Source organism: Anthonomus grandis, chromosome 11, assembly GCF_022605725.1.
Source record: "Anthonomus grandis grandis chromosome 11, icAntGran1.3, whole genome shotgun sequence".
NCBI classification, from domain to species: Eukaryota; Metazoa; Arthropoda; class Insecta; order Coleoptera; family Curculionidae; genus Anthonomus; species Anthonomus grandis.
In genome coordinates this window covers 12,787,897-13,036,454 of record NC_065556.1, presented here as the reverse complement: position 1 = coordinate 13,036,454, position 248,558 = coordinate 12,787,897, and the positions used below count along the sequence as shown (strand labels likewise).

The 248,558-nt window shown below is 33.1% G+C and overlaps 3 protein-coding genes and 2 long non-coding RNA genes across 10 annotated transcripts; 3 read left to right on the top strand and 2 right to left on the bottom strand.

Moving 5' to 3' along the window:
• The first annotated feature begins 7,020 nt into the window (after nucleotides 1-7,020).
• Nucleotides 7,021-59,326, top strand: LOC126742070 (rab3 GTPase-activating protein regulatory subunit). 2 transcript variants are annotated; one of them, XM_050448602.1, is made up of 13 exons: nucleotides 7,021-7,268; nucleotides 7,342-7,593; nucleotides 7,651-7,890; nucleotides 7,945-8,175; nucleotides 8,247-8,334; nucleotides 15,701-16,835; nucleotides 26,006-26,420; nucleotides 36,101-36,331; nucleotides 36,386-36,820; nucleotides 44,680-44,955; nucleotides 45,009-45,222; nucleotides 50,342-50,546; nucleotides 58,733-59,326. In XM_050448602.1, exons 1-13 carry the CDS (start codon nucleotides 7,184-7,186, stop codon nucleotides 58,904-58,906), a joined length of 3,981 nt encoding a protein of 1,326 aa, XP_050304559.1. In that variant the 5' UTR covers nucleotides 7,021-7,183; the 3' UTR covers nucleotides 58,907-59,326. The 2 variants fall into 2 exon arrangements, with proteins under 2 accessions (XP_050304559.1, XP_050304560.1); XM_050448603.1 differs by lacking the exon at nucleotides 7,021-7,268 and having other exon boundaries at nucleotides 7,423-7,589.
• On the bottom strand, nucleotides 33,468-34,717 carry LOC126742071 (uncharacterized). Its single transcript, XR_007662476.1, has 2 exons — nucleotides 34,521-34,717; nucleotides 33,468-34,461 (listed from the first exon to the last, which is right to left on the bottom strand). It is a non-coding gene; the product is annotated as an uncharacterized LOC126742071 (long non-coding RNA).
• Nucleotides 59,327-75,467: 16,141 nt separating the features above from the next.
• On the bottom strand, nucleotides 75,468-134,814 carry LOC126741896 (uncharacterized). Its single transcript, XR_007662427.1, has 3 exons — nucleotides 134,650-134,814; nucleotides 109,237-109,516; nucleotides 75,468-75,814 (listed from the first exon to the last, which is right to left on the bottom strand). It is a non-coding gene; the product is annotated as an uncharacterized LOC126741896 (long non-coding RNA).
• Nucleotides 96,048-247,902, top strand: LOC126741885 (uncharacterized). 5 transcript variants are annotated; one of them, XM_050448350.1, is made up of 11 exons: nucleotides 96,048-96,293; nucleotides 191,344-191,483; nucleotides 191,539-191,699; nucleotides 205,409-205,619; nucleotides 205,678-205,804; nucleotides 216,714-216,781; nucleotides 216,844-216,996; nucleotides 217,055-217,238; nucleotides 220,644-220,898; nucleotides 220,954-221,187; nucleotides 246,819-247,902. In XM_050448350.1, exons 2-11 carry the CDS (start codon nucleotides 191,475-191,477, stop codon nucleotides 247,007-247,009), a joined length of 1,593 nt encoding a protein of 530 aa, XP_050304307.1. In that variant the 5' UTR covers nucleotides 96,048-96,293; nucleotides 191,344-191,474; the 3' UTR covers nucleotides 247,010-247,902. The 5 variants fall into 5 exon arrangements, with proteins under 5 accessions (XP_050304307.1, XP_050304306.1, XP_050304303.1 ...); XM_050448349.1 differs by lacking the exon at nucleotides 246,819-247,902 and adding an exon at nucleotides 224,200-225,062 and having other exon boundaries at nucleotides 191,542-191,699; XM_050448346.1 differs by lacking the exon at nucleotides 246,819-247,902 and adding an exon at nucleotides 224,200-225,062.
• LOC126741892 (protein phosphatase 1 regulatory subunit 42-like) lies at nucleotides 228,767-229,940 on the top strand. The gene has a single exon (XM_050448359.1). The coding sequence runs from the start codon at nucleotides 228,832-228,834 to the stop codon at nucleotides 229,861-229,863; it is 1,032 nt and encodes a 343-aa protein (XP_050304316.1). The 5' UTR covers nucleotides 228,767-228,831; the 3' UTR covers nucleotides 229,864-229,940.
• Nucleotides 247,903-248,558: the final 656 nt, after the last annotated feature.

Genomic DNA, 248,558 nt, shown 5'->3' with positions numbered 1-248,558 from the left:
TAAGTTCCTTCAGTCCCCACTACAAGAAAAACATGGAAAGAGATAAGAAATCAAAATCTTATTAAGACTTTGAGCTATAAACTTTGTTCTGATCAGTTTTGTCCAACAAATTTTATTAACGCTGATACTGCTGGCTTTACACTCCGATACATATTTATTTAAACATTTATTTTATCTTTTCTTTTCACATGAATCATTAAGTGAATTTATTTATAAGGTTTGCACCGCTTTTTTTATTTTATTTCATGCTTGTATCATACCACTTCCTGTGTTCACTGAGACGAGACATATAGACTAAGAGAGCTGAGCACCCAGAATGGATCAAAATGAATGTTTTTGTTTTAACTTCTGTTTTTTTAAGAGTTTCTTTTCATTTAATGTAGACATATGTTGTTCAATTCAGTTTTTATTAATATTATAGTTCCATGATATGTTGTTAGTGTTATAAGAGACCAACAAATATATACTATGTAAGTGATATATGTTTATACTAAAATAAGTTGTTTTCATTTTCAAAGAGTTTATTTTACAGACATATATTGTTTCTTTATAATAATAATACTTTGTCATAAAATTTTTAATTAGTTTTTAAAACCTGTTTAATTTTTCTTTAGGAAACAGAAACAAGTAGTACCTACACATTAAATATGTAGTAATGTTCTAATATTCATCCTCTAGTGAATCTATGTTTGTGTTAGTAAAATAGGGATATTAATGACCTACTGGTAATGTATTTAGATGTATGATAAGGAAATAGAACAAAATCTTCACAACCTTTTCTAATCGAGTTAAAATTAGGGTAGTTCAGTGCTAGCAAAATACTTTTAAACTTTTTTAGAATAATTTTAATTTATATAAAGTATGTCCTAATAAATTATTGTTTATTACTTATATCATTTTAAGTAATTTTTTTTAGGAAAATTATATAATAAATGTATTAAAGAAAAACATTGTTTTATTTCCATTTTGTAATTGGTGATATGTAGTACACTATTGTTAATTGATTATTACAGTAAAATAACTCATTTAGATATGTAAAATAAAGCCGAAGAGTTTTATTTTTATTCTGATCAATATCTGATGCTAACACCTAATCAAAAAGGTCTTTTTCTCTATAAGTAACCTTTTTGATTAGGCGTTTGCTTTAGCTAGGTATTATATAATAGGATTATCAGATTAAATGAATTTTTGATTTCCCACCTTAATTTGGCCACGCCTTTCTACCATTTTGATAGGCACGTTAAACTGTCAAATTAGTTACAGCAGTTCCGTTGCCAAGCGAGAGGACGCTAGCTGAGTTGTCAGAGGAATGTCTAACACAATGTTGCCACCTCTACCGATTTTTCTCTACTGATTTAGCCTCTTACTTTACAATATACCGAATTACCATCGTTTTTTACCGATTTTTTACTTTAAACAGAGACAATGCTTAAAGTAAAAAACAACCATTATCTCTACTTTAAATAATTTTTTTTTAAATTGTTATGTATTGCCATAATGCTTTTCACCACCTAAAATATTTTTTTTTGTAAGGTCCTCGATAAAAAAAAGGGAATTTTAAAGCATAATGTCTAAATAATATGGCGCCATCTCTTAGTTTTTACGATACTCGGTCGTATTAAATACTGCGCTGTTATATATGAGGATAAGCAAGAGATTGGCTATGACTGAGGATCCCAGAAGTCGTGAAACTACAACTGAAAAACACCCCGTAAATTACAGAACACAAAGAGGAAAATTGTCTTCGTCCTTGGTCTGTTTTCAGTGCCGTAAATTACGAATAACACGATTTCACGTTGTTAATTCGATATTATAATAAGGTTATTTTGTTCTATTTTATAAACTGAAGATTATTAGTGCTATTTCACGTTGTTTATTTGATTTTAATATTACAGACTTCTTTTTGTTTTATAGAAACTTTTGTGTGAGTATTAATAGTGCTATGGGTTTTTCTTATGACAGGTAGGTAGTGTTTTTAAAGTGGCAAAAGTTGGGTTTGAAAAATTGCATTTGTTACTTAAACAAATGTAATGTTTCACATCTTGTAAATTCTAAATTTCTCAATTGTCCTGTCAAAAACGTTTTTTTTTGTGTAGATATTTTCACCATGGACATATCATTTAGTGATGACAGCGATACTGCCGGGCTGTCAAGGTTAATTCCTCCAGTGCCAAAGAAAAGAAAATTTTCACAAAAATACAAAGAGGAGTGGGAACAAGTCCCTGAATTTAAGAGCTGGATTGTAAAAATTCGAAAGGGAGCGGAGTATGCGAAATGTCGGAGTTGCGATAAATATAAAAAATAATTTCATTTGGATAAAATAAAAGTGTTAAGAAGCCAACCATCTATTGGACAATTTTGCCTTGATACTTCGGGTAAACTTGCCACAGATCGAAATATTAAAGAGGGTACTTTTTAATTAATTTTAAAAATGTTTATAAGCTAAATATATTTTTTTAGCTGAAATCAGATTATCTGCATTTGTGGCTGAGCATAATCTTCCAATAATGGTTATGGATCATTTGCCTCAATTGTGTCTTGCAGCATTTCCGGATTCTAAAATAGCAAAGGGTTTAGCTTGTGCACATACCAAAACTACCGCTGTAATCAATAATGTTATCGGCGATGAGGAATTTAAAAATATTTGGGATATACTAAGGAGCCAAAAGTTTTCTTTAATTATAAACGAATCTACAGATTTATCTACTCAAAAACATCTTGGCGTTGTTGTTCGGTTTGTTAAAGAAAATTCAATTAAAGATCATTTTTTTAAATTAATGAAAATTGAAGATTCTACCGCACAAGGTATTTACAATTTATTGGTAGAAAATTTAAAAAAATATAACATTCCATATAAGCAAAATTTAATTCGATTTGCTTCAGATGGAGCTAATGTTATGTTTGGTGCCCATAATTCTGTGATGGCGTTTTTGCAAAATGATGTTCCAGGGTTATTTACTATAAAGTGCCTATGCCATTCATTTCAGCTCTGTGCATCTTATGCTTGCCATAAGCTCCAGATGTGTATAGAAGATTTGGCAAGAAATATTCATAATTATTTTAATAGCAGTCCAAAGCGAAAACTTGAATTTAAAGAATTTATAATTTCTGTAATGTTAAAATTCATAAGTTACTTCACCGATCTCAGACTCGTTGGTTGTCCCTCGAAAGTGTTGTTAAAAGAATCCTAGAGCAATATATTCCATAAAAATTGTATTTTATTGATGTTGTCAGCAATAAAAATGACATTTTATTAGCCGAAAATATTTTACAAAAATTACAGGATCCAAAAAATAAGTTATATTTTCAATCTTTGGACTATGTCTTGCCTTATTTTAATCAACTTAATCCTGAAATACAGTAAGAATCTCCTAAAGTACATGTTTTATATCAAAAAATAACTAATGTGCTTCAAACCTTTTTTGATTGTTTCCTTCAAAGAGAATATATAATTAAAACCCAAATAGAAGATATCGATTTTAAAAACCCACGAAATTTTCAACCTCTAGAAAATATGTATTTTGGACCCTTAGTAAGAGCAACTATATTAAATTCTAATTTACCGCCCATCGAAATCAAAGATTTTAGACTACGTTGCCTGGATTTTTTTTAGCCAAATAACCGTAAGATTTCCTTTAAGGAACAACATTTTTCAAAAACTTCAAATTCTTGACCCTGAAAAAGTAAAACAAGGTACACGATAAATTTCCAAAATTTAGATGGAGAGTGGAGATTGCTTAGAAACACTAAAGAAATACAAAGCTTTAGTAGCAATGTTGAGTCATTTTGGCAATCTGTTAAGGAAATAAAATCAGGAGATGATGTTCAGGTATTTAAAACCCTTTCCAATTTTGTAGCAAACCTTTTATGTTTGCCTCATTCTTCTGCAAATTGTGAGAGAGTATTCTCTACATATAATTTATTAAAAATAAAGCAGAGGAATCGCATTGAAACAAAAACGATTTCTGGTCTGCTATATACTAAACAATTTATTGACAAAGATTTATGCCATACTTTTCCTATTAAAAATAACCTTATTTCAAAAATTACAGATTTCAATTTAAAAGGAAAAAACTCCTACGAGGATTAAATTAAAAGCTTATTTTTTTATATCAATTTTGTATAAGAAGACACTGCCTAATATACCTAATATAATACGTTCTATATATAATTTCTATAATAATTAGGGAAAGGCTTTGTGGTGAAAATGCACTGTGAAATTTCAAATACTCCTCGTTTCCTGTTTCAAGATATAGTATGAATAGGTGGAATAGCTTCTCTCATACTTGTATTTTGTAAAAAAACAAAGGTGATCAAGATCAACAGTGTAACCGAGTACAGTAATTCATGAAATTTTGCCAAGTTCAACGCACGAAATTCTTAAAGTAATTTACCTCAGTTGCTAAGTCTTAAAAAACCTCTACAAGCTATGCTGACTCTTTTAAAAGATGTTCGTGAGTATATTTTTGTCTTTTTGGAACTACTCCTTTGACCAGCGACGTTTTCGCTTTTTAGCCCAGATATGCCTACTGTACGTTTAATCGAACAGTTTGCAGATCGATATTCTAACATTTTTTCCACGTGTTCTGACACTTGCGGATAGATGGCATACTGGTAGGCGTGTTTTAGAAGTTTTATTTGTTTACTTGCTGCTGTTGAATACGAGTCGTGACTTGTGGTAAAGGTGAAAAAACAATTTTTAACCAGTTGTGTGTCTCATAATGGATAATCCAATCGACTTGCGGCCTGTCGGGTAAGTAAACTTTACGGTAATTGTTTTATTATTGCATGATATTTTACAAATGAGTAGAAAACATGTTTTTATAAACATTTCTGCTACTATCTCATAATAAATTATGGTTTCGGATTCTGCGCAAGTCTCTAAGATCGTGTGTACGTTAAAACATACAGGAGGCATATAGCTGAAATTATCAATTTTTTTTATAAATAGTTAGAGACTAAATAATAGGTGTTTTTTTAGTGGCCTAACTTTGAACGATCTTCTTGCTGAGTTAGAAGAAGATATCTACACCAACTCAACTAACGATATTGAGATAGTAATTCTTCCACCCACAAATGCGAATGATGATTTCACGGATGAAGATTCAGGTGACGAGCAGGAAATGGCAATCAATAACTTGCCACCATCGCAATTACTAGCAGAAGCAGAATTTCGCAATAAGGATCAAGAGAGTGAAAATATTCAAAGCCAAGTAGATACAAGCCAAGAAGAAATGGAAAAACGCGAAGAAGATATGTGGGATGAGAGTGACAATTTGCCATTGTCACATTTTTTTGTCCAATAAGAAAAAAACATATAAATGGGAAAATCTCGATATTGACAATAACCAAATAAATATTGCTTGGATACCAGAATTGACAGCTACAAATAAAAGTTCCCCTTCGCAGCTTTTTGCCAAGTTTTTTGATGAAGATGTTATAAAGCTCTTGGTAGAATTTAGCAATATGTATGCTTCAAAACGAAACAGAAAAGCTGATATAAATTGTGATGAAATGAAATCTTTTTTAGGAGTATTATTGGTAAGCGGCTATTCCTCAGTCAGTAGGAGGCGAATGTATTGCGAAAATTCAGATGATTTGAGGAATATTTTGATTTCAAATTCTATAAGTAGAGATAGATTTGAATACATTATGTCTAACATTCACTGCTGTAACAACGATACCCTAGATACGAGTGATCGTTTTGCAAAAATGAGACCAACAGAAAAATAAAAGCCACCGGAACTCTGCGAGAGAACAGACGAGCAAATTGTCCTTGAAAAAATTATCCCATCATTGAAAAAAAATTTTAGAAAATCAAAACGAGGCAGCTGGGATTTTCAATCTACAAACAAACGTTCCATCATAATTGCGTCCTGGAATGACAATAATATTCTAAATGTTATTTCAAATTTTGTAGGAGTACAACCAACTCATACAGTTACACGTTTTTCACATGCCGAAAAAAAACGTGTAGGCCTTGAACAACCACAAGCTATTAGAGTATATAATAAATATATGGGGGGAGTTGACTGTAGCGATTAAAATATGAGTTTGTATCGAATGGCAATTAGAGGCAAGAAGTGGTATTTTCCCTTTTTTTGTCATATGTTGGATTTAGCAGTACAGAGTGCCTGGGTTCTACATAAAAAAACAGAGTATGGCAAACTAGATCATCTAACGTTTCGAAGGAGGATCGCTAAAGCATTTCTTGAAGGTAATTTGGGCCAAAGCAACCGTAAAAGATCTCGGCCATCATCCCTGGAAAATGTCGATTCAAGATTTGACCGGGTTGACCACCTTGTTGATACTCAAGAAAGCCAACGCGTTGTAGGGTTTGTCATAAAGCAGTTTCTGTGATCTCTAAATAGTGTAAGGTGGCACTACATATCAGATGCTTTGCGGCCTACCATACACCTACTTCCTAAATTTAAATTAGCTAATTTGATAAGGGTTTTTTTTTTGTATTTTTACAATAAATATTCTACCAAAAAAAATGTTTTATTTACATTGCCTTTTAGACCTCAAGTGCTTACTGTCCGTTTAAAAGAACACCCATTTTATGGTACAAATTGGTATTTTTTAGGAAAAAAATCTCTTTTAATGTGTAAAGGTAGATTTACGGAACAATATACCAAAAAATTAGAAGAAAATATAAAAAATATATTTCAGGCATATCTGGGTTAGTTTAAGCGCTATTACAACAGCTGCAGCCAAATCTTGGTCAGACATTTCCATTTTTCAATTTGCAACACTATCAATATTTTCTATGAGGGAGCTCTTGCACAGATGCCAATATTGATCATCAATAATTATTATGCAATAAGTATTGATCGCTTGGATGGGAGTTCTTCAAAATAATACTACGCAATAAAAATATTTCGCAAGCGTATTGTAGGTCTAGGGATCGCCTAATACTTCTGGTCAGATCATCACTCTTCATGCTGACGTAAGTAAGTAAATGGTGAAGGCGCTGGATATGTCCATCGGTGTCACTATCAACAACAGCCACATGTCTTTCTTGTTAAAGACAGCTGACGGCGCTGACGTTTAATATCAAAATCAAAACAATGGTGAAAATTTTATTCTTGATATGAAGTTGCAAATATTTACAAACACTGACTTTAATTTTTCAAAAATTCACCATAAATTATTTTCTGTTTTAAACTAAGCTCCAACCAGTATGTCTTGTGAAATCAGGCTGACAGCCACTATTGAGAATGTACCAAGGATAAGGAATTGTTTATATCCCACAGATGACTTAAAAGGTACTTAAAATACTATTATTTTCATGCCTTATTTAGAAACGAACCAAAATAATTTTTTTTTACACATCTCTAGGGACAGATTGGTGGCTGCAGACCTCAAAGATTTCAGTGTCTCCAACAGGAGATCTAATAGCTCTAGCCAATGAAAGAGCTGTAGTAATATTGACATCAAAATGGGTCTCCACACTGTCATTGAGCCAATTTCTAGTTAGTCATACCTGTACGATACATGACTATGATAAAGTTCGGGCCATCCTCTGTCTTCCAATTGTGGGAGAAAGTCATAGTTCTCATGTTGGACCGGAATGGACATGCATTGTTGTTGGTAATTTAAACACAAATGGCAACTAATTGATTAAAGCCTATGTGATAAATATTTTAGGGTATGACTCTGGCTATGTTCGTTTTTATACTGAAAAATGTGACTTGCTTATGGAGGAGCAATTTCACAATGAAAACATTACCAGTTTGAAATGCCAAAGTCAGCATAGTCCCAGACCTGATATTTCACCCGAGTTGTACCAAGAAGAACTTTATATCCAGTATCAAAGCAATGTTTGCATCATAAATGGACATCAACTATTTGAGAATTTAAAAACATGTAGAAGCCAACTTGCTAGAGGTTTCTTAGTAGATTAAGCACATAAAATAACTGTTTACAAATGTTCTATTTTAGCTCAAGCCAAAGGAAGTCCAGCTGAATTTAAACCAATACCCTTAATAGTTAAAAAATGGGGCTTTCAAGATCAGAGCCTTATAAATGATGTAGCTGTCCTAGGACTAAATATATCAAACACATTTGATCATCTTTTGGCAGCCTCTTTATGTGGAGGTTTTGAAGCCAAATACAGGCACACTCCTCCAAATAGTACACTTGTGTTGGCTGTTGGGTCTAAACCTTTTCTAGGTAAAATGCCTAGCTGAACTGTAATATTCCAATCTTTGCCGCAATATTTTCTTATTTTATTAAGTTTTTAGGATTCCATTATGCCTTGGAAGGTGTAAATCAGCCAGTGTTAAGTGATGTTGCCAAAGCAGTGGCTAGTAAATTAAAGTCTGCTCTGCCGTAAGTTCAATTATTTTTTCTGTGTTTTTCACTTATAAAGAGTACATATATTTTACTATATAATGATATTTTTTCAAGTTTCTTACATCAAAGAAATTGCATTTTTTTATATTTTTTTTTAAATTGTATTTTTTTTTTATGTAATGAACATTTAATTCTTTTTAATTGTTTAAATATACAATGTATGTTTATATATACAAAATATACATGCATGGCATGAGAAATAAATTACAAGCTCTCAAATCAATAGCTGATTACTTTGGTAATGAAGAATCTATGAAAGCCTATCGGCACTTCAGAAGATTATACAGGAAGCATCTAGAGGAAACCAAAAGAATTGCTTATCAGAATTTTATTTCCAACTCTCCAAACAAAGTATAACATAAAGATAACTGGAAACTAATTAATTTTGAGTCTAATAATGGTTGTAACAACAGTGGTTTAACTTGTATTGATCCGCTAATTGTGTTTTTATATCATATTAATAGTTATTTGTTCTAATTTTTTGGATAACTTTGGATTGTGACTACTTTTTTTCTTTTCTTTTCATTCATTCTTTAAGGTTTGTTTTATGTTTTTTCTTTAAACTATATTTTTCATTGTTTTGCAACTGTTTCCTGTTATGGGGCAAGTTGCCTGTTGGAAATAACGACTTATTATTATATTATTATTATCCTCAAACCTTTAATGACTTCTTTGCCACCATTGCTGACAATATCATTAAAATAATTCCAGATTCAAATGTCAACTTCTCTGCACTTCCTATGCCTTCATGCCCCAATTCTTTTTTTCTTAGTCCTATTACTCCAAGTGAGGTTAATAAAGCAATAAACAGTTTAAAACATTCTAGGGCAGTTGACGTTTATCAATTAAACAGTGCTATAATAAAGCATACCAAGGACATTCTAGTTGTCCCATTGACCTTAATTTTCAACTTTTGTTTTGAACAAGGGCTTTTTCCAGAAAATCTCAAGGTTAGCAGGGTCATACCGATCTTCAAAAGGGGTGATAAAGAGGACCTGTCAACCCAGAGATCCTTCTGAATAAACTGGAAGCAATTTATGGCTTTAGAGGAGTGGTCCTCGCTTTCTTCATCACACAACTATAATAATGTCTCTAGTATTTGTCCTGTAAAGTTTGGAGTCCCACAGGTGTCAGTCATCGGGCCTATACTATTTATAATTTATATTAATGGTCTGTGTACCTTTCTGAAGCCGAATCCCTCTTTTTTATTTGCCGATGATAGAACATTGCTTTCATCATCTGATAGTCTTGAGGAACACACCAATATGACTTCTGTTATATCAAGAGCCAAGAAATGGTTTGAGGGAAATAAACTTAATTTGAATGAAGGCAAAACTCAGAAGTTAATTGTGTCACATAATCCTTGAGTCCAAAGCAAAGAGTGTGTTAAACTGCTGGGTTTGACTGTGGATGATGGGCTAACATGGCTTGCCCATATAGATAGCTTATGCAAAAAACTCTCTTCAAGCATATATTGTCTGAGACAGCTTAGAGGCTTTATGGATATGGGCGGTCTTTTAAGTGCATACTATGCATTTTTTCATTCACACATTTCATATGGTGTAGGTTTATGGGGTAACTCTTCTCACTTAATAAGAGTGTTTCGACTCCAGAAGAGAGCTTTGAGGACGATTTTAAATCTTCGCTGTAGGGAGCACTGTAGACCATTTTTCATAAAATTACAAATTTTAACCCTTCCTTGTATATACATATACATTCTTAACTGTCTTGTTGAAATTCATAAAAATAAAGATAGTTATAAAAAATGTAGATTTTCACTCTTATAACACAAGAAATGTACAACAAATACGTCCCTCTTATTTAAAACTACAAAAATCAAAGAATAATTCACTGCTCCTTAGTCTTTACAACAAATTACAATGTTCTACTCGCCAGCTATCTCCTAAAAAATTCAAAGTACTCATCAGAGATACTCTTTTAGAACACAACTTTTATTCTGTTGATGAGTTTATAACCATGCCTCTGAATGAATGACAAATGTGCTCAGATCTTGACAGATTCTTGTTAAATTTTATTGTACTTTTTTATTACTATTATAACTTTGTTCAGTAACAGTATTTATGTTCTTGTTAAGATGTCATAATTTTGTACTTGTTTATATATTTTTTTGCCTATATTTATATGTTTTTATTTGTATTTGATTTTAAATTTGTGTAATGATGACCTTTAGGTATGTATTTTTTTTTCTTTAAATCTCTCAATTGTTATTGAACTGTATTTTTAACTTCTGCATACACTGTTTTTCTTGGTTTAATTTTGTGATTTGTGTAAGACTCTAAGGTTACTCGCATCAATAAACTACTCTAATCTACTCTACTTTACTCTATATTCTCTAATTTGTGTCAAGTTACTAAACAACAAATTATTTCTAAACATATATTGACATCTATTGGTTATTTTTAGAATTTTCCATTATTTTTTTTTATTTCAAATCATATTTCTTTGCTGAAGATTAATGGGAAGAAAAATAAATCAAAAACTGAAATAAATAATAAGAAATATAATCAATGAACCTAAATACTGTATTTTTGGATAAATAAATAAAAATCTGATGTTTTTGAGAAAAAGTTTATTTCTATTAGGTGTATTAGGAATATAAATAAAATAAAACTACATTAATATAATAAAATCATGAACAGCCTATATAAAACTTATATTAACAGATTCAGGGTATATTCCTTTTTTAAAATTAGCACTACAATACATATACTGTGTCCTATTTTGGCTACAATTGCAGCATATCTCTCTTACTATACCAGATAGACTCTGTGTAAAAGCCCGGCTGTACAAGTAAAAATAAAAAAAGTAAAAGTTCCTGTAATCAGATATATTTAGCTAAAGTTCAGTAGCATGTTCAAAAAAAAAATAGGTAGTTTTCCCAGATATATGACCAAACATGGTCTTTTTTTAATTAAACACGCTGTATTTTTTGTCCTAAAAATTTGTAAAAGAAGTTCACTTAGAATATGAGGTTATAAAAGAAGCCAGTTGCACTACCTAAGCTCCATATTCCATGTGCACTACCAAATAATCTACAATTACATGTGCTAAAATGCTTATTAGCGTGTGAGACTGTCCCAGATAAGTATATGAGAATTCTATTTTGAGCCTTGGTAACACTTACTAGGTGCTTTAGGCCAAGCCTCCAGTGTGTGTTTTGAAGGGTTTTCATACCAAGACCTGCATCAAATTAGCATTATACCATCAGAGGGCCTTTCTGGTGACATGTACTGAAAAAAAGCTAAGCTTCCACAACTATATCATTAAATCAACTGCAGCTGAGGCATTTTTCTCGGCTTCTGAGATTAAATTAAAGTGGGCTCTTTAATTTAATCTCAGTAAACATCGAAGAGCTTTCTTTTGTAATTTTAAAATATGCTCGAATTGTCACAACACACTCCTCAAAATGGAACGGTGTATCTGAGATGTGATTTAAAGGGGTATTCCTAAGACCATTCTAGAAGTTAAGCTACTTGGACACTAATACAGGGTGTTTCAATTTAAAATGTTTTCGAAAATACCCCCACCAACTTCAAGGCAAGCTTAGGCACGTTTGTTAAGCGCTCGTGTTGCACGTTTAATTGCTTGGGAATTGTTTTTAATAATATTTGAAGTATTTAAAATTGGATTGAGGAGTCCCTTTTATGGTTTCTATTGGCGTTTCATACACTAGAGCTTTAATCCACCCCCAGAGGCAATAATCCAGTGGATTTAAGTCTGGTGACCTCAGTGGCCAAACTTGAGGTCCTCCTCTGCCAATCCAACGATCAGGAAAACGATTGTCTAAGAAAATACGCATTCGGCGACTAAAATGAGGCGGGGCTCCATCGTGTTGAAAATATATTCGGTGTCGGAACAATTAGCGGAACATCATCCAACATGTGTATTAAATGGTCTTCAAAAAAGCGTAAATATCCTTCTCCAGTACACAGTTAGACACTTATCTAATACAAATGGTCCAAACAACTTGTCGTTCAGCATTCCACAACACACGTTAACACTGAATCGATGTTGAAAGTTTTGTTCAAACGTGGCATGAGGATTTTCATCTGACCACCGATGTTCATTGTGTCGGATATTAATTTCATTGCGGGTAAAATGAGCTTCATCGCTAAATAAAATGTATTTATGTAGGCCTCGATTTTGTTGGATCCATTCGCAAAATTGAACCCTTAAGCCATCATAATCACCCTATTTGTTGGACCGGTTGAATATGGAAAGGCTTAAAACAGTTTTTCCTAAGCGTCTTCCAAACGTCTACATGTGATGCGAATCGAAGTTCTTTTGTAATCCTCCTCGTACTAACACTCGTGTTCTCTTTAGCCATATCCAGAACATTTTCTTCATTTTCCACATTTAGTCCCTCCCGCCTCTCGTTCAGAATTAACTCTTACTCTTGGAAATATTCCTGTTTCCCGACTTTCTCCCGACCCGCAAATCTTTCTGAAAAACTTTTCGATTAGGAATTCTTCGATTTGGAAAACGACGTCGGTATTCATCAACAGCACGTCATGCGCTACCATTACAGAAACCATACACGAATATCATGTCAGCATACTCCCTATGGGTGAATGTGTGAGGCATTGCGTAATGGAAACTTTGCTCTTTTCAAATTGAAACGCTCAGAATCAATCAAACTGACAACCATGCTTGTCAAAACTACCAGTCAATTAAAATAGGTATTAACAAACAATGATGAAATACCTGCAACGTGAGTTAGAAATACAGAAAACGTAATTTTTCCAAAAATTAAAAAAAAACTTTAGAGCCGATTATTTCAGAAACGGTTAAGAATCGGATTAAAACATATGGGTTAATTTATCTTATTTTGCCCTTCTGAATATTTCCCTTTTTTCCCGAAACACCTATAAGCGCAAAACAGGCAAAAGCGCCAAAAATATCACCCTCAAAGTCAATGATCTAAATAGTGGAGTTATTAAGTACAATGAGGAAACGTTATGCACAAAAGGTTTGCATCGCACCATGATTTTATGGTGATTAACGCATTAGATACGGTTTTATGAAGTGCTAGTAGTTTCTCTCAAGTTACACTGCTAATGCCCAGACTAGAAATGTTGTTGATAAATAACAAAAACAAAATAGAGCCCAATACCAAACCATGACCAACCCTACATTCTATTGGCTTGCATGAAGACATCGGCTTATTGACCAAGACTTCTACCATTGAGATATGACTTAAACACGATTCGAGAGCCATGATCTAGATTCGTGGTACTGTAATTTGTTAAATAAAATATTATGATTTACACAATCGACGGCTTTTGAGAAACCACAGGACATTGTTACTGGGGAGTACTGTTTGTTTAGGCTATATACATTACTATGAAGGAAAAACAGCATCATGTATTTGTGCATTTGTGTATTTACCACTGAAAAATCCAAATTGGTGCGTAGTTAGTATTTTATATAGGCAGATAAAAGTAGATTATGGTAATCATTAAGTTGCTATTTACAAAGCAATTATTGAGGCTCTCAGGTGAAGCAGAGATTGCGCCAGAAGAAGCCTCATTTTTTAAATTATTTACAATAGACCATTATTCTTTAGAAACATTACTGGATCTAGGCAACCTCTTATCCCAGTAAAGATTTGGCGTTTTTTATAATCTTAAATAATCTGAAGAAAGTTGCTGTCCAAGTACTTAGATAGGTTAAAAAGTGCATATTTTTTGAAAATGTATGAAGGCATTTGGTAGACCAGAGCTTGTTGTTTATTATTGGCCTAAGAGGACAGGATTGACAGGATTCAGCTCTCCTTGCTCTCTGAATCTGTTGAAGGCCGAGAAATCTGCCTGAACTTCAGTTGATTCAATGATATAGACGTTGTCTGAAATCCTTCAAAACACATACTTGAGGGTTGGTTGCGAAGATCAACAAACAGCCTAAAGGCCTTAAGCATGGATGGTTCCCCTAGTCGAGCCAATAAATTGCGTCCATTAGTCTTACCGAGTTTTATGATAGCCGCACTACAAATGGACCCTTCGGGTCCATGTCTAGCCTTCCTCGCATATCTCTCTACATTAATATTAAGTTTTTATAACTTACAAGCAGCTATAGCCAAGCTAGAATCAATCTTGACACTTGACCTCGTTTAGTTAGGTTTTCGGTTGTTGAATTGGAGAGTGATGGTGGACTTTCCACCGTTTTTGGGCTCAAATGTTGATAGACTGAACTAGACGTACTTATTACGTAATGCTGGTAATGATAGATTTAAGGGTGTTGAAGATGATCAAGTGGCACTGTTTGTTAAAGTACCTGGTTAGTACCAATCTAGCTTCTCTAGGTGACTTTTGTTCTGTACTCCAATTTGGAAACCGCAGTATGAACTGTTCTTATTTTTCAACATAAGAAAGTATTAAATAAAGTTAGTTGTCCCATAGTGAGGAAGCTGGTTTCAAGTATATATGAAAGTGGATTTTGGGCACTACTACAAGATTTGTCTTCTTTTATTGATGATTTGTGAGGTGGCGAGGCTTTTCCCTTTCTGAGAGCGCTAACGTTTTCCACTTTACCCATTTCACTTGCGTAGTTCGCAGCGAGGGTGCCCTGTAAGCAGGATCAGCTCTTCTGTATTTATTTATTATTCTGTATTTTCTGTATTATAACAGCCAATTGTCATTGCCAATTTGATAGCAGGTTTTCGAATGAAACCATGCCCAAATCTTTTCAAAGGTTAAAATCAATAACTGTGCAAACTTTGACATGTTTTGTATCGACAGATTCTGTATTGTGGTTCTTCAGTTATAAGCAAACATAGCAACAGACATTCACATTTAAATATATAGATAGATAGTGTAGAAATTAGGCTTAGTCTCATGGCTATTATGGGCCCTCATCCGTCTCTCAACCGAGTTTTTGAGATCGACACTTTTTCGTTTTGTTGTAAATTGTATCAAGGTCTCTTTCAGCATAATGGACGAATTCTTTTAACTTCTCAATCGAATTGCCTGGTCAACCAGTCTCTGAGCCTCTGATACACTTATGTGAAATTGATGTTGTGAGTAGTACCGCATGGTTTATGGAGTTAAAAGCGTTGGGGCAATCAAGAAAGATTCTAACAGACTTTAATATTGATTAAAGTTAATTAAAATTCTGATATATAGCGGTATTATGGTAATTATTGTAGAGGGACCTTATCTGAACCACTTTTGAATCTTTTTTCACAAATTAACAAAATATTCATTTTAATGATATGTATGTACAGTTAAATCATTTATCAATTTTTGGTATTGAGTATATAAAAACTTAGCTTAAGAAACCAAAACAATATTTTAACGCAATATAGACGTTCTATTTTTTTCAGTGGTTGGTTAACGGGATCTAAACAAAATGAAAGCAAAGAAGTTACTGTAGCAATGCAACCAATAGACACTATGGGCTTAAGATTTGGCCTTAGTGATGTTAGAAGAACCGCAACAGACATAGTGCTCTCCCCCAATAGAAAGTTAGCAGCCATATCTGATAGTCTTGGACGAGTCTTGTTAATAGATTGTTTTAAAGGGATCATTATTAAGAATTTTAAAGGGTACAGAGAGGCACAGTGTGCATTTCTACAGGTCCCCGATGAGCGACGTTCTAAACATCGTCATGGCAATAAAGTTGCAGTTTTTCTAGTGATTTATTCACCGAAAAAGGGCACCTTGGAGATTTTCACAGTACAACAAGGAACTAAAATTACAACATTTTCGGCTTCAAAGTATAGTAGGCTGTTGTACATTTCACATGGATTGATGGGATTCACCACAACTTCAAAATCACGTTACATTTGTCAGTTTACTTGTTTGTTTTTAGACAGTGAAGGTGATATCAAGGAAATCATAGTGCCATTTCATTTTGCCTTAGCAGAGAAAAACAGCGTTAAAGCGAGAGATATTTATTTTTACAAAAAAATGCGACAGTTCATAAAAACAGGTTGTCTAAGCACTGATGCTTTGGAAAATGAAATCTTTAATATGTGTTCTGAATTGAAAACGGTGGAGATCAAAGTTCAAACGGTTGACATGCTTTTGACAAGCAAAGGAGTTTCTCCTGAAATTATTTTAAAATGCCTTGATTACTTTCTCGAGCATGGTGGTGATGGTGTTGAAAATGAATCCTTAATTAATCTTAAAACAGTTTGCATGAACGTTAAGGCTTTGTTAGAGCTTTATGTATTTGTTACAAGTAAAAACACTAATGAAGAAAATGGCAATAGTGTAGAAAATGAAGACAATAAAACCTTACCACACTTAAGCGCAAAAGATTTGGAGGGGTTACAAAAACTTCTGGATTTAGCCACTTCTAGTAGTGACAGCGATTTAAAAACTCCTCGAGTGAGATTCTGTGACGAGGTTGCTTTTGAAGTTAACGAATTTTTGGCAAGTTTTGATTTTACGAAGGCAGATAAATTAAGTTTGAAAGAAGGACTAGAGGACCACCAGCTATTTAAAACATCTGAGGTAAGTGGGTTCGATGACAACTTTATACATTTTAGTAATCGGGATTTTTAAATTCTGTGGTATTACACTGAATATATAGTTATCAAGCTTTTTGTGTACTAAAATGATACACAGTGGAACGGCTTAGTATAAGTAAGTTGTTCAAATCAGTTAATATTGTTATTATCACACAACTACCAAATCTTGATTAATGCTTTCTAAACTTTTTAAATGTACAAATTGTTTTGCTTATCATAAATATGTTAATAACAATTAGATAACGTTTAGTGATCGACCAATAAGGAACATTTAAAAAAATGGTTATTGCTTGAATTTTACAATATAAGGTCTAACTTATTTTAAATAGTAGGAATGAACATTTTTCCCAGGGCGCCATCTCTGAAGTATTGAGCCAAGTCACATCCGTAAAATTAGTATTTTGTGTTTTATCTAAACAGTTCTGATGTCACCCTTTAAAAATATATGGTTTATTAATTTTTAAATTCTTACATAAAAAATAGTGCAAGATCAAAACAAGATAAAAACTCTTCAAAATCAAAACAAGGAGGATATCTACCCAGATATTTTTAATAAGATGTTCAACGTATTGTTAACTATCGGGCAATAATATTCTATATGGATTTTATAAATTACATGAGAAAGTTTTTCATTATCGTTGAATCAGTTTTATTAATCTTCATCAAATATAACCACACTTTGGCAAAGATTTCGGCACAGATGTAGTCCACAAGAGGACATCTTTTGTTTTCTTCGAATTCCATTCAGAATATCGACTTCACAGCAGAACACAGCAGGGTTTTCTTACTATAGTCATGCATTTGACCTGGTGGATCAAAATCGGATCAGATACATTAAATAGGTTGAGTGTGATGGGTGTATCAAGCTGTTGGTTGACATCATATTTAACTGGAAAATCGCAGGAAGTTTTGCTTAGAATAAATATGTAAAGGGTGTTTTTTTTTCGAAGTTTGGTGTTTAAATTGGCAAGACTGTTTTTAGTAATTCTCAATTTGACAGTTGCCGGTATATTTATGGTCAGAACAACGGTTACAGATTGTGCAAATTTATTTTGAAAATCACGGTTCAGTACGCCAAACTTACACTGTGCTACGGTCATTTGACGGTCAACATAATCGTCCATCCGAATAACCATGAATCGTTTTCGTTCCTCGCAGGCTAGTTGATAATATGCATGCTCAAAGATGCCATACAGTGCGTACAGAAGAAGTTATTGCTGCTGTGGAGCTAGTGTTGGAGAGGACCCAAATGAATCGATTCGCCATCGTGCACAGCAATTGAAGATGACCATATCAACTTTCTTTAAGGGCCCTTCTTGAAGAAGCTGTTCATTACGAAGAAATCATTTTGCAATAAAAAGTTTAAAAGCATTTCTCCTCAATTATTGCGTTATCCGACTTCTTCGTCGTTGGTACATATACTTGGATTATTTTAAAGCTATGTTTTGTGTTTAATTTCAAATTGCATTATGCTCCTTTGTCGTTACCCTTGTAAAACAGTTGATAACCCGACTTTACATTTAGATGTTTTTCTCCTGACCGTTTTACTTCACTGAGATCCACAATATCCCACTTCATGTGTTTACATTTTTTCCAGTTTTAATAACTCCTCCTATGGTGACAATCTTCTTATTATACGTTAGGTTAAATTTGAGGAAATTGTATAAAATTTTTCCTAGAGTGTATGTAAAGCAGTACCTGCAATTTCAAGAGGTGACTGCAAGCGGCTCTGAGCTCACCGGAGCACAAGCGAGTTAAAAAATGATGAATTAGAGTTCAAGGGGTGACTACCTGCTTTGTGGAAGATTTTGCGAAAAGATCTTGGCTTGCGAGCTTACAAGATCCAGCTTGTGCGAAAATTGGAACCGCGAGAGTCGTATGTTCGGTGAATTTTTCCGAAGTGAACATTTCCAAATTTGGAGTGGAAAAAACCCAGAAGCCTTTGTTGAGATCCCTGAGATCCTACTCAGAATCTTCTTCACTCTTTGTTTCATAATGAAGAATCTGCAGTTAATGGATAATCCATTGTTAACTTGTTTAAAATTTATTTTGAAACTGTCTATGTAAGGAGCAGCAATGGGAATTTTTAAGGTAATCCCTCTCGTAAAATTTAATTTTTCCAGCAATTTCGGTTCAGGAAATTTTTAATAGCATTTGCTGCTTGCCTAATACATATACTTTGGGTCTTGGTGGCATACCAAATGTGCTTCTCAAAAAGTGTGTTTGCCCAATTTTGTTAAACCTCTTAAACCACATTTTGTTCAATATGTTATCAAAAACTCCTATATTTCCTGACAGATGGAAAAATGGTTTTATAATTCCTGTTTTTAAGAATGGGGAAATGAGTGAGGTCAGAAACTACCGAGGTGTCTGCACTCAGTCCTCTATTTCGAACTCTTCAATAAGTGATCAATTGAGGTGGATGTGCCGAAATTTAGTCAATATGCACCAGCATGGCTTTTTTTCTGGCCGATCGACAGTCACAAACTTTTTGTTATATCAAAGTAGGCTAATCAATGCCTTGGAGGAATTTAAACAGGTTGACTTAATTTATGCAGATTTTTTAAAGGTTTTCGATGGAGTTGATCATTGGGCTTTTCTGAGTAGGTTGTTTGATTTGGGTTTTGATGCGTCTACTTTCGGTTGGATCGCTAGTTTTGTTGTGGGTCATCAGTAGGGTGAAAATAGTTTTTTTTGTCTGAAGCAATTATTGGTACCTCAGGGATAACTCAAGGGGGACACTATTCTTCAATTTTTAATTTATTTGCAAATACTATCTTTAATTGCTTGCTGCACAGTTTTGCTTTGGCTTTCGCTGATGACTTTAAAATTATGAAAACAATTCACTGTCAAGAGGATCAAACATTTCTGCAGGAAGACTTGGATATACTTTCTGATTTGTTTAGGGATAGTAAGCTTAGTATGAATGTGTCGAAGTGCTGTTTTAATAGCTTTTATAAGGGGGTTAGAAAATATACTACTTGCTATCTTGATGGGGAACATTTTAAATATGTAACCAAAGTAAGAGATTTGGGGGTAATTTTTCAATGAATATCTGAACGAAATTACAGTTAAATCTTCAAAAAAGCTTGGATTTCTAGATTTTCAAGCTTTCTCAGGCATTGTAAGAATTTTTCATTGGATACTATAAAGAGTGTCTATGGCTCCCTAGTTCGTTCTAAGGTAGAATATGCTTCTATAGTTTGGTCTCCTTATCAGGCAGTACACAACTTGTCTTGGAAAGAGTTCAGCATACATTTTTAAGATCTTGCGCATTCAGATTTGTTTATTGCTGATTACGATTATGCATTAATTGAGAGTCATTTAAATCTGGTTACGTTGGATTTAGGCGGTATATGTCGGGTATGACGTTCGGTCATAAGCTAATTAATGGTTATATAGATTGTAGCAGTTTGTTGGAGTGCATAACCAACTAGGATTAGAAGAGGTGGCTTTCAATATTTTCGTATATTTCGTATATCCTAAAAGTCGTATCTTTTGAAATACCGTAAGTTAGTAGTTAGTAGGTGGTAAAGATTTAAGAAAAATATGTTTTTTTACAATACCTGTGAAACCCCTGTAGATATTTTGGTAATATTTGGTATGCATTTTTTATGCATCAAAAGGCGTTTTCTGAGGGTCACTATTTTTTAAATTTTTATCAGCGACGTTCGTGCAAGGTGTAAAATAAATATTTTTGATGAAAAATATGGTACACCACTGTTTACTTAACCTTTCAAATAATATTAGAAGTCATCACTCAGTTTTTAAGGCAGATTCTGTTTACCGACAAAGCTAATTTTTCCAGAGAGGCAATCGTTAACTACCATAACAACCACATTTGGGCAGATGAAAATCCCCATGCCATAGTTAGTTGAAGCTCATCATTAAGAACAATTTTATTTAAATGTATGGGTTGGGATCATTGGAGATCACCTTATTGGCCCACATTTTTTACCAAAGAAATTGAATGGGGAAACATCGTTCACAACACTCGTTTTCTCCAAGACATACTTCCAGGACTTCTTGAGGCGGTACCCCTAGATGTTAGAAGCCTGCCCATTTTAGTTTATTAGCACGTCTTTATTTAGACGAAACATATCCAAGCCGTAGGATAGGCCGAGGCGGTCCTCAGTTTTGGCCACCTTGGTCACCAGATATGAATCCACTAGATTTTACCACATGGGGTCATTTAAAAACTTTGGTGTACAGGATTCCAGTACTGGATATTGATGACTTTAGAAATCGAATCATTAATTCATGTGCCGTAATTCAAAATTTTCTTGGAATTTGTTATCGGATTCGTCGACAAATGCGGCGACGTATAGACTCCTGCATAATGGCAGAGGGTGGTCATTTTCAAAATTTTTTATAATTTATTAATTTCTTTTTCTTTCATTTGGTTTAAAACAAAAATTAGAATCACATCTAAGCATTAATAATAAACACTTTTTAATACATTAAGATAGATATTTAGATAGTCAAGAGATCAAATTTTCTCAGAAATAAATGAGAAATACAAAAAAAAAAGTGGCGTACCATATTTTTCATCAAAAATATTTAGTTTAAACCTTACACGAACGTCACTGGTACAAATAAAACAAATTAGTGAGCACCAGAAAATGCCTTTTGATGCATAGAAAATGCATACGAAATTTTATTAAAGTTTTTTCTTTAAAATTTACCCAAGAATCAGCCCCTGAATTTTTTCGCATCTATTTATTTACACCCTGTATATTACATATTGTTGGTAATTTGATTTGTTTTTGTTGCACTACAGAGGATTAGCTTTGGGTTTTTGGATTACTACTTGTGATGCTTATGTTGGATAACTTTAATTTTATAAGTAGATTTTAACAATATACAGGGTGTTCGAAAAATAGACGGAGATATTTGAATGGGTGATTCCTTGTAAAAAAATATGAGAATAAGTTTCTATAAACATGGGTCCGGAAATTTGGTATTACTTGTTGTATTAAGAGGCTAATTTAGCCCTAATTAGATTAAAATTATAAGGTCCAGTGGCGTCCCGGAGGACATCTTAGCAAATGTTATTGGCAAAAAAATGTACGCCACTGCCTTTTTTTAACTTTAATATTTGTTGTTTGATTAAGCATTTAAAAATACAACTTTTTCGTCTTTTCTATTTCTTTCGTATAACTCACTTCATTTTCGACAAAATAAATAAATAACGTTTTATTGCATGTCACTGGACAAAATTGGTTTATTAATTTTTGCTAAAAAAATCACAGGTGCCTTGGAAAACAAAAAACCATTTCTGCATGGAGGCTTGACATTGACAAGTGTCAGTTCTCCTAGAAAAATAATTATATTCATAAAAAATCTATATTTAAAAAAATTATCACCCTGTATCTTGAAAACTCTGCTTTTCCGGACCTATGTTTATAGAAACTTTTTCATATTTTTTTACAAGGAATCACCCATTGAAATATCTAAATATTGAAAAATTATTGCTGGAAACATGTACCAACCGCATAATTTCACGCATTGGACCTGTGAATTGGTCTCCAGCTGCTTTTGATCTTACATGTATGGATTACTTTCTTTGGGGATATGTGAAGTCCCGCGTCTTCGCAGATAAACCACAGAGGTTGGATTACTCAGAGACATCACCAACATTCGCCACGTTATTGTCGAGACACGGACCCAGTTGCTCGAAAAATTGGTCGAAAATTGGCTATATTCGAGCCAGCCGTGGAGCCCATAGGCTCGAAACCATTTTTAAGCACTAATGCCATAACTACTAAAAAAAACACTGTTTATATATAGCCGATGTTCTTTAGGTTGTCTTTTATTAGTGGATGACGTGGCATCTCTATTTATAGCTGATTTTTTAAAAAACCTTAGAACTGCAGTAGGTGATTGTGTATTAGAGGCCTATTCTTACAGTAACGAAAACAATTCTAAACTTTACCAAGACAGTCATGATAGTATTTAACCGGAGGGGAAATAACCAGTCTTTGTTAGTTTGTGAAGATAACCATATAGTTATATATATCTATCACCAGTTGTAGGTCATTTATTAAAAACACTTTCTGATCTGGAAACTCAGAGATCGGGTTGACCGAAACGTTCTTCTCTCTTACTACTATTCTTATGACCACCTGCAGTAGAGTGAATAAGGTTTTAGTCTCACAGTAGAGAATAGTTCCTAATGTCGAATAATTCTCAAAAAACTTTGTAGGTAGACCTGCCAGCCTTTATTTCAGAAGCAGAAGCTGCTTAGAGTGGTTTCATTATATATTTTACAATGTGGAATTTATGTCAAAAAACTTATAGCTGACATCAGTACTGAAGCAAAAGCGTAATTCTTTGAGAAATTCTAAATAGTTGGTAATTCCACACCATAGGTTGACTGTAATAAATAACAGCTGCTATGTTATGTCTGTAAAAATTTACAACCAAGTATGCATTAAATACAAAATATTTGAAAGTTTAAACTTGAAATAAAAAAACATCCATTAACCAATTTATACACTTGATGAAACCTTCACAAATATTTTCTAAATTCATAAGTTCAGTTTTTTATTTGTATTTTGGTATTTTTGATTGTGATCTACATCTATTTTTAAAAATAATAATATGCTGTTATATAGAAATATCTAGGGATATTAGCCTAGAATAGAAACTTATTGTATTGACAAACCCAATAAGTAAATTGACCACATGGTAAATGAATAAATAAATAATATTTTTAACAATTTTTTTTTCTAAAGAATTAGTAATCATATAAATAGTTTTTGAATTTACCAGGTATCTTATTAAACTCATGATCAAACTGATGCAAAAGTTTAAGCTCATTATTAAATGGCAATCAAACTTTACCTCTTTTATTTTGCTGCTTGAAGATAATGCTGTAACTCAACGATTAGTTTTACATTTCATAGAAACATGAAATTCATACAAATATTTTTAAAAGAGGAGCATCCAATACTTGTACATAGAATATGGTGAAATACCTGAAGTCAGGTATTTGATCCTGATAAATGAAACAGATTTTGTGTAATAGAGCAACCGTTTATGCAAGTGAAAATCTATGCATTGAAGGATTTTCGTGATATTATTGAAGAATGTAAAATGAATACCAAATTTGTGGTTCAACAAATGGAATTGAATGTTTTCATTTCTAATAGAAGATATTGACAAAAAATTACTAATAAAAAATTTAGATGTGAATTTTAAAGATGACCAGAGGATGAAAAAGCCAATTAAGATTCAAGGATTTTAAAGAATTAAATCCTAGTGAAAATCCCATTTTAACAGAAAGCTGCTGATTTTTTGTTTATTAATTTAAGTGTGTTGCAACTTAATTCCATAGAGTTCAAATATTAATGAAATTAAAATATTTTCGGTAAATATTTAGACTTTGAAATAGATAATTAAATAAGTTAGTTTTTTTTAAGTAGTATTTTTGTGAGAAAGAACCTTTTTAAATTGGTATGAATAGACCTAATAATTTAAACTTTTGGTGCTGCTTAATAAGTTTTTTCAGAAAAATTTATTACAGTGAAGCAGTAAACATTTTTCTCAAAACAACAAATTGCTGCTTCGATTGATCTCTATCAATAAACGCTACTATTAAGTAGCTATGTAATTCTATAGCTATTGATTGATTCAGTACCTTCGAGTTCTAGTTTTACAGTATAGAAGTAGTTATACAGGGTGTCATTGAAATGGTGTAAAAAAATTCGGGGGGTGATAGTACTCCTAAAAATTTTAAAAAAAGTTCCTATAACTATAGGGTGGAAAATGCATATTAAGGGAGTTAGGGGCACTGAAAGGGTAAATTTAAAAAACGGTTTTTTGAAATTGCAGGCTTAAAAAACGAGATAAAATTTCGAAAAAAAATCCTCTGCCATAAATTTTGACCCAAAATCAAATGGTGATACTGAAAAATAATTTGGAAAATCGGAAAGGGTAGTTTTTGCAAGGGTAGGGGGTTAATTCGTGAATAACTTTTTTTAGGTTATTTTCTTCGCAACGTGGGTTCATTTTTTAAAAACTACATACTTTTTCCTACAAAAAAGGTACTCTTGTTGCACATCGCCCAGAACGATGGTTTTCGAGAAAATTGAAGGCAAAAAGTTTGCTCTGATGGGCTGCTAACTGGTTAAACAACATAAACTTATGAAAGTTATGGGGTTTCAAAAGTAAACAAGTAGTTATTAAATAATTAATTGAAAAATCTAAATTTCATGATTTTTAAAACATCGTATTGCTTTAAAAAAACGAAATAAACCAATTACCAAAATTCCTTATTAAATGCATACTTGTGCCGATTAATACTGAAGAGCAACTACGTCAACGCATTATCGACTGTTCCAATCAAATTCGTACAACCCCAGGGATATTCCACAGGGTACGCAGATCATGGAGAAGAAGAGCAGATGTCTGCATTGAAATGAATGGTGGTCACTTTGAACATTTACTATGAATGAATTAAGAAATGCATTATTTTAATAAGGAATTTTGGTAATTGGTTTATTTCGTTTTTTAAAGCAATAAGATGTTTTAAAAATCATAAAATTTAGATTTTTCAATTAATTATTTAATAACTACGTGTTTACTTTTGAAACCCCATAACTTTCATAGGTTTATGTTGTTTAACCAGTTAGCAACCCATCAGAGCAAACTTTTTGCCTTCAATTTTCTCGAAAACCATCGTTCTGGGCGATGTGCAACAAGAGTACCTTTTTTGTAGGAAAAAGTATGTAGTTTTTAAAAAATGAACCCACGTTGCGAAAAAAATAACCTAAAAAAAGTTATTCACGAATTAACCCCCTACCCTTGCAAAAACTACCCTTTCCGATTTTCCAAATTATTTTTCAGTATCACCATTTGATTTTGGGTCAAAATTTATGGCAGAGGATTTTTTTTCGAAATTTTATCTCGTTTTTTAAGCCTACAATTTCAAAAAACCGTTTTTTAAATTTACCCTTTCAGTGCCCCTAACTCCCTTAATATGCATTTTCCGCCCTATAGTTATAGGAACTTTTTTTTAAATTTTTAGGAGTACTATCACCTCCCGAATTTTTTTACACCATTTCAATGACACCCTGTAGACAGATGTATAGTAGATGTAGTTACTAGTTATAGATACAGTTTTATTTTTTAACCCCCTTTTTTTTAAAGGTCCTCTTCAAAAAATACATATCAGGTGAACTTCACAACTTTGACGACTTTTCATCAGCAATATTATCCAGCAACATCCCAATTAAAGATCTGTTTGATCTGGCCATTTGGTTTTGGGTTAATCGCCCCCTAGATATCAGCCAAAACCTCAGTAAAGATATGAACAACTTTGCCAAAACTATTACTATATTGGTAAAACTAGCCAATAAGAAAATCATAGCAGATGTAGAAAACGATGAAATAATACCATTTTGGGAAAATATTCGGGAAATCTTAGCCAATAACTCGAGACCGTTTCCTGCTTTGATGGCCGCGATGCTTTGCAAAAATGTGATTCAGAGACAGGAAATGGAAAATTCGGAAGAGAATATAGAGGTTTTGACTCAGGAAGATGTTAGATGGTCGTTACTGATCGGTAAGTAAGTTACATATTTTAATTAAGGATGTATACAGAGAATCACCTGTACTTGTTTAAATGTCATGTTTCATTTTTTCGACAAATTAGTTATTGTCAAAATTAAGATGTATAAATGTTTTTTTTTACTATAAATAAAAACACCTATTTTTCGGTTTTAATAGAGTTAATAGAGAACATAAAGCTACAGATAACTGTTTAAATCATAATCATTTAATTACCTTATAATAGTTAAAGTTCAAAAACTATAAGTGCAGTCTTTATTAATTGATCGGTTGATAAAGGAACAAAACCTGCCACTGTACAGGGATACTCCTTGTTCTGAGTCATAACATCGTAGCAGATGTGTTGTGATCAAATTCGATTGAGTTTGGTAAGGCTTCATGTTTTTAATGACTCTTCTGACTGTATTTCGTCACCTATTGCGATTCGCAGACGTGAACTGCAAGTGGAAAGTTTTGGGATCCACTTAACGATTTGGTAATCTCCCTCAACCTCTATCCCTTTGAGGTTTGCCCTATGCAATGAGTCTTTTCAATCCGTTACTCTGATATACAGGGTGTTACAAAATACGGTGCAAATATTTTAAGAGCGTATTGTTGGAGGTAAAATAAGACTTGTTTTTCCTATAAACATGTATCCTAAAATGCATCCCCTCAGAGCTACAGCCCGCGCAAATTACTTGAAGAAAATCGATTATTTGGAATACTGACTACAGTTATGCGTCAAATGTTTTGAAAATTTGTGTAGGCTTTTTCTTGTTGTCTAGGGGTTTCAATTAAAAAAAGCACTGAATCCTTAACTTAAAACTAAGTTTATTGTCAATGGAATAGTTAAAAAAACAAAAACACTGGTTCACAGGTAAGAATTTCCGGTACGTATCGCACTAAGGTATAAACTTTTAATTTAACGTTTTAACTTCTTTAAATAACATATGAGAAAAATTACGTCTTTAGTTGGCTTTTGGTACGTCTTTTAATGAAAAAAACATTGGGCAAACGTCTTGCGTCTTTTGGAATTTGAAAAAGAATTGATATTACTTGTTTGACAATACTCCCACCATAACTTGAGCGCAGAATCGTATTGCTTGAATGTTGATGTTGTCACCGAAGCCAAACATATATGTCAGAAGCTGAGCCTGGAATCTGAACTAACTGCAGAGCTTGCCGGACAAGATTCCTACCTCCAGGGTAAGCTGTGCCCATAGTGGATGTGGTTGTGATCTGTCAATAGAAAGAAGTAAATCGATATTGGGCACTAGAGTTAGGGATTTTTTAATTAATAGGGATTAAAACATAGGATACCAAGGCTGGGTTGGCCATTTTGGCACTCCAAAAATGCCTGTGGCTTTATTAGCAATAATTTTCTGTCAGCACTTAAGTATGATAGAAAATGGTGGAAATGCATAAAAATTGTATTGAGCCGAATTTATGGTGAAAGCATCAACATCAAAAACATCAGGATCTTTATGCCAATATATAAATTTATTACATTTTTTGTTTATTCGGCTTGCAGAAAGATCTATATCGGGTTTGAAAAAAGGTTTGTAATTTGATTGAAATATTTATTATTAAGTTCCCATTCAGTTTCAATCTGATTTTGGCGAGAACCAGAATCGGCTTCCTTATTATTACTTGAACCGATGTATGATGCATAAATGAATAAATTTCTTTTTTCGCACCAAAGCCATATATCTTGACATAAGAGACTTAAACTTTGAAAACGAACTCCTCCCATTTTATTTATAAAAACTATTGCTGTTGTATTGTTAACACGCAATATAATGTTTTTATTTTGAAGGTGACTGGCGAAACACTTTAAACCAATGAAAGCAGCTTTCAGTTCTAAATAGTTTATGGGTAATTGACTTTCTTTAGCTGACCAAAAACCATAAGAAGTTGTGTTACTACAATATACGCCCCATCCAGATAAAGAAGCATCTGAATAGATTTATAAATGAAAACTTGGGGAACATAATGTGTTAGATGCATGAGGTATTTTATTTAACCACCAGTTAAACTCTGTAAATAATGTGGGATGAATTGCCATTACATCACTATAGTTGCCTTGTGACTTTTCCAATGCTAAAAAGCGGCCATAGTACCCTATGGCCAACAACCATAGGGTACCGCTGGAGCAATAGATACTAGTTTTCCAACCAACTGTGCAAAAAATCGAATTGAACAAGATTTAAGTTTTAAGAAATTATTTATTAATTTTAGTAAATCCTCTTTCTTTTTTAATGGTAATGATATTGAAAAGTTAATTGTGTCATAAATAAAACCCAAATACTGGCAAGACTGTGCAGGAACCAAGACACTCTTCTTAAAATTGATTATAAAACCAAGTGTAACAAGAGTATCAATGGTAAAATTAATGTTTTCTGTACATTTATTATAAGTTTGCCCCAATAAAAGAAAATCATCCAGAAAAAGTACTGAAAAACCTCGACTCCTTAAAAAAGCAACCACAGGCTTCATTATTTTGGTAAAAACCAGTGGTGCACAATTTAGCCCAAAAGGAAGGCAAATAAATTCAAACAATTTGTCTTAAAATTTAAATTAAAATTTAAATCAAAAATTTTCTGTCGCTTTTCTGTACAGGAATTAAAAAATAAGCATCCTTAAGGTCAAGAGTAGCCATAAAAAAATCTTTTTGAAGAATGCGAGCAACAGTTCTCTGATCTTTCAGTTTAAAATGATCAGCAGTAATAAAACAATTAAGGGATTTTAAATTTATAACCAAGCGATGGGTACCATCAGACTTGGGAACTGTAAATATGTTTAAGAGAAATTGACCCTCCAAATGTTCTACAGGGCTAATAGCACCAGAATTTAATAATTTGCAAATACAGTGTGATAACATTTGTTTTTCCTTTTGAGACCTATCAGGCTCTTTAGGAACATACTTTTGTGTAGGTATGGAGCGAAACGGGATTTTAAATCCCAATATCCATGAAAGGATATTGCTATCATGTGTAATCTTAACCCATTCCTCATAAAAAAAATTTACTCTACCAGCAGGATTCAGCATACCCACCTCTACTGAAGCCTGTCCCTCGGATACTGTGGTCTTTGGTCCTTTTCCATGCTTCTCTGGGCCTTCCCCCTTTTCTTGTCCACTGGAAACTTCGGTCGAGCATTTGTTTGTCGGGCATTGGGCAGTGTGAATAAAAACTTAGCTTTTGCTTTTAGTATGAAGTATAAGCTTTAGCTTTTACTAGATAGATTTAGCTTTTACTAATAGCATTTGCTGAAATTGAAGTGAATAACCTTTTGCTTTTACTTACTAGCGAAAGCTAGATATTTTAAGTATTTACTTAAAGTTTTTATTTGGTAAATCATCCAATGGTGTTATGCCGTACCCTTTATCGCCTAAAATAAGTCCATAGTTCTGTTAACGTCTTCTCATCATACCAAAAATGTTTAGTCTACTTAAAATACGACTGTCGTGCACCGAGCCAGGCCAGTGAGCATCTACGGATGTAAAAGTTTCTTTTGCGTCACAAGTTGCTTGCACATTTATACTACACCGTCCTTTCCTATTGATATACTTGTCACCATGTAGCGATGGCGTTATTATTGGTACATGAGTGTTTTGAATTGCTCCAAAAGCACAGGGAAATCTATACAACTGTACCCATTCGTTGATTGCCTGCTCAGTCGAGTTTTTTGTAGGAAATTTCATCCAAATTCCTGCCTTTTCAACTATTTTTGGTAAAACGTGAGATATCGTTTTACATATTGTTGTTCTATGAACTCCTTCTTTTCTGATCCTTATTTGAAATCCAGGATCATTTAGAAATTGCAAAAATATTTGCATTTTTTTTTGGACTCAATGCACCAACTCTAGTCTCCACTTTTGGCTCCAAAAAATAGTTAGCTATCAACTCAACATTTTCTTCACTAAATCTATACAGATCGTGGTATTCTTCTGCACGACTTTCTTTTCTTTCGGGATAAAATTTTACAGATCTTATATTCATAAATGCAGCCATTTCTACCAAACTGTATAACAATACTACATTTTTAAGCCAGGGTCTAACAAGCTTGCAAAAATGTAAGCTTTTCCTTAATATTCTTAGTAATTGCTTACTTTTATTCCCATCATTTTTAGACAATGCTAACAACTTTAGCTTTTGCTAATTGTATTAATTAGTAAAAGTAACTACTTACTTTTATTAATTGCAAACTGAGCATTTGCTAGGAAAAGGTAAGTTTTAGCTTTTACTGAATTCTTATTCACACTGCCTATTGTACTTGGGGATTTGAGGCTGTCTGAGTCCACCTTGATAATTCCCCGGTTGACCTCGGAAGTTTAAATTCTTGTTAGAATTGTACGACGATATGACTGGAAGGATATTATTCCTTGAAACTTTTGGTTTACTTGGTTTCAAATCCAAGCTAGAACTTTCAACTTCTTTGGAGGCTTTTAATCTCTCTCCTAATTTATCACCAAAGGCCTCTGTTTGGCCTCTTTTTTAAGATCCAGGGAAATCAGTTCCCTACGGGAGGTTGACCGTTTAAAATGGAAATCTAGTAAAAGGCGACTAGCGTCACTAGCGTCCTAAAGCTGAGAGTGCACAGCCAATTTGGTTTTGTAAATCACATATTTTTTGGTCTCTACGAGCCACCACCTCCCTAATAGCTGACGCTACTTCTAAATTCAGCTTTGGAGCCAGAAGTAATGAACAATTTTCTGGGGGTGAGTATTTGTCGAGTATAGTAGTAGTCCTCTCCTCCTCTGTTAAGCCTTTTTTTTAAATATTTGTCCATGACAAGGCAATGTCTTTTTGAAAAGGAGCCACCTCTTTTTTATTTAAGGATGTTTCCAATCCTAAAATGGAGAGAACAGCTTGATTCAACTCTGAATCTCCTGGGACAGTTCTTCTATTCTCCATATCCTCCCCCTCAGATATAGTTCTTTGCTCTAAAAGGAAAAAACATAAGATTGTTATCAAGACAATGCAGATTTGTCATACAAAATTACTCTGTGTTATCAAAACACTAATGTTATTAAAACATTATTTATTTTAAACTAATAAATATATGTAAAAGCAATATATTATTATCAAAATAATATATAAACGCTTATAATATTTCAAGGATAAAATCGATGATAAAATGTGTCATAATTTTATCCAGGGCAATCCCAAATGGATTAAAAAAACAACCAACACAACAAAAAGAAAAAATCGATTTGAAAAAATAAATAAACACAGCCTACCTTGAATTTCCGATGCCGTATCGTTCAAAACAAAAATATTGGCATCTTCTTCTCTCTCAATACTCCCAAGACTATCTTCAATGCTGCCATTCATACGCCGCCGAGGAGAGCTTTCATTTTCCGTCCTTGTCGGGCTTACACCCATTTCCAATGGTGTAAAGGGAGACAAGGAATGCTGTCGAGTTCGCCCACGCTCTGGCGAATTCTGTTAATATGAACTATTCCCATAATGGCCGCCGGATTTCCAATTTTTCCAATTATTTTTCAAGTTTTCTTAGTTTCCTCCGAAGATGATCTTCGTCAGGCGACTTGTCTGACCTTTTTCGTTTTATGAGAATCACTCACAATTTTGGTAATAAAACACGCCGAAAATCGCAAAAAAACAAGACACAGAAGAGAACACAATGCGGACGGTACGGCACAAAAAGGAGAATAAGGATATGAGCGAGGTAGGGAAGCGCGCGGGTAAATTGTGGCGGATGGCATAGGAATGGGAGGTACTACACTTTATACTTATTTACGAGACGTGGCACAATATAATTTAATATTTCTTTATATATGTATTAAATATATTTTTTTTACATTATTATTAGTCATTAAATAATTGAATCCCATATTTGTCTGGATTGTGAGTCCTCGTGAAATTTTTCGTCATTTTTCGACAATTAGGAAAGGGTTCAGGGGGGCTTATCGAATTAGCCATGAAAAAATCTAAAATTATCGTTTTTTTGCATTTTTCTGATAAAAATTCTTTTTATTTGACAAAAAATAAAGCAGTCATAGCCCACTTCGTTTTTTCTAATTTGATAGTTTAATGGGGTGTAATAATGCTTCCCTTTCGTCCCATCAGCGGTTTTCTCGAAAACTCTTAATTATATCGAAAAAAATTTTAGATTTTTTCATGGCGAACTAGATGGTGTTGATAGATTTTAAAATTTCTTATAGGAAAGATAAGGTAGTGGCCATCAGAAGGGTAAGCTTCCCTGAATCATCCCCTAAAATTGGATTTACACCATTTTTGGGACGGAAAATGAAAAGAGCACCCAAAAAACGGAGACATGCAAATTTTTAGAAGAAATTCCAAAGGTTCCAAATGATCGATTTTCCTTAAGAAATTTGCACGGGTTGTAGCTCGGAGGGAAGACATTTTAGGACACATGTTTATGGTAGAAAAAAAGTCTTATTTTAACTCCAACAATACGCTCTTAAAATATTTGCACCGAATTTTGTAACAACCTGTATGTGGCCAACAAATTTCAGAATACCCTAGTAGACAATATATTCAAAACATTTTCACAAACGTATCCGTTCTTCATCGACCACGTCTCGGAGGCATTTATGACGATTGAGAATACATATCAGAGAACTAACTAGATAAATTTTTATCTGCTTTGTGACATTGTTTTACCATATCTTTTTTAGCTGCTGATGTTAGCAGTTCAATGCGCTAGATAAACAAAACTGCGAACAACTGATCTGGTTATTGAAACAAAGCTATAATATTATCTGACTGTGTTTACTGAGATCTTAGGAGGTGTACAGAAGCAGCCAATAATCAGATATTAGAATCAAGACCAGTGCGCTTTGGGCCTGCAAGAGGGTTTCGGTAACTCCTGGGGTCAGATACAATTATGGAGATAGTGATACCATTTGAGGACATACCTATAGAGTTCATTCACGATGAAGGGAACAAATTCATTTAAAATTCAAGTGTTTTTTTTTCTTCTTTTATGTTTCGAACACGTAGATTAGCATTGTCACTTGCGTGTTTTTTGCAATAAAAATTTTCTATGCAGGATACCTCAAGAAGAAACTATGCCGTCAACATTTTTTTTTTAATAGAACACCCCGTATATCATGACTTTTTACAATTTTACTATACATATTCTGAATACTTATGTATACATATGTACCTATATTCTGACTACTTTTTGTATAGCATACCATAAAGTCAGCGGTTTATCAAACTTGACGTAATAGACTAATGAAACATTACACGACATTAAAAAATAAAAATGTATACAATATTTATTGCAACCGATGTTAAATTTGTTGTCTATTTATTCAATGCATTTTTGAAATTGGTAAATAACTTCCAGATGCATTGATCCAGTTGTTGTTGATTAGTCTAATTTTTTTTCGAATTATTTGCTTTTAATTATCAACATTATTTGGTCTATTCACATAAACTGTCGGCTCCAAATACATAAGAACAAATCTAATGGGGTTATATCCGGTGACTTTGGTGGCCACTCAATCGGCCCTCTTCGTCCAATCCATCTGTTAGGAAAAGTTGCATCAAGAAATTGTCGAACGGCGATGTCAAAGTGAGGAGGTTTTGTTGAAACCATATCTCGTTACTAGGTATGTCAGCCTCTTATGGTTCAGGGAATAAAACACCTAAAGCAGGGATAAAACTGTACAAACTCCAGGTAGCGCTCTGCGTTTAATGTTTCTTCGAAAAAAAGTCCAGGGATTCGAATTTTCACAATACATGCCCATACATTAATTTTTTGAGGGCGCTGTGTGTGGTATTCTTGGGTCTAATGAGGATTTTCGTTTGCCCAATATCTACAACTTTGTCTGTTAACATGTCCATTTAACGTAAAGATGGCTCCATCAGCAAATTAAAATTCGTGATAAAATTTCCATTGTCATTATTTGCCTCAAGAATCTGCTCACAAAACTGCACTCAGCGGTTAAAATCGTCTTCTAACAATTCATGTATCAGTTGTACTTTATAGGGATGATATTTATTTACACGCAGTATTTTTGCCACCGAACCTACTGGTAATTCCGATTCCTGGAAATTGTACTAATTTTACAATTATACAATTGTACTTTTGAAGGTTTTCCTTTAGATAAATTTCTTACATGGCCGTGTTCCCTAGATATTGATGCAATTTTACTTGCGATGGATCCAGTAATTGCAGGACGATCAGCATGTGTTGTATTAAATAGATTACAGACCTCTTGTTGTGTACCCGATCTCCAAAACCAATCATGAGTATTTCGATTCTTTCCTTCAGAGATAAATGCAATTTATTAAAAAATTATGCATGAAATGACAACTAATATGACAATTATACTCACAAATTCATGACAAACCCTTATTAAGTAGGTTCTAAAATTGGAAACTGTTCGGAAATAATAAGGTCTACTTACTAAATAATGTTTGCGTGATAGTTTCTCCTTGAAACACCTTGTAACCAAAATTTGTGTTGCAAAGGACGCATTGAATCAAATGGACAACAAATTTTTATGTTTTAATTTCAGGTTTCGTTAGTCTGTTACGTCTGTTGTGTGTGTGTTTACGTTGACTTTAGCCTATATGTAAAACTTCATAATATGCAGGGTGTTCTATTTAAAAACGTGAATGTTGATGCCATAGTTTCTACTTGATGCACCCTGTAAAGAAATTTTTAGTGCAAAAAAACGCGCATGTGACAATACTAATAGATATGTCCAAAAATAAAGAAAATTATACCTGCATTTTAAATGAATTTGTTCCTTTCATCGTGAATGCTTTGTATAAGGACTGTACTGTAAAAAGATGCTCGCAGGATACTAGAATTGCGAGTCTAGGTCATACTAAAATCTGGTGATCCATAGACAGAGAGGAGTGGCAGGGCTCTAATAGACAGGGATAGAGATGGCTTTACATTGATTGATTAAACTAGTGTAGGTTTTTGTGGAGCATGCTACTGTCTTCTAAGGTGAAGTATTTACTGTGTAAAAATGCAGACAGAAAATTTTAAATTGTGGACATCGCAACACAGTCGTCTCAATCTTCTAGGAGAGCAGAGCAGCTAATACGATCGAAAAAATGAGCTCCAAACTTGTCCTAGAGTGTATAAAGGTCCTGAGGAATTGATAAAGGAATGTTTAGCTTGTCCGAATGCCTGGCTACTCCTGCCTGGTAATGCCTAGTAACGAGGAAGTGGACTCCCTTGCTAGAGTAGCATCCGCAAAATGGTCGCTAGTCTCTGAAACCATAATTGGCATAGCCAAATGTGTAGCTCTAGTATCACTTAAGAGTCTGCTCAACATCAAAATACTCCGGAGATGGGCGGAAGCACCTGCAGTGAGACTGAGACTGCTTATCAGAAAGTGCCTCACGCGCTAGGTTCAAATATCTAAGCACTACTTATACTTTGCCCAGCGACATAAATTTTCACACTAGAGCGCATTATTGACTTTTCAAAGGGTATTGGCCTCTGGTAACCGGAGGGTCATGACGAGACCATCACGAGACTTATGTGTACAATAGCCTCTGTGACTACCCATTGTTCACCCAATTTAAGCAGTATCACACTTCATTTTTTGCGCTTTCTTTATTATTTGTAGCTATGTGCCTAAAATCTTTACCTCGAGCATTGTAAATTAATCTCACATTTGAAGATATTTATTATAGATTTAATTTTACTTATAGATTTATTTTTATTTTTTTATAGGTAAATTGGAAGACGTTTCAACTCTAAACATAATCCTTTCCAGCAAGCCTACAATAGAAAACCCAACGTTGCCAAAACTTTCCCATCCAAAAATCGACATAAGTCTAAAATACATTTTGGAACATGGGAAGGGTTCGGTCAGCGAACTAACTGCTCAATGGCTTACGTCGTGCGGGGTCGATCCTCAGTGCATTTATGTCAATGACATTATTTATAAAAACTCCCAAGAAGGTTAGATTCTTAAGTTACTTATTTATTTTTTTTGTTAAAACTTAATATATTTAGATGCCAATAATGTAGCACGGAAGGACGATTCCGATCACTCAGAAAAGCCCCAAGAAATCTTAGAAGGTCTCCATTTAAAAACAATTGAACAAGTCCAGTCTGAACCTATGTTCAAATACCTTAACTTACTAAAACAACAATTTCCATATAGTCTAGAAGCAAGTAATCTCCTTGCAAATATGTGTTGGGAATATGGCATCTCATGGCGAAAGGAGATTACTGAATTGGGAAACTTAAGAGCAGCCATTAAATGTTTGACTTCTATCAGCGACGTTCATATTCAAAGAGGGCTGTTTCAGTTGTTATGGAATACCCATTTAAAGATTATTGTCGAAAGCAGCTGTAAATTGATAAATAAAGTTGGAAAACTGCCTAAGGATAGGTTATGCCAACAAGACACTGGATTAAGTGATAAACAAATTACGGATTTTATCGGTAAGTTTGTAATGGTAAATATGTAGTTCATGTCTAAGTAAAAATTCCGTTTTCGAAACAACCATGAATTAATAAATGTATATTATTATAGAAACCAAAATTTGTGAGAATATTATTGTTTTACTATTATAAGATTGCTCATATAAGGCGCTACCTGCATTTTTTTTAATCTGATATTTAATCTTTCAACACAAATTATTGTAAAACAGACTGTACTTATTTAATGAAAAGTGTAATTCGTGTAATTTACTAGTTTTCCTAAATTTTTATTAATTTGAAAATGAATCCAACATTGTAATAGGAAAGCAACGGATTTAAAATAATTTATGTTATAACGAAGTTACAAGATTTCGTCTTTATTTTATAGTAATAAGGGTAAGCCCAGGCAGTCTTTTATAAGACAACTTAGATAATTTTGCTCCGTTAACATTTTAACCTCCAATTTTATAATTTACACAACAAAAAGATACATTATAAGTTCTACCTGTGAGTCATGAGGGGTATATAATTGTAAACATACATAAAGAAACCGACTTAAAGAGGTTTCTAGCCTGATAGTATCCTAGAAAGGTTCGATTTCTTATAGGTTATACTTAGTTCTCCGTTAGTCCTATGTTGTAGTCTCTGGCCTTCATTGTTTTTAGCCCTGGTTATTCTTAGGATAATAAAGAACCACAAATGCCTAAAACTGAGAGGATTTTCATCACTATGCTTCCAGTTTTCTGGTTATTTTCATGAAATTTTCCTTTCATGCTGTTGCATTGTTTACATGTTCAATTTTGCAAGTTTCAAGGTTTACCTACCTTGAGAAGCCCTGTTAAATGAAGGGGCATGCCTGGTGTGGCAAAATATAATATAAATCAGGATTCAGTTTCCCGCGGTTTTCCTGAAAAGCCGGTTTTCTTGTATACATGTGACCAGATTTTGTTCCGCTGTTTTCACCTAGAAATACCCGGTTTTGAGAACTGAAACTAAGTTTGTTTACCATATAAGGTCATAGCCTATAAATCCGTACCGTTTTCATACAACATACACGAATACAAACGGTACAGAGGAAAAACTCTATTTTCATTAAGTTTTCCCAATTGCATTTTTATCCCACGAATGATTCCGAGGATGATCGTGAGTCGTCGGCATCCAAATTCCTGCGATGGGTATAAAAAGGTTCCAGGTCCACCAAGGTGACACATTCGTCGCAGTAAGGTCGTGCCATACCTTTCGAGCGAAGGACCAGTAATTTTTCCATATTTCAATACCGTTAAATTTGCAAGGTTTACATTAAAACTTTGTCTTGACGTTGACAGTGTGAATTGGGTTAGGTAAGAGCCACCTGTTGACAGTTGACCGGCCGCTTCCTAGCTCGCGTATTAAGATCTTTATCGAATCCGTTGCTATTGATATCGTTCCGTCCCGTTCTGTTTTGAAACTGTTGTTTGGGCCCATCTTTCTTCGTGTTTTGTGGGGCAAGCAACAGCCGCGATTGATAACTGGTGCCTGGACACTATCTTTCTTCGTGTTTTGTACGGCAGACAGCAGCGCGTTTTCGTTAAATTACTACCTGGACACTATATTTCTTAGTGTTTTGTAGTAAGCGGGTTATATTAATAAAATAATCGTAAAATTATCCGCGTTATGTTATGCTAGTTTCCATTTTTACATGCTTGGAAGGCGGTGGTATTTTATTTTTCTGCTGTGAGTTTTTATCTGTGATTTGTTATTAGAATATTCATATTGATTCCGTTCCGTTTTATGAACTTTTAAAACTGTGGTTTGGACACTATCTTTCTTCGTGTCTTGTAGGGCAGGCAGTAGCCGCGTTTATTAAGTATTACTTCTCTTCAGTGGTGTCTAAAGTGTTTTGCCTAAAGTGGTGAAAGACATGTAATAACCGAGTCCATGATAATATAATTACTATCCGTATGTTAACAGAGCAAGGGTAAATGATGACCGATTGATTGAGATTGCTTTGCTTCACGAATGTCATCCGTAACCGCTTGTACAAAACATCATAACCCCGTCCCTTAAATTATACTATTTTGCGTCATTAATAGTGTCGAATTTTCCGGTACATTTTCCCAAATAACTGCCTGCGCTTAATCATAGAAATTGGTAATGGGAGATTGTTAGATAATGGGAGGTACTTTTGTTCATTTAGTTTTAAGTAACCAAACCCGTTACTTACGTACTAGTTTTTGTAATAATAAAGATTAAGAGTAATAAGATCTCATTATAACCGGACAGTCTACTTTCAATCTTTACCTGGTTTCTCAACTGTCTAAAGGCTTACCCGAGAGGCTAGAGGAGACTCTAAGGTCCTTTAATTACTTAGAGTGGCGCCCGAGGCATTTTGTCAACTTTTTCTCCTATAACTGTACAAAGAAATGGTGAGGGGAGTTAACGGGTACCCTGCGACGTCAAAGGTTAGAGGGTGGACATACGGCAAATACGTAAGAACCCCCGCTACAATATATAATTTTTGTTTACCTAAGAAATTAAATTCACAAATAACTTATTTAAATGGTTGCTGAAATTGGTTAATTTCCTGGATGCCGTAAAAACTATCCTGCTTAAAAATATTGAGTCGTTCTCTAGAAACTTTGTCAGAAATTCGCACAATAATAGTATGTATCGACGAAAACTCCCATAGGGTTCATGTTTGGTATTCAACAAGTATTTGTACATTGTACAAAGAAATCATAAAGAATAATTTTCGGTAAATATTTAGGGTTGAACTATTAAAAATTACTTAATTAGATTATTTTTCTGTCTTAAATGCTAAATGGCCCTAATTATCGCTGGATTTTTACAAAGAATTTTCCCGATATTGCTATAGAGGTGCCAATTTTATTTAGTGAACAAAAAAAATTAATTAAAATGGAGCTGGAGCCTGGAGATTTTTAAAAACTAGGTTTTATTACAACACGACGAAAACCCATAAATTGGTAAACTGCTAAAGAGAACTTAAATCATTAAAAAATTTAAAGAATTGTGAAGATAGAGCGTTGCCTTCACGTGCCTGAAAGATTGTTTGTATTCTTCTTGGTATGCGCAAAATCAACTGATGAATGCCTCCTTGAAAAATAAGTTCCTATTCTTCTAAAAGACCGTATTGTAATTCATTTAACGTCAACGGAGCAGGAACACGACTTCGTAGTTTTCGCCCGAGCATATCCCAAATATGTTCAATACGGTTTGCATCTGGACTTAACGCTGGCCACTCCATGACACGAATGTCTACATCGTTTAAGTATTCTTGTGTAATGCTCCTAGTGTGGTGTCTGGTATTATTATACATCAAAATAAAATTATTTCCAATAAAATTAACATAAGGGACAACAAAATCTTATAGAATTTAATATTTAATATTATAGAAATTAATTCAATAATGTAATTCACAGCAGTTAAAGGGCCCCTTAGAATCACGTACCACACTGTACGTGCCTCTATAGAAATTCCAGCAAACCCTCTTAGAAGCCTACCCTAGGACTTACTACCTAATTTGACCTCACATCTAATTTACTTAGCAAGAAGCATAAAAGATAAAAATATGACATTAGCATGCAAATGGGACTTATTTATACTTTAATTTTACAACAATACTGCCTGTTTTAATTTTTCGGGACAAAATAGTTGTTAATATACTGTCTGTACATCCATGCTTAGCATTACTTTCAGACTAAATATTAAATTTTTTAACTTGTTTTCATTCCTAACTCACAAGCTAACCCACTCCAGGGACATCAACAGACTCAGACCTACATTCGTAAAATAAATTCGCTTCCTCTACTAGAGGCTCGAGTTAACCCTGCCTCTCCAATTCTTGCATCCAACAAATTTTACGTAGTTCGGCTAAGATAGTTGCAACATCTGGAGTTTCATAGAGCTCCATATTAGGGTCGCTTTTTTTTAACGCGTTTATGAATAGTATTTTAGAGCAGCTCACTGTGAATAGTTTTATATATGCGGATGGTACAAAATTATATTGTGGCATGAATAGTATTTTGGATTGTATGAAGTTCAAAAATAATGTTAGGCTCCTCATATATGCATCGTGCAAAAATAACAACTTGCCTTTTAATACTGCCAAGTTTAAAGTTGTTTGTTAATCTCTGAAGAAAAACCTAATAACTTATGATTATACTATAGAAAATGATACTGTGCCGAGAGCAAATGAATTCAGAGATTTAGGAGTGACGTTCGATAGAACCCTTTCTTTTCATGCACATATCCAGGACATTATAATGCGGTGTTACCGAATGCTGTTTTTTTTTTTTTTTTAGGAACGCACAGACCTTTAATAATATCGTTAGTCTGAAAACTTTTTATTTTTCTAATGTGAGATCAATGTTGGAGTATGCTTCTGTAGTGTGGTCGCCCTACTATAAGAATCATATGAATGAACTAGAAGATGTTCAACGTAAATTTCTTTCGTATAAATGTGGACGGACTATACTCAGAAATTGGTTTTTCACACCAGCGCCTTTCTTACCGAGGTTTTCCTTTTGTAGACTTGGCGAGAGGCGAAAATTTGTTGATTTGCCATTTTATTTCAACTTTTAAATAATATAAATGTTTCCATTGCTACCGTTCACAATTGTTTTCAGATATTGTGATTAAATAATTCGATACAAATTTAAAAACAGTATAAACCATAATATAATACGGACGTGGGCTCACTTGTGACTAGCTTGCATGTTGTAATTAGGATTTAAACATACACGTTGTTAAGAAAACTGGCACAAGGTTGTCAAAAATAAAATATTATTATTTTTGAAGCTTTTTCTAAAAAATTACTTTCAACAGAGCCTAAAATTACACTTAATATACTAAAGGCAATAAACTCTCTCAACCACTTTGACACATTTCCTGATTTCCGCAAAATATGCGACTCACTATTGGACTATTTACCACTTTGTGAGTTTAGAATACTATCAGATTTGCTTTATATGCCCATAGGATCTCTTACTACAAATAAGATAAAACTTGCTACAATTTGTGAAAAAAAGGCCATTACACCCGACTTAGTTTAAATATTCATGTGCCCCGCATATCATCTAAAAATTCTGAAAGTTTCCCCAATGCGCAGATCCTGTGGTATTTTTAATTCTGTTCAGGATCAATGGGACATATTCGACTGTAGTTTGTCCGAAATTAAAAGAGTACACTTTTCCTAGATAGTAACCATAAAAAAAAATTATTGATTTTTTTTTGTATTAATGTAGCCCACTATTGTTGATATCTAATATTTTCTTTTTCTTTAGAATGTAGTTTGTGTAGTGTTGTATTTTTTTGTCCCACTTGGTAACTGGAATTTTTTCTGTAGAATGGTGTAAATAAAATAAATAAAATAAAGCACAGTTCCAAAAGTAGAACAGGTTTGGGCTGCGGCGTATACTCCAAAGACCTTTAATTTAACACAATGTATACCGAAATATATGGCATAAGGGGCATAATTCCAGCAAGGGAGATCACATCACTGACTCCCCTGCCAAGAGGGCCACCGCTTTTCAAACCAGTAAGGCCGGAGCTCTTCGTGGGCCTCAACATGGCAAATATCAAAGAACTAATACAATCATCCTCTCACACTTAAAAAAGTAGTGGGATGATAATCAAGGCTGCAAATTGTCTAAAAAAGCCTCTCAGCTATCCCACACTGGAGGCAATCCGCAAATTGTCTCTGACTAAAGGAACACTATGTCTTATAACAGGCTTCCTGACTGGTCACTGTCAATTAAATGGTCACCTTTTTTAAATGATCTAAGCATTATGTAGGACATGCGACCATGACGACAAGACAATGGAGCACATACTTTGGGATTCCCCTGCTCTCGTCAGTATGCAACAGAATTCTCTACGTGTTCCAACCAATAACTTGGAGAGGTCAGGAGATCCCTTGGTTGGAACCCACGTTGTCGCTCTCGTTGATTCGTTGGGCTGGATGACTAGCTGAGGGTGAGGTTCTCTACTTCTTCAACAGAGTCGCACAATGGGCCTACTGAGGACTGTGGCAAGTGCAGTGGTATTTGCACCATCCTCTGCATGATTTTTCTTTTCTAGGGACTCGATTGTAATAGACATATTTTTGTTAAAATCAGAACCTACTAATAAGAAGTTCATCACTCCATGCTAACAGATTTAATCAGTTCTTTTGTAGAATTGCTGAAAGTAAAATAAACAAACTTATTCACATTGATCGAACATTTCATAATTACCTAAGTTTCATACAATACTATGTTTTCTTCAGATGTAAACCAACAAGTTTAGATGAAGTTATGAGAACAATAGAGAAAATAATACGTAGCCATCGTAAGGAATTTGATAGAATCAACAGAAAAATATTAAGGAATAAATAAATACAACAGTATTGTCCTTATTATTATCTTCAGTATTTAAAAGAATAAAAGTTATACCTCTACTTTTAAAGGTAATTTTCTCTTCTCTTTTACCAATACTCTTTAAGGAATATGAGCGTATTTTAAAGAACTATATTAATAACCACTTGGAATCAAAAAGGCTCTTTGCCATAGTCTTACTTTGTTTGGTTTCAGGAAAAAAAAAATTAAAACTTGTGATTTAAAAATTTTCTTGATACCCAGGCCTCATCCCTTGATTTTGCCAAAGCTTTACTTGTGTCACACATATTCTATAAAAAAAATCTTCATGAAAAACTGCATGCCTAGAAATTTCACTCTATGTCTGTTCAGTTAATCGAGTCTTACTTTTCTTTATCAATTAGAGTTCTTATCTTACCAGAATAAATCTGATAAGAGAACAGAGTTCTGCAGGAGTCAATTCTTGTTTCTCATGTTCATTATCGACTTGGCTTTTTTTATCGGGGGGGCACAATAAGCACAGTTTTGGTTCCCGATTACATTCTCACAGATCAGTGCTATGAATTTTCAGACTCTGAGAATAGGAACTGAGAAGCTTGCGTCGACGTTTTTTGACAAATTTTCTTTCTCTCAATATTTCAAAATCACAAACACTAAACTTTACCCTAAAGTATAATTAACAATTATACTTTAGGGTAAAGTTTTACTTATAAAGTTAGGTTATATATATTAACAATTATATATAACCTAAAGTATAATACAATTCATCATTTTAATCTAAAAAGCTTAGGAGCTAAATTTTTTGGTGTCTACCTTTATCCAGAACTAACTTGGGAACAACATATATTAAAAGGTTATATATTAAAACTCTCTCTTTCACAGTAACTTTTACTCACATCAATTCTGTCCTCGGCACAAACTTTCAACGTAGCTGAAGCTTTTGGTGAAAAGAGAAAATATATTCCAAAGGGGTTTGCCTTACAATTTAAAACATAAATTATATCTTCTGAGGAATGATTTTTTGTTATTAGGTTTTATCTGTTACGCCACTAGATACACATTTTTGGCTGTAAATATATTTATCTACTATATTTATTACCTGATCTATCCATATAGCTAGGATGAGATATGTTGTTATATAATTAGAAAACACCTTGTTTTTACAATATTTGAAAGACTTTTCTATTCTGTAATACTATGAATAAAAAATGTAAATGATTCATTGTCATAACTATACAAATTGGCTCAAATTATCGTATTGAGAAAAATATACCAGTTCAACACTACACAAGACGTAACGATAGAAATCTTCAAAGGAACCCTGCTCTGACCGATGAGACACCCTATATTTATATAAATAGGAAACTTCAAATTATTACACACATTGGCAAATTTAGAATGTTAACAAACAAAGTTTTTTTTAGTTTAATATTATTGTGTGGTTGTTTTGTTTGTTCTAATCGAATATCAAACTCTATAATTTACATTTCTATGAGGACCCTTATCTACCTAACAATGTTTTTTTAGAAATCTGTACAGAGTTCATGTACTCTTTCCTCGAAATTGCTCTAAAGCCTTGCGATCCGAAGAAACCCGAGCTGAAGTTTGAACCGATTTGGGAAAATGGTGGTCACCAGCCACTGGTAGAGTTAGCGATCCAACAAAAGAGTGTGGATTATAATTTGCTACATTTACATTATCAATTGTGCATGGTTTTGCATATGATTAGCAAATGTGCAGTGAAACACTCGAAGCCTGTCAATAATTTATTTGATGCTTCCTTAACTGCTCTGCTATTTACTGGTGAAATGAATATATTATTTAGTTGTAAAACTTTCTTTATAAACTTATTTTAGATCTTCAAAGGCAAGTTGATGTGAACTGGAATAAATCTGACATGAAAATACACAGCTCAAGAGATCTATTCTTAAAAAAAATTATAACCTCTAGCATGGAAACAGTAACTTTAAATGAAAATGGTGAGATTTATTGTAGGGATCATGAAAAGTGGATGGAGAAGTGTTTATCTTTAGCTAGAATATGGAATATGGGCGTAGATGAATTTAGAAGGTAATTTTTTGTTAATGCTGTATTAAATTTAAATAGCAATTTGCTAGATTATGTTTAAGACTTAAATTAGCCTGCATACGACTTAAAGGATTTGGTAAAGTTTATTAAAACTTTTATTTCATTATGAATTAATATATTTCATATTAATTCAAAAGCATAGTTTTATTAACAAAAATAATTTTAACATTAATATAACTAAACAGGTTTTATAGTGAATAAATAGTTCATACTTGCAGTCGAGTCGTAGATTAAGGTAAAATGAAAATCCTGCAGTCTCCTACCACTTATTTATCAAACATTCAGTTTTTTAAAATTCCCGACATGTTTCGGACACATCATCAGGGGATAAAAGGTTTAAAACTGGTATCAGATATGCACCCCAGGGTTTGAGTTCATGTCAAAAAACCCTCTATTTATTATTATTGTTTTTTTATTTATCTTTTTTACTTTATTATTATTAGTTTATTATTTTTAATTTTATTTGTTTACATTCTATTGTTGACGGTTTGGTCCTTGTCCTGATGATGGACACCACTGTGTCCGTAACATGCCGGGAATTTTAAAAAAATTGAATGTTTAATAAATAAGTGAAGGGAGTCTGCAGGATTTTCATTTTACCTTAAACAGGTTTTTCCACTTTATTTAAATCATGAGAAAATAAAACAATGTTAATCTTGTCTATTATATTTTTGGATTCTCCACAAAATTCCAAAAATTTTGATGTATCACATGCCATAACTTTATTTGATTGTTTTTAAGATACAGCGCGTTAAAGAAAACGTATTTTATAAACTTAAAGAGGGTTCTTTTAAATCTTTTTCTTTAATAAGTGTTCAAAGTCTAAACCTTTTACTATTTGGCTATGCCCTACACGTACTACAAATTCATTTTAAACGTTTTTTATGCATTCTGGAGAAATGTTTTGACACTCTTGCCTTATTCTAGTTTTCAACTCCTCAAAATTTGATCACATAAACTTTGGATTTCAAATATTCCCATAGGAAAAAATCTGCCTGGAAAAATAGTATCCAGATAGTTTCGAACAGGTCTTGGTGCGCCTCCCCATTTTGCTGAAACCAGATGTTTCTATTCGGCATATCAGCTTCTATTGGATCAGGGAATAGAACATTAGATTATGATTTTTATTAGAATAGATTTGGAATTAGTTCTTCTTGTAAAAACTTTTTGCTCCATTTAAATTTTCTTCGAAGAAAATTGGGCCTATAACTTGCTGACCTAGAATTCCTGCCCAAACATTTACTTTTTCTGGGTGTTGAGTGTGGCCTTGCCTCATCCAACATGGATTTTTTTGTGCCCAATAACGGCAATTTTGACGATTTACTTTTTCGTTCAGCGTAAATGTTGATTCATCGGAAAAGAGAATGGTTTCTGTAATAAGATTATTATTCTGCATTAGTTTCATAAATTGTTCACAAAATTCAATTCTTCTATCTGCATCCTCCTCATTGAGTTCCTGGAGAATTGTTAGTTTATAGGGATGAAATTTTTCTGCTTTAAGAACCCTTACTACTAAAGGCTGGCTCACTTCCAATTCGCGCGCTACCTGCCTAGTGCGAATATTAGGATTTTCTTCAGTGGCTAGTAATACATTAATTTTGGTGTCTTCATTAAGCGCAGATCAACGAGAACTAGTTATTATTCTTATATGACCATTTTCCCGAAACTGTTTTTTAATCTTTCTTATAGTACTTTGAGATGTGGGTGGTAAATCAGGATACTGCTAGCTGAATAAATGCAAAACTTCATTGAGTTCTTGTTCTATCTCCGTACTCAATCATCATTAACATTTCAATTTTGTACTTTTCACTTAAATAGCCCATTTCGTAAAAATATTAAAATAAACTTAAATCTGATTACCCGACAGTAAAGACACGTCTTGTGACTTGGCCATTGGTTACAAGAAATGCAATGTGGTTAATGCACGATGGTGCACCAGCGCACTTTAGCATTTTGGTGAGGTGGATCTCACGTCTGGCATGCTTGATCTCCGGACTTAAACCCCCTGGATCATGTCCTATGGGGTTACCTAAAGTCATTAGTTTATACCCCTCCAGTGGAAGATGTTGAAGATTTGAGAAATCGGATAATTGCTGGATATAATGTAATCAAAAACGATCCTGGTGTTTTTGAAATAGTTCGGGAGTTGATGAGGACAAGATTTGATTCTTGCATCCGACCGGGGGGTAGTCATTTTGAACAGCTCTTGTAGATTAAGAAACATTACATGTAATTTTTGGTAATAAATGTTATTGTCAAAATTCTTTTTCGCTACGTATCTTCCAAATAAAGCGTTTTATCAAAAATTATAAAAGGACAAAATATCCTTAGAATAGTCCAAGGAATAATCCCTTACATTTTTGCCGCATGCTTAGTAAACACGGTTCGGTTGAATTATTTGGTTTGCTTAAATGATTTTAGTATTTCCAAGTTGCGGCCTTTAGCGGCCATCTTAGGAACTTTAAAAAAATATTTCGAACCATTTCATATGGTCTCTTTGGTATTAACATTTTTCGCAGGTGGAGTACCCTAATATCGAGGTAGAGCGAGAGACATTCACAGTAGGACAACCATTATACTGCATTTATGCATGAACGACATATATTAATTATCTTTTAATGGGGAAATTTGGCCAGTAAAAAATAACCATTTAGGAGGATCATAAAACGTCCTGAATTATCGGTGCGATGTGTGAAAACCACTAATGGGTCATTAATAGTCCATTACCAGATTGGACTCAATAGAAAGTCGGTCCAAACGGCCGTAATCTATCTTTAAAAATAACCCGTTAACCTTATTTAATAAAATTACTAAGATGTATCCGAAATTAGTCGACTGAATTGACTGCATTAAATTGCTCATATAGTTTACCGATTTAAAAATGATATCGTCTGCATAATATCGTTTAAACTTAATAGATTTAGTACCTAAATACTATTTTTGTCAATATCTTCGTTTTGAACAAAAATATTAAAATTTATCATTTTAATAATTTCAAATTTTCGATAAAACTGTTAATTCGTCAAACAGTCAAATACCTGTTAGTGATTATAAGGTAGAATATATAGTAAGAAACGCTTTTTTAGCAATATCTCATTTCTCTCCAATTATCCAATACGAAGTTAATAAATAAAAACAAAATTTAAAGAAAATAAATTTAATAGAAAAGTCCTTATTAGAGTCTTTGCTCGTTACACCAAACCGTACTAGGACAGTAACCATACCAACACATGCAAACTTTTTTTTTGTATCGATATTTATCAGATAACCATTAGATCGTCCCGCCATCAGCTAACCCCGGCATAAATGGTGATCTGACTGACAAGTTCCTATTACGGCCCGTAATAACAGCTCGACATCTGTTTGGAATGATCCTAATTAAATTGTCAAAGTCGTTTTGCTTCATTTGTAGCCATTGCTCTTGCATACAGTTCAGCAACTCTTCTTTTGTCTGGAATACTATTCCTTAATTCAAAACACGCTTTTTCAATAAATTCCATTGCTTACTAGGATTTAAGTCAGGGGATTGCGCAGGCCATGGCAATACTTTATATTGTGCTGCTCCGAATTAGTCCGATAACCTAAACTCGAGCCCAAACCATCAAAGTTCCGCTTTCGTTAACTTCTCTAACCTGTTAACTTCTTGAATTATTTGTAAACGTGATGCGTTTCCAGGTGCTCGCCCAACCCCAGTATTCTTGAAACAGAATCTAAACTCAATTTTGATTCATGACTAAAAATAATGCATGCCCATTCACGATTTTACCAATTCTGATGTTCTTTGGCCCATTCTTATTTTCTTGCGCGATTTCCACAGGATGGTACTGAATTTTTAACGGGACGTCTAGCATAAAGATTGTTTTTGTGTGACCTATTCCTGTGACACTAATGCCATAACGACGAAAAACGATTATGCACTTTTGCTCTTGTTGGAATAATATTTCTTTCTCCCACATAAACAGTCTCTTCAAATCTTTGCCGAAACCTTCCTATAGCGCTCTTTGTAGAATTACAGCTTCTGCGACGTCGGGAATATTTATGCCACTCTAAATCATACAAACAGCTTGTTACTATGTTTCACGATGAATTAAAATAAATTCCCACTACACTGGCGGCAAAAATTATACTTATAACATTTTTCAGTCCATCAAATACGTCTTGAAGAAACTTGATAAATGTGATAAGGTATGTTCAAGGGAATGTCCGACAAATAATAACACAATTTATCTTGGGAAAAAAATCTCAAAAAATAAAACGGCTTTCGACCTTGTCGTCTAGAACCTTTTGGTGTGTATTTTGCACTGTTATAATAGCTAATAGCAAATTCCATAACTTATCTGTGACAATCTCTAATATGTAAGAATGAACCAGATTAGTGACTTAGCCATAAATGTGACATTAGTTAACATGATAATCTTTCAAAAACAAGTAATTTTTTATACGAAACCACAAACAATCAACTTATTTTGTGTTTATTGTTTAAATAAGCACCTCTGTTTATTAATCACTTAATCACATCAATATGATTGATTGACGTAAATAGGCTGCTCTAATAAATCTGAGGATATATATTGCATTTGGAACACCAATATAAAAAATATATTAATTATCGAAAAAAATTATTGAATTTAAATATAACTATATGAGCGCATTGTATAATAAAAATAACAGCTTCAGAAGCACATCGAATACTTATAGAGGGTGTTTTTTAAGCTATATAACAAGGAGCGCATTTAAACCTGTAAATCATATTACAATTGTTATCTGCTGAATTCAATTTTTTTTTTAAATCTTAATTCCGCTTTAAACTATTGCAGAACTTTTAATTACTCTACAACAGAATAGACTGTAGGAAATCAAACAATTGAAAAACCATTTAACCGTTGTATTTAGTAGAACTTTAAAAACGGAGTCTTACAAATTCAATGGCCTGGTTTAAAATAAACAGCTTCCTCCAGCTGTTTTCAGAGTAACATAATTAGATTGGCCTGATTAGATTAGCTCATGGTTTATTTTTATACTGTGCTCTTATTAAATATTTTCATAAACAAATAAATAATTATGGCTTATAAACTAATATATATCCCTTTTCTCTATGCAGGTTTCAAATAACTCAACTTTACATTAGTGGCTACGATCAAGTAGCAGAAAAGCTGATTCCATCCATATCTAACACGTGTGAACTAGGAAAAGAACTGCTCAAAGTAGCTGGCAATAGACTTTCTCAGTACTTGTCTTCGTCTCCGAATCTTAGTGAAAATATAGCCGCTTTGACGCCCATGCTAAGTAGATATATTGAGACCTTGGTAAGTTGAACTAATTTTTTTGTTACTTATAAAATGTTGAAAGGTTTTTTTGTGGTAGGTAATATTAAAGGTTTGAATAATTTATTTTTATATTACTTCTTTAGCTAATTTTTTCAATTTTCTTTTTTTCTCTTTATTTTATTGATTGAATTTTTTTTTAAGAGTCACACTATCTTTATTTATTCGTATACTTCCGATTTGTGTTGTACATAGTTTTTGCAGATCCATCCACTTTCTAAAAGAACATTTAGTTTTAATATTAGTGTAAATTATTACGTTCGTATTTTGTTTTCGTTGAGGAGGTACCAACGGCATCTCAACTTCAACAATCTTTTTTCTTTTAACGTTCTGATTCAGCAATGGTTGGATGTAAATCAAGATGTGTATGCCTGCTTGATGCCTAATGATTACAATTAAGCATTTGACAAGGGGCGTCGCAACCAGTTGGTTGACGTTTTGAATACTAGAATTTTTGACCACAGAGATATCAGAATTTAATGATATTAGAATTATTTTATAACCAAGCAGCCTTAGTTTTAGTACAACCACAGTAATCAAAGCTTGTGGAAATCAAGTGGAGTAATACAAATCAAATCAAATATATTACAGAAAAATAATTTTAGCTTTATAATATTTGAATGTAGTTCTACACCTAAATGTATAAGATGTGTGTGTGTACAAAGTCAAAGTCAAAATATACTTTATTTGCTAAGTTTACAAACTTATATTATATTTATTTGGTTATACAGGATACAGGACAAAAACAGAATACAGAATCGATTTTGATTGTACATAAAAGCATATTTTATATAATCAAAGAAAAAACTGAAAAAGAAGAAAAGAAAAGGCGAGAACCAACATAAAACAAGAATAATAAAAAAAAAAAAAATCTGATCAACAGATATATAATTAATTCTAAATATTAAAATGAGTCGTTAAAATACTCTTCAATGCCATAGTAAGCTTTTGTTAAGATTAATTTCTTTAGTTCTCTCCTAAACTTTTTAAGGTCTGTAACAGTCCTAATCGAAAAAGGAACATGATTAAATATTTTACTAATAAATATAAGCGAGTTTCTCGTAAGTGAGGAGGTGGGGATTGGAAGAGATAAATTGCCCACTTGACGAGTATTGCGACTGGTGCAGGATGGTGGACTTACGGACTTATGTATGAGTGTTGCAGTTTCCAATATAAAAAGTGAGAAAACTGTTGAAATTCTTTCAGCTACAAAAAGAGGCTTACAAGAGACTCTCAGACCAACACCACACAGATACCTTAATGCTTTTTTCTGAATAGTAAAAATTATTAAGGAGTCCCTTGGAGCACAAACCCCAAAATGGCATCCCATAACGGATATGAGAGTCTATTAAGGCGAAATAAAGTGAACGAGCAAACAACCTCCCCAACTCATGCCTGGAAACCCTGACTGCAAAACAACCAGAAGAAAGTTTAGCAGTGAGGCTCAAAACGTGGTTGTCAAATCTTAAACTCTCATCAATGAAGAGGCCGAGAAATCGACAATAATCCTCACCATGTAGTGGGCTCTGCTCATCAAACCAAAAACCCCCTACATTACACTTAAAGCCCAGAACAAAAGTCTTATCAACATTGAATACAAGCTGATTGCAGATGCACCACTCTTTAATTTTGTCCTCTACTATGAGAGATCTGACTACTTTTTGATCTTTGTTATGCCACAGAATTGTAGTATCATCGGCAAACTGAACCACTAGTCCATGCAGTGATAGAGAGCTTAAGTCATTAACGTATAATAAAAATAAAATAGGACTTGAATAAAATTAAAATAGGAACACTGACCCTTGAGGTACACCACATTTAAGGTGTGCTATCCTTGCCCAAACCAACGAAAATCCAGATGCAACCACCCTCTGGGTGCGGCCAGACAGGACTTCAACTACCCCAAAGCCACTCCCCTAAATCCGTAAAAATCAAGCTTTGACAGCAGTATTCCATGATCCACACAATCGAAGGCCTTGGACAGATCACAGAACACCGCTGCTGCAGCCTCTTTGGAGTTCATAGATAGATACACATTTTCCAAGAATCTGAAAATGGCATCCTGCGTGCCCTTAGATGACTGAAATCCATACTGATTAGGGGACAGCACATTGTATTTGGTCAAAAAAGAGACAATTCTCTTTTTTGCAAGCCGCTTAAGAACCTTGGAGAGGGTAGACAAAATTGGTAAGGGACGGAAGTTAGAGCGTCGGTCCAAGCAACCACCTTTATGAAGAGGGATATTACCACCTTTATGAAGAGGGATAGCTTCCTTTAAACAGGATGGGAACTCGCCCCGAAGAAATTACTGATTGATTGCCCAAACCAAAGCACCTAAAGCGCTCGCAGGCAGAAGCGACAGCAGACGTGAAGATATACCATCGGAACCCGAAGACCTATGATTCTTTAAGCACTGAATTGTTTCAATGACCTCGGTGGCATCTACAGGGTGGAAAAAGAATGATTGGTTGATAGCATTCCGATTAAGATACTGCAATGGATCGCCGTCACTGGGAACTGCTTCCAGTAACTTCTCAGCAATATTAGAAAAGTAGTCATTGAAATCATCGGGCCCCAAGTCCGATTCAACCAACCGCCGCCAAGAAGACTGCCTACATTCGTTAATGATTAACCAACTTTCCTTCTGTCTGTTACCGGACGAGTCTAAGCGCTCATTGTAACACAGTTTCTGTCTGACTTTTATCAGACGCCTATAAATTTTCCGATAATCCTGAGAATAAGACCTGATGAATTGATTGTCAATTATAATTTATTTTTATTTTATTTATTATGATTGTCAAACATATATTTTACGTTATTAAGTCCATTTAACTGTAGCACATTTTGAACTTAGGCACTTTTTAGTCTAACTACAAAAAAGAAAAACAAAAACAATAAATGCGCTGAACAACCAATAGATACAAGAATTTAACAAACTATCCAACATTATATATACCATTATATTATTGCTTTTACTTACTCAAAATGCTTATAAATACTTCAAAATTTTGTTTTAGAAAAATCGTAAGTTTTTACGGAAAAGATTTTTATTGTTTAAGTTCCTTATGTTCAGTGGAATTAAGTTAAAAATTTAGGACCATAATACTCAAGATACCTCTGTGTTCTTGCTTTCACCAGGAATGAACAATCACTGTCTCTGCCGAATTACTTGTTTTCTAATTTAAGATAAGAATCACTGTCTTAATTCAGGATATTTATAAACTATCAGTAGCACAGACTTTACATATACTTGCTGGAGATACAATAACTGAGCTTCTTGAAACAAAAGACCGGTCCAGTGTCGTCTGTCAGTCCACTGGCCGTTTTGTTGTAAATAAATTTAAGGAGATACATTTCTAAATCTAATCTACTAATCTTTGTGTAACATTGAGAATATTTATTGTAGTATTATATGCTTCTCCCCATGTAGATTACCAGTAACATACCATGTCCATAACATATGTCGCAATTCCATAACAGATAGCAGCTTCAGAACATTAATGGGTATGCAATTTCTAATCTGGTAGAATGTGCAGACTAGTTTACGCAGTTGAACGTTTGTGCTTTCTATATGCTTATCCCATTTAATATTCTGATCAATGGTAAACACCCAAATATTTTATATGTTTAAATTTTTTTATAACAGTACATTGACATGGTGTTTCTCTATTAAAATATTAGAGAGGATGCATGTCTATACTATCAGTTTGATAAATATGTGAGTCAAATATGATAAAACAAATAAACTTTGTTTTTTCTATGTTAATCGTTAAACGATTTTCACTCGACCATTTACAAATCTTTGCAAATTCAGTTTTAGCTAGTTCTACTGTTACATTCCAGGTGTCTTCCTGTAGCAGAAGCGCTGTATCAGCAGTATATGATATAAATTTGCTTGAAATGTTTATATTTAGCAAATCAATGATACACAGTGAAAACAGAAGCTGCCTAATTACAGTTCCTTGAAGAACACCACATAATTGATTTGTTATAAACCCATTTTGCTTATTTTCAATTTTCACGTACTCTTGCCGATGTTGAATATAGCTTTTTATTAAATCCTAGCTGACCCGGCGAACTTCGTACCGCCGTAGTTAATACCTAACAATTTAATAAAAACATCAAAACAATATTACAAAAAGCTAGTAAATATTTATTGTAACGCTTTTTGATACACAACATTGTTAGTTTTTTTTTCCTGAAGCGAAAATATATGATGTGGAAGGTTTTCCAACATGGGAACAGGTCACATACAATTGACCATGTGAAAAACATGGATTTTCTAAATTTATGCCACAAATATTTAATGACTGCCCTTGCGATTTATTTATCGTTATTGCAAATGCAAGTCGCACAGGAAATTGCATCCGCTTAAAATCGAATGGCATGTCGTTCGGAATCATGGGGATGCGTGGAATTAAAACGTCTTCGCCTTTGTACTTCCCTTTCAAAATTGTTGCTTCGATGACATTGTTCTGAAAAAGCTTCTCCAGATTGATCGTTCTGCAATTCGACTCGCATGTTTATATTTAATTTAAGTGTTTTGACATACTTCCATAAATTTGACGACTTCAAACATGCATTAAGTTCGTCGGCTGGTGTTGATCGTGGCATTACCGGCAATGTTTGTCGAAAATCACCTGCCAATAGAATCATCGCACCACCAAACCGGTTCTGGTTGTGTCGTAAATCTTGCATTGTGTCGTCTAATGCCTCCAGATATTTTTTGTTTGCCATTGAGCACTCATCCCAAACGATTAATTTGCTTTGTTGTAAGACTTTGGCCATCGCACAATTCCTCGAAATGTTGCAAGTTGGAGTTTCGATAATTTGCATGTTTAACGGCAACTTGAGTGCTGAATGAGCTGTTCGACCGCCTTCTAACAACGTAGCTGCAATACCTGATAAAGCAAGTGCGAGTGCAATTCCATTTTGCGATCGAATCGCTGCCAAAATTAATGAGATTTAAAACGTTTTTCCAGTTCCACCAGGAGCATCTAAGAAAAAAAGTTTCATCGTTGACTCTTTAGACTGTCTTATTCTAATCGAAACCGATAGATGTCGCGCAAAGCATTTTTAATTTTTTTGCAAATTTCCAATTTCTGGTGCAATTTTCCTGATGGTTTATTCTATAATATCCTTCTACAAATTAAAATACATCTTAAGAAAAAAGAATTAATAAAATCGGTAAAGTCATTTTCAAGTTATTTAATGACCAAGGAAAATATGGATTCATTTTTATATATTTAGATTGGCAAACTCCCCTTATCCCATAGTGGCTCAATTTATCTAAAAGAATATTATGTGAAACACTATCAAAAGCTTTGACCAGATCTAAAAATATTACTAAGGTTTTTTTATTTTTAATAATAGTACTGAAAGTAAACTTTATTACGTCATAAAGTGCGTCATCCGTAGATCTTCCTTGTCGAAAACCAAACTGTTTGGGTGAAAGAATATTAAATTTTTCTGTGACTGGTACTTCTGTCTTTTATGCAAGTTTCCAGTAATTTAGCTATGTTGCTAATCAAAGAGGGATGATAATTTCCAGGCAAATATGTTTCATTTCCTTTGTATATAGATATTACCACCGACTTTTTCAATTCGCATGGAACCTTTCAAGTTATAACGGAGCAATTAAAAATATCAGAAAGAGGTTTTACAATTAAGTATTTTATATCCTTTAGGGACTTGCTAGTAATCCCATTGAGTCCCGGAGTTGAATTATTTTTCAACCCATTTATATTTTTGATTAATTCTTCTTCTGTTACAGGTGTCATGAATAAACTATGAAAATTTATTTAAATAATTTTATTTAAGTCAGTTTTTGTTTCACGGTAAGACAGTTTCTCCGCCATTGATTTACCAATATTAATAAAATAATCATTCAAAATATCTGCAACTTTAATTTTATCTTGTTGTAAAATGTAATTTTTATCCTCTAGTTGAATAATGATTTTATGCTTTTATTACTTTTTTTGTCACAGTGTTCCTCTTGTATAACTTTCCAAATTTCTTTTGGTTTCGTTAAATTTTATTTTGAAGCAGAATAATGATTTTATGCTTTTATTACTTTTTTTGTCACAGTGTTCCTCTTGTATAACTTTCCAAATTTCTTTTGGTTTCGTTAAATTTTATTTTGAAGCAGTTAGCTTTAGTTTGTTTTATTAGCCGATTCAAAGTATTTCGATGTTTGGCTGTTATATAATTTTTTTCATTTGCAGTTTTAAAAGCTTTTTCTAGTTTCTTCATAAGCAGATTCAGATTGAGTCTTGGAGTAAACATAATCCCATTGAATCTCTTTTAAATTTTCCTTTTATTTATTACAGTTAAGGCGCATATAGAAAGTTTGCTGGTTATTAGTGAATTTTGTTATTTTAAAAAGGGACTGACTCTTTAACACAATTGGAAAATGATTTATTATATTTGACATTATAATGTAAGAGCTAAAACTAAATGTATTCTCAATCCTTTGCGGAGTCTAAAGAAATAAGTGGTGAATGCAAGATTTAGAGTCTGCTACTATCCTTGTTGGTACATTAATGTAGCTTAGAAACCCATTTTTTGACAAAATGTGTATATAATTATTAATTTTGAAGTATTAAATATATATATCCGACGAAAATATACACTGCGTTGTCATCTTTATTTATTAGGACTTGGTCCAAATCTGTAAGAAAGGTGAAAACATTATTTGAAGAAGATCTATAGACCGCAAACAATTGATGATCAATGTTATTAAATGAGAAATTCAAGACTGAGAATGTTACATCATTATATTTTATGTTCTCAAAGTGCCTTATGTTGATTCCATTCCTGACCAAGACAATCACTCATGTCATTCTGATTATATTCCATTTGAATATGGTAGGTAAATCAGGGGTGTGTACAATTGTTTAAAAGTAAATTGTCTCAAAATCTTTAGAAGGTGAGTGAAATTAGACCAGTCGTCAGATATGCCGATGACACCGTAATCATAACTGGAAGACTTGCAAAGAACAATGAATATATTGGTCCAATAGAGTGAAGAGTAACCCTAAATTAATAACGAGAATATTGAAGCAAAGGGAGAAACACTAAAACCAATCGATAAGTACGATTCCAGGAGCTGCTTTCCAATGGCCTCCCAACTAACGTAAGTGGCGCAAATTAACTGCTTATTAGAAAAGAAGGCAGTTTGGAAATCTCAAACTAAGTGTCCGGTTCAAGTTCTTTTTGTTTCTTAAAAAAATACGTTTTCAGTACGCTAGAAGAGTTTTTTATGCAGTCACCTAAAAAAAGAAGATTAATATAATATGCCTTCAACAAGTAAACTTGAACTGGACTTAGACGTATCTTCATCAAAGTCTCATCCTTTTGGCGGTGACATGATTTCCATGACCTAATTATAATTCATCAAAAAATAAGTAATGAAGATAATTTAAAAAGAAATGAAGAAAAATATACTGCAACCGAACAGTGAAAAAAGTTGCTAATAAAAGTATGTCGAAATTATGAAAAATCATAGACTAGGAAAGAAATACTCAGCCCGTTTGAAAGAACACCAAAAGCTTGCAAATATTGTCGAATAAAATGTCAAGAAAAATTACAGAGGTTCAAAGAGTCCTAATATTATATAACAATCCTTTGAAAGATGGATGGAACAGAAGAGTAAGCGTGGATGACCCCCGAAAATCTTGTTGTGATTGAACAAAGCAGATCTATCAAAATTTCAAGTACAGCTCTAGAAATAAAGACAATTACATTTTTCAGTTCTAAAAATATGATATATTACACCTTTACTTAGAGGGTTGAAGATTTTTCTTGTAGTCAAAAGTTATCCCCTTACAAACAAAATTAACGTGTTTTATATTCTTAAGTCTTTTTTCTATTAACTTTTATGTTGCTAAACTTCAAAATGACACTTTTTGCTATCTATTTTAACCATTTTTAATTTTCTTTTTACAATTAATCGTACTTTTTGTCTTAAACGGAGAGCTTTTGCCGTTTTGGCTCTTAAAAATTAAATTACTTCCGCAGCAGTGCATCCCTTTCATTCCTTTAACTAAAACAATTCTATTTAAAATTCGTTTTACCTAGATACGTTTTAACAGTTTTATTTAAATTTAGCTACAATTTAGCTTGCTACGAGCGTCATGGAAAAATCTTTTAATTGAATTTTTTTTCAGAATGGCAGTTGGTGCTCGCCTAGTGACCTTCACAATATAACTATTTTAGGAAACTTAGCTTTAACTTCATTAGGGGAAGAGAATAGAGATTTGGTTGCATATAAGTTGGCCAGATCACTTTTGGAAGCCTGCAATACTTTGGAGGACATAAACCTTAAAAACAAAGCTCCTTGAACCTTATTTTTATATATTTTTTTATACACACATATGTATAATGAGTTTAAAAAACGATCTTATGGCCTAGTTCAATTTTCATAGGAAGTGTAATTATAATAAATTTTGGTCGATTAAAATTTTAAGCATATTTCATAATAGACTATGAGATTCAAATATTTTTTAAGTTACTAAATATATTTAGGTATGTGATATATATGACCTTTTGTAATAAAGTATGTAATTTTTGGGACTAGAACGTGCTAAGATAGAGTAAGTTTTAACTTATTGTGATACAGTTGACAAAATAAACCATCCCGCATTTTTTTCAATAATAAGAATGTTCAGTCTCCGTAATAAAATCTTTATAGTAGGTTAAGGATTTAACTTTTTTTGTAAAAATGTTGCTGTTGAAAAATATTAAAGTTTTATTAGAATATATATATTATTTATTTTGTTTCACCCAATTTTGTTTGCCTACAATAGCCCTTCGACCCGATAAGCTTTTTAGCATTTTGAAGTTTTATCTCATGAAGATGCCTTTGGTAAATAAAACTTAATACCTTAACAGGGTGGTTGTTCTGCGTCAATGGATTATAGGAAAACTATTATCGTATATACAAATGATCTATACCTGATTCAAGTGGCTTTTGAGATATTTTAATTTTTTATATTAAAAATTACGTTTGCAGATCGGCAACACATCATAATATTTTTTTCTTACTATGATTTTTTCTATACTATGATTTTCATTATTAAATAAGAGAATCGACTATCTTCTTCTACTTGTTCGTGTGTGATTTTTCCCTATCTCTGGTTATGTGGATTAATTCTCCTGTGGCTCCTATTCCTGTCCAGGGTTTGATATTTCAGAGCCACGACATCCTATTGCTGCCTAAGCCTCTTTTTTTCCTCAATTTTTTCCTTCTATTAATAGTTGGAGCAAATGGTAATTTCCGTCGCATAAGCTCTACATTTAAAATGTTTTCAGCTTATTCATTTTGACCTTCCAGTCATGTCCAGCCTTCCATACCATAAACAGTACGGTCCATACGTAACATTTTGTGAACCTTATTCTGAGATTGAATCAGAGTTGTTAAAGACATTTTGAATCTCATAAATGAGCTCCTTGCTTTCTCTATTCGGCATTCTACCTTTGAAGACCAATCTACCACACATAACCAAGTCTGCAAATCAATATCATTCAGTTTCGCATTCCTGAACTCATCTAATTTGCGGATGATTACTAGGAATTTTGTCTTTTTTTGTTGATGTCAATTCTCATAAGTGCATTCCAACTCTGTCCAGGAGCCTTTGAACGTCATTCATAATATCTGCTAGCAGTACTCTATCGTCTGCATACTATACATTGTTGAATCATGTGCCATTTACTTTGATGTCTAATTCTTGTCCTTTGAGAACTTCTTGGAAGATGTTTTCAGAGTAAATGTTAAACAGAAGTAAGGAGAAGGCACATCCCTGTCTTATACCTCTAAGGATTTTCTATGCTTTTGTCACTTCATAGTCCAATTTAATTGCAGCTGATTGGTTTCAGTAAAGAGCTTTCAATACAGCGTATGTCTTTTTGATCTATCTTGAGTCGTCTCAGTATTTGAACGAGTTTATGATATTGCACTCTATCAAATGCTTTTTCGTAATCTATTAAATACATCATACTTGGGTTGCGACCAGTGCCTTTCTCGTACCCAGACTTCTCGATTTACTAGTAATAACATTTGACAAATACTAATACAAAAAGTCAATTTTCTTAAAAAGGAATCCGCTACTCTCATAATTTTGTAGTAAAAATAAAGATTTTCCTTTTTTTTTAAAGTTTGTTGGTTCTCTCTTAATCAACTTATTTTTTAAATTCTTTACATTACTGTTTTCAAATAAAATGTCTCAAATATTATACGAATATTAACCCCCTGTTAGGAATTAAAATGTTTAAATTGTTTTTGTGCTTTTTTTTCTATTATCTCAATGTAAAAGTGAAGTTTTGTAGTTTTGTATAGGTAGACATAATATGTCTAACATAAAAAAGGTATACAATAGCATCATACGCTCCGCGTGACTGCTGCTTATTAATATGGCTATATAAATTAATTTTTTTTTATAAAAGGGTAAAGACGGAGCTTTGGTAAAAAATAACTACATATTCCTTTAGAAATAATTAAAAAAAAAAGTACTTTCGAGCAGTAATTGTTTCATGAGCAGTATTTAATTTTCAATATTGATAGAGTGTTTTTTTTTTTTTGTAAATTACCAATTAGCGGTTTATATTGTAGCGTTTTTACCATTAGGTATGAATTAAAACATGCGACGCACAAAAATAGTCAACTGATTTATTTTACACGTATACAATAAACACGATCACTTAAGACTAGGGGAGACCGGGGTACGTTGCAACACGGGGTAAGTTGAAACAGTAGCCGAATTTTAAGTCGGCGCTACTCGGCTCAAATTTCGTATTGCGTATACAAGCAGGCCTTGGGACCTCTCAGTCAACCACCAACTTTCGAAGAGTACGTACGTTCCGTTTGAAATTTAAGTGCAGTTTAGAAAAATTGTGACGTCAAAGTAAAATTTGAAGGTAGGCATATAATTTGAAAATCTTTTTGCATGTATTCCCATTTGTTCAACTTAAGTTGGGGTGCTGTTTGTTAGGGTATATAGTTGCACTTTTACAGTGTTGCCGATTATTACAGCTTTTAGTTTTTTTAAATAAAATAAAATAGTGGATACATGTCTGCTGGGGTAAGTTGAAACACTTAGCTCGGGGCAAATTGTAACGTGTTACAACTTATCCCAAAAATTGCAACGGTTAAGATAAGTGTTTTTTATTGTTTAATTTTAGCATGAGAAACTATAAGAAGAAAACAAGTAGGGGCGAGACATCCAAAGAAGATATGGAGGAAGCTATAACCAGAATTTTAAATAATGAATCCATTCGATCAGTAGCAAAAAAACTTAAAATTTTAAAATTTGTCATATCACACTTAGCAGATATGTTAAGAAAATTAAAGAGAAAAACGATAATAATAATATTACACATGTCTCATTAGAAAAGTTTGGGTATAGTAAACACAAACAAATATTTACAAATGCCCAAATGAATGAACTTCAGCTTTATATTAAGCGGTGCGCAAAAATTTATTTTGGTGTCTCTCCAAAAGAGGTAAGAAAATGAACTTATGATTGTGCTATGGCATTTAAAGTTAAAGTGCCTGAGTCATGGTCTAAAAATAAGACAGCGGGCGGAGATTGGCTAACGAATTTCTTAAAAAACATCCTAATTTATCCATTCGAGTTCCCGAGGCAACCAGTATTGGACGTGTGACAAACTAATAAGACAAATGTTGATTTGTTTTATGACAAACTTGCTAATGTCCGGGACAGATTTCAATTTACTCTATCTGACATATGGAATCTGGATGAAACTGGGCTGACTACAGTTCAAAGGCTAGGAAAAGTTATATCCGAAAAAGGCACAAAACAAGTTGGGGTATAACATCCAGTGAACGAGGGGTTCTAGTAACTCTATGCACTGCAGTAAGCGCTATTGATAACCACGTCCCGCCGATGTTTCTATTTCCTCGAAAGCGCTTTCAGGATCACTTTATTCGAGATGGTCCGCCAGGGTGCATTGGAACTGGCAATGGATCAGGTTGGATGACTGTTGATGGCTTTTTTATATTTATTCAACACTTTATTTCACATGTTCGGCCTTCTACCGAAAAACCCATCCTACTACTACTGGATAACCATGAATCTCACGTGGCATATAAAACTGTTAAATTTGCCAGAGAAAATGGAGTTGTGTTATTATCATTTCCACCTCATTGTTCCCATCGCCTCCAGCCTCTTGACCAGTCAGTTTATGGTCCCTTAAAAAAATATATGACGTCCCAACAAGACTCCTGGATGCGTAATCATCCTGGAAAATCTATGACAATATATAATATTCCAGGACTTGCTCGTGAGGCACTTTCACAAAATAACATTACCAAAGGCTTTCAATGTACTGGAATTGAACCATTTAACAGGAACATTTTTGGGGAAGATGATTTTTTGCCATCCAGTGTAACTGATCGACCGTACGTACAAGAAGACCGTCAACATGAAGAAGTACCACCTGATGTCCCGCCCGTACCTGATGATGGTTGCGCCTAGCCTTAGGAAATCAAAGTTCTTTACCCACTAATCCTCCGAATGAAGCTCTTCATCTGGCTGGTTTAACACCTGCAATTGAAGACTTGCCTTCTACCTCTCATGCTGTACCATCTAATCACGTTTCCTGTGAAATTACTTCGATGCTGAGTTTTTCTCCAGCAGCAGTGAGACCATTTCCAAAGTCTGCGGCAAAAAAACAAACAACTAGAGGCCGAAAAAAACGAAAGTCTGCTCTTTTAACTGATACGTCCGAACTGGAGGCTTTAAAGTCGGAAACTAAAGCAAAGCTTGAAAAAAAAGGGAAAGCATTGGCGCCAAAGGTTAAAGCAGCCAGAAGAAAGGTTCTTCAGTCTTCTGACGATGAATCTGATGAAGACGATACAATTTGCATTGTTTGCTGCGAGAAATGTTCTAATAGCAAACCAGAAAAAGGATGGATTCAATGCAAAACATGTAAGCAGTGGGCACACGATGAGTGCACTCCCGGTGATCTCGGATTCTATATATGTCATCACTGTGACTCAGACGACGAATAAAATGTTTGTTGGTTCTACAAATGCATATTTTGAACTTTATCTTTATTTGAGTTATGTTTTTTCTTATTACGTTAAAAAGCTATTGATATAAGAAGATTATATTATTGAAATTTTGTTAGAATTTTATTTTTGTTTTCTTTTGTTAGACTATTACATGTTTTTTTAATAAAAATTTTGTAGCTATTTTCATTTTATTTTTTTCCTGTTAAGCAAAATGTTCATACTCATTGCTTTAACTATAATTTAAGCTAGTTTTCTAAAGTAGAAAACGATGTTACATCTTACCCCCAAAATGGTACTTACCCCAAGGGCGGGGTAAATTGTACCAAAATCATGCCTGCTTTATTTTTGATACTTTTAAAATAATACTATAGTAAATAAAAAATTAAGTCTCTTATAACATTTATAAAGGTTTGTAGAATATGGTAGGAAAATACGAAATTTGTAAGACAAAAAGTTTTTGCTACAATAAAAATAAACCATAAATTGTTACAACCTGCCCCGGTCTCCCCTACTAGAAATATTTATTACACTGCATTTATTTATGTCGATTTAAAAGTCGCGCCATTATTGCGACTTGAACTGGTCTCCCCGCAGCTCTTTATCTGTGCGCAGAGTATGGGTTCGGAAGATTTGCTAACCTTCCACCCGTCTCACCGAGTTCAGAGTGCGGTGTGCCCGCTTGTGTCACCGCGATTAGTCTGGAATGACTAAGCACAGCTGATATTCGTGGCGTTGCCAATATCGTTGAGAAATGGACACGTCTGATGGGCACCTTACAGGCCGATCCACAAAAAGCGAGGATTCAAAAGCCCAGCATCTTCCCTAAAAGAATCTATCCCTTCCAAACCTCAGAAATCCCGACCCGGTCCTGACAAAGGGGGTTGGCTCGGGCATGAGTTTAACGCCGCTCGAGAGCGAGAAGTCGAGTATTTTGACTTGAAAAAACTAACAAACAATTTATGGAAAATAGCTTAGAAGCTCACTTAGCAGCCTTGCAAGTGAAAACTCGTATTTCAAAAACCTTATCTGCAGAGACAAGCTCCAAATACAAACAAACCAGAATAGCTACATAAAATACCGATAATTTCCCTTCCTCGGAGAGAGAGAGCTGCCCGCCGAACTGGCAAGCCCTGAATTTGACGCGACACATGCTTGTTCCCTCAGCATCCCCATATGCAAATAAGATTAAAGATAACGCTTAAAATTTTAATAAAAATCCTTTATATATGGCCCTTAAAAACCTATTCCGGGCAAAAAAGCTAGTGGTTCCCAAAATGGTAATTAGGGACACCACAAATTAAGCCGAAAAATATAAACTATCATCAGGGAACAAAATCAACAAGGTTCGAAAAGGAAGAAGAAGGCTTGGCTTAGCGTTTTTCCCTAAAAGGCCAAAAGACCACAGAAATTTAACCAAATTCCTCAAGGAAAGGGTGATGGACTTCCATTCCCTTTTTTCTTCGAGGACAGAAAATTAAATTTAATCGTTAAGGGTTTCGATCGCAAATTTTAAAATAAATGAATCAGGGAGGAGCTAGGATCGATGGGCTTTGAACAGGATGGAGATACGGTGATTCAATATAAGTCTCGGGAGAAAAAGAAAAACTGAACTGATAAGATTCCTGGTCCCCATAAGGTCAGAAAGACATTTACAAAATAGGCATGCTCCTAAATATCAGAGTGCATGTCGAGAGCTTAAAAACGTACACAATAGATAATATGCGCCAAATAGGACAGTGCCATTGCTGTCAAGAGTTTGATCATGCCATGAGCGGCAAGCTACTGGCGAGGTACAGAAAAATTCGAACTTTATAAATATATACAAAAAGAGGAAAGTTCAAAGGAACGGAGTCTATGGCAGCGGACATCCTAGGCCACTTGGATAGCAAGTAGGTTTGCCTATTCAAAACAATTATATTCTATATCTGCTTAGTCTGACGGATGGTATTTTTAGAAAAAAAAACAAAAACCTCCTGCGGCAACTAAATATTAATCAGGCGATTAAAATGCTTCTGGGGTCTGGTTGAAAAAAGCCTATCTCCGGGGCGGAGCTCATTGAGTTTGGTTTTTCCTTTTTTTGTATACGTTTTTTCTCTTATAAAACATAAAAAATAATAACAAAGTGATCAAACTCAGACACCGTTCACTACTACGTCCGACCTATTGGCATGGGTCCAAAAGCACTCGACCTAGAGGGGCCTGGCATGTTAAGAAATTTACCCATTCTCTAAATTCATCTTTAAAGATACTAATACACTAATTATCATGATCTTACGAAAATCAGTTTTGCATAAAGTCCAATGAATGACTGAATGATCGTCAGTCATTTTATTAACAACCGGAGGAATTAGCTCATAAACGCCATTCTTAAGATGAATGTAAAATAAATATTTGTGTAGTATTACAAGCAATAATTTATTGAGGGTAATTACTACATTACCACCTAATTTAAATTGCAGCTAAGAAATGTGAGATGATCCACTTCTTAAGACCTATTTTAGACTATTTAATAAATCAATAAATATATAATACCTGCATATAATACCTATACATACTTAAGTATTATCTCTTTAAGTGCTTTGCTTAAGATTATCTACAACTAATATTGGTATGTATTCATGCTCCTATTGTATCATTGCTAATTGATAGAGCATTGCACATTGACAGATACTGATATTTTTTTTGGCTAAATTGTAACTTGTAACACTCTAAAATAGTAGCAACTGGATAGGTTTGAAAGATTTTATACGACAGAGAGGTGGATGGATAAAGATAGTGCTAATTTGAAATTCAGTGTATTTGATTTCATCTCTGGTCTAAATAACCGAGTAAAAGAAAAGATTAAAATATCTATTAAACCAAAAGTGTTCGTGTGAAAGTGAAATTCATATATGCCATGGACACCCAAGGATATTGTAATGACAAAGCTTCATTATTTCAAAGAAAAAATGAACTTCAAGCTAAAGACGTTATTTATTCATTAACGTTAAAATTACTATTTGGAATTGCCGACTGTAAGCACAGTAATAACAATAGGCGCTTTAATGCATTTTGAGTAAGCTTACTATTTTTTTTTTACCAAAAACTAAAACATTTTTTCCTCTTTTGTTTATAAGAATCTACACTCTTTGGAAAAGCAAAATCTTATGCTCGCAAGTTAATGATAATATTAATAACCTCTTTTTGATCGTTTTATACATATATCTATCCAAAAGCATCAAATTAACAAGATCACAGTAAATATTTTTGCTATCTACGAGTAAGCATTAACCAAATTTATTTTGGACATAGATCCTTTTTCATTCTTGTTCTGTAATTCGTTTTTAGCGTTTTTTGTAAAAAAAACCTATGGTAATATTGCTTTAGATTTTATCAACACGATAATAAATTACCTACTAAAGGATAATAAATATTTTGGTTTTCTTTTTTAGTATTAAATATAAGGGCACTATTAATATTTAAAATTGACTTCTCTACAAATATTCCCAAAGCGAATAAGATCTATTTCTCCTGCGCTCCTTACATATACAAGGTCTTCCGTATCGTTATGTTCAAATTTTAGGGGCATAAAGTATGCTTCATTGAACTCTCAGTATACGTCGAACCTATACACAAGTCAAAGTACCGCGAATGACTGGCGAATTTTAAAACATCAGGCTTACAAGGCTTACATCCATATCATTTTCGTAAGGTACAAGGTTTGCTTGAGGAAGATCACTATCCTCGTCTAGTTTATGGAACTGGATATTAATACAGTCTCGGTCAATATCATTATTATCCTTTCATTTCTACAGAACAGCCCTGTGGACAGATGAAGCGACATTTATAAGGCGTGGTATTACAAGTCTGAGAAACCTGCATAAGTGAGAATCAGAAAATCCAAAAGCTGTACGTCCTTGTAATTTTCAACATGAATTTTCTGTTAACGTTTGGGCTGCTTTAATCGATGACTTGTTGAGGTCCTGTTCTGCTTCCTGCAAGGTTAAATGCAGACAGTTACCTTCAGTTTCTTATGGAAGAACTGCAAGGATTTTTGGAGGATGTCCCACTGAATATTCGTCTACACATGTGGTTCCAAATGGACGGGGCTCCACCGCATTTCGGAATTTCTGTCCAAAACTGGGTTACGGCCAACTATCCAAGATGGATTGGTCGAGGTGGTCCTGTTGCCTGGCCACCTAGATCACCCGATTACAATCCCCTTGATTTTTATTTATCGGGGTACATGAAAGATTTGGTCTATGCGCCAGTTTCAAATACAAGGGTCAAATACGGATAACTACGTCATCTGTTGGCTTACGGGCCCAAGCCTGCATTCAACAAGGAGGTGGACAATTTGAAAATATTATCAATTAACCTTTTTTTTAACAAAATCATTGTTTATTTACTTACACAAATTATTTTTTAGTATTATCTTCTACTAACATTCATGGGCGTGTAACTTTGAAGCAAATAAAAAGAACCTACAATTTTTGCGTTTTTTTACTTAAAATGAAGCGTACTTTATGCTCCCAAAATTTGAATATTCCGATACAGGACACCCTGTATTTTCTATAACATCAGTAATTAGTAAGTTATCTCTTACCTTGAATGTTAATAATAGTTACTTAGAGAGTATTTCTGTATCGCAAATGAGAACCTATTTATCAACTCTGCAGACACAGCCAAAAAACTAAAACTAATAATATTACATCTTCAATAATTAAAATAAGTTATGTTGAATTCGAAAGGGTCATACGGTAAAAAATCCAGCATAAGAGATGGATAGAAGAGCAACCTATGATATTTGTCATGAAGTTTGCTTTGCTAAAATGATTAAAAGTCACAAGTTTCCATAATGTCGAAAACGAAAGAAAACCTTTTATCTGCACATGGCAAAGTTAAAAGTGAATCTAGAAGACAGAAAATCACAGCAAGAGCTTGTAATTAATCCAAGCAACCCAAGGAAAAAAAACAAGAAACTTTATCGTTAAGTTGCCCATTTTTCAAGAAAAGGCATATGAAGTAAAATAAAGTGAAAAACTATTGATCAGTGTGCATCAGGTAATACGATGATAACTAATCTATATGGCCTAATTCCTGGCCAGGGAATTCCTGTTAAAATATTCAAATTTCTTAATGAAAAAATTTCGTTTTTAATTATAGTCTTGGTCGTTGCAAATATATCAAAAATCGAAAAATGAAAAGTCGTCCAATGTTAACTATGACACTGTCAGTTGGATAAATATAAAACAGTAAACCGTGGAGATTGAAATGCTCCAATGAGATACAAAGAAATAGAAACTTTTAGTCGATCATTTTCTAGCATATCTTGAAGTTACATTAAAACAAATTAAATTAGGTTTTATGCTTCTTAATACCAGTTCAAAGGTACAGTCCATGGATTAAGGAGTAATAATAAAGTAATTGATAATAAACAAAAGTTCTCAGTGAGCCGTTTGGACTTTAATAAAATTTATTCATTAGGTTTTGTTAGGAGATAAGTAGAGATCATATTTATAGCTTCTTTAGATACATTTTTTTTTAAATTAAAGGATGAATTTGATTTTATTCCAAATTTATATTGCGCTTAAATAAGTGGTTGAGCACATATACAATCAAGAAAGTACTCATCTTCAAAGATCGGTTGAATGTAACAAGGACAAATTATCCAGTCACGTTTACAAAGTATGATAATAAGTGCGACCCTAGACTGAATATCATTTATATAATTTTTATTTAATGTAATTAAAGTACTTTATTGGCCAAAATTACAGTGCATTCGTAAAGTAGCGGATAAATTCAATAAAAATTAAATGGACCGTTTCTGAAAAAAGTGCCCGAACCCGTCGATTTTAATATTGGGTTTAGGGTTTTTATACGTGGAAATTAAATATACAAGGTGATTAAAAAAATATTTGATGTCATCAATATGTTTTTTAAATGGAAAAAACTATTTTTTAATGCAGAATCAGAAACAACGCATTTTTTAGAAAGGATATGGTACAAATGAATAGTGGTTACATTATTCATAGTGGTTACATGAGCAATTTTTAACGAAAAATTATGACAAAATGTAAAATTAAAGAAATACCTATCTAAATTAAAAGGTGGTAAATTAAAGGCGATTTAAAAATTCTTTTTGAACGTTGTCAACGACATCTGGAGTAACGCAACGCAATTAATCCTGAGAACCGAAGATTGCTTACCTGAGTGTACAACAAAATGGCATCGACCCTCAAGGTAAGATGCAAACTAGGAGCACGATACTGCACGTAAGCCATATGTTACCTTCTTCGATAGCAGAATTCCGTGATTCACACAATAAAAGGCCTTGGAGAAATCCCAGAAGACCGGGGCCGATGCAGTAAGTCAGTAGATTGGGCGGTAACTAGAAGGATTGTCAGCTTCACCACCGTTGAATATAGGAACTACTAAAAAAGACTTCAAACAAGTAGGAAACACATCTTCGAAAAAGATTTTAGCCTCGCCACTAGATTTTTTTCTTTGTTATTTCAGAAATTGTTTTCCTTGCTAGTTTGTGTCATAATAGACAAATTTACCAGTGTTACAAACATTTTTAAGATAAGACAAAGGATCTGAACTATATACTAGAATTTCTGTTAAATATTATTCAACTGGTGTGGATCAATATCTAGGCTAATATAAGATGAGTTATTTAGCTGTATATAAAGTCCTTCACTGTAGTAAATTCTCTTAGCAGACTTTAGACGTCTTCTATAACTACTACGATAACTATTACAATAATTAATAAATATCTCATTTAAATAGTCCAGTCAGTCAATAGTCAGACTGAAATTTTCTTAAATAGTCAAGAAAGCAAAAGTTACTCCCTGATTTTTTTAAACCTTTGAGAGATGCCGGCATTCAAAATGAATTCATTGTCACAATTTGTTGTAATTCGAGTTGGTTTGTTAACATGCATATTTAATTCATATGTTACCAGCATATTTACAAGCAAGCTAGTATTTAAAGAATCTTTATTATTAAAATTAATATTTAAGTCATCGTCCAAAATAATCTTTGAAGAAGGTGGAACATTTGACATTGTCACGCCGTCCAGTCGACTTGGTTCGGCGGACCTCCAACTCCTCTCAGATAAAGTAGTTGCTGCGCAGCTGCGTTGCTTAAAGGGCCAATATGTCTTTCTGGCTCCTTGATTATGCGCGGCGTACGGGGATGGGGGACAGATAGCTCGAGGAAGGCAACTTAGTTTGTTGTGTCAACAAATGTATTGTGTCCCCTTAGGCTGTACAAAGGGCCTTACCACAAAAGGCCAAGGATAGTACAGGGTGTAACTCTGACCATCGGTTTTCACTGAGGGGGCGTTATCAACAATTAAATTACCTAAATTAAGAAATAGTTTTAAATACAACCCTTTGGGTAACTGTGCCTCGGGATTCCCCGGAACCTAGTAATCCGACCCAACTCTTTCCTCAGGTAAGGAGACCGACTGGGTAACTGCATGTAATTTGTCGGTTTTCCCAAAGGGCAGAGTTACCTCCGTACAAGGGTATTCCACCCTTAGGTGGAGACCTGCGGTTTATGGTTCCTACATGAGGGTAGAGGATCAGCACGAAGTGGTTATCGAATAACTGATATTGGATATTGGATTAACTGGTTTTCCCTATTTTACTTTGAAACTCACATTTATTGCACTAGATTAAAATACACATTTTTATATCTATTTAACTAATTGTAACTTATTCTATAATAATAGATCTTAAACGCTAGGCGGACTAAAAACTAATACTAATAATATGTACAAAACACAATACTAATACTAATACTGGTTGCCGCATCTCGTGGGTCCTGGGCTGACGAATCTGGTGTTAGGGGAGGGTGTGCTGACCTGAACGGAGGTGGGGGCTTGGTCGGAGCAGGAGATCAGTCCCGCCGTAGTGCGTCGCCGGGGAGGTGGTACGGAGCGTTGGGGGGTAGGGGGCTCGGGTGGAGTGAGAGATCCGGATCAGGGGGTTGCGGTGTTCCAGAGCAGTAGTCAGGTACTTATCCTTCAACTTTGTCAGGTGATCTGCCAAGGGTTGAGCTTGGGGATCTCGCAAGATGGTAGTGTTGCGCACGTACCATGGTGCGCCTGATATAATCCGGAAAGCCCTGTTTTCCACTGCTTGGAGCCTCTGCATGTGGCGAGGCTGGATGTCTGCCCAAGTGGGGGAGGCGTAGGTGATAATTGAGCGGATGTACGTTTGGTAGATCCGGATCTTGGTCTTACGTGATAGTTTTTTCCTGGGTTGGAGCAGGGAGTATAGAGACGATAGCTGGCCTTTGGACTTGCCAGCTTGAGCCTTGGGGTGTTTTTCCCAGGTCAGCTGTCCCTCGAAGTTTATACCTAAATAAGGGGCCTGGACGGACCAGCCGAGATTAGTGGTTCCCCATTTTAGATGGCCAGCAGGTGCTTTTTTCCTTTTGGAAAAGAACACCAGTTGGGTCTTCCTCGGGTTGACTTCCAATTTCCAGCGATCCATCTAGGAGTGGAGGGAGTTTAGTTGTCTCTGAATCCTGATTTTAATGTGCTATTTGTTGGGAGAGGTGGTGAGAGAGGTATTGCGGTGTCATCAGCGTTTTGGAGTATAGTATTGCGTGGGGACGGAGGTAGGTCGCGCATAAAAACATTGACAGGAGGGAGAGGCAGAGGGGAACCTTGAAGAACACCTGCTCGTATTGGGTGGGGAGTGGAAATAAAACCGTCAGCACAAACACGAAAAGACACACTAGTTTATGCAATAAACCATCGTGTCACATTTTGTCGAAGGCCTTGCTTATGTCCAGAAAAACAGCTCCGCTGTGCAATCCACGGTTGGCTCCTGAGAGAATGTGAAAAACAAACCGGGTTGTTTAATGGGTGGTGGAGTGTTTAGTTCTAAAATTAAATTAACCATCAGACATTATTTCGTGCCTGCTGCAGAACGTGGTAAGCTGATTGAGAATAGCTCTCTCGGAGATTTTTCTGATTGCTGAGAGAATACTTATTGACCTCTAACTCGAGGGGTTTGTTGCTGATTCTCCCTTTTTTTGGAGAAGGATGACATCAGCGGATTTCCATTGGGTGGGGAAATAGGAGAATTGAAATATTCCATTGATGATTCTGGTAATATCGTTAACCTGAGTGTCGACGAGATGTTTTGGGGCTGGATTGTTGATACGATCCGCGCCGGGTGCTTTTTTGTTTTTTTGTGGCTTTGATTATTCCACTGATTTCGGTTTGAGTTACCTGGGGTACTGCGGCTGCGGTAGGAGCTTGAAGGGTTGCTTGGACAGCATTTGTGATGCTGAGAGCCATTACAGGGTTTTTTGGGGGCTTAGGAGAAAATTGCCCTTCAAGTGAATTATCGAAGACCTCAACCTTTTGTTGCGGGTCGGAGACTTTGGTGCTATTGTGGTTAATGAACGGGAGGGGTTTCCTCCTCCCTTTAACCATTTTTGGCGAGGCGGAAAAGCTCTGAAGGATATTCAATATTTTTTTCGATATAATCGAGTTTCTGCTCCCACCTCTCGGAGTTAAAGTCTTCGAGAAGTGATTGCACTCGTCGATTCGCACGGTAAAACTGCTGTTTTACGAGCGGGTTTTCAGATCTTATAGATATCGTCTGAGATATAAGTTTTATTGAAATTCCTTGGGAGCTTTCTCTTAGCTGATGATAAAGCTTCAGAGATATTTTGCGTCAACTTGTCTATGGCATTTTCGAGGGAGGGGGAGTCGTTAATAGGGGGGACTGGTGGGCAAGATTGGAGGTGATTCCTATAAGAAGCCCAGTTTGTGATGAATCTGGGACTAGCAGGGGCGGGGTTGTTTGACCTAATGACGAGAGTTCATGCAAAACACGAACTTGTGTGGGCATGGGAATATTTTTGAAGAAGAACATGTCGAGTATTTCTGGGGCACCATTTGTCGAGACGTGAGTGGGTTCTTGGGGGGGCCATACATTAAATGGAATAGCTTCCATTTCCTGTATGATGATGATTTCCCTAGATTTCGAGCTTGTATTTATACCTAAAAATTATGTCAACGACCCATAGTAAAATAAAGATGAAATACGCACAATTGCTAATGTTGCATTTTGTGCTTCGCAAATTCGGTTGTAAAACTGATTAGTAATTATTAACTGTTTAGAAATCATAACAGTGGAAATTATTTATTTTATACTGAGTGTAATTAATTTGGTTGACAATATAATTAAATCCAGACGGTAAAAAAATTCTCTTATTAAGCCTGAGGGTGAACGGTACAGACAAATAATATAATATAATCTAATCTGCTTACGATAGCACATTGTGAATTTGTCTGCTATTGCAGATTATATTTATTAATAAGAATAAGAGAGCTGTCAAGACAAGAAGACTTGTTTAATAGTATACGTACTTCACATTACAAAAAAATTTCTCTATTTAAAATATTATATTATGAACTTATATTCAGGCATATATCAGAAACATTCGCCTGGCTTTAGCCAATGCTCATTAATTAATATTATATCAGATAATGAATGCTTTCTAAAAACTGGCTTTCTAAAAACGAAAAAAACTTTTTTGTCAGTAGTAGATGTAAAAATGGTAATCGATGATAAGGAAAATGAGGAGAAGGAACCTGATCAAAATGTTATTATAAATGTTTTATCAATGAATCATATAAGATAAAAAGACAGAGATTCAACTTTTCTTTCTTAATTGTTACGGAACTGGTTGCTGTTCAGCGTAAAGTGTTTAATAATATTATAATAAATAACATATAAAATGAAACCAACAAAAGTAAAGAAAAAATGCTAAATAATAAAAAAAAAATTACTCTTTCCTCATTACTAGAAAAATTAATGTTATTTACATGCATCACCAAGGCCACCGTGAACAAATATAATATCTAAAATCACAAACATTGCTTCCGCTATCTCGCCAGAGCAGGACAGATATATATATCAGCCTCACCAGATACCCCGGTAATTTCTCTTTCCCTTTGCCAAATCCTCGTTTTGTCCCCGAAAATCGAACCCCTGCGATCCTCCCACTTTTTCACCCTATTTAACAGTAGCGCCACATTTATCGTTGGAATTAAATTGGAAGTTTGGATGAAACTTTGATTATGAGGGGTGAAACTTTTTGCCATATTTCAGATTTTTAGGGTTACAGGTAATTTTACGTGGAACGAAAGTTTATATTTTTCATATACATTCTGCTTGTATTTTGAAGGGAAGAACCCAAAGTAATATAGCTATGTAGAAATTTAGACAGCCTTTAATAATGCAAGAAAAAAACAATTTGGAGCTAGAGAAATACTTATAAAGATAAGGGAAATGATTATTGGAGGTGTAATTAGCATAATAGTATAATAACATTAGTAACATTTATTCCTGGTATTCTTCGAGACCAATTAAATGCTTAAGGATACACTAATAAAATTTGGGAGCCATTTACTATGTCGTTTAATCAAGCGCTGTATTACAAAATAACTATTGGCGATGCGGCTCCTTATATACTCGACAGAACGCTGTCACGTCTGGTTCTATGCTTATATACCTTACGATTCCCTTCCCTAGATAAGAAACTTGCCTAGGCGAACTAAAAAATAGATTATTTATTATTGCATTTTAAACTTCAAGCTCAAGTAAGCTAATTTCTTCTTAAAATACTATTAAAGTTTGTCTATCATATTAAAATATTACGTCTTACAAAGATTAGGGGAACAAACAGACATAAATGCAAAAATAGTTTTGAAGATCATAATAATTGACTCGGCTTTGCTTCGTTGGGTTTTAATCTTAATTCTAAAATCGTCGAGAAGGTTCAGATGAAGTATCTTCAGAAATACAAGGCATACATCTCCTTTCACTTCGTCCATTGAAAAGCTGTTTCTGTCCATCTTCAGGAAAGTAAAGAGATATATATCTGAAAGCCCCAGCTTTTAAAAATGTTCCTCATTAAAATTCGCATCGCTTTGCGGGAGATTGTATCTACAATTTCCACGAGAAAGGCTTCTGTGACCCTGTTAACCTTGTTAACCTTGATTAGGACTCAAAAAGGAAGTAATACTTGACAGAGTTGGCAATATAACGACAAGCATTACCTACAGCCATGAGAGGCTTAGTACACTTACTTCATGGAGGTGTCTTCTCGCACCGTAGGCTGGTGTAAAGAGTTTGTTGGTAGACCAATAGTTTTAAACAGCTCTGCGTGATTAGCTTAAGTTAGCATAACACTTAACCATCTACAAAAGAAATAATACGTATTAGTTTTCTAAAAATATAGGGAAGTGTATTTTAAAAAAACCTGAATGAATTAATAAACCTTACAACATGAAACCTTTAATAATCACCATCTTCTTTAAATGGATGGAGTAGCTATTAATAATAACGTATAGCTATCGAGGTATAACATATAGTTCAATCCTTTGCTACTCATTTGGAATTATGGAGCAAAAGTGATATTGAGAAATTTCATATCAAAATTAAGATGTTGCCTACTATTAATTTACTACCTAAAATATATATCATATAGCATCTACCGAGAGCAAACAAAAAGAAAACAGAAAAATCGCTATACTAAAATTATGTTCCTCAAAAGAACAGAGAGATAATTGTTGAGATTTTATATGAGCGTATCAGCATCTGCCCTCAATTAGTTTAATTTTTCATTAATTGTAATATTTACCCATACTTTATTTTATTTATTTTCTTATATGCTTTGCTTTCGTTGCACTTTCATTTTTATATTTGGTTATAAAGATTTTTTATTGTAGAAATTTTTATATATTTGTTAGCTTTTTCCATCTGATGCGTTTCTGCCTAAGTTTTCATTAATGTGTATATTACATCCAACAATTTCTACTGTATGCTGTAAATAAATGTTCTATAGAATGATTGTTGCAACATTCTGTTTTTTTAATATAATATACAGGGTTCCCATTTAAATCATACAGACCTCTATATTTTAGCTTCTGTTCAAAAATAAATAATTGAATAGAATATCTAGAACTGTAGCCGATATAACGGAAACATTGATTGAATTTTACGAACCCTTTGAAAAATATTTTTAATTTTGTTTAAAGTTGGATAAAGAAATAGATTTTAACCCATTAGATTGAGAATTAAAAGTTTTAACCGAACTAGAGCTAAATGAAACTTAGCAGTCTTTTGCAGTTGCGTGTATGTCGATCATGGATAATAAACGGTAAGTTTTTTAAAAAGATATGTGAAAGTTCTTGATAAAAAAATGTTGTAAGTATTAAGAGTTGTAAAGATGTACTAAATACCTTTTTTCTACATTTAACCACTTGGATGCTTAAAAATCTGCGTGCTGCAAAATTTAAGTCAAACATTCTGAACCCTTTGCAAACTCTGTTTTTCCTTTTTATTAAATACAGGCTAGTAGAGTACATTACAACAAGAAAAAGTGGATAAAAATAACGAATCGTATTATCTTAACCCAACTCTTATTGGGTGAAGTGGATATCTTTCTGTGAGCATAAAAGTTTTAATTTTAAGTAAGCACTTTAAAGTAAACGAGATACATGATTTTTTTTTTTCAAGTTCAATTTATTTTCAATTTAAATGCCTAATTTTTTTCAAATGAAAAAAAAGATTATATCTTTAACTTCAATTTTGAAATTATAAATTAGTTAGAAAATGAGAAATGAGATGAGAAACATTTGAGTGTCATCCGCATATTGATAAAAATGATAATTTACTAACCAATTATAAAGTTTTGAGTGAATACAAACTCTTTGGCTCCTCCTCGTTAGGTAATTTTGAATAAGTAAAAGTCAACCCTGTTGGACGACGACCTTCATCTATCTAAAAATCTCATCATATACAGGGTGTCTACTATAAAAACCGCCAAACTTTAAGAGGTGATTAAACAAGTCATTTGCAACAAAAACATTTTTTCGAAAAGTTGTTAGTTCTTCTGGTATTTAACATTTTTTGATTTTATCAAATTTCTTTGTTTTTTTTATATAAACAAGAATATCTCCGTTATTCTTACCACCACATAAAATTTAGATATACCATCTGAAACAGAATTAAATTTGTTATAAGATGGGTATATTTAAGTTTTTGAGTAATTTTTTGTACCGGGAGTTATCAGAAGTTAAATGTAACATTTGGGAAATGTGCAAAATTAGTGGTCTCTTCTTCGTTCTTGTTTTTTTAAAATTTGGTAAATAGGGACATGTTTTTTTTCAGCAAAAACTACTGCATTTAATATGATTTCCATGATATACTTACTTTTGTGATAGCTATTTGTTTTCACAGAAATATCATGGGCAAAATAAAGAAAACCACAAAAATTTTCCAATTTTCAAATTTTATATTTCTTGATCTTTTGAGCACCAATGCGATGAGTACTTGTAGATCTATCTTCGCTAACACAACAACTTCACAAATTTCCATTAGAGAAGCCGTAAACAAATAACATATCGCGATATTCATTCTTTGAGAAAAAAGACAGGTTTTCCTTCTTTTGTATGGCAATGAATCCACAAAAGAAGGAAATTCACAAACCATGTATTACTTGATCTTAAAACAAAAGCATAGATATTTACAATTTGACAAGAACTGTCATTAAGTTTTCACTTCGACTTAAAGTAGTTAAATAAGTAATTTGATTTAAACGTGCTTAAAAAAATAATGCCTAGTTTCACAAACAATGAATATCGGGACATCTTATCTATTTACGGTATCGCAAATGGAAACTCGCGGGAGTATGCGTTTCGTTTTTCTAATAAACGGCAATCCCCGAAGAAGTACATTTGCAGAAGTGTTCAGACGCTGTGGGGAAACTGGTTTCTTTCGAGGTTTGCGGATTAGAGAAAGTGGTCAAAATGGTCAACGCTGGAGACAAGAACCTGCGATTATGAGAGCAGTTACAGAAGATAGATCTAGAAGTACTCGCCGCATTTTTGCTGCATTAAGGATTCACCATTCCACTGTACATAGAGTTTTTAAAAAAAATTTATTGCATCTGTTTCATTTGAACAAAGTCCAGAATTTATTGCCAGTGAATTGTGAGGTGAGGCTTCAATTCTGTAGGTGGTACTTGAATAAGTTGCAAGAGTGAAGAACAGATAAAATATTTTAGACAGATGAAGCAACATTTACAAGAGCCGGAATAATAAATTTAAGAAATAAGCATATATGACTACAGAAAACCCTCATGCGACTGTTGTTTCACATTTTCACCATGAGATAAAGGGTCAACTTATGGATAGGATTAATGAGAGGTTGCCTTTTCGGGCCTGTAATACTTCCTGATTGGCTCAATTCCAATGAGTTTTCAAATTTATTAAATAATGACCTTGTTGACTTTCTGGAAGAAATCCCCTTAGCCGCTAGACAGGAACTTTGGTTTCAAATCGACGGATGCCCAGTCCATAATGGCAGAATTGTGCAAAATTCCTTGAATCAATACTTTGGGGAGAAATGGATCGGCAGATATAGTCCGGTAAGATGGCTGCCCAGAAGCCCTGACCTTACGCTCCTTGACTTTTATGTCTGGGGCACATTAAAATCGAATGTTAACATTAATACTCGAGACGAACTAATTAATCGAATTAGTGTGTGTTGTAATGAAATGCGACAAAAACGCGTTGAATTTGAACAGGTTGTTGATAGTGTCAGAAGAAGATGCATCAAATGTACTGAACAAGAGGGAAGACATTTTGAACAATTGTTATAATTTTAGGTTTGCTTGATGAAATTTTGATTTTTTAATTTTGGTCAAACAAGAAATATAAGGTTTGAAAATTTTAAATTTTTGTGATTTTCTTTCTTTTGCCCATGATATTGCTGTGACAACAAATAGCTATCACAAAAGTAAGTATATCATTGGAAAGCATATTAAATGCAGTAGTTTTTGCTGAAAAAAAACATGTCCCTACCAAATTTTAGAAAAATGACAACGAAGAAGATACCACTAATTTTGCACATTTTCCAAATGTTACATTTAACTTCTGATAACACCCGGCATAAAAAATTACTCAAAAACTTAAATATACCCATCTTATAGCAAATTTAATTCTCTTTCAGACGGTGTATCTAAATTTTATGTGGTGGTAAGAATAACGGAGATATTCTTGTTTATATGAAAAAAAAAATTGATAAAATCAAAAAATGTTAAATACCAGAAGAACTAACAACTTTTCGAAAAAATTTTATGGGATTTTATCAAGATTTTTAAAAGACTGACTTAGGGACTACCTACTCAAACAAAACCCGACTGCTTTAGTACTACACAACCAAGACTCAGGCCACAACTTTGACTTCGATAATATATTAGTTTTAGATCAATATAAACACCCCACAAAAATTATCGCATCACTTATTAATTTATTAATTAATTATTTCTTAAATATTTTAAATTTTTTGCCTGTTTTTTAAAATTTTATTGATAATTAAATCACCAAATAATACGACTTTTGCAACATTTATTTTAAATCAGTTCAATCTAAAGAGGACAAACATTTTGATTTACCAAAACATTCAAAAATCAAAAAAATTGTACAAAACATGTATACAAAAAACTTTATTTAAGCCAATGAATTTCTAATAGCGTGTATTGCTGCCTCTGGCTCTAATTACAGCTTCCATTCGTCTTCGAAGGCTTCTAAACAGGTTCTGGAGGTATTCTTGCGGCACGTTTGCCCAGAAGTCAAAAAGAACATTTTGATCATCTAGTGTTTTTATTGGTGCTGGATGTTGCTGAATTTGCGATCCTTGATGGTCCCAGACATGTTCTAACGGATTAAGGTCCGGGCTACGTGCAGGCCAATTTAGGGTGGGTATCTCGACCTCTTCTAAGTATTGCCGAACAACTCTAGCAGCGTGTGGACCAGCATTATCATGCATTAGCACGCATGTCATGCATTATATGCATATCATGCATGCATATCATGCATTATCAGAATTATCACCGATATATGGCATATAGGACACTACATGGGGTTCTAGGATATCGGTTATGTACCTGTCAGCATTTAGTCTTCCATCATTCACTGGTGCGACCCTCAAAAGAAATTCCTCCCAAACCATGATAGAGCCACCACTAAAGCTTTCAGTTTGATAAAAATTAACATGATTGTGTTGTTCACCACGTCGCCTATATACTGGTACACGCCTATCTGATGAATATAGACAAAATCTTGATTCATCCGTGAATAAAATATTGGACCAATCTTGAATATTCCAATTTGCATGTTCTCTAGCAAATTGCAATCTTGCTACTCGATATTCTCTGGTAAGACGTGGACCTCTAGCTGGCACTCTGGCTCGTAAACTTACTTCTCTCAGCCTATTTCGAACTGTCTGTAGGCTTATTCGGACATTACGAGCAGCCAACAGATCTGTTTGAATGTCTTCTAGAGGTGGTATGCCTAATTCTTAAAGCCATTAACCTTAAGTAACGATCATCTACTGCCGAAGTTACCCTTCTGCGGCCTTGTCCGGGTCATCTGGATAGTTGTCCTGTTTTTTGGTAGCGATTAACAACTCTGGATATAGTGCTTTGTTGAACTCCCATTATCCGAGCGATGTATCTTTGACTGCGGCCATCTTCTATGAGCGCAATGATTCTAGCGGCTTCTTCATTAGTCACATGTCTTGTTAAACGTTCAGGCACATCCATTATTAACAATAAATTTAAATTTTCATTTTAGAATAACACTATTTGCTTATAACGTTTTCGATCTCAATGCATTCGCCAACACAGGAATAATCTACGCGAGCATTTTTGCTGCAAAAAAATATGTAAGAAATTCCGATCATTTTTTGTCCATGATAAGAAACCATAAATTTAATATCTTTTAAGTTTAAGAGGACAATATTAGAAATACATATAAAATAAATAATTCTGTCAGCAAAAGAACTGATATAGAAAAACTAAGCTCTGCGTCCTATAACATCTTAGATAAAATAAAATAACTACTGATAAACTAAAACTCCTTTAAAATTGGAACCATTTTTTGTTATATCGGTCTTAGGAAATTGGCTCGCCCTTATAACTTTTTAAATTTTTAAGTAAAAAAAATGAAATTTGGTAAGTGGGTGTAGCATCCAAATTGGGATTGGCTGACGTATTCAGTTGTTTTCCGTCACTTCCAGTTTAACCGGAAATGATCCTAACTTTCTTATTTTAAATGGAACCCCCCAAACTTTTTTAACATATTTTGATAGCAAATTACAATCTTAGAAAAATGACACCCCATATGTCAACTTTTGACACCTTTAAATTATTTAATTTTTTAAATTTCAATGTAGAGTGCCATGAATAATTTAAAATCTTTAATTTTACATCAAGTAGTCCTAGAAAAATATAATTGACTTTTTTTTGCTTTTCATAGCTTAATTTTTAATTAGCTAACTTAATTTTTTTAAATGAAACTAGGGTGGCTCATTACCATTGTTAAAAAGTGTATTTTTTTACAAATAATTTGGTATATAAATAATGATTGGAACATAAATATTGAATATAAATAAACTGGATAGTGGGTACTAAAAAAACCAGCATTATTGAAATTTTATTATTTATTTCTTGACAATGGATTAATCGCAGCGCCGCGCTGCCGTCGTGTCACTGTAAAAACGACTGTAGTGATACGTGACTTACCCAATGAGAAAACAAGTAAATTATTTGACAGTTGACATGTCAAATAATTTATTAAGGCACAAAAGTTGCTGGCAAAATTGTATTCGTCGAATATGTAGTTGCTTGAACGACGTTATCCAATTGTTCAGGAGTTATTCAATTTATTGCCGCCTGCACGTTATTTTCCAGTTCATTTCGCGTATTCGCTGGTGTATTATTATTATATACTTCTTTTTTAATGGTTCCCCATAAAAAAATCTAGTGGAATGAAGTCAGGTGATCTAAAACAAAAATAATAAATGACATATCTAAGTAAACTTCCAATCCAGTATTCTCTGTAGTTATTGTTTAGGTATTCTGTAACTGCTCGAGCATTATGGAGGAGCGCCATCTTGTTGAAAATACATCTCAACACTATTATTAAGTAGGAGATCGTCGATGGAGTGCTCGATTTCTTGCATTAAAAAACCCAAACATCTCTTTCCCATTACCCCGTTAGTTGTCAAAAAAATCGGTCCCAAGATTTTGTTTCCAATTATACCTATCCGCTAATTAAATCCAAAACGTACTTGAAAATTTCGATTTTCAGCCTGGTACAGGTTTTCCTTAGACCAAAATCTTTTATTGTTTTGGCTAAACAGTCCCAAATTTTTTAAAGCGACTTTCATCAGTGTAAATTATTTTAAACGGGAATCTATTATTATTTTTATATTGGTTCAAAAACCAATTACAATATTGCAGTCTTCTTTCTTCGTCGTTTTTATAGAGATGTTAATATAATTAATATTTATAACTTCGATATTTGTATTTGTGCAAAATTCTAAATGCAGTGTCTTTTAATATTTGACATTCCACAGCAATCTCTCTTGAAGAACGATTATTATCTACTTCTACAAGTACCAAAACGTCTATTTCTTTTTCTTCACTAATAACAAATCTAGCATTCTCATTTTCAACTTCAGGCTCGCGGCGCATTTTTTCGACAAGTTTCGGGAATCGGAAGAAGCAGCATTAGTCGAATTCCGTTGGCACTCTTCAAATATTAACAACATATCACTTTTCTCCGTTCTGGTATAGCTTTGCATGATTATTAGAACAATAACGAATAAAAATTATAAACTATAAAAACTACTAAACTAGACAAAAACAATAAACTACAATAATCGAAAAATAAATAACAATATAATAAACGCGATTAGGATAATAATAATTATAATTTATAGTACAATAATAATAATTTATAATTACAGTGAAAAATGTCTGAATAACTCGAATTATGTTAGCAACTGCTAGGTTGCCGTGACAATTCGTAACAATGATATGTCAAATCCAAGGCCAAGATACTATTGTATTATAAATACCCACAAAAAAAAAACACTTCAAAAGCTCTTCAATTTATCGTTAATAATTAGATGGTAAGGGTGAGACTCCAATTTATCGTTAATCTTAGATTTTTAATAGATGTTACGCAAATGCTACTATACTCTATTTCAGAAGTGTGTAGAGCAATAAAACCTCATTAGGTATGCAAAAGTGGTACCTGGTGATCCACCAATATTTTATGCCACTACCTTAGTTGGGTATTAGTTTCAATGTAAAATTCTTTCTTTTCGTTGATTGCAGGTAGTGCCACCCGGTTTTGGGTCAATTTATGAGTTTTGCCCATTGTTACCCACTGATAAACATTGAAAACGGTTCGCCAAAGGCGTGCAACTGGGACTTGTTTTTTACCTTATAATTAATGTACTTAAATGCTATTTTATTTTAGAAAGTTACTTTTGTTTAAATGGAATAATATATTTTTTTCACAAATTTATTGAACATAATATGTAGAGTAAAACAGTTGAAAATGTCACTTTTGGATCTGGCACTTTTTGAACAGTGTATAACAATTTTAAATTATAATAGATTGTAGTCTTCTTCGTCATCTGACGAACTGTCATCACCTCTTGACATTATAATTAAAGGATCGACTGTCTGATCGATGAGGTTGTCAAGATCCCACATTTTGTCCTCTTGCTTAATTACATGCTGGACTGCTTTTCGCCAATTCTCTGGTGTCGCTTCCGTAATGGCTTGATCAAACAGTAGCTTAACATCTTTCATTTTAAAAGTCGTGTTTTGTCTTGCTACAAATCCTTTTACCTGCGCCCATATCAGTTCTATAGGATTTAGTTCGCAATGATATGGCGGTAAGCGCAGTACAGTTATATTATATTTTTCGGCTATATCTTCCACGGCGTATTTCATGAAACGAGTTTTGTGTAAGTTTGCTATTGCCAGCAGTTCTTTTTTTATCAAATTTGCTTCAAACGCAATACCTTTTGCAGTCAGCCAATCGATAATTTCTTACTTTCTCCAACTTGAAGTTGGCGTCTTCTCTATTCGCCGTGAATGATAGCTTGCGTTATCCATAACCACCACCGAATTAGCCGGAAGAAATTTTATCATTTCACCAAAATAGTCCTCGAAAACGTCTGAGTTCATGTCTTCATGGTAATCTCCTGTGCGAGTCGACTCAAAGGTTAGCAGACCTTCTTTTAAAAATCCCTCTTCGCTTCCAATATGTGTGATTATAAGTCTTTTTCCTTTTCCCGAAGGTACTTTAATACCCGTAGACAGGCCTTCTGTGAAAGCTTGGCGAGCACTGGTTATATTTTTGTCTTGCCACATTTTTTGGATTATATAACCTTCGTTAATCCACGTCTCATCAAAATAAAAAAACTTTCTTTTGCTCCCTGCGGTACTGCTTGATACTTCTCAAGTATTGTCGTCTCCAACAAACAATTTCGTCGCTCTCCAGTAAAAGTGCTTTGCGGTTATGCTTTTCCCAGGCAAAATCCATATTTTTTAAAGTTTTCCATAAAAGTTTTCTACTTATCAACGGAATACTGTCATCTCGGCCAAGCTCTATTAAAATTTTGTCTAGGGTGGGTATTTCCTTTTTAAAATAAAAAGAGTGAACTTTTCTTCGAATTATACATTTAGCATTTTCATCAAGGACTTTTGTAGGTCGTCCTGGCTTTTGCTTGGGAGATTCCACTTGACCTGCTACTTTTCTTTCCCGCAACAATTTGAAAATGGTGGACTTTCCAATTCCACTCATTCGAGAACATTTTTCAACAATTTCTTGCACAGTAAAACTAGGGTAATCGTGTTTTATGCAATCATGTACATTTAAAATAATAACTTTTTCACTCAGCGATAGTGGAGAATTTTTAGTACATCTTTTCGTTGGACTGAATACCTCCATTTTTTAAATATTGGGATAATAATATTGTGATTACACTACAGCGTAGCAGTGACTACTAACGTTTAAAATATGATTTAAAAGTATTTATAGTCTGTATATATTACCTGACCCCATTTTTGCATGTTACAAAGCATTAAAAGATAGGTACCTATACAAAAGGATTAAAAGTATTTATTTAGTATTTAATCTCTTTCAAAATAAAGGCATTTAATCCGTGAAAATTAAATTCATAAATATTATAAGTACCTGCGCCTATGAACTACCACGAAATGTAGCCAAACAGAACGGAATTCCCCAGTTTATTGCTCTATACACTTCTGAAATAGAGTATAAATACTAAAAAGTTGCTACAAAATCTTTTTAAAACGAAAACAAATATTTTATTAATTCACAGCAATCTTTGGGTTTTTTAATTAGGAAAAACTAGGTAGGTATGCGGCGCTAAATTGTTTTTTTGAAAATTCAAACTTATCAATTGTCTAGTATCAAATTATTTGTAAGGAAAAAAAATCACTTTTTAATTATGGTAATGAGCCACCCTGGTTTCATTCAAGAAAAATAGCCGAAAATACGATTTTGCAAACTTTAGACGTATCTAGGAAAGCTATGAAAAACAAAAGACAGTCGATTATATTTTTCTAGGAGTACTTGATGTAAAATTAACGATTTTAAATTATTCATGGCACTCAAGATTGAAATATAAAAAATTAAATAATATAAAGGTTGGGTATCAAAAGTTGATATTATGCGGTATCATTTTTCTTAGAATGTCATTTTCTATCAAAATATGTCAAAAAAAATGGGAGATCCTATTTAAAATAAGAAACTTAGGGTCATTTTCGGTTAAACCGGAAGTGACAGAAAACAACTGAATACGTTAGCCAATCCCAATTTGGGTGCTACACCCAAGTACCAAATTTGATTTTTTTAACTTAAAAACTAAAAAAGTTATAGGGGCGAACCACTTTCCTAAAACACCCGGTATATGGGTAGGGTCAAAGTTATTAACTTGTGTTTGTGTGTGTTTCTCAACAAAAAAATCTTGTATTTTTAGCGCCTTGACGAAGCAAATATATTTTGCGAAACGTCGGCCATTTGAAGTTAGACTGGGGAAACCCAAAATCTTACCAGACAACTGACAAAATAAAAATATAAAGAATTTTCAAGGATGTTTCCCTCAGGGATATAACATGAAGCTAGGGAATATATCAGAGTAGAATTAGAAATACAGCATGTGGTAAGATAGGTTATCACATGCAAGAGGTGCTGGAGAGAGCATGTGGAATGGAGACCAGATGGAAGATGGGCAAAGTGGGCCATGTCGCAATACTAAACCAGTAGGGGCAGATCCAAGGGGGGGGAAAAATCAAAGAAATTTCTCTCCCCCCCCAAAATTTTCAATTTGTACATTTTTATATTGATCAATTTGCTTGAAAAAATTGATGCAACTTTCAAATTTATATATTTATGAAAATTTAAAAAATTCTTTCCTCTCAGACTTTTTACTGCTTTTTTAAATTATTAAACCGAATAATGTCACCTAGGAGTGATCAGTGAAGTATTTTCACAATCCCCAGTATGACATTAATCATCTTCTTGACAAGAATTATGCTACAAAAAAACAAAGGAATAGAGAAATACTTTCGCGCTTCGCAGTGGTAACACTTTTTTTGGGCAGGCAAAATGTGTCATTCCGTGGTCATAAAGATGATGGGCCAATGAAACCAGACGAGCCTCCAATGAAGAATGAGGGGAACTTTCGTGCAACACTTGGTTGATGATTAATGCAGGTGATACAATTCTAAAGGCTCATCTTGAGAACGCATCTTCCAGAGCTACTTATATATGCAAGAAAAGCCAAAATCAATTGATCGAGTGCTGCAAAGCTGAAATACAAGAGAAAATTTTGAACGAAGTAACCCAGGCGAAGTTTTGCTCACTTGTTTTGACCAGATCTTTCAGGAAAAGCCCAGGTACTCCATTTTTCATTCATGAAATTAAAAAGTTAGGAATCCAAAGGGCCTAAACCACTTCTCCACGTCCACCAAATAGATGTTTAAGCTATCAATGACATTGCGATTGGTTTTTTTTGTAATGGTTTTTTAATTTTGTCTTCAATTCCAAATAGGATATGTATCAGATTTCCAGATAATAGTTAGGCATGAGGTATCTCACGCAAATGAAAGATAGATGTATGTGAATTATTTCCTGTCAACGTGCGAGACAATGAAATAGTTTGTTAGGCTCTTTCGATTTTTGTTGTTTAATTTAATTCATATCACCTTTTGCGAAACTGCAGTTAAAGCTTTTATACGGACGTTACAATTTATCGACCAATCCTATTGCAAATATTATTGTGTGTTTTATGACAAATCTTCAACAATCAATTTTTCATATCGGAATATAAAGTTTTCTGTATTAATTATTTGTCCATCTACTGTGAACGCTTTTACACAATTTGTTGATCTGACTATCACACTTTGTAGGACATTATTCACTTTTGCCGTGTACATTTCCAAATTCATCAATAAAAATATTGAGTACATGTATTATTGCAGGTCAGCCTTATTCTACGATATGTTGATTCAACTGAAAATGGACCAAGCATCAGAGAAGATTTCATGACGTTTATTGATGCTTTTGGTGAACTGTCTAAGAATAATTCTGCAGAAAGTAGTGACTCTGACGTCTCGGAAAAAAAACTGAAGTACTCTCTACTAAAAACGCTCAAGAAGACAGCCAATCTGATGTGGAATTATCACTTACTGGGATTGCTCTCGGGAAAATCGTCCTCGCAGAAATGAAGAAAATGAATCTCAACTCAAAACACTGCGTTGCAATAGGAATTGATGCGTGTGCTGTGATGCTATCAGATTGTGGAGCTGTTAACGAAATCCGGAAAGAAGCGGAAAACGCTGTAGTAACACCCTGTTATTCTCACAAACTAAACAGCACCATATCTAAATCTACCAAAATTCGAGTGATTGAATTGGTATGCAGCACTATGTTAACAAGTTCTTCAAGAAGTCCTTTCCTAAACGTACGACTGCATTGGCAAAGAAACTTGGAGGACACCTGGTACAGTTATGCGAAACAAGGTGGGTTCAACGTCATAATGCTATTGTTCAATTTGCCTCCAAAATGTCATTGATTGTAGAAGCTTTGACAAAAATCAGTGAGTGGAAAAACAAGGAAACAGCTGGAAAAACAACAGTCCTAATAGCGGCTTTGTGCAAATTCGAATTTATTGTTGGACTTTTCTGTCTTTGTGACACTTTATCATTGACTCATTCACTCAGCGTACTGCTTCAGAAAGAGTCCATCGATAATGCAAAAGCATCAATGATGATAGATACGCTGCTTCCAACGTTTCAAGATCGGAGAGAAAAAGCTGATGCAAATTTCAGAAGTATTTATTCAGATGCGAAAAAACTAGCAAAAAAACTGGATGTTCCTGAACAAAAACCGAGAACTTGTAGCCAACAAACGAAACGCGGTAATTACAGCGGTAGCAGTTGCGAAGATTACTACAGGGTCTCGGTATACATTCCTTTGTTGGATACCATCTGCGAAGATCTCAAGACTCGTTTTTCGAAAGAAGTTCTAGACGGTTTTCAATTGAGTATGCTGCTGCCTACGAAAGTATGTGAGCTCAATCCAACTGAAAGCGAAAATCTTATCAGCTGTTTGTGGAAAGATTCAAAGGACTCATAACTGATGACAACATCGTGCAGCGTTTTAAGTTCAAAAGCGAGTTGAACCACTGGCAGTGCTATTGGCAGCAGAAGAAAAAGATTTCAGCGAATCCACTTCCAACTACTACATTACAAGCTTTGGAGAACTGTGATGTTAAAATATTCCCGACTATCAATGCTTATCTTCGTATATTTTGCACACTGCCTGTGACAAATGCAAGCTCTGAGCGTTTTTTTTCTGCTCTTCGCTGCTTGAAAACATGGCTGAGGTCAACGTTGCTACAAGAAATACTGATTGGATTGGCTTTGCTATACATACACCAAGACATTGAAGTCAGTCATTAAACGATTCGCAAAACTGGGGCCTCGTCGTTTTGTTCTATGAAATAATTTTTCTGTAACATTTGCATCAAAAACAAGGACTTGTGGCTGAATAAATGAACATTCATACATCAATTACAATATATTATTATTATGTTGATCCACTGTGTTCAAAAAAATTTTCCCCTCGCAAAAATCAGCCCTGGATCCGCCCCTGAAACTAGCGAAGATCGGCAGACAGACCACCCAAGAGATCGTACGAAAGCTAGAGTTCAGCATCATAGAAAGAGCTCCGAAGGAGGCTAAACGCAACTGACTAAACAGGATCAAGTCCTATTATAAGAAAAAGAGAAGAATCAGAATTCAGATCAGACAATTTCCAAAGGTTAGAGAATTTGTAGGATGTTAGAGAAGTATTTACCATTAGTGCCATTTAATGAGTTTCCTCTGGAGTGATAGGAGGTAAGATTTAAGAGTCAATACCATCACACCTAGGGCGACATATTTATTTTAGAAATGATTTTTTAAATGTAATCATCAGTTACACAAGTAAAACTAAACAAATTGAGGACACTTGGATGTTTATTATTAGCATATTTGATGTTAATAAATTTATTAAAAAATATTGCAATGTTCATCATTTTATATAATATATAAATAATAATAATAATAATATAACGTTTATAAACTAATCAAAAAACATTTAGATTGATATAATTTTTAGTATAAAAGGAAAACTCATAAGACAGGTTAAAAGGCCAGATTATCAGCTTTCTCTATATCAGAGCTGTTAAAACCTACACTATATTAATAAACCATAAGATATAACTATTAATATAGTAAGGGCGCACGAAAAACAAATATTAAGTAGATAACAGCCTATCTATAGTGCCCAGCCTACTCACTAGGATAAAATGATAAGAATTTAAGCATTAAGTGTTGAGAAAGGGCGAAATAGGGGAATGAGAAAGGAATATTGTAATTAATATGGTAGTAGCACTGCGAAGTATAAGTAAAATAATTTTTTATAGTAAGTATACTTTTTTATAGTAAGAGGAGATTATAACTTGCCTCAGGCTGGGTAAGGTAATGATAATCTTGGTATGTTGATTATGAACATAATTATAAAAAAATAATCATTTGGCCAGTTTAGATTCGGAGGTTTTGTTTAGCAATGAAACAACTAATAAAATAGTAACTTTATTTTATGATAGAATGTACTAACTAATAGAACAATTCATACCTCTAAAGCAGCGTTACTTAAAGTGTGCTCCGCGAAACCTCCGGTAGGGCTCCGCCAGCAGTCATAATAAATGAATGCATGTATTAAAGTGGACCCGTATCTATCTTTTTTTGTATGATTATTAATAAACAATTCACATATAACTGCTTTTGCTTTTAGTTTAAAGTTTAGGGTTCCGTTAAAAATTTAGTTTTTTAAAAGGGTTCCGTCACGAAAAAAGTTTGAGTAACACTGCTCTAAAGAAATAAATAACTTCTACGTTTCTATCTCGGTTTTCTTTAGAACCTTGCCATTTGATTATACAGAAAAACAAATATATAAGAAGTTTGAAATCAGGAGGCTACAGGTTGATTATGAGCAAAGTATTTTTGGCCATTTATCCAAAGTAAGAGAGGCACAATGAATATTTTTTCTAGCTTATTAATATTCTTTCCTAGCTTGGATATTAACGATGCAGCAAATGTATTGCCGAATACTGTTCATTGGCTTACTCAGATGAAAAGCTGAATGTTATGTCTTTGTTTAATTTAAAAAAATCGATTTCCTTGAGTACTGTATCCTTGTCAATAGCAGAGGTATATGATGTTATTGCTTCCTCTAAGAGTAGGATGTGGTATGGACAAGATGGAATCCCAGTGCAACAATGCTTGTGTACAACAATTATAAGACCAATATGGATTATTTTTAATTTATCTCTTAGTTCAAGTTATTTTCCTGCATCATAGAAAAAAAGCTATTTAGAGAACATTTTTAAAAATGGCAATAGAGGTTACATCATGCTGTATATAACCAATCAGAGTTACCAAAATTACTAGATTGTCTTGTTAGTAACAGATTAAGCTGGATTTTTAGAATTATTTTTAATCTGGAACAATTTGGATTCATAAAAGGTTGATGTGCTGATGCGAATTTCGTTTTATATGTTAAGTACATATTCAATAGCTTAGAGGGGTGATTCCAGATGGACTCGATCTATACAGATTTCTCTAAAGCTTTTAATCGCGTCAATCATGGGGTATTATTAGGCAAAATGAAGGCTTTAGGTATCGAATTGTATGAATTTGTTCAAGGGAAAACTTAGCTAATTATCTGATTAAATATTTGTGCCATCGGGGGTACGACTCATTGTGACCCTGTTTCGTTTTACCTCTTCTTTATTGATTTGGCGAAAAATAAAAAAAAAATCCAGTGTTTTGATATTTGCAGATGATGTCAAACTACTTTAATTTTACAAGAGAATTCTCTTGTATAACAACTAACAGGATGTTAGTTTATATTAATAAATACAATAATTTTTTCAAGACAGGGTAAAACTATACATTTTATTTACTCAATAAATAAGCTTTCATTTGACTCTAAAATAGAAATTTCGAACTTGGGAATCTGGATGGATTCAAAATTATCATTTGAGGGTCACATCAATCATGTAACAAATAAGGCGAAGAAGGTGCTTGGTTTCATTCAGAGGTTAAGTGTTGACTTGTCCATGTTTATTTTCAGAAAGCTTTATTGCTCCCTTGTTAGAGCAATTTTTAAGTATGGGTCAGTTGTTTGGTCCCCATCTTGCAATTGTTACATTGAGCAGCTCGAAAAACTCCAGAATACATTTTTGAGAATTCCTGCAATTAGAATTCGACATCACATACACGAATATAACTATCAGTGGGTGAGGGATAGTTTATATTTCCCTACACTAGAGTCAAGACAAATTCTACTAGATTTATATTTTTTACGTAAAGTAATAAATGGTTTTACAGACTGTCCTTGGTTGTGGTTACTTTTTAAATTTAAAATTCCTTCTCGAAACATCATATATTTTACCACACTAATTACAGTACAAATGAATCAACTACATGACTGGTTCGCGACTCTAATGACTTGCTGGGATAAATTAATCTGTTGGATTCTAAATTTAGTACTTTTAAGCAAAAACTAAGTTAAAACAGTATTTTAGTAATTTGTGTTAAAAGATGTACTTATTGGTTACTGTGATTTCGAGTGATATGATAGTAATGTATTATATGTATATTTCTATAAATACAATGTAAATGGATTCTTTTGATACATAAATAAATAAAAAATAAATACTTTGGGTTGAAAAGAGAAAATCTTAAATAGGAGCTCCTGCGCTTACGTTGACGTATGCGCATCATTAAAAAAAATGTGTTTTTTCGCAAATTAAATAGTGCAAGTAAGTCTAATTGTTTAATTCGGTCTACTGACATCATAAATTGATAAAAATATGAAGTCAGTTACATAATAATAACAAAGTATATATTCTGCGACACAGTGTAAAATTATCCTATATACACCATAATGTCGATCTGAGCCGTGTGCCAAACATCGATCAATAGGGACCATAGATCAATTATATGTTCGGTGTGCAAGTTATCATCGCACGATTTATTTGGCCAGGTGGTACTTCTGCTGCAACCCACCGAGGGCGCACCTACCGCTATTGCTGCTGATTCTCAAGAAGGGAGGCCGTTAGTTAACTGAGCAAGCTTTAAATGCTTTGAAATTTCTGAACGAGGAATGAATCCTGTTATTTTGAATGTGTTGCACTTATGTCCCAGGGAATGAACAATTCAATCGTTACTATGATAGATAAGTTGAATATCCAGGAAGATGCAATCATTCGTTGCGAGTCGTCTATATAAAAGTTGGAAATTGACAAGGATAATTTAAAAAACGCGACCTATGAAGTTTTCAATTCGCTTGGCTTAGTCTGCCCACAAAAAAATAATCAGCAAAACCCACTTAAAAAGAGTAATCCATGGTTTGATCAGCAGTGTATGGTATTAAGGAAGCAGTTAACACTATGCATTAAAGAAGGCAGAAAATGTAATTTTGAACAGGTTAAGAAGGTCAATAAGTATTTCGAAGTTAAAAAAAAGTATCGCAACTTATCAAAAGCCAAAACACGCCTTTACCAAAACACTATAATTGACACTCTATCCAACACAACTTTCATTCCGGAGAAGTATTAAGAGAATATCTAGCTTTTCTTACAAACCCAATCTGGTTGAGGAGTGGGGGCAATTTCTGGCGTTTATTTATTTACTATTGTTCTGTTGGAACTGGAGACAATTCACCATGTGCTGTTTGTACAAAAATTAAGAGTTAAATTCCATTTGCGTACCAAAAAACACTGGGTAGTGGTACTCGAGTGTAATTTGAATTACAGATTGTTGTTACAATAAATAAAAAACAGGCGGCTCTAGCAGTTGAAAAGAGAGGAAAAATAGACAAATTTGACACAATTTTAAGTTTGACGAATTTTAAGCAAACAAATTTTAACATTAGGCAAAAAATTAGGGAGGGGAGGGGGTGGGGTTAAAAGAACATGAAACAATTACTGGTTAATTAATATTTTAACTGAGACTATCCTACAGAAATTGGAGGTAAATAGAATTAACCAGGTTACAGCCAAGTTACAGCCAGTGCAGTAACGTAGTAAGCATAGAGTTAAATTCAATTAAAAAACTACCCGATGTTGTAAATAGTGATTATAACTATTTTCTTATTAAGTCTATTCAACAAAATAATATGAAAAAAGAGAATGCAAGACTTCCAATATTATTTAAAAAAGTAAATGTCACCTTAACAATGTGCTCACACTTAATTGAACCTTCAATTCGTTACATACTTTCAGCCAATAACACTAGCACTCCTAAACTCTATGGACGCCTTAAAGTTCATAAGTCTGTTAATCCCGCTTCAATGCCCATAATATCTGTAGTAGCATTCACTAATTCCCCAACATATAAATTAGCTAAGTGGCTTAATAAACAATTGATAACCAGCAAAGATTGCAATTTCCTTCACACGATTAAGAGTAACATACTACTGGTAGAGAGAATTAAAGGCATAGGGATTCCAAAAATTGTTTTTTTCATTTCTTCAACATTCCCATACGATCAGTGGTTATTATTATTAAAAATAAATTGGTTAGTAAAAGAGATTTTAGACCTGTTAAAAGTATGCCTTAAACAAAATTTCTTCAATTTCAACCATGAAACATTAAATACATTCAGGAAGATGGCATTGCAATGGGCTCTCCCTCTCTCCTCTATTAGCTGACACTTTTATGGACTACTTTAAATCTAATAATTTTTAATTATAATTATTTTTATTAATTTTTATTATTTTAATCTAACATTCTAAATAATTCAAATATATTATATTATTATATATATGTAGATAATTGTATTTTACTGTGGAATGGTAGCAATCAATCTTCAAATGATTTTGTGTCCTTTATTAATATTATCTATCCTAAAATAAAATTTACACTAGAAACAGAAACTAATAAAACAATAACCTTCTTAGACTTATGTATTAAAAACATAAATAATAGGCACGTTTTTGAGGTTTATAGGAAACTTAGTAACACTGGTACAGTTATCCATAGTGACTCATTCTACCCCTTTTCAGATAGGGAAGCCGCCTTAAATAGCTTTATGACTAGAGCTTTAGAGATTCTGATGTCGGCTGAATGTAGAGAGAGGGTGTTGTCTATTATTAGACAAATAGCCATTACACGTAACTTCATCCAATAACTCTAAATTAGTGAATAAAATTGAAAATAAAATTCTATTGCGTAATGCTTCCAGAAACGCATATATTCCTAATAGTCAAATGGCTTTAGACAATCAACCCAAAACAAAATATTTTTCACTATTTCATATAAAATATAGAGGGTTCTTGGCTTTGTTAATGTTGATATTGCTTTTAAAACTAAACATACCTTAGGTGGGCTTTTGGTTAATAATAAAAATCGGACAGATATTTTAAACTGTAAAGTCATTTATAAACTTCATTGTGAGTGTAGTTGTTTTATGTGGGTCGAACAAAGCGTAGCTTAGGGATCAGGTTTATTAAACCTTTAGTGAGTAATAGTAGGTGCATTAGGCAAAATAGTTCTGAGTCGTTATTTGTAAAACACATTATGGAAACCGGACACCGTTCAAACATATGACAAGACCATGTAATTTTACACAGAATGCAAAACCACGACAACCTAATTAACCTAGAGTTCTTAGAAGTACAAATATTTTTAACAAGGCAAAAGAAAAATTACTTGACATCCAGTTTTCCCTGAAAATAATCTGATTAAAATATTAATTAACTAGTAATTGTGGGGACGTAGGAGTAATCTTGATTTTGAGCAAATACAAGTTAATTCAATATAATATAGTTAATAAGTGCTAAAACTTAAACAGTAAGAGTTTTAGTCAACATGATCAAACCCCTTTCCTACACCGCTGCCTTGGATAATTCGCAATTCGCAAAACCCCGCGGCGCCGACAAAATCGGCGTCACGGCGCTCGTTACGTCACGGGACGAAGCGTCGGCGGCGGCGCGTCCCAACGCGCTATTTCGCCAATAGTGCAATGGCGTCTGTCGATAGACGCATCACGTTCGCTTCGCCCGTACGTCGCGAGACCTAGATACATTTTTTTTTTGCACACACTAACACACTTGCGACCTTTCATCATTTTGAAAATCGTGTTTTTCGGTGACGATGTGCTCTGCACTGTCGGTCCAGACTTAGGCAAAATCACGCATACGAAGGTGGTACATGCTAAGTCAGGTAAGTTCAAATTTTTAGAGAAAATCTTGCGTTATAGGGGGTTGTTTTTTCGTATTTTTGCTAATCGTAATCTTTGCGACTTAAGTATTGGGGCATCCTCCAGGAGAATAAAATATTAACTCAAAATACATATATCAATTAATGGTAATTTTAAATCTGTTGTTTACATATTTTTTAACTAAAAGGTAACTTTTAATATTTAATGGTAAGTTGGTAATGGTAAATGGTAAATAGGTTTTATTTAAGCGTAGGTTTAAAATTTCTGGCGCACAAATACCTTCATGCTTGTAGATCAAATAAAGATCAACCTACAACAACAATACAATATAATACGGAAATTTTAAATTAAATACATAATCCATTTTGTAAACACAACATAAAAGTTATCATATAATTTATAGAACTAATTATAGATATTTTAATTAAAATTAAGTTGTTTAATGAAACGAAAAAAATTACTACACCACAAATTAGGCCTGTGTCAAAATTTTTCATTTTCTACGTTGATACAAAGACAAAAAAATTTTTTTCTTTTATAAATCAATAAATATATTATCCTATTATAAGGAGCAGAGGAGCAGAAGAGGCACAAGAAATAACAAAAAGAAAATTAAAAATTAAAAAAAATTGAAAAACAAGAGATTCGACTATCAGGGGATGATAATTTTGTGACAAATAGCCACTACGTTAACTGGTAATCAAAAATAATTAACAAGTCTAATATTAATCTATTTAATTAATCTACAGTTAATTAAGCGATTTCTTTGTTCAAGTCAACTCAAATTTTGGAAAATAACACTAGTTTTGTTAATACATCTAACAAAAATCTAAATCTTTCAAGATAATTAAATTTTATATATTTATTAACGACGGGATACCTCATTACATAAATTAATAATATAATAACAGCATTCTCCAAATTAACCATCATAAATAGTAATCCAAAAACCCAAAACAAATCATCTGTAGAATAATAAAAAAAAATCAAATTACAAAAATATGTAATATATAAACCGCCGAGATATAAACCTAAAAGGTTCAAACATTAAGATTAAATAACAGAATTGACCAATGGCTTCTTAAATAAATGCACTGTCATGCCAAACACTTAAATGTTGCAACTATTTATGAGTTTACAGTAACGATCTATGGGAGAATTTTGACCATAGTGAATACTTCTAATCCTAGTTGGTAAATCTAAGTTTATGCACTCCGACAAGCTACTACAATCTATATAACCATTTACATTTACAACCATTTACACCTACATTCCAACATAACCAGATATAAACGATTCTCAATTATTCTTAAATCGTGATCAGTAATAAACAAAGCAATCCTAAATGCGCAAAATCTTTAAAATATATGCCAAACTTTTTCCACAGATAAGTTGTGTACTGCCTGACGAAGTGACTAAACTATAGTGGCATATTCTAGCTTAGAACGAACCTTTGATAAATTCTTACAATGCCTGAGAATAAATCCAAGCATTTTTATTGATTTAACCGTAATTTCGATGTAGTTCAGATGTTCAATAAAAGATATATTCTCTTGAAAAATTAATTCCAAATCGCTTACTTTGGTTACATATTTTAACTGTTCGCCATCAATGAGATAGGAAGTAAACTCCTGGACAAAATTATAGCACCACTTGATTTTTAGAGACTTTTTTTTTAATAGAGAAAAAAAAACTAATAATAACCATTGTTAACTATTCTTTATTTATTAACAAAAAAAAAAATTTCTATTTAACAAAACGAGATTCAAGTAACTAAATTTAATATAAGGAAAAACATCGATTTTTACTAACTTCAATTTTGATACAAAAATAAAACAATAGACCTATGAAAAATAATAATGACTTCTTAATATCCTGTATTGCCACGTCTAGTTGCAATGACAGTTTGAAGTCTTCACGGCATTTCTCGTATCTAATTTTGAAAACTTCCCTGCAGAATGTTTTCCCACTCCTCGCGAGCAGCATGTTCCGTGATAGAGCATAAATATAGTTTTTGTTCAGTTCTGCTTTTTATATGACAAAAGATACAGGGTGGCCCATCGAAAACGTACCGCAAGGGCGTTACAGGGCGGGAAAAAAACTTTTCAGCAAAATACAAAAATACGTCAAGTATGTGTGTCAGGGGGACAACTTTTGACATAAAAACCATTTCAAAAAACTCGTTTTATTTTCAAAAACTCTAATTTTTTTCAAATGGGACGGGGGTCAAGTGATACTTCCTTAAAAAGGCCTTGCCGTTCCTTATACAACGCTGCTTAGTTTTTAACAATTGAGTCACTCGTTCAAGAAATATGGGCCCTTGAAAGTTGAACAATAATGTGTGACGATATCATTAAGATTTATTGAGAAAGTGAGACTGAACCCAGAGTGAACATAAAACACATCTTAAAGTCGAAACACTAATTGAATCATTTCAACTGAACAAACGATAAGAATGCGAGAAACAATTTTTTGCTTTTAAATGAACTTGAATAAAAAAAACCGGTTTCTTTCTTCACATTTAAATTAGGCCAAGTAGTCCTGCTAGATACCTGTTTTGTGGTTAAAGTGTTTAAAAGTTGTTAAACCTTTAAATTTATTATCAATATAGTGTATCATTATAGTGTACTCAATTGCAGAAAGAGTAGAGATTATTAAGCTTTTTTTTAAAAACAATGAGTGCGGAAATCCAGTCGCGGATTTATTTAATCAACGGCGTCCTGAGAAACATCTCCCTGGGAAAATTGCTCGGGAATTGATTGTAAAGTTTCGCGAAACAGGTTCAGTTCATAACAGAAAGAGCGATATTGAAAATGTGGGGTCTCATGATACTCTGGAGATTGCAGTATTGGCGGAAGTTGCAAGGATAGTACAAGAAAATTGGCCATTGCAACGGGTGTGTCTCGAATAAGTGTCCAAAGGGTATTGAACAAATACAAATTCTATCCCTATAAAATTCGCTTAGTGCAAGAATTGAATGAAGACGACTTTGATCGTCGCTGGCAGTTTTGCGAAGTTATGAGTGAGCGAGCGTTAAACAATGATAATTTCATATTTAATGTGTGTTTATCGGACGAGTGTTCTTTCTTCCTAAATCGTTTAGTGATTCGCCACAATTGGCGTTATTGAGCTTACAGCAATCCAAGTATTTTTCACGAAACACACACACAACACCTTCAGAAGTTAAATGTATGGGCTGATATTTTTGGAAAATCCATTGTGGGCCCTTTTTTCCTCCCTGATTGAGATTTGTTACAAAATGCCATCGACCCAGCTCTAACAAATATCAAAGAAGAGGACCGCGCATTCAATGAACAGGAATTGATTTTCCAAGAAGACGGAGCTCCTCCACATTTCTCACTAAATGTACGCAACTATTTAAATGACAGATTTCCAGGACGCTGGATAGGATTAAGGGGCGCAATTGAGTGTCCACCTCAGTCACCAGACTTAAGTCCTTTAGATTTTTTCTTGTGGGGACACATAAAATCCGTAGCCGTAATCCGTAATCCGACCGTAAAATCACCTGCTACATTAGAAGAGTTGCGAAGAAGAATTATTAAGGTATGTCGCGAAGTGACACCGTAAATGCTTCTAAACGTTCGGCAATGGTTTGAAGATAATTTGTATCACTGTATAAACGTTGGCGGACAGCATTTCGAGCATTTACTTGGTTAACATGGTAAGAATTAAATCGCTTTTTGCATTTTTCGTCACATATTGTTGTTTAACTTTCAAGGGCCCATATTTCTTGAACGAGTGACTCGAATTTTAAAAACTAAGCAGCTTTGTATAGTGAATGACAAGACCCTTTTAAAGAGATACCACTTGACCCATTTGAACGAAATTAGGGGATGTAACCCCCGCTTAGGGGGTTGAGTTTTTTGAAATGGGTTTTATGTCAAAAGTTGTCCCCCTGACAAACATACTTGACATATTTTTGGATTTTGCCAAAAAGTTTTTTCCCACTCTGTAATGCCTTGCGGTACGTTTTCGATGGGCCAGCCTGTAAAACTGTTTAAAGTGATATTTATTTTTATTTAAATTTTCTTGGCAAAATAATCAATGGTGCGATAATTTTGTCCAGGCGTTAAGTATGTTTTATAACCCCCTAATGAAATCTAATTAAACAGCAATTCGACACATTCAGACTAACTAAGCTTACTATCCCTACACCAATCAGCAGTACAATCCAAGTCTACCTGCAAAAGCGAACGCCAAAGCAAAACTGTTCTGAAAGCAATTAAAGATAGTATTTGCAAATAAATTAATGACAATTGGAGAACAATGTTCCCCTTGCGGTACCCCTGAGGTAACAATGGTTTGGACAAAGAAAATAACTAATATAATTTTTTCCATGTCTCAACAAAACAAAGGATTTTGTCTATAAAATACGATCAAATAATCTTAAAGATCCTTCTTTTTCTAGTACCTCTTTTACTACGGCCTATTCCTTTTTCCCTAATCATTGTCTTACTACAGATATATTACATATATAATACATACATACAGCGTGTTCATTTGAAAACTTCCCACCACGGACTTATCGAAAACCACTGTTAAAAAAAAAAACGCCGAAATACGTCAAAAGGTTTGTCAAGCTGGTTTTCGGAAAAATGACAGTACTACCACCGCCTTACTTCAGGTATCTTATGATATTTTTAGGGCTTGGGATGGAAACTTATCTACTTGCCTTATTCTTTTGGATTTTAGTAAAGCGTTCAATACCATAAAACCTCAACTCTTATTAACTAAATTAAAATGTTATGGTCTTGAGGATGCCGCTCTACGATTCTTTAAAAGTTGTCATATTAATAGAAAACAAACTGTGATAAACAATGGCTCGAACTCTAAAGTTAAAATAATTAATCAAGGTGTTCCCTAGGACAGAAAAACAAAGCTTAATTAATTTTGTTTAGTAAATCTAATGAAACTATTTTGGAAAATAAGTTTTTCATTGACTTTAAATATTATATCGGCAATAGACATTTGCAAGAATTTGGGTCTTTATATCGACTCAGATCTAAGTTTCTCGAGTCATGTATCATCAGTTATACGGAAAAGTTTTGGAAAGCTTAGATCATTATAACTGCATATAGAAGCCTATAATAAACCGACTAGGCTTAGTTTGTGTGACTCATAAGTACTATCCCATTTAAATTACTGTAATATTTTTTATATGCCTTGTTTAACTCAGCACGATCATTTGACTGTGAAGAAAATCTAAAATGCATGGCTGAGGTTTAGTTATGGTGTTCATAAGTTTCATCACATATCGCCGAGTCTAAAAGAATCCGGCAGGCTTACTATAAGAGAAAGATACCAGTGACACATTTTGTATTTGATTTTGATATTGATAATACAATATATACTTATAGCAATAGAGTCCAGGACAAGGAAAAATGTCTTTAACCAAAACCAAAATAAATAAATCTGCTGAATCATAAAGCAACGTTTACAAAAAAATTACAGTTATAAATAAAATAGATAATGACGTAGAATTATTTAATATAAAAAACTAAAACAGTAACGTAAAAACTTGGCTATAACTATAAACACAGATCTAAGAACATAAAGATAAATATACACTACGCGAATATTTATCTGTGCTATAAACTATATAAACTAATCGCTACTCTTATTATATATATAATTACATAAATCAAAACCATATAATGTATATCATAAGAAAAATAATATACTAATTGTTGATTTTAATACTTTTAGTTTTGAGAAAAATAAAAGCACTTACATCAATAAATCAATCCCTAATACAAAAAAATTGAACAAAATTACTCATTAATTATAAAGCTTCTAAGTCGGCTAATATTTAAAAAGTAAGGTACAACAGCTTTAACTTGAGATATTATGTTGTTTAAAAAGCATATAAAGTTGTGCACACTAAATCCGACCTCATCAAAAGAAATTAGAAGAAGACTTGAGCTTGACGAAGAGGGGCACACTCAAAAAATATGTGATGAAAGGTCTGCTTTACATTTGCGTTACATATAGTGCACATAAGAAAATCATCAAAAGTAGCCTTAAAAAAAAACGGCAATTAGCAGTCCGGACTTGACAAAGAAACCCTAAATACTTGAAGGTAATTCCCTTAAATTGTAAATAGTTTTTTTAGCCTTTGGTCGTTTAAAAAAGCAGCTATAAAAAAGATGAAATGCTAAAGCAGATGCAAATTCAAGGTCTTTTTAGACACAAACGTGTTCAAATTTATCCAATAAGAAGACTTTATTCTTTTTTAGGTAGGTACTCATTAATGGCAAGCCAAAATTAATTTTTGAAAATAATAGATTGTTTAATTGCTAAATCCAATTATACGAAGGGTCAGGGTTTTTAAGTTCCAGCTGTCTCTTAGCAGATTTGTGGGTATCTGGAGGGTTTCATAGATAAAAGTTTGATTAGCCAATTAATAGCTAATTTAAAGTTAGAGCTACTCTAAATTCTGGACGCACAATGTTGTCAGGTGTATTAGCAGAAAGAAAAAATAAATTTTTGAAAAAACTGACCTGTACACGTTCCAAAAACTCATTGTAGCGCAAACCTTAAATTGCAGCATTATTAAGTAAGACACTCAGAACAAGTGAATTATAGAATTTCATCTTTACCGACTAACTGGTATGGGTGGACTTAACCATGAAACCGCAAAAAAATCCGATAGCTTGTTTACCAAGTGCGGTGTTCTCCGCCATAATATTAAACAATGAATAGGAGGTAAAAGATGCCCCCAAATAAACATACTTCTCTGTTATCTCCATTTTCTCGTCCTCATATTTGAAATCTTGATTAGTTCGACGACTACCTCCTCTAGCAAAGATTATAATTCTGGTTTTATTTAAATTTACAGTAAATTGACAGCCGGTTTTGATATGTGTTATCTTCAAGTGCCAGTAATTTTTGCTTCGTATCGACTTCAGAGTGGGAAAGAATAACTGGGTCATTGCAGTACAGTAAAGCAAGGGTGTCAGAAATCCTGTCGATATCAATACCATTGAGTCCCCGATCTCAAACTGTTCAAAGTCACTTAAAAATAGTGAAAATCAAAAGGGGCCTAAAGATTCTTCCTGTAGAACTCCTCCCGATACCGGTAACTCCCTGGTAAGCTCGTTGCTACTTCTTACCCTAAAACTGGCACAATCGTATAGCGACTTTATAATGAAAATAACTCATGCTCACAACCCAAACATGTAAAGTTTCTGCCGGAAAAGGTCGTGTAAAAGTGAGTCAAAGGCTCTTTTAAAATCAGTAAAAAGTGCAACTTTTTGCCCTCTAAGACGTAGATACAATTGAGCACATTAGTGTAAAAATGTTGTCTACGCACCATTTGGATTTTCGAAAGCTACTTTGATATTCAGGGATACAATTGTTCTCATTTGACTATACCTCCAGTCTCCTTAAAATTATCATTGTGAAAAGTTTTACAATATACTTGACAAGAGCTATACCGCGATAATTATTGGGACCATTAACAGGACGATTTTTATGGAGAATTGTTAGGATAATACCCTAATTATGCTGAACCACACAGTATTCCATTATTTTAAAAAAGAAATTAAATAAATTATCCAGATGGAAGGTAGAGCCTTAAAAAATTCATATGAAACACCGCCTTCGCCCGGATTTTTGCCATTCTTGTAACGATTTAAAGCTTCGTGTACCTCGAAAACTAAAATATTGCGGTCTAAAAGTGGATGTCTATCATCAAAAAAGTTGTATTGTAATTTAATTTTGGGGCCACTAACTGATAGAAGTTTTCCATACCCTAGTTGCTGGGTCGCAAAAGTTTTTATTTTGTTTAAACTGCCTCACTGCGTACCAAAATTCATTGGAAGATTTGGTCTTAGAAAGCGAAGTAAATACTAAACTTTTTTATATTTTTTTTTCTTAGTACCGTATTTGTAGTTTTTTTTTAGCTTCTCCGAACTGTGGCCGAGAAGACTCCGAAAAATTATTTTATTTTCATACTTTTAAAGCGTTTTTAATAATTTTTTTTTAGAGAAAAACACTCGTTGTCAAACCAAGGGTAATCATTACGGTTTTTATTTAATTTATGCGCCCAATTAAGATTAGGTTGACTTACAATTCCGCATGTTTCTGCAGTCTCCCAAATAGCAACTAAAAGGTTTTTATATGAAAGAGTTAGGTTAGGATTAAAAACTAGCTTGTTGGAACACCGCATTAAATTTTTATAGTTGCTTATAGCTTGACAATCCCACTTTAAAACAGGATTAGTTCTTGGGTTAGCAGCTGCAGAAGATAGATTACGATTTATTTTAGTGTTGGGGGAGAAAAGTTTTATTAGAATTGGAAAGTGATCAGAGCAACTTACGTGACATCATACTTTAAAATCCTGAATAAGAGGCAGCTGTGTATTCGATATCCGTGCTAAATCTATAGTGCTTTTGCCGTTTTTGTTTGGGGACGTTATGCCGCGTTATCAGAAATAGACCTGTCATTTAATAAAATAAAAGAATTCTCATGCATAAAGTCAATAAGGAAGCGTCTTCTACTTTCAAGTATATTATCAATAAATTGAACGTGTATATAAAGTTTGGTCTCTAAAAAAATCTTTTGGAGGCTGTACACCGTTTGCAAGACGACACAAATTACGACACAAATCACCTGCACAAATTAGAAAATTATCAGGATATAATTCTAAGCATTGCATTAGTGAGATATAAAAAGTTTTTAAAGTATGCGCAATGTTGAGTTTTTTGTTAAAATATAGGGGAGAAGAGGGCACTTTTGAAGATATTTACTAAAATTCAAGTCCTGAAAAAATCTAAATTCCAATATAAAAGTGAGGAACAGCTTTTCCAGATGTAGAATATGTTTACTTTAAGCTCGGACTGAAAAAATTATTGAAATTTTAGTGTTTTGTTTGACACGCAAATAAACAATAAATGTCATACTGTTCAAATGTTACCCCAGCTGTGGGGTATATTTGAACAGGTAAAGGGGCACAAATAAACAGTACATATATATTTATGGAATGTTTTATTGATTTTTATTACAAAAAATTTATCGTAAATTAAATTTATTAAATTGCGGTTTAAACTCCAGTAATGAAGATGTCCTCTCAGTACCTTTTTGATGCGGAACAGGTAATTTCTTAATTACATCCATAAACGCTACTGTGCTTATATCTTCGACTGCGGGATAATAAAATTTCCGCCCTTTTTTCCTTAAAAATTTATTGATATACTCATCTTCTTTTTGCCCGATAATTTTTCCTACGTGGTGAACCAATGTTTTCTTAGTGCAAAATCGGACTACATTATAATCGTCAATTTGTACATCCGACGACAAATTTGGCGAATCTTCATTTTCATCAGATGACCTTGACAGCTCGAGCTCATTTTCAGAATCATCTTGTAGGGATATGGCATCATCACATGATGAGTCACTATCTATCAATATTGCTCTCATCACTCTTGGCTTCTGGAGCAACTGCTTCGGCTTCAATGGCATCTGTAAGAAACAAAGACTTTTTTGTTTTGCGACTTCGGCGACGCTTTTTGGAACAAATATCGGGAAATGGTCTGACCACCTCAGGAGATATTACTTCAGGTTCAATTATTAAGGTCGTGGAAGCTGATGCTACAGAAGTGATCGGAGCTGCAGATGAAGTAGACGGTAGTCATTTTGTTCCTTTGGTATTTTAGCAACATCATTAGTAGATGCTTTTCCTGCTGCAACAAAGTCACTATCTGAAAAAATACTTCTATTTAACGGCCAGATCCCTGTTTTTTGAAAACCAGATATTATGTTTTTTTGGAGTGAATGATGCTTGAATAGCTATTTTTGCCACTCCAGCCAGGTCATGGATTGTTATGGCTTTTCCGGGATTCGAAATTAAATAATCATGTTGCGCTATTTTTAATTTAGCCGTAAAAGGAGTCATTATTGAAACGTCCAGTGGCTGAAGGCGATGACTACAATAAGGCGGTATAGTGACCCCCTCCAAGCCATTTTCTTTTGCAAATTTAACGGCATTTAGCGAGCAGTGGGATTCGTAGTTGTCCAATATTATTAAATTTTTTTCCTTTTGGTTACATTTTGTAAAAGATTTTATATGTTCCAGAACTTTTATAAATAACGTTTTTATCATCCAACCGCTAGGAGGATTGTTTATTAGTCCTATGCTTCCAGCTGGAGCACCTGTGAGGAAACTGTCGTGATATCTAGCTCGTGGGAATATAAAAACTGGTAGTAAACTATTTCTATCTGTACTCACGATGGCACACATAGTTACAAGAGTGCTCCTTTCCGCGGAAGTAACTTGGCCCACTTGCTTAGTTCCCTTTTCAGCAATAATGTTTGGCGCATCTACAACAGTGGTTATACCCGTTTCATCCAAGTTAAAAAATGTATGTGCAGGAAAATTGTATTTTTCGTAACAGCGCATAAGATTATCTTGGAACTCTGTTAATGCAGTTTGGTTAAATGCCGTAACACGTGACATACTCGTGTTTTCAGGCCTTCGGAGACCAAGATTTTGATGGCGTTTTATAAACCCTTGAACCCAATCTAACCCTGCTATTTTGTTAGTATCCCAACTAGGTAGATATTTTATAGACATACCTTTTGCATAATCAAATGCCAATACCCTCAGATTTTTATACGATAAGCCATATTGTAGTTTAGAATACGTTAAAATATATTTTACCAACATAAATTCTTGATCATTATTAAACACTTGTCTGAATGTATGCTTAGAGGAAAACACCTGCTCCCTGGGTTATTTTTTCTATGCCGTAAACTTCTGCAGCTTTTCTTAAAAACATTTCTTTTTCTTCTACAGTCGCTATCGCCTTCTCCATGTCTTCCTCAGTAAACCCAGTTTCCTTCTTCCTCTTATATTGTCTTACCATCGTGATTTGCAAATCTGGAAAAACAATGCTACTTAGAAACATAATTTACTACTAATGGGGTACCTTTGAACAATGTTCAACAGTGCCCCATTTTAAAGTTCAAAGACACGCCTTGTGCTTACACTCGAATTCAACCACGTTTGCTAAAACTATCCTAACCTCAAAAGTCACATATTTTCACAAAACGATCTACATACCTAGTCTAGTTGACGACCTACTGCAGATTAAATGTCCTCTTTATAGTTTAGTGTTGAGCCTAATTTGTTTAAGTAGGAAATATTACAAGAAAAAAGTTGAAAAACAAGGTTTATTCGTATTTGCGATACAACAAATCGTGGAAGCCGCTGCACAATACAGTTGCCTTCTTGCACTAGTTACTTCAACCACGTGCCATTTTTAAACGATTATCGTGCCAGAGGCGGGAAATTTGAATGAAGTTCAAATGTGCCCCACGTTCAAACGTGCCCCCTTTTCCCCTAAACCAAATATATACCTAAAAATGTAAAATCAATATACTGAGTTGTTACATGTGCTACACATACCATGGCGAAGCACCTAGAAATGCAGAGTTTTTCTCAAGAACATAGCTAGACCACTACTAACTCTTCTAACTGATTTCCCTTTAATGGTATTTGATAAGGCAATAATAATTATTAATAAAAGCATTGGAAGTCGTTTGTAGAGGTTCAACAAGCCAGGTTTCCGATAGAACGGAAATAACGGATTAATTAGATTAACTTAACACTTTCTGATTTCCATGCTTCAGATTCGGTTTGGACTCGGCATGGTGATCAGTATTGTATACCAAGACACAAAAATTAATTCTATATATGATCTTTCAGCTATTCAGAAGCTCATGCATTTCATTCGCTGTCTTCAAGCATTACCAGAAATTAATCTTCATTTGGTTTTCGCAGAAAGATTAGAGATTTCTTACTATCCCCCCCGTATCAATTAATCGCTACTAGTAAAGTTAATTTACTAAATATTAGATTCAGTAACTGCTGGATTATACTTTATAATTGTTTTACGTAATATGCGTATTACCTACATAGTATTAAACTTAAGTCACTATCATTGAATTAATCACATTTTTATGAATAATTTATTATGGTGGTTGTATGAGCAGCTTCAGTTGAATACCGCTACCCTATTTATCTTCTTGAGCTTTTCTACTATTTTCTGTATAAATAAATAAAGCCATTTATTATTGTTATTATTATTATTATTATTATTAATATTATTATTTTTAATAGTTTATTTATAAGAGTATTAAAAAATAAAAATATACCATTAAAATCTTAAAACTTATAAAAAATTTGTTCTTTGAAATGGAATACTTATTCTTCGTTATTTTTCAAATAACAGCGATATTGATTGCGGTTTTTATATATTTCTCTTTGATATATACTGTGTGCCAAAAGCCCCAGATTCGTCGGGAGCCTTTTTATTTAAGTATTGCCCCAAATAAAATTCAGAGATATCTTTTAGACTTATTTTATAAAAATGTTTTAACATGTTCAGGGGGCATGACAACGGCGGAAAGGTAGGAAGGAACGTAAGTAACTTTTTTTTTAAATATCCCCTATTCATGCAATAATATTTGTCTAGAAAATATTTATAAAATTTTATTTTTGCACACAGTGTACACAGTGTATTGCACACCAATCAAATTTTTTTTATGTGCAATTTTTTTGAGTTTGAATGCACTTTAGCCTAGAAACATTTATCTTATCACCCTTGTAATTTAAGACACTTATATTAGCAGTTTCCTACCCATGATCAGTCCGTATACAGATTCCTCAGTCTGTATACAGATCCGCTGTCTCTGTAATACTTTCAGACAGTATATCTATTTTAGTGACATAATGAATCATATAAGTAGATTTCTCATTTGTATCTAGTATTTTCTCCATTAAAATATTGTTCCGAATTATCTGCTTCATTTCTTTGTGGTGGCTAAATAATATAAAACAACAGATCCCTTTTAATTTTCAATCATTTTCTGAATTTCTTTTCTATTTTGGAAACCATATAGTTTAAAATTTTATTATCTTACAGGTTTTTTTGGACTGCTAAACATTTCCATACTGTCCTTAATGTAACTTTGAGGTTCGCAAATCCCTTAGGGCGGCCTTTCTGATACAATTAGGATTCCCCTGTTTGTGTACGCTGTTCTCTTGTTTTCTCCTGCGCCCCTTGAGAATGGTAAATATGTCTATCTAAAAGATCGCCGCAAAATTTGTCAATGAGTCGAAAATCCCCTCCCGTGCTGTTACCGTACTTCGATCCATCTATATACCGGATGTGGTTGGTAGCTGCATGTCTTTCACTTTTCCCTGGTAAGAAAATTAAATTGTAAGGAAATATGAAAGAGATTTTAAGGAGTCATGCAATTTGATATGATTTCTAATTTTAAAAAAGAATGTTAGCAATAAAAACTAAACGTAAAAGAATAGGTTTGTCAGGATAGTTCGTAAGTCGGGAAGCAGAAAAAGGATACCAGTAAAGAAAACTAATAATCCTGATCGAACCTCTCCTTTCATTATTTCTAATCTTCACATGTTGGAATCAAAATTATAGGGCGTTCAAAATTTTTGGCTGCATTATGTAGATTGATCGAGAAAACAATCATTCAAATCAACAATTAAAAAATTAAACTAATTGAGGATTTAAAAATTAATATAATAACCGTTTTTTTTCTCGCTAAATCTAAATCTCTTTAAAATTAAAACCAAAAGAACGAAAATCAAAAAAAAGGATAGAAATGTGTATTGGTATGTGTGAAATTAGAGGTAAAACGTAGGAAAAGTTGAGCAGTATTTATATTCCTTCAGTAAACAAATGTCTGATTGCAAATACGAAATTCGAATATAAGATTCAATGCTGAAGAAGTGCTGAATAAAAAAGGTCGTCGCATCCAGTAGAATAAAAGAAATAAAAGAAATTCAGCTCAACCATTTACAGTATTAAATTTGATTTCAACTACTCAAAACGAAAAAGGAGACACCACTCCATATGCTTATATTCCACGTATTTTGAAATTAAACGAAAATATTATTTTACAATTACAATGTATAGACTTCAGCCTTAATCGTAGAGTTCTAAACAATTTTTTTTTGTCTAGATATCATCAGAAAAAAATGTAGACATTTTAATGTTAAGAACTTATTATCACCACATATTAAATTTGCGCTTGTTTTTATCAGTCTTAGTTAAAATTTTACATTGAAAACGTAAATATTAATGTGCTAGGTAGAAGAATAGGCCAGAGTGTATTGAGGAAGGTTATTCCAGAAAAAGAGCAGAAATTCTTAATGTAAGTTCGGCCGCTATAAACAGAGCATGGATTCGGTATTTAATTTATGGCATTATCAGAAGAAGGTCAACTCAACGTCAAAGAACCACATCACCTCGAGAAGACTGTTTATTAAGTGTGTGGACGATTAGGGAACGAACCAATACTGCACGAGCGCTTCAAAATGACTTAACAGCCACAACAGAAATCAGAATGTCTGATCAAACAGTACATAATAGACTTCATCAGTCTCAATTGCGTTCTAGAAGGTCAGTTAGAGTGCCTCGTTTGACAGCAGAGCATCGAAGAGCTCGAAGAACTTTTACCGGAGCACATCGTCATTGGACAATACCACTATGGAGTAATTTTAGTTTACGGATGAGTCCAGATTCTGCTTACATCATAACGATGGACGAGTTCGGGTATGGCAACGAACGGGTGAGCGGTATTTAGACTAAGCTGTGCATGAAACTGTTCGGTTTGACGGAGGGTGAGGGTCTATTATATTAATTGCTGGTATATGTTTCAATGGGCGTACCGAGTTAGTGGTAATTGTAAATGGTTCCTTATCGGTATTACGTTACTTAGAAGAAACTTTAACACCACACATGATTCCTTTTGCGGATAATATGGGAGCAGATTTCATTTTACAACACGATCATGTTAGGCCACGCGTGGCTAGGATAACAACAATTTTTTTAAATGATCCTAATATTGAAGTTATGGAGTGGCCGGCCAATAGTCTAGATCTCAATCCTATCTAACATCCGTTGGATACATTGGGACCAAGAATATTGGAACGGCAGCCTATGCAAACCATCCACTAACAGAGCTTCTTGTTCACAAATGGGAGCAACTACCCCAGAAGTTGATCAGAAACTTTATTGAGAGTATGCCCAGCTGTTGTACTGATTATCAGAGCCAGATGAGCGCATATTCACTACTACGAATAGTTTTAAGATACTGCTTTATTAAACGATCGAAAAAATAAAATCATTATTTATTGACTTACTAAAATTTGATTTTTTTATTCCTAAGTAACATATCTGACAGGTTTAAGATATGTATAATTTTAACAGTAGTCTTTTACAAATAAAGCAGAAAACGATAACATTTGCAAAAAACTATTCTACAAATAATTACTAGTTAATAATTATTTAAATTTTTTCAAGTGCCTGCTCTTTCGTTTTGAGTAGTTAAAATTAAATTTAGTACTGTAAATGGTTGAGCTGAATTCTATTTCTTTTATTCTATTGGATGCGACGACCTTTTTATTCAGCACTTTTCAGCATTGAATCTTATATTTGCATTTCGTATTTGAAATCAGACATTTGTTTACTAAAGGAATATAAATATTCCTCAACTTTTCCTACGTTTTACCTCTAATTTCATGTATACCAATACACATTTCTATCCTTTTTTGATCTTCGTTCTTTTGGTTTTAATTCTCAGAATTCTGTTAAAGAGATTTAGATTCAGCCTTATACCATTTCACCAAAACACTTCATTTATATTATTTTAATGAAATAATCACATTTCCATCAAGATCCCGATAGAAACATACTTTACGATTAAATTTTTCAGTTAGTTCAGCATTCCATTCAAATCTAAAAACTAAATTAAAAAAAAGTTCAAATTTCTTACGATATTTAATATAATTTGCTTCTCCCTTTCTTCTTTATTGTTTGTTATATTTCTTCCTTTACTTTATCAAGAAAACATATAATTTTAGTCCCGTATACTTTTTTTGTGGAGGCCCTAAATTGTCTTGTTTTATATTGATTTTTTGTAGGAGAGTAAACGATATTAAGTATGAATAAGACCGTATTATAATTAGTTGCTTCTCTTTTGCAAATCAAGAAAATCTTAAAGGTAAGAACCTAATGTCTTTTCATTTAAACCCTTTCGATAGACATCTTCTCGAAACTATTTTCATCATCTCGTCCAAATCATATGGTGCTTCTAGGTTTGATCTATAAATTAAAATTTCTTTAACATGCACTTGCCTGGTACGATTTAATTTTTTATCATTACGTTTTTGGAAGCATCATCACTTCCTTTTTTATGGTGGTCATATAGGATTTTTATGTCATTAGGTAAGCATTATTTAACCGTTTAATTATGTATAACATTTTTTCAGCGTCACTCTTTTCACAACCAGATTCAACCTTCTTTTATTTTCCTGAGAATTACACTTTATGGCTATAAACATGCTTAGTTCAAAAGGAATCAAATTAGTAGAGCCTTCTTTGTATAAAATTAGATAGCGTGTAGAGCCGAGATCCATTGATCAGCAAGTTTTTTATAGGTATGTTTCATATTAAGGCTATTCATGCTTTTTCGCAATTATAATTTAATAGTAGTTTTCGGACTAGACAGTGTTAAATTACTTATATTTGTGTGATTCAAGATATTTATATGGGATCTTCTATTTATTATTCTTTCGATTTTGCTTGATTGTGAAGACTAATTTTGCACTTAAATTTCTAATAACTAAAATAATCACATTTTTAGGCATCGAATCCAAAGTTATTCAAATAAATGCTATTGGCTCTAGAAGTCATTGGTGCAAACAAATTTTATTTGCATTAGCTCTTTTGTAATAATACATAGCTATCAGTTAAAATCTGTAGATTTTTAAAATGGTTCTTAGTAGCATATTCATATAATTTTGTTGCCAGAAATGTTATACCAGCTTTAAAGAGAGTATCATAATAAGCTATTTAAAATTTAACTCTTTATCCAAATATACCAAGAAACTTATTTCATTCCTTTGAGATATGATATTACGAGATCTTTTCCATAACTAATAATAGTGAGTTGGCATTTAACCAATACTTTGCCACGTAGAGTTTTTCATTGACTAAAATTGAAAAATTAATATGGAATACATAAAGAGATTGTATGGTCTGCATATTATATATCTTTAATTTATTTTAATTAAGGGGTTAAGTTATTACAGTAAATTAAGAATAAAAGCGGTTCTGAAATTGGAACTTGAAGTACACGGATTTGAACCTTCAATATTTCAGACTGTATTCCGGTTTGTATCACCTTAAGCCATCAGCACATCGTTTATTTTCCATATAGCAAAATTATGTCAAGTATTATAAAGTAAAATAATTTGAAAAGTATTTCTTTCTATACCGCTTGTGATTGTTTTTAGAGCGTATTATTTTATTTACTTATTACTTATCTTTAGGTGCAAGCTGCAGTATACAAAGTGTCTACTATAAAAACCGCCAAACTTTAAGAGATGATTAAACAAGTCATTTGCAAGGTCGTATAACATTTTTTCGAAAAGTTGTTAGTTCTTCTGGTATTTAACATTTTTTGATTTAATCAAATTTCTTTGTTTTTTTTCATATAAACAAGAATATCTTCGTTATTCTTACCACCACATAAAATTTAGATACATCATCTGAAAGAGAATTAAATTTGCTTTAAGATATGTATATTTAAGTTTTTGAGTAATTTTTTATACCGGGTGTTATTAGAAGTTAAATGTAAGATTTGGGAAATGTGCAAAATTAGTGGTATCTTCTTCGTTGTCATTTTTTTAAAATTTGGTAAATAGGCATATGTTTTTTTTTCAGTAAAAAATACTGCATTTAATATGCTTTCCAATGATATACTTATTTATGTGATAGCTATTTGTTTTCACAGCAATATCATGGGCAAAAGAAAGAAAACCACAAAAATTGAAAATTTTCAAATTTTATATTTCTTGATTGACCAAAATCAAAAAATTAAAAATTTCATTAAACAAACCTAAAATTATACACTATCGACAACCCGTTCAAGTTCAATGCGTTTTTGTCGCATTTCATTGCAACACACACTAATTCGATTAATTAGTTCGTAAGGTCAGGGCTTTTGGGCGGCCATCTTACCGGACCGTATCTTCCGATCCATTTCTCTCCCTTTTCTCCCCAAAGCATTGATTCAAGGAATTTTGCACAATTCTGCCATTATGGGCTGGGCATCCATTTATTTGAAACCAAAGTTCCTGTCTAACGGCTAAGGGGATTTCTTCCAGGAATCAACAAGGTCATTATTTAATAAATTTGAAAACTCATTCGAATTGAGCCGATCAGAAAGTATTACAGGCGTGAAAAGGCGACCTCTCATTAATCCTATCCATACGTTGATCCTTATCTCATGCTGGAAATGTGAAACAACAGTCGCATGAGGGTTTTCTGTATGCCATATATGGTTATTTCTTAAATTCATTATTCCGGCTCTTGTAAATGTTGCTTGATCTGTCCAAAATATTTGATCTGTTCCCTACTCTTGCAACTTATTTAAATACCACCTACAGAATTGAAGCCTCACCTCACCATCTACTGGTAATAAATCCTGGACTTTTTTCAAATGAAACGAATGCGAATTATTTTTTTAAGAACTCTATGTACAGTGGAATGATGAATCCTTAATGCAGCACCAATGCGGCGAATACTTCTAGATCTATCTTCTGTAACAGCTCTTATAATCGCAGGTTCTTGTCTCCAGCGTTGACCATTTTGACCACTTTTTCTAATCCGCAAACCTCGAAAGGAACTAGTTTCTCCACAGCGTCTAAATACTTCTGCAAATGTGTTTCTATGGGGTAGTCATCTATTAGGAAAACGAAGCGCATACTCCCTTGCTGTCCCTTGCTCTCCCGCGAGTTCCATTTACGACACTGTAAATAAATAAGATGTCCCGTGTTTGTGAAACTAGGCATTATTTTTTTAAGCACGTTTAAATCATATTACTTATTTAATTACTTTAAGTCGACGTGAAAACTTAATAACAGTTCTTGTAAAATTGTAAATATCTATGCTTTTGTTTTAAAATCAAGTAATACATAGTTTTTGAATTTCCTTCTTTTGCGGATTCATTGCCATTTACAAAAGAAGGAAAACCTGCCTTTTTTCTTAAAGAGTGAATATCGCGATGTGTTATTTGTTTACGGCTTTTCTAATGGAAATTTGTGAAGTTGTTGTGTTAGGGAAGATAGATGTACAAGTACTCACCGCATTGGTGCTCAAAAGATCAAGAAAAATAAAATTTGAAATCTTATTTTTCGAATTTTTATTTTCTCTACTATACCTGTTCAGGTGTAATTTGTTCGTAGGTGTGTTGTTGTTTGTAGAATTTGAATTGAAATTTGACAAAGTACCTTTACTTAAGGGACACTTTAAAATATTGGAAAATGCATTGGACTCACTGATCCCTGAGATTATTGAAGACAATCCTCATGAGTTTGAGTTGGAAACAGTTTTTCAACAAGATGGGGCACCCCCTCACTTTAGCAGAAATGTGAAAGAATATTTAACTAATACTTACCCTAATCTCTAGGCTTTTTTTCATGGGGCTAGTTGCAACAAAAAGTCTACGTCAAGGAATAATTATATGATGTATGTCGCAATAATGATGTTGCCGCTTTTCAAAATGTTCGTGAAGAGTTCTCCTATAGATTATTTTTCCTTGAAATTAGTGGTGCACATTTTCAACATCCTTTGTAGTGAAATATGTCAGTGTTACCTAAAGTTTAATTATTTTTAATGGAAATAAAAATACGAAGGAAAAAAAAGCGGAGCAAAAAGTAGTATTTAGGTTGCTAATGATGTGTGCCAAATTTCAAATTTTGATATAAAGGCATTTAAAAGATAAGAGGGGAGGGGAGAACAATGAGGAGTCGCAATATAGAAGGTGTTTCAGAACTATGGGATCAAACTTCTGGGGGTTGTTCAGTGCAACAGAAAAATCCATTTGAGTATAGGAACCCATGTCCGGAAATGCGTCACTACGCTACTACGGCCCTAAGAGGCGTTAAAATTTATAGAAAATATTAATTACCTAAATAGGATCTGCTGCATTTATTTTTACTTTTTGTACATGATACCATAACAACAATTGTTTAAAATCAACGCTTATCAATGTCAATTTTCAATGTCATGTTTAAAAATTTTATAGCTTACAATTTTTAAGCATTTATTGCTAATGGAAAACTTTACCAATCAAGAATTGGCGGATATGTATTGGCATACGGAGCAACAAACTGCAATGCACGAGCAGCATCGCGGTTGTATCATGAACGTTATCCCGAACGACAGCATCCTGGATACAAAAAGTTTATTGCGGTTTATCGGCGGCTCGCTGAGACAGGCATGTTTAAGACCAATATGCATGATACTGGTGTTGCTCGAACCGTAAGAACGGTCGAATTTGAAGAAGAGGTGCTTCAGCGAGTTGCCGATAAACCATCAAATAGCACACGTGACCTCGCTAAGATTATAACGCGCGAGTAATGCTTCTGTCTGGCGGGTACTACACGAGCAACAACTCCATCCTTACCACTTCCAGAAAGTTCAAGGTATGACTGCAGCCGATTATCATCCTAGAGTCAATTTTGTCGATGGCTTCTGGATCACATCATTGCATAACTAAATTTTTTACGATATGTTTTGTGGACCGATGAAGCCTCTTTCACAAAAGACGGTATTTTTAATAGTAGGAATAGCCATGTTTGGGACGAAAAAAATCCTTATGCAATTTTTCCAAGAAAACATCAGAATCGTTGGTCTGTCAACGTATGGGCAGGCATTGTTGATGATTATTTAGTTGGGCCATACATTCTACCGGAACGGTTAACAGGACCTATTTATCTGCATTTCTTGGAGGAAGTTCTCCCAGAACTCCTTGAAAATGTTCCACTAAACGTTAGACAGCAAATGTGGTTTCAGCATGATAAAGCGCCGGCTCACTTTGCTGTACAAGTACGTACAGTATTTGGCTCAGCGGTTTGGGCACCATTGGATTGCCAGAGGTGGAGCAGTTTCATGGCCTCCTAGGTCACCCGATTTAACGTCGCTGGATTTTTTCTTCTGGGGACATGTAAAGTCTTTAGTCTACGAAACTCCAGTAGAATCAGAGCTAGATAAAATCAGAGAAACAAGATAAAATCAAAAAATGTTAAATACCAGAAGAACTAACAACTTTTCGGAAAAATGTTATACGACTTTTTTGTTGTAAATGACTTGTATAATCAGCTCTTAAAGTTTGGAAGTTTTTATGGTAGACACCCTGTATAAGTAACTAATACACGATTTATTATTTCTAAATTTCTAAATATACGGATTTTACTAACGCAAAAAAAAAATTTCAAAATATTGTCAAAAACTAAAAAATGATTTCATGAACCATCCTCCGAAAGAAAAGTGAAGTTTATGACACACCCTACGAAAAAACGAAACGTGGCACAGTAAATGTGAAAGTACGATATAATAGCCGAGAAAGCATCATCATAAAGACAGGACGTTAAAATCGATTTTTTAAAATGAGGTTTATTTCCAGACGAATTCGGGCTTTACCGAAATGTTGATATTTTTTTAATGTCATATTACTGCTTATTAAACTTCACGACTTTACCACAATTAAAACTTTCTTATATTTCGTATAGATACCGAGATCCCACTAGTAACTAGCTCCAACGTAGCCCTAAATTTTAACAGACTGTATATACGGTCACGCATTTTAATTGATATGAAACTCAAAAAAAAGGCTTTTCATTTAACAAAATGAACCTGATGTTCAATTTTCAAAAATAACCTCAAGGTCAAATCCAATGGTTAAGTGAGGTGAACTGTAATGCATGTAGTCGATGTGGGGATCTCTATTGCGACGTTCTAGTCTATTGTCACCTAAAAAGTCCAAGAGTACCAGACGGCCACCCCGTTATAACAACTGATGTCCGAATCAGTTGGTGCAGGTAATTAAGGAGACATACGTCTATACATTAGAAAACATAAAAATAAATAGTCACAGCTTCAAAGAGAGTAAACATTTTCTTTTACATGTATTTAAATAAGCTATTTGAGTAATTTTAATGCTTATATGTTGCCTTTGTAGACTTTTTAAGAGATGCTTTTCACATAACTAATTTAAGTACATATTTCTGATTTAAGTTACTATTAGGATAAATTTTATCTTTTATTAAATAATGTTTTCAGTCTTTTTTTCCCTTTTACTTATTCCCCATAAATAAAAATAATACTTCTTTATTTTTTTTTAATTCAAAAATTCACAGCCATTAATTCGAAAAACTAATTTTATAATCATGTAAATATTGGTGGAATACTTAAACAAAAAACTCAAGAATGTTATATATAAACTTTTTTTTCTACGTCATTCCATTCTTCGTCATGTTCACATTACAGCTAGATACCAGAGCATCTCATATTTCTGTATGCGATGTCATGTAAAATACAACAATTATAATCATTTCGTTAACGTGCGTACGATAAATCGCGCGCTTATATTTAGATTTATGTTGTTTTATTTTGTTACTTATTTTTAGTTGATCATTTAAAATGCATTAGTATAGGTAATTCATATCCAATTTAAATAAAGTGGTGCTTAACATTCATGCGGTTTGGCCGCATTCGCTTTTTTCAGGCCAGATTATAGTCGAAGTAACGGTTTTTAAATTGACAACCATATTACACATATTCACTGCAAGCAAAAATAGAAAGTACAAGTATTATAAGCTATATTGGGACCTAATCATACAGACAGATTCAACAATTGTGCACAATAGATCAAAGATAAATTTTCAGTATAAAATATCCCATCTAATAGTTAAGAGTGCATATAACACTATTTAAAGTCACATATATTACACCGAACTGATTCAGTAAATACATTGCTTACATAAATCTCAAGTAAATTCTTACAGAACTGAATTTAAACAGACTATTAAAAAAATAACTTAATTGATATTAAAAAATAGACACTGAAAATTGATATCTTGACAAATTATTAAACTGCATAAAGACAATAAGATTTTAAGTGAATATGGATAATATGAACAGTTACTTTAATGCAATTATAAAGATTTTGCTGAAATCGTTGCTGTACATTCTGCAAGATATAAGATTTAATTTGGTGACAATTATTTGTAATTCCTTCATGCAAATCTTTTCATAAAATTGGTTGAGTAACATATATTTTACTTTTTAAGAAAGCACTTCCTTTTTCAAATTGCGTGGATTTGGAAATGCCCAATTCAAACATTCTCAAACAAATAATGTTTAATGCGCAGCTTCCTGAATTTTATCAATTAACAGCAATTGATGAAAATCAATTACCATTATATTAAATATTTTTTTGTGCTACATTAAAATCATCATTACTTAGGCCACAAAATCTACGCAATCCAAGATTTAAAAAAAAACTAAAAAAGTATTCATCTAAGTCATAGTACATCTGTGCGAAGAAAAGACGATATTTCTTTATAACGATATTATCCAGTTATTATTGCATATATCCCATTAACTTAGACACTAATGATGATAAGGTAAACATCCAATTAAATCGACCAAATAAATAACAATTTTATGACTATTGCTTCACATTAACGTTTATGTATACTTAAATGCGACGTGACCGAATTGTGGTAATACTTTCTTTAAATTTCATTATGGGTTCTTTAAATTTTCCATTTTGCAACTGTATCTGAGTGAGAAGATATTCTTGATAAGTAATTATTCCTAAATAGATGGATTTCGAAAAAATTATTTGCTACCACCATATGACGGTTTTAGTGGATATTTTAAATTTCAATTTATTTGACAGAAACAATAAAACAAATATATTTTTTTACATTTTTTACATTGCATTTGAACTGATAAATCACCCCTAGGAACAAATCCATCCAGTAAGCAATCCTAAGTCTTAATACAGTAATTAATAAACTCCACTATGTATGTAAGGACTTCAATTTTACCTTTTCAACTTTAAGACTTTATTTTCAATTTTAAGTATCTTATTTTTTAGACATTAAAAGATTCAAATGTATTACTGGTCTTTTAGATCTTTTTCACTTTATTATTTGTAGGATGCCGGAGCATGTTTTATACCACTGATTTTTATACACATTTTTTATTTTCATATGCACAACATAGCGTATTAATTTTTAAAAAATCAATACTTAGCTTTTAAAATAATACTTAACAATTCTGCTGATATTCCACAAGTAATACCCTAATGTATTTCCTTTAATAATTAAAACAATTTTTACAAAGGATTAAGCTGAACTTCTATTATAAGTAATCATAATTAATACTAGCACCAAAGAAGTCCAAATATCATAATCTAGGTACATTTCCAGGCATTTAACCTCACTAGAAAATCCTTAAAAGAGCAGAATGTGATTTTTCTTCAGTGTAGAGTTATTATTCTGTATTTTTGTAATGTTTAGAAGCAGCTTGTTACCCAGAAAACAATAATTCGTAAATATTGAATTCTCCATTCTGCAATATTGGTTTATAGCTTTCATATGAGGCAGCATAATCTGCAATAAGGACTAAGGTACTATTTTGTTATATTGGATAAAATCATTAGATCAGGATCAAGACTGGTTCTAGTACACAATCCTCAGAATATATTTATCACTTCGAAGAGAGATTCCCATAGTAGATGGACTGCTTCTAGTTCTATGGATATGTGTACAACTTATGCTAAAATCAAAAAGCAAAATCTTTTTTTCTTTAAATTTTTGGTTAAACCCATTAAAATGTTTTTTTTTAAGCGACCTAGAACATAACTCTAGTTAGCTCTCTAAATTTGACGCATGAAACTAAAATGTTAAATAATGTGTAAACTTCGATAAAAAAATATAAAATAGACTTAATTCTAAAGAAAGGTTTTCTATTACCAGAACAATATTTCTCAAATCAAACCAAAATATTGTCGATCTTAGTGCTACCCTTCACTATATCAAACTCTAACGTGTCAAAATTTAATTTGTTTAAAAAGAGTTATGTTGCGATTTAATTAGAATTTGTAACTATTAAAGGAATGACTTTAGCAATCCCTTGCGGTCTGCCTCTTACATTGTCATATTTATTAAAAGTGAAGTGGAAGCCGTGGCAATTTAAGTTATGCAAATATATTATTAATTATTAACTATTAGGATATCAGACGCTGGTTGGAAGTGGAGCATAAAAACTCAGCAAACAACTTTTGGGCGGCCTGCCCTTCAGGAAGGGGATAGAACATATTGAGCCACTCCAGGCAACAACTGCGAAAGGTAGCAGGGCTGCTCAAATGCCATGCACCCTGCAAGAAACACCTACACAGACTTGGGAAAGTAGTGAACATGTGGGAGAAAGTCTATAGAGCACAATAGGACTGCAACAGAGCAAATCCAAGTGCAGGGAACCAACTGGTACCACCCAGCGGCAAAGTTTCAGTGGGTAACTAGTCACGGAGTGCCACACTACCGGGATTTCAAGAACTACCGGTGTTTATAAAGAATTTCTTCGCCGACAAAAAAAACTATTAGGATAGATGGATTGTTTTACATTATTGAATATTTTACATAATTGAAATATACACAATTCTAGTCACAAAATATGTAGTTTATGAAAAATGATAAAAAGAATATTGCAATTTTCTGGAGTGACTTATTTATTTAAGATGACAATTTATAATATACAGGGTGTTCATTTGAAAACTTTCCACCACGGATTTATCGAAAACCACTGTTTAAAAAAAACGTCGAAATACATCAAAAGGTTTGTCAAGGGGGACAACTTTCTAACCTAAAATTACTTCACCCCCTTTTACCCTCTCCTCCCAGGGTCATCCCCTTAAAAATTTTGAACGGCAAGGGGTATCGAGTAATAGCTTGTTTAAAAGGTCTTTCGAAGTCTGTTATTTTGACGTTTGATTTTTTTTAATCAGTCGATTCGTTTTCGAGAAAATTAGAAAAGTCTTTGTTTATCTTAATTCGTTCAGATAGAAAACAATAACATGACAATATCAGTTTTTATTTCAGTGTTGTGACAGTCTTAGAATAGTGAAAATTTATTTTTTGAATTGAAGATTTTACTTCCAAAATGGTTTACACACTAGCCGAAAGAGTGGAAATTTATAGTGCCCAAAACCAATGTGCTCGGCAAACTGCCATCACGTTTAACGCCAGACATCCGGGAAGATAACTTCGCATAGGTTTGTTTTGGACCTTGTTACTAAGTTTACTGAAACTGGATCTGTTGCAAATAAAAAACGTGATAATCGGTGAGTTTTGGATGAAGCCGCTCAAGTTGAAGTTTTGGGTCATTTTGGAATAAATCCTAATACTTCATTACGCAAAATTGTTACTGCCACTGGTATTTCATTAGGCTCTGTTTACACAGTTACCAAACTTCATAAATTTCATCCATTCAAAATGAAAATATTGCAAGAGTTAACCGAAGACAATTTCGATAGGCGAGTTGAGTTTTGTAAAAAAATGACTGAAGCGATTAATGATAATACCATTCATGTAAAGAATATCTCCTTCAGCGATGAATGCACATTTTTTCTAAATGGATTTGTTCATAAGCATAACTGTAGATATTGGAGCAATTTTGAGTACCCTCAAAAAATTAATGTATGGGCAGGCATTTTAGGATATAAAGTGATTGGGCCATTATTTATTAACGGAAATTTAAATGGAGACATTTATTTGGATATGTTGGAAAATACTTTCAATCCGCTTATCACTGAATCCATTGAAAACCAAATCGATGATGATGGAAACCCTATACTTGATGAGGCTGAAATATATTTTTAACAAGACGGCGCTCCTTCTCACTATGTTCTTCCCGTTCGGCAATGGCTAGACGACGAGTTTCCAGATAAATGGATAGGGCGAAGGGGGCCTATAGAATGGCCTGCTAGATCTCCTGATATAACGCCGTTAAACTTTTTTCTATGGGGTCATTTTAAATCTATTGTGTTTACTCCCCAACCTGAAAGTTTGGATGAACTTCGTCAATGCATCATCGACAGCTGCCATGATATTCCACAACATGTTTTTGAAAATGTCCGTCGGGAATTGGAACATCGCCTATATCATTGTTTGGCCAAAAACGGGCAACATTTTGAACACTTATTGAAATAAAAACTGATATTTTCATGTTTTTTTTCTATCTGAACAACTTAAGATAAACAAAGATTTTTCTAATTTTCTCAAAAACGAATCAACCGATTTAAAAAAATCAAACGTCAAAATAAAAGACTTCGAAAGACCTTTTAAACAAGCTATTACTCGATACCCCTTGCCATGTAAAATTTTTAAGGAGATGACCCTGGGGGGCAATGGGTGAAAGAGGGTGAAGTAATTTTAGGTTAGAAAGTTGTCCCCCTTGACAAACCTTTTGACGTATTTCGGCGTTTTTTTTTTAAACAGTGGTTTTCGATAGATCCGTGGTGGGAAGTTTTCAAATGAACGCCCTGTATATATATATTTTTTTTTTAATTAAATTTGGCTCTCGATGGCATAAATTAGGATTATAGTGTAATGAAACATGTTAGCTTTAAATTTAATTTTAATTATTAATAGAAACACACTCTTGTCTAGAACGCACTTACGCCAGAAACATATTTTTTTTATTACAAAACTTTTACCACTTAATTATCTACGTTTAATTTTTTTCAAGATAAACAACAAAACTAATTAAAATATCACGAAGTTTGGTTCCTTTTAAATATCCATGAAATAATTTGCAAATGTTTAGAACATTTCTATTGTTCTGCTACGGACTAATAATTTTAAGAGAATACTGATAGTCAAAGCACAAAAAAATTAGAAAATTGAAATTACCAGGATTTATAATAAAATCACTTAAATTGGGGCTTAAATTTTAACACAACATACTAAAAGGAACTTCTGAAAAGTAGACCTTATAGGTGAAAACATTAAACTAAACTTAGGTACAATCCTAAATAAACGGCAAAATAGTACAAAAAGTATAAGAATAATTAACGCAATTACTTTTTTATAACAACCAGTGTCTCCTAATTTCTCTTTATTATGTAACTTGTTTTTTTCGAGAAAAACTTTTTCTTTTATCTTTTTTTTATTTTTGATTCAAATGAGATGTACTTTAATGCGAATTATATTTCCTTATATTTTTTTACCCCACTTTTTTTAATAAGCCTTTTAATTTTTTTTAATGCTCACTTTTTAATGTCTTCTTTCTGAAAAAAGCGGAGTTTTTCTAATTTATTTACAAACAAATTATAATAAACTTTTAAGAACTGATATTAAATTCTATTTGATGGGCCTAAAGTATTGGCTTTAAATACACTAATAAAGATCCATATCCAATAAACATCCTATCTTACTCTATTTAACTTATACTTAATTGAGGCATACATATGTATATACTGTAAAATATATGTATATCTAAAAGTAAAGCAGATTTTTAAATAAAAAATAAAAACATAAATGATGAGCAAGAAAACAATTTATGTCAATATGCGCACAACTTTTTTATGGATTTTCTCCATGCACATAAAGATAATGCATGAGTGGCATAAGTTAGGCTTTCATGAACCTCATTAAGAGTTCCGCTCAAATGTGACGTAGGACCTTTACTTTTTCTAACCTACCGACCCACCTGACTCCTGAACCATTTTAGCAAGAGTCATCCTTCTTTTTTGACATGAATATGAGCGACCTTCACAAACCAGAAACCAAAAATACTCTACAGTACGCCAACGATATTATCGTCATCATTATCCCTTCCAGAAACACTGAATCAAAAGCCGGCTGCAGTCCATCGCCCCAACTCTAAGTATGGATGGATTTTGATTTAATCAGTTCTAATAGGTTAAAGTTTCGACCAACTTCGTTTCTAGGCCTCTTGCTTTTTGATGGTCAGCAGACAAAGGTCTACCACTCTTATCCTGATATTTACTTCCGTCAGCTACAATGATTTCAGGGTATAGAGGACATATGGTCTTCCACACCATCACCAATGCTCGTTTTATTCATCTCAACTAACTGGAAAAAAGGATGAAGGCTCCAAATGAATTGACATTATTCATTAAACAAAAGAAAAATCGCCCAGATCTACTTCGCTGTGAGACCACAATATTATCTTGGTCTGCCAGATGGAATACGTCAAAGTTACTTTCGATCGCCTCCACTCTTAGCACCTGCTTTGTTTTGTCAGTAAATGAAGATCTGCCCTCCCTCATACCTTTTACATCTGTGATTTTATTTTGCCATCTGCAACAAATCCAGTCTATAGAGTCCATCTATAGAGGACACACACAGCCTTCCAGACCATTACCAAAGTCTCTTTTGTTAGCAATTTTACTATCCTTCGAGACATTCACCTTTCCACGACCCTTAAGAATATCTGCGAAAAAACTACTACGGACCTCGACCACTCCTTTTAAAAGAGTCTTCCAAACGCTTCTTACCATCTCCCCAAGGACATCCTCGATCTGTTTTCTTTGATAACAATAACATGTATTATTAGTTCTTGCCATAAGGTATTATGGTCAATAAGGAATACTACTTTCAAGCTATGTACTTTGAGTATTGGAAAAAGTCCAGCATAAATACATTATTTCTGATGTGTATCTAAAATTTAAGAATAAATACATATTTTCCCGAAAACAAGTTTATTTTTTGAAAAGCCAACAAATATTTGTTTTTAGTGTGAAAACTTATACTGAATTGTTTTCTCCTAGCTTAAAATTCTTACATCATAATAAAAATCGTTCATTGAACGAAGAAAACAACGCTTGACGAGCAAACATTCCACTTGGGTTTGTGCCAAATTTCAGCATTTGGCAACTTAATTATTCGTGGATTGATTTCGTAATTAAAACTTTTCGCCGTTTTAAGACTATCCGTGAAATATTTTAAAATATTAAATACTTAAAAATTTGTCGACGAACTATCTGTGAGAAATATTGTTAAATTATTACTGTGATATTTTTCTTTTTTATTTTAACGAAACTCATGCATCTTCAAGGTTGGAAAGAGTCCAAATGAGTTTCCACTTTTCATGGCCAAAGTCCATGTTTTTTACATTTTATTTGTTAAGAATATAGTTTTTCCTTAACAGGAGGCTACTTTTTTCATTTTACGCCAGAATAGTGCCAACAGTTACACTCTTAAAGTTGACCTACATTTTTACACTTAATTTCCCAAGCAAGTTTCCAGAATTTTGTATATTTTGGACTAACAAATAAAATATCGAGAAGAGGTTGAGAAGTGCGCAGTAACGCTGATCCTTTGCATTATACAACGCAATAATAAAACTGCGAAATAGGTCAGCGCCCGATAATAGTTTAGAACTTTTACTGCTCATCAAATAAATAGAAGTTGCTAGTCGGTCCTTAGTTTTTTTTATTTTTATTATTAAGGAAAGAGTTGAGATGAGATAAATGACCTTTTCGATTCGTCGGTAGCATCTTAAGTAGGATTTCCCGGATAAAATTGCCAGAATGTCCGGATGACCCAGTTTTCTCGTAGTTTTTCGGCGTTTTTCCCTTTTTCCAATACTTGCTGCATCAAAGAAAGGAGTCCTCAAGATACCGAACCTCGATTTAGAGAATTTAAAGTTGTTTGAGCAAACATCTAGGTGTAAGTTGGAGATTTAAAGGTAAAGCTTAACATATATTGCTTAGCATAACGAAAAAGATATAAAAGAAAAAAAAGAGTATCAAACAGTGATAGGCTAATTTCTCTTATATTTTCAAAAGGGTTTGAGTTACTTGCCTCAGTATTTAGATTATTTTGAGTCAACTGGATTGCTTATGGATAAGCAATTTTGGTTTAGACGTGGCAGATTTGAATTCATTTTTGTGATCTATTGTGATCTTTCTAGTATTTTCAACTTCCTATTCCTCATTTATGTAAGCCCCTGCCCTGCAAGAGACACAAGTTCTTTATTTAAATTAAAATTTTTAGACTTGTCCATCATATAGCCTTCCTATCATTTTATCTCCTAAAATATTAAAACATGTATTAAAAATTCTGACACCTAAACCTATAAATTGAATCTTTTGTTCGGGACATTTTTCCATGTCCTAAAAAGACGAATGTATTACGTTGGATTTCATGTAAAGTCAACTGAATTTGCTAAAATAAAAGTGAAAGAATATGATGTTTTAATAATCTTAGTTGCTCTTTAGTTGAAACTTCCGAGAAACATCTAGAAGAGTCTCTTTTGATATTCTATTAGCAAAAAGGAACTGGGCTAAATTTGGGGCTATTTAACAGAAAAGAAACAGCTTGATTAGTAACGTAAATTAGAATTTAGAACCTTTTTGTTAGATTGGTTTATAATTGTCTGGTCGACGGTTATTTTTGTAAACGCTTGGCAATACCGCATCCCTTCCACATCATGATGTCACCATGAGCAAGGAGAGCGCCGCGCGAGGTGTAGAAGCGGGAACTACTCTCTCTCTCTCTCTCTTGACTTTCTGACGAAGCAAGCCAGGTGATCGTACTTTTTAATTTAATAATTTGTACTTTTTACTGTGTTTGGCAAATAAATGTTGTTTTTAATTAACGTGAAATGCAAATAATCTGAACGCCACACACTACAATATTATTAACTAGATTTATATCAAGCTCTACTCCTTAACTAACTTTTTTCTCCCGTTTTTATAACAGACCTCTTGATAGTTCCACTATCAATTTCATAAATAACAGTCTTGTTTTATTAAATGAATATGTGCGTCTTATTAACACGATTAAAATACGTTTTATCGTGTAACTTGCTAACTAAACCATCAAGTGGTTTCCAGCATCGATTCTCTGCTCTTTTATATTAAAGGTGTAGGAACTGTAGCTTGTTGTGGATTTATTTTGGATATGCATCTTAATTCATGTGGAAAGTGCATGTAAGCATACAAAAATGTAGGTTCTTATGAGCATGTTTTGAAAAACCACCATAGGATAAGGAATAGTTTTATAATTAAATTTCATAAATTGCCTCTAATGCTATCTCTTAGGAAATGCGTTTTGATATAAAAAACTTTTTAAGCTGTGATACTAATGAGTCGGTAAGTTTACAATTGTCTAGAGGTGAATCTGAATGTCTAAAAACATAACTGTGTTGTAATTAAGCATGTTTATAATTATTATATATAAGGTGGCTTTTTTAAAAAATGCTCACACTAATCGATTTTATTTACGAGGACACTAATAACCACAAAATCACTTTTATACTCATAACCTCCTAAGAGGGAGTGGCACATATTCTAAAATTTTAAATGAGAAGAGGGATCTAGGGATATATATCTTTCGATTCTCTTTATAATGATATAGTTTATGTTAGTACTTTTTAAAAGTTAGTAGTAATATACTTTAAAAGGTAATTTAAAATAATGATTTTATTACAGATTTTAAATGTAGTACATTATTAGTTCGGTGATATCTTTTTAATACCTACTTTTTGAAATTAAAGGCAGCGCAATATTTTTTGGAAATAATCAATGTGCTAGAACGACGAAAGTGTACACTGGAACTTATTTTTTAAATTACGAGAAACTAGATCAATGGCGAATTGCAAACGCAATATTAAAAATCCCTTAAGGAATGAAGGTATCGAAGTGAATATTTTAGGGCATGTAATTGTAGATCCTATATATACAAATATACCACAAAATGTACTGCAAGTAGATTTCTATTTAGTTCGTGTTCAAAGAGTGATATCTATAAAGCCTTATGCCAGATTAAGTCTAATGCTTCGGGATCTGATCAGATCTCCTTCGTTAGGGTAAAACTATGTTGTCCAGTAATCATTCCTACTCAATCACGAACTATTGTGTGCAAAATTGGGGTATTATGTTTTTAGTAAGAGTGTGGTTGATTTTTTTAGAAATTACTTGTGAAGGATCGTTTGTCGAATCCACGTGAGAATCCTCAAGAGTGGAGGTCCACAGGGCTCCATACTGGAACCTCTACTTTTTGTTATATTTAAGATGGACATACATAAAATTGTTAGCGAGAATAATATCCATTAATATGCCGATGATACCCAGGTTTACGACAGTTTTTTGAAGTCTAGTGCAAATGCATCGCAAAAAAAATTAACAGATGGTTGGAATCCATTTATCAGTATTCAACAAATAATGGTTTAAAGATAAATCCTAGTAAGTCTGCTGTTATGTATATGGGACACAATAAGAACTGTGCTGAGGCAAACATGAATCTAACCATGAACAAGAAGAAACTTAATGTTGTAACTGAATACAAAAATTTGGGTATGCTCATGGACACAAATCTTCGTTTTCAAAACCACGTAGCACACATAGTTAAGAAAAGTTATATTTCACTTAGAAATCTATACAAAAATAAATAAAAAAGTAACTTTGTGAATCTCTGGTACTTTTAGTGGGTATTTATTCTGTAAATAGGCAAAATTTTCGTTATTGGCCACCAGAAAATCCACACTGGAGTATGGACAGTCACACACAATTTTCCAAGAAGTTAAACTAAAGAAGTAAAAAGTAGTTAAACGTATAAAAGAATGGAGGGTAGGTCAATTGTGGGCCTCTATTTTATTGAGGGCGCACTTACCTCTGAAAAATATTTAGAGTCGCTTCAAAATCAGATAGTACCCAGTTTAATTACACTTTATTCAAATGGTGAAAACCCATTTATTCCGGCAGATTCGATATGGTTCCAACAGGATGGCGCCCCCCATAATATTCGGGAACAGTATGAGATTACCTTACTAATATTTTCCCAAATAGATGGATTGGAAGGGGGGTTTTATTGAATAGCCAGCAAGGTCGCCAGATTTAACCCCATTGGATTTTTATCTATAGGGTTATCTAAAATCTAAAGTTTCTTTTGATAATGACATATATACAAAATATACCTAAAATTTTATACATAATTAAAAAAATTAAATAAAAAATGGGTGTTTTTAAAAATGGGTCTATTTAAAAAACTAAGTTAATATTCGTATCATCTTTTATCCACCATCGTTATCATTTTTGGTCCACCCTGTATACATGAATTCATCATCAAAAAAATCACAAAAAATAAAAATTAACGTGTCCGAGCGTTTTTTTTTCGAACGCATCCCTGAATTTTAAATGAATTTGTTCCAACTTGCGCGTTTTCACTGTATAACCGGTAAATGACCGACGTAAATCAGCTGATCTTCAGTTTTTATACAAATTATTAAACAATCTAATTAACTTGCCAGATTTGATGGGAGTTTTAAACTTTCTAATCTTCCAAGAGCGTCAACAGAAAATATTACCTATATACTATCCATCTAATATTACCTACTACCATCTCTTCAACCAATAAGGCTAAAATTCACTTTTTTCAAAATGTTCTCCCCTGCGCAGAACAGGAAATTTGTATAATTTTATATAGAACCAGTGTGACATGTTTAGTTGCAGCCAGGGACGGATCAAAAAAATATTTTTAGGGGGAGTCCATCGAAAAAATCTAAGATTATCCCCTCAAGAATGACCATTTTGTTTTGCTGAGTACAATGTAAGTGCACGGTAAATAATAAGGTAAGAAATGAGCAGTCCCCATACTCCATAGTAACTCAGAGAAAAGTACTATGTATTGCGTATTCTGACACTTCATGGAACACTTGCTATTGTTTGAGGCTAACTGCCTGAATAGTAATCAAGAATATATGTAATAGCAGTCATTTCAACAGATTAAGAAACAAAATGACGTTCTGTTGCATTTTCTGTAACTCATTTCTCTGTGTTTAATCTTGATGATTTTTCATCGATATTGCATTAACCTATAGTTCAATGGAATGTGTCTGATCGTTGCTTTAAAAATCTTGTTTCAAACTCTTGAGAGTACTTATCCAAAAATGAAATGTAGATTGATCGCCTATAGTACTTTTCAGCATTTCCAGCATAGTTGTCCCGATTTTTCTGACGTCCTGCTCGTCGAGGAACCGTCAGTACGGTCTCAATCGATTCAGCAATCTGTGTCGCTGATACAAAAATTTCTCGGAATGTTTCGTCTGCCTTTGTACGCATGTCATTTATTTTATCATGGACATCGTTCGCGTATTTAATGCATTTACTTAAATCACAATCTTCTTTTTGTAAATTGAAACCTAAACTTTTAGTTAATCAAAAGATAGGTTTGAGCACTGCCAATGAAATTATGAACTGTGGCGTGCGAATAGAAGCAAGTAGCTCATTTAGCTACACACCATGAAATTTTACTTTCAGCTCGTCCATTTCTTCCAGAGTGGAATCAATGAATCTTATGCTATCGTAGAACAGGCTAAGTGATGCGAGGTGTTCAATCCAAAGCGTTTCGCAAAATTTCAGAAGACGAGTTTGCTTGGCGCCAGTCTTCGATTCAAGAATGGTTTTCTTTAAAATAATTCCAGCTTTGTTACAATTTCGAAAGAGACTGACGACTTTTTTGACCGTCCCCAAGCAGTTGCGAATCGGTGCAATGTCGCATGCATGACAGATAGCCAGATTCAAATTGTGGTTTGCACAATGAAAATAAGGTGCATCCAAACCTTAATTTTTAACAATAGCTGCACATCCTTTGAACTCTCCACTCATAGCTTGTGCTCCATCATAACCTACAACAAAGATCATCGTCACTATTGTATTATTTTCTCCTTTGAAAATTATTTATGACATTGGAGTACACTGAAATGCGAATTCACCTTGCCCTTTCATGTATTGAATCTCAATGCCAAGTTTTTCCAATGTTGTTAACAGTGTATTAGCCAGTTCTGCGCCTGTCATTCTCTACAGGTACAAAACACAAAAAATCTTTTGTGTTTTGTACCTTGTGTTTCTCTGCAACTTTTCGTACATACCGTACTTCAATAGAAAATTGTTCTACTCCACTTATATCAGTCGTTTCATCGGCAGTAACTGCAAAACGCCTCGTCTTATTAACACGATTTACTATTTCATTCGTAATTATCTCCCGTCCAGCCTCGATAATTTCATTTTGTGTCTTATAGCTTAGATAGATTGCATTAGCCGCAGCAATCATCAAGTGGTTTCGCAGAAACTCATCCCCGCACTCTACTGCATAACGTAGGAGAGCTCTGAAATTTCCGTCGTTATCTTCCGGCATATCCATGGACATCGCCGCATGTTTTTTAAACCTGTTTAAAGCCTTTCTCCAATTTTTCCAACCAATTTTGATGAGCGCCTTTGAATTTTCATGGCTGCCTTTCACAACTTGCTCTTTTGCAAATATTATACACGATTTAGAATTCGCTGCAACTTCAACTGCTGAGTATGACAGCCAAGGGTATGTTCGCAACCACGATAGGTGAAATTTGAGATTTCTACCACTAATTGTCGATGCTGAAAACACAAAAAATCCATCTGGTGTCCATACATTTGCTAGAAGTTGATATTTTTCTACTTCGTTCAATGTTCTTCGACGAAACCGTTCCACGTCATTATCTCGATCTAGCAACTTTTGCGCCTTCTGAATATTAACAAGAAATTAATTTTAGACGTTGGGCTCATTATGATTCGGATTTATATTATAAAAAACTCATCACCCAGGTAGAAGTTTTTCTAGGCATTCTTATACTTATATTATACTTCGTCAAAAAATCCATACTAACTTCAAACTTTACTTTATCTGTCTCGTCTTGTTTCGATCTTTTTGCTGGCGTTGATTCTTCGGCTTGTTCTACAGGCTGTTCCGAATTCTCGGATTTTTCGTCAAGAAAAACTCAGTAATTTTCATTGGAGGCCATCACGTTGGCCATTATATATGCTATTAATGTAAATTTAAAGCCCTAAGTAACCAAATTCTGTAACTTAGAAGAATTTACATCACTTCTTTAGGTCATATACACAAATTTCCTGACGCAAATCAGGAATATCAAATATGTAAATACTAAATACGGATTAATTCATAAATAAAAGAGACTGTCAAATGTCACTTACGTGAACAACTATTATTTTATTATTTATTGGGAGTGGCTACTGTACTAGTACGATTATCGTAATTTTCTGTCGTGTCTCATTATAGGTAAGTATTTGTTTATTTATGTAATCATAATATATGCACATGTGTGTGCTTACAAGAGGTTACATGGGACTATGTGGTTGGCGCACATGTGGAGTTGGGATTGGAAATAGGGTTGGAACCTTGGGTTGGCGCTAAATAAATAGGTAGTCGTTTGAGCCGTATTTAGGGACTGGGATAATAGTTATATCGTATCGTACAGTAGCCACTCAATAAATAATAAAATAATATTTTGTTGACGTGACATTTGACAGTCTTTGTTTATTTATGAATTAATCCGTATTTACATATTTGATATTTCTAATTCGCCTGTAGAAATTTGTGTTTATCACCTAAAGAAGTGATGTAAATTCTTCTAAGTTATAGAATTTGGTTAATTAAGGCTTTAAATTTGAATTAATAGCGTATATAATGATCAACGTGATGGTTAGTCGCTAATAGAGTGCAGTTAAGCGGGCTGAAATTGTGCATTATACGTAAGTAGAAAATCCTTTATAATTTTTAAAATTTTCCATTTTTTTAGTTTATCCTCACTTTTTATCAATAAAAAGTTCAAACTCAACATTCTATGTAAAGAAAATCGTTTTTAGACGTCCCTTTAACTTTATCGGACCCGGAGGATTTACCAAGCGGATTTACCATAGCACGAATACTCCGAAGATTCACATTCAGAAATCACTGAATCGAAATTGCATATACGGTTTACACTATTATTTGATTATTCATTATTTGACTGTGGACAGAACGCAAGGTTAGCGTGGCCGGCCCTGTAAACGTCAAAACCGTAATAGAGGTTACTTGCGTCCAAACGCTCTGCGCTCTTAACGCCCTCCACTCTGTTCATTCGTATAGTAAAAGCTTTTTGACATAGTAGCTGTCCTGAGGACTTGTGTGACATTGGCGAGCTATTCGAATAATGGTAATATAGATAAATCGTAAATTGTATTCGCTGTATGTTATAACCACTGCCGAAGATTCACACTCGTTTTGGAAAAATCTGTACAATAATAGGTATATATCATGGATGGATAAATATTATCATTATTATAAGTGAGGTAAAGACACCAATGCGTGATCCCCGGACGAATTAATACTCATGCAGTTTTTAACGATGATTTTGCAGAAAATGCTTTGTGAATTTTAAATCAAAATTTGAAGTGAATAATGAGACCGATATTTCGGGGAGGGTACCCCGGACCCCTCCACTAGATCCGTCCCTGGCTTCAGCATTAGAGATATTAAAAATGTAAATTTTGTAGTTTTAGTATGTTTTCTCGTCTATTTTTATTTTTGTTTTCAGATAGTTAAGTTTAAGTTGTTATGTCTCACTAGTTTTAAGTGGTGATAATAAAATTTAAAAAACTCACCTTTTTTATATATTGTCAGTGACCTTTCCCAATACATCACGGAGTACATAAACATTAACATAAACATTGACTTTTTAATTTTGATAGCGGTGTTAATGTAATATTTTTAACAGATTTTAGGATTCTTACAGAAAGTTATTTTAATATTTGAAAGTTTATAATAGAGTCCACTTTGTTTTCTAAAACCTGATTAAATAAAAAATAGCTGTTTGGTAAGTTGATTTGAAATAATATGTCAATACAACTGGCGATTTCTATGGTTACTGTAATAATTACTAAAATTAGTCTGGATGTATTTCGAACTCCATTCTTTTATTTTGTAAGTATCTTTTTGTTAATGATGTTCCACATACATTTTAATGAATTTTTAAGGCCTATACCGTTATTTGTAAATTTTAAATACTTTCTGATTTTGTTCTTTTTCTCATTGATTATAGAAAAATCTTCCTACTTTCGATATTTTCCAAAATTTTTTAGTAAATTAGAAAATATGAAATATTAAATACTTTTAAACATTATATTACTCCCAAGCAACATGGTTTTTATAGCGGCAGAGCAATAGCTACTTACTTAGAACTTCAGAACTTTATAAGTAAGAAGATTGAAAAATACTTAAATAACTTAAATACTTAATAGTTTTTTTAATAAAGGACTCGAGGCAATAAGGGTACATGGCTAATATCTGGACTTTATTGAATAATTCATATTTAAATGGCTGCAAGCAATCAGTTAAACTGTGTGAAGCAACTTAAAAAGAAACTCAGGTAATCTCTAGAGTGCAATAGGGCTCATGTTTTTCCTGTTGTTTATGAATAAAGCTGCTTCTGCATTTAAGTAATATGTATATTTCTTATGTGATGATAACCTGAATTTTTTTCAAACTGTTGACTGTGATAATAACTATAATATAATTCAATCTGACTTTAATAATTTTGATGAATAATGCGTAAACTTTTTAAATTTGAATGTATCAAAATATAAAACAAGGCATACTATAAAATGTGCCTTATAAGTGTAGTTAACTGTTAAACAAATGTTTCTTAGAAAAAGTTCTGCTATAAATGGTTTGGGTGTGCTTTTGCTTCCTGTATAAATTGTTAAATAGATATTTAGATTGATCTTTTGTTTTAAGCTCTGGAGACTTAAATATTGCTTCAATTAAATATATACTCGAGAATCTCCCTTTTAGAAAGATCCCGTAGAACAAATTCTGAACTTTAATGGTTTGTAAATTGACCGACTGTAAATATAAAAGTTATATTCTTGTTCATCATTATAATGCTCAATGTGCTTTCCTAAACCCAGCCTGAGTTTGTTAAAGATCTTAGTCTCATACTGGATTTTAATATCGTTCTAAACACATTTTCACAATATAGATTCCACGGCTTACTAGTGGTCTTTCGGTAATATATTGTAACGAAATTCGGGAACACACTTTTATTGTCAATGTAAAAAACACTAACCTAACTCGCTTTGACTGTCGTAATTGTTTCCAAGGTAAAAACTGACTAAACAATTAAAATTGAATGAATTGTCACGAAGTACATCCTTTTTAAAACCCGATGGAACAGTTTCGAAATATTTAGAATTATCTTCATTGTTTTTGCCGAAAGAGACCAATAATTTTAGGAGAATACTGACAGTCAAAGTAAGCAAGTATACAAATTCTAGAAAATTAGAACTACAGGGACTCTCGAACAAGATGAATTACTTAAAAACTAAACACTATAAATAAAAGTAGTAAGTAAGTAGAACCCTAAAGAAATCCTACGAGTCAACTTTAATTACAGAATACTAGTAAAAATAGTACAAAAACTAGGAAAATAATTAACATATTAACATTTTCATAATATTGCTCCCCTCTCAAGTTTGATAGTCCCGATCAAACATGTGACCACCTGAGTCATGATAGGGCGCTAACCGGACGATGTTTACAAATTTCATCTTCGTTGTCGTTTTTTCACCACGTCGTTGATTCTGGTGACTACATTGAATGGACCTTCCCAATCCTTCTGGAACTTTGGTGACTTGCCAATAGGAATGATTGTATACAGGTATCCCAGTCGGTTTGCTTAGAGTTTACCACCATCCTCAAATAAATTTCAAATGTGCGGTTAGATCTTTCAACCATTCCATCAGACTGAGGGTGTAGTGGGGTTGTACGGGTCTTATTGATTCCCAGCAACTGGCATACTTGTGACTCAAAGTTCCTTCCTTGGTCTGAATGTATCTCTCTGGGTACACTAAATCGACAAATCCAGCTCTAAAACAGCACTTCAGCTACTGTCGTTGCTTCTTGGTTTGGAATCGGATAAACCTCGGGCCACTTACTAAAGTAATTCATAGCAACAAGAGCATATCGGTCTTTGGAGCTACTAGTAGGATGCCATGCTACGTCTATAGTAATTCGTGCACCAACAAGATACTGCATCATCTTTCCTCTGGTCCGGGTTCTTGGGCCCTTGCTTGACGAACACTGCTCACACTGTCGGCACCAGCGTTCAACATCTTGATGACTGTTCAGTCAGTAAAACCGTTCTCTCACTTTTGCCAAGGTCTTACTAACTCCAAAATGTCCAGCTTCAAGAACTTCCGGAATCCGTTTTCGAGGAAAGACTGTCAGATATGTCTTTTCTTTTCCATCTACGCTCTCCCAGACTCTTTTTAACAATCCATCTTTTATAACCAATGAATTCCATTGAGACTAATAAGCTTTTAGTTCTAGAGATTTGTCAGAAATATCTTTCCATTCTGGTTTTGAAACTTCTCGAGATTTCAGTTTGTAAATAAGACTAAATACTGGGTCATCACACTGATCTTGGATTAAACTAGCTATATCCCACTCTTTAGAACTGTGAAGGCCAATACGATTACAACCAAATATCTCTGAATACTGTTTTGATACCTTTTTAAAACAATGTTGACATGTTTCAATACAGGGTCTTCTCGATAAAGCATCGGCATTTTGGTGATATGCGCCTTTCCTATGTTCTATTGTAAAGTCATACTCTTGTAATCGTTGAAGCCACCTCGCTATTTGTCCTTCGGGGTTTTGAAACTGAAACAGCCATTTCAACGAAGCATGGTCAGTTCTAAGGATAAATCGTTGACCATACAAATATTTATGGAAATGTTCAATAGCTTTTACTGCTGCCAATAGCTCTCGTCTGGTGACACAATAGTTTCTTTCTGGTTTTGATAACGTTTTACTGAAATAAGCTATCACTTGCTCGCCATCTTTATATTTTTGTGATAGAACGGCCCCAATTCTAACATTACTTGCATCGGTATCCAAAATAAAAGTTTGCCCAGGAATCGGATATGTTAAAATTGGAGATGTGCATAGTGCTCTTTTTAACCGTTGAAATGCTTCTTCACAGTCTGTTGACCAACTAAATACCATTTTGTCCTTTGTGAGCTTATGTAGGGGCTTTGCAAGATTAGCGAAATTTCTTACAAATCTTCTGTAATAAGTACAAAGGCCCAGAAAGCTTCTTAACTGGTGTTTGTCAGTGGGTCGTGGCCAATTTTCGATTGCTTCTACTTTATCTGGATCAGTCTTGACACCTTTTTCTGATATTACATGGCCAAGGTATCGAACTTCTTTTTGAAATAAGCAACATTTTGTAGGACTTAGCTTCAGGTTGGCCTCTCGGAGTTTAACAAATACCTTTTGAATATTCTTCAAATGTTTTTCCCAGTATGAGTCCAAAGGGCATGACTGTAAACTGCCAAACTCCTGTTCCAGTCGAGATTGCGGTCTTTTCCTTATCTTCTGGGTGCATCTTTACCTACCAGTATCCACTCTTTAGATCGAGTGTTAAGAACCATTGTGAACCTGATAGCGTGTCCAGGGTGTCGTCAATTCTTGATAGGGATGTCTTTCTTGGTAATGTCATTCAGTCGCCGATAGTCTACACAAAATCTAGTGGATCCATCCTTTTTCTTCACTAGCACAACTGGAGATGTCCAAGGACACCGAGAAGGTTCTATCACTCCTTGTGTCCTCATTTCTTGAAGCATTGAGAAAACTTCTCCTTGTTTAGCTATCGGAATTCTTCGAGGTGCTTGTTTAATCGGAGCATTGTCTCCAGTGTTAATTCTATGCTGCACCAAATCAGTTCTTCCCAGGTCATTATCGTGCAAGGAAAATACATCTTGATTTTCTTCAAGAAGACGTCGCAATTTACTACACTGGTCCATGGTTAAATTGGCAGAAGATTCTTCAAATAGGTTTTGTAAGCATACAGAAAAAGGTCTGTTTGAATAACGACTTCTATCAGCATTTTTCATGACTGCCACTACTTCAGAGCATACGCCAATGTTCTCTCCTTGTTTCAAGTGTTGATCATATCCTTTTAAATTCACCATTCGAACCAAAGCAGTAGATTTCTTCTGCGTAGATAACGTCTTGGCTGGAAAAATTCCTTGACCATATAGTTTGCAGTTTTCCATGGGCTCAATCGAAACAGTTTCTCCCTCTTTTCCTCCAGTTGTAGCATTAACCACCACCTTTGAATTTGCTGGTATGGTAATATCCTTGAATTACTTAACGACTCTGATATTTACTTTATCTTCATATAGGTGGTGCATAAAAATCTCTTCATTTCTTGTCGTCAATATCCGGTTATATACATCCATTTTAAACTGCTGAGCATTAATCTAATCCTAATATGACATTATCCATGATTTCTGCCACTAGTACTGGCTGTTGGAATGTTGTTAAGCCAATGGTGACTGTAGCTTCATGCAATCCAAGAATCGGTATCCTTTTTCCATTTGCAGACTCCAGACTTAAATTGGGTGGTGCTGAAAGCCTACAGTGTGCTATTATGTTCGGCTTCACGATAGTATGACTTGATCCTGTATCCACTACCAACTCACATTCACGGCCGCATATTTCCCGGTACTACCAAGCACTCTCCAGGATGTGGCAGCCGGTTTAGTCTTATACGTGGGGCTTGGTAGCACCCAGCCAACTTGCGCCCCATAAAGCTGACTAGTTGAAGTTTTCCTGGTTCCTTGGATCTCTTAAAGGCTTGGGGCATTGACGTTTAAGGTACCCCTCCTCGTTGCAATTCCAGCATTGCAATGGTCTTTTAGGTTTCTTCGCTAATAATGATTCAATCTTCTTTAGGCGGTCTTCGAGATCACTTTCTGAAATTCTGATTTGTCTTATTCGTGTCTGCCTTCTAGTTGCTTAAAAAGCTGCCCCATACTCTAGTCAGTCTAGTTAGAGCGTGGTTAGTATCTGGATCTCGAACTCCGTTAATAACACAATTTATAGAAATTTGTTCTAAGAACTCTGTTGGGGCTGAAGGGTAAGCCAGATTTACTAATCGAGCAACATCGGCCTCAAACTGTTGGAGTCTTTCCTCGGGTTGTTGTCTTCTAGATTTCAATTGAGCCTGCTACACTTGTTGTAGATGGGCTTCACCGTATTTCATCTCTAAGGTACGCACCAGTACGTCGAAATTGAGCTGATCCTCAGATGGCACCATTCTTAATATTTCTGTAGCTTCTCCTCTAAGGCTTAGCTTAAAATTGATTGCCTTTTCTTCGTTATCCCAGCGATTTCCCCTAGCAGCGGCCTCAAATTGATTCAAATAGGTGCTTCTTTGCCGTCGAATTTTGGTGGCTTTACTTTCATTATTATTTGCATTTCAGGATCGGGATGAAGAGCAGTCCGTTTTACTTTCATCTCTAGTTCTTGGATCTTTTTTTATACTTGCCCCAATTCTTCTTCTACCGTTGCTTAAAAACCATTGCTTATAAAAGAATTACTTAAAAACTAAACACTATAGATAAAAATAATAAACCAAACGTAAGTAGAACCCTAAAGAAACCCTACGAATCAACTTTAACTACAGAATACTAATAAAAATAGTACAAAAACTAGAAAAATAATTAACGTATTTACATTTTCATAATAATATATTGAAAACTTCATAATGCCCTCTGGTGCATCCTATTGTACCAGATTATCATAAAAGAGCCGAAATCTAACTATCATAAATATCCAGTTCATTAAAAGAGTATACTGAGTTTGGCCAGGGAGGATTTTATTTATAGTATAATTTCTTTTAATGCTAAAACCAGAAACATTGGAAACCAGATGCTTAATAATATTGCTTTATGTATGATATTTTTAATTCTCCTTGTAATTGTTTCGAATTATTGGCCAAGATTGAATTTAGTATAGTAGTTAAAAGTTATCGTCAACTTAATTTTTTATTTTACCTTTCCATCCATACATCTAATACGAAGTACTCACTACGTTCGAGAAAATACAGAGGGATCTCGCTTGGAGGGCTTAAAGTTGTTTAAAGCACACATCTAAAGAAGTTCATTAAAGATATTTGTTAACATAAGTTATCTACCACACCGCTGTTTTTGATTTATATAATAATATTGGTTATATTTTAATTAAAGAAAAAGTTTTATCATTATTTCGCAAATGATAGTAAAGAAATTTATATTTTGGTATAGATCGCGATTCTCGAAGTTATCAATATATCGATTTACAATATATATAGACCTAAAAACGTCAATTTTTTGCCTTTAATTTCTCCTAATTATGCAAGTGAAAAAACTATTAAAATACATACTTTATTACAGTGAATTACGCTTATCAGTACAGTAAGCTCAACCATAAAAATATTTAATATTTCGTTTAATCATATCATTAAACGAAAGAAAAATGGTGAAATTATTACCAAACAGTACAATATTTAAGAATACAATATTTTTTAACCTCAACTATCCTTTCAGGATTATTTCAAGGTCATCTTTGTTTTTCTAAAGATAAAAAATATAATAATTGTAAAACCAAATTTTATTTAATAACTGAGCTCATCATAATTTTTTTTTTATAAAATACTCTTAATAAATGCTAGCGAAATCTGAAGGGTCAATAAACAAAGTTTTGTATTTCAAGTTCAAAAAATAATTCATAATACTGAATAAGAAATCTTCTGACGGCTGTAAAAGTATTTTCAATGCGTCGTATTATATGTTCTGATAATCTGAAAGCTCCTGGAAAATGGCTTTTTGTATACATTGAGTTACATATTTTAGATTGACCTAGATGTTCGCAGAGATAAATTTTATACAGTCTCCTTTGCAATTTAATTAGGAAAAGAGTTGAGAAAATATATAACCTTTTCCACATCAAATTAACAAAGAAGGAAAAGTTATTTATTAAAAACTTTAAATAATTAAAAAAAATACAACTGCCTTATCGCACTTATAAACAAATAATAATTAGTGTCTACTTAAGTTACGCCTATGGATTAATAGTTTATCATTATTATTATAATAATTGGAATTCTTTATATCTCAACCAATGAAAAATTGTGATTGTTGGCAAAATGGTAACTTGAAACTAAGTTTGTGCTCCGCAGCTTCATTTTTTAAGTTATTTACTAAGAATAATCCGGCAAAATTTAGGCCTAAAAAATTAAAATTGATCTTAATATACTGGGAAATTAATAAGATATGACAATTTAAAGAAGTACAGAAATTGCGCAGGTCATTGAAATGCTTAAATATTGTGCTAAAAGTAACAATAGATTTCGAAATTTGATGCCGATATTCGTTTGCTATTAAAAACCCTTTAATAGGAACCGAAAGTCCGTAAATCTATCGAAACTCTAGGCCAAAACATCAAAGTTCTGCGTTGGTACCTGCCAACTTCTTGAATGGTTTGCAAGCGAGATGCGTTGCCAGTTGTTAGCCAGACCGTCAGCCTTCTTAAATCTGGACGTATACCACACCGTGATTCATAAGTAAAAAATTTGCATGTTCGATTCATCCTAATCTTCTTGCGCCATTTCCACGGGAAAGTACTGGGCCTCTAACGGGACGTCTGGCGTAAAAATATTTTTCATTTATCTTAATTGTTAGGTTGTTGAGGAGTGCCACTATGGCATGGCCATGAACATTTTTAAGCTCCCTTCTTAACTGGTTGGAAGTAATATTGTGCTTCTAGGGTATTTCGTAACACCTAAAGGCAATGTTATGTATGTTTTTTTCTCACCTCATAAGTTTTTTCAAATCTCTGCAATAACCTGCTTAAGTAGAATTTACAGCTTCTGCGACATCACCGATGTTCATACCGCTCTGTATCATACCAAGAACTTGAAACTGTAATTCATGATTAAGCCTTTATATGATGACTATATTGCATGCACAATCAATATAAGGTTTCACTATTATAGAATTTACACTATTTATATATTATCACCAAAAATAATTTCATATGATAAATGTAATAAGGTATATTCAAAGGAATTTTCAATAAATAATAAACACAATTTATCTTATAATAGATATTATTTTGTCCCCTAGACCATTTTGATGTGTATTTACATATTAATTTTAATATTATAATTTTTTTTTAATTTAAAGCTACTTTTTACTTCTTTTCTTTCCTCTTCAACTCTTCAACCTTCAGTTCAATTAACGATTGAACAAATCGAAAATATCAGCATGTTTTTAGCTAAGCCCATATGCTGTAACATTGATACTAACATTTCTAGGAGAAGAAAGTGGTAATTTTGGAGAGATCTCATTTTACTAACTTGCTAGTAATAAAGCTAGTAGGATTTCCCACTGTTGTATCGGTTTTCAATTTATTGTGCAATTTATAATGAGTTCTTTAATTAAAACTGTTTCATACGAGTATTAAAAATGAACTCTTACGTTTATGTTCGATTTAGTTTTTGTTCCCAGCTGTTACATTATATTTAATGTGAAATGTATGGTCCACATTTACATTAAATATCTGTTTATTACTTTTCCAGTATACCGATAAATTTAAAGCAGTGTGTCGATTAATTGGGGCTATCAAATACCGTGCGCAAAAACCATACAAATTATGCATTTAAATAAGAAATTTTATATTTAAAATATTCTATTATATATAATTAATATTTAATTAAAATTATCGCATGACTTTTTTCGCTAAGCTCGCAAAAAAAGTGTAAATTTTAAAGTTTATGGAATTAGGACATTTGGAAAGTGTGCGTGCATAGAAAAATAAATTACAAGTAGATGCAAACATATTTTTTAAAAGAAATAAAATAAGAATAATCTCCTCTGTTATTTAGTGCAATAATAATTGGTTATTTTAATTTAAATAAAATAAAAAAGAAACTTTTAAAAATATGACTACTTAAGACTTGATCAGCGGCCATTAGAAGCTAATTGCTCTAATTGTTCACTGTAGATATTGTAGCCGTTTACTGTTCGTTAAGGTGTAAATTAAAACACTCCAGGTAAAAAAATAGTCGACTGATTTATTTTACACGTGCATAGTAAACATGATCACCTAAGACTACTATAAATATTTATATCGACTTAAAAGTCTCGCATGTATTCAGTTGTTTGATAATTTGTTTATATAATTTTAATATGTGCTTTTTATTAGTGAATACACAAGTGGATCTGATAATGCCTAGTATGAACAAAACACGTGTAATCATCTGACTTTAATTTAATAAATTTGAGCCCTGTAACTTGGAATTTGTTTTCATTTCTATTTACCACAATAATGATCACTTAATGGCCAGCAAGAAACTACTTGCAAAACATCAACAATATCCTTAAAATAAACAATAAATCCACTTGACTTAGAGTCTCTTTTCTCTCTCTGTCACATAGTTGAGTGTACTCAACTGCCTGGAAGTAATTAAAATATTCTTCCAGGCAGTAGAGTTGGAATCTCTTTTTTTCTCTCTATCACATGTCACTTGAGTAAATTAACTAAGATATTTTAATTTTTACAGGCAGTTGAATTGGAGACTCTTTTCTCCCTTTATCACATGGTACGTAAGTGCAGTCAACTGCCTCGAAGAAATTAAAATATGGTACCGAGGACTTAGACTATTTAAATAGAGCAGAGATAGCAATTTACTATATAATAACAGATTAGTTTTTTTAGGCTAATATTTTTTTGTACTTTTTCCTTTGTAAGATTTGTTCCTATTTTTTGTTGTATTTTGTTTGCTAATTTTTTAATACTTGCACATTGTTGATTCGTTTATTCATCACTTATATGCATTTTTTTGCTGTTTTTCTGTTACAAATCTCATTGACTGTTTTCCATATTTTTATTATCACCTTGTGTTTGCTGATTTTTTATTCTGCATACTGTTTTTGTAATTTCATTCTTAGTTTACTAAACCCTTTTTTTGCTTTATCAAATTCTCTTTCGATAGGTTCATTTTGTATCTTTTTCCATCTTACACATAGTTTATCCCTTTCTTTAATTGTTTGTATTTTCATTTATCAGAGTTCTCGAATGTGTCAATATTTCCAAGATTTTTTTATATAATTAGGAAGAAATTTTATATAATTTCTGGAGAATTACCACAATAATGATCACTTTATGGCCAGCAAGAAACTCTTCGCAAAACAATAATATCCTTAAAATAAATAAAAAATCCAGAGATTATTCTTACTCATAAATTCAACTCATCATTTGGATCCAGTACTTGCTGGAGGATTATTTGATCTATTTCCATGAAACTTTCTTGGCAATCTATTTCTATGTACGAAAAAAAAACTGTTTTATTACCTAAACTTTATAATAATTATACATCAAACGTCCTTAAATTACCTTGCTCATTTACTAAGGTTATTGTATACTTTTTTAATTCTTGTCATTACTACTAGAGTAATAAAATCTCCTAAATGTAATTGCTGGTACGTTCTCAGATAACCTGTTTTTACTCTTATTAAGACTTTCCTTTAATATCTTTACGACATATTTTCAAAGCTTCTTTAAGACATCTAATTGATGTGACACTACTCGTTGATCTTTTATAATTTTTTCCAGGCAGTTGAATGAACTTATACGAGTTCCATGTGATAGAGAGAGAAAAGAGATTCCCACTCAACTGCCTGTAAGAATAATTTAATTACTTCCAGGCAGTTGCACTGGCCTCCTAGCAGCGGGGGCTTCTTTTACAGTGTGGTGACTTTAACTGGAATAAATTCAGTTAAAACTAATCAAATTTTATCTCGCAAAATTTCCCGACCCGTCGATTTTTGTTTATTTTTTTTCACATTTCAAGATAGTTTTTGTATTTTTTCACCTACAGAGGGGGTCCAAATTAACCCCAACTTTTTTTTTTTCAAATGGAAAGCCACTTTTTTTAAACTCTCATTGAAAAGAGCCCTTTTTCTTGATTAAATTGCCCTATTTACTTTTGTGATTATCTAAAGGAGAAATACGAAAAAAAAACATTAAATTATTAAAAGTTGCATTTAATGTATAAGATGCTCAAAATGAGCACCATTTACTTGTTGGCAAAGCCCAAGACGATAATAAAATTCGTTTCTGACATTTTCTGACACTTCCAATCCATCTGTTTGGAAAATTGTCATCTAAATACTGGCGTACATTAAGGGTATAATGTGGGGGAGCACCATCTTTTTGCATCCAGATTCTTTCATCATACAAATCTGGATCGAACTGACTCGGATATAAGGCACGTAAGACTGGAACTAGTTCATGTTCAAGAAATTCTAGATATCTTTCCCCAGTTAAAGCATCATTGAAGAATATGGGCCCTATAAGTTGCCTGCCAATTATGCCAGCCCAAACATTAGTTTCCTGGGGATATTGTGTATTAGTTTCCCTTACCCAGTGTGGGTTCTCGTCAGACCAGTAGCGACAGTTCTGCTTATTAATATGGCCATTTAGGGTGAATGTAGCCTCATCAGAAAAAAGGATCCGCTCCGAAGATATGCGATTTTCGTCAATGGCGTTCATCATTAATTCACAGAACTGAACTCTGCGATCTGGATCGTCTTCCAATAACTCTTGAACGGGTTGCATTTTATAAAGTCGTTTGTTTACACTTTTTAAAATTTTTAGCACAGATTTATGATGAATAGAGTTTTCGCGAGCCACTCTCCTGGCTGCAGTTACCGGATTTTCTTCCATCGCTAACAATACATTTAATTGGGTGTTTTCATCGATTTTAGAAGACCTTTGTCTTGAAACATCCCTCACGTGCCCAACTTCTCGAAATCTGCTTTCGATTTTACTAACCGTACCTTGGTTAATAGGTGGCAAATTTGGATATTTCTGCCTGAATAAGTGGACAACCTCTAGCTGAGTACGACTTCTGTCCCCATAACCAATCATCATTAAGATTTCAATCTTGTGGGATTCGGATAAATAAGGCATTTTTTCAATATAAGTAAACCTATTTAACAACTGGTTGAAATTCACTTTAACAGTGACACTACAACAATGTCAGGAAATGTCTCGATACCAATAAAATAAACAAACATACCAAAAATTTACCAACACAAAATATTTCGAGACTTTTAATAATTTAATGGTTTTTATTTTTTTTTCGTATTTCTCCATTAGATAATCACAAAAGTAAATAGGGTAATTTAATCAGGAAAAAGGCTCTTTTCAATGAGAGTTTAAAAAAAGTGAATTGAAAAAAAAAGTTTGGGTTAATTTGGACCCAAAGTAGGTGAAAAAATACAAAAACTATCTTGAAATGTGAAAAAAAATAAACAAAAATCGACGGGTCTCAGGAATTTTGCGAGATAAAATTTGATTAGTTTTAACTGAGTTTATTCCAGTTAAAGTCACCACACTGTATACTCGCTAGACCATGGTTGCACAGACTTATTAATACTAGGGGCCACTCGTGCAAATCATGAACTGATGGCGGGCCGGCCGCCAGAAGTACAGGTAAATAAATACAATAAAGAATTGATAATAATTTATTAAAATTATAAAAGAATTTCTTAATTTGAAGCGTGACACTGCATAGTGCTTACAATCTTTTTTACATTTGGCTCAAATTTACGTAAAGCAACACGTAAAACTGCTTCCAAACTTTCATTTGCAAGACGGTTTCGATTTTTTGTTTTATTATTATTTAGTATTGAAAAAGTTTGTTCACATATATAGGTAGAACCAAATAAGCTGGTACATTTCAGAGCATTTATGCGCAACTCTTTGTACATATTTTTATCAATGCCGCGGTAAAAGTTCAGCAAGTCTCCTTCGTTCGAATTTGTTGCGTAAATCTTGGTCGTTTTGAATGTCGATAATTTCTAACTGCATTGACTCTGGCGCATTTTCAACTGAAATTGTGAAAGGATTGCTGAATATGTCCAACAGAGGTTTCACTTTTTTACTCCGAAAATCTGCTTTGAAAAGATTCAATCAAAATATCTAGCTTTTCTACATAACTGTAATTAGTCGCAGTTTTGTTGAATTTTTCAGCCATTTTCTTATAATTCGGAAAATGATTGTAATTTCCAGAATTCAGTTGTAATCTGAAAAGTGTCAGCTTGCATTGAAAGGATGATACATGAGTGTAGAGCTGGGATATCAGTTGATTTTTGCCTTGAAGCCGTGTGCTCAAGACATTCAAATGATTTGTAATGTCAAGTAAAAAAGCCAAATCACACAACCAATCAGGATTTTTAAGTTCCGGAAAATCCCTTTGCTTTTCCGCCAGAAATATTCAAATTACTTCTATTAAATTTAGAAATCGTTCCAATGTCAATCCTCGACTTAGCCACCTTACTTCTGTATAATACAGTAAATCTCCGTATTTGCTTTCGATGTCATCAAGGAATTATTTGAATTGTCTGTGATTGAGTCCTCGTGATTTTATGAAATTTACAGTCCAAACTCCCACTTTCATGACATTTCGAAATTCAATATTTTTAGAACAGAGGGCTTCTTGGTGTATAATGCAGTGAAATCTGCATGAGATCTTCAGCGTTTATGTTTTTTAAGTAACTAGCCCGGAATTGACACCATCGAAGGAGCACCGTCAGTCGCAACTCCCGATAATTTTGATCAGCCCAAATCAGTTTTTGAACACTCATCCAAAAGTACATTAAGTATATCAACTCCTTTGGTTTGACCTTTCAATGAACACATTCCTAATAACTCTTCTAAAACTTCAAAATCTTGAGTAACACCTCGTATCAATATGAGAAGTTGAGCTGTGGAACTAATATCAGTGGATTCGTCGAGTACTAATGAAAAAAATTCAATGATCTTAGTTTTTTTAATTAATTGTTTCGCAATATTACCTGACAAAGACATAATTTATCTTTGGATAGTTATACGATTCAGTTGAATTTTCTCAAAATTTTTTGCTGGTTCTGAACAGATTTTCTTACCGGCAATTTCTAAGCATTCGTTTACAAAATTGCCATCATTGAAGGGGCGACTTCGCTTTGCTGTCATTCGAGAAATGTCATAACTAACTTCTGTAGCTGTTTCTGAAACTTGAATCAGTTTTGTAAACATAGCTTGCTGACCAATAAGCTCCCGTTTTAAAGACAACATTTTTTGCTTTCTTAATTTGCCTGTAAACTTGGTAAAAGAAGGATGCTGCGTTTCACAGTGCCTTTTTACATTATATTCCTTTGCAATCGCAACAGAATTCTTGCAAATTAAACAAGCGACTTTGTTATTCGACCATACAAAAAAGTATTTCTTAGTTTAAATTTCTTGAAACTGCCGATTTTCATCCTAAACCCCACGTTTTTTACTAGGTTCTGGCTTCTCCATGTTGCGTTCTAATTTTGGGGGGATTAACACAACACCTAAAAACAATTACTGTCCCTACTTAAATTAATCATCCTTTTTTAATTTATCAAAAATAATTGATTAAATAGTATTCCTCAGATATTTTAATATTTTAATACCGATTTTATATCTGAAATAATGGCATAGTTATTACAGTTAGAGAAATTCTGAAAAAAAATTGTAATTTATTTATTTTATTTTAATATTTGGCCAACATTAAAGCTAAATTTGAATAAAGTCGATTAAATAGGTAGAGAAACACTTATCAATAACAGAGTTTTACTTACGATTTCACAATTCAATTATACACGGCACTTAACGGGTTAACACTGCAACACGAAATCTACATTGATTGTGGATCAAAATATATGACACCGGCTAGTCGAGTTAAAATCTACACTAGAAATATTGCCTCCCTAAAACACTATTAAACTGCACTTATTCTCAAGCATTTATTACTTCGCTTTGTATTTTCGCGCTTATTTCTTTCTGTTGACACTTCACAGTGTCGGTCGCTGCGCTTAGCGTGGCTTTTATACTGCGCATACTACTCTGAAAGCTTCGTGTATAGTGTGAAGCTACTAGTACCTACGCGAGCAATCGGGAATTCAAGCAAGCCGTCTGGCTTGCTTACATCGCGCTAGAAAATTCTTGATTTCTCTACTATTTTGAACTTTATATAAAGGCGGCAAGCGATGTTACTTGACTTAGGATTTTTGGGCGCTAGATTCAAATAGCGCGCGCGCGAGATTCAAATTACTTTTCGACCAAATATTTTTGGTTTTATCTGGGATAGAATTCAATATTTTTCGAATGTATAAAAGTATTATTTTTGCTGTAGCGGGCACCGGCGCATGCGTTAAACCATGGTTCCGGAAGATTCGCTAACCTTCCACCTGTCTCCAGAGATATTGTGGGTGTGACCGCTTGCTTCACCGTGATTATCCGAAATGCTAAACTGGAAGAACAGCTAATACATCTTTATGCTGAAAATCTTAAAGACATTATATGAAAAAGGTCAGACCAGTACCCATGATTTAAGGCAAAGAATATTGACATCACAGCATTGCTCGCAGAACGCTATAGGAAGATAGTACGAAACAAATCGATAATGTAATATTAGAGAAATTCTATTCGACAAGATGTATAGTATCACTGCTGCCTGTATAGTATAATGACATGTAAAAATCCATCTTAAACGTTATTTAATGTAATGTCTTAAAATATACTGTTTTTTATATTTGTTTGCAAGTCATAATCGACATACAGGAAACGTACCAATCCTGTTACAAAGTAATACTAAAATGTTGCATAAATGATATATTACAGTTATGTCAGTGATGTACATTCAATTATTTTTCCAAATATTTATGTATGTCCGTTCAATATAAGATTGTAATATTGCTCAGATGCTTAGAACATTAAAAGGCTAGAATTATCATTGCCGTGGAATTATGGGCAGTTTGTTTGCTTGCATACATCTCTGATGCCTTGATACCAAATGCTTACGTAGAAATGGCAAAAAACATTTTATAATATCGTAAAAATATGTCACCTATTTTGACAGATCAAAACAATTCTACTATTCCCCTTTAATAAAATCTGAAGCTTTTTTTAAATAAAACATGATAAGATACTCTATTAAGAACCCAACATTCAAAGTTAAAAAAATGTAGATAACGTATATTAGAGAAAAGGGCAACAACATCGCAACGCCGCTTGACGGCATTGTTGATTCTACCGACACAAGGAATCTTTACCAGTGACGTCGTCAAAAATATTTACATGATAAGTATTTATTAGTAGTGGATTATGCTTTAAATATAAACAATATTACCCTTTATAAGCTCTTTATGCGTTTTTTTAATGTACTTCATTAGCGTAAAGATAAATAGAAAATATATTTATGTAAATTAAATGTTTTATAATTATTATAGATTTCTTAATAATTCATTAATAAGATACAATTTTTTAACATATTAATAGTTTTTCTTCTAACACAACCAAAATGCATAAAATCAGTCCTGTTAAGAAAACCATGGACAAAAATCCGGTTTTTTATTTGTTATAGCCTATTAATAAATAAGTATTTTCAAAAAAAAAATAAAAAAATTTAAATTTAAAAAGATTAACATTCTTGTAATTCACACAAACTTCACATTCAAGTTTTTATTTAGATTTATTTCTATGATCTCCTATTCTACGTCTATGGTGACGGTTCTTCCTTGATATGATATTATGACAGCATCAGAATTTACTTGTGAAAAGATTCGCTTGAATCGTCTTTTTTCCATGGTGCGATACAAGTTTTTGCCATCGGAACAGTTCTTAAAAACACTCAAATGAGACTTTCCTTTTTCAACCAAAAACTAAAGAAAAAATACAGAACTTCATAAATGCTGAATGTAAACAAAGCCGTTTGACAAGATATCAGCTTTTGCTTGCGGCGATGCCGTCCAAAATCCATAACACATAAGTTAAATTAACATTATTATATGTGTTAATTCATAACATGAAAAGTTCCTCTTTTGCAAATATGTGTAAACTTGACAACAGAGAATCGGTAAATATGTTTATAAACAAAACACCTCCTTTGCCTCGCACGTATTGAACTCAAACAAAGTGGTTGCTTACTGATTCTAGTCTTTCAATGTTCTAAGCTCAGATGTTAATGAACTTTTGTTGTTGTTTGGTTGTGCTCTCGCTACCTGAATTTGTCATTTGAGTGAAATTTACTTGTGGATCGGCAGTCATCTTTTATATTTTTTAGGCTTGGTCGTTCTCTGTTCCTTTTACCGTTGATTGAATAATAGGTATTATACATATACGTATTACCCATATTCTCAATCAATACTTTTACCTCTGTTCCTCTATTCTTTTTCCAAAGTTTTATAGTTTTTCTTACTCGTTTTCTGTTTATGTGTCTATATTTTTTTAATTTTTTTGAATTTTTGCGTTGTAATAGCTGCTAACCCACACCGCGCCTGTGCCTTTTCAGCTGGTGAAAGTTGAAGTTAAGTTATATAGGTAGGGATTTTATTTTTTGTTTTGAAACCTTTTAGGTATTAAGTAATATAAACTTCCAATTAGTTACTCGAAATTGTTACTACTATACTTACATACTTACATAGTTATAATAGTATACTTTTAATACATGAGGTGTGCAAGTGAGCACGATATTTATTTTTCTTTTATTTCAATATATGTTGGGTATTCTATCAATTTAGATAAGATTTTAGACTGCCCTATATAGATTTATCCAAATCGCCTCTCAAGTTTATTTTGGCTATTATAAGAAAATTGACATTTAAAAATACACAGGGGCTTGCGGGTCTGTCTGTTTAATATCACCAAATTAACATAACGTTACATTATAGATACATATCGATGCTAGCTGGGGCAAGATCAATGGCAAAAATCAGCATTTTCTAATCTCTGCTATCCAGACGATACGGTCCTGATAGCTACAGATAGGGAGGAGGTTTTAACCCTGTTAACTGTCGGGAAACCATATTCATGGATATGGCTTAAAGGGCAGCTTCAACAAAAATAAAATAATAGTTGTTGATATGGCAACTTAAATACTAGAATTACCTATGATAAGTAGAAAGTATGATATGGTTTAACGATTTAGTTACTTGGGTTACTTCTTTATAACTCGGGTATCTGCGAACCAAAAATATGTAAGCGCATCGAGTTAGCACATTTAGTTATGATGTGGATAACTAAAATTTAGATAAAGAGAACTTTCAGCTCGTAAAAGCACTGTTTTGCGCAATATTTATCTACAGTCAGCCTTTGCTATGCCGTGCTGGCTTAGAATTCTTAAATGAGGTTAACTTGGTTGAATTTTAAAGTTATATGGATTAGAGATAATATAAAAAAGCTTGAAAGAAAAGCTCGTGAAAGTGCGTAGACATGAATGCTTTTCTCCAGCCCTGGAAGCAGGAAGTCGGCATGAATGGTTATGAATATTATACCAAGGGTCATCAATTATATGACTAATCGAATAACTTAAACACATCGGACACAATATTGAACTGGAAAAAAGAAGTTAGACCGAAGAAGTTAAGAATGATTTGCTGACTAACTATTGTCATTTCTTATCTATTAAAATGCTAAAAGATTTTTTCAAAACGTTTTTTTTCTCTTTTATGCATTTTTTCATTAATCACACCAATACAAATATTCTGTAATATAGCTTAAAAAAACGTAAATGCTATTTTGATAAATATTATTATAATTCAATTCGCGCTACAAATTTTAGAGGTAATGAAGAATTTATGCGAGAACTGAAAGTTAAAGAAAAATTTAAAGAACAAGGAGTAAGATACAATTATTTAAAACAATATTGGCTAATAATACTAATATTAATTGAATATAATATATAGCATTAATCTATATAATTTTGTAGTGTTACTAAAAGATTATTTACTACCGACTAGACATCTTTTTTCTTAATTAACTTTTAATTTTCAGTCATTTCGTCTAGTATTTCTAATCATAAAGCTATTTCCCCAGAATGACGTATGACGTCAAAATTTTGTCATTTAATCACGTAGTCAGCAAAATGCCCTTTTTGTGACAATAAAAAGAGAGTCTTCTATTAAATTTTCTAGAATGTCAATTTTGACGTATAAAAAAAATTAATGTATCACCGGTATCAAATAAGTTTTATTGTTATCAAATAATTTACTTATTTGATAATAATACACTTATTCATATAATAATTCACTTATTTGATAACAATAAAACTCAATAAAATAAGTTAAAACTTCGTTTACATTTTTAAGTACAGTCCCGTTTGTGAATGGCGTTCATGATAGCGGCGGCGTCGTTGGTGCACTACTTGTGCGTTTTGATGCAAATTTGTGTTTTGTGATATTTATTGCAGTACACTTATACGGGTAAGTAGGTATAAATATTGTGGTACTATTGATTTGTATCTTTCAGCAAATAACTTTCCTATATTGTGATGTTATATAATCTACAATCACAAAAATTTTACAGCATTTCTGTTTGGCAATTGATAGTTGCCGGTTTGGTCCTTCTAGTTTCTTTATAATGCAGGGCCCAATCGTAATCACCTTACTTTGATATTGGTTGAAGTATTGTATTTAATTTTGTTATAGAATAATGTTTTTATGATTTCTTACTTTTTTTACATGTCACCGCATCAGACTTCAACAGTAAAACCTCTAGTGAAAGTGTTAGTTATTTAGCTGCAATTGAAATAAGCATTTTATTATTAAGAAGAATATAGGAATAGATAAACAAATAAAAAATTTAAAGTGATTTTCAGTACCTTTATTTAAAATAAAAAAACTACCTAACCTTGCAATTTTTTATATTTAATTAAATTTTGTTAAATAAAGTTCTCCTGTTTGACCTGTAGAGAATGTTCACCTATGAGTCAAAATTAAATCATCTTATAATGAAAAAGAAAATAGATATAAATATATCTGTTAAATCAAAGTGTTGCGTTAAATAACATCGCATTTTCGCACTACATTTTTATATTCACAAGAAACATACTACTACATTTTTAGTATAAATGTAAAAGACTATAAACTCCTTAGCTACTAGCCTTACTAGCCAGCAGATATACATATTTTACCAAATTTGAGAGCTCTGTATAAAAAAAAACTTCAATTCAAACGCAATTAAACATTTAAAGAATAGGTCAGTAGAAGCGTCACTAAAATGTCGTCAGTAAAAACGTCTTTAAATGGTTAGTAATAGACTTCTCATTCCCGTCACCTGACTGATCAGTATATTATTTCATACTATTTCATCGTCATTATTGCTGACGTTTTTGTCACGGTTTTGAGACGTCGGTCTTAATCAGTTCTCAATCCAGAGTAAATTTTAACATATTTGCTGGCTCTATTGAGTCAGCTAACATATTGATATAAAATTCTAGCAACTACGCACGTATCATCTTATTCTGTCGCAATTTATATGGCAAAATATTAATTGCAGTTTTTCTATACGAATGCTCAAAGTAAAGAAATGCATTCATTAATAGTCTTATATTTTATAATTTTTTTTAATAGATCAGTAGTCAGTCATCTTTCACATTTATAGATATATATCAGCCTGCTTAGTCTAATTGAAAAAGTAAAATTTGGATCAACAACTAATAAACTCAGATACAAAAAACCTATCTACTAACTGTTTACATCTAGATTTTTAATTTGTGAATTGTCTTCTTGTAGTTAACTTACGAATTTCCTTTTATTGGCTCTTAAATAATAGAGAAATGATGTAAGGAACATTTACTATTCATTATCTTCAAAACGAATGAAATGGTGTTTTTCAGTATAAAGTATTAAATGAACACATCCACATCTCAATATCTATGCTCAAATTGAAACTAAGGATGAGCCCACTATGAAAAGCATGAAACCACAAAAACGAGACAATGTTCTCTCGTCAATCTCGTCAGAATTCTCGGTGTAATCCATTCATTAGCTCTCATTAGGCTGGATGACAAGCTTAGGAATTTTTTTCGCTTTCAATAGAGACGGGCAGTTACTAAGCCTACATCCACATTGGTACGTAATTACGGATACGTGAGGCTATCAAGCCGATCCGTGACTTTTATCCTATCCACAAGAGACAAGCAAATCCGTAAAATAACGTTATATTTTTACTCGAGTTTTTGATGTTTACAGTTTTGGCCTCCCACAATTGCTTCAACCTATTTTTATGCCTTGATTATAAAGGGGTTCTCGGATCCCATAGAGGCCACTAAATTTAAAATATTGTCCTCATTGGCGCAAAGCTCAAACCATTCTCCATATATACAAAGAAACCTTGGTGTTCCAAATAATTTTGCCTTTGACTATTAATTAAAAAGCCGCAACATTTAAAATATGTGGAACCCGGGGTCGAATCCAAACTCAACATTCTAAACAGAACGGTAAAAATTCAAAAATAACAATAAAAAACAAATAGTATAATACAAAAATACGGAATGAAGTTCGAATTAACCAACTTCTATCTGTGTTTTCCTTCACGTGAAACCTTTCGAGTCTCTTATTGGCTGATAGCAATCACGTGGTCCCAACGGATCCGTAATTACGTATCAATTTTTTTCAAAGATTCCGGCTAAGGCCTAAGTGAAGTGGTATTTGAATCACTATCACCACATTACAGATGCAGAGTCCTTTCAATGATTCTTTTTTTTTCAAACATTTCCAATCACTTCTAAGCAATGAATTGAAATGTACTTATACAAAAAATTTAATGCTTCAGAATTACTGGGGAGACAAATTAAAAAACATTCATGAACATAATAAAATAAAAGGAGAACAAAGACCTAAGAATATATAAAGATCGGTTGCAGCGAAATTTGATTTTCCACTTTAGTCGGTATCGAATCGTCAAGACGACGCTTTGACGACGTCGGATACTTACGTCAGTAGGTATTTAATGTAATTTAATAGCACATAATATCGAATTGTTACTTTGGTAAAGCTCTTGTAGCATTATGTCGTTGCAAACCGAAATGCTATATTAAGAATGCTATATTATTATCGGTTTGCAACTTTCGCTTTAAAGCTGCTTCATTAGAGCTCTATTAAAGTTCGTTTTTATTATTTCCATTTCAAAACGAATCACCATAAGTGTTTTTCTGACAAATACGCGCTTAATTAGATATGCAGCAAGTTTTAATTTTATATTTGATAGTCTTGATTTGTGTGTAATTTGATTGAAACCTCACTTTGATATGATTCAAATTATTCCTCTGAGTTCGAGACCATTATAAAGAGATAGACAAAAATATATAATGACGTATATATATAAGATGAAAACGTGAAATTAAATGAGGTGGTAGCATAACAGAACTAAGGTACTATATAATCATCAAGGTTTAAATAAAATTCCGGTATCGTAATAAATTTGTATTCAGTTGTTACATGACCAAATCGAGATTAAAATTAAACATCAAGACAAAATATTATCTTCTTATGCCACGCCGCACACTACCTAGAAGTCTAATTTTGTAATTTATTTGTTGATCGTTCTTAGAATTGGTTTTTTTATATTCATAACTCGTTCCGCAGTATATTTTCAACATTCCTTTAAAAATCAATGTGCTTACCCTGCAGGAAGATCATCAAGAGAGCACTATACAAGCTTGTATCAAGATAGAGAAAATTCTAGAAAGCAAAGTGTGATGCTGAATGCCTTTCTAGATATAAAGTGTGCGTTTGACAATAGATCAGTTAAATCTACAATAAAAGTCATAAAGGGATTTAGTGTAATGTCAGAGAAAAAGAGTTTAACCACCAGTGCATAAAAGTGCTATTTATCAACATGCAAAAATTACAGAGTCTGGGACCTCTAACACAGCAAGGTAAAGAAATTACTTTGTTGAGAGAAGTTGAATACTTAGATAAATTTGAACCCTGAAGTTATGCTGAAACTAACATTTAGATAAAACAATCAAGCATTCAGAAAATATAACTATATAACTTGACGAATGTATGACTTACAACCCCAGATTGTAAAATGGATCGACACCAGAGTGGTGCTCTGTCGAAGTAGCCAGACTTTGAAAATTACAGTAATGATCAATTTAAAGTTGGAGGTTATTTTAAATATTATCAGGAATAGAACAGTGAAACTATTTAAAGACATTTAAGGGTTATGTATTAGGATAGTTAATAATGGATCCAACGTTGTCTATTCTAAAAATTTCTAACCTCATCAATATTTCTACAAAGGGAATAAATTTTATCACGCAAAATTAGAATTGAACTTGAACCCAAACTAGAATAGACGTCTTAATAAATTGACAAAGACCTATTTCAACAAAAATCAATCAACTTTCTTTTTAAATCAATTGGTTAACAAACACAGCTGTAGATCTTAAAATATTAAAAATCTGTACCTATTTCAGGAAGATCGTATTCAATTTTCAGAAAACTTCAACATTTGTAAAGGTATTTATGGAAACAAAATCATTGGACCAATCGTTCTGAAAAATTAACTAGCCAACTCTATCCAAGCATTTGACAAATATAGATATGGATGCCTTTATTTTGACTTCTGAAACATAAATATTGTAACGATATTGACAACGCCCCGAATATCAGCTGTTATTTGTCATTCCGGAATAACACAAGCGGCGCACACTGCACGACATCTTTTTTTTCGACACGAATTTTCCGAAACCATGGTCCGCCGAATTTATCCGCCCGCTAGAGTTAAGTTCAAGACGGAATATTGACGAGACTTTTAAATCAGAGATAAATAGAAGTAAATAAATATTTCCAGTAGTTATAAGCGATCGTGTTTTGTGTCTACATGTAAAAAAATTAGTTGACTATTTTAGTACATACTTTAATTCACATCTAACGAATGGTAAAAACGCTACAGTGTGATAAAAATCATACTATGGTACTTTGACTCAAGTTGGATAGAATTATTTCCAGACCAATGGACTAACAGATAAGATAAAATGGATTGACCTTGTCAGCACTCCTATAGATTTTTTCATCACAACTTATTTAAAAACTAAAATGTACATTTATATAGATAGAAATATATTTAAGTCCAGATTAGCTAATGGGGAAGAGTTGATAAGCTTTACAATATATGTCTAAACGTTAAATGTAGGATTATAAACTTTAAGTGCAAATTTATGTATTAGAATTTAATTATTAGACTCTGGGCAAGTTTCTCTCATTACTACTTAAAACTGCTCTTTAGATAGATTAACTTAATTTACTCCATTTACTCTTCCAATATACAGTGTTTTATTCAAGAGTTCAACAGTTTTAGTGTGATTAATTAAAAAAAACTGTGTCAATTTACTTAGGGGCTGATTCAATGTTTAATTTACTAAAGTTAAACTAAGGCCTTTTCAAATCGTTACGAGACTAGCTTACCTATTTATTTTGTAGATTAAATAATTACTTTGAAAGATTATTAAGAATTTTGGTAGAAATAATTAAACTAGTATATGGTTCATAATTGAACTAGCTAGGATCCTTAATTTAAGAATTAAAAAAAAAATAAAATTTAATTAAATATGTGTCTGGTAAAAAAGTGACATAACAACATGTTTTCTCCCTCGTTTCTATGATTATTACATATGATGGGCATACGATTTTTCTATTTTGGGCATGATCGTTGATGTATTCATCAGTATTTTAAAAACTTCACAAACAATGCATTGCAAAACCTCCATTTATATATAGCTTTTTTCAAGATGTTTAAATCAGAATTTTGTACGTTGTTATTTCATTGTACTTTGGTACAAGCGTAGTACAGACTCGGTCTGTACTACGTGTGAAATAGATGATATTCTTAGAGACATCAACCCGGGTTTGCTAGATTTTTAGAAAACTTTTTACAAAATAAACCATACTTTGTTTTAAATTATACTATTGTGAGCTTAATCTGAAAAAGCATACGTCAATATTAATAGTTGTTTGTTTGACTGGTATTAACCAAAATTTCAGCCATTTTTTGCGCCGTTGTTGTTGAATAATCATTTCAGATAGTCGTTCTGTTTTTGAGAAAATCGAGTATCTGATCGAGCGATGATTTAATACTCTCGGAATAAAAATACGGTCAAAGTAGAAGACAGACAAGACAAAAAAAGAAAGTTTTTAGGTTGACAAAGTCTTTGCGACCGTTTTTGAAATAGTTACGGAGTCATATTCGAAGTCAGAAGAAAAACCATTAGAGGCACCATTTATAAAAAAAATTGTAATTCACTTAGTAAAAAATGATAATACTCTTATATGCAATGTTCACTTTCTAAACCTACTGCTTAGAGAATAAATGTTATTGTCTTCTCACCGCACCTCAATATTTAAGCGTTCATTTACATACAAAATATTCAGCCTGTATAACGGCATGCCCTCACGGTAAAACGGGTTTCGCCTTTTCAATTTCCAAAATTTCGACAGACGGATTCTCTTGGAAGGATATATATATATAAAGGACGTTTTTATTTAATTACTTTATATTTTATTTAATTACTTACCGGCCATGAAAATCATATCAGCTTGGCAGCCTTGTGGTTGCAATTATCGCGCGAGTATATTATCGTGTGACATTTTTCGAGCGCTTTACATTTTATATTGCACATGCTTCATATAAAAGGAAAGGCTCATTATAATTTTAATACTAATTGAGGATATTTCATATTAAAGCAAAAAAAACATTTTAAAGGAAGTTATGTACACAATTATGCCACCCTATATATAATATTTGCTTATGTATATGCTTACTCAGTTATATTGTATTTCATGCTTTATTTGCATTATTTAGTCTATATAATCACTTGTAATATTAAGTTAAGGTAATCTTCGTTCTTGCTTAGAGTACACTGTATCGCGGCTTGTCAAAATAAAAGTTTTTTAAAACGTTATTAACGTGACAGAAAACATAACTGGCGCAGTCGGTAGGATCAGGGCAGTTTTCGATTGAGATTTGCACGTCATCGAGACGATCAATCGTAAAAACGTGAGTTTTAACTCTTCGGTCCTGATACGAACGTGGAAGCTGAGATCAAACCTTATCAGAATCGCTCTGAGACGAGAGATCAGTGGAAACACCATTTGGCAGCACGACCACAGCACCTTAGCAACGCGGGGATTCATCTGATTGGAAAAAGGACCCCAAGTGGATGACTGTACTACGTCCCTCATAAGAAAAGCAGAAAATCTAAACTGCAAGCTGCTTAAAGTTAACGTCACTACCCCTATTATCCATCCCATAAATCAGCAATATGTTCTAGCTATTCCTGCTAGCACCAAAATAAAAGCACAACAAACGTGCCAAAACAAGCAAATATTCTTTATTGATACACCTAGTTTAATAGAAATACCATATAAATGCGGTATAAGCTTACTAGGATCACAATTCTGGAATCAAGAGGATATCCTGAGATCCAACCCTTTTCATCTACCGGATGTAACATTTACTGACTTGGAAATGCAGCTGCCAGAGGAAACAATCCAACTAGATTCAATCGACTTCAACCACATCAGATCGTTAGCAGAACGCTCCAATATCTTGAAACCCCTTCCAGAGGAAGAAGAAAGAATTCACCCTGCAGCCTGGAGCTTTAGTATAACTCTTGGAACCATACTAGTCATATGCTGTATAGTCTTCGCTATCTACACACTTATCCAAAAGAAAAGGTCTACCGAAGAGGAACTAGAACTTCAAGACAAAGAAGAAGCTGAAGAAAAAGATGCTACCCCTGGTACCTCGAAAAACAACACACCATCCCTGTTGTTTTCGACTTAGGCGGGAGGAGTTATGTACACAATTATGCCACCCTATATATAATATTTGCTTATGTATATGCTTACTCAGTTATATTGTATTTCATGCTTTATTTGCATTATTTAGTCTATATAATCACTTGTAATATTAAGTTAAGGTAATCTTCGTTCTTGCTTAGAGTACACTGTATCGCGGCTTGTCAAAATAAAAGTTTTTTAAAACGTTATTAACGTGACAGAAAACATAACTAGGAATAGCTTTATTCCGTAATTTTTTGCGAGAATTTTCATTCTCGTCCTTAAAAATGAAGACCTGTAGCGCGATCTAAAAGTCATGCTTCAAAATATAACTTAAGGGTTAGTGGATCCAAAAAGTAAACCATTAAGACAAATTAGATAGAAAACATACTAATGGTCTTTCTTTTAATACCATGGTGGCATCTAGTAATCATGTTTTAAGCCACAAACTAAGGTATCTGGAGGGAAAAGGTAATCTGAAAATTAAATGAAACAAAAGTAAACTGAAAGCTTATATGGGCAAAATTCAAAAATATACAATTATAAAGTCGTTCCCCTCACCTAATGGGCAGAATAAAACAAACCTCTCTACTCATGTAGAACTTTTTGCTTATTCCAAGCTCGTTATAGAATTTACTATTTTGTCATGGTTAGCTCAATAAGTGTTTTGATGCAATCTTGTTTTTCAGCAGCGCATATTTTGCTTTGGCCACAAAAATTGTACTATTTAGAACTTAAGATAAATAAAAAATCTTACATGAATAACAACACATCAACAAACAATATGCTTAACACTTCCCAGCTTATAGAAATGGTATGCCCAATATAAATTAATTAGACCTAAAGCAACTCCCTATAATTGGTGGTGTCATTCACACATTAATTTGTCTTTACCACTATTCATATTAATAAATATGACCATTAAAATTCAATTGAGAATCAAATAGTATATTAAAATGCAATTTTATTTCTTGTAATCTGGTGACTTTTACCTAAAAAAAAAAAAATAAGAAAATATTGTTTGATATCTTACAAATGTTCAGTGCACCTTTAATAGTCATGGACAGTTTCACGGATATGCAGCGTGCGTTTTGTGTAATGAATGATTACAAAAATGGCGATTTGTGCACTGTTATTCGCTCTTTATTTTATGTTGAGTTTGAATTGCAGGACCTAAATCAGTGTTCCAGTAAAAGTGTCATTAGACCGTGGTCGAAAAATTGGAGTCTACTGATCCTACTTTTAACCAGAAACCTAGAGGACGTCGAAGGTCAGCAAGAATAGAGAAAACTGTTAACGAAATGAGAACTTCCATACAACGTGATCCAGACCTACCAACACGCAAGCAGTTAATTGATCTTGCAGGATCAAGGACGTCTTTGCGCCGCATTTTCAAGAAAGATCTAAAATTGTGCCCGTTTAATATTCAACTACTGTAGGAGCTAAAGCCAAATAATCTCAATTTATGGCGCGTTTTTGTCGAAACAATGTTGAAGGACTTAAGAAGTATTAACAATATTCTGTTTTCGGACGAAGGCCATTTTCACTTAAACGAGCACATTAATAAATAGAATTGTCATTACTAGGTTGAAGCCAATCCAAGTTCAAAACATGAAAAGTACGGGATTATCGGTCGTTACTTCATTGAGAATTAACAAGGCCAATCTGTGATTATATATTTTGACTACTAATATACTGCCAAGTTACGAAACCGTTTCTGCCCGCAACTGCAAGAATTCCAAGCCTATGATCATGGTGCGATTTAATTTAATGATTCATTGGTAGTCGCAAACGAGATGTGTGCGGGGAAACTCATATAGCAATGAGGAGATATTGCATGGCTACCTAGAAATCCGCATTTGACACCACGGAAAATAGTCTTTTTCTGTGGGGATACCCAGCGAATTTTTACAAATTTCAGATCCAGATTAGAGCGTTTGCAGTACGATGGAGCACATCTCACTGGCTGATGTAAGTTTAAAAAAACAAAATTCTCAGATGTTATTTTTTATTTAAATAATGATTAGTTTGTGTACCGTAAAACGGGGTTACTTTGGACCATTTTTTTTAGTTTTATTTTATTAGTTAGGATGTAACGTCACTCGAAAGAAGATCTGAACTTTTTATTATAAATATCAATTGAGCAAGTTGTAATATAACTCTGATTATAGCTATTTGTTACGTATATTACCTAATCAAGAGAACAACCTAGTTTTATTAGTGGTGCAAAGTATACCCCAAAAAAGTCATACTTTGCACCCCTCAATATTTTATTAATATTTGGCTACTAAATGCTTGCTGGTGCATAGAAACCCCTTATTATTTCAAACTTTGCACCAATTAAATGCAAAAAAATGTTCGTGGGCCAAGTTTTGTGAATTTAAATCTACCTACCTACATATATTTATGAAACAATCATAAAAGTGAAGAAAATTGCTACAATTTAAATGAACAAACTTATAATAGTAAAAATATAAATTATTACAATTTAAATTATAACATTATAATAGTAAAAATACAACGTTTGAAACTAATCCCACCACAATTTGTCGCATTCTGGGACAATATACAATCTTCGTTTGGACATTTTCTTGAGAGGGCTAATGGCGCCAATTACGTTGTATTACGAATACCATATTTCGTCACGTCTTTTTGGCAATTTCCAAAACTTTATCGATCTGGCCATAGCATTGATCATCGCTCCATCGTTTTCTATTGCTGTTATCACTCCAGGATAAACATGATCTTCATAGGAAAATAAAACGTACTCACCAACAACTTTTTTAACATCATCTAATCCAGATCTCTTGACTTTTTCGACAATATTTGTTCCAAGAGAACCTGAGACGAGTTTTTCATTAAATTCTTTTTCTTCTTCCATCTCTTGCATCTCATTTATTTCATCATCTCATGAATCTCTGTCTAGTGGAAAGTGGTCGTCCAAAAGAATGTCCTCCTCTGAATCATCTACGATTTCTGGTTCAACAGCTTTGAAGAGGTGTGGATGTAGATGCTCCAGTTAGATCTGTTAAACTAATTTTGGAATGAGCAATACTCTATCCTGCTAAAACCGTTGTTTTCTTCTTCATACGTGGCTTAAACTGTCTGGCTTTCTATCTTTTATCTTCTAAATACTTAATGAAAGTGTTTTCGATATCCGACGAACTTGATTTATTTGTGTCGCTAGCAGTTGTCATATTAGATTGCTTAGTTGTTGTTGACCGCTCCAAGAGCGGTGTTACATAGCAAGGAACGATACCGCATTTCCTAAATCCCGACTTTAATATCTCAGCGCTATTCTTTTGAATTTTTTCCATTAGTGATCGTAAAAGCATTGGAAAATGCTGTTTCTCAAGTAAATTTGATCTACTCCCTACATGAGTTTCCTTATATTGAGATAAAATGTCTCTCCAGACTCTTTTCATGGGGGCAAATAAAGCGGCATCTAGCGGTTGTGTAACGTGGGTGCTGTTCGGAGGCAAACATACAAAATCAATGTCGTGTCTTCGACATAAATCGAGGACTTCATCATTAATATGAGAAGACAAATTGTCTCTTAAAACGATCTTCTTTTCCTGAATTTTTTTAAGTCTGGGCAATAGGAGAGTGCTGAACCAATTTGCAAATGTCTGTGATTCGAACCAACCAGATGCAGTATTTGCATAACGCGTACCAGGGGGACCATTCTCAGTCCAGGTGTCCCACAAATGCTTGGATGTGTACACCACATAAAGAGGTAGAAGCTCACCAGCTGCATTTCGACAAATCATAAGAGAAATGCTACTCTTTGAGGAATTACAAATTCGTTCGAGATACTTAACACCACGTTTAGTTAATATCTTTTTTTGACTGGGATCATCGGTTAAGTTTGTCTCGTCATTAAAAATAGCATGCGGCTCTACACCAGTTAATGTTTGTTTTAGATTTTCTATATATTCAGTCATTTGGTTTGCATTGAGTGCTGCTCTACTTCTTTTTATGTTCGAGGCTATCCTTGCACTAAGGTCCTTCTGACGAGTTAAAAATGATTTGACCCAATCGATACCTGGAGTATTATCCCTAAAACGAGTTATTTTTTTCCTTTGCGATTTAAATAGCTCTTGATTATTTGTCGCAATTCCATTCCAGTAACAGGAAAACCAGAATCACTAAGGCTATGAATGCATTGTACGAAACATCTTTCCTCTTCATAAGAGAATATTGATGGGTATCCAGGTTTTCAATCGTGTGTTCCTTTTAATTTGTAAAAAATAGTTCTCCTTGGAATGTTAATAGATTCAGCGGCAACTCTTGTGCTCATGCAATCTTGTATTGCTGACAAACATGCCTTGAAATCTTCTTCTGAGTAGTCTGCATATCTGCGAGATCCCAGTTTCCTTTTATAACGCCTGGGCATTTTCTGAAAACCATTTACCTATTTAACTTTTACTCTTGCTAATGAAAATAGTTTGGACATGACAAGTAGGGGATACTTTGCACCACTTGCAAGTTGGGGATACTTTGCACCACTTGAGCGATGCAAAGTATACCCAATTCCACGTGATAAATCCACATGTAAACAATGTTTTTTTTATTGCTATCCTTGTTTAAACCCGTTATTTTAACAACTACAAATCGCAATCGGTTATAGTATAAGCCTTTAGACGTGTACTTACCAATTTTTGTACCCTGGGACTTTCTGCACAGTATGATTTTGCAAAGCCAGAAAATCATTCAATTCAGAGTTCAATTAGATTCTATTTAAGATTTTTGGATTGGTAGTTATAATATGATACTTCTCTTTTCCAACTGAATAAGCTTTATGCCAAAACCAGTTTTTACAAATTACTAGACAGTTTTACCACCACTAACCAAAACTCTTTATTTTTACTCTTAACACGTATTTCGCTAACGATATAAGTATCTTCGGGAGAAGATTAAAACTAAACTGAAACTACTTACAAATGGCCTTATATACTAATGATGTAACTAATAGAGCGAAAAATGCAATGAACCATGGCTGAACAAATCTTAAACACTAACTAAACTATATAATTGATTATAAGGAATTGGATCTTTATCCTTGTTAAGAATGTTTTTTTGATTTTTGAATATTGCTAAACTTTCGTATGCATCTATTTTTTATTGTCATTAACTGGTTTAAGTAATTTTTAAGTTATCTATCCCTACAAAGTGACCAGTATTCAAAACATGTTCAGCCAAACTTGACTTTTTACCTCTATCATATTTTACATGAGCTACATGTTGTTTAAATGTTGTTTAAATCTGACAATAATTGATCTTCTGGTTTGTCCTATGTGCTTTTTGTCACAGTAGTTACAATGAATCTCATAGATCCCAGACTTTTCATTGATGTTTATTTTATCTTTTGGGTTTCCTAAAAGATTTCGTAACTTGCTATTTCATAAACGATAAAATAAACATAATTTGAGACCACTGATTTTGTGTTCATCCAATCTCTGATATTTGCTATTTCGTAGCTAACTGCTTATTTTCATCCTAAAAGTTTTCATCCTAAAGTTTTCAAACTTTCGTACCATATGATTCTATATTGACGAGACGCTTTAATAGGGTTTTCAAAGACTTAGGTCTAAAGGCTGTCTCGTAATTTGAGTATCACACCAAAGGTTTGAATCATAGGACTACGTTTTTACTTATTTTTTATTTTTTTACATACAATTTTTTACCATGACTTCTAGGATATTATCAGAGGTAAGTGCTTACAAATTTTTGTTAATTTTGCATGAAAGCTTTTTTTTTTAAAAACAACATGAGTTAAGCATAATTTTCACATTTTACAAAATATGAAAATGACCAGATGTTTTTCAAAGAATATACGCTTGAATGCAAAATGATCTTACACTTTTTAGGCACCAGTGTAATTTAGGGAGACAATTAAAATTATTAATATATCCCTTATACAAACAAAAAACTTAATAATAATGATCAAAAACATAATTATAATAATTGTTGTTATTTAAATGAGTTTCAACTCATTGTTTGATTTCATCACATCGTTCTTTATATTCGATCTCATTTCTATAATAATAATTTGAAGAGATTGATTTGGTGTTTAAATGACCCGTTATTTTCATGATTATGGTCCATTGGCCAATGGTCTTTACCCCAACTGAAACATTTTTATACCACTTTCCAGATGGATTTCAAGAGGGATTTTCAGTTATAAATAATCTATCATGTAGAATATTACTTCATTTTAGTACGTACTTGTCAAAAAACTTAGAACATTGAAAGGCTAGAATTAGTAAACAACAACTTTGTTTGAGTTCAAAATATATAAAAAAAAACAATTTTTGAACCAACACGAGATGACAATTGTCTGGACAATATCTTTGTGGGCGCTGACATGGACGTATGTTGTGTGAGTGTTATTAGCATAATTTTATCTGATCATAGATCACAAATAATAGAGTGCATGATCTCAATGACTATTGGTGGTTTTGATCGGTCTTGAAAGGTATTTAGACGAATAACACAACAGGGGCTTAATAAATTTTATAACATTGTAGATACATTTTCATTTTATTGGGGAAGAAACTGATGTCAATTGGAGCTTTCAATATTTAATATAATTGCTTGAAAATGCTTATCAATTAGCTTATTATCATAAAAACCTTACATTGCTCGTTCTGACCAGTCTTATGCTAATAGCTGGTTTAATGAAAACTTTAAGGGAATGAGAAACCACTTGCAGTTTTTGGAACAACTCAACCGGCATAGGCAATATAAATAGGTAGAAACTAAATAAGAACTTAGTAATTACAACATACTCTATAAAGAAGCTATTAAAAAAGATAAAATAAGATCAAATGACAACCTTTTCCGCTCTTCTAAAAATCCACCAAAAACTATGTGGTAAATAATAAACAGGCACCGAGGTAAAAAAAAATTACACCAAATGACTTTAATAATTTTTTCTCCAGCATAGCACAGAGCACAGTGCGAGATATCCCAATTTCAAATAATAATCCACTTGATTATCGTACAGAGAGAGCATTACCTCCATTTTGATTTTCTTTTTCTGAGGTAACTATTAATAAAGTAAGGGATGTAAATAATAACTAAAAAAACAAACCAAATTGTGATATATATGGGTTAAGCACTAAAATGTTAAAGACTGCCTAATAGTTCCTTTGACTAAGCTAATAAATCTTTGTTTTAAGCAGAATACTTTTCCTAAAGTTCTCAAAGTGGTAATTGTGGTATCAATTTTTAAAAAGTGTGACCCATTTATTGCCAGAAAATTACTGGCCAATATCACTTTTGCCTATAATATCTAAAATAGTAGAAAAGTGCATGGCCATTAAAATTGTTAAGTTTTTTGAGACTAATAGTGTCTTTTCCCGGTGCCAGTTTGGGTTTAGAGAGCATAGGAATACTGTCCAGGGCATCCTACATCTTGTGTCTAATATAATACAGGCATTTCATAATTTTCAATACAATTCAGTCTTGCCGTGTGGTCTGAGCAAGGCCTTTGACTGTGTCGATCATGGCATCCTTCTTCAAAAACTTAAATAACTATACATTACATCATAATAGTATAAAACTCGTTGAGTCTAATCCTCATTGTAGATCTCAGGTGGTGGGGGCCGCGGGTGTGACGTCAGCAAAGAGGGTTATGAGCATTGGAGTACCACAAGGATCAGTTCTGGGGCCCATCCTTTTCTTACTACATATAAATGATCTTCCTGAAAGAAAAACTCTTGCAAAATTCACTCTCTTTGCTGGTGACACAATTGCTTCTTATGCTGCAGATTCATATGAGAAATGACTACTTGGATCTATGGCGGCAGAGGAGAAGGATGAAAATTGGTTTTGCGTAAACAGACTGCTTTTAAATAGTGATAGGACACATCGGGTTACATTTTCTATAAGAGATCTGTCAAGTGTAGAAAATGCATCAGAGGTGAGTTTTCTGGGAGTCATTTTGCACCCAAAGCTGCAATGCGGTAAGCATATTGATGGTCTTGCCTCTATGCGCTCAGAAACCTCTGCAATTGTATCTCTGCTGATATGTTAAGAACCGCATACATTGCTATTTTTCATTCTCATCTTTCATATGCAATTCTGGCCTGGGGCCATGCCGCAGAGGTTAGCAGGGTTTTTGGCTTGCAGAGAAAGGCGGTAAAACTGAGATCTAATTTAGGTTACCGGGATGATTGCAGAAATGTTTATAGTAGTCTTGGTCTCTTGACTGTGCCTTGTTTGTATGTGCTAGAGTGTCTGCTATATATTAAACAGTGTGCGAGTCCGTTTCAAGCTCACAGGAATGTCCATGACTATAACACTCGTGCAAGAAACAATTTGGTGGTACCTGCCTATTGGCGTCCGGGGAGATTTCAGGATGGTCCAGAGTACTGGGCTATTAAGTTTTTTAATGTTTTACCAAATATGACTAAAGTTTTACCAATTTAATATTTTAAGCAAAGGGTGAATCAATATTTAATAAACAATGCGTTGTATTCTTTTGACGAGTATCTTAATTCAGATTTTAATACGTTGTAAGTGTCATTATTTATCTTTTCGTTTCTTTTGTTTTTAGTTCTTTTGTTTTAGTATGTATCTTACGTGAAACATATTGTTTTTAATTGTTTTAACAAATCCTTTTAAGTAGTTACTTTTCAATTAATATTATTTTATCTTTTTTGACGTATGTAAACTGTATATGTGATATCATGAATAAATTATTGAGTATAACATGTGCACAGGGGCAAGGTAGGTGTTTTGTTTACAAATATGTTCATAGATTCTCTGTTGTCAAGTTTACACCCATTTTCAAAATGGGAAATTTTCAGCTATATATCAACACCTATAATAATGTTAATTTAACTTACCGATGTTAGATTTTGAACTAAAAATAACAAATAGAAATAGATATATTTTATTCTTAGCACAAAAAGAACAACTTCAAAGCTTTATTATAGGTTAAAAAAAAAAAGTAGAATTTCATCATTTCAGTGTTTTGGTGAACTGTTACGATAATAAGGTGGTTTAGTCCGATCTTTTTACAAGTAAATACTGATATTATCATAACATCATATTAAGGGACAACCGCCGTTATAAACGTAGAATAATAAAAACATAAACAAAAATTAAGAAATCTATAATAACTATAAAATATTTAACTCTCATAAAAATTCTTTTTATTAGATAAGTTCCTTTACTCTAATGAAGTACGTTAAAAAAAACGAATAAAGAATTCATGACGGGTGGTTTTCCATAGGGTTCTTTTCGTTAGCCACAGGGGTTGTCTTCGCAGTTATCAAGCGAAAAAGTAGCTAAATGGATGAGTGTAACTTTAATAGATATAAAAATATATATATCACATAAACGTTAGTCAATATACTCATATCCATTAATCAAATTTCTGGTCCTATATAAAATCACTTCGAAAGGATTCTGATATGCCTGCAGTAATATGTCATAATGGCATCAGACTATAATAATTGCCACTAGTTTTGCAGCACAAGTAATACTTTAGGATCATACTACAAGTGCTGTAAACAGAATCTGTAACATACCTGCGTTAATACTATTTCTACTTATCATTTTGCCAAGGAGATAGTTAAATATTAGTTCAAGAATAAAACTGAACGTAAATAAGAATATCTTTAAAAAAGTTGCTTAAGCTCACTTCATCTTATATTATATAGGATATTCCAAAGAACATGCAATGAGAGGGTTTCTCACGTTAAAGTCTACACATTTCTCAATTTTATTAAATCTGATAATATGTCACGATGTTAAAGTCACAAGCTACAGGAGGAAATTCTTTTCTGTCCATTATTGTCATCAACCAAATCTTTGCAATACAATTATATATCACATTATTTCAAAACAACACGCTTTCTAGAAAAGACTTTCACCCACCACAAACCTAGGTTTACATCAAAACTTTTTATTGATTTATTGGAGAAGAGTCAAGGTGAACTCTATTAAATGTATACATACCTTTTAAGGGCGTCTGATATATACCCTCTTTTAAAACAAGCTATCTCAAACTGGAGTTGAATTTTCTCTAAGAACGTACAATGGATACAATCTTAAAAAGCTAGAGTTTTATACTTGGATTCACAAAAATTAACGTGTGACATTGTAAATGTATAGATCATCTGAATCAGAAACCTTCAGGTGAAACGTATAGATTTGGGGATTTTATATACATTAATGATTTGGAGGCCATTGATTGATTAACTTGTAGTATGGAGCCGGAGGCTGCCATGCACATAGGACTCCTGACGGATTCATCGTGCCAGAGGCCGTTACCAGAGGCCAATAGCCTTGGAAAAACCAGTAAGGCTCTCGGGTTTGAAGGTCTTAAAATCACTTGGTACACTGTAGGTGTTACCCAAGAATTTGAACATAGTGTGAGCGCACGTGAGTGTTGGGCACTCTCCGATAATGTAGTCTGGAGTTCAAATTTGAAGGTCATGTTTGGTTTTAAAAATAGATTCAATGTTAACAACCGATACCAAAGTTTTACGCTGTCTTTATAAAATCTCAGTTAAACGTACCTACGTATAAGAAAGTCTTTCAGGCGGCATCGATTTTGTTGTTACCTTGCTTTTCTTTACAAAATTAATAACACTTTAATATCTTGCGACTATTTGATAAGCAATCCCAAATTTAGAACGCGGTTTTGTCCTGGTATGATCTGATCGGACTAGTCAGGGTCATTTATGGATGCATTTATGAGAGTTTTTTGCCGATATGAACACGTTGTACGTTGTTCATCAATAAATACAATAATATAACTTTATACATACATTTTAAATAGAACGCCAATTTTACTGGATAAAAATACCGTTTTTTCAATCTTCTACAAAGAATCCTTATTTTGTTGCCATTCACGATTCAATTTAACCATATAGAATATACAATATACATATAAATCGAAACTGTCCGCTTGTAAACAGCTTAATGGATAAAAATCGTCAGATTCTTAACGTCTCCAGACAGTCGAAAAACAACCCCTTTGTCCTCGTTATCGCCACACTGACCCCTTATATCGGACGAGTTGTCAAAACTCTGCAAACAGAAAAGCGAACTCCCAGAGAAGCGAAAGAATTATGCCCGACCCTGTTGACCCGGTTTCTTGTTTGTTTACCCTTTTGGGACATTCTTATATAAACCATTAGTCCATTGTAAACATTACAATTTTTTTATTATTTCGAACATATTTGGTGATTGGGAATATAAAATAATGAAGAATTTTCATAAGACATAAGATAAATCGATTTTTTTTTTTAATTTATTAGATTATCTTTTTCTCATTTATTCATTTATTGGCGGCAATATTGGTCGGACTAACTAAATGTCCTTAATACTTAATAGTTTTCTATAAAACGGTTGTACAAATCATATTTAACTGGTCGAAAACATGAATGAATTGAATTCAATTATATATAGTGATAAAAAGACTATTTGTGCTTTAGCGTGCGGAGTGGGACTAGAATCGATTTTAATTCTTATTTATTTTAATGGTTTTTGTATATAAAATATTTATAAATTTTTTAACTATGTTTTGTGACCGAGAAAGTTTTTTGATTGGCTAGATGAAAATGAACAAACTTTAAATACAGATAAAACTGGGTTTATAGATTTTTTAATGAGCCGAAGAGAAATATCAGATATTATTTATCTTTTATTACTTGAATCCTCTTCTTCACCCACAATACAAGAGCAATACACAACAAACAAACTTCTGTCAAATATCTTGGCATTTATGTTGACAGATTTTATAGCTGGAAATAAATTATTCACTACAATACTAAAAAGATACAAAAACCATTATTACATTTTTCAAATTAACAAAGAGTTTGTCTTTAAAATTGTTAAAGACGAATTAGTATTGCATATTGCCAATTTATTGGGATTGGCCTTAAGTAACATTTATATTTGGTAACCGAGAAGCCTACCAAATTAGATTAACTTGCATTAATTCTTAACAAACCTTGACACCATAAATCAAAAGAAACTTAAGAAATTATTTATTAAGTCTAGTAATAAAAAAATATCCTTATAAACTGAAACATATATGTATTTAATAATACTGAAGTAAATACTCAATATAATAAAATTATCAGGTTAGTGCAGCTCTGATTATTATATGCATATTCTAAACACGTATTAATCAGAATTGCAGTGAACATACAAAGATCTATTGCTACAGAGCTCATGTGTACCCTTTACATTGAATGCACTGAACCCATCTTTCTCGAGATATTGATTTATCGAATGCCTCACAGCAAATAAGACAAAAACAGTCTTCGTTTTCCTCATCACTTTCTTTAAATACTTTGCCGTTTTGCTTTCTTTTTTTCCTTTTTGTAAATTTTTATTTTATTTGTAATTTTTTAGTTTTTCTTGCTTTTTTAACTCCCGTTTTTCTGGTGTATCGATCGCAGTATGTCTTCTTTTTCTATTTTGTTGAGTTTGTTTTCGTAGTTCAGTTTTTGGGAATGGTCGAATTTTTTTTAGGCTCACAAAGACCTGCTTAGAGATGATCGAATTAGAAATGCCGCTTAATGTAGATTGTTGCTGATCATCCACGTTCTGATTAATTCCGAAACTAGGTGATTCTAGAAGAGGTACCTTTTGAGAGTTAGTAGTAAAGGTTTTTATAGTCTTGCACTTCTAGTTGGTTTGTTAAAGGTCTATCTAGTGAAGATTCTTGTTCTATGTGCGGATCTGGTCTGTCGGTCACTAATGATGATAGGGAATTCTCATCTGAAAAAATGTTCCGGTTAAATGGAAATATTCCTGCATACATATGTAAATCCATAAATTATATTTTTGCTTGTTACAGCTAACGGAAGAGCTTTCCTGACTATTGATGGGATATTGTAAATCGTCATAGTCACTCCAGGGTGTGATTTCATCCAGGAATTCATCTGTCTACTTATGAATTTTTTGAAGCACAACTCCCACTTGCTTTGTTCCTTTAGAAGCTAAAATTTTTCTTGGTCGTTGAAAGGTTGTTATACCTGTCTCGCCCAAATTAAAAATATCTTTGACACCAAAGTTGTATCTATACAAGACATTATAAAGCTTTTTAAAAAACATGTTTACTTTGTGTTTGTTAAAACTCGTAGCACGTCGCAAACTAGTGGCCAATTATTTGGTACGGCTACATTATTCTTTTCTTAAAACTCAAATTGAAGTTGCTTTAGGTCTTTCGGTGAGAGACCATGAAAAATTCTGGAACATTCCAATACATAGCCAGCTAACTCATTCTCCTGAAATGCTGTGAGTATCTGTTTAATTGTTTGGTATCCAGTAGGAATATTGTTTCTCTACAATAAAAAAAAGCATATTTAAAATCAGATATTTTTTACAAAATTATTATACGAGGCATGTTTTTAAAGTAAGTACCGTTTTTAAATTACGCCGCCACAGCGCTGCATTCGCCGTTTAGCGTATGCGCGTAGTGTAGCTACATCAGTTGAGAAGCCACAGACGCCATTACGACGCCGTTTGATCGAGTCTTCGTTTGTTTACGTGATTTTAAAATGCCGCCGACTATCGAGAATCCCGCCCGACTGTAAAGAGCGTGGTGTGATTCGTTTTCTTTGTGCTAAAGGCTTAAAAGCAATTGACATTCATTGTCAAATCAGTGAAGTTTATGGTAAAAATATTATGAGTGAAGGAATGGTGCGGAAATGGGTAAGGGTCTTCAAAAATGGCCGCACAAACGTTCATGATGAGGAAACGTCTGTGCAGCAGTGGTTATCTAGTCTGGCGGCAAGCTTTTTTGATGACGGCATACAAAAGCTGGTTCCAAGATACGACAAGTGCCTTAATAATAATGGAAATTATGTAGAGAAGTAGAGGAAAGAATGCTCTTTCAGGCTAATAAAGTTTTGTTTGAAAAAATTTACTTGTTGATTTTTTATATCAAGACGGTACTTACTTTAAACACATGCCTCGTAGACAAACATACCATTTGAATCGGCTTACTTATACTTTTTCACTTATCTGGCTCTTTTCTCTTCTGGATCTTTTTTGACTGCTAACAGGTGTCACCATCTAAGACTGCTGCCTTAAATTAAAAATAACCTGCTCCGTGTAACATCCAGCCTCGGTCTCTCTACATTTTATCACTTTATTTTTAATTTTAAAATCCTTTTCTCCTTTAAAAAATTTTCAAAACAGATACCACTTGCTTTCAGTTAGCACTGATGATGGCTCATATGCCGAAAGCGCTCTGCTAAGATTATAAATATTTTGCTCTGAATATATCTGGTTTGACTATCTCGTTCGTTTAATTTTAAACCCAAATTGATGTTTTTAAATAATATTGATTTTTTTAAAAGTCTCATCCGATATTAACCTTATAGACTTTTTAAAGGTTACTCGTTAGCGCTATAGGTTGGTTAATATTATGTATTTTCTTATCGCCAGATTTTTAAATGATGGGTGTTACAATAACATGCTTCATGCAAAGAGGAAGGTCTCCCGTTGAGAAAATAAGATTTATTGGATATCGGAGTGGCTTAGTAGATAAATATGATATTTTAATAGTAATTCCTTTATGACCACGCGCAGAAATATTTATAGGCGTTTTTAATTGCAATATTCTGTATCAACTATTGTGTTTATGTTTATTTTCTTTTTTATTAGTAGCTTGTTTAATTATTTTACAAGTTATTTTATGATCTGTTTTGGAGTTGACAGTTAGTTTAGTCAGTCAGTTTTAATAGTTATTGACCCTGTCGCTGATCAGATGTCTAGATCTTGTTTGACTTTATACGATGAAGATGTTGTGTGGTTTCGATTGGCAAACATAAAAATACATGTTTATACTTGAAAAATAGAATCTAACTCAACTTGAAAGTCAACTCCAAGATTAGCTTCGAGATTATCATTCAAGTCTTCGTCTAAAACTCTTTAAAACCCTTGAATAACTTTTCTCGAGAATCAAGAAATAAATCGCTGAAAACAATTTCTATAATAGTGAGGGAGAAACAAAATAAAGTAATACCCAACTTGTTTTATCTCTTTACCCTCAGCCACTCTACCTTTAAATAATCTTACGTGGCAACCTTTTGCTTAACTGAAAGCTCTTAAAAATGCTTTTAAGTGGTGTCCTACAAAGGTGCCTTCAATGTAGTAGTTTTCTTACTTATTAAATAAAATATTACTTAAGTAAAGTAAAATTGTATTTTTTAATATTAATTGAAGAAATATTTAAAATGATTTCCATTATTTTCAAGATAATACTAGAGTCAATTTTTACGGTGCGGACGTACAAATGTTTCTCTGGAAATTACTTGGCATTCTTGACCTATTTTTTCTGTCAGATGCTCTGTCGAGTCAGGTTATATATTAAAAACGACAGATTTAGGAGACTCCAGAGGAACAAATCAAGAGGCAATAGGTCGAGTGATCTAGAAGGCCATTTAACCAGATTTCTTTTTCTTATTCATTGATTGAACTAATTATTTTCTAAGCATTGCCTAATTGGAACTACATAATGAGAAGGTGCTCTGCTGAAAATTATGTCACTTCTTACAGATATGTTGGTGTAGATACCTGAGGAATTCATAAGGTAGGAATTGATGCAAACTATACGAGTATTTCAGTTTACGTTGATTCATTCAATAATCCTGGTTCATCCATTTTTTTCTTTACGACAGTTACTAGTTCTTAATCTTTTTCGGTTTTAGGCTCTCTAAATAACTATCCATCTAACAGCAAAAAATAGAAATATTTTCCACGGGATAATATAAAATTTTAATTTCAACTGTTTTTGTAATATCATTTTTTTTTATCTAAGGGACGAAAAAAACTGTAAATAATATTACCAAATCTAAAAGAAATTTATAACAGGAAAACTATCATAATTTCATGAAATTATAGCTGCAGTAACCCCAATATTTTTAGATCTAAAAGTTTGCTGATCTGTAGATATCCTTGTATAGACTATTACTCTGATCCTTACCTATCCAGTGTACTGCAATGTATAGGTAAAAGATATTTAAGATTAAGATGATCTCGTTGTTTCTTAGTATGAGTGTTCAGACGCTGTATGTTCATAAAAAAAGTTAACCTGAATACTTAATTAATAATAATGGCTCTTATTTGAAAATATACAATAACAAATACAGTAAAGAGCTATTACTACAAAATATAATATGGCGTAGTCTAGCTTAGAAGCTACTCTACTGAACCATTTGATATTGGTCTAAACCTAAATAACAAATAACAACACAGATCTGTCATAATAATTAGCATATAACCCCAAAAAACATTCACCTATCAGAAGAATAAAAAATAGCAATATGTATAAGTTAATAAATAAACATAGGAAAATCAACATTTCATGTACATTATACATCCAAATTTAAATGCCCTTACTCACAGTATGAACCCAATTACAGCAACCATTTTCATAAAGAAATAACTAGTGTAATATAAAGTCTTCTACATGAATAACTGATCAATATTAGATCTAATAAACCTTTTGAAAGAAACTAGTGTGAGAGATTTTATGTGCAGAGGAACTCTATTATAAAGTCTCGCTATATTGTACTAAAAGACCTTTCAAAAATAGAAGTTGAGTGAAGAGGTATAGTTACACAGCTCGTATCGCGAAGATCTAGATTATGGATTTCTGAGCGAAACTTTATTTTCCTGTATAAGTAGTCGAGACACTTTCTTGCTATTATTTTATAAAATAACACAACTAAATAGAAGACGCGCCTCTCATCCATTCTAAGCCAATGCACATCTCTCAACTTAGCCGACACTCCCCGCTCTCTACCCCGTATACCCCCAATTAGTCTTACACAGTGGTTTTGTATTAACTGAATGCGATATTTATCTCTTTCCAGCAAACATGGGCCATAAACTACATCGGCATAATTGAAGTGCAAAAGCACTAAAGAGTCACAAAGCATTTTCTTTAATGACTCTATCAATAGATGCCTTTGTTTAAATATAAGCTTAAGATTTAGGAATGCTCTCTTAATACACATGCTGACATGCTCAGTAAATCTCAAATTACTGTCCAGAACCAGCCCTAGATTTTTAGCGTGGTCAACAAGTGCAAGTTTATTATTATTATTTAAATTTATTTGAATGCTATCCTTATGCAACTGTCGTGATTGAGTTCTGCCAAAAAGCAACACCTGAGACTTGGAGGGGTTAAGAGTGACGCAGTGCTTATGAGAAATTAAGAGCAGTGACTCCACATCTTTATTTATTTCATTTATGCTCTCGAGAACACGACCCGGATTAAAAGATTTGTAGACCTGCGTATCATCTGCATAAAAATGTACATTACAAGATTCAATGTATTTTGCCATTTGGGAAGTATATAAGGTAAAGAGAAGAGGCGCCAAAATTGAACGTTGTGGAACTCCAAAACATAATGGCACGGATTCAGATACTTCATAATATAATTAATACAAATAACTATGTTATTTTCTTTTGGAGACTATTAGTTTGAAAAAACTTATTTGTAATTTGTCTTTCCTTTAAATGTTTTCTTTCTAGACATGTGAATGAGTTTGTGATTCAAAAATTGATTTGCAAGTTAGGTGGGCGCCAATGGAAGATACAATACGAAAATCTAGTTTTTGTTTATCCTCAAAAAAACAAAGGTTTTTATGACAATTAAATTGTCTAAAGGTTGATATAAATACAAACTAAAGTTCTGCGTTTTATTTCCATTGGCCTACCTAGCTTAAACTAGTTAAAAAAAACTTGCCATTTCTGAATGTCCCTGTATAACTGAATGTTTTATCGAAATAGGATCATCTAAAAATTTCGTTATGATAAAGTGATTCTTGAGTATTCTTTATCAGCCCTATATTTGCCCTAGCACAAATTACTACGTTAGACTAAAATAATAAGAATTTCTCTAGAATATACTTCACCTTACATCTTTATAGCCTTTCACGTGTATGAAAACATATCATTAATTCTTAATAAAGTAAAAACACGTAAAGAGAACATCTAATGTTATTATTACTATTATTATGTTTCTTTTCAATACACTTTTATAGCTGGTTAACGATATGTGCTTCGTGCTTATTACTACGTTTAAACCACACATTTAAACAACAATACTAATTAAATTTTAACTACTGAGTTATTTTTAATTATTGCATGTTGTTGTGTGATAACTAAATAAATCATCTAACATGCTGTTGTTTTCAGTTTCTATTTGGATTATTGTTTGATAAGTTGAGCTGCTACGAGTCAAGTTAACAACAAAATATGAATACTAGTGAATATATTTGATTAAAGAATTATAATTTAATAGCGTGCCGATTAATATTTACTTTTCGGTTTAATGACGCATAAGAAACGATAGTTTCATGTGTTTTATCTGTCGGACAATTTAGTATTTTCAAGAATGTTACAGTGATATTGGGTGTTTATTCTTAATAAATAGATATTGTATATCTTTACTAAAAGGAATGAGTAAGGTAAGTTTTGTTAACTAATGATTAAAATGCTCATGTTTTGTTTCTATCTTTTACTATATATTTATTACAGGTGTCTATAGAATACACGATAAAAACTTATATTAAACAATATATTTATCTTTGAAAATTTTCATAACTTTTTAAAACCTTTTTTTTGTTTTTGGTCTACGCTATTTTTTGACTTTGACGCTTAATACTGGCATATCTATGCCACATGCGAAAACCATTTTTGCCCTCAGGCACCGGGAATCTATAAATCCATTAAAATTTTCCAGCAAAATGCCATTTTCTATGAAAAACCTCTCAGTTAAAGGTTGTTACTCCCCAGTGCAGGATGATCATGGTACAATAAGTAAGTGGTCCAGCATCCGATGTAAAAGCGTATGGACGAGCTCTGAATCGGGTATCTGACCAGATGACATTGTCAACCAAATGACGGCTGTTGGTAAATTGGGTCGGAATCGAATTTTTAATCTCAAAAATTAAAGGCGTAAAATGGGACGAAATGGTCGGGAAATGGGAGTGACAATATGTGGAAACTTTGAATTTTCGAAATATGGAATCGTATTTTATCGAATCATCTTTATTAAGCCGGGAAAATTCGCCGCCTTTTGTTGTTTACATAATTTTACACTTTCAAGGGGAATGGGTGGAATACGGATAGAGATGCGACTCAATACGAATCGGGCATCAAAACGAATGCGGATTTAGTGACGTAGTCTTTGTTTTAATTATTTATACTATGATCCCAGATTTCTTCATTCGATTTTTATGGATTGGGCCCAAGCCATAAGCAACAATCGTGAAGTCAGAGTGATACGGAGTATTTTATTTAGTCATAATAATTATATAACAGGGATAAGTTTTAATTGGTTCTATATATACGGGGTTTAAAAAAAATATTAGTAATTAGAATAAATATATATTTCTGATATACAGAGTGTATTATTATTTACACACATTTATGAAATAAATAATAATAGTAATTTGTTATTAGGGTTTAGTGTGTAATGTGACTATTAAAACCTTTTTCCTATTGGTCCGATTTGATTGAAAATTGGAGTTTATTTGGGATACAATTATTGATTTTTTACCAATTTTTAAAATATTCATTTTTAAACTCACGTGACTATAAAAAATTTTGCTATTGATTCGATTGGGTTAAAATTTGGTATTCGGGGTTTAATTAGGATGCTTTTAATTAAGAAACTTTAACAGATAACTGACTTTTGAGTTTCAGGTCACGCGACTACTGTAACTCTTTTGCTATTGATCCGATTGCGTTGATATTTAATATTTGGGGTTTATTTAGGATGAAATTATTGATTTTTGACAGATATTTGACATATGTAATGGGAATTTTAAGGACGCATGCCTTTCATAACTGTTTTGCTATTGGTTCGATTTTGTTGAAATTTTTTGGATTTGGGTTTTATTTAGGATTAAATTAATAAATGTTGACAGATATTTGACATATTTATCTATTTTGTGTTAAACTGATCCACAAAAATGTATTTTATTGGAATTTATTTACAATTTTCAGCAATATCCTTAACTCTTGTGTAGAAGTTTATTTACTTATGCCATAATATTTCTTTAATTACAACATAATTATGAATTTAACTTTGTAATAAATAATTTTTAAGGTCTTATGATAATATATAAGGCTTTTAATAAAATACTTCTGGAGTTACGCTGTGTTAGGTTGCTACTCGTAGTCGCAATTTACTGAAGAAAAACTAAATCTAAAACTCAAAGAATACATTCTAAAGACTTACTTTGATAGTCTAACTGTAATATCCAGTATCTAAACAACTAAAAACACATGACTTTTTTCTTAGAGTTAAAAAGAATAATTTACTTTTTTAGTAAATAAAAAAGTGAATTTTGCTTTTTTTGTGTAGATACAGGTTATTGTCAAAAATTTTGTATCATAAATTTTAGATAAGGGATTTTAGTATTAATTTAAATCAGTTAGTAAAAAAGAAACGTAAAATAGCATAAAACAAGTTTATTAAAAGTTACAAAGATATTTATGTTAAGTAAAATATTGAAAAAAATATGTAGCTTAAACTTAAAAAAAAATGGTAAACATAACTTTCTAAAAACAAAGTAAGTAAACTAAAAATGAATCTAAGATATCTACCTAAATCTTGCTATCTTTGGGTACATTGTTGTAAAACATCAGTAGGTAAAAGTACCTTAAGGTCTAAATAACTAACCCCTACTTATCACTCTTTATACTTACTTAGTCTCTATTATTATCTTTAATATTATATTTTATTAGATAAAAACCAAGAATTTACTTTCTGTATAGCTCTATGAACTAAGTAGGCATTACAATATATTTTAATAAATCTTCAAATATCAGCTTCTAAATTTAAACACTAAACATGTCCAATTTGTCCAGACGATTTTTAAAATAGTTTACAGAAGGAGCAGTTATGACATCTACGGGTAACGAATTCCAAACATCGAACACTCTATTAGGCAAAAACATTTGAAGTGTTTTTGTTATGTTAGTTAAGTTAGGGTTGAACGACATTTCTAGACGATGACTTTTCACCTTTGGGATTGACAGCCCGCACAGGTAATGGCTTAAAATCATCTTTGATATTAGTTTTAAACAAAATTTGTTTTTTCTATGGATCGTACATTAATACCCTGAGATATGTGACCGTTCTTTATCTTTCCAGGTCGAAGTTTCATCCCTATTAGAGGACACTGTCACACTCAATCTGAGTTTCACCTTCCTTCAGATATTTCTGAATAATAACTTGACCACTTTTCATAGAAACATTTAGAAGCGCGTTGGAAAGTGTATAGCTTCTGTTCTGGTAACAGCACCCATCAGATAATATAACACAGTATAATGATGAAAGCAAAAGTAGATGCACATAAATCTCCTTTTGTTTCTTCCCACCAATATTTAGAGGCTTCACGATTTTCTAAATTATAAACAGTGAAGTTGTCAACTGTTGGTTTCCTTTAATAATATGTTGCACTTTGGCTTAAGACAGGGCAGTTTTTTCCAGCTTGAAGGTTCATTGTAAAAGTGCAATTTTTGTGGTTGATAGCATCTTTAGTTTTCTCTTGTGAGATTTTTTCTCTCTATGCGTAATGTGTAAGTTAACTGGTCGATATTCCTAACTTTAAACGCTTTCTAGGTATCGATCAGACCAGTCTTTTTTTGGCTGATGCAAACTGATGCAAACAAGATTTAAATCGCAAAATATTTGGTCAGAAATAGCGTACGATAATTATTGCAGACTGTTATTATTGTAGTGCTAAATACTCTCTATAAAATTGAGCTTTTGTCTTAACAATTGTTTCTAAATATTTTTTCTTGGAGTTCTTTTAATAATAATAAGCACAAAAATCCTTTGTATACTTCGTGCATGCTAAAAATATACATCTGTCTCTTATTATTCTTCTGATCGCTTTATTTCGTAGGATACTTTCGATCCTTATTTCTTTGGAAACCTGCGTATTTCACTCCATACATACTTCTAAATTTTGTTGCCCGCCTGTTCTAGTTTTCCATATCTACCTGCATCCTCTTTCTGCGTCTTACTCCAATTTCTTCATTTACTTTATTCTCATACTGTCTGTTTTTTCTTTATTGTTAGCAGTTTTATCTGAAAAATTGGGATCTTAGTCAATGATATAGTCGTCGTCCTTTTGATTGGAATCCTCAGAGGTGATGCTTGAACTGAAGTTAAGGTGCGAATTGCTTGTTTTCAATAAACAAGTTTGCTCTAAATAGGAAGTATCTGAATTAGTATTTCCGAGAACCTCATCTTGAAATATTTGCTGTTGAACGTTGCTCAGCGAAATGGAGTTCAGTATCAGTAGTATTTCGAAAATCTCCTTCTATCGGTATTAGAGTACCATCTGTGGCACTTAGTTCATAGACTTCACTTAACTCAGGGAACAATGCAGTTTCAGAAACTTGCTCGGTACTGCTGCTGGTTATTTTCTTTTTAATTTAAAACTAGACTATAGTCTGTGTGATTGAGTAAGAAAACTTAATAAGTGTAAAAGGTGTGAATACAAATATTTTTATAGATGATAAGTCAAAACAAGAAAAAAGTTGATGAAACATAGGGGTAACAAATCTCTTATTATCGAGATACAGGTTCTTAAAATTGTCTATTCTTTACACCTTGTATACCTGAGGTTTTAGTTTTTAGCTTTTTATCCATGTAGACTAGATTCATATTAAAAACAGTTCCTTTAGATTAAATTTTGGTTAAATTAAATAAACTAAAATATCAATCGCACTACGTTGGGGGAACAACAATATCTTTCGCTTTTTAATGTTAATTTTTTAATAAACTAATATCAAAGACCTTAAATTTTATTGTCACGTAATGCACAATGTTACGAATAATATAGTCCATATCTACTAATAATTCTCACAATATTAGACCATTTTTATGAATTTCTAATATCTTAAGTTAATTTAAATTTATAAAAATACCGGCAGAAATATATTTTTAATAAAAATAGTGGTAAAACCTACCTTTGAAATATGATCAATTCATTGAGCAGCTAAATAAACTTACACACATGTAGCTTATAGAAGAATGCAATGTACAACTGAAAGATACGGAATATTTTTATGCACATGTCATCTGACGGCCAATAAGGGATGTTAAATAAAAGCAATTTCCAAGACTTCCTTAATTTTTGTACGACAATGCTTTGACAAAACGTAGTAGCCCACCAAACAAACTTAATGCAATAAAAATCTCAAAATTGTCTCAAAATTGCAGTTAGGCCATTAACTTGAATGAAATGGAATATCAATTATGAATGAATTTAACTATGTAATGAATTGTTTCATTACAATAGCTAAGGCATTCCGGTCTGTCGAATTTTACGTCGCTGGATAAACTATAAGTGTTGCCTAGATATTTAAATCTATCGCGCGTAAGTGATGAATACTTACCGATGACATGATTTGCAGTTTCTTCCTCTCAACACCAACAGTACTCTGGGTTATTCGCAATACCTAGGGTGTGGAGGTAGCGCCTTAAGTGTCAGTATCCTATTAAAAGACTCGTCACAGCCCAAGATTGTACGTCTTGGCCTATCTTAAGGCCAGATGCTTCCGTCTATCTCCTAGAGTCTCTCTGGCTTGCAGATTTTATTCTAGCAAGAGAGTCCGCTTCGTCGTTCCAGCATTATCTGAGTAACCGGGCTCTCAGAAGCTCTTCTTTACTAGTTTAGCTAGAACTAAGAAATATACCATATGGGTCATGAAACCCTAATAGTTTACTATCACAAGTGCTAAATAATTGCTTCCTATAAGGAGAGCCTGTAGCCTGTACGCAGTCCTTATTGCCTGAACTGCATCACAAGGTCAGTTCAACCATTCAGTTGAATTTAGTCAATTTATTTGTACAAGTGGTAAATTGTTTACTTTGTAGAAAGCTGTCACCTGCAGACTGATGTTTTTAAACGAGCGATATTTGTTTAATTTTCCACTACTTGTTACCCTTAAAAATCTAGGCACTTAAGTAACTTAAAGAAAAGTTACAATTATCAGGAAGAGAAAAAACAGAACAATGTAAGAATTATATTCAAAATTAAAAAAAAAAAACACTCTTTAATGAGTTCTCCGCACTGACAGTTCCATTAACTGTGCATGTCAATAAACATTTTATATGGCCAATATTATATCCCCAGCTAAGCAATTTTGAATTATATTCACTTACTATCAAAAACAAGAAAAATCTATATACAATATTAAAACAAAAACGTAACATAATGCTCCAGGATTAAAATGTCTTATAAATTTTCATTACGATTACAATTAAGTAGGACAAGGATAAGGATGCAGGCTTTCATTTTACCTTAGTTTTTTCTTTTTTCTCAGTAAATACGCCATTAAGCTATTTTTATAGAGCATAAAACAAGAAGCGATAAAATGTTAGAAACAATGTGATACTAAGAGGATAAAAAATATTGCAAATATTGTTGTTTTACTTTTCGTTTAAAAGTTGTAATCGAACGTATTTTTAGCGAGTCATAAATACTATTATATAATTTTACCCCGACGTATGAAAGAATCTTTTGAAAGAACAGTTTTTAAATTTAGGAAGCGCAAGTAAATTATTCCGCCAAACAGGTCTCTGATAAACGTTAGAATGAAAAGAAATCTTTTTTCTTAAATACTCGGGCACCAGTGTTATGAGTAAAGACTAGAAGTTATAATTCTCAAAGATTTGACATGGGCAACCATCGTCAAACTTTTAATTTTTCTGACACTTGTTCGTATTTTTTATTGTTATATACAAATGTGCCGTAAATTTTTTGTACTCGCTGGATTCGGTTTATTGCAGCAACATCCAGACAAGGGCCACAAATAGTAAAGCCGTAAATACCAGAGACTCACACAGTTAACACAGTAGATTAAAACTAAGTATTAGCTTTTCCCAAAATTAAGAATATGACATTTGTAATAACCTAAAGACGTGCTTGTTAATTCGAGCCAAAATTAAAACAAGGTTTTTGGCAAATGACGTGTGGAGAATTTTTTCATTTTTTATAGAAGGATAAAGGATAAAACTTAATTTTAAGATAATCTTGAAATTTGTAAAATTGTAATTTTCTAGCATTTAGTGTAAGATTATGAGCATTTGAAAAATTATGTAGAATAATTTCTCTCTTTTTCTCCAATGGTTATGGTAAAAATAGATGTAAGATGCTGGTCTGCAGAAATGGCGGATATGCTAATAGAATGGCTGCGATAATGTTAGGATATACAAGGAAATACCAAATAGGTGCATACCGTGAGCATGAATGCGGTGTATTCGCATTATAGCAGCATACCGCAAAGTCCTATTATTTTAAATGAATAAAGACTATGCAAGTCTGAATATTCCTTCTGTTTCACCACTATCTCTAATAAACAGGTTAAACAACCGGTACGGACCTGAAACTGCTAATGAGAGGATTTCAAGAAACAAGGCTCAGGATGATAAAAAAAGATAACACATTAAATTCCATTCTATAAGTATAAGATCAAGATGTATTATTGAGAGACCTAGTAAGAAACTACTGCGATCATAACTTCAGTACTACCGTTGTTGACTGTATCTGGTAATAAATTGTAAATATTATCTTGGAAGACTACAACAGCTACTTCAAACTATAGCTGTTTAATTTTGGTACGAAATAGAGACCATCAGAAATAATACGAAGGAAGAAGAATCAGCTTTAAGAGATCTTATGAGGTACAATTAGATTCAGATGATCAAGATTCTGTATGCAGATAAGGGCGCAGCGACAAATGTTTCATATCTCTACGGTTTACCAAAATTTGAGATGGAACTACCTTTTCGACCTAATATGAAGTTCAATAGATTTAGCAACTGCAAAACTTTCAATTTTTTCTAAATTTAATTTGGACACCTTCATTTCATGGAGCTGCTTCGTATCATCAACATTCAACCTAAAAGGATCTGGTCAATTTTGACGTTGAAAGTAATTATAGCAATGTGTCAATAGAAGAACCTGTGAAACCCAACTATGATTGTTAGGTTGAGCCGGACTGGTTGAGTAGTTGGAAGCGCTAAGGTGAAAATGTTTACCGATTCACACTCTCCATAATACTGAGGGATTGTTGCGAAGGAAATTAAATGCAGTAAATAAATTAAAGATTAAGGCAAATTTATGTAAGGATTTATTATCTTTGTATTCATACTTACGGAGGATATTTTGAACAATTATTACATTAAAGATCCGTTTTCCAAATTCTTCATATAGCAAATACTCGAAGCGAACCCAGAGACATTTTTTCCTGCCAAAATTGGTCTAAGAAATATTATTGAAATTATTGGTAAAGCGACGAAGACTTAACTTAAAAATAAATCTTAGGAATTACCTCAATTTATCCTTATAACACTCTTTTATTTTTCAACCTTTTGTTACAATTCTTTCCGATCTTCTTTTAACAAAAGGGTTTGACAGGATGATTAATAAAGAGTTAAATAATGGTTTATAAAATTCCAGCAAAACTAAATCTATTTTAGGAAACTTAAAGATAAAATTTTGACTAATGGATAGTCGGAATTTAGGCGAACAATTGAAATAATTACAAGATTTATTACAATATAGGGCAAACAAAAAGATAAATTAATAGCAGGCTTAAAAAACATTCCCATAGTGTATATGACATATGGAAGGGAGGAATAGCCGATTATTAAAATTTATAATATAAAATTAAGAAAAATATTGACACTAGGAAAAATGGGATGTTACATATTAAAAACAAACAAAAATTAATAATATATGTGAATTTTGTTATATACAGTATATGTTGTACAGGGTGTCCCGTAAATAGTGGTCCAAATGAAAACTCCTAATAGATTGGACTATTTCCAATCTAGACTATTCCAAGAGATAAATAGAGCTGGCCACGCTCAACGAATTAAGCGATCCTTTATAAGAAGGTGTAGGGCGTGTATAGCAGCAGGTGGTGGCCATTTTGAACATCTTTTGTAAAATTGCAAAACACAAATAAACCGAATTAATTTGCATAAAAAAAAAACGATTTTTTTTCACAAAATAGTTCTTTCGGCATTAAAACAACCATTTTTTTTAGGTTAACAAAAAATTCAAAAAGTTTTTGTCTTTAATATGGCATGGAATAAATAAGTTTTTACGCTAATGGGCACCAAGATTCTATTATTATTTTATTGCGTCATAGGACTTGTCATATGACAAACTTTTTGAAAAGAAAAAAAAATCCGATATTGCAATTTCAAAAATTTTTCCTGTGAAAAATATTTGCATAACTGAAAAATTTTAATACGCATCATAAAGCGCATCTATCGGCAAATAATATCCAATCGAAGAAATTGTGATTTTTTTTTCATTTAGTGACACACCATAAAAAAACTGATTACAGGTAGGTATTTCTTAAAATTTCGCAAAAATCAAAATATCTCGAAAACCGTAACACTTTCGTTAGAGCTATGTTGGATTATTCTGATTGGAAATAGTCCAATCTATAATGAGTTTTTATTTGGACCACTATTTACGGGACACCCTGTATATATACAGAGTGGTCCATTTAACTTGAGACATCGCAATATCTCGAAAACTAAACATGTATCCAGAAAATGTTTCACCAGAAGTTTGAATGGTTTCCAGGGGACCATAAAATGACATCATTGGTTTGACTTTGAGTGGACGTCTTCAAGGTCAAATGAAGGTCAACTTTACTTTTTTGCATATAAACCTCTATCTTTTTTAATAGTATCTGATTAAGGGTTAAAAAATAAGTAACTTTAATCTGACACTTTTTTACATGCAATCTCCTTTTCTAGATATTAATACTTGATTCTTTTACGAATTTTTTTCTTGCCAATGACATTAGAAACAGGAATAGCTTTGGTTCAGCAATTCTTTAATATTGTTGTGACAAGGCATTGTTGATCAATGCAAGTTGTTATGATGCGAAAATTTTCTATAGTGAACAGATCTCACGTATTTATCCCAGGTATTTCAGGCGATTGTAAACAAATACTGATAAATAAAGTAAATGAGAGATTATTTTGGTTCACAGTATTCATTCAGTTATCAAGTATTTTATTATTTTGTTGAGTGACTATGGAATGCCTAACAATAAATGAAAAAGTTGAAATGGTCCTTATCCAAGGTGAATCTGAACGCAATATTAATTGAACGCCATTGAACTATATACCATGTGACATCCTCAACGACGACTTCCATCGCGAGCATCATTTTATCATGTAGTGAACCACTTTATAGAAGATGGAAAAGATGGAAAGAGAAGCATTACCAGTCAAAATAATGAAATTGCCGTCTTAGCTGCAGATGCCGATAATCCTGGAGTCAGCTTACGATCAATTTCTTCTGCTTCTGGAATCTCCAAAACAAGTGTCCTGAGAATTTTGAAACGCCACAAGTTTCTTCCGTATCACTTGTCATTAAATCAAGAGCTTCACGGGAATGATTTCCAAAATCGAGTGTTGTTTTGTGAATGGGCCCAAAATCAGTTGCATGAAAATAACAATTTCTTTCTGCGCGTCTTATTCACCGATGAAGCTTTATTTACAAACTATGGTGTAGTTAATCGTTATAACATGCATTATTGGGCAGTTGAAAATCCCAGATGGTTTTGAGCGATAGGACATCAGCGGCCAAGGTCTGTGAATGTCAATGGTGTGGCATCATCAATGATGAAGTCATAGGACCTTATTATATTGATGGTGTCCCTACAGGCCAAAAATACCGTAATTTTTTGCTGGAGGTTCTACCAATATTTTTGGAAGATGTGTGTTTTGAAGTGATACTAAATATGTGGTACCAGCATGATGGTTGTCCTGCACATTATTCACGCGTTGCGCGCCAAGTGTTGGATCGTGACTTCAATGGACGTTGGATAGGTCGCGGTGGAGCAGGCCACTGGCCGCCACGGTCACCTGATTTCACGTCATTAGATTTTTTTCTATGGAGTTATTTAAAGGAGATCGTATATCGCGATCCACCAATGACTCCCGAAAATATGAAGCTGCGAATCACAGGGGCTTGCAGGCACATAACTCCACAGATGCTGCAATCTGTTCATCGGTCGTTTAGAAAGCGAGTCAAAAAATGTAAAGAAGTGGAAGGTCAACACTTTGAACATTTATTGAAATAATTTTATGACTTTTTTTGTTTCAATTTCTTTTATTTAAACTTTGTACGTTTTATTTTCAGGTTTTTGATTCTGTTGATAATAAAATTCTATCATAAGATACTTTCACTCCTTTTGATAGATTATCAGATACTATCTACAAGGGCAAATGTCATTATCAAGGAAAAAATTCGTAAAAGAATCAAGAACTAATATCTTGAAAAGGAGAGATCGCATGTAAAAAGTGTCAGATAAAAGTTACTTATTTTTTAACGCTAAATCAGATTCAATAAAAGAAATAGAGGTTTCTATGCAAAAAAGTGAAGTTCACCTTCATTTGACCTTGAAGACGTCCACTCATGGTCAAACCTATGACATCATTTTATGGCCCCTTGGAAACCATTCAAACTTCATATGTAACATTTTCTGGATACATGTTTAGTTTTCGAGATATTGCGATGTCTCTTTAAGTTAAGTTAATTGGACCACCCTGTATAAATATATAATATAGTAGTTGTTGAGGTTAACTTTTTAATATCTAAAAACTTTTGCTTCTTTTTTATTAACTATTATAAGTCAGATCCTATGATGCTCTTACATTGACGGAAACACTCATAATTAACGTAATAGACGATATAATTTTAACTCGGCTTTTCTGTCTGAAGCATAGTCACTTTTTTATTTCTCTGATTTAGTAAACGTTTGCATTTTTTGCAGCAAGTTGCCTTCCATTCGTATTGGCCAACGAGGAGCTCGACATCCGAAGAATAAGGTGCCATGCGACAGTCCTGTGCTGCTACTGCACCCCCACCACTGCTGAAGCGAACCAGACCGAAAACACCGAACTTATGACTACTGTAAGTACAAGCGATAAATAGGAAAATTTTACAGTCTAAAAACAATAATATTTAGCAGCTAACCCCAAACAAGTGCAATGGCGGCCACTACAGCTGTTCACCACCGAAGGAATGCTGTAATCAGGGGTGCTGTTTCTTGCTGGCCCCCTCCTACAGCCGACCACCATCCGTACAAACTGGAAATATGTTTGCTAATCCACTTTTTTTAGGACACTGGTAAGATAATATCTTTTGCTTAAACAATTAACAACATTATTTTCGGATAATTAGGCTAAAAAGGATATGGCCATTTACAAAATTGTGATGGCAGATGCCTAATTTTCAATTCTTATAATTTAATCACATTTTTAAACTATTGGCAAATATAAAAGTGCTCTTAATATGCTGCCATTTTAAATATCCTGACATTAATATTGATTCTCATATGAATTTTGTCGGAAATAAGCATAGGTGTTTAATTTCTCTCTCTCGGTTGGTTTCACTACAGATCAATGTTCTTTAGTATGCTTTGACTCAAACTCATAACATATGAAGGGTACAGGCAGAAGGCAGCTAAAAGTTTAAATTTTTAAGATGTATTATTGAGAGACCTAGTAAGAAACTACTCCGATCATTACTTAAGTACTACCGTTGTTACCTGGATCCAGTCAGAAATAAAGAGATCACCTTGGAAGACTACAGCAGCTACTTCAAACTATAGTGGTTTAACTTTGGTACGAAATAGTGATCATCAGAAATAATAAGAATGAAGAAGAATTAGCCTTAAGAGGTCTTACGAGGTACAATTAAATTCAGATGATCAAGCACCTGCCTGCAGACAAGAGCGCCGTGTCAAATGCGCAATTTTTATATCTCTACGGTTTACGTAAAATTCACATGCAAATGATGCCTTTTCGATCTAATATGAAGTTCACTGCATGATGTGATGATCAACTGCAAAACTCTCAATTTTTTTCAAACTTAATTTGGACACCTTCAAGCTTTTATAAGAAAATACCTCGTCTTTCGAAAATCTGCAAATCTGCGCATTTCATGGCGTTGCTTCGTATCATCAACATTCAACCTAAAGGCAAATGTTGACGTAAAAAGTATTTATAGCAATGTTCCAATAGAATAATCTATTAAACCCAACTATGAATATTAGGTTTAGTTGGACTGGTTGGGTAGTTGGAAGAGCTAAAGTGAACATGTTTAACGACTTACATTTCAAACTCAAACTCAAAAAATGCTTGATTGTCAACATAAACATAGAATTTGTAGACAAAGCCAATAGACTGTACATTAAATGAATAAAAACGAGAAACTAATTTAAAATAAAATGAAATTATATAAAACTTAGAAAAATACTTAAATGCTAATCATTAAAAAATTCACTTAAACTATAGTACGCTTTACTAGAAAGAAATATTTTCGTCCTTATATGTAGGTTTTTTGTAGTCTTAAGTTTTCTTATTTCTAGTGGAAATTTATTAAACAGCTTTTTAACTCCATATATGATAGAGCTACGGACAAGGTCAAAATAAGGAATGGGCAGCCTCATCAAATAATTTTGTGTATTATAGTGGCTTCCTAAGTGGAGTTCCTGTTTATATTTTCTAAAAACTAAGCACACTGTTTCCAAAATAAAAATACAATACAGGGTTAAAATATTATGACTTACAAAAAGCGGCCGACATGAGTCACGAGGCTTGGCCCCACATAGATATCTAATGGCCCTTTTCTGGAGTACAGACACTGAATTAAAAAATGAATTTGAACATGAACCCCAAAAGCAAATTCCATATCGAAGGTGCGACTCGATAATCACGAAGTATGCAGATCTGGCGATGGAGAAATTAAGATTGGTGGCAATAACCCTTAGGGCGTAGCAGCCTGATGAGACTTTTTTACATACATTCACAATATGGTCTTCAAATTTAAGGAACTTGTCTATAAAAAGTCCCAAAAACTTACTGAACGATGGCATGGTAATATCTTCATTATTCAAACATAAACGGAAGAAATTGTATTACATTGTATTAAATAATTGTATAAACATTTGTATTACATTTAAAATTAAAGATATTTGTTTTAGAAACATTAAATGTCAAAAAATTTGCATCACACCAGTCTTTTATTTTTAACAAATCTGCACGTATATTGGCCTCCATTTGAGAAACATCAGAGTCGTGCCAGAGGATGGTGGTATCATCGGCAAACAATGTAAATTTACCAGTTACCTGCAGTTGTGGCAAATCGTTCACATAAATGAGAAAAAGTAGAGGACCAAGTACTGATCCTTGCGGAACACCCACATTTATATTAAGTTCCTTAGAGATGTCACTATTAAGTGTGGCAGCCTGAACGAAACTACTCAAGGGCAGTTCCTCTGAAACCATAGAGCTCCAGTTTCATCAGCAGTACTCTGTGACTCACGCAGTCAAATGCCTTGGACAAGTCACAGAATACCGCTGCTGCAACTTCACCAACATTCAGTCGGTTGTACAGGTGCTCTAGAAAGCTAAAGATAGCATCATTTGTGCTCACAGACTCACGAAAGCCAAACTGCTGTAGACTCAATAGGCCAAACCTGACATTATTATTGAGCCTCATATGAATTTTGTCAGAAATAGGTGTTTAATTGCTCTCTTGCAGTGGGTTACACTACAGGTCAAAGTTTTTTGATCCAAACTCATATAACATATTAAGGGTACAGGAGAAAAGGTAGCTAAATCCAAAAACTGTATTTTTTCAGGATATAGAAAACAACAGTTAAAGCGATAAAATTCCATCACTTTTTAACCTTTTTTGCTAAATAATTTCATATATTTAGTTCCATACGTACTTTTTCTTAATAGCTAGAATAAAGTTATAATTGTATTTTTATTTAGTAGTTACGATTAATAAACGCCAAACAATAATGAAGTCTCAACTATTACGGGAATGGCGTGATAATATTTAACAACTGTAAAAGAATTATAGGGATGAAGATCGACCAATAATTTACCTTGACCAAACTTTGTTCGACACTCGTGATATCTTTACTTCATTTAGAATCATTTTCAAGCCAACCCTGTTCCCTTTATTACCTCTTTTAAACGTTGAACCTTGCACAATGGAGCTTAATGGTCTAATTGATTTGGGGTAGTAGGAGCGCAGATGTTAATAACTCCGCACTATAGCACCGCTCCGTGCGGAGCTATATACATCTGTGGTAGGAGTCAACGGTACATCTTTGCGTGAAGTTTATTAGACCTCGCACGACGGAGAGCTCAGTTAGTTTCTTATACCAGATGCTACCGTATGTTTCTAAAAATTCCTTGCTATTCGGCACACTTTTTAGGATATTTTGCGATACGATAGCTACACATTTTGCTATGCCAATTGAAAATTGAGGACCTACCAGTAATTTCGCAGATCGCAGATTAGAAAAAAAATCTTCCTTCTTAAACGTAAAAGTGACCAAGTACTAAGGCAAGCCGACTGGCCCTCTCTCACCAGTTTATTTAGGAACTTTATACATTTTAGGACCAGCTTGGAACTTGAAGCTAAAAAAACTTCCTAAAATGGATTTGTAAAGACTTATTGAAGCACCTCACTGTTTTTATGTAATATTTACCTATGCCTCATAAACAACGATCAATTTTTTCAAATATTCCTTAGTTGACAAATTTTGATTTAAAAATCTCTTACGACAAATTTGCCTAACTATGCCTGCTGGTCTTTAGTGTAGTAATATAATTTATTTAAATTAATGGTCTCTGTAGACTCAAATTAATTACTTTCAAAAAGCATTTTAAATAAAGTAATTTTTTTTTAAATAATCTTATTTTTTATAGATATTTTTAAAGATATCTTCGTTAAGGGACACCCAAGGAATAATTTGTATACGAGACATTACCGTTGCTTTGATATCCCTTTTATATTGCCAAGGGATTGCCATAAACTTAGCAGTATAGTACGCTATTTCTGACTCAAAGCAAGACCCGTGAAAAGAAACGAAGTTTTTTACAAAGAAAAAAAGAGGGTTTCTAAAAAACAAACTTTACAACTATGATTCTATGATCGGTGAAACTAAAAGTTTGAATTTATATTTTGGCAACACGTTGAACTTAAGGCTTACGTTAAAACTTTTTTTGCATGGGCCCTCCCTAAACCAACGTAAACAGGACACATGTGACAAATCTCGTTGGTAAACGAAGATTGAAACTCATGGATTGACAACTAAAGTTCGGAAATTTAGATTAGATTTTTCGGTTCAAGGGAAAAATGTTCAGTAAAGTTTTGAGTTCAAATATTGACGCGTGGAATGGGTTTTCTTGACTGCGTAATTGATGAATTTTAAAATGATATATCTATTATTTTAGTTGTAATGCTTTGCGGATGCAGTACGCACGAATGGATTTCAAAAAAATACAGCCTTAAATGGTACTGTTTTAATTTTAAAATACATAACATTTCATCACTCGAGACTTTAGATAATTGACTTGAACTGTTCTCATTTCTCCATAGCTTACCATAAATTATTCTAACCCAGAAACAAAGTGTGATAGAAATCTTAGTCTCGATTTAGCAGTCGTACAGAGTAGACGTCTATACTCGTCGGAGGCGCCGGTGCTCAGTTTTGTTTTGTTTTGATTCGTTTTGATTTAATTTAAATTGTTTTGATCTAGTGTTGCGTGTTTACATTAACGTGCTATATTTTTGCAGTACAAGTGTTTCCTAAAAAACTAATTAAGTTCCTGCATCAGTAAATGTTTTTGTTTTATAAACAGTTCCTGTTTTGACTAAATTTAAAATTATCTGGCTACCATTGACCTTAACTTGAAATAATTGAACATTAACCGTAGGACGTGCAATTGTGTGTTTTGTTGTATATTTGTTTCCTGCGTTGGGTTTAAGTTCAAGTTGCTGTTTACTTGTAGATCTTGTTTTTACCATTAATATTTATTTCAATTTAATAATATTTCCTTATAATCTAAAATGAACCGCAGTTTCAAATGTTGTCAAAAAAGGTATTTTTCAAATTATTGCTGCATCTCTTGTATTTCAATGTTCCACCCAAGTTGTCTGGAAAGAAATTCTGATGCCATAAAACTGGGCTACAGGATTTTATGCTCACAAAGATGTCAAGATGATTTTAATGAAAGAGATTAGGAAGGAAAAATTAATGAGCAAAAGATTTATGATTTGTTGACAGAATTGAAAGAGAAGGATAGACATATTGAGGGAATGAGAAGAAACAGCATGGTTTTTAAAGATAAAGTGTCGGAGGCCGAAAAGAAGTTTTCCTCATCCCTGGAAAATCTGCATAAACGGAATGAAGAACTTAAAGTTGAATTGGAAAACTTAAAAATTAAAGAAGGTGAATTAATGGCATTACTGGAAGTGAGTGAAGGTTTTAGAAGTTGAAAAAGATATCTGTTATTCCGACATACGTGCATTGAAGGAACAGTTACAGATATCTAAATCTGTTGTTATTAATTCTCCAACACAGCTACCAACTAGGCCAAATACACCTGACGATAGTCGACCTTGGCTTTTCTTTGTTGGTGGTAATTATAGCAGAGTGTTCATAAAACATTTACGTTTAAAGTTTGAAGCTTACTACAAGGTCCAGTGTTTCCTGAAGCCGGGCAGTTGAAGCAGTAAAGTGATTAGAACAGCATCAAATTTAGTTAAGGGCTTTACGAAAGAAGATTTTTTAATAGTAATGTAAACACTTTAGTGATGATAAGCCCTTATACTTATTTAAACCATAATGTTATCTATAATAGTAATAAGGCCCTTATCGTACTTTTCATGCAAATAATATTAATCTGTATGGGATTTTAGAGTCTAATCACGCCAGTAACTTTGGTTCAGACTTGGCATCATTATTACATGCACATATTTTCAAATATTTTAAAATTAATATTTCATCGAATAAATTGTCTTTGAATCATCAAATTAATGAGTCTGAACTGACTACTGATCGTGAATTGAATTCTTCTTTTTTCTAGACATGTCCATGAAGGTTGAATCTCATTCATGTTCATATTCTACTAGTAAGATTGAAATTAGCTCTTCGAAAAGCTTAAGTATCTTTATTCTTAATATACAATCCCTAAGAAACAAGATGGATAAGCTTCATATTTTGCTGGACACATGTAATTTTCCTGATATTGTACTTCTGACTGAGTACTGGTTGAGGCCTAGTGAATGTTTTTTAATATCTGATTATGTTTCTATATCAAATTTTTGTCGTCAACAATCTATACATGGAGGAACCATGATCTTGGCTGGGCAAACAATTGAAACGATTTTTTGTAATATTGATAAGTATGATAATCTTCTGTTAGAGAATGTTTTTGAATTCTCTCTTTCTTTTTGTAAGCGTTTTAATTTATATATTCTTTGTGTTTATAGGCCACCTACAGGAGATATTACTATGTTTTTGGATAAACTTGATTCTCTTTTATCCCAGTTATCCCTAAACTCTAAGGTTATATTGGCTGGTGACTTGAATATCAACTACACTGATGAAACCTTGCCACGTACTTCTCTTTTAAGTATTTTAAATTCTTACGACTTGAAAATACACGTTCTTTCTCCCACACGAATAACTTCTTCATCTGCAACTACAATTGACTATTTCTGTACAAATGGTGATGACGTTTTATGCACAGTACTCCCATCTGGTATTTCCGACCATGAAGCTATTCTTGCTAAATTGCCATATAATACTGTATTATCTTCATCTCATTGTATGGGAAGAATTTTCAGCAGGAGAAATTTCAATGCTTTTTCTGCTGCTACAGCTTCGGTAAATTGGAATGCATTTGAAACGGCTTACTGACCCACTGACCCACTTACTTTATTTTTTCAAGTTCTGTGTGATAAGATCAATCAGTGCTTTCCTAAAATGAGGCTTAAAACTAAGAAATGAAAACCATGGGTTTCTCCGTTTTTTGACTAAATTGTGCAAATATACCACAAATGAAAATATCCTTGTATATCTTTAGAAATACCGTAGTCTGTACAGAAAGACAATTAAAGCAGCAAAATCTAGTTATTATAGGGATCGCTTAAAAATGTCATCAAATAGACAAAGAGAGTGTTGGTCGATTATTAATGATTTTAGACATTGCCATAGAAAAGTATCTAAACCGGAGTTAGGACCTAACATTTTAAACGACTAATATTATTATATACCTAATATCTTGCTCAAGGGCATTCGTAGTAACATTGATCCCTTACACTATCTTCAACAAGTGTCGGTTAAGCATTCATTTTTCTTTCATCCTGTCGATCTTAACGAAGTAAAAAATGAAATCAAACCATAAATCATCTGGAGCTGATGGGATATATTCGAGGTTGTTACTCTTTTTGCCTGATTCAGCCTTTAATGCTTTAGTTTCTGCCATAAACAATTCTATTTATATTGGCATTTTTCCTTCATGTTTAAAAGAGGCAGTGGTTATCTCTCTTCATAAGGGTGGAGATTTGGATCAGCCTTGTAATTTCCGCCCCATTTCTATTTTGTCTAACCTCTCTAAGATAGTTGAAAAACTTGTCTAGCAGAAAAGCAGAACTTTGTTCTTTTTACATTATAATGGCATTTTGTCTGCAAATCAGTTTGGATTTCAAGCCGGTAAAGGGACTTATGATGCTGTTTTTAGCTTTTTGGAGAGCGTCTATGTGTCCTTGAATTTTGGAGAGTCATCGGCGGCAGTGTTTTGTGATCTATCCAAAGCATTTGACTGTGTGGATCATGGAGTACTGTAATCTAAGCTCGATAAATATGGTTTTAGGGGCGTAGCGTTGCGATGGCTTGAGTCCTATCTATCAAATCGTACTCAGAAGATTACAGTGTCAGGGTGTTTGTCTGCTTCTAGATCCATAAAATGCGGCGTTCCCCAGGGTTCAGTGTTGGGACCACTGTTATTTTTACTGTATGTGGATGACTTGAGTTCATTGAAATTGCAGGGCAAGGTGGTTCAGTTTGCTGATGATACCACTATACTATGGAGCCATAAAAAGTCTGATTATATTAAGACTTGTATCCTTGAAGACCTTCAGATTTTATCAGGGTGGTGTGCTTTCAACAGGCTCGCTCAACAGCTTTCAAGTGGCGTTGATGAAGTTTCTTTTCTGATGCTTAAGTTTTGTAGTCCCTTCGTCGATAAGTATATTACTCATATCATTAATTGTTGTCTGGAAATTAATTATTTTTCTAATCAACGGAAAACATCTATTGGCAAACCCATTCCTAAGGTCACTGATCCCACTGATTTTAACGAACTTCGTCTGATTAGTATAGTTCCAACAATGTCAAAAACTTCTGAAAGACTTATTTACGATCAAATCAATATTATACCAAACAGCCAATGTGGATTTAGAAAAAAAAATAGCACTGCAGTTGCTCTTGCCAACATTACTGATGATATTCTCCGTGCATTTGACAGACAGATGCACAACCTGTAGGCTTTTCTAGATTTCTCTAAAGCATTTCAATCATCAATCACAATCATCAGCTTATTTTAGCTATCAGGTTTCAGTTGGTCAGCTCTAATAACAAATGCTCTAAACTGGTCAGTATTTTCTCTGGAGTGCCTCAAGGATCAATTTTGGATCCTTTATTTAATTTATACTTCCAATATCCTTAGATCGCTGAAGTTTGGTCGCATACAAGCTTTTGCAGACGATACCCAAGTATATTTTTGTTTCAACAGTAAGGACCTTGCGAAAATTGTTATTTGGGAATAAAAATAGATCTATCTTTTTAAAAAACCATCTTAATATTTTTTTAGACAGTATTAAATTAACATTTGTCGCTTCTGCCAAAAACTTAGGACTGGTTTTGGATACTGAACTTAGATTTAAGGAGCAAGTTCGGGATAACGTTCACGATACAACCGCGATGCTGCTCGTGCATTGCAGTTTGTTGCTCCGTGTGCCAAATGCATATCCGCCAATTCTTGATTGGTAAAGTTTTCCATTAGTAATAAATGTTTAAAAATTTTAAGCTATAAAATTTTTAAACATGACATTGATAATTGACATTGGTAAGCGTTGATTTTAAACAATTGTTGTTATGGTATCATGTACAAAAGGTAAAAATAAATGCATCAGATCCTATTTAGGCGACTAAATATAGCGTCTTAGGGCCGTAGTGGCGTAGTGACACATTTCCGGACATGGGTTCCTATACTGAAATGGATTCTACTGTTGCATTGAACAACCCCTAGAAGTCTGATCCCATAGTTCTGAAACACCCTGTATATAAGTATCGAATTCAAAAAGTGCAAAATAGTTGTGTATGTCTTATATTTGGGGTGCGTAAATTCGATAACATTTCGCCCCTGTATGATGTACACGTTGGTTGATGAAAATTGATTATAAGAGGCTTCTTCATTTTTGTGCTTTTTGTCTTAAAATATTTGAGGATGGGGATGCTCCTTCGTCTTTCAGAAATAAAGTAGTTTTTCGACGTGACGTTCGCAATATTAACGTTAGGTTTCCTCATGGGCTTACGGCGCCTCAGCACCGGAGTGCCATGTTTCAGCGCTCGTTTAGTTATAATTTTGTAAGATGTGATAATTCTCTTCTGGTGGAGCTTAGAGTTTTTAATTTAAATAGTATTTATTCATACAAAAAGGTTTTAAAGGTTCATTTTTTAAATTTACAAAAAATGGTCTTTCTTTTCCCTGTTGATATTCTTAGCGAACCTGTTATGTATTCTCTGTTTTTCTTATTTCTATTCATACATTTAATAAAAAAATTCCTCCATCTTTCTATAATGCTTTTCCTTTTATAATGCCTTTATAGTTACATATGTACTATTATTATTAATAATATTAGACCTTTATAAATGGTATTGTACTCTATAGTATATTCAGGTGGTTCAGTAGTGTAGCTATTCAAGCTAGACTGCGCCACCTTTGTATACATGATTCACTTATATCTCCAAAACTGTTTTTTTTTTTAATTCTGTAATATAAGACATAATGTCATATTTATGTCTCTACGTCCATTGTTATGAAAATAACGTATTTAGTACGTACTTTTGGATACGTAGTTGGTACGTACATTAATTACGTCTCGCGAATGTTTATACATGTACATACATATTAATACTTAGAAAATATTTTAGCTCCTATGGATTACGCAAGAATAAAAAAAAAACAGAAATAAATTTTTGTTAATACAGAAAACAGCCAAGAAATGCTCGGAAATATATTTTTTTTAAATATACGTATTTTTAAATACTTCTATTATTACTTCTTTTATTTTCAATATTTCTAATTTCGGTAGGGTAAACAGAAAAAACACATTTTACATGCTTGTTTGCTTTGATAGAAAAAGTCAAAGAATTCGGTATAAATTAGACAAGAACTGTCAAATGGGGATTTTCTCTTTCCAAAGGAGTAACATACCCTATAAATTTAGTTAATTTACATGTTGATCTAGTCGAAAAGTAATTAGGTATAGGATTTTCAAAACATATAAAAATTATAGATAATAGAGTATTTGATATAATAATGTATCAAAATTATCAAGATCGGTCGCAAAAGCAACCCAGTGCTTTTATTGCTCTCACTGACTATCAAATAAGTAATTGGCAACATGAGGGAGTTGCCACTGTTGACAGGGTTGAAGACGAGCGACAGATGCGAACGCCCTTCTTTTAGTCAGCTTGGCAATATTGGCCTTATTTTATAATGAAAGTTTACACTCCTGTGAACTTAGGACTTATCAAAATTCGGCTTATACTAACATTTTCTTATTACATTTGAATTTATTTTAACTGTTCACTCAGTGATAGGAAGGATCTACTACGATCTAGCCCAATTCATGCTAAGAGCATATGTAGTCATTTTAGTGATAATGTATTTATATTACTTATTTGATAATTTGACTGTATTCCACAATAGTTGCGAAGAACAAATGCATTTGTTTTATGGACTTTCTTAAACGTTAATTTTGTGTTTTATTCTTTTAGACATATACATGTTTTGTTTTATATATTGTTTTTATAATTAATATATTTTTAGTTTTTATAAATGAGTTATTTTTTCTCCCAAATACATTTTACCACCCAAGAAAAGGAGTCGTGTAAACATCATAGATACGTCATATTATGTCCAATAAATGACGTAAAATGTCCTAAAAGTACGTACATATGATGTAGAATCCTGTGGAAAATGGACATTCTATACAGGGTGTCCCGTAATTAATTGTACATAGGTTAATGTAGGATACCTGACATGAAAATAAACCGTTTGAGCTCAATATCGCTTAGCAAAATGTTATTGGTTTTTGTTCTACACGGTGTTAAAACTAATTTTTTACCAAACATTTATTGAAATATTTTGGAATCCACTGTACAGATTATCCTAAAATTTGGCTTACTCTTATTATTTGGGATGAGGAACACGAATATGATATTTATTTTCCCATTACGACTAGATAGCGCCACATACAACAACATTGAGTGATTAAAATGGTCATAACTTTTTTGACCTACCTGTGCGCACATTTGTGAGTGAAAATAATAAAACAGCATTTAATTATAGTCAAAAAAGGTATACTTCTTTAATCTCCAAAAAGTAGACCGTTTTCGAAATAAACGCATTTTTGTATTAGGTTGCGTATGAACAAATTATTATCGGAGTTTTACAAAGTAGGCTTTGCCTAGGATGAATACATCATAACTACGACCTGTCAAGGTAAAGTATTAATAAGTAAGTCTTTAATTTGGCTAAAGCTCGTGTTCTTGTTGTGTTATTTTCGCTTAAAAATGCCGCGTCACAATGATTTTTCTAATGCTTAGATGCGGAATATGGTATGTGTATATGCTCAAGAAAATTTTCGTAGTCGGAGAGCAGCGCAGCGTTATTTAGATCTGTATCCGGATAGAAGGCAGCCAAATCATCAAACATTTACAGCGTTGTACGATAGATTAGGCGAAACGGGCTCATTTTGTTCAAAAAACATAAATGCGGGAAGACCAAGGATAATTGGAGCAGATATGGAAGATGAAATTTTGGTTCGTGTTATCAAAAATCCTGAAACCAGCACAAGACGTATTGAGGCAGCCACTGGTGTGAGGAAATCTTCGGTGTCCAAAATTATATCCAAGAAAAACTGTATCCATATCATTTCACTCCAGTTCAAAATCTTCTTCCTCAAGACTTTCCTGCAAGACTCCAATTCAGTCAATTTTTAAGAGAGCGCCAACTGAATGATCCATTTTTTTGTAATAAAATTTTATTTACGGATGAACCACGTTCACAAGGAGAGGTATTTTTAATTGGCGTAACAATCATATCTATTCGATGAAAAATCCTCATGCTTTCCAAGAACACCATTTTCAACATAAGTTTTCAATAAATATTTGGTGTGGTATCTTTGGGGATTGTATTGTGGGACCGTTTGAATTGCTAAGCTTAATGGAGAACGTTATCTAAATTTCCTGAGGAATGATCTACCCATTCTTCTAGAAGATGTGCCCCTAAATTTAAGACGTGAGAGTTGGTATATGCACGATAGTGCACCGGCACATTATTCACTGCAAGTCAGAAATTACTTGGACGAAATTTATCCTCATAAATGGGTTGGTAGAGGTAGTGAATATCCGTGGCCTGTGCGTAGTCCTGATCTTAATCCCTTAGATTTTTATTTCTGGGGCTACTTGAAATCACTTGTATATAAAAATAAAATAAATAACCGTCAGGAATTGTGGTAGAAGATTGTGGAAGGAGTCAATACCATCAGGGCCCAAGAAGAATTATTGTTTGGAGTCAGGCAAAATTTAAATAAAAGAATTAGACAATGTTTCCTAGTGGCTGGTGAACGTTTTGAACAATGATTATAATCAACAGCCTTTTCTAATTTTATCGTTGTTAATTAAATTTTAGATTAAGTGTTCATACGCAACCTAATAAAAAAATGCATTTATTTCGAAAACGGTCTACTTTTTGGAAATCAAAGAAGTATACCCTTTTTCACTAGAATTAAATGCTGTTTTATTATTTTCACTTGAAAATGTACGTATAGGGAGGTCAAAAAAGTTATAACCTTTTTAATCACTCAATGTTGTTGTATGTGGCGCCATCTAGGGGCAATGGAAAAATAGATATCATATTCGTGTTCCTCATCTCAAATAATAAGAGTACGCCAAATTTTAGGTTAATCTGTCCAGTGGATTCCAAAATATTTTAATAAATGTTTGATAAAAAATTAGTTTTAACACCCTGTAGAACGAAAACCAATAACATTTTGCTAAGCGATATTGAGCTCAAACGGTTTATTTTCATGTAAGGTATCCTACATTGACCTATGTCCAATTAATTACGAGATACCCTGTATATGTATGTCCATAGTACGTTATACGTCTTTTGGTGTACGTATCATGTACGTACATATATTATTTCGTGGAATACGTACAAAATACGTCTTTAGTACGTATCTGTGCTGTTTGGGAGAGTACCATTCTCGAATGTACAATTAATATTTTAATATTAGAGATCTATTTGCAGATCTCTAATGATTAACTTAATTTGGTTATATTTAATTGTTTAAAAGGAGAAAAGCTAAAAGAAATGAAACATTAAACCTTTGATCCCGACATGATCTTCCGAGGGATCATGGGCAGTCGGATTTTTATTTTGTAGGAATAATACTTAGAGATTAACTTAAGGCTTTTCTTTTATGTCTGTTATGTCTTTATAATTCGTTTAAATAAATCAGTTAGTTAATTATCGTTGTAATTTCTTTTTTGGTTTGAGGGGGAGTTGCGATCTAAAAGTAAGACCATCCCAATGATTGATTGAATTGATGAAATTATTTAATTGATTGACAAAAAGGCTCGGACTCGAATTTCTTTGTGTTGTTATGTTGTTAATATTTTTCTTGATATTCTGGTTTACCAACAGATTAGAAAAATATATTTTTTCCTCTAGGTATTTTTGGTTAGCAGTAACAGCCACCATAGCAGGTATACTATGCGCATGTTCCTTATGGCGAAAACATAGCCAGGGCGGGCTGTGCTGCAGAACTGGTTCAAGGCAAAATCGCGCCTGCTCAGAACCAGATTCAATTGGTTCCTGTTACGCGCCTCCGCAATACACTAGCTGCAACAATTTCCAGGCACCTCCGCCGCCTTATTCTGAGGTACGATTTGAAAATAATTTATTATTAAAATTTGATTATAAAATGTGCCATTTTTTAGGTTACATCAAAACCTGATATGTATCCTCTAGTTATCAGTTACAATCACACAGAGCCAGCAATCAAAACTAACAATACGTCTTCGGGATATTTAATGCAGTACTTTAGGAATTTTATTAGACCTGTTGGTAAGTACCACATATATTTTTTATGATAATAACATTATACAGAATGTAAACAATTCTCTCTTTAATTTTTTCTTCTCAAGCAAAAATGAAATATTGCAAATATTGAGACAAATAAATCTCAAAGGTACTGGTGCAGACTTAATATATGTACATATGTTTCAGCTTTGTAGTTCATTTATACTTTCTTTTATTATACATATTATAAATGTGTAATATGTGTCCCTATAAGTCCTAGTTTTCTGTTGCGTGGAAACAAGCACATGCTATCCCTTTGTCTAAAATTCAAAATCCTTCGGACCTTTATCTGCACCATCTGCATTGTGTGAGTATACAGCATACACTTTTAAAAAGATACTTGAAAAAATTATAGAAAAGCAAATTAGATAATTTTCACAATAGTATATTTTATATATTTTACCGAAATCAATTAGATATCAAAGCTGAAAGAAGAAACCGCTTTAGCGCACACAAATGTTATCCTTTAAGACATAGATAAAAGTAAAATAACTGCTCTAGTTTTTCTCGATTTTAGTAAGGCGTTTAATATGCCAAATCATAGACCTTAAATCTCAATCTTACATTAGGGTTTGACGTCAATGCATGTTGTTTCATAAATCATTTTTAACTAATAGAACACAGAAAGTATTGTATAATAATCAATATTACTAATGGTGTTCCGCAGGATAGCATAATTGGCTCTTTGCTTTATACGATTTATACTTTTAACTTTTTTTTATGTACAAAAAAATTGCAGATTTCACTTTTAGGCCGACGATACCCAGTTATATTTCTCTTTTCCCTTAAAAGAGACCGAGCTAGCTGGAAATTGTATAAAATTATCAAATTTTTTAAATACCTTCAATTTCCTTCTTCAAGCAAGTAACTGAACTAGAATTACACCATATTTTCAAAGATCTAATTAGCTAAATATAAATAATCGGCAACACTTCGTTTGTATTGTTCAATTTTTAAAACTAATATACACAAAATGCCTTAATATCCATAGCTTTAATCTACGACAAAGAAATACTCTGAAGGTGGCTAAACATCTCAAAGAACTTTTTAAAAGATTCCAAAATGTTCCCAAATTATTTAATATCTTAACTGATAACTGAACTTCTATATCTATTCCGATTTTTAAAAAATATTTTTAAATATCAGTGCATATAGGGTATCCAGGGTATACAGTGTATACAGAGTGTTCATTTGAAAACTTCCCACCATGGATTTATCGAAAACCACTTAAATATATTTTTAATTTATTCCTTTAGTTTTTCTTCGCTCAAATTTTTAGCCAAAATTACAATCCAACATTAATGTGTGAGCATTAGCTGAATGCAAGGAGCTTTGATTTGTTTTCCCACAAAATCGGGTTTTTTTTCTTCTTGCTTTATGTAACCGGTGGATAGATCTATTAATATGATGCAAATGTTCAACAAAGAAAGTGACCGTGGTATCATCTGGCAAAAATTCGTAATGTACAGATTTCTCCAACAGTAAGTAAAACTTTTTTATTTGACTGAGATTAGAGCGCTGTTTTTATTTTGACCGGTCTGGTCGCCTTCATTGAGGTGATCGTTATTTTTATTTTGATAAAATATCAATCAACATTTTATCACCGATATGTGTCACTGAAGTCTGAGCGATGCTCATGTCATGCTCTTCTGGTCAAAATTAAGTAGTTTTGGAATAAACTGTGCCGATACATAACTCATGAGAGAAGGCAAGCCCAAAACCACAAAAAAAACAACAGCCAGTAGACATACATACCATTAATGGTCTAGACCTTCTCGAAAGTGCTCATTGATTCTTTTGCATTCCACTTTGCAGAATCATTCATCTTCTTTCTTATTTGTTCTACACTACCTTATTTCTCTCCTTATTCTGCAAAGCGTCCTATGACATACTGTTTTAAATTTTTTCTTTTTTTCCCTTCCAATGGTAATATCTATCTTTCGCTCTTCCTGGCTAAAACGACTCTTTGACAATGCGCATAAGTTTTACGTATAACCATTTACCGTCTCTATTGCGATTTAGAAATCAGATTTTTCTGAGCTCAGATTTGTCGCCTCTCTAATGCAATTAGTACTCCCTCTTTTATATCTTACGGCTATTTCCGATTCCTGATATTAACGTTTCTATGTGTAGGTTCTCCCTTAATTTAATTATCCTCCCTTTGATTTCGAGCGTTTAGATCTATGGCTATGATTAGTGGATCTAAAATATTTGCAAAAGACAAAAAGGGTGTAAATAAATACTCAGTAGTTCACATTTGATGATCACTTTTAGTAATTATCAAACCAGAATCTACAGAATTTTTATTTTTTTCTATGAAATCTAGAAGTCTGACAGGAGTTTTTTGGCAGTGGTAGAAATTTTCTTGTTGAGATGGAATTATACAGAAAAGTACTTTTTATACGACCTTTACGAAATATATGCATTCCGATGAAGTTTTTGATAAAGGAATAGCTTCATTCCCTAATCCCATAATCACTGCAAAAATATTTAATAATTCCTTTACTTATTTGGGAATAAGTAAGTACCTACAGGCCATCTAAAAATTATGCTTTAAAGCAAATTAAAGTGATAAATAGCTTTTAAAAAGGTAAAACCATTTGAAAAATATGTACCTTTTTTAATTTTTATCCCATATAGTCCAGCTTTAAAATATAAATTAAGGTAACTGAAGGCAAAAAGGCAAAACATTCAAATAAAATTTAATTGGAACAAAGAATGGAAACCCAACTAAATTTATTAAGGTAAGAACATCAGAGCAAAGTAGACTCATAAAGCTATTCGCCTTAAGGTTCGGACAACAAACCTCTCGATTCCTGCAGAAATTGTATATTCCAGACTTTTTATTTAATACACTGTTTTAGTTATTTCAACGTTATGAGAAAAAACAAAATAATAAATATTACTCCAGTAGGTAAATAGCCAATTTAAAAAAGTAATTTCCTGAGGCCGTGGTAACCAACCAGCACTTTCTCTATTATTTCACCTACGTATTTCTGCTATGTGTTTTCATTACGGTTGAGTTGCCTCAACACAGCTCTTTATTCACGTTTATTTATATCATAACGTTGACCTTCATTACATCCTCTATTCATGCATCCGCCATGAAAAGGCCTAATTAATACCACAAACATCAATTATAGGCGCCAAGTCTGATGCGGTAAAATGGCCGCTAATGGAACGAACATTCTAGATGATGAGATTTTAACTATCTCTTATCATCTGAGATAGAGCTAATATAGTCGGGTGGATAAATAAAAAGCGAATGGTACCTAAGAGTATTTCTTTTAAGTAATTATTTCACATTTTGTAATAATGTTTATTTCTTAATATCCTACGTCTCAGAAATGTATAATTTCAGTAATAATAAAAAATGGATGTTTGGAAAAATGCTCACATCTGTCGATTTTTATTTTTATTTAATGATAAAATATTTTTTAATGATTAACCTATTACTTTATTTAATATATTACTTACTTAACGTATCGAATAAACGTAAAAAAAACCAATGAAGAAAAACATAGTACATAGAAGAGTACCACTGTTATTATTTTAGCCGCTATGCGGAAAAAGCTGCAATACCTAAAATTTTAAATGGCAATACAGAATCAAAATTATTTTTAGTTATAGTATATATAGAAAATGCCCAAAGCATAACTGCAAAAAGTAAATTGCAGCAAAGTTTATTGAAATATATCCGGAATACATTTAAATGATAAAAGTCCATTCTGCTTATTGCGCCCTTCCAGTATTATTTTCCCGTGTTCTTCTGCTCCTAATAGTATGTCGATGGGTCCTGTTGTATTGAACGTAGGATCTGCTAGAATCGTATTTTGCCATTCTTTTAGGTCTATTTCGCTTAATAGTTCACTGGGGAACGTCTTCGTAATTCTTGGTAACACGAGTAGCTCAGTCGTAAGTGTGTACTTGCTGAGGAGTTTTGGCCTTAATTGAACTTCGACTTTTGATTTGGAAACACTTGATTCATTGTCGCCGACTCCTGATATTTCGGCACGTACTTTTTTCTTGGTAATGCTAAAGCTTGTTCAGCTTCTTCAGTAATGAATGAAGACTGCGAACCCTGGTCAATTAGTACTCTTAGTAAATGGGACGTGCCGCCGTTTGCTCTACCTTGAATTAGTGCTGTAGCCAGCAGCACTCCTTTTTTTTTCTTTTTTAGCTGCGTCGTGAGTGATTTGAGAGTGATTTCTTTAATTATGACTCCTTGTGTTAGAATCATTATATCTTGGATTAACTGTACTGGACCTGTAGCTAGGTTCGTAATTTCTCCTAACGCTGTAGTTATTTGGTCTTGAGGTGATGTTCATTGTTCCAGCGTTCGACGTGGCTTGCCGGTCTTGATATAGTAAAGTGTGGTGGTACCCATTGCAGACTCGCACTTACTTGTCATGGTGCATCTATCTCTTAAATTATGGCTTAAACATCTGGTACATAGTTGATGGTCTTTTATCATCTTCATTCGATCCGTTGGTGATTGGAATAGGAATAGATTGCAGTGCAAATAGAGTGTCCTCGATTGCATAGTTGGCATCCTAGATTTCTTTGGGATTTGTCGTTTTTTCCTGAATTAAGTGCTTCGAGTGACTGAAACCTTCTTTTTAGAAATTCTAAAATCTCTTCTAGTGTGGAGACTTCTAAAGGGTTTTCTAAACTTTGCTCGTAGATTTTTATGGTTTCTGGATCCCATTTCTTGCATATGATTCTCCTACAATTGGATACCAAGATGAAGTGTCAAAGCCTAGATTTTTAATGCCTTCCAAGCATTCGGTGGTGACATCATACAATTGTTTAAGTTTATGTACTGACTCGTACATAATTGTCGGGAACTCGAAGATCTTGTCCACCAACTTTGACACAATGAGTCGTTTGTTTTGATATCGCTGTTTCAATAGATTCCATGCGGCATCGTAGTTTCCATCTATTGCGAGTAAATGTCTTATGGTGTTTTGCGCTTCTCCTCGAAGAAGGGACTTGAGGTGCTGGAGCTTCTGTGCATTTGATAACTTGTTGTTTTGATGGATAACTCTTAAAGAGAGTTCGTCGAACATGGGCCACTCTTCGTACAATCCGCTAAATGTAGGAATGTTCATTGTTGGAACGGGCGTATTGTTTAATACATCCTGCCCCTCCTTGATTTTTTCTTCCAGCTGCTCCATAATCTCATCGTAAGACCTTTTGACTAGACGGTGGGCTGCTAAGAATTCTTTGCTGGTGGTGCCTTTGCAGAGGATCTCGTTGTGAAGATGCTGAATAGGCCCCCATTGATTTCTGGAGTCTTCTTTTAAAAATTCATATTGAGTTGTAGATTTGTTCCTACGAAGTTCATTTTGAATTTATTTAATCAGGAATTCAAATTCTTGGATCACTACTTCTTTTCTTTTTAGCACTGCTTCGCGTTCTTCTGTCTTCTTCTCCTCATCTGCTTTTTTGCACGTCTTCATATAGGTTTCAAAGTTTTCATAAAGTCCATTAATTTGGTTAAAATATTTCTTCGTAAAATAGGTATGGCTGGCCTCTCCTATTCTTTTCAGCTTCCCGTCGTTTTCTACTATGGCTTCATATCCCGTCTCCCTGTTGGTTTTGCTAAGTAATATATGTTGGTGTCTTTCTTGCATGTGAATCTTTCTTTACATTGACTAGAAGTTGCTCTAATTCTCCCGCTAGCTCCTGCTGGCGGAGGAAAATTTTATTTGTTTCTTCCGTTGCTTTCTCGATGATGGACGTGGCTGTTTTGGCTTGATTTGCCTTCCTTGCTTGACTACTTTGGCTGGCTTGACTGCTTTGCGTGGCTTGATTGGCTTGATTGACTTGTCTGCTTCGACTGACTTGACTGCTTTGACTGCTTTGATTTGGAGATGGAGACGGCCATTTTTGACGGTTACTCCTGACTTGACTTAACTGCTCGAAGGACCATAAAAAGATCTAGGGCTTTTCTCTAAACCTTTTTTTTCCCTACTACCCTATAGCAGCCTCACTATAGGTTTAAGACAAGGTGGCTTGGCTGTAGTAGGTTGAGCAATGAAAGACTACTGGGCGTTAAATTCAATACTGGTTTATTCACAAAAATACTATTTATATTAATCTTAACATAACAATTCGTGGTAATTATAAAAATCAAGATGAGCAACGTAATCATAATTTCAACTATTTGCCAATTACGACCTTGCAAACTTATTACAAAGTGAGCTTAAAATCCATCGCAAACACCTTGATCGACTAACATAAACAATTTTATATAAATATGCATATACTTAAAGCTACCAAAAAACTTAAAAATACTAAAAAATGTCGTTTAGACATATGTCTTAGAATTTGTTACTTAGCTTAAAGCTCTGTTGCAAATAAAATAACAGACGTTGCTTAAATAAAGCAGTATAAAACAACATTACAACATAGTGCTAAATTCAACCACCACATTTCATGCAGTGGCACGTGAAGTAGGATTGTCTGATGAAACCCTAAGGATGGTATTCAAATTGAACTTTTTAGACTGACGTTTAAGTCTTACAAAAGGTATTTTTTAACAGCGTTTTGATGGGTCTTGATAAAATAATTGCACAACATTTGTTTTACAGGTGTAACCCACGAGAGCAATAAAAACCCAAATAAAAAAGGTAATATACAATATCCAGAGAAGCTGCACGTTTGGGCACGTAATACATACTTTTGGTCCTATATTCATTTACTTTCAATGGAATCTTTACCTTAATCAGCTTAAAGAAGAAATAGATTTATTAAGTACAGAAAATAGAAAATGTTCTACATGCGGTTGGCCATAACATATTATTCACTTTCAACAAGATAAAGGTCCCTCAGTAGCCCGCTAAATATTTTCTGGACAGTAGCATTAATTAAAAAGGGGTCACTTGAATGGTGTCCACTAGTTAAAAATAGTTCTGGTTAAAGTTATGTAGAAAGTCCGTATGTGTGAAAAAATTTTAATCATTTGTCAAGGGGATTAAGCCTGGGATATTTTTATTTCTTTTTCGTAATATAACAATAATATTCGTAGTTGGAGAAAATGAGTCAAAAGGAAAAAAATCTTCAAAAAGATTTAGATCCGTAAATTTCGTAGACCAAAGTGTTGATTTCCAATTTTCTTTATATCTGTCCCGATTTAAAAAAAGATGCTAAAAATGAAGCTAAAATATGTTTGTTCTTATCAAGAATCGATTCTCTAGGGGTAGTTCATGTAATGCATATGATTTTTTTAGAATTGAATTGAATTGATGAGAGACCTGTCTCGCGATAGATCAGCCATGCCCTATCGAGGGTTATCAGAGCTATGGTCTGAAAAATTATGTGGCGTTTGGCAAAATACGAGTATTGCTCAGATATTTGAACCAAGTGCGTGTGACAACTGGGCATTTCCCAATATTGCGGTCTACAGTTTCTTTCTCCTCCTAATACCAGCGGCAATTCGGATGGTTTATAATGCCTAGGGTGTGAAGATCACGTTTAAATATCAGTGTCCAGTTAAAAGACCCGTCTCTAGCTGAATTTTGCGTCTTTTCACATGCAGCGATCATCTGGTAAGACACGGCGAGAGTCCAGCTATGTGTCCCTTAGGCTTAGCCTGTCTCATATTTCTCTAAAAGTCTTGCTGCCAAGCATACTGTTTAGTGAGGAGACACCTACTTATTTGCTTATGCAGTTCCTTTAAGGCTTTTATACACTCCACTATTAGCTTAGAGCTGAACTTATCATGCAGACCAGCATTGTTAAATGGTTAAATTATCCTCACCACTTGCTTCTTAAAGATGAGATTATCAGAACATAATTAAATTCACTTAGAAAATTCAAATTCAGACATTTTCGACAATCATCTTACAAATTTGGACCTTTAACATTTTCTGGATGCTTCTAGATATATAGATTCTTTGTTATTAATCACAAAACACTAAAATATTATGGAAAATATAAAAAAAATCCGATTGAATTATAGCATATTAAAAATATCAATTTTTTACTTAAAAATCGAGATTGTACAAGAATATATGCGACTAGCTGAATGCCCGCGGCGTTGCTCGCGTGAAAATAAAAGAAAAGTCGAAGAAGGCCTCCAATAATAGTAAATGGAACCCACAATACACAAAAATAAAATCCGAAACCACGGCTCAATGATTGTACATGCAACCCACAATACACAAAAATAAAATCCGAAGCCTCGCCTCATTGATAATACATGCAACCCACAATTGCCACGCCGTTTTTCTTGAGGTCAAGGCGCGCGATTAATATAATATAATTATTATAAAACCAAGACACAAATAATCTTAAAAATGATTCGTTAGATGCAGAGCGAGCGGTAAGACTGAGTCGGGTAACCTCTCGGGTATCAGTCTCGCATGGACCCGCCTTGTTGTTATGTCTACCAAAATATAAATAATACAGAGGCACTTTTTCAATCGTACTTATTAATCAGTTTTATGCCGCTATGTGATATTTATCATATCGCTAACATCCCTTATCGGTGGAATTTTAAAAAGTTCGTTCGTATCCGAGGCCTATATTATAAAAAAACATTGTTGCAGTACATTTTTTTTCTTAAGTTGATGCCTGCGACTCGTTGGTGCGGGCAGTCTCCGTTCAAACTCCGAAGCCACGCCCCCTCAGTTCTCGAGGTCACGGGTAACAATTTTCCCATTTTTTACCCCTTATCGGTGGAATTTCGAAAAATCTGTTCTTATCCGGTGCCTACATTATAAAAGGAACCCGTTGGCAAATTCCTTCAGGCTCTGCGATGATGAGTCAGTCAGTCAGGACAGACTCTTTTATATATATAGATATATGATACAAGAATGGCCTAACCGAAAATTCGCTACTATTTATACAAATGTATTGCAATTTTTCGAAATAAATTAAATCGCTACAGAAATAGCTAAAATATTTTAAAACTTTTATGTATACGAAGGTCACAGTTTTGCTACATTAAAAAAGAAATTTAATTAAAAATAGTAAAACGTATATTCCAGAAGTTAGTTATATTATTCAAAGTTACAAATAGAACATGCTGAATCATTAAAAAAAAAATTAATAATGTGTGTGACTTCTGTGAACCTAGAACCTAGAATTTCATTAATGCGTCTTAGCATGTTCAAATTTTCAAGCTAATATTGAGTTAAGTTTTCTATAATTGCGGAAATATTCTTACCTAGTCCTGTCTGTTATGGGGCTGGGGTTGATGGTTATCAAGAGTCCTTTGGAGCATATTCCAGGCATTCTCAATTGGGTTTAGGTCTGGAGAAAGCGGTGGTAACATGCGAAATGCCCAAATTTTGACCGGAATCATAAAGCATTCCTGTCATATTGTTTTGCCATATATAGAGAGGTGTACGACGTCCCAGAGCGAATCCTCCATAAACCATAACAGTACCACCTTTAAAGGGATGCACTTCTTATACAAAGCTCCAATGTCGAGCTGATACTTGTTGCTGTGTAGTGCACCTTCTACGACCTTGTCCACGCCTCCTCGAGACTGTTCTTGTTCCTCTAAAACGATTCCGCAGCCAGCTTGTAATACTTTGTGATGTTCTGAACTTAAAAGCAACATCAACTTGTTGTAATCCCGCTTGAATCATTCCAACTGCTCTGCTAGCTTCTTACAACTAACTCATAGGTTAAAAGACGGTGATTTCTCATACAGTATCGGACAAATTATAACATTTATATAATACAGAAATTTAGTGCATTCTTCTCAAGATGTATGTCAATAAATAGCTTAAAATGCTACTAAAATAAATTTAAAATTAAAATACTTAAAAGATTTTTAAGTAAAAAAATTGATATTTTTAAAATGCTATCGAATAATTCAATCGAATTTTTTTATATTTTCCATAATATTTCAGTATTTTGTGATTAATAACAAAGAATTTATATATTTAGAAACTATGTTAAAGCTCCAAATTTGTAAGATAATTGTCGAAAATGTCGGAATTTGAATTTTCTAAGTGAGTTTAATTATGTTCTGATAATCTCATCTTTAAGAAGCAAGTGATGAGGATAATTTAACCATTTAACAATAAGTTTAGCCCTAAGCTAGTAATGGAGTGTATAAAAGCCTTAAAGGAACTGCATAAGCAAATAATTAGATGTCTCATTACTAAACAGTATGCTTTGTACTAGTATTACTTATTTTTATTTGGTTTTTCTATCTTAGATAGTATACAGTAGAAAAACTAATTTTTCTTTCCCTTTCACCTTTGGGATCTATTAATTTCCCGTTTCAGATCGACCTTAGGTATATTTTAAAATATACCTGAGGATGGTGTACGAGCTAATGAATAAAATATTTTGTCCAATGAGTTGACAAAAGTTAAATATATACTCTTGAAAATTTGAAAAAATACCTTATGGAAGATTGATAGATGGGCTACGTACGCTTCGGCATAAATAGTGGCAAGGATGACGGCATAAATAATGACGGCATAAGTGCTAATTGAGGATGTCCAAGAGATGGTGGTTTTTTGCTAATGTTAATTTAGTTATTTTCTTGTGTCTTTAGCTATTGGGTTTCTCTAAACTACGATCACCAAACTAGAGTTCCAAATCTTAATAAGATATTCAGTTTCGGACAACACTCCGCATAGGTTTAAACAAGTCAGTAGAAAGATGAACTTAACATAAAAAGACGAGAAAGAACTTATCTAAGTCCTTAGTAACATGTAAACGTTTTATGTCAACACTAATTGGTGTGAATAGAAATTTTTATAATATATCCTTTTTATTAAAGATACCATCAAAATCTATATTTCAGTTTTATTAATGAATAATTTCATTCAAAATTAAATTTAAGATGAAAGGAATTTTGCTCTTAGTGTATAAAAGAACTGATTTTAGATTATAGTTTACTTTAAATTCGTTTTCTTTTTAGGGTCGATCTCAGCTACTAGCACAAATGATTCTATAAGCTCTAGTTTTTTATGTAATGCTGTAAACGATGTAAGCTGTAATCACATTAAGAATATACAAAACAAATCTGTAATAATCCATTAACTTTCTAGTCAAATAACTTAGTTCCGCCAACCTACTCCAACGTTGCTAGTTTGGAAGAGTTAGTTTTGGAACCTCCTCCCCACACTAGCCCATCCAGTTCGGAGAGAAGGTTGCCACGTAGTGCCTCTTCTGTTTCCAGCGCTACTACAGAGTACCACCAGGTAATTTCTATGTTAAAAAGAAAATAAAACATTATATTCCTTTTTAATTTTATTTAAGGTTCTTCAACATAGCCCCAGTGCCACCTTACCGCCAAAAAAATCAACATCTTCAGGATCGTCGCTGGCTGGAGTTCATCTACGCACACCGCTACCTATTTCTTGTCAAAATTTTAACGGCGCCAGTGCAGCCGTTGGCGTTCATCAAGGTGGTGCTGTTGTAGCTGAAGGAATAACAAAAATAGGTAAGAAATGTTTAGTACATTATAAACCTTTTTCTTTTACTATCTCGTGGGCCTTACGACTAAATTTATGTTAAGATAACTTGCTGACTTGAAGACGACAAAGAACCTTTCTAACCTACTTCAGCTCATTTGCGATCACTGATGGCATTTGTGTAAAATAGTTGTGAAAAGATTGGGAATAAAGAAATAACTAATAATATATATACAGATATGTTGATTGTCGTATCAGTCATTATTATGAATTCATATCAGTTAAAACGATAGATAATTCCTAATTCTAAACCCATAAATGGCATATCAAAATTTTCTTGATAACATGACTTTTGGGAAATGATGAGATGAAAATATATGGCATGAGACAAGCTCAGCTACATATACGTAGGCCCTCTATATGTCTCGCCAGACAATTACCGTTTCCAAGCAGAAGCACAATTCGACTAATGATACAGGTTTTTCACCTGGACACTGGTATATAAGATTCCATATTTTAGAAGTTATGACTCACCCGGAGTGTCATTGGTATTGAGAGAAGAACGAAACTTTAAGTAGACCACGTCATCTAGAAATACCAGCACTTACGCGCGCTAGCTTCAAATATCTGGCCAATCTTTACAGTTTACAGGGATATTAAACTATAAATTCGGAGTCTGAGATTTGCAGAAAACATACATTTTTCCTCATTAATTTTCATTTTACAATCAATCGACGATTATACTCACATATTTGATCAATTTATCCTTTGTAACAAGCATCAGTACTTTCAGAGTGTTCCAAGTAAAATCTAAGCTTCTATGTCGCTGCCTCCTTAAGGATGATTTATATTAATTATTATAATTGTTTTCAAGAGATTGGTACTCTTTGGATAGCCAACCTGTGCGATTTTTGGTAGACCATAGCTAAACTCAAATGATTTATTCCATTTCCATTTCCAAGTTCGATTCTATCGTTCTTTCCTTGATTTCTTAATAAATGTTACCGGTCTTCTATAAAGACCTATGGTACTAGAGATAAAAAAGTGTCATCTTCAGAATTTTTAAGAATATCAAATAATGGAATGTCTGAGATCCATGATATAGTTATTCGTATCATAAATAGCTAACCATAACCCATTTTAGCCGTTTATCACCAGATATAGAGGTATGACCTCTAGTAATGCTGTTGGCAATGTTGCTCCTGTAGTATATCCACTCTCTAATCTTTGCACTTTATTAAGTCTTTGTCTTGTATTGCCCTATAAGTAATTATCGAATTATTTAATTAATTAATTAATTTATTATACACTTACTCACTCCAAATGGTACAAATAGGTATCCCAAGCCTAAAAAAAACAAACAATAAGCCTAAAGCTAGACATAAATATGAATATAGAAGTCTTTTAAACGTTCCAAGTTGATGAGTATTGTAATTTTTGTTGTAATTTCTAGCAATTGAAACCATAATTTGTTCGATATGATACGAGTTCGTGTTGATTTTGGTGGTATTCTGATGTTGATTTCTGGAAGCAACTCGGACCAGTCGATGATGTTGTTTAGTAACTTAAAAAGGGAAATTGCCATTGCATCTTATCTTCGCTTTTTCAAAGTGGTTAGTTCTACTAATTGTATTCTTGTTGCATAGGAAATGTTTCCATATGGAAATCGGCGTTTCTATAATAAAAACTTAGCAAACCTATTCTGCATACTCTCGATCCTATGCTGCTTATACTGATACGCTGGTGACTATATTATACTGTTGTACTTCATGAAGTGTTTTACTAAAGAGTTGTAAAGACCCTGGATGGCTTGAGTTTCGTAATTATGTTTACATGAAACACCAACATTCTACAACCCTTCAGCACAATATTGTCAATGTGGAAGTTAAAATTCACCTCAGGATCGAACAACACACCTAAATAATTGATGCATGTGACATTTAAAGACAAACAATTTTCTTGACACCATGTATTTAATCTTGAAAAATCCTCCTGGATAAGTACACAGTCGTCAATGCTGTTAACGCAACAAAAAAGTTTTAAATCATCGGCATATAAAAGACATTTACAAACTTTAAACACTGATACTACAGAATTGAAAAACAACAAGAAGAGAACTGGACCAAGATGAGAGCCTTGATATGCTCCTGTTAAACCCATAGCCTCTAAGTTTGCCAAAAGAAGCTCATGAGAAACAGAGTCAAAAGCCTTTGAGATATAAGTATATATTGCATCGACATGCAGTCCTGATTCAGTGTCTTCCACTATATAACTTTAATAGATGGCCAGATTAGTCGTCGTAAATCTCCCTCCCAAACAACCATTTTGCTACACTGCAAGGGCGTTCCTGTATGTTTCGAAGATTTCGTCTGTTATCATTGATTCGAAAATCTTTCCAAATATTGAAAGAAATGAAATTCCTTCTGTAATTCTTTATATCGGTTTTAGAACCAGATCTTTATATGGGAAACAATATCGATTTCTTCCTTGGAACATTGAAAGGCCTTTCAATGTTCTAAGATTTCTTCCAAATAAGCGGAAATGTCGCTGTGTTAAATGATTTTTGATATATTCTTTGCAAAGGCTCAGTAATCACGTTGGCGCACTTCTTAAGAAATAGTGGCGAGATTCCATCAGGCCCAGAACTCTTAGTAACATCAAGATTTTGGAGTTTCTTTAAGACTTCATCAAACAAAAACTGATGTTTTAATATAATTTTTAAAATTTATATTTGGTATACTTGACAATATTCGTAGCTGTTTGTTTAATACTTTTTGTTGATGCTTTACTTCATCGTGTTTTTCCATCTACATTTTGTGTCTCTGTATATATATATATATATATATATATATATATATATATATATATATATATAGTAAATATATATATTTATATTTTAACGCCAAAGTATTTACTGACAATGTTTTCAAACATCGGGAAGAATTAAAGAATTTTGTTATCTATTGTAGTTCAAAATTTTCTTGAACATTGACGCTTTTTTAAAAATCTAATTTTAAGTAATTTAGTGATGTGAAATGTCAGGAAGGTATTTTAAAAAAAATTGTACGCAAGTATTATCTCTTAGTCACAAATTTAAAGATATACTAACGTATAATTTAAAATCAAAATAGAATATTTTAAAATTATTTCCAAGATCGTGTAATTACCTGGTAGTAACATCCTAATTTTTTTATCACAACTCACAATTCATTCGTCACAATCTCTCTACGATACAATTTATTCAATGCTTTTTACGATATTATTTATTCAAAATGATTCATTTATAAATAATTTTTTTTATCCAATGATTAATTTTTCTGTAAGAGCAATGTGCAAGCTTCTTGTATTCCTAATAAAATATCGAATATATCGGTTACATCAAGATACCCAAGCCTCAAGAATTTCGCATATTAGTAACTCAAACTTTTTTCTAGTTACTCCAATAAAACCATATTCTCCGCCACCTATAAAAGAACGTCCGATGCTTAGGCCACGTCGTCCACCACCTCAACGCAGCCAAGACTCTACCGAAGACGAAGAATTATTCTCTGCCCTTCTAAACTTATCAATTTGTGCACCTAATTCAGGAGAACAGGCGCATCCCCAGTCGGTCACTATGCTACAAGAACTGCACTTTGGAGTAACTAATAGTATGACTGGTAGTGACATCAGCAGTCTAGCTAACCTAGGTAATCAGAATTATATTTAAAAAAAATTTTTTTGGAATAATTTTCCTATATCCAGGTACTCCAGATTCACCACCACGTGCCACATCACCGACGGTCGAGATGCGAGAGCTTCTAGATAAGATACAACAATTGCCAGCTCAAAAGAGTCCGCATCTCCCTCCGAACAGTTCTGGAGCTGCACAAGGGAGAGCGTATTTCCATAAGATGAGGGCGAAAACTTTGTATATGCCATTGGGAGATGTGCAAAATGTTAATTTTGGGAAGAGTCACGGCAAAGCTCTACCTTCTGGTAAGTTGCACATGATTTTTTTTCTCATTAAACTATTGGGTATCAGTTGGGTAATTCAAATATAATAACCACAAATGTGAATATTTGATAAATGTTCATATTAGCTGAAGTTGTGTTTACAGTACTTCATAATCACTTGTTTATATTTTTTATAAATACTATATAGATATGATATACAGAGATTTCAAGTTTATAGTTACGTTAAGAGTCCTGTTAAAGCTTATTTTGTGAATAATTTATGTATATAGTATACGATAATGAAACTTAAGTAAGTCACGGTATACCTTTTTTTTTAACTAATCAAATTATGTAACTTAGGAATTACATATAATAGTTTAATCATTTACAACCAAAATAAGAATTTTAGCTTCTTTATAAATGTTGGCGAGGCCAAATTATGGTAACTCGTGATATGTAATATGTGACATGTAATATCAAGCGGTTCATTTATTTCCCATTATACAGTTATTATTATTTAGCCACGAAGCCAATACGCATGCCTTTACGTAAAGTTGTTATCATGTTAGCGGAAAAAGCTCTGGGTTGTCCGCAATAATTAGGGTTCGGAAGAAGCATGTTCAAAGCAAGTGCTAGTATACAGTTAAAAGACCCGTCACCTTCTTTAAGCGCAGTAGCCAGTCTCGTGCCACGTGCTTTTGTCCATCGCTGGAGGGTTTTTTTTAATCAAACTGACTCTTCATTTATGCTGCAGCTACACATGTCGCTATACCAATGAAAGATTCAGGGCCTACTGGCAGGTTTGCAGATCCCAGTCTAGCAAGACAGTTTGCTTTCTCGTTACCAGCACTGCTTATTAAAGTCTTGCCACTCCTCTCTACCTCCTTTATGGATCACAAAACCCTTATGGTTTACTACCACAGGTGCCATAAAGTCTCCTCCCATTAAAAGGAAAGGATATTCCTATATGGCCTGTGACCAAATTCTGGCATGAGCAGTCTCGCTGGCTTGTAGTCAACCACGAACATGTAGCCTGCACGTAGTCCTCATTGCCTCAAGTTGCATCACAAGGTCCCTAATATAAAAAGTTTAGAGTTAATTTTTTGTGTATTTTTACAAATTACTGTGTTTTTTATGCGTAATTTATACTTAGCCGAAAATTGAAAAACAGATTTTTTTTATTATAAATAATTATCAGTTTGCTATATGAGGTATGATCTAAAAGTAACGTGAATTTTCAAATTTAGCGGGTTACATCTGTTGGATCTTCGATTAATTATTTGGTTATGTTGGTACACTTGCCTCGAGCATATGTCCAAAATTTTAGCTGTATAGCAGTTTAGTTTTTTTGTAAGAGGTATAAAGGTTGGAAGTGTTTTGCGCAAAATGGAATCAAGTTCTCCAAAATACTTGAAATGTTAAAAGTGCCATGCGGTGAGTCTATTTTAAGTCAAAAAAATGTTTACAAGTGGTATAAATCGCCATCTCGTTTGGTTTGTCGCAAGAAATTTTAACGGGTGTTTTGGGTATGCGACATGTGTCAGCGAAGTTTGTTCCGAAATTGCTCAATTTCGACCAAAAGAACCGTCGTATGAGTATCGCTAAAGGTAGCCTTTTGATCGTCGCGGCCAGTGCGACCAATGCGATTGCTGCGGCAATGCAACCTGTCGTATGGGCACCCCTTTAATCTATTTATATAAATCTCTTTTCAAAGCATCCGACCGCGACAAATGCGACAGAGACGATCAACGCGGCAGTACGACCCGACTGCTCTAGGAGCAGTCCGGTCGCATTGTTCGTAGAGGACGCATGCATTTTGAAAGAACAAAACTATTTTGTGTTTCGAAATAGCCCCGTTTTCGAACGAAGATGATGAAAAATTAATTGAATATGGCGCTAAGAATCCACCAATTCATGATTGCAGTCTCTCTGCATATCGAGATAATATTATAAGGGATAAGATTTGGAAAGGAATTGCAGCAGAAATAAACAAAACAGGTAGGTGTCATTTATATTTATTATTAATCAAGTATACGAGTATAATACAGTTCACTTTACTCTTTTCGATTTATTCTTTCGTCCTGTCATGATACTTATCCTTGAGTTATGAAATATTCGGTAAACTTGTTTCTCACAAGAAAACTAGCTGCATTCGCAAATCCGCCCGCACGTGCTAATGGAATTAAATTTTCAGTCGGTAAATCTTTTTCGATATTTTTAGTGTAGTAAGGTTGATTACTCTTTTCTAGATAAGTATCTCGTAAAATGTTGTGGAGGCAACAAGCAGCCATGACAATATTATCACATGTTTCAGGAACAACAGCTATTGGCGTATAAAATATTCTGAAGGTTTGGCTCAGTAACGCGAATGAATTTTCTGTAACTCTTCTAGCGCGGCATAATCTGTAGTTAAATATGGCTTTAGGTCTACTTTGTTTAGCATCATTCTTGCAAAATGGTTTCATAAGATACATATCCAGCCCAAATGCCTCATCTGCGACTAAAACATTTGGAAGTATACAATATTACTTTTAGGAAGTTTGTTGGCGTCCGGTACATAAAAGTTGCCAGAAGCGATTTTTTTTCCTATCGCACTTTTGTTAAATATTCCACTATCTCCTTCCTTTCCATAGGAACCCACGTCTACCACAATAAATTTGTAGTTTGCATCCACGATTGCTAATAGGACCAAAGAGAAATATTCTTTATAATTATGATACAAATATCCGGTGTTTGCTGGGCATCTCAAACGGATATGTTTCCCATCCATGGCACCAAAACAATTCGGGAAGTCCCATTTTGTAAAAAAATCCGCTATAATGCGATTAAAATCCGTCACACTCGGTAGATGCATAAATAAAGGAAGTAAAACCTTTTTCAATATTTCTAATGTTAGTTTCATAAGTTTTCCGATGTGGCATGCGGTAAGCAAATGCTAATGATTCGAAAGATTCTCATCTAGCCAGAAACCTGAAAATAAAAACAAAAGCCTACTCTTATTATAGCAATTTTTTAAATGGTAAGTTTATAATTTTGATTACACTTTTGTTTCAGATGAAGAGTGCAAAAAACGATGGCGCAATATTAGAGATAGCTACTTTCGGTATAAGCGAAAATATAAGTTGCCGACGGGGTCATCAGCAGAACAAAAGGTACCTAAATGGATACTGTTTAATCGTCTTTTATTTCTTGACAAAGTTTCGCGTGAGAGATTAAGTACTACTAATAAAAATGAAGGCGAGACAGAAATGACAGATAATGTGGATGAGGTTGAACAAACAAATTCTCAGTTGTCATCGCAAAATGCTGAAAATGTGGGAATTATAGCTGCAGCAGCAACGACTCGCACAAGTTCAGCCGATGCAGTTTCACTCTCAACTACAGGTACGCGTCGACTCAATCGCAAAAAAGGAAAGCCGGACTCAAGTAACGACGAGATTATAAAGCTACTAAAGAAAAGAGAGGAACAAAGACAAGAAACTTTCCGAGGAATGTTTCAACAGTCGCAAGCATCAACCGACGGTCCCCTTCCTTCATTTTGTGAACACATTAAATCGGTGCTTGAATCATTGTCGCCTTCTCTACAGGTAGAAGCCAAAAGGGATATTTATAATACCATCAGTAAGTATGAATTACTAGCGGTCCAAAGTAAGGTACAGCATAACAATCATTACGATTATCTTGAATCAAGTAGCATGCATTCATCTACTAGCACTCCGTTTCCACGGGAGAGTCTCCTATCAGTACATAAAGATATGTCAAATTATAATCCTTTTAACTCTCCACCGATGCAGTCTCCAGAAAGTTTTTTACCGCCCCAAACTAGCACCAATTGTCCGCAAGGAGCTGAAGATAAAGCTGATGATGACATAGATTTTGAATCAGTACTTTTAAAGTTGTAAATTAGAACAGCGCTTAGACTTAAATTGTAAAAACTTACCTTAATGTGATAAAAAGTTTTTCTTCTGGAGTTATGGATTTTCTTACAGTGCGAGGTTTTAAGTTCTCACTGGCCAAACTAAGTACCAAATTAAATTGGTCATAATTTAGTCTGCAGTATTTTCGAAATATCTCCTCGTCATTTTTTAAATGCCTTTCAATGAGAATATTGAACGAACCTTCACGAGTACGTGATTTATACAGTCCCTTAACGGGTTTTCCTTTTTTTTTTCAACAACAAGTGATGTAAACTTAAATCGTCATCATCTTCTTCCTCTTCCAGTAATAACTTGCAATATTTCAACGTAGAATTCATTGTAATATATATAAACACCAAAAAAGTCGCAAACAAACTGATGCTTTTAAACAACTTAATGCAGGTCGTGGCTGGGCAAAGTCGCAGTCCTGGAAAAGGTGGTACAGATGCGACAGATCGCATTGGTCACCAGTCGCAGCAGCACCCCGTCGCTGCCGCAATCATTGAAAGGCCACCTTTAGAGTTATTGAATGATTTCAACGACGATCCAGATTTACTCAAAGGACTCATAACGGGTGATGACGTTTATCAATTTGTATATAACGGTTATATCATTATAATACAATATCATAACGGCGATGAAGTCAAAACGAAGACTCAATCGCCTCAATGGAGGCATTTTAAATTACAAAGACCAAAAAAGCACGCCAAGGTCGATCAAATGTGAATATGTGAATAGGTAATATAATTTAATTACAGGGGCGTGGTGCATCATGAATTCTTGCCACAGGGTAAAACGATCAATAATGAATATTGCCTGCAAGTTATGCGCAATTTGCGCCAAGCGATCCGCCAGAAACGCCGGGAATTGTGGAAGAACAAAAATTGGCTTTTGCACCATGATAACGCCTCTGCTCACACATCATTGTTTGTGCGCAAATTTTTGGAATTGGAACTAAAACCAACACACTAATGATGCCGCAGGCACCGTTTTCCTCAGACCTGACGCACTGTAACTTCTTCTTCCCGAAACTGAAGGCGTTTTACAATGATTGAGAAGATAAAGGCGGCATCGAAGGAGAACCTGAACAAGATCACAAAAAATTATTTTTTGAAATGCTTGAAGGATTGTAAAAAGCGTTGGCACGAGTGCATTATATTCCAGGGGGATTACTCTGAAGGGGCAAAATAGAAATTGATGAATAAATAAATATTTTTTGGAAAAAATAAAAATGTACCTAGTTTTTTATCATACTTCATTCATCTATCATTTTTTAATTTTTTGATAACATATAAATATAATAAAAATATATATATAATAAAAATACCATAAGATCTAATTCATAATTCGTAAACTCTTTCTTTTCGTAATTGGACCCTTCATATACATTAATTAAAAAACCTATTTTTTGCCGACACTTTTGCGTGTAACTGTATATATAGCCTTTATTACGTTATATTCTTACTGTATCTTTGGAAAAATTAATTCTGTTTTTCATAAATAATAATAACCTACTTATATTATAGTGTAAAAAAATATATGTAACGTAAAGTATAAAAAACGAAGAGATTTAATAAATATTGGACATTTCGCATTATTTCTTAGCCAAATTCAGTATATGCTGAATAAAAAAAATTAAAACAGTTGTAGAAAAAAACTACAATTATGACGTAATGATGAAAGTCTAGACAAAGTAAATAAAAACACGAAGAAGATAGAAAAGAAACCGACATTCTTGACTTTTTTGGCTCAGAGGGCGAAACTATTAAGGTTGCTAATATTATTTTAACCAAAAAAAAAAACAGATTTATCACCGAAAATTACAATATGCATATATACAATTCTTAGATATACTGTGTAAAATTCTATATTCTTATCTTATTTAAAACATGCAGATCTATCTCAATTAATTTCTTATGGAATGGCCTTAATGCATTAGTCATTTGCCTACTGTAAGCTGATAATTGAATCCTGAAAGATGAGCTGAGGATTTTGCATTAGCACAAATTTCATAGAAGCTATCCAATTAAATACAACGTAGTTATGCTCTACTAAAAATAAATCAACACAAGATGTTAGCGATTCTCTCGTGAAAACTCAAAGCAAAAGTTGCAAAGTATCATCAAAAAGCTTTGTCTATTTTTTATATGTCTGTGAAGCTTTTGTTTGCTTTTGAAAATCACTCATGTACTCACCTCTTTATTGCTTCATAGTGGCTAGGTCTGTAATGGTACTTCAAAGTCATTTATAATGATATAAAGTTATTCATCTAATGGGTTATTTCTCTCACGTAAATATATTTGATACTAGGATAGAGGAACTTAAAGATGTTGTTTTCATATATTACAAAGTTTTCTTTCTAAAACTTTTAATTAAAATTTTATACGTTTCGTTATTACTATAAACTATTCTGTCTCCCCTGAAGTATTTCCAATGTAATACATCTTTGTAAAAACATTAAATACCCCTTTCCTTAAGGGTGAGAACACTGATGATCCCTCAACTCTCGTTCTGCTATAGGACGATACGATAATACGACGACCTACCTTAACTAAGGTTATTAAAAAACTTATCGAGACAAGAGTTATGCCATATAAAGTTTAGTTTTTAGTATTGGCGTAGAACCGGAGATGCAATTTTCTTTTTTAATTGCTATCTAAAAACGTGAAAGTAGGTTAAAAATCGTAACACCTTCAAAGAAAATAGAACTACTAGTAAATGAAGAGATAGAAATAGGTAACCAAATATGCAAATTATTCTATTGATGAGTTTAGGTCCGAAGCTTTCGAGAGTAAAACATTATTTTTGTTTTAAATTAGGCAACGTAGAGAAGGGAGAAATCATTATGATCTTTATTAGTTTAAATTACAGAATACTTGTGCAAACAATTAAGATGGATACGTAAGTATTATAACCTTTCACTGATTTGAGTCCTATTTACGACTTTTAGTTAAACGAGTATCATTTATTGCCGAAGATCCTGAGGGCGTCGATATAGGCATTTTCCAGGGTATTTTTCAGTTGGTCTTGATCCATTATTATTTTTACCTATGTAAATTTAAATGGAATAAAATTTGTCAATTTCCTCATTTTCAAGAAATGGGCTATACAATGCTTGCTGATGGCACCTTTATTTTGTGGTATAATATTTGATGAAAATTATCATTAATCATAATATCATTAATAATCATTTATGTGATGAAAATAAATTGCTTAAACAGGTTTATGATAGGATTAAACAGACATACATACATACATACTTTGGTATATTATATTTACAAAAAAAATAAGATAGGTGAAGCAGTTTAAATTTTTTTTTCCTTTTATCACGTTCTCTAGATGACAAGCAAAAGATCCAGCTTATTAATAATCTAATTCTAGAGATTTAGAATTATTGGCGTTTTTAGTTTTTAGAACCAAAGCTAGAAAGACGGTATCTTTTTATCCTATAAATAAGCGTACTATTCATTTGTCTCTGATGTTAAATTGATGACATTTATTCTAATAATATCGAGAACAATTATTGTTTAAACTGTCTCTTCATTCAATTTTTCAATCCTGAATATCCTGTCTAAGCCTTATTTATGTTTGATCAATATATTAGTAACTATCCTGGTTGAAGTTTGATCGATACAAGGAAACAGACTTTAATTTACAATCGTTGATATATCGTGAAACATACTTTATAATGTCATTAGTGTGTCTATTGAGGTTATAATAATTTGTGTCAAAGTAGAGTTTAAATAATGGATTTATAGCATTGTGATAAATGGAAATTAGTAAAACGCAGAGCGAGGTAAAAAACCTTCAACTGAACAAGAAAAAATCAACAATTTATGATAAAGTAACTCATCTATATTTACAAGAAAAACATTTATTAAAGATCCCGAAATTATCTCATTCTCATGAGCTACAGACCCTTTACCTCTATAGCAACAATATTACCAAGATTGAGAATTTAGATGGATTTACAAGTTTGACCAGCTTATATTTACAAGGTAACAAGATTGAAAAAATTGAAAACCTTAATGATCTACATAAACTAAAGAAGTTATATTTGGGAAAAAACCAGATTGGGGTCCTGGAGGGACTGGAATGTATTGATGCTCTCGAAGAACTCCATATTGAAAAGCAAAACCTCATTCACAATACTCCATTATGTTTTGATCCAAGAACTATTATCAGCATATCTCAGACCCTTCAAGTTCTCAATGTATCTCACAATAACATTTGCTCCCTTCAGTTTCTAGCTCCATTAGAAAATCTTACTGTCATTGACGCATCCTGTAATGACTTGGATGATATTAAAGATGTTTGCAAGACTTTAAGAAATTGGTTCTATCTTAAAGAAGCGAAGTTTTCTGGGAATCCAATTAGTAAGAAGCACCGATACAGGGAAGATATCATTGCCAACACTTACCACCTTAACCTACTAGACAACAAAAGCATCTCAGACTTAAATAGATGTTTTATACGACGATTTGAAGAAGGAAAATTAATCTGCAAGACAAAACCAAGCATTAATATAGCCGATGTGGTCCCTGGCTTACCAAAAAATTACCCTACCACGTTACAGAAAGCCGCCTCTGCTTCCATTATGAAAGAATTTCGATGTAGACAGCTTGAGGATCTGACAGCCTTCGATGATGCTGAGCCAGTTTACTTATCATGGAACTTATTACCAAAACGTAAACCTCTAGTTGCACCACCTAGTCAGTCTCTTTTACGTGGACACAAAATGGAGAGTCAGAAAAATATACTTGTGAGTAAGAGCACTATTAAAGTCAGGAAGCATTTTTAAAAATCATAAGAACACAAAGTCAAAAGTATTTTTGTAATATTTAAATCTTGAATTTTATAAATTAATATTGAAACTGATATGAGTTTTATTTTTTTGATTTTTTTATTAAATCATTTATATTTTATACGTGTTTATTAAGTATAAATATTTAATTTTAATTAAATGCATATGAAAGCTGTAGGGATTAAAAATATGTACAAAACATGTTTTAATTATAAATATTGATCAGTTCAGCTGTAACTTGGAAAAGGCAATCGCTGTTTCTAATTTAAAGTTTTCCTTTGTCAAGGCTCTTTATGAAATGGAATTATGAAGTTTTTCAAGGCAAACAAACTAGGCTTTTTATTTGATTTACAAGGTTAATTACTAATAATTTATAGTTACACATGCAAAATTAAAAATGATTTAACCATTAAGCAGGGAGAATGATAAAGAGTGTGGTAAATGAATTAAATAGGAGGAAAGAGGCCGGTGAGGTGAACATCAGTTAAAGTTTCGGAACAATGTGGCCTATATTGCTGATTTTGGCAATGATAGAGCTAGAAATAGTATAGAATCAAAAAACAGAAATTGACCCCATTACATGTTTCTTGTCATAATATTGGTGGTATAAGAACTAGAATTAGTGATCTTCGAAAAGCAATTTTGTGTTCTGGCTATGACGTTTTGGTGTTAGTTGAAAGTTTCGGCTCCGGCTTTCGGAGGAGTATTCTGATGCTGAATTGGGAGTGAAGTCTTTCAATTTGTTCCGTTGTGACAGGTCTAGAATTACAAGCAACAAGAGTCGTGGAGGTGGAATTTTAATTTATGTCAGAGACTTTGTTCATGTTAGAAAGCTTAAATTGGAATAGGATTCTGTTGAACAGTTATTTTTGTTATGTAAATTAGGTGTTAGTAAATTTGTACTTGGTGGGGTATATATTTCACCAAATTCACAGGCGAGTTTGAATGAAGGACACTGACACCCAGTCGACATTCTTAGGCAGGAGTATTCAGGAACTGATTTTTATATTTTTGGTGATTTTAATATACCTGAAGCCAGCTGGAGGAATGGTGACTCAGGGGTAGCTGTTTCCTGCCCTTTGAATTCACATGGGTTAATATTAGGTCAATGTTACTCATACCTGCTATGCATTTTTATCAGCAGATAACAATTCCTAACAATAGACTGGTTTTTTTAGATCTGATTTTCGCTAATATATCTAATCTTTTGGTTAATGAGGCCACTGATTATCTTTTTAATGAGTCTATTTATCATAAAGCATATTGTTTTTCAATAGTCCCTGGTGGTGCTGATAGGAAGAGCATTAATTTTGTTGATTTTTACTATGACTTTAAAATGGCTGATTATAATGGTATCAATAATTATCTAGGTGCAGTTAACTGAGATACTTTATTGGTGTCAAATAATATTAATGTCATAGTCTCTGAATTTTATCATATTTTAGGAATGTCTATAACACTCCTTGTGCCATTAAAAAGGTATAAGACATCCCAGTTTCCTCCTTGGTTTTCAGCTAAAATAAGAACATTGGTTAAGTTGAAGAAAGGTGCTCATAAGTGTTACAGGACCAGTAATCGAGCAGCTGAATATTTAAAATTTTCTAATCTCAGAAAGAGATGTAAAACTTTGAGTGATATTTGTTATCAAAATCACCTTTTGATACTAACCCTAAAAGTTTTTGGTTTAATTTAAATAAGGATAGGGAGGTAAATTGAATACCTAATTTCATGAATTACAGAGATAATGAATTCTTGGGATGTGAGAAAATTGCAAAGGGTTTTGCTCAATTTTTTTCCACTGTATATGAACAGAATAGCCCAAATAATTTTAGTGCTTGCGATCATACTAGGGTAAATAATACAGTCATTCCCAATGTAAATTTGTCACTTGAATTGGTATTTGATAAAATTTTTAAGCTAAAGCCAAAGCTAAGTTAGGTCCGGATGGTGTTCCTAATTATTTTTTGTCAAAATGTTTTTGTACTATTTCTTTCCCCTGTTTTTATTATATTTAAAAGATCTTTGGATACAGCAGCTTTTCCAACTCTATGGAAACACAGCTTTATGGTACCAATATTTAAGGCTGGTGATATCAGTGAATTAACGAATTATAGAAGTGTGAGTATACAGTCTGCAATCCCAAAGCTTTTAGATGGGCTTAATTATGATCAGTTTCATTTTCATTACAAGGAGTTATTGGTGGGTGAGCAGCTTGGGTTCACATCTAGAAAATCAACATTGACAAATTTGCTAATATTTCATCAGGATTTACTAACTGCCTTGGGGAAGGGGTGTCAGGTGGATGTCATCTACACTGACTTATCCAAGGCTTAACCAAGGCTTTGATAGAGTTAATGGCATATTACTAAGGAAGATAGAACTGTTTGGCTTTCCTGGGAGATTAGTAACTTGGTTTTCTGATTTCTTGTCGGGAACGACCCAGCAAGTTCGCATTGGTAATGCTAGGTCAGGCAACATTGTTGTCTTCTTCTCCTCTGCTATTTAATATATTTATTAATGATATTGTCTCCTGTTTTGAAAATAGTAACTTCTTGATATTTGTAGATGATGTTAAATTTTATAGACAAGTATCATCTTCCCTTGACTAGGTTCGGTTGCCGCAGGATTTAAACAAGTTGTATGAATGGTGTAATTATAATAATTTATTTTTAAATATTAGCAAGTGTAATATTATAAGTTTTTACAGACGAAATAAGAGGAATGATTCATCTTACAGTGTTTCTGGCCGTAATATTCAGTACTGCAGCACAATAAAGGACATTGGGATGTGGTTTGATGAACAACTAACCTTTAATACACACATTAATAATATAATCTTAAAGACGTCCATGGTTCTTGGCTTTGTGGTTCGCAGGTGTAGTTTATATCTTACTTGTAGTTTCTCTGCTTGATTATGGTTCAATGGTTTGGTCGCCATTTTACATGAACAGCTGTTTAGCCTTGGAACGGGTTTAGAACAAGTTCGTTAGATTTTATCTGTTTAAGCTAAATATGAGAATCCCTGATAATCATATATATGACCATGCATTGGAGATACTAAATCTAAAAACTTTAAACCAAAGACGTTTACATTCAGATCTAATTTTTATATTCAAGTTTGTGGTTTTATGGTCATATAAATTGCACTGAACTCCTGAAGATGATCTTCTTTAATGTGTCAACTAGAAACCTAAGACATAATCGTTTGTTTTCCCTGCCTTTTCGTGGTTCTAATTATTTATCTCACTCTCCAATTGAGAGGACTTTAAGATTGTTAAACTCAGGTGAAGTGGATATTTTAGGCATTAGCTTGTCTCAGCTTAGGCATCAAATTAGAGAAATTATTTGAATCTTTTTGTTAATTTTTTTTTTTATGTTTGATTATGGAAGGTATTTTTATTTTTAATATTTGTGATATTAGCTTTTAGTCATTGTTCTTTTTTATATTCATTTGTGGGTTGTAGTTAAGTTATCAGACCCAAATCAGTGTTAATGACAATGAAATGGTTAATATGCTTGTTAATTCTATTAGAATTTAATAGTTTATTATTGTGGTTAGGTTAAATGAATTATTAAGTTGTATTATTCTTTTTTGTAATGGGGTTGATCCCGTATAATAATAATAAAAAGAATAAAATAGAAGTTATGCAATCAAAAACAACGTGACTAAATATTAACTTGTATACAGGGTGCCTAAAATTAAGATTGCACTATTATTTATTTTTTTATTTATGAAGATCGGAGAAAGATGAAATTAATAAAATTAAAGCATTTTATCTTGCCAAATAACTAATAAAAATTAAAAAACATACATTCATTGATAGAAAATCTCTTTTAAAATAAAAATTATCATCTAAACTTTTTATCAAAATGAAATTTAATGGAGGTATGATTTTTTGCCTGTTGATCAAGAGTTTATTACTAACCTAGAAATTATCATAAAACGAAGTTGGAAGTTGTCATGCCTTAAAAATAGATTTTTTTTGCTTTGCAATACTGAATAGCCATTTTACTGATCAAAGACAAACATTAAACTAAACAGCCAAAACATTTAATACGACATCTATTTTAAAATGATTATGTTTATTTTTAATATTTCAACTTTGATAAAAAATATTTTTTATTCAACTTAAAAATTAAAAAAAAAATCAAATAATATGTTCGAACTCTCTACCACCAATGCGAATGCAATAAGAAAGAAATAACTTTTTGATCCATCTTGCATTCGTAGCAGCGTTAAGATTTTGGTCTGCGTTATTTATTCGCTGCCGTAATTCATAAATATTATTTATTGGTCTTGCAGAAACCTTTTCTGTTATGCAACCCGAGTAAAAAAAATCGAGAGGGTTTAGGTCTGGAGACCTGGAAGGCCATAACATTGGACCAAGTTGGCCGATCAATCTATTGGGGTAAGTTTGGTTTAAATATCGACGAATGTCATGGGAATAATGTGCCGATTATTCAGCGACTGGCTAATGGAACATCTTCTGAAAGGATTAGTAGATCGTATGACAAAATCCTAAATAAGCCTGCCAGTTCAAATTTTCTAGCAATTTGAATGGGCCACTTAAACGCCTGTTCAAGATACCGGTCTACAAGTTTACTTTAAATCGGTACTGCGACCTGTCTTCTCGAATAGAATTGGGATTCTTCAACGCATAAATGTGCAAATTGTGCATGTTCATAAAGCCATCCTTTTTGAATGTACTCTCATCCAACCACAGTATCCGGATTCTCGTGATTTTTTTGCAACATTCTGCAGCAAAATTTTAGGCGTGGTTCGTAGTCTCGGGGCAGTAGGCTTTGCACCCGTTGAACATGATGGGTGATATTGAAGTCGCGTAGTGATGTAGTTTACTACCGATTTCGGTATCCTTATTCTTCTTTTGATTGCTCGTGCCGAAGTAGCCAGATCATTTTCAATTTTTTCTAAAACTTGGTCAACATAATCAATTCAAGGTCTTCTCTCAGGACAACAGGAGCATGAGGCATCCTATCTTCGGAATATGAGCGGTGAACATTAATACGATAGTCAGGATATCGGGCCAAATTTAGATATCTTTCTTGATGAAGATTAGACGCTGCTAGAGCATTTCAGCATAAATGAGATGCGTGTTTGCGTACTCTTGGGCGGTATACGGCAAGAGCATAATAAATGATTAACCAATAAAACAAACAGCTCAAGAAAAACAGTCCACAGAAAAATGATCTCAAAAACAAATCTAAACCAATCAACTTTATAAAGTATTAGCCAGGTTGCCTTGCATTTTGTTGGTCAGTATGAGGGGTCAAAGTTAAGGTATTAAAATGTAAATATAAAATACTTGATTTTGGAATAGATATCCTATTAAATATTTTGGCTGTTTAGTTTAACTTTTTTCTTTGATAAGTAAAATGGCTATTCAGTGTTGCAAAGCTAAAAAAAAATCTAAAAGATATCTATTTTTAAGGCGTAACAATCGAAAATCTGATCCAAGAGAAGGATTTTGGTGACTTCCACTAAAGTGCCAATATTTCGAAAAACAACGATTTTTTACAAAAGTTATTTTATGTTTTTCTGGGTGCTTATGATGAGTTGCTCTATCACCCCTTCAGTATTATCGTTGACTTTCCGGACACCCTGTATATTCTAAATACAACTTGTGCATGGTCAAAAACTAACCACCATGACGCAGTTCTTGCTATAAAAACTAATTTTTATATTATTACAGTTTAGGAAACCCTTGGTCTTTTTGAGCTAGCATAGGCTTATTTCTATTACCATTAGCATATTTTTTTTACATTTGAACACGTTTAGAGAACCTTTAGTGATGTGTAGTTTTGGATAGCCCTAATGCGTTTTCTGTAAAATTTCAACAATTAACCCTAAGCTAGTAGGATGTAAGGATGAAGTATGTTAATACTGTATGCGAGCCAGAACTGATTAATAGTTTACATATCAGTAAGGTAGTGCTAAATTTAAAATAAAGGCAGTAGAAGTTTGAAAATTAGTCTTGGACTGCTTTACCAATGTCTACCACTTCCAAAAGCTTAAGATAAGATGTTGATAGAATAATTATTTCAGAGTAAATTCTTATTACCAGATTTTAAGATTTGAGAGATACGTGATAACTTCCAGTTTATGTCGAACTGATTAATAATCAAGTGCGAAGAAGCGGTTAAAAATCTGTTTGAGATATGATCAGACTCCACCAGGATTCAACAATTTTGGAGCTTCTTTCCAGATTATGCTAAGTTGAATTTACGTAAATAATCAGTATCAAATTATAATTTTTAATTGCAGGATACATTACTAGCATTTATATTATAAACAGATAATGGGCGGCAAACAGCTCAGCAATGGAAATACCAGAGTTACCATTCGACCTTCTAACAAACATCTGATTGGGCTTAATGGATGTGCCCTTATGTGACTAAACTCTTACAGATTTTAAAAATTAACCCTTTGCTAAGAAAGAATGAAGTATGTTAATAAAATTTTGCACAATTTAGACCGAGTACCGTAAACACATTTCATGAAATTCTTCTTATAATTTTTTTAATATTTTTAAATAAATACAATTTGAAAAACTCTTGAGTGCGTAGTCTCTGATCTCGTATAAGCATTTTTAATACAATTTTAAAAGAAGAGCTAAGAGTAGTATTATTTTAGACTAATAAAGTATTTTTATTTCCGTAGAGAATTTTTTTATCGAATTAAAAAATCTCTTTCATTTCCCTTTATGGTATTTTAAAATTGATGTAACAAAAAAACAATACTTGTTATAATTATTTAAAAAAAAATATGTGCTATTGGAATTATTTTGTGTTAATATCTTAGTAGTCAGAGAAGAAACTTGTTAAACTATATTAAAAAAAAATAATCATATTTTAATAAAATTTTTTAAGAAGCAATATTATCGGAAATGACAATACGAACTCTACTTTTGCTTGTTTCTTAGGAAAAGTCTTCTTGAAGTAATCATAGAGCCATTATGGAAAAAAGTGTCGCAGATTAAGGACTAGTTTACAATTAAATAAACAAATAAATAAATAAATTAATTAATTTAAAACATTAAATGAAAATTTCAAATATGTACAGTAAAGGGTAGTGTTAAGATGTACATACATACATACCTATTTTTGTTTAAATAATCAGCTTATGCCCAGTGATGAAATAAGCAAACATTATGGAGTGTTGTGCTTTACATAACAAAGAACAGCAACGTCTTCAAAAGCTGATGAAGGAGATATTTTCTGATGAAGAGCCCGATCCTTTCGGAGAATCCTCAGATGAATATGAACCTGATAGTTCGCCTTCATCATCTTCATGTAGTTCGGAAAATAGCAATGAGCCATTAGTAAAAAAGAAGAAAATAATAAACATGCGCACTTCATTAGGATTCCCAGATGTTGGTGAAGAAAGTTCCAATACGCAACTTCTTAACAGAGCTAATGGTCCACCATTTTTCCAAAACGTAAATAAAAATGACGCAATTTCGGAGACCATAGAGGCAGTTATTCAGCAGTTTCAGTTAGATAGTTCAGATGATGAGGAACTTGTTCCAAGATTGATGTGGCAAGAAGTGACTGGACAATACCTAAAGAACTTTCCAGTTGATATTCCTGAAAGTGGTATTGTAAATCAATTATTTCAACACATTGATAAGCCTCCTGTTTTTTTTTTCAAGCTGATAGTGGATGACAATGTTGTAAGTAACATTGTAACGAAAACTAATCGTTTCACTGCGCCGAAAAAAGAATCAACAATTTTAAAATGGTTCCGTATAAATAAATGGAAAGATACTAATCCTGAGGAGATTATAACTTTTAACGGTCTTCAAATTTGGATGGGCTTACTTCGTGCACCTAAATTGGCTATTGGTCCAAAAAGAAAATTTATGTAAACCAAATTTCAATATTCCCAAAGAGCAAATATGCGTGCGTTGATGAAACGCTTGTCCCTTTTCGCGGAAGGCTGGCTTTCATGCAATACATCAAGAATAAACGGCATAGGTTCGGCGTGAAGTTATACAAATTATTGAAGGAGGATATACTTATGATCTGAAAATATATTGTGGCAAGGAAAAAATAGATGGATCAAGCGTGCCAACTAACGTTGTTATGAACCTTTGCGAACCACTTTTGGACTGTAGGTGGTGCATTTACGTAGATAACTACTACACAAGTATGGAGCTGGCTCACAAGTTACTAGAAAGAAAAGCTCATTTAGTAGGTACGCTTAGAAAAAATCGTAAAAATAATCCAATAGATCTTATAAAAAAAAAACTAAAGAAAGGTAAAGCATATAGTCAAGAGAGTAATACAGGAGTTGTAATTACAAAATGGCAAGGACATTCCGTTTTTACATACCAAGCATACTGGTCAAATGATCAAAGTACCAACACGGTGTACTGCGGATATAGAGAAGCCAGATGTCGTTGCTGACTATAATACATGTAAAGCTTTTATCGATTTATCGGACCAAATCATAGCATATTCCTCAGCTTTGAGAAAGGGAATTAAATGGGACCGAAAAATTGCAGTGGAATTGCTTTTGGGAGCGGCTATGGTAAATGCTTACATATTGTTTAGGGTAGTAAGTGGATAAAAAATGACAATAGCAGCATTTAGAGAAGAATTTGCTACATCCCTTTTACATCTTTCCCAAGAAAACCAAAATGAGCGAAGAGATTCACAAATAAACGCAAATCGAGTGAAACATATTTTGGAAGACGTCGGTACTGCTAACCGGCGGAGATGCTGCTTTTGTTATTCCAAAATATCCCAAGAAAAGGGCAGGTCTGTGACAGCTAAAAATTCTGTACAAACTAGATGGAAGTGCATTCAGTGCGATAAGTACTACTGCGTGACTTGTTTCACCGAGTGTCATGTCTGCTTAAAAGAATAATTATTTTTATGCTTTTAAAAACTGTGTATCTTGTATACCTAGTCTGTACTTTAATCTTCTAAAAAAGTCTTTAATTTTTCCTAATAAAAATATCTTCAAAAATAAATTTTGTTTTTGTTTGACAAAAATTAAAAAGCCTTGCATTTAACGCCATTTATACAAAAATTTCGTGTGCTAATCATTACATTGTATACGCCAGGCCACGCTTTTTAAATTACCATTGATTTATATGGCTACTGAGAATCACCGGCGAGCTACAGGTATAATTACAATAGTTTTCCTGTGAATCGCGGCTGATTCACGTGGCATAAACTAATATGCTACCTGTGAGACACACTTGATTCACGTGGCAGTTAACTTGTTAAAATCCATCGAGCTATGCACCAGTGATACCAATAACTGCCGAAATGTTATTAGCGAGATTTTATCGGACATTTTTGATATAATGTCATATTTATATTGGTACAGTAGTTGATTATATTGGGTACTAAGGTTTTGGGTGTATGTTCTACAATATACTGTATCGTTAATATGAATGAATAACATTTCAGAGACCTTTTGCTTGAAAAAATTATCTTCCCTAACTAAGATCTTAACTTTCGCAAAAATCGAAACTGTGACCCAATGAAAAATGATTTTTTGCTAAAGCCGTATGCTCCTTTTTGTCTTTATTGATGATATTGCAATCGTACTTGTGCTGGCTTATTCTGTTTTTGATATATTGTCTAGTGTGTGCAATATAACTCTTATCATAGTTCTTTACAACAGAGAACCCTGCAAAACTAAATTAGAAGATAGTTTTTTAGCGATAGGGTCCTTTAGTTTAGTGAAAATAGATTATTATTTTTTTTATTGATAGCCTATTAATTTTGTATTATAAAATGCAAGTTTAATATTTGGTGCTTTTTCTAGGAAAGTGTTTCTTATACTTTCTTACACTACTATGGTGTATAGTCAGCTTAAGTAAGTGAGCATTAAAAATTGGTAGTCAAAGAAAATCTTCAAAGTCATCAAAAATAGTGAGTTTTAATTTATGAAACTTGGCAGCCTTTATATATGGGATCATTGAAACCATATGTACATATTGAATTTACCCATAACTAATCTTATATTTTGGGAAACCATTATTTAAATGTACATAAAATAATATAAATAAGCTAAACGCTGAATAATCCCTGGTATTTGGCTATTGTTCTGCTGTTGGAATTGCAGTTACATAGATTTACACTAGTATAGCAAACCATACACTAAAGGATTTGTTAAATATATTGCATTATTTTTGTTGTTGGTTTTTTGGTTTTGCAAATTAAGGAGAATAAGTCTCTTATTGATTTAATACAGAGCTTAGTAAGTAGCAACGAAGAAATAAAAAATCCAGCAAGAGAGCAGAAGCCTGAGATCGCCGAAAAATTAAAATTATTAAGAAAAGAGCTATTGGAGGATTTATTAAAAGTTAAAGAGGAAAACAAAGCCCTTAAGGTAGAGGAACAGCTTAAAGAAAATCTGAATAAAGTTGAAAGAGAGTCAAAAAGATACAAATTGATTATTCACGGTCTTGAAGAGGGCAAGGACGAAATCTCGGACCTTGGTACTTGTTTGGATATTATTGCCGATATTGTTGAATGCCGATTTTCTGATGTAAGAAATTTCTTTTGTTTAGGTCAACCCTCAGCTCAATAGTATCCAGCAGCTTGATTAGAGGTGGTGAACTACCTTTTGAAAAAAGAAATTCTTAAGAATTCTAAGAAATTAAAGGGGACACAAATTTATATAAATCACGATCGCACCGATCAGGAACAAGCCGAACATAAACTTCTTTATAGACACATAAAAATAGCGAAAGAAAACAACAAGGAGGCATACATTAGGAATAAAGTGTTATTCATAAACGGACAAAGCAGGACCCCGGAAGACCTGAAAAAGGAAGAAGCTACGCAGCTATCACGTCTTAAGTTTCAACGACCACCACCGTATCCGACTCCTAAACGGAAAACTTCTAGTAGCGATAGCAAGAATCCTAATCATCCCCTAAAAAGAACCCTTAGAAGTGGAAGTGTAAGTAGTAATAAATGTAATAAGGTGTCAGATAAAAACTAGACACTTCCTTCTAATTAATTAAGACAGTTTTTTAGGTAGGTTTAGGGTAGATTTTTAAAGTATTTTAAGTATTCTAAATGTTTCAAGTGTTTGAATATTTTGGTCTATTGTCGTATTTTTTTTTAAATTCTCACTAAGGTTTTCTATTAAAATGTCCCTTATTGTTTCTCATACTAACATACGTTCCTTACATGCTAACTTTGCAAGTTTTAAAAATTATGTTTTTGATGTTGATTCGGACATTGTTGGGGTGACAGAAACTTGGTTGTACCCAAGTATAGATAGTTCAGATATTTGTGTTAAAGGCTACAATATTTCTAGATGTGATAGGCTGGGCAGACGTGGTGGTGGAGTGGCCTTCTACATAAAATCTAATATTTCTTTTGAAATTGTGAGTACGTTATCACTTGATTTTATTGAATGTATTTGGATTAGGATTAAGTCACGTAATGATAATGCTGTTATAGGAAATGTCTACAGACCACCAAATTCCAATATAGACCAATTCTATTTGCATTTAAAGAATATTTTGGCTAACTTATATACTCTATCTGAGAATATTGTATGTACTGGTGATTTTAACATTGATTTTCTAAAATTTTTAGATATTACTAAACGCGAGTCAATAATGGACACATTTGGCCTTACCCAAGTAATAAATGAACCAACTCATATAAACCCTGCTTCAGTATCCTTAATTGATTTAATATTTATAAATATTGAATGCATACAAGAGGCCGGAGTACACAATGTACATCTTTCTGATCATTTTCCCGTGTTTCTAAAATTTAAATTTCAAATTGAAGAGCAGCATCCAGTGGTATTTACTTTTCGTTCTTTCAATAAAATAAATCTTAATAATTTTCAATACGATCTCGAATCATTGCCATGGGCACATATTTATGAGTTGCGTGATATCAACGAAAAAGTGGAATTTTTCACTGCAACCATGCTAGCTCTTTTTGACATACATGTACCTATTAAAACCTTTAAACGCAATCGCAACTATAAATACGCTCCCTGGATAACTGAAAATATAAGGCTTCTTCAGAAATTATGAAATAGAGCGTTAGGTTACTTTAAAACTACAAGACACCCAGCGGACTATGATTATTATAAGCAATTGCGCAATTTCACGACGGCAGCTATTCGTAATGAGAAAAAAGCATTTTTACGAACAAAATTTAATTCCAATTTATCAAGTAGGGAAACCTGGGCAGAACTGAAAAAACTTAATGTTGTTAAAAATAGACAAAAGAACATTCCTTCAAAATTATGTGATATAAACTTAATTAATAATTTTTTTACCTAGAACTGTACTAACCCATATCAAGCAAAACAGAATCTGCTGCAGTTTTATGATAATAATTTAGTTTAAAATTTTGAACATGCTTTTCAATTGAAAGAAATAACCGAAATCGAGTTAATAAGGATTATTCTTTCCATAAAAAGTAAAGCTTATAGTGATGTGCTTATTATTATATTAGTTCAGATTTGTTGTCCATTTATTGTCCCCTTTGTGCTTCACATAATAAACGAATGTCTGAAAAATTCAGTATTTCCAAAAAGTGGAAACACGTCTTAGTCACGCCTTTGGCCAAAATAGCTCAACCAAAGGAACTTGAAGATCTTCGATCAATAAGCATTCTTCCCGTTCTTTCTAAAATTCTCGAAAAAGTTGCAAATAATCAAGCTCGAGTATTTTTGAACAGTCATGAAATTTTGCCACTCAAACAATCAGGGTTTCGTCAAGGATATAGCTGTGCTACGGTTATGGCTGACGTGGCAGATGACATTTTCCGAGCGTGGGATCAAGGGGAGTTTATTGCTTTAATTTTACTTGACTACACAAAGGCATTCGACTTAATTAATCATAGGATTTTATTATCAATTTTAAGTTATATAGGATTTTTAAGACATGCAATAACATATTTTTTTTTATTATTTTTTGGTAATCGCAGCCAGCAGATCATTTTGAATGGTATAAAATCTAACTCAGCACCTTTCTCAGTAGGTGTTTCTCAGGGAAGTATCCTAGGGCCATTGTTCTACACAATTTATATATGTCGATTTAAAGATTATTTAAAATTTTGTAGCTACCATTTGTATGAAGACACCCAACTCTATCTTCACTTTCACCTAAATAATACAGAAATTGCCAATAGAAATATAAATTTGGATTTAAAAAGTATAATAGCAATCTCAACGTGTCACGATCTAAAGATAAACCCTTCAAAATCATCCGTTACTGTATTTGGAGGAGATAAAAATAATAGATTGAGAGTTCACAACGAGCCTAATATACAAATTAACAACGTCACCATTCCATTAACTAACACGTCCAAATCATTGGGACTTGTTATTGACTCTGATCTTCGGTTTCATGAGCATGTCACAGAAAAGCTCCGAAAAGCCTATGGTGCTCTTAAACTTATTTATAATTAAAGAAAATTTTTAAATAAAAAATTAAAAAAACATCTATGTGACTCCCTAGTGCTATCCAACTTTAACCACTGTGACACAGTATATGGTCCATGTTTGGATCAGTTTGATTCTCGTAGAATTCAGAAAATACAAAATGCGTGCCTTCGCCTTATTTTTGGGATACGTCGCAGAAATCGAATCTCTCATAAGCTTATAGACATCGGCTGGCTTAATATGTATAACCGCAGAAAACTACACTTCATTTCGTTAAGCTACAAGGTAATAAAATTTAAATCTCCCCAATACTTGTATGATTAGAGCAGATTTTAGAATTTATAACAATAATCGTAACTTACGCAATTTACATCTTCTTACTATTCCTCGACACAGAAAAAAACTTTTTAAACGAAGCTTTTCATATAATTTAGCTTCCAGTTTGAATTCCTTAAAGATTACATCATTTGATCTGGCCTGTTCTACTTTTCAAAGAAATACTAAAGACATTCTGTTTTTACGTCAGTAGATAAAGTTGGTCTTTTATTTTGATTTTAATTTTTTATGTGATGTCGCTGAATGTGTTTTTGTATTTTTTAGTTTCAACTGTTATGATCTGTAATTTCAAATATTGGTACTGGTTGTAGAGCAAATTTTTTTAATGTCATATTTTTTACATTTTTTTAGAGAGCGCCTAAACAGTATCTGGTCTGCGTACCAGAATACTGTCATAACACGGCCTTTTATTTTTCATAGACATTGTGTATTTCTTTATTTTTATATTGTATTTTGTACTTGTTTATGAAAAGTAATAAATTGTTTATTATTATTATTATTATTATTATTATTATTATTATTATTATTATTATTATTATTATTATTATTATTATTATTATTATTATTATTATTATTATTATTATTATTATTATTATTATTATTATTATTATTATTATTATTATTATTATTATTATTATTATTATTATTAATTATTAATTATTATTATTATTATTACTTTCAGAAAGTGCTTTGATGTACGGAAACTTAAAATACTTTACTGATTTATGTTCTGTAGAAGAATAAACCTGTTTATTTATATTAAAATTTCTAAAAATTTTATTCTTAAAGGAAGCAGGATAATTGTTTTGCTTTAGTAAATTCTTAGTTATTATTTGTTATAATACATTCGCATCCTATTACTCCGTTGGTAAGGTACATCTTGGTTAATATATTAGTTTTTTTTAAAATAAGACGGCCACTCGTAGGATAATGGTCTTTGGTTTTTTTCTATATTTCAGTAGAGTCGTCCTTCAACGAAGTCATAGCTTTATTATTATATTTTTTACGCTAAAACAATGTTATTGTTCTATTTGACTTTTCCGATAAAATGTAGATGTACTATTACATAGTTAATAGTGCGATTTTCTTTACTCTGTTTGGTCGCGATTCTCAAACGCTGGAACATTTTGCCAAATTTTACTAAAACGCGGTACATTTCTTACTCGGTCCAAACGCAACTACGCGTTGCCAGATTTTTCATTAAATCGAAGAGCCCAATAGACCTTTTACTCGTCCTAATAAAAATATTAATTAGAAAATTAAAAACTGGAGTTTTATGCACTCTTAAAAATACGTCTTACTGATAACAGTAATATGAATAAAGAAAACAAATTCAAATACCTACTGCATTGGAAACTGTCTCAAAAAATAGGAATCCTTTAATATTCGTTGTAAATGGAAAAACTTATGCTAATACCTTTCTCCATTAATTGGTTTTCACAATAAAAACATTACCAAACGGCGGTTGGCGGTACCCTAATTGCCATTAGAGGTATTTATTTGCTAGAATTAATCGATGTGTTTAACAATTGCATAACAATGTCCAGCATAGAGGAGCTTGGGATACTTATTAAAGTTCGTTCGGAACTAACATTGATATAAGAAATCGATCTAGAGCAGCAGAACACGTTCAACCAACTGTGTTAGCCAGACGAAAAGCTGGCCCGACTAAGAGGAGTAGAAGGTTAGGGTTGTTAAGATAGTTGTTATTTGGACGAACTTCATCTTCTGAGACGAGGACTACTAGTGGAATTTGGCTTCCAATGTGAGGAAACTTGTACACGGTGCAGCTCATTCATTATTATTAAATATAGTGTTGGTCATTTAAATAATGCTTGTATTGGCATCGCAGAAACTATGACAGAAAAATGGGCTGTCTTAAAAAATGTTGTAAAGAATCAATAAAGAACTTTATTCGGATTTTGGAATCATCTGAATATTTGAAAAGTGTTTTTTTTTTAACTTTATAAACAATTATTTTCTATGTGAAAAATTGATTTGAAAATATTTTTACAGATTTTAAGAACTTTTCATTGTTTCTTAGATTCCATCACATATTATCTTTTAACAATTAATAATATATCAATATTTTTATTAAATAAAAATTTACTTTATTTTATGATGGTTCTAATTTTTTTTTCTTGAAAAAACGAAGTTTTTAGAGATATGTGTGCATTTAGTACATTTATGTCAGGCATAGTATTTTTATTAAAAAAGGATGATTATCGTTATACTAATGCTTTATTCGGTCTAAAGCGTAATGCACCACCGTTTTGGTCGCGAAAAATCAGAGCAGCGAAAATCGGACTATTTACTCCAAAACTATATAATACATTTTGCTTAAATGCTCCTCGGCGAAAGTAAATAGCCCGTTTTCAAAAATTTAGTCACGAGTTTTACAACACTATGATAAATTACGAGAGAGTCTTACCACTAACCAAAACTCTTTATTTTTAATCTCGACACGTATTTCGCTAACGGTGTTAGCATCTTCGGATTTTCGGGAGAAGATTAAAACTATAATTTTTAATCTTAAAAATTAAAATCTTAATTTTTTTAAACAACGACCTAATTACACTTGCACTGAGAAACTGATTTAAGTGATGCAGCATGATTGAGAGAATTTTTTTTATCATAGTGTTAGTCCTAGGGTGGAACCTTTGGTGTGATGCTCAAATTACGAGACAGTTTTACCACTAACCAAAACTCTTTATTTTTAATCTCGACACGTGTTTCGCTAACGATGTTATCATTTTCGGGACAAGATTAATGATAACATACATCATTGAAAATTTTTACTTGTTTCAGAATGAGTACCTGCTTGTGACGCTATTTAAAAATCATTTCGTAAATTATTAACTGAATCAGAAAGAGGAGTAAATCGTTAAAAAAATACCAAAAAATATGTCCCGGTTGCACTATTGTACCGTGGCGTCATCTAACAGTTATGATTTAAAAAACAAATTAACGTTTCTGAAAACGAAAAGATAAATCACTTAAAAAAATATAAATTGAAAAAAGTGGAATTTAAAAATCTAATACTAGATAATAATATTGTACAATATACGTCTACAAAGTGTCACATAGTATAACAAACTTTGTATAATTTTTTTTAAGCCCTGCACACTAAACATAACTGATAAAATGATTCTTGTTTCTCATAATCGCATAAGTTTTTAAAATTATTTACTCAAACATTTATTTGTTACAGTTTTCTCTAAAAGATGGATTTCTCGTTCAGCTCCCTGCACTCCTTGCGGCCCTCTGGCCCCTACTTTTCCTTCTGGAAGAGGCAGCCAAAAAGGAAGCAAAACGAAAATAACTGATGGAAGTCCCTTACTTAAACACCATGCGGAAGAACCTGATGATGGTTGTCAACATGATCGAGACGTCTGCTTATGATTTTTAAGTCAAAACACACCGATGTTTCCTTAGTTTTAGGTAATATAATAAGATGACTTTCTTATACAAAATGGGTTTTCAGAAAATACTCTTTTGGATGTTACTACAAGTATATTATTCTTAAAAGAGTCATAGATTTTAAACGCAAAATATGCTGACAGTCTACGAATAGGCGCTCAATAAACTTTTTCGATAATATTTTGATAAAACAGATTTTAGCAGAGCTGGGTTTGATTTTTATAGGAAAAAATTATATTATAAAAAAAATTTACATTTTAGCTAGGGCATTTATTGATATTATTACTGTTATTCGAATTATTACTGTACCCACTCCAATAATCCCAGTGGCGTAATAGACGGATGTATTAATTGTTTGGTACACTACTGGAATTCTTAACAATATTGTGATGGGAGTTAGGACATTTAAATTTTTGTGTATACATACTTTAACCATTATAAAATTATTCGGTATAATTGTGAAAAAGATAATTTAACGATATGTTTTATTTAGGTGTGTTTAGTTTTATTTGTATATACGTTTTTTGGCATATTAATGTGTTTTTTACAAAAGCATATTAAATTGTTGAAATTAAAAGTCTTAGTACCTAATAATAAAAATAAACTATTTATTGTTGTCGAAATGTGAATTTACTAAATTTAAAACTAACATATTTTTGAAAAATGAATGATTGACTCTAAGATTTAAAAAGAAAAGACATTTTTATTTACGTATTAATTTTATTTTAGAAATGTTACGTTATATTTTTTATATAAAATGTTATTAATATTTGTTCTACTCTGTGGCCTAACCTAACTTACATTTGTTGCAGATTCATTTATTTTCTCCAAAATAATTGTAATTTTTTAATATTATTAAAATAATTTAAATATTATTTCTTTTAGTTTTTTATCATTCCAAAACAATTACAAACATAACATGTACTGTTAAATTTGGTTCGCACAAGTTGTAGTAACTTGGTCAAGTACTGAAATATTAAAAATTACGTAATTAAATTTAATGCTCAAGACGAGTATACATGATTCTAGTAGCTAAGGCAAGTACTAACTAAATTTGGTTAATTGAAACCGTACAGAATCTTTGATTTAATATATTTGCGTATTACGTATGTACGTCCAAATTTGCTTGAATAGAATTGTTTGATGATTCCTTACAGATTCCTAAAACTTTTGCAATAAAACCAAGATAATCTATATCTATCATGGAACCTAAAAAATTATAACGGCCAGCAACAGAAATTGCCTTTAAAAGATCGAAGCGTAATGGTATTGGCCAATTGGTACTGAAGGTTTTAGTGTGTACGAAAATAATAAAAATTATTACGGTTGACGTTATATTTTGATGTAGTTATTTATTGTACTCATTGGGTACTCATAGCTCATTACTATTCAACTCCGATTGGGAAATAATAGGTTTTTTCTTAAATATTAATTCTGACATTGCAAACTTAGTTTGTTTGCTAAAGGTGCTTCGTATCGGTAACGTACAGAGAGGATGGTGCGAAAACCACCTCAGTAGGTAGATAGGCCC

Bases quoted from the DNA above. Each gene is read 5' to 3' on its own strand.
- LOC126742070 (XM_050448602.1), top strand. From the start codon at position 7,184: ATGTCTTGTGAAATCAGGCTGACAGCCACTATTGAGAATGTACCAAGG. The intron at 8,176-8,246 runs GTAAAATGCCTA...TTAAGTTTTTAG, and splicing joins TGGGTCTAAACCTTTTCTAG to GATTCCATTATGCCTTGGAA. The intron at 44,956-45,008 runs GTGAAATGAATA...AACTTATTTTAG, and splicing joins AACTGCTCTGCTATTTACTG to ATCTTCAAAGGCAAGTTGAT.
- LOC126741885 (XM_050448346.1), top strand. The intron at 205,805-216,713 runs GTAAGTACCACA...TTTTCTTTTTAG, and splicing joins GAATTTTATTAGACCTGTTG to GGTCGATCTCAGCTACTAGC. The intron at 217,239-220,643 runs GTAAGAAATGTT...ACTTTTTTCTAG, and splicing joins TGAAGGAATAACAAAAATAG to TTACTCCAATAAAACCATAT.
- LOC126741892 (XM_050448359.1), top strand. From the start codon at position 228,832: ATGGAAATTAGTAAAACGCAGAGCGAGGTAAAAAACCTTCAACTGAAC.